Here is a 225,503-nt window from a genome sequence, read left to right on the forward strand (position 1 = left end):
CCATAAATTCTTTTGTTCTCATGACTTTTACTGTGCGCCGTGTGTTGGTGCTGTCTCGCTCTCTTTCACGGGCAACATGAAAACAGGGCGCACAGTAAAAGTCAAACGTTTTATAGAATGCATAGGCTCATGCATAAACTTTAGTAATTATGTGACTATTTTTATTTCTGAGTGTACATCCGAACTGTCGATCAACCACACTGAAACGAATTTTATGGTTGAAATTACTGAATCCATGGTATAATTAAAAACTGCACCAACGATTTTCAACCGACTACATTATTCTGTCAACTCTACCAAAACATAGTCAACATCACTACACTAGAAAATATATTCGGTTTATTTAACCACAGTTGCAGTATTTATGACTAGAAACATGCTTGATTTGACAAGTTTCGCATTGTACTTTTGACCACACTGTGTTGTACGGTGGATGTCACGGATCGAAATACAATGCTTTGTAGTGGATGCTACTATGGACATGGTCATATTTACTGCACTGCTCAGTGATTTGTACCAGATTATAGTAAACTTAACAGATTTTTGTAGTCGGTTGAAAATCGTTGGTGCATTTCTTAATTCTACCATGGATTCGGTAGATTATACAATAAAATTTGTTTGCGTGCAGGTAACAACTGAACTCTTTCATCTCGTCGGGGTCATTCAAACATTACGCTCAGAGGGAGCAACCACTAACTACATAATAATATAACAAGCACATCACCCTAATCCATTTCGGTAGCGGAATCATTCCTTGATTGTTTCTTGTCCTATCCTCTTGCACAGTACTTATGATCAGCGTATTAGCCATAAACTGGAAAATTTGTTGGAAAATAGCCTATGAGATCCAAAATATATATGGGTACAAATTATACAAATTATATTGGTTACCCTATTCGTTTTTGCCACACGATTTACAAATACAAAAATAACTGTAAAAGTGCTAATGAACACTAAGAAAGAAAAAAATGACATTGAGGATCATGGGCGTTTCGAGCTGCTGATTTCTTCACTCAGCGTTGATTGATTTCGGATCTATAACTGGTCAACAGGGCTGTGATATGATTGCACCGACTACAGTAGAACACAGATAAAATATGCACAAAACTGCCGAAGCTTACACTAACGAAAACTGTCACGTGATAGACACCATATCACAGAACGACCCTTCAGAACACAAACAAATATGACATTGTACTTGTTTCGGACTAGCACTACATTGAACAATGAACACAAATAAATCCCGCTTTGAAATTGATTGGAAGGGACTTCGTCTTCCGAAAGATTCTTTATTTTATCAACAACAGCTCTCGAAAAGACGTTAACGATGATAACAGCTACCGAGTAACTCCCAGCTTCGATGATAACGGACCGCTCATTATCCCGTTTTGAATTGATTTGGTTGTCTGTTTCAAGTATATTGTAGATAATACTGATTGTATGAAGCCTTGGAAGTTACACGAAGACACGTAACCAATAGGTAAAAACATGGACACATTGGATACCATACATTAGTTCATATATTTAATTCGTTTGTTTTTTGTAACGTTATTCAGTTTGGTTCAGTTTTTAAATCAATTCTGTTTGCTTAAACAATAGACTAAACATCTAAGGACTTCAAGTAAACAAGAAATTCACTGTACAGGTTATCATAGCGGGGAGGGCCGTCCCCTAATCGTTTAGTTTTGTGTATCGAGCGCTCTATCCAACCCTAGTCTCGGCGACCAGGGTTGTAGCATAGGATAGAAAGAAAAAAAAATGAAGAAGCGATGATCGATTGGAACATTTTGAGAACTACACTACAAAATGAACAGTGGAGTTGGTTCCATTTTGGACTGGTTTTCGCATGAGCATCTGTTTGGATATTGGTCCTTACTAATCATTCTTTTGATGGATGAAAACTGCGAATTGTTGTTCGATTGGATGAATTATAAAGCTGATATTCCGATTCGGTTTTTGGAAAGGACATAAGCATTTTAGAACAAATCTGCCCCGTGTCAAGCGTCAACACCAAGCTTAAGCGTATCTGTTGGAGAAAAACGAGATAAATGGTTAGATCTGGTTTATTGTGCTGTTTTTCGTTTCTTTGTCGGTCGTTAAAATCGTTAGTAAGTGTAGGACTATTCTATTGATTGATGGGAAAGTTAGTACATGCTTTTTACAGGATAGACCACTGCAGATCACACAAGAAAGGAATGCCAAAATGAACGAGAAACATGATTTTGGATAACGGTCAACCAGTGAGCAATAGCAAACTACGTTCGCTTGTAGCGACTGTAAGAATCTAGATCATATTAAATACCTTGAATCATTTTGAACATGAAACATTAAGTTTCCAACTTGAATGCGATTCAAAAATCACATAACATATCTTCAAAATCTTGTTTCCGTACTGTGTTTGACATTCAGGCAGAGAGTTCATTTTACAATCATTTTCTACTCCTATAGTGCAGTGATCAATTACGTGCTGTGTTCCTATAGAATTAATAACCAGACCTTCTCGCTTGGTTGCGAATTCCGTTGGCCAGACAGCAGGCCGCAATCAGTCCAACAAGTTCGACAGCGGCAACACCCAACGAAACCCATCCGAGAACATCTCCGGCGGTGTCGATGAACTCTCCGATACGAACCTGGCAACCTTGGGAGTAGACTTCGCAGTCAGGGGCGGTTCCAGGTCGGCAGCACGACTGAGGAATGTTCGAACCCCAGTCCTTGGAAGAGCTCTTACCGCAGCACTCAAGCTAAAACGGTAAAAATATTGGATATTTGAGAATTAAAAAAAGGCTGATGAATTTCGTTGAACTCACGTTGGCCTGAATGGTGTCGATCAGTTCGGCGTTTTGAGGACGATCACGTTCATCAAACAACCTAGCGAAGCCCTTTTTGAAGGCTGCCTTGGCATCTCCGACGTAGATGAACACGAGGGCAGCAACTACGATTTGGGCAATGATCAAAACCATGAGGAAGAAGCCATACTGCAAACCAGAAGAAAACAAGAATGCAACTCAAGATCAAGAGCGTATAGACAGAATGATAGCTTACGGTCGAGGTCATGCAGTATGATTCCCGAATGGCGCCGCAACATCCGAAGAATGCGATCACGAATACGACCGATCCGAGTACGATGAACAGGATCGACGGGGCCACAATGCTGTGCTCATCGCTGATATCCTGCAGGTCGGCGATCTTGGCCAACGAAACGCCTCCGATTACCACCAGTGCAATACCGCATAGCTGGAAGAAAACAGGAAGTTATAGTAGAATACCCACTAGATTGATTCTATCTAGAATTATCAATCAATGATTCATAGCTTCTCATATATGCGTAAGCTAGGCTTATAATAGTTAACGCCTAAACTGGTTTTGAACGACAATAAACAACGACGGTAAATAGCGGCGGCATGACATCATACTCGGGGGGGGGGGGGGGGGGTTATTTTGCGCACTGGTGAACTTATTTTGACGGAGAGAGTTCAGAGCGTTCAGTTCGAGGCAGTTAGACGATGCACGCTTTATGACGTTACATCGCTAATTTTTGCCGATTCAGACACATTTAGATGCATTTCTCCGATGGCGCAAGAAATTGTTTTTTCTTCGCTCGATTCACATTTCTTCTTCACAAGATCAAATCTTGTTTTTTTTTATTCTTTTATTAGTATCATTCCAAACATTACATTCATTACTTATATCTAGGAGTTTTGCGTTAGGTAATACCGCAGACAAACAGACGTAACACTTAGAACAAATTTCTTCAAAATTCATCGCCCACTTTACACCATCATCTTCTGGTGAGCACGTTGCACGCAAATGTGTTTCGTGCAACAAGACCGGCAGATGGCGGTTGTGTGAAACGTCAAAAACTAAAAAAAAAAGATGTGCTTGCCTTAGTATGATGAAATGATCGTTAAATGAGTGGTCGATGGGAATTTCGTCAGTGTTACGTCTGTTTGCCTGTGGCAATACTATCATTACATACAAACATACGTCACTCTCTCATCATTGTCTATCGACCATCTTTTGAATGGTCGATTTAAATATTTCATAGATGGTTAATCCACCATCCGCAACGCTCGTATCGTTTTTGTTCACGTTTGACGTTTACATACTACCGGCATCTGTTGGTCTATGAGCCTATGCATGCTATAAAACGTTTGACTTTTACTGTGCGCCCTGTTTTCAAAATGCCTGTGAGAGAGAGCGAGACAGCACCAACACACGGCGCACAGTAAAAGTCATGAGAACAAAAGAATTTATGGCACGTACAGAGACTCGTGATAAAATCAGCATTGGTGGTCAAGAAGCAATGCCGTCAAGAACAAATACCGAGGAGCTGCTAATCGTGCGTTGGACTAGTGAAATCGCTCAAGATTCCAAGAGAGAGAGAGAGCAACGTTTCCAGATTTCGACTTAAGCCCGGTGATCCACTACCCGTTGCTGTTGGCGCCATCCAAGCCACGAATCATTCAGCTCGTTGGTCGTATAAGTAAATAACTTGTTCAAATTTATACATTTGAGTTAAGGATTCCCCGTTTGACCATGGCAATCAACTGATAACATCCCGCAGTGCTATATATCTATGACAGCATCGAAGCTAAGAAAGCCACCGGCCCTTTTCAGGGCCATCGAATTAGTGGAAAAGAGTTAAAAGAGAAATATTTCCTACTTTATTACACCTTATATTCCTAAATTTATCTCACAGATTAATACAAAATTTCATTTGTCATGAATAATATATGACACGACAATTTGAGACTGTACTCGCGGACGCTGCTGCAGTGCCGTCGGGGTAAGTGCTCAACATTTCACAACGATTGTAAAATAGAGTGGCATTTTCAACAGCGTCTTTGATGTTCCATATTTTATGGGAACACTTTGATTAGGAAAATTATCACAAGTAACAAAATTGCGACATATTTAGAATGCTTTTGAAAAGACATTCTCAATGAACAATTGTAATAATTTTGGCACCCATGGATCAGAAATTTACCTTCATAATAGAGAAAACTATTGATCGTCAATAGCTCGTATTGAATATTTAGTAAATGTCAACCCTTCCAACAATTAATGTTCGACCAATTTCTCACGCATTAGCATTCTCCGCAATTTTCAAGAAATTCCAAGCCCAACACATTATTGGCACATACCCATTTCCCAGATTGGTCGATCAGAAAGCGAAGAGCACGAAAGGGAGGAGCATCATCTGCTGTTCTAAGGTTATAAAACATACTTCCTTAGTCGGATTCAGTTTCTTTCCATTTTCGCTTTCGAGCTGGTAAGAGCTCCTCCGAACTTGCTTAGCGAGACGTTCCTCGCTGCTAGAAACCTGCTGTTAATCTTCAAGCTTCCAATCCAGCATCTGGTTTGTGAAATCACTCCAGATTTCAAGATTAAGCTACGTTTTCAGATTTCAAATTAATTCCTGTGATCCGCTACTCTGTTGCTGTTGTGCACCCATGAAATATCAGCTGGTTTGTCGTATAAACAGAGAACTTATTCACATATACACTTTCGTTGGGGCTTCCTTGTTTAACCATGGCAATCAACTGGTATTCATCTGTGACAGCATTCATGTTCAATCGGCTCTTTTCAGGGCCAACAAACGTTGTTAATTGTTAGGAAATTAATTGAATAATATTTCCTGATTTATCTATCATGATCAAAACAAGCGGTATTGTACAAAACATGATTTGATTCACATAGTTTATCCCACATAATCTCATGAAATTTGAGAATTTACTCGTGGATGCCGCTGCAGTGCCGTTGGACCGTAATAGCATCAGTACTCAGCATTGTATGGCATGTCTAACAGCATCGATAATTTATCATATAATGGAGGACCGCTTCCTAAATTCTCGAGTACGGACATTTGGAAATGTATCAAAATTGCAACAGATTTTCAATACTGTTCACTAAACTGTTTCTTGACCAGTTGTAATAAGCATCTATTGATCTATATGTTAGTTTCAATAAAGAAATCCATTGCAAATGTCATATTATATGAAGCAGATCATTCATATTAACGCTTGTATTGGGTTAAGAATTCCGATTTTCATAAGTTTTACGCAAATTGATCAGAAATATTTAAAATTTGCTCAAAGGCAAAACATTCGTGTTTTTTCATTAATTGTACACTATTGAAAAAATGTTTTATTGTCCATCCGAACGCGTCTATAATTTTCAAAGATATGTAAATCCCTAACCGAGACATCAACTTCATATACCTTATGTCCCAGATTGGTCAATCAGAAGAAGGCGAAGAATACGAAAGGGAGGAACATCGTCTGCTATTCAAATTGTGTAAAACATACTACTTTCGACTGATTTGATTCATTTCATTTAAACTTTCGAGCTAGTCAGAGCTCCTCGTGATAATCGCAGCATCGGTACAGTCGAGATAAAATCCCGTTAGGCACCACTACGAGAAGCCTCATGATCAGCTGATCCGAAAAGCACAATCCACAATCTTCGGGTATGTGGAATCGCTCAAGATTGCGCTACGTTTCCAGATTTTGATCCCTGTGGTTGTCATATAACATATTTCCCAGATCAAGAAGCGAAGAAAAAGGCCAAATAGGAAATAAGCTATATGAAATTGATGTCTTGGCAAGGGATGTACAAGATGAACATTATGCTGTTATTGCATCCCGACGGCACTGCACGGAAACATCCTCAAATTATCGTATTGTCGATTATTCGTAATAAATCAGATATTGTATCGTCCCCTTAATGCTGCAAATCAAACTCGGACCAGTGTAGAATTCCTTGGACTGAGTGAGAGTTGGCTAGACGATCACTCCTCCGTCGACATTGCTGGCTACAGCTGCGTAACCAGTTCAAACGCCCAGGCGTGAGAGCTGGAGGTGTGGCGATTTACCAGAAGGATACGGCCTTCAACGTAGCTGTTCCTCACACAATTCAAATGCAATGCTTGGCGTAGCAGATGAGGTTGGAGACATTTGTGCGGCACCGATTATGGTTATGGACATTGAAGTACTGCTAATAACAGTGTACATTTCTCCAGGTACTATTGTGTAAGATACGAAAAGGTTCATGACCGTGACTTTAATATTGACGTTTCCAAACAAGAAAATATTTAATTTGTCGATTTCATGAATAAACATTTTAATTTAAAGTTGGCAAATCGTCCAAATGAAGTGACCACATTAGGTGGTTCTTGTATTGATTTAACGTTTATTAAAAATATAAGTGTATAGTGCAGTCGCTATTATTCATACTTTTCTTACCATAGACCGATTCTACCGATTCTCACGATCGAAGCACCCGACCTTTCAAACATCTAATCTACTGGAGGAGTTTGGCGAACTACAGCTGGAGCCAGAACTGAAACCGATCACCCAACCAAACAACCCAAGGAAGCGACGACCAAACAAACAAACTCAATCATCTGGCTCATCACTGGATTATTCCGGGAACACCAAACACTGGTTCTCGGTAACCACAGAACGACAAATGGTCCTTTTTAGGACCACCAAAATGAGTCCAAAAATTGTTAATTTTTGAAAACTTCATCCGATCAATAACACAAAACTAGTACACTTACGAACTCATACACATGACAAATTATTAATAATCTTTCACTACACTCATACTCAAACTTCACTGTCATTCAAACATCATAATCAAAGTATTTTACTTTGAAATACGAAACTCCGAAAAAGCTTCCAAACCAAATGACAGATCTCCCTTAAAACCATAACGTAATCGAATACTCACAATCACATCACATATCATCTATCATCAGACATCCTATCACCTGCAAAAAGCTACCACACTGTTGTTAGAGTCTGGCCCAGAATTGATCGATTTTGGCCCAGGGCTAGTTCGTCTTGGAACACATGTTTTTTCTTCATTTAATATGTTGACTGTTTTGATGACACAAAGCATTCAAGGCATTTGAATAGGAATTGTTCGCTCCAATACGTTCTGCAGTTTATACAGGCTAGTGTTGGGCGAATGTAAACATAATATCTATGTTACTGAATCGATTCAAATTTAATATGTCGAATCGATTCACCGATTAAATCGAATCTTTTGAATCGATTCGAACGTGAAGCTCATATGAAAATTTACAAAAACAAGCTTTCAAAATAAGACCAAATGAAATTGCACATGATTGTTGAATTCCTCCGATTGAATAACGTTTGAATTTAAAATTACTATATTTAACACTTCAAGGCTGATTGAAAACTATGTCTACTCATTAAAAAATTTTAATCAATTACATCATATTGAATCGAAACAAAAAATCGAATGATGAAAATCGATTCACTCGATTTTGAGTGCTTATAACATCGATTCAAAAAATCGATTAATCGGAACAAAAAAAATTCGATTTTCGGAACATCGATTCAAAATCACCCATTGCTAATACAGGCCTTCCAGTTGTTGACGAGCGAGACCAATTTAATTGGGAATCGGGTCACATGTACAAATAATTCGTCATATCGACATCCGTGAAAAGGACTACCAAGGCTCTAGCTCCAAACGCGGAATATGACTCTGCCCCGGTGTGGAATTTCAAATTAGCGTGTTATTCATCGCAAACAAACAGACTGATGCTGAAGCCGGTGGTAGTTGGCATCGACACGTTCCTTCCTTACCTATGGGGATTCTGCTGTTCAAGTGCAGATTATAGTACATATGGCCACATGCTTCGGCGAACGGATATGATTAATGTACCTTGCACGCACGTATCTACATGCAAGAATAGGATACGGGCAACAGTCACATTGAAAAGATGGCATAATTCTGCACAGCTCATCGCTGTATTCGTTGATACGACTTTTCGGAGGTCTTATCTTCTTATCAGCATTTGGAGTGCAGTCCTCGCCTTAACGATGGTGCGGTTTTTTGTTCGTCAAACAAACCACCACGATTCATCTCTATAGTTCTCGACCCATTTATACGATTGTTGCCTACTTTGTGTGAAAATCCGAAATTTGTCACAGAATTAATAATTATTATTCTTGTAGGTCGATCAAAATCAAATGCGCGGTAGAAACCCGAACAAAAATTACAAATGTAGTCAACTCTCCCGTTCTCGATATTCCGTATCTCGATATCGAGAAACCATGGTAAAAGTTGGCTTTCATGGCTACATCGATGATCCATTGGATCGCATTTGCACTGGTTTTGTGCTCTATGACTATCTCCCTAACTCGATAGTCCTTTCAATATCGAGTTATGGAAAGATAAAATGAAAGTTTGGTTGCATTTCCAGCCAACACATCCCGCAAAGGCTTCGTGCCGCGAGCTGAGATGTGCCGGGATAAGGATGGGAGCACCTTGACGGACGGACGCAAGGTGATCGAAAGGTGGAAGCAGCACTACGATGAACACCTGAATGGCGCAGAGAACACAGGCACAGAAGGTCAGGACAGCGAAGGCGATAGCTACGTCAGCACAGCGGACAGCGGAAATCAACCAGCTCCCACGATGGGGGCAGTTAAGGATGCCATTCAACAACTAAAGAACAACAAAGCCGCTGGCAAGGATGGTATCGGAGCCGAACTCATCAAGATGGGCCCGGACAGGTTGGTCGCTTGTCTGCATCGGCTGATAGTCAGAATCTGGGAAACGGATCAGCTACCGGAGGAGTGGAAGCAAGGCGTTATATGCCCTATCTACAAAAAGGGCGACAAACTGGAGTGTGAAAATTATCGTGCAATCACCATCCTAAACGCCGCCTATAAAGTGCTATTCCAGATTCTCTTCCGTCGTCTATCACCTATAGCAAACGAGTTCGGCGGAACTGAGCGCGACAGGGCCCGCCTAGGAAGCAGCGTTACGATAGACGGGGATACCTTCGAGGTGGTGGACGAGTTCGTCTACCTCGGATCCTTATTGACGGCTGACAACAATGTTAGTCGGGAAATACGAAGGCGCATCATCAGCGGAAGTTGTGCCTACTATGGGCTCCAGAAGAAACTGCGGTCAAGAAAGATTCACCCCCGCACCAAATGCACGATGTACAAAACGCTCATAAGACCGAGGGAATTGGCGAAATATTGTTGGCGAGGTTTTATCAAGATAATTGATGTAAAGCCAAATAAGTAAGTAAGTAAGTAAGTTGAATTTCCAGCCAACAACAAAATAATGGAATTTATTGATACAGTCAATAAATAAATTCCATTATTTTGTTGTTGGCAGGAAATGCAATCAAACTTTCATTTTATTAGCAAAGTAGGAATAATGCCATCGAGGTTTGCTCATCTACGATGGTCTTCTGAATTCAAAAAAAAAAATCCAGCAAGATATTTAAAAACAATAATAGAACAATCAAAATTACTAAGGGCCGATTTCTTCACCTTCGCTTAAGCCGTGAACCACGTTTACCCATATGGTTAAACTAGGTTTAATGTCTAAGCGGTGGTGAAGGAACCGCTTATAAATTGAAATAAATAGGTGCAAATAATAAAGTCAAGAGCCACCATGTTAGAGAGTAACATATTGTAATCAATGATCTTCAATGTTATGAATTTCAAGTGAACTTACTAATTGAATATTGTTCATATCTTCTTTCTTGTTTTTATTTCAACTGTTATGATGGATATCATACCCAGTTTTGCTTTAATGCATCTCACTCATTATTTGGGTGTCGCGCAAATTTCGAGAAAATTGAATTTTCGACTTACTTGAGTAGTAGACACTAAAGTAAGTACTCTTCAGTTCTTACTTTAGTGTCATATTTTTAAGCGATTATATACGGTTATAAAATCTTTCAAAAAGTTACTGTGATAGCAGAGCTCGAAACTCTTGTATATGATTGGGTGTTTCTCTCATCGCCAGCAACTAAAGACTTACCATTCAAGACGATTCATCCAACCGTGGAAATCAAGCAGGTTACCTTCAACCTAAGGCGGTTATTTTTATAAAAGATACAAAAAAGACCAGCACAGAAGAAATCTACAGCTATACACTTGTTTTTGTTTCACGGAAATCAGGCTATGGAATTTAATATGCTTGTAGATATAATAATAAACAATCGGAGTCAAGTACTGTGCTAATTTGGGATAATAGAAACTATGTGTCCTTTTAAGAAAATTACCCATAAATGATTAGTTACAGTCCCAAAGACACCGGGCAACAGATATTGTGCTACTTTTGCCCAAATTCCATTTCATCGAATGAGCCGTTTCACAGAAAAAAATGATGTAATTAAAAAAAAAAGCAAGACTAGTCTTCAGTAACAGCATGGTATATTAGAAGGTACAATACGCCTCCAAGCGCGAAACGCAACATATTGTTAGCCATCTATACTTCGGTAGCGCAACTAGTCAGTAAATGAGAGATTTGATTTTTCACTCATTCATCACATGCCTCTCTGGGCGAAAATGTTTTATTTTCTTGATAAATGACGGTCAACAGTGAAACGGTTATGTGGAAAAGGTAGAAATATCGATGCTCTATGTTCTACATTAGACTGGCCCAGCTCAGTATGGGAGAAAAATAAAGTGGTATGATTCCACGGGGCACCCCTTAGGATTATTTCTTAGGGTTAGAGGAAGCCTTTCTGAAAAATTCAGCTCATTTGGTCGTTCCAAATGGCGCATTTGAATTGAAGTTAATATGGGATTTTCAGCTCAAGCAAAGGCACATCATCTACTGTTTGGTTCAGGAAAATTTATGATCGCATTCAATTGGACCCAGAATGTCAAAAACACTACTTGATGTAATAACGAAGAATATTGTAGAAGATTGCACCATGATCAAAATTAATAAAGTTGGTGTTTTAACTATCTGAAGTATATCATGCAGTACTGCTTGTATTTCTTCAACATAGCTTGGAGGTAACCACTAATCGCATCATAGCCACCTACGACGCTGGGCGAGCTGAGGCACATGTCGCATGCATATAAGTGACTGTACGGGAGTGCTGATCTAAGCCTAACTTTCAACAACTGAAAGAGTAATGAAAATGAGACTAAATCCAGATACAACCTTCTGCAATTATGTTCATTAGGGTATCAACTAGTGTATTTGTTATTCTGGGCTTATTTGAACGCAAACATTTAGTATACGGAACGAAACAGTGACATAGGATCAATTTTCAATATATTTGAGACGAATGTCCCATACAAACTTCAAATCGAATGGGCCACCTGGTGGAGCAACCCATTGAGTTGAAATTTTGAGAGAGCGTTTTTCTTACTCTAAGGCTCATATCTAGGGGGTGCCCCGTTCAGTTTTACAACTTTTTTGTTTAAGGGCCAGTCTATTCTACATTAGTTTGTTTATTATATTATTCCACTACTTTCATAAAAATTGAGATCCGGCTGGTAGGAGCACTAGTTTGAGGTTGGAAAACCAGGATATGTGAGGTTACCGTAAAATCGGGTGTCGTATCACACGATTATAAATAAAATCGTAATGGAGCACAAATATCCATGTAAGCTGCAGTAAATGAACGTTGTTTGTCGTAACTATTTTCAAATTGTGTGTTGTGAAGTTTTTTGCGTTAAAGAATGTTTATTACTATGAAAATAATGTAAAATTTCAAAATCATGCAAGGTGCAGTATTGACAAATACCTATGAACTTCTATTTCTAAGCAAGGATTTGAACATGGTATAAACCTGAAAGTTTGTGAGGATGCTTGAGATACATCCCAAACCAGATTTCATCACCAAAACTCGTACCACTTAGCTCATATGGTTGAAATAATTGAATTTTTGTTAGATATCATTGAATAACTTAGGAAATTGCATACATTTAGGCGTTTTCAGCGTAATTCTTGAAATTTAACTATTCGCTATTTATATAAACATTGCATTGTTAAGAATTTGAGAAGCATATTCGGATTCAGGGAGCTCAAATTTATCATGTAGAGTTGTTTTGAAAACTAACAATAATGGCATTGACAAGTGATCAATTTCACCTCGAAATGAGATCCCCTGATTTTTTATTTTCGAGATATTTGTTGACACTAAAATGACATTTGTTAGAAAATTTCGGTACATGAGTCGATGAGGCTCACCTTCGTACTTGTTTTCCTGCATTTAGTTTTTTGGCTTTGTTAACATTATAGAAAACAGACTAGAAAAAACGTGAAAAATGATCAATTTCACCCGAAATTACGGTAGTTTCATTGGAACTTTCGCCTGCGCGATTTTTGCGCTTGAATAAAACACGTTACGGAACATTACATTTCGGAACATTCTCCGTTGCCTCAAAAAATACCATTGGATAGATAAATGAGTTTTCTACCATTGGATCTCATTCAATTTCACTTAAGCGAAGAAAATGAATATATTTATTCAGAATGTTTTGAAATCATTAATGGGTTAGACATTGCTCTCGAAAACCCTAATCATGACGACAGCAGCAAACCCCAGCTGACGAATTGTCGTTTTGGGAGCGAATAAGCAATCGAAAGAAGGGAACGTTTTGTCATTCCCGGCAGTGTTGCCACATTTTTTTCGAATCTCATCTGTGTTTTAGGTTGAAAAAATCTTTTTTGTCTTAAGTCAACCTCCAAAAGTCTTGGTAAAAATCTGTGATGCGCAAAAATCCAAAATTTTAACTTTTTAGATAAAAATAAACGTATTACGGCTGTTTTGGCATGTCAATCCATTTTAATTTGAAATAATTTTACTAAAAGTAAGAAAAATAAGAATAATTGTTTATAAAAAATAAAATACTAAATAGTTTGAGAAAAATTATACCAAGTAATGACACTTCTTCTCTATATCTTCCACATTTGTGTTCTTAACGCGAGTAAAATGGAATCAAGGGAATGGATAAAATAATCCATTTTTCCCTCCAGGACATCCATTGTTGCCAGTTGAGCAGTTGCTGTTGCTGTTAGCAAATGATTTTAGCGATATACATAGTTTGTTCGGAGAAGTTTCTTGGTATATTAAAGCGCATCTTTTGATACAACAAGTTTTGTGATGAATCTACCTAGCAATGAGATAGGAAAACTATTTTTTTTGCAATTCGATTGCATATCGGCTTACTTTTTATCAAGGGAATGACCTACATAACAGCCTACTTTTCCTATCGATACAAACAGTGCTGAAAAGTGTTACTTTTCAGCACTAATAACCAAGGATGGAAAAAAATCAGCTCTAACGACAAACAACACGGTATTTGAACGGTCCATCGCTCTTGCAGCAACATGATTTCAACACCTCACCACGCGCGCTAATCATAGATAAATCGTGCATCCGATAAACTGTTTGTCGTAGGACAAAGGGTTTGTCGGATGTTGTAACAAGTTGCGATTAATGCGAATCAATGTAAAATCCACGGATAAACTTTCTCACATTTCATGCACGATTGACTTTAAGACCAAAAATGGTATGCTAGAAGTCATATCACAAAGCGAAAGCGTGAAAATCTTCCAAAATTTATGAATTCGGTTTGCGAACAATTGATCGTTAGCACACATGCCTAGCGATTCATTTTTCACGGAGCGAAGTTTGTTATGATGGCACACTGGGGCAGAATCGGAAACACGCGGAAACAACCTGTAGTTCTTCGGAATGAAGAGATAGACGTTTGATGTCTTCTGCGAAAATGATCCTTTCAATGAGGCCGATGTTTTGAGGTGAAGTCATATTTTTTAGTGTTATTCGCATGAATGACTCATATCCCATTTCAGTCAAATGGCAGTTTAGGTGTATGATTTCTTCGGCAAAGTTGATCGTTATTTTATGCTGAAAATTATTGCTGAAGACGTCATTTTTCAAAAAAAATGTGCTAAAAATCGAAATTTTTGAGTTTTGCTTGTAATTTTTCAATTAAAATACCATATATCACCTACGATTATCTCATAAAATAACATAAAGCAGGTCTGGTGAAAATTTGATGGTAAAAATAATATTTTGTTTGATTTTTTCAGTAAAATTTTCAAAAAACGGTGATATTGCGTATAGGCCATTCTTGCGATCGGGCAAGTTCGGGCAGGTGTTTTCATCGCCATCTACTTACGAAAGGTCAGAGCATTCATGTCTTATTTTTTCAAGGATATGGCATTTAATATATTTTTTTCTATGCGGCCTGGAAGTATGCTAAATTTATAAAAAGGGTAAAAATTATTTTATATGACAATGTAAAAGTTTTCCAATAATACCAAAAGTTCAGCATAATGATGAGCATTCTTGCGGTTTACTGGTAGCTTAATATACTTAGCTATTTGATTTTTACATTGCTTGAATAATTGCTATTCGCAAAAAGGTCCTAAGCGCCAGACTCATTATATCACACCATTTCGGTCGAATGGAAATTTAGATATATGATTTCTTCGGCAAAGTCAATCGTTATTTTAAGCTGAAAACAATAGCTGAAGATGTCAAATTGCCAAAGCCTATTATTTTTATTGATAAATTGTGCTATTATCATTGGCTTTACATTTCATCCCATCTTTCGATCATCTGAGCATGATATGGATAGAACTGTGAGATATTATCTTAGAGCTCTGTGATCGATTTTTCATTGATATCCTATTGTGGGGTTCGGATTACTCGTAGAAGTACACTTTCACGTTTCTCACGAATTCTATACACAGTATATATTTTGCTCAACAACCGCTACATCCAACTTCCCTTGCTGACACTGATCTTCTCCCCCTCTCTCCTCTCTACCATCCATCATCCTACACTGAACTAAAACAGCTTTATTTATATTTAGGATTCAACCGAGGGTACGACCCTACAACCCCCCCTTAACTTATTTTAGTGTGGCAGGTAGTCCAAAAACCTAGCAGGTTTTTTCCTATTTCGTTGCAAATGTAATCTTCGATCGATTAGTTCCCTAGCCTCAGTTGAAACTTGAATATCCTCATTTCCAGCAACTAGACTGTGTTCTGCTTCTTCGTTTGAAGGCACTGCATCATTGCTGCTCTCGCAAGTTGAAGTCACATCTGACAACTTTTTGAGATGTGAGATGTTACGGCGACATTCCTTACCAGTTTCCAACGATTTTATGGTCACATCCGCTCCCCGTCTTCGAACAACAGAATGCTCTTCTGGTGAGAAATTTGTGCTAAGCTTATTCTCTTTGCGAAATCTTTTAACCAATACCTTATCGCCCACCTCAATGTTGCTTTGACAAGCTCGTCGTTTTTGATCAGCGTAAACCTTCCCCTTTTCTTTTTGTTCTCGATCGCGATCACTGACTCCTTCATCGGCTGAAACCTCACTTGGTATTTGCGGTAGTTTGCTGCGAATTATCCTTCCAAACATTAGGTCAAAAGGACACCGTCCTGTTGTAGGATGAGGAGTAGAATGGTAGGACAAGATGTATTGATCCAGAACTCTTCTCCAGTCTTGACCTAACTCCTGAGCAATCTTTAGTCGTTTCAAAATGGATCGATTCTGTCGCTCCACTTCGCCATTTTGCTGCGGCCAGTATGGAATGGTATTCACCAGACGAATCCCCATCTCTTCACAAGAAGTACTCAACTGAGGACCGTTATCTGCGCGTAAAGTTATGGGCACCCCGTAACGGCAAAAAATCTTAGACAGCTGTAAAATAGTGTCGTTTGCTGTAATCTGTGTCATCTCACAAATTTCTATGAAGCGACTGTAAAAATCCACAACAACGAACAGTGTCTGTCCCTCTGGTAATGGACCTAAAAAATCTACCGCAACTTCTTCCCAGGGCCCATAAGGCATCTCCTTACGAATCATCGGTACAGGTGGATCCGGAGCAGCAACCAAAGCACATGAGCGGCATTTCTTCACAAAATCCTCTACCGCTGAATCCATTTTAGGCCACCAAACAGCACAACGCAAATGAGCCTTCATCATTCGCATACCGATATGTCCTTCGTGGGCAACACACAACACACGGTGACGCAGCACAGCAGGTACAACAATTCTGTCAGTTCTCAAAAGGACATCATCACAACGACATAGTTCGTTGGCAACTATACGATAAGCCAACGGAATCTCATCGACTTTATCTTGATCCAGACACTCTAGAATTTGGCAAATCTCCGGATCTTCTCGTGACTCTTTAACTATTTCCTTCCAGTCTAATGCAGCTGTTGTTGCTGCATACAGAGCAACTTGTCTGATCGCAATTTCTTCTGATGGATCAAATGGGATCGGTTTGAGTGTCGCCAGCCGAGATAAAACATCTGCTACGTTTTTCTCGCCAGGTATGTAGATAACTCTGTAGTCGAATGCTTGAAGCCTCAATACCCAACGTTCGATTCTAGCACAAGGTCTCGAGCGCACGGTGAACAAGAACTCCAAGGCCTTGCAATCAGTCAAAATATCGAATTCATTTCCGTACAAATAGGTGTAAAAACGCTCAACGCTCCATACGATAGCCAAGGCTTCCTTCTCGGTTTGGCAGTACTTTTTCTCCGTCTCTGTTAAAGATTTTGAGGCACAACTGACGACTCGACTACATCCTGACCTATCTGTTTGAAGGAGAAGGGCCCCTAGCCCCGTTGGACTAGCATCAGCCATGACTGCAGTGCGGTCTTCAGTGTTGAAGAATCCTAATGACCCGGCATTGGCCATTGCAGCTTTGATTTGTTCAAAAGATTGTTGATGTTGCTCAGTCCAAACAAACGCACAGCCCTTTCTTGTTAACTGTCGCAGAGGTTCATCGAGAGTAGCCAAATCAGGAATGAATTTGTTTAAATAATTTGCCAATCCCAAGAAACTGCGGACCTCCGATTCAGAATCAGGTTGACGGAAGGACAGTATTGTTTCAATCTTTGAACTCAATGGATATATACCTTCAGCTGAAATAGTATAACCCACAAAATCAATTTTCTTTGCACGAAATACGCATTTCTCCCAGTTGAGTTGGACTGACCGATCGTTAAAACGTTTCAATACTTCATTAAGCCTTTCGTCGTGTTCTTGTAGATCCTTTCCTTCAACTACTACATCATCTAGATACCAATATGTTCCAGTGCAACCCGCTAATATCTGATCCATGACCTTTTGGAACAGTTCCGGAGCACAGACCAATCCAAAAGGAAGTCTTTTAAACCGAAAAAGCCCCTTGTTCGTGATAAATGTGGTGACATCTCTTGACGCGGGAGCTAATTCAACCTGACAAACACATCATAGATAGTTGCAATTGCTTTATTTAGTCATCTCTAACGACCTACCTGAAGGAATGCGTCCTTGATGTCCAACTTGCTCCAAATCTTACCTTCACCTAATCTGGCCATGTACTCATCCACCACAGGCATCGGATGACGTTCACGAAGAACCGCTTTGTTCACTCGCCGCAGATCAAGGCAAATTCTCGGCTCTCCATTGCTTTTTCCCACTACGACCAGAGGGGAAACCCAAGTGGCAGGGCCGTGCTTAACTTCAATAATATCCGTTGCTAACAGTTGATTCAACTTCTTGTCCACTGCAGCCTCGAGTGGAATTGGGACGCGTCGAACCGGTTGAAAAACAGGCTTAACTTCCGGATCTGTATGGATGTGTACCTGCACGTCTTTAATCTTTGGAAAAGGTTCGACCTGATGTACGATACTATTGACTTGCAGCCCTACTTGAAGGATCCCCAGTTGCTTGGCCGTTTGGTCTCCCAAAATGCTCCTTTGTCCACCTTTGATGACGAAAAACTCCGCCCGAACAGCCTTATGCCCAACTTTAACATCAGCCACGAAAGTTCCAAGTATCGGCAGAGGATTATCGTTTGCATAGCCTTTGAGAATTTTACTGCTGCCTTTCACGCACTGGTGTACTACAATACAAGCCTGCTTGAGGTTCTCCCACACATTGGCAGGAACAAGATTCACATCAGATCCAGAGTCAACTAGTAGATCCAACTGAATTCCGCCAACCACACATGGCACTACGTTGGATTCGTTGCCGGAATGGAATGTATAGTAGGTTTTCGATGATTCAGCCTCCTGGACAGCTAGCTCAGGGGCGGACTCCTCTACAGCTCTCACGTTTTTCGTCAGCGGTGGCTGCTTCCTCTTTCGGGATCGACAGCTCGACTCGAAGTGACCAACTCGTTTACAGGCATGACAAACTTTTCCTTTTGCTGGACAGGTTTCGGAAGTAGAAATATGATCACGGCGACCACAGTTATAGCAAGTATATCCGTCCTTTCCACTAAACTTTCCCTTGAATCCCGTAGACTGATAGCGAAACTTCTTCTGAAGTGAACCCGATTCGTTTCCAATTCTCAAAACCTGCTGTCCAAAACCTGCTTGTTCGTTCCTCCTGTTAAAACCTTTCACCTGATGATCTATCCCTTCCAACGTCACACCTAACGACTCAATCTCCGCCAAGCACCTATCTTGCTGTAGTATCCTACGCCGCAGTTCTTCAGACTGGCACCCTTCGATGATAGTATCGATAAGGAATATTTCACTCAACACCTCTTTAACTTCTTCCGGATATTTGTCAAAGCCGCAATCGGAAATCTGTTGTCTCAAACGTAGAATGAAATCGGCGAACCGTTCTCCTTCCTTCTGCTTTATCTGCCGCAACTTGTACCTCTCCAAACAGTCTTGGCGATACGGCTGGAAGAATGCATCTAATGCATTGATCGCCACATCATACCACTGCCTCTCAAGAGAAACCAATGGAAAGTTTTCTCTGTCCGGCAAATTGTGGAACACCCGTTGCAGTTGTGGACCGCCTAGATGTAGTAACTTCGCTCTTCTCTGCTTTTGGTCACAAATTCCATAAGCATCAAAGTAGCACTCAAGAGCTCCTTTCCAGGTCTTCCACTCCTTGAAAAGCTTTTGCTTTTCAATTTCCTCGCAACGAAATTGTGGGAGTGGCCGGGAGTCTTCCATCTGCAATTATAACACAATTTCGAAATTCTAAACCAACCGTTTCACGAGCTTGCATTTGAATATGTTTATTGTCATATTTGTTTATCTCAATTCGTCATATAAAATAATAAAGCAAAACACGAGAAAATCATATTTTATTTGATTCGTATACTTCAACTAATTAACTTTTAGAATACATTTGCAACCGAACCCGTGAAATTATATTTCACCTCCTGTCCATTGACCAGGTACACATACTCATTTGTAAATTATACCCGGGAGCATATCGCACACTCCCCCCCTGCTATGCCAACAGGTACATTCATATTTCACAACAGTACCCGTGAATAGACATTCACCTCCTGTACACTTACAGGTACAAACAACTTCACTGTGACCCGGGACCAAATTTCCTTTTTGATCCCCTCCTGTTACCCCAACAGGTACACTCTAGAAAATAACGCTTCTTCTTATCACTCCCCATTTGTAGCATATAAGTCAATGTTTTGTTAGCATCCATCTCAAAGACTATCATCAACTGCTCCCCTGTTTATTTTATTTCATCCGAACATTTTCAACAGGTCAACATTTTCTCATACACCCCTTCGACTTCAGAAAATCGGCATTACACACATACTATTGCCCGTCAGTAAAATGAAAGTATGAGCCAAGAAAATCTGACGCCATCTTCCACCTCTTTGCCAGCGGAACACAATGGTATAATGATAATCTCAAAACACTATTTTTCGGAAATCCATTTCTTACCTTCAATCCTCTATCTTCGTCGCCACTTTGTGGGGTTCGGATTACTCGTAGAAGTACACTTTCACGTTTCTCACGAATTCTATACACAGTATATATTTTGCTCAACAACCGCTACATCCAACTTCCCTTGCTGACACTGATCTTCTCCCCCTCTCTCCTCTCTACCATCCATCATCCTACACTGAACTAAAACAGCTTTATTTATATTTAGGATTCAACCGAGGGTACGACCCTACACCTATGCTCAGATGAGTCATCTTGAGCTCAGCAATCCACGCGTTTGAAATCCGCGCATTAGACAAAGAATTGTTAGTGGAAACGTCTCAGGTGGAAACTAAATACAGAGCTAACCAAGCGAATTTCTAACTAATACGGAAATTATCACACAACCAAGATAAGAGTACAAAGCTTATTAAAATAAGATCTCGTTTTAAGTTTTCATTCACTTTTTCAGGGTTTGCAGAATTATTGTTTCACGTCTTCTGGGAAATAGGAAGAAAAAATAAAATGATAATCAAATGAAGCGATACACTTGTTTTAATCAATAAAAATAAGTTCAGTTGATAATCAGAAAGATTGCATGTTTCTTGATCTCAACAAATCTACATAATTACACTTTGACCATTTTGATTTTTCCTTCGAGCATGTACCTACAATTATTCCCATGTCGAACTCTGATTACCTCACTTGAATACTCGGGGCACATGCTCAAGTGATTCGGAAATGGTTCCTAGTGGTAAAAAGTACAATGCTTTTACTCCAACTTTTACATAAAATAGAATGTTGTTCAATAGCCATTTAGTTGACATAGCTACGGATCTCCGTTATAGCGGTTCGTCGCTTTTCAAAATCGTCTCACAAGGAAAGCACGTAGATAAAGTTTACTTTGTATGGGGGATAAAAAAAACTGTTCGTGAAACAAATGATCTCTGATAACTGGAAAGCTGAAAACTCAGCTCAACGTATTCACTAAGTGGGGGAAGAGTCCAATATATTCACTAAACAAATTCAAATGGAACTTCCCGGTCACTCTATGCCAAACACATTATGAGTTTTTTCACTTGCAAATACTGTTATTTTGTTAGAAAAGTAATACAAGCTTGACGAGCGCACGAGCGTAATCGTGTTGATCAGAAATTGTAGTTTTCATCACTTGAAACCAATATTCCAAAACTGTTTCTCGCCAGTCTTGATTGCCAAATACGACGATATATTCGAAGATCGCAGGTATCAGGAAAACGAAAAGGTTTAAAAAAATGCACATTGTTAGTTCTGCAAAAGAAGGGAGTACAGAAATATAGCTTATCAAAATTTATTTATTAAACTTAACTCAATTAAAAGTAAATTCGTCAACACCTCCTAAAAGCTGTCAAGAATATCTTTTGATGCTCAAGATTGAGAGATGATATCATTTCAAAGCGCCATTTGTTGTATTTTCCACAAAGTTGTTTGTCACATAAAACCTGTGTTTTGGCTGAACATGTAATTGCGTTATCTTTTGAAATAACAAAGTTATTCAAATATTTCTGGTGGAGGATTGGTGCATCATGGGACTGTTATTTCATAGAAGAATTGTCAAAGTACTTCGAGATCAGCTGATTTGAAACGTCTTGGGAAAAGGCCCACCTTGGATCATTGCTGACGGCTGATAATAACGTTAGCCGTGAAATACGGAGGAGCATCATCAGTGGAAGTTGGGCCTACTATGGCCTCCACAAGGAGCTGCGATCAAAAAAGATTCACACCCGCACCAAATGTACCATGTACAAAACGTTCATAAGGCCGGTAGTCCTCTACGGGCATGAAACGTGGACGATGCTCGAGGAGGACTTGCAAGCACTTGGAGTCTTCGAACGTATAGCAGGAAATGAAAATAATAATATTTGAATGAACCCTATCCTTATCGTTCAGTTTCCGGGAACAGTGAGGTTGGAATGTGGCCACGAATCTTAGGAAATTGCCAAGTGAACTGTCGAGATGAAACCGTTTCTCCGAACAGCGGTTGCTGAACAATCACATTTCAAGAGCTTGCCGTACCATCGTCGCACCACTTGAGATAACATGTATTGCAGAAATGGTAACGGTCGGCAGAGAACGCGTTGTTTACTAAACGCAAAATCAATACAAATATAACAGAAACATTAACTGTTTCCTGTATAAGTACAACAAAGTCCCAAACTGAATCTTATTTCTCCAAGATAAACAACTTTTGAGAGGGAAACCTTTCGCATACATACACTAATAAGCAAAATCTTGCGCCCACCCAGCTCAAAGATACTCGATCGCGCCCGTAGCATGGCGAACGATCTCGTAAACACTGCACAACGTGATCTCATTCCGGTACGACTTGCATTGGAGTTCCTTCAGCCACTGGTCGAATCTTCGGATCTATTCTCGTCGAACGGAGACATCTAACAAGTCAGCACATTTTATGTTTAGACTTGTGCTGATTGCACATAGAGTGCCTATTAGAGTGGTTCAAAAAATCGTTTTTGCTCCACACCGCTCATTCGATTCTAGATCAAATTCTGAGTGTCCTCCCAAAATTTGAGCTCATTCGGATGAAAACTGAGACTGCACAAGCCCTTTAAAGTTTATATGGGAATTACTATGGGAAAAGCAAGCAATTCATTCAATCGGTCATAGTGTTTGCCCATGTGCTCTTGAGGATTAGTGCTACGTTGATACTGTAAGATACATTCATCAGCTACAACTTTGCCGAAGACCATTTTTAAATCGGACGCCCCAGTAATTAGTTATAGACTTTTGTATGAGTTGTAAAACTTTGGCTATAATAATTGGGCAATTCTGCAGGCATCACTGGATATATGCAGTAAAACATAGTAGCCATGATTTGTGCGTGCTATCTTTCGCGCCAGATGCAGCAATGTTGCCTGTTCAGAAGTGAAATAAGCACTGTTGAAGAATTTGTGACTGGATATAAATCAATAACTAATTACTGAGACGTCCGATTTGAAAACGGTCTTCGGCAAAGTTGTAGCTGATGAATGTATCTTACAGTATCAACGTAGCACTAATCCTCAAGAGCACATGGGCAAACACTATGACCAATTGAATGAATTGCTTGCTTTTCCCATAGTAATTCCTATATAAACTTTGAAGGGCTTGTGCAGTCTCAGTTTTCATCCGAATGAGCTCAAATTTTGGGAGGACACTCAGAATTTGATCTAGAATCGAATGAGCGGTGTGGAGCAAAATCGATTTTTTGAACCACTCTAGTGCCTATACACGCATCAAGTTTCGAAGCAGAGTGAGGTTTCCGATCGAGCACGATCTAGGGGAGAAGTACAAATTTCCGACCAGCAAAATCCTGTGACATTTTTTTTCTGCTGATGAAAAAGTCACAACAAAATGTATTGTCTCGTTATACCAGCTGAAAGATCATAGGAAGACATGTTGAAAACTGATATCAACTCATTTTTGACGTACATGCAAATGAGACTGATTTGCGATTCACAGAAAGTCAAAATCGAATAAATGGGTCGCAAATTAGAGTGTTAAAAATGGGAGAGGTTACCCTAACATTGAAGTCGTGACAACACTCTACTCTACGTTTGTCATCGATGGAAACCGACTGAAGCAACAAGGCTAAACCCCAATATTGTAACACTCAATCCAAAGCCCTAGGCACGTGATTGTACAAGCGAACCACTGAGGCGGAAATACGTACGCCGCCTACTGAGTTTTCAAAGGTAATTCGATTAAACTGAAGACTTTTTGGGATGTGACTTCTATACTTTTAACGAGCTTGAGATGCTGGACTTGATTTCCATTATAAGAGATCCAGTGTTGCATCCAAAATTACAAAATTTGTATATGTATACGATCCATATTTTCTCTTCTGTGTTTGAAACTATTAGAATGGCTCAAAAGCAAAATCGTTCCAGAAAGATCCCACTTCCCACATCTTCCTTGCAATCTTTATGACAAAAGTAGAGTTCTGTCAAATTAACAGCCATTTTGATGAAGGTTTTAAGGTGACCTAAAGTCGTTAAAGGTTTATATTTAGTTTATAAATACAGCTTAAAGTTGATAAACAAACAAAACAAGTTTATTGGACTCAACTCCCACATGGATCTCAAAATTGCACCACCATGGACAGCCCTTCTCCCATCTGTCAGTAACTTTCAGTTTATGATTTGAAAAAGATATGTTTTGGCTCACAGATGATACATTTTTAGTTATATAAAAGTACTAACATTTTTAAAACCTTTCTAAAAATTTCTGGTCTATTGGGTCGCCTTCAAATCATCGCATAAAAGAATGAAAATTTGACAAAACTCTATTGTCAGCATGAAGATTGCAGGGTGATAACATTTTTTAAATTTTACCCACACTTATTTATAGTCTAATGCCTAACTGTTACCTTCAATTCTCATCAGATAAAAAGTAATCGTCTGATCACATACTCACACTAAATCATTCCAGCAGATGTAGTCATTCAGTATCAGACGAATGCCTACTTAGATCTTAATAAACGTTAATTTGCTCTACCGTTTAGGTTTGTTTACGCTTATTAACTTCGGCAAACGATCGGAACATCTAATTCACACCCACCGTTTCGTTGGCAGCGCAAAATGTTTGGAAAACATATCTATACGACTAAACGCTAAGAAATTTTTTCGCCGTTTTGTTTGAAATGTTTTGAAATAATCCAGGCATTTTCATTCTCCATACGTTTACACCATTAAAGTTTACATGTGAGTTCTGGAATTCAATTCAAGGTCCTGGTATTATAAGAGATTACAATCTTCTATAATAACCCATTGTTAAATGTCCCCCTCCTACCAAATTAGGCGCACGAATGTAACCCGGTGACAATCAACTCAACTCAAGGAAAGGTGCGGAAGCGAATTCTGTCACATGGCACGAATAATCGCAATTTCATTAATCCATATGGTCGGTGTTCAGACAGACCGGACTAGATGATATTTTGGCGTTCTGAAGATTCTTTAAGGACTCCATAAATTCTAATTTTTTCGATGCTATTTTTATACAGATGCATCATCAAACACATAAGTTGCATTCTTAAAGCAAATGGAGCAAATATTTTGATGTTTCGAATGCCTGGGAGACGTTTTTCTGAAAACATTAAAAAAACACTTGGTCCAGTCTGTCTGAACACCGACCATATATCCAGTCGAGTAGTCAGTGGTGGTCATGGTATGGCGGTTGGCTAGAAGTTCCATAAAAAAAATGCTTATCATTTTTACCACATCGCAGCGCCTGCTTTGGGATGAGTGACGTGTCACCGGGCTGCTTTGTTTTTACTGCTGGTTGGAACGCATGACACATCTGGGAGCACGATGATGCCATCTAGTTGGAGTTCAAAATAGCTGGCACATTTGTTGTGGGCCGCTGACTTCCCTAGCTACTGACTGGCGGCAGTTGTCCTTGACATTGAACAGTTGTACAGTGTGCGAACGAAAGCTGTGGAGTATATTGAATATTACAGTCAAACATCCTTAAGTTGAGGTCGAAATACGCGTATCTGTCAAAAGATACAACTCCAACAGAATTAAATGGTGTCGTAACGCGAAATCAATTTTGTTCATCAGGCCGCTGCCATTACCACGCGATGGTATAGCACTAAATTCGGGTTTCGTTTATTTATAGGTATTCCGCTAAACAGCTCGAAGATTTATTATCATCAAGTTTGTATATTGTTGTTATATTGAAACCTTACATTTTCTGTAAAAAAAACCTTGCGCTTTCTGTATTTGTAACGATACTATACAATGTTTGTATCGTGTCTTGTTTTGGCTGTACAGTGTACATTCCATGAGCCAAATGAAGTTTGAACCATTTTTAATCTGAACTATGTGCAGATTAGAGGGGCGCAAATTAAAAAGTGTTCAGATTAAATGTGGTCAAGTCAACGGGGGTACCCGGTAATCACAGTTATAACAAACTAGTTGTGTCCCACTCGTCTAGGAAGTTTTACCATAAGATAATTTTTGCATCCGTTCGACAATGTAGGTACCGATTTCAGATGAAAACAAAACGAATAAAACCAGAACATTCCAAAACGCGCTTCACACGTGATCGTTTAGTTTATTTCCACAACATACACATGGTCCTAGGTCCAAGACAAGCGCAAAATACGCGCTATATTTATACTTGTACTAGTAGGAGAACAAACAGAGCGTTCTTCCAGATTCCATCGCTCTTTATGACTAGTTGTCGAGTCCCCTATTTCACGGGAACACATTCAAATGGCAGAGAAATAATTCTACATCGACGAATACATTCTTAAAAAACACCCCTCAAAATCGCGGCGATTAACGACGGCGACCGGGTGACGTCGTATCTTACAAACCAAAACATTGTTGTTGTATCGTTGGCGGTACTCTCTTCCCTTTGGGGTAATGTAGCTCTAACGAATGACTAAGCCATCCATTATTTTTACATCAACAAATTGAAAATTCTCACGCAGTTTTGTTGTTTTCACTACTTCAGAACGAAAATCAATCCTCTGATACCCAAATTCCTATTTTCGACCTAAATGTCATTTTTCGCTGATTAAAATATATCTAAGCATGTTTTGAGCAATGATTTATTATTATTTACAAGCTTATGAATTTTTGTTTTTAATATTTCTTTTTTTTTAACATTTCTCTTCTATTTACTTCTATTTAATAATGCCAAAATAAGTTTTAATGAAATTTTAGAAACATGACTTTTAAATGTTTTTTGCTTAAATATATTTTATTTTCCATGCAAATGACGAAAAAAACATTATAGTAAATTTCACGCCACCAGGCTCTCCATCTAGGTTGATTGTGAACATATAAACTAGTGATCCTTTATAGAGAGATAAGCGGAAGTAAAATGGAATGATTTGGCAACAGACCAGCAGTGCTGATTTTGCTCGGCGTCGAGAATAACATTGTAACACGGACATGACTTCCTCATTGCTATAAAGTGTATTTTGTTTCGTTATAGATCTTTGAGCTACATATTAAAACTAATAAACAGCCGAAAAAATCAAAAACTAAAAATCGCTTTGACAAAAATTCAAAAAAGTAATACATTTCATTTTTTTGCTTCATGCAAAATTACTTTTACCGAAATAATTTCAAGCGGATTACATCACTCCTCAAGAAAAGTTCAAAACAAACATAACGCATGTTCGTTTGGCTCACACTTTGACAGCTCTCGCTGCTCGATTGGCTCACACTTTGACAGGAATGTCAGCTTCCGCGAATCTCTCTTATAAAGGATTTCTAATATAAACTATATATTTCGTGTATTGCACTCTTATTGGAACTCAAGCATTTTTAGATTATAAATAAATCTATTTTTCAACTGTTTTTCATCATTACAAAAAATGTTTCAAAAATCTCATGGTATGCTTGTTTTGGTCCTACTCTGGGAGAGAGAAACCAATACGAAAGGTACACAACAAATGAAAACTAGCGATTTTCATCAAGTCTGCCTTGGTTGTCTTTGACAAGCTGGAGTTATCTTGCAGTTTGAAAAAAAAAACTTTGATATTTCGTGTGTAGTATCTGTGCCTCCCTTCAAGGTCCTACCTAATAGCCAGCAAAATAATCATTTTGCTTTGAAAGCTATGAAAAAATAAAAAAAAATAAATCCCAAAGGGTACCTTGCCCACAGGCAGGGTTGGTTATTAGAGGGTTAAATCGATTCACAGAGATATTTCTCTGTTCCAGCACCGACCTAAGTAGGCCTGTGTGAAAAAGTATTCCATGTGGATGAGCGTTTCAACGGCTAGCGCAAAAGTATGGACTCTCAAGGATGTTTCGGTTGGCTCGCACGAAAGCGAACTCTGTCAGAAGCGTCAGTACTGAGCTCTGTCAGAAGCATCGAACGATCACGATCGCGATCGTATCGTGCAAAATTTAATATTGAAGGTCATACACATGTAGGTTGAGAGCCATATCTAGAACGACTGTGTACAGGTTTTGCACTAAGTACTACTAGACTCAACCGACCAGTTCTCAGAGGAGAGTAGTGAGACTTGCGTTTGCTTGTTTGCTTGCTGAATTGATACGAACCAAGCCGGAAAAGGAAACGTGACCTCCGTGGAGGTGCGTTTGTTCGTGACACGTTCTGTGCACTTTGCCGACTTATTGGTCAGCCATAGTACACGGAGAAATATTTTTACCTAATTTTTGAGTTTACTTTACCCAAAATTAAGTATATCGATTATAGTTTCAACCCAAAATCTCTCGGTTTTCTCTTTCTCCCACACGAATGTTGTTAAAAATAGAGAGAGCTGCATCTACCCAATGGGGGTACTTTGGCCCAATAAGCCAAATTTGGGTAAATGCAACTTTTCTTATGTTTGGGTCGAAAGAACTCAATTTTGCGTTAAATCAACCCAAAATTGAGTAAATTTTTGTAATGGAATTAAAGCCAAACTACCTAGTGGGGACCTTGGAAATTTAGCCAAAATTGAGTTATTGGGCTCAACTACGGAATTGCGTTGAAACAACCCAAAATTGAGTTGAATTCCGTCTCCGTGTAAGCAGTCAAAGATATGAAAACAGTTAAAAGCTCGATTAGTGAATATTGGAATCTTGTACAGTCATCTCTCCCTTACTCGATATTGAAGGGACCATCGAGTTAGGGAGATATCGAGTTACAGAACACAAAACCAGTGCAACTGCGATCTAAGGGACCATCGAGTTAAGCCTGATTTGCTACTGAAAAGGAATCGCTAAAGAAATTTCTCGCCGATTCGTTGCAGAAATTTTCTACAGCGACTCCCATTTGAACTGACAGTTCTTTTCAACTGCGTACTGCGATCAGAAAAAAGCGCCTTCTTGAACGATTCCTTGCAGAAATTTCCCATGCATCAAGATAGGCCGATAAATTACTTGTCAGCAGCGAATCAGGCTTTAGCCATGAAAACCAACTTTTACTATGGTTCTCTAACTCGATATCGATATACGGAATATCGAGTAAGGGAGAGTTAACTGTAATTGAATCAACAGAAAGAAACGTTATTTCAAATGGACTTCACAGTAGAAAATTTCTTGACCATTTATTTCGTATGAATTTTTACTTTTCTTGAGCGAAACAGCATACCAAGCTTAAGAAAAATGAAATAGGGAAGTCTGTTGCTGCTAAATCGCGCTATCAGTACACGCTTTGCCAAATGTGCAAATATTTGGCTAGGCATAAATCAACAGATAAACATCGGTTTCAACAGACAAAATCTAAGAAATTTCAAGCCTTTGCTTGGCTCTGCATCAACCCATGACAAATATTTGTCATCTTACCCTGCAGTTAAGCCGGAGACGAATAGAGACATAGTAGTCGGGTTCAGAATGGTACTGTATTTGATCCCTTGGTACTACAAAAGGTACCCAAGTTTGACAGAACGCAGTACATTTTTTACGGCATTGTAGATTTTGCTCTACTATCTTATGTGTCAATAATATGGAGGTCTTTCCCGCATAGAAAAATACAATTCACCGCACATTCCGAACAGTAAGTATCTTATAACTGATAAGGTAAATGTTTCACAAACAGTTGCTATTGTGTTGAACAATATGAAGCACAAAGTGAATAACTATAAAATGTTGTTTAAGTAATTCATCCCAAACAGTAAAAATATAACTTAGTGTGCTGATATAGTTCAACTATATTGGAACGAAATTTCTTTCGATATTGTTGAATTGTTTTATTCCCTTTTGTCGAATGGTTTTACTGCATTTACTATATATAACTAATTTCCAACAGTTTGGCAAACAGTTGCCCGCTTTGGTATTTGTGAGTGATTTTCATTATGCACGCTTCAAAAATTATTAGTAGCTGTATGCTAACAAAAATAAATGTTAATATTTTTATTGAAAAAATAAGCACATGTTTTTACAAAATTGTTGTAACATATTCCTCAAACAAACTCAAACTGTATTTGAATTATAGACAAAATTTAAAAAAATAGAAAAGTAAAAATTTATTTTGATCTAAGTATGAAGGATATACAAACGCTGAGTTGATGTTTTTTAAGCGTGCATTTTTCTGCACAGATTTTGCAACCGCCAAAGAAAGACGAAAAAATGAAAACAAATTGAAATCTTCTAGGTTCCGCGAGTTTGTTCGGTTTCCACGTTCCAGAGGACTTGCCAAGCGGTATCGCTGCCTACTTCCAATGCCGCGCTGTTTCACGGATATACGAAACGTAAGTACTTAACCGTGGGTCAAAGGTAAAACAAAATACCGAACATTTTTGTCAATTGCAGCTTAATCAAATCAAAGGCCGGAAAAGGATAGTAGCGTCGTCAAATCATCGTCCCACTGCTCTCAGGTAAAAATTAAAAGAAATATTTGTCAACTCAAGTTTTAATACGTTTCTGTTACAATGCAGTTTCTCGAGAACCGGACCAATTTCGACTCGGAAGTTGCTAGCAAGCACCACCAGCCAAGGAAGCCAACCCTTCTTAAATTCGTCCTGTGGAAGCGGAAACTACAAGCAACGTATTTTGGACAAAAAAGCTGTGATTCTCGTTATTTACTTTTAATTTTAATAATTCCTGATATTTTATTGCAGGCATAGTTCGATTATATTTCATTTACATATAAAAAAATTATAAAACAATTTGTTTCAAATATTTACAGTGAAAAAAAATGTAATAAAAAAAACATTTATCACCAAATTCGAATTTTCTTTATCTTAATGTATAAACGTATCAGTACAGTATAGAATATTGTTAAACTACCGTAACTTACCATAAATAAACAATTACGTATACGTTATTTCTTTTCATTTTTATTTTATAGTTGTACTATTTTATAACTGTTTGCGAAAACGTGGATTGCACGAAAAAATGGACAATATATCCGTCATTTAGCAAACTGTAAACGACAAATTTTGTTTGAAAAAATCGACGTTTTTGAATGGTTACATAACTTAACCGCCTATTCCCCATACTGTTATTTTCCTGATTACAATTTCCCAAACAGGCAAAACCGTTCATGGTAGGGTTGGTTTATTGTTATTTTTAATGTTATTAGGAATTATCGCGATATTGTTTTACATTGTAATGGATAATTCGTGAAACAGTAGATATACGGTTCATGATTATGCGGGTTATTTCGTCTTTGGTTAAACCAAAGGCAAAGTACAGACGAAGAAGATGGGCACAGAAAGGATGTCGCTTTTAGTATACTACAGTAAGCTCCCTAACTTGATATCTCCCGATATTACGTTAGACAACCATAGTAAAACTTAATTTTCATGGCTACCTCGATGGTCCCTTGGTTCGCAGCAGAGAGAGAGGAGACAACTCACTGGCAGTGACAGTTGACATGTTTTCTTGCCTTCTTTGACTTCTTTCTTTAATGGGTTACATGCATGGCTTGATTCGCTACTCGTCACACCGTAACGCACATGTGCTAGTGTCTATGTACGAAAAATCGCTAAAAAGTAACCCAAAACATATTTGTATGGCGAAATGCATCTAACGAATTATTTCGTAAAATTGGGAACTATTTCCGAAAAAATATTTGGTACCGGTTGTGCGTGATGATGATGACTATCACGCCTACCAAATATTTTTTCGATTAAAGCTTTCATTCACAAGATATTTGAAGTCAGATGTCTTTCCCCATACAAAATAAAATGAGAAAACTTCTGCTGATCAACTCTGAACAAGAGCAAAGCAGGTAATCCATTCTTGGCTTGTGCACAACGGTCAGATGAACTTATTATGATCAGAATCATATATACTTTTTGTTGTTCACTGTGAAAAAGAATACGAATGTAAAAAAAATCAATAGCAGTTCGTCAATACACAACTATATTTAGGCATTCAACTTTTATAATGTGAAATCATCGAAAAACATTTTTAATTACATTTACTTGAGGTTTTTCATGTTTCACCCTTCAAATGTGCGGTTTTTCCAACAGTTGGTGACATGTTTCCTTGACTTTTGGGAGCTCGCAGGTTCGCAGTTGCACTAGTTTAGTGTTCAATAACTCGATACCTCCCTAACTCGATGGTCCCTTCAATATCGAGTAATGGAGAGTTGACTTTACTTCGCGTTGAAAACTGGGTAAACCAACGTGCAAAGATCGATTTTTGACCGACTTCGCCGGGTCACAAGTCGCTTCGCAACTAGTGCGCACAGAGCAGACACAAAATATAGGCATAGTAGCCGGGTTCAGAATTGGTATCACTTCTAGTACTACATTTGGTCTTTTGGTACTGCAAAAGTCACCAAAGTTCGACAGATCGCAGTATACTTTTTACGGCATTCTATATTTTGCTCTATTAGCTTATGGGTCATAATATTTTGGGCAGCTGAAAGAAACATGAATGTTTTTATTTCGTCTTTGGTGCGCATTTAAACACTCCACAGTGAGCATCATGCGCTACAATAGGGTCTCAAAGCCCTGTCCAAATTTTATTACCAAACGCTTAAGTTTACTTAATTTTTAAATGATTTTCGTTAATTTTACTTCAAATAACTTTTTATTATGATTTTTGAGATTTCGTCGTTGTTGTTGTTGTTTGAGAGGGACTTTAATTAAGATTTCGTCACATCTCTTGGTTTAAACTCAAATTTTGGGTATATTTTGTTTTCCGTGTCCTTTCCGAAATGTCAGACAGGAACAACCCCAGTGCTAAAATTAAAAGCCCTGTGGCGTTGTTGTCTATTCATAATTGAAACTATTTTTAAAATTCAAGTATAAATATGTTATAGCCGTTATTTGAGTTGGAAAAATTGCTAAAGTAGTTGCAAAAACATGCTCTTTCGTATTATTAAATAAAACAAGAATTCATTCAACATCTTAGGACCCAATTGAGAACCGAGTTGCGACGTGGCGAAGTTAGTAAAAAATCGATCAGTATCAGAGGAGAATGCTAACTTCATCCCTAGACATGGATAAATGAATTCAACTGCTGAATCAAAGTGGATTGAGATTATGAAAAGAAATGTCTAGAGACACGTTGTGTGTGATTGAAAAAGTAAATAAGACTTTAAAGTGTCTTTTGTCCTTTTTTGATCTTGAATCTTTTTAGACAAAGATTATGAATGTTTGAGAGGCAAAGCTTGTGGAGCCATCTCTCATCTAAAACAATCTCGCCAGCTGTCATCTAGTATTTCTACATAGCGGATTCAGCGTTTTGACACGTTGAACTACCTTCCTTTTAGATACCATGAGTTAACCCTTGAGTATGTTTTCCACGTGTACTACATTCGGTCCCTCGCAGCCTATGAACATGCCCTATATCAACTGCAGCGATTTGCAGTAGACAGGATGTCACGGGCCCGATCCATCTGACATGCCAATCGAGCACTCTGCCACAATAGAAGATGGTGTCTCCACCCATGTCGATGGCCTGGTCCCTCGCGATGTACTTAAGCTAGACAGATGTCAGTAGGATAGATTCATCGGCATTTGCCATAGTACCAATAGTACGACCAATCCATTATTTTTCAATCAAATTCACTTTAAATTTACACGATCATGTAATATTCAACCAGTTTTGGTTGAAAATTGTATGTATATTCATTTAAGTTTACATGATGCTGTAAAAAAACATGAATTTGATTTATTTTTACAGTGGACTTCAGTTTACATCACATTGAAAATTAAATATTTTTTCTGTGCAGTTTTCGCCACTGCAGGTAAAAAGCTACCTACCTATCAAACTCAATATTGTCTGTTTCATTCGCAACAAAACGCGCCGCCAACTTTCGAACAGACTGAAAAAAATCGTCGCCAGCAAAGCCAATCGAAGGAGGTGATTTGCCTTTGTGTTGGCAAGACTGGTGAAACGTTAAATGCCAGAAAAAAAATCAAAGGAGGTAATTTGCTATTGTGTTGGTAAGACTGGTGAAACGTCAAATACACAGCGGTTGCTTGCCTGACGACGATTTTGGCGACGGTTTCACGGGCGACGATTACAAATCGTCGCATCCGATAGGGTGCAAAATTTACAATATGATTGAGTTGATAAGTAGCTTTTTACCTTCAGATTTTGTTTTATTGTGATTTCAGTTTTTTTGTGATTTATGGAGACAGTAGGCTGCGCAAACTGTTATACACTACCCGTCAAAAGTATGGAATCGCATCATCGAGTTTTTCGATTTGAACATCACTACAACAGCAATTTGTACTTACCGGGGATTCTAAACTTTTTGGGGTGTTTGACTGCACTAATTTAAAGAGAGTGACATGGTGACGCTTTTCAATACTTTTGGCGGGTAGTGCTTTGGTTGCCCTCCAGCACTCGGATGCCCATTGCCCAATAGAGACATATAGCAAAATTGGAAATTTTTCGCTGATAGGAATACTACCGACCAGCTCTACATCCATCACTCCAAGGGAGCTCAAATACCGGCTCCAATCTTATCGAAGCGCTGTTATCAGTTTATTTTAGTCGAACAAACCCCGTGTAGCTATTCTTTTTTCATGTTTTTTTACTTGGCGTTATGCAAACATAAAGGCAAATGTTTGCACCAAATGCCGCCTTCGGGTGACGAATAACCAATGCAGGTTAAGAGCCCATACCATAACCTTCGATGCCGACGACGATGATTTCATACTGATAATTGCACAATCGACTCTAGTACGATTCGGAGAAATTCCGGATAGATGTATGCAAATAATGTGGGACTGAGAGAGACTCGCGAAGAGGAAAAATATCAACGTCATATGCAGCCCAGATTCCCCTCTCACGAAATGTCAAATGCAGCCAACCGTTTTTATGGCTGAACAAGTGAAAAGTATTGCGTTCAAAGTAAACTGTTATTAAAAACCTCGGTCGGCGGAGCAGTTTTTTTTCCAAAGTTGCTGATAAATCTAAGCAGAAGATTAATTATTGCTAATGACTGCTACGTTTGCTGGCATGAAATTTCATTCAAACGGCTATTTATGATTCGATGTGATGCAAACTCAATCATTTTTTGCTGCGAGGTTCATGTGAGGGGTTTGACCGGCTTGCGCATAATTGGTATAAACACAAAGTGAAATAAGAAAAAACTCAGCAAACACAGAAAAAGAAGACCGTCTTCGCGAGTCTCGTCTCAGATGTGGGACTAACTTTATGAAATATTTCCACGAGTACGACACAGATTCTCGGTAGAAGGTTTGAAGAATCGAGAATAGAAACATTTAAATATGAAGACAAAGTAAAATTCCTTAATTAAATTGAAGTCCTTTCCCCTCGATTAGTTGTTTTGTACTTTTGGAAGGTATTAAGAAAATTTGAACGAAATCAATAAAAGCCAAAAGTAACCACAAGACCGCTTATTCGCCCTTTTGAACTTATAGGGCTTGTACGGCCAATGTAGGATATGTCAGCACTATGATGGCCCTATAGTGATTATCACGCCCAATGGTATGGGTGCCCTAGTGTAGATGTAGTTGTGAACCTTAGAGGAAAACAATATGCACTCAGTCTCGAAAAACACCCAGAAACCGAGTTTAAATTTTTCAAATTGGGTAATATTTACATATGCATTTTGATGAGTCTGGAAAGCGTGTGCAAGTTTCTTTGAGGAAAACAAAAACAAACTTTGTATGATGAGCGTATGCTAGTCTACGTGTGTTCAAATGTCACTAAGCTCTATATTTTGTGTTAACCACTCTGATTCGTCACACAGACTTCGTTCTCAATGGGTTACATGCATGACTTGATTCGCTGCTCACCACATAGTGACGCACATGCGCTAGTGTCTATGCACGCCAAAAATATTTATATGCCGAAATGCATCTAACGAATTATTTCTCAAAATTGGGAACTATTTTCGAAAAAAATATTTGGTACTGGTAGTACGTAATGATGATGGCTATCACGCCTACCAAATATTTTTTTTCGATAAATGCTTTCAATTACGAGAAATTTGAAGTAAGATGCCTTTCCCCATACAAAATAAAACGCGAAAACTTCTGCTGATCAACTGTGGACCAGAGGTCGTATTTCTCATGTATACCTAAATGAGCTAGTGTGCCATGCGATATCCCATATCGCAGCTCACAGATTATGTGAGACACGAAATTCAGATACGTACAAAATATATCTTAGTGAGCGAGTCTCATGAGATATCTCGTGAGGCTCGTCACATGCGCTTACTAGGAGTACTTTTATGCAGTTATGTTTGCCTAGTACAATAACCCCACGGAAGCATACGGCTTCGGTCTATGCCTATGCTTCTTCGGTGGCCAGCACAAGTTTTTCAATTCAAATGCTAGAGACTCAACCGCGTTGAACCGCGTCAGTCCTTTCAAACTGCTTACAGGCAGTTCAATCCATAATTTAATCCATTTTCATTGCCTCTAAAACCTTCGCCTGCGAGTCTCAAATGCACTGTCACATTGAGATTTTCTCATGAGACGACACATGAGCCAGTGCAGATGTGATCGTTTGAGCTAGTACATTGCTACATGAGATCTAAAAAAATGTGTCTCACCATAGCACGTGCTCAAGCGCGTGGTTATTTTTGTGCGCTCATGGCAAGCTGATCTCAAGCTCTTGATGTGAAGCGCGTATACATGATGTCCACAGTGTGGACAAGAGCAAAGCAAGTAATCCATTGATTTCTAACCAAGATCAAAGCAAGCGAAGATAAACATTCGTACATCGTGTGGCAAGTACGATGATACCCTATCCCCAACGAAATCAAGAAAATTTCCATTACGAAAAGATCCTGGACCGACCGGGATCACACCGGTGACCGGGACACCTTCAGCATGGCTTTTTTTTTTGTAGCCACGGACTCTTACCACTCGGCTAAGGAAGGCCCCTATCTTACTTTTATATAAGAGAATAGGAAGTTGACAAATTACATGAAAACCTAATGACGTTCAAATCATATACCTACTGTATGAATCAGGGGGAGTATACGGTATGAATCAAGTATCCTCTCGGCTCAAGTACTATAGTGACAACATTCCCATGACGATGTTATCAATTGTAAACCTCTCTGAAGTGATACGTCGATTTGCTTGTGTGTTCAATCCATTTATTCCCCACAATTCCCAAACGATGATATCATTTGGTCACCCGCATACTATGATTGTCGTCGTCAAATACAGCGGCAATATGAGCACTGCCTACTAGGTAGCTTCTCCAAACAATCAGCCACCATTGCATTGTGCTGTTCAAGTTGATCATTCCTACGGTGGTCCCCAGTCACAAAATTATCCAGAATATTGCCCACTGCACGGTGACGTCATCATAAAATCTCTCTCTTTCCCTCCTTCGGAAAAACGGTTATTATTTATTTTGTACTTTTGGAAGGTATTAAGAAAATTTGAACGAAATCAAAGTTGACAGGTACTGGCACCATCGTTTTCAAGTTTTGTTGAAGAGCGAAAGAGAGAGAGAAAATCGCTGTGAAATGCCTAATTGTGCTACAAAAAGTAATATAGTTACATGATCAAACTAGTTCCATGAAGCGTTGAAGCGCTTGAGCCTATGAAAAACAAGTAGAAACGTTTGATCCTATTCTTGGAATTTTTGATTAACTGCGGCAGTGACGGTTTTCGGAATCTACTGAGCTCACATTTGGCCACAATATGCGTCACATTGATGTGCTGCTTTTCGCGAAATATCTGACAATTCGGCCGAGAAATGCCACCCATGCCAAAGTTAATCATGGAAGTGCCCAAGCAGTTCTGCACCCTAACTGCAATTTATCATTGACAAGACATTTGATACACGGTGTCCGGCCATTTGGCCGAACGCCGTTTGGCCGAATGCCGTTTGGCCGAACGCCATTTGGCCGAATGCCATTTGGCCGAAAGGGTCATTTGGCCGAATGCCGTTTGGCCGAATCATGGACAAAAAAATCAAATTGCTACAACGCTGATGTGTAGGATTCATAAGTGTGTCCCAATAACTGATAAGCTAATTATTTTTTTCATTTTTATGATGTGACGGGACGTCATGTTTGTCACTATATAAGAGCTCCAAGAGAATGATAACATCGACCCTTTTATTCAGGACGAAGTTGTGAACTCCACACTTCACGTTAAGACTCTGAGGTGATAATTGATTCGCTACTGGATTACCAATGATGTAATAAGGTCTCGAGTGTTTTTAATGATTTCATCAGAAATTTTTCCTTCTTTTAAACATAGGCTATTCTTTCTAGTTACACTGGTTCCATTACTATCGGCAATGATTGACCTTATATTTTAATTGGGAATTTTTCCTTCTTTAAATCATCGGCAATTCTTTGTTGTTGTACTGGTGAAATAAATTATTACATGCATTGCTCTTGTTTTAATTTTCATAAGAGATTTATCCTTCTTATGTTCATAGGCTGTTCTTTCAAGAGGGAAATATTTTTCATAATTAATTTAATTAAAGCTTAAAATACGTTCTTTCCAAAACATATTTTTTTAGCTCAAGGGTTAACTTACACACTCCGAAAAAATCATGCGATTCTACGTCTTTTGGAAGCACATAACAGAAGCGAGCCAAATGACGTGAATTTGTGTCTCATTTTAAATACAATGGTGTCTGATTCGGGAAATATCAATCATAGCGGCATCGTTTTCATGTCCTTCATCATGTAAAATTACATTTTTCTTTCAATACATCTTTCAGAACCCATTTTTACGTCATTTCATCACTTTCATAATGTGCCATTCAGTCATAATGTGAATTACGTCCGGAGTGATTTTCATTATTTTTAAGAGTGTAGATGAGATGTCATTCTCCTCCAAGATTAAAATTACAACTTGGGAACTGAACACTGCACCGTGTCTTGTATATAGAAATAAACGACTCGGTGAACACTTACGTCACAGAAGTACACTGTTTCTCCGTTGTGAAAAGAAGAACCCAAGACTTGTTGATGTCAGAACTATGACATATATTACTTAGTACGATTTGAGGGATCAAAGCAAGCCGATCCAGCAGAAGGACGAATAAGTTTTAAACTGTTTCAGTTACTGTCAAAAGTTAACTACAAACGCGATGCCAAAACATCTGCTGGTGGCTATTACCACTAGCATAGCATTAAACAACTGCTTAAATTTAGGATGTTCTTCTTTCAGCTCTGACTGTTTCTTCAACTAACACTAAAAAGCTTATGTATATCAATGATGATATTTCCTATTTTTATGAATAAGCTGAATAAGTTCTTTGAAATTCATAATAAACCCATGCCAACTGTAGTTCACTTTTGTTTTCAATTTCGGCCAAACGGCATTCGGCCAAACGGCATTCGGCCAAATGGCTTTCGGCCAAATGACCCTTTCGGCCAAATGGCGTTCGGCCAAACGGCATTCGGCCAAATGGCATTCGGCCAAATGACCCGGAACCTTGATACACATGGTTAAGCATTTTACAACGTCTGCAACTTGATGCAAAACTCCGCCCAAATATCACAAACTACTTTTAAAAAAACAATTTGGAACTAAGTTTTGATGTTTTTTTTTCTTTTGATAAACTGTGTGAATATCAGTGATCTGAATTTGTGGATTTCAAAAGGGCGTAACCTCAAAACAGGCTCTACAATTTGTTTTTTTTTATGTTCTAGGCAGACATGCATCTTAACCATAGAAAACGACTGGTGAGCACAGATTTTTTTTATAATGACCATCTTGGGGAGCACCGTGTTCCCCTATCTAGAACCGAGTAAATCCCCGGTCGCTGACTGCCATGCATTTGTCATCCCGACGTCAATCGTCGTTATTACTTAGCCCGCAATTATCCACGTGACCCTATCGAAATAGCTTGCAATCTTCCGAGGAGATATATGCGTTGTATGTAATTGTCGTTCACCAGTTTGAGATGCGTGTGATATGAGTATTAAATATAGACACAGATTGTAACTCACCGAGCACAACAGGTTGAACACAAATAGTACATATTTGATCGTTGATAATCCACAGTTTAGTGCCATTTTGCGGTAATTTCCGTTCCACTCAGATGGTCGTGTAATTTAATACACGCAGAAAAAAAACGGATATTTTTTTACAGAAACGGGAGTACTTTCCCTCTCGAAACGTTCGACCTTGTCTTCGACTCACTATCTATACTACTGCAACTTCGACTTTGGCTCTGATTTTCTTTTGCTTCCTTCTCAGCACTCAGCACTGTTTTGCTCTTTTTTTTCCTTCAATTCACACCCCCGAAAAGCGTCCGTATTGCTTTAAATCTCGATCAAGACTAACGTTCTGGCGATGCATTCAACCGGTGTGTTTTACCTACTTACTCATCGTCCGCACGTATACACGTTGTTTACAGGCGCTGCTATCTGCGTTCATCTGAAGTTGTAGTAGGTACCGTCATCCGGGGTAACTTTGATCAGTTTTGTCAGATATTACTTAAAAATTTCATCTGCAAATTCAAATTTTGCAAAGTTTTAAAAAACAAGTATTGGTACACATACCCCGTGACTATTTATTGGAGATTCTTCTTTTGAAGTTTAAAATATGTTCAATAAAATGTTCTATTCGATTTTGATTTGATTGATATAGGATACACTTATGGATCATTTTGGATAATTATATCAATTGTTTTCTATCACTAATGAATCCAAATATGTTTTTGAATATTTTCCATATTTTCAATTGGAATGCTCGTTCTTTGAATAATAAAGCGGACGAGCTGTTTACTGCCCACAACTGCATAATGGTCACATTCGACATTTTTAACAATTTCGAGTTAATACCGGGGAGAGTCATCAAATGACAAATACTTTCGATCCACTTACTAAAATCTGCGAGATTGTTCTAGAAAATTCGAAAAAAATACCAAGTTGTTTTGTCACATTGGCAATTGTAACCGCATAACATGAGCCTCATAATGCAGTGGCAACGAAATTTCTATCAGAATTTTTTTCTGACTATTCACCCAATAAGAGATATGAGTTGTACAAAATTTCAGCCTCAAATAAGCACTTTTGAATTCTTAGTGATTTTTTGAAATATCAGTTCCCTCCCATACTGCAATAAAATGCAAACTTGGTATCCCATTTACTCAATGCCTACTTTTGTCGAATGTTACAAATATGCAGTTATGGGCAGTTTAGTTTTATAACAGCTAATAACCATTGCACATTGGTCCACGGAACGAAATTAAGTGGAATAAATTAATAACTTGAAAAATATAAGAGATAGAGTTTTGGTGTCTTCTGAACATTTGTTTGTCTGGTCATGGCGCGTTATATGCAAAAGTGTCCTAAGCGCCAAATTTCATAGCATTCGAAATTCGCTCTCAAACTTTTTTATTTCAAAAGATAGCGCAACAAAATGTTCTACAATAATGAAGATTATAAAAAATATGAAAACTTCGTAGAACAACATTTTTTTCTATATCTGATAGTTTTAGAGATATAGGTCACTTTAGAACTTTTTGGTCAAAAATCGGTTTTTCCTCAATACTAACGAAAATATCAATTATTCAAGCCTACTATGTTCTGAAGAGTTTTAGATATGAGCAAAATACACATTTTCTCTGAAGATGTCATATCTCTAAAATTTTCATATGAAAAGATATAAGCGTTTTTGCAGTTTTTTCACCCACTTTTCCAAGCGTAACATTTCAAAATGGCGCAAGTGGAATCGAAAACTTTTCCCGTTACTTGAATAAGCATATCTTCAAGTGTAGTTTAAGAAATTTCGGTGATAGTACATTTTGATTTTCTCTAATAAATGCGTTTTGAATTATTCCTCAATTTTACTCAGAAAACAGATTTTTTCTGACGTCTGGTGATACTTTTGCAATTACAGTAGAATATTTTATAATAGATTCATAAAAAATGAATTATTTTAGGCGCAAACAAGAATATTGTAGATGTTTATCATGCCAATTTTTTAAAAATATCGGTAATAATTTAATTTTACAGAAAAGTTCGGCCTTTTAATTACCTTGACTTTTCATTATAGAATTCTGTTTACACTAAGTTTCATGGTAACGCCACAAATGCGGTCCAAATTATGCATATGCACGCTCCTTCAAAGTGTGATAGCAAAAGGGTCATCCAAAAATGACGTTCTTCAATTGGGAAGATGGATGGGATCTATGAAAGTGTAACAGTGCATGCATAAGGTATTGAACAAAGCGTGACAGCAGACGGAGGGGGGTCCGGAAATTCCGAAAAACGATGGACGTCATATTTGAATCGTCCCATACCGTGTGTGTCATCTAATCCTTATGGTGTATTCGGTGCACTTATTCCTTGTAATGTAATGTAACAAGTGCAGCGAAAGAATCGGAATGATCTGATGCGGACGTGTAATTATGTCACACTTTTCTACACCCTGCAAATTGTGTGACCGTCCACCGTACGACGGGGAAGTACGCAATCATTTGTACAATCACGATCATTTATCAATAAATTACTGATTTGTAAGTATCGTGCCGCTGCCTATAAATTTCAAGTTAAAAAATATTCTACTTGAATCATCGTGATTTCAATCAACATCGACAGTCTTAAACTTTTTTGGCTGAATGGTGTAAAATTGTATATACTAGAATATAAATTACTATTTGGATCCTCTCCCACTTCTCTAATACATATGAGTGGAACCATAAATAAAACTGCTTCTTTTCATGTTGGATAAATACAGTTTATACACTAAACGTCATTATCCCGCACTTAAATTCGCAAACATGCACTTAAACCACACTTATGATGTCACGTTTTATATATTATTTATTGGTAAAGAAAATAAAATGTGAGTTTTAAAATTTTTATTTCACTTTTTAATCATATAAGCTCAAAACTATTCAAAATCTATCATTATTTGCTTGTATCAGTCATATTCGAAAGTTAATATTAAAATGATAATAAATCTTCGAGCTGTTTAGTTAAATAGATAAAAAACCGAATTTAGTAGTATTCCATTTAATTAGACTAGTCGAGTCTAGTACACGACACTGAAGACGGCAGTTGAGGTCGAAATACGCGTATCTGTCAAAGGATACAAACTCTAGTGGAATTAAATGCTACTTATTAAAAGTTCCAATTTTCAAGTGCACAAGACAGGAGAATCTGACAACAGTTCGCGTTGAAAATCAATCAAATTACTTCCTTGCTGGTGGTGACCAGCAATGGGATAGGTTTTCAGCGTGGAGTGCTGCTTGGCTCTCAAGTCTTGTGCTCTTGAAAATTTGAGGTGTGACTTCGTTCTATAATCACCTTAAATGAGGGATTAGTAAAGGTTATATATGAACTTGAAAAGGTATCGAAAATAAGTAGTTTTTAATATTTTTGAGATTTTGATCAAAGTTTTATTTTCCAATGTTATATTCATACGGAGGCCGAGTGCATATAATTGACATAGTTAAGTATTGTCTAGTTCAAAAAACACTTATACAAACTTAAAAAAAGGGAATGCAACTGCATTTGCATTGACCAATCTAGTGAAAGCTTCAGCTTATATTGGCAGGACTTCTTTTGAATTTGTTTAAATTCGTCGAGTTTTCCTTCCATTGACGTTATTTTATAGCAAAGAACGAATATTTCTGTAATTATTAACGATATTTATAAAAATACCAATACTAAACTACTTGTTCATCCCAAGAATGATTCAGTATTTATTTATGTATTAAAAAATGTTCGACTGTATTCAATTAATAAGAATCTCAAGAAGTTGAAAAATCTGTTTTCTAAGTAAAATTAAGGGATAATTCAAAACACATTTATTAGAGAAAATCAAAATGTACTATCACCAAATTTTCTTAAAATACACTTTAAGATATGCTGATTCCAGTAACGGGAAAAGTTTTTGATTCCACTTGCGCCATTTTGAAATGTTACGCTTGGAAAAGTGGGCGAAAAAACTACAAAAACGCTTATATCTTTTCATATGAAAATTTTAGAGATATGACGTCTTCAGAGAAAATGTGTATTTTGCTCATATCTAAAACTCTTCAGAACATAGTAGGCCTGAAAAATTGATATTTACGTTAGTATTAAGGTAAAACCCGATTTTTGACCAAAAAGTTCTAAAGTGACCTATATCTCTAAAACTATCAGATATAGAAAAAAATGATGTTCTACAAAGTTTTCATATTTTTTATAATCTTCAATATTGTAGAACATTTCGTCGCGCTATCTTTTGAAATAAAAAAAATTGGGGTGGGTAATGTCTACTACATTACCGCGGGGTTGACGTAGAACTACGATGATTAATAATTTGATTTGTCATGTGTATGAATTTGTAAGTGTACTATTTTTGTGTTGTTATTGATCGGATGAAGTTTTCAGAAGTTAACTCTTTTTGGACTCATTTTGGTAGTCCTGAAAAGAACCATTTGTCGTTCTGTGGTTTCGAGAACCAGTGTATGGTGTTCCAGGAATAATGCCAGGTGTTTGAATTTGTTTGTTTGGTCGTTGCTTCCTTGTGTTGCTTGGTTGGGTGATCGGTTTCTGGCTCCAGCTGTAGTTCGCCAAACTCCTCCAGTAGATTAGATGTTTGATGGCTCGGGTGCTTCGATCGTGATAATCGATTGAATCGGTCCAGTGCTATGGTCTGTAGCAATATCCATTGCATCAGCATTTAGCACGTCTCAAAGCGTCACTAATCGATGATTGCCTAAGCGCTGCAGCTCATTCCTCAAGTCAACCCTTGGAATTGCTGCCTTTGGCGTGATGGAACTGGGAAGAATTGGTAGAGTTTGTTAAAAATAGTCCTTGCAGTGTAGTAACCCGCGACAAACCAACATATACCAATTGCTGATCCAGACTTTTGTCATAGTCATCCAGACTTTTGTTGCTTTCAATTCTCCGCTTCGATCGCACCTCAGCAGGCAACAGATTGTCTTGCTCTGACCGGGCGTGCTTCTCAGGCACAGACATCGATAGCGAGGGACCTCCCCGTTTGTCTTGCTTCGCTCAAATCAAACTGTCGAGCGAGCGAGAGAAGATGCCGTCCGAAGTAAAAGTCATCACCGCTGCCGCCGCCAAGAAGAAGAAGAAGAAGAAGAAGAAGAGGAAGCAGTCCACAGGAGAATTTGCGGTCGAACTGTAAACACGGTCAAGTCATTCTCGCTTTGTGGTTCACCGCTTGTTTGCGTTCACCCAGCCATCGTCATCGCCGCCATCATCAGATTTTGACATAAGCCCGGTGATCCACTACCTGTTACTGTTGTGCGCCATCCACGTCACGAAACTTTCGGTTCGTCGTTTAAGCAAATAACTTGCTCAAATTTATACATTTGAGTTGAGGATTCCCCGTTTGACCATGGCAATCAACTGATAACATCCCGCAGTGTTATTTATCTGTAAGAGCATCAAAGCTAACAAAGCCATCGGCCCTTTTCAAGGCCATCAAATTAGTAGAAAAGAGTTAAAAGAGAAATATTTCCGACTTTATTCATAACTTCTAATATTCCTAAATCAATTTCACGGCTTCATACAAAATTTCATTTGTCATAAATAATTTATGACTCAACAATTTGTGACTGTATTCGCGGGCGCTGCTGCAGTGCCGTCGGGGTGAGTGCTCAACATTTCACAACAATTGTAAAATAGAGTGGCATTTCCAACAGCGTCTTTGATGTTCCATATTTTGTGGGAACACTTTGATTAGCAAAATTATCACATGTAACAAAATTGCGACATATTAAGAATGCTTTTGAAAAGACATTCTCATTGAACAATTCGTCCCCTTGATGCTACAACTAGATAACTCGAAATTTGAAATTTTTGACTTCAATATGTCAAAACATTTTTCTTAATTAGATCTGCAAAATATCCACAGGTCTTAAGCGTGTGATTCAAAATACACAAGTTAAAGATTATTTTTCAATCATAATCTCTGCGATTAACCATCACCTTGTTAAACGGTCATACTTTCAAAGTTGCACATCTCAAAATTTTGATTTTCGAGTTATCTAGTTGTAGCATTAAGGGGACGAATAATAATAATTTTGGCACCCATGGATCAGAAATTTACCGTCATAATAAAGAAAACTATTGATTACCATTATCTCGTATTGAATATTTAGTTAATGTCAACCCTTCCAGCAATTCATGTTCGACCAATTTCTCACGCATTAGCATTCTCCGCAATTTTCAAGTAATTCTAAGCCCAACACATTATTGGCACATACCCATTTCCCAGATTGGTTGATCAGCGAAGAGCACAAAAGGGAGGAGCATCATCTGCTATTCTGAGGTTATAAAACATGCTTCCTTCGTCGGATTCAGTTTCATTCTAATTCCGCTTTCGAGCTGGTAAGAGCTCCTCTGAACTTGCTCAGCGAGAAGTACCTCGCTGCTAGAAATCTGCTGAGCTATTATTCTTCAAGCTGCCAATTCAGCATCTGGTCTGTGAAATCGCTTAAGATTTCTAGGTTGACCGATCCGCGCTTCTAGATTTCGCCTCGTGGTAAACTCGTGGTCACAGCATCCAAGCTCAATCGGCCCTTTTCAGGGCCAACATACGTTCATAAAAGGGTTTATTGGATGATATTTACTGATTTATCTATAATGATCTAAATATCGCGGTATACTACAATTTGGTTCACATAATTTACCCCACATAATTACATGAATTTGAGAATTTACCACTGCAGCGCCGTCGGAACGTAATAACATCATGCTACTCAGCATTGTATGGTATTTCTAACAGCATCGTTGATTTATCATATAATGGGGGAACACTTCCTAAATTCTCGAGTATTAAATTGGAAAATGTATTAAAATTGCGACAGATTTTAAATACTGTTCAATAAACTGTTTCCTGACCAATTGTAATAAGCAACTATTGATCTGAAATTTTTCTACATGTTAGTCTATTGCGTTAATCTGAGAAATAGGCTATATGAAATTGATGTCTTGGCAAGGGATGTACAAGATGAGCATTATGTACTAATTTTCCAATTTCCGTACTCGAGAATTTTGGAAGCGGGGGCCGTGATGCTCGGGATGGATTGTCCTCCATGCCTGGTCCTGGCTGGAAATATTCGTGGGGAGAAACTCGACCCTTCGCTGCAGGAATTTCATTAACAACTCTTTGGTAAAGCAGAAATTTCTGATAAAAGTGAAATTTTTCAAAACAACTCTTATTGATTGGAATATTTATCAACAACTCTTTGTTAAGTAAAATCATCCTTAATAACTCTTTGCTCCATCGCCAAACCAAACCATTTCATTGAATTCATCAAGTACAAGAATATGAATGGTAAGGAGAGGCAGATGGTGTACATTTTGCTGGCGTTACTTTCGAACAGGTCGCCGGTTGGCGCTGACTACTAGTCCGTCCACTGAATGATTTTCAGTTGTTGCTTTCGCTCTCTGGTTCCGTTCGCTTCTCGCACACTGCTGTGGCTTTCACGCACTCTTCTTTGCTGCTCCGCTGCTTGATCCGTTCGTTATGCCGTTCGATTTGTGAATGAACTGGGAGCAGAACAACCAGTGGTTTTATTTGCTCGAGCTCCGTTCACCGATGGCGAGTGGTGGGGTTCTCGCTTGGTTGTTTCGTCACTCCGTTCGCTGCTCGCACGCGATTGGTTATTGCTTTCGCGCTATTTTCGTTGATGGTGTGATTCTTCGCTGAGAAATAAAAACTAAAACTCTTTTGATTTTTCATGCAAAATGACCAACTTTGATAAACTATATCTCACACTGAGGAAAAGAACGTATGAGGTACATAAGAATTTCTTATGGAATAACGACATAAGAAGTATTTTGTTCTTCATTCGAGAATCTTATAACATTCCACAACTGACTTATGAAATAACACTCATTACATAGACAGATATAATTCCATAAGAAACTCTTTTTGGATATCAAACGCATCGATCATTGGCATTCATAAGACAATCTAATGGAGTACGATTTTCTTAACAATTTCATACGAAGATCTTATGGATTACGTGGAGAGATGCTAATAACAAAATATTCACGATTGAGATTCATAAGCGCGCGTATGACAATGATTAGCAACACTTGTGAAAAACAGTCGACTTCCTATCAAAAACCACGTAAGAATTTCATACGAAATTCTTTTGGAATAAAGACATAAGAAGCATCTAATGAGACTCATAAGAAAAACTTGTGAACTTCCATCGATCATTGCGTTCATAATATAAATAGGTATAATATCATAAGATACTCTTATGAAGGATCATAGATATCAATTATGGAATTCTTTGATACCATTATGTATTTAGAGAATCGCTCTTTGAATTTAGGAAAATAAAAATATTCATAAGATCTCTAATGATAACGACAAGAATTTCTTGTGAATATCGGACGTTTTGTGTTATGAAATCTTATGAAAGAGAGAAAACCAGTCAAGAAATCAATCCACAAGCGTTCTCTTATGAAATTCGTACGCAATTTCTGGCTCAGTGCAGTTATTTATGGACAGATTTGAATGAAATTTTAACAGAATATCAGACATAACTTAAATTTTAACATATGTTTTTGAGTGATTTTTCCAATCACACGTTGAAAAGCAGTAACGGTTTGACTAAAGTGATTTTTTTGACGATTTTTTATGATTGACATAACTAAACATATTGAAGGAATAGCTTCATGGTATCTTCAGAAAAGTTGTAGATTTTGACGAGATGAATAAGTTTGTTGAAGACAGTTTTTGTGTAAGGCTATCAGATTTTAAGATAAAAAGTTTTGAATTTTTCGTCGAAAATTACAGTTTAGTAAACCATTATTACTTATAAACTTGTGATTGGAAAAAATTTCAAAAATATATGTTAAAATTCGAGTTACATCTGATGTTCTGTGAATGTTTCATTCGAAAACATTTCCATAAATAACTGAGATCTAACTTACCAAAGTTGGTCATTTTGTATGGAAAATCGAAAAAGTTGCAAATGCATGCGAATAAGTTGGGGCCTTCCTTAGCCGAGTGGTTAGAGTCCGCGGCTACAAAGCAAAGCCATGCTGAAGGTGTCTGGGTTCGATTCCCGGTCGGTCCAGGATCTTTTCGTAATGGAAATTTTCTTGACTTCCCTGGGCATAGAGTATAATCGTACCTGCCACACGATATACGAATGCAAAAATGGAAACTTTGGCAACAAAAGCTCTCAGTTAATAACTGTGGAAGTGTCATAAGAACACTAAGCTGAGAAGCAGGCTCTGTCCCAGTGAGGACGTTAATGCCAAGAAGAAGAAGAATAAGAAGATGTGAATAAGTTCTCTGTTTATTCGACAAACAAGCTTAATATTTCATGGGTACACAACAGCAACAGAGTAGCGTACACAGGGATTTAGTTGAAATCTGGAAACGTAGCTCAATCTTGAAATCTTGAGCGATATCACAAACCAGATTCTGGATTAACAGCTCAGCAGGCTCCTAGCAGCGAGGTACTTCTCGCTAAGCAAGTTCGGAGGAGCTCTTACCAGCTCGAAAGCGGAAATGGAATGAAACTGAATCCAACGAAGGCAGCATGTTTTATAACATTGGAATAGCAGATGATGCTCCTCCCTTTTGTGCTCTTCGCTTTCTGATCGACCAATCTGGGAAATGGGTAAGTGCCAATAATGTGTTTTGCTTGGAATTACTTGAAAATTGCGGAGAATGCTAATGCGTGAGAAATTGGTCGAACATGAATTGCTGGAAGGGTTGACATTAACTAAATATTCAATACGAGATAATGGTAATCAATAGTTTTCTTTATTATGACGGTAAATTTCTGATCCATGGGTGCCAAAATTATTACAATTGTTCAATGAGAATGTCTTTTCAAAAGCATTCTAAATATGTCGCAATTTTGTCACATGGGATAATTTTCCTAATCAAAGTGTTCCCATAAAATATGGAACATAAAAGGCGCTGTTGGAAAAGCCACTCTATTTTGCAATCGTTGTGAAATGATGAGCACTCACCCGACGGCACTGCAGCAGCGTCCGCGAGTACAATCCCAAATGGTTGAGTCATAAATTATTCACGACAAATGAAATTTTGTATGAGGCCGTGAAATTGATTTAGGAATACTAGAAGTTATAAATAAAGTCGGAAATATTTCTCTTTTAACTCTTTTCCACAAATTTGATGGCTCTGAAAAGAACCGATGGCTTTGTTAGCTTCGATGTTGTTACGGATAAATAACACTGCTCGGACCAGCAAAACTCAGGGGGCTTCTGGTATTTGTTCCTAACGGGATTGCTTCTTGACCACCAATGCTGATTTTATCACGAGTCGAAATTTTGAAGCGCGGGTCAACAGCTCCTCGGCCGATGAAATTTGCGGCGGCGATGACGATGGCTGGGTGAACGCAAACAAGCGGTGAACCACAAAGCGAGAAAGACTCGCCCGACCGTGTTCACAGTTCGACCGCAATTTCTCCTGTGGACTGCTTCTCTTCTTCTTCTAGGCGGTGGCAGCGGTGATGGCTTTAGCTTCGGACGGCATCTTCTCTCGCTCGCTCGACAGTTTGATTTGAGCGAAGCAAGACAAACGGGGGCGTCCTTCACTATCGATGTCTGTGCCTGAGAAGCACGCCCGGTCAGAACAAGCCGATCTGTCGCCTGCTGAGATGTGAGCCAATCGGAGAGTGAAAAGCAAATGACATCAAATTTTCTCTAGTCACCCCTATTTATAGATTTGCTTGAAATCAACGTTCTCTTTTAAAACAGTTATTAAACTATTTGGACAGGTATGTGGGATTCAGTAAGTAAACGACATGAAGCTTTGATGTCTTGGCTTTCGATTGAGATGCTAATCAAGAAATTTCGTTAAGCCAGCGAAAAGTTATAAACGTTTAAAATATTTCATGCCAACGTAACGCTCTTGGTTTTGAAATTCCAATTTCACTCCTGTATAGAGAAGAGAGACGTACTTCTACGTCAAAAGTTTGAGAGCGAATTTCGAATGCTATGAAATTTGGCGCTTAGGACACTTTTGCGTATAACGCGCCTTGACCAGACAAACAAATGTTCAGAAGACACCAAAACCCTATCTCTTATAATTTTCAAGTTATTAATTTATTCCACTTAATTTCGTTCCGTGGACCAATGTGCATTGGCGTAAATACGGGGGGGGGGGGTTGGCTCTAGGGGGTCTAAGACCCGCTCTAGAAAATTATTACTCTCATGCTAAGTTCGCATCTTCCTTAAGGGACTTTTTTGATCGAATGGGTCAAGCCTCCTCTAGGATTGAGTTCGAGTTACGCTAATGCTAATAACATACATAGGGAGCTGGATCCTATTCTTGGCACTTTTGATTTACTTCAGCAGAGAGGTTTTTTAAACGCTACTGAGTTCATATTTGGTTAAAATATGCGCACGGTGTGCCGGAACACACATATTATCGAACTTGCATGAACCTCCATTCTTTTCTCACTAAAATTTAGTCTTGGTACTCAATTAAATTTTGCAGCATATTTAAAAATCTTTCATCGGCAAAATTTAGAAAAAAGTCGATATTTGTATTTTTGCCCTTTCTTCATAGGACAAAATTAGAATTACACTAATTTTGATTATTTTCAACAGCTTAAAGGCCAATTTTATGTTTCTTGAACATAAATTAGTTATCGGTCATTTCAAATTGAGAATAATTTCTACCTACAATCAATCAATATGACCAGCTCATCGTGGTATGCCGTTTTCCATCGACTTCAGTTAACATACTACAAGTCCTCAATCTAAGTATGGTAAATAATTGAAATCATTGGATTTCTTTATTGAATATGAAGCTTTCTAAAGATAGTACAAACGTAAATAAATTTATATAATTACATAAAGTTATGAAAATAAAGAGCATTGCTCTGTTTCGATCTTGTATGGCATTTTCACTCTTACTAGCCTTGTTGTTGAACAATTTTATGTAAGAGTGAAAGATAAAGCAAGATTTTTACGCAGAGCGCTGTTCTGCAAAAAATGTTCTTCATAATTATGAAGTCGTGCGGGATAACGTCGGTACGATTTTATTCTTCATCTTATGACAAATGATTTAGTGAAGAAACCATGTCAATCCGGCATAATCTCGCTCTTTTATTATAAAGACATCCGCTGTAAATCGTGTTATAGTGAACCCCCTTTTAAATGTGTAAACACATGAATAAAGGCTATATACTGCAGTGTGTAGCTCATGTGTTTCCATATCTAAGATTTCATATTCTGATTGGGAAACTCGGTCGCATAAGTCAAAATATGTACTGATTTGATTCAGATATTATGATACATGGATATGGAAACAAGACACCTGATGGAAAATACCTTCATAACTTGTGACTACTACAAAAATATTGAGTTTTACCGCAATTGATGATTTTATCATCTTGTTGCTCCTATTAAGCTTAATCTTTAGCACTTTTTTCATGTAATACACAGCAAATCAAAGCTTTCCTAAGTCTACAAAATTCCAAATCGTTAGCTCGAAAAAGAAATCTTTAAAATAGTAAAAACGTTATGCTGAATGATTGTGGAATTGCTCGAGGTACGTTAAGTTGCAAAAAGGCAGTCTCAATCCCAGATGGAAAGTTTCACCAGAAAGTGTTCTTATGAATATCAAACTATTCTGAAGTTGGAAGTGAAATTTATGATTATATAAAATGCGGCGTACCACCTAGGGCTGGTAATATTGTGCTCGTGTCCGTAGAAAATGATGCTCAAATTTAAACGTCGGATAATTAATATGTCCTCAAGATATGTCAAATTGATTTTTATCCGTTGAAATTCGTCAAAATTAGTGTAACTCTTGATATTCTTCTATGAACCCATCTATGGGGAAAGGTCAAAAATACGAAAAATCGACTTTTTCCATTTTATTGCTGATGAAAAATTTATTAATTTGCCGCAAGCTGTTTTTGACTTCCAAGGCTAACTTTTAGTGATGCATCGCATTGAAGTGCTTTTTATTGCAAATATTCAGACAAATTGGCCGAGAAAAACCCCCCAACCGTGCATGTGCCCAAGTAGCTCTGCATCCTATAGCAATTGTTACTGAAACTTATTCGAAATCTGGATCCGCAAACTCAAAAGAGATCCAAACTTTTTTGTTTATCGTGATAATCGACTGGATGGAGCATGTAGTTAAATTGCTGTCATCATTCATAGGAGTATGAAACATCAAAAAAGTTGATCATTCATTTAAAATCGGAGTTTTTGAAACTTTGGGTATTTCTGTTGAAACACAGTTTGGTAACTATGCTTTCATACCTGCCTATTTGCCTTTCAATGCACGACATGTGGAAATTGTCTCACAAAAAAAAATTGTCATTGGTGACAGTAATGGCATACATTACCATTGGCGTAGCTAGAATTTTTTCTAAAGGGGACCTAGCAAATTCTTGGTTTACAGAAGTGATGTCGGTCTCAATAATAACGATTTTCACATAATTTCATAGTTTGCATAGATTTGTATTTGCCATTTGTATTTAATCATTAAGAATTCTTCCAAAGAACTCACGAGGAATATCTCTTTGTAATTCTTTCACGAAATATTTTCCGTACTTTTCCAGTGCATTCTCCTAGAACTCCTTTACCGGTTTTCACTGATATCTTCCTGGGATTCCCACGAAAAATCATTCCCGAGATTAGTAGTTATTATTCAACAGATTTTTTCCTGAAGCTTTTATAGGCTCTCTCATCTTACCCGAAAATTTCTAGAATACTTTGTATCAAAATACAAAAATCTCTTGAAGAATTCCGAATTTAAACATTTCCTAATATAGGTCCTTTACGTACTTATTTCACATGAATTCTAATTGTTGGTTTAAAATATTATCCAGTAGTAATATCACCATCGATCACCAAAATCGCCTTCAAATTCACCAAACAAGGATTCATTCCACAAATTCTTCAGAGAGTGCATCAACAGTTTTTCCTACTTTGCCTTTGAGATTCTTTCTTAAGTTTCTCTTCAGATTCCTTCAATACATCTTTCAGAAAAACTCTTAGAAGTTCTTCAAGGAAAGCTTGGAAAATTATCCAGGCCTCCTTGCAAATAAAAAACCCTAAAAAAATTTCGTCGCGTTAGAATCATCCAAAGTTTGCTGTTCCCACCGCCCCTGTTCTTACGCCAATGTACATCGCTCGTGGAACAATTCGCAGGATATTTCTCTATTTAATACTCTGATAGCCCCATTAGTTGTTTCCTCTTCCAGAAACCCTTCTACGATTAATTTGGTCTTAACCGACTCTAGTCATCTTTGTAGTCAACTGGTTACTCACGCTGATTTTGATTCTGATCATGTCCCTGTTACATTTCAAATATCCCTTGAAGCGATTCTCAATCCTATCAGCTCCACTTTCAATTATTTTCGAGCCGACTGGAATACATATGAAACGTATATTGACTCTAATCTTGATGTTAACATTTCTTCACAAACTAAACTTGATATTGACAATTCTCTTGAAACTTTAACAAATTCCATTGTTGAAGCCAGGAGCATTGCAATTTCAAAATGCGCAGTGAAATTTGAAGCCCTGATAATAGACGATGATCTTGAACCCTGGATCCGTCTTAAAATCGCAAGGAGAATTAATTTCAACGCTCAATTATTCCGCAAGTAAAAGTGACATTTCGCTCATACTAGATCAGCTGGCAAAATTATTATGCATCCGGTAGAAATCAAGACCCACACTTATTTGAAATTATTATTTTCTCGGGCCCCGAGCGTCGCAGCTAATATGTGAATAGTGCGCTGTGTTTATAAAAATCGTAAGAATGCAGCGCCACACTACCGTTTTGTCTCAAATTCCGAACAGACTCATATTCCGAACACTCCATTTTTGTATGGCGATGTGGTTGAAATGTTTCGCTGAAATATGTCATCAAACTGCAAGGAAATGGCAGTCAGTTGCAATCCAATTTAAACTCTACTCATCTATTCTATACCTCTGAAGTAGTGATGATTCTCTAGTCCAAGACCAGTAGAACTTGCTCAGATAAATTTATTTCCGATATTATTCATTTGAATACGATTTATTAGTGCTGTTCGGAATATGAGTCAAGGTGTTCGGAATATGAGACAGAATGAACACAGTGTTCGGCATTTGAATCAAAATGTTGTTCCATACTTTTGCGTAAAAACAATACTAAACATGTTAAAATAAACAATTTTATCGGCAAACCCAACAGCTACCAGTTAGACTTTGCGAAGAAATTGAAATTATCACAAATATCAGCTAATTTATGCCTATCAGATGCATTTGAAGTCACTGTTGGCCTTAAGTGTTCGGAATATGAGTCAGAACGGTACTGATTTCAAAATGCGGCGAGTTGAGGCGCGTGACATTACTTTGGTAAAAAGGAGAAATTTTACTTGAGCGCTTTACGTTTCACGCATAAAGACAGAACAATACGGAAGGCTGATGTGATGATTACTGGTGGTATACTAAGTTGAGCTGTTGCTAAGCTTGCGCTATTAGACGTGGAACCAAAGGATGACGCCGGATTGGTAGTTCAGGCGACATGAGGGGGCGCAAGCCCTTTGTACGAGAATGAACATTCTGGAGTTTGACATTAAAATGTGAGTGGCAGACGTTTGACGTTTGAATAATCCAAAGTTATCTGTCAAATCGTACACTTCAGGTTTATTATCAGAACTCCAAGTCTGAAAGACTTCCTCCAATATTGATGAATTGAACTATCTTATGGAAATTTTAATAATGAGAACGTTTTTGCCCATTTAATTTTTAGTATAAACAGCATTTACAGAACTCATGTGAGTCACTAGTTTTCCGTAAGGTTATCAAAAATTATGCAAATCATAGTGAAAAAAATACGCCTGAACACAACAAAATTTTCGTCAAAATTCTAGTTTAAAAAATTAGCTTATGAATACCGGATACAGAAGAATTATGATTCATGCATTTAAAATGTTTCAACCCCGTTTTACGGTGGTGCTCGATCAACTTCTCAAACACCAGCCAGAGTTCTAGCGTCCGACCGACGCGCACATTGGTATAGGGAAGGCGCGAAAACTTGAACCGACCATGCGACTGTGTGGAAATATAGTGGAAAACGCTGAGGGACCGACCGACAAACGACAATATGATGAGTCACACTGTGCCAGTATGAGTTATGGTGTTTGTTTTAAAGGGAGGTTGGGGAACTTGTGATGACTGTTGGTAGTTGGTTTGGTTCAAATATGCTAGTTAATAGGGTAACGGTCGTATTTTGGACCCTTTAGGGTGGTGATTTTGGGGTTTTGCCCCTTTTTTATTCCTTTTTTAGTATAATTTCAAACATTACGTTTATTTCTCATATCAAGGTGTTCTGTGTTAGGCAACACTAGCATCCTAATTTGATAAAATTAAATTAAGTTTTTATTATCATTTTGTTAACAACATATTACCTTTTATTTGTCGTAGCAGTTCAGAACTTTCACAGGTGAGTTGATTTCACTTGCTTGTGAGAGAAAAAAAGACGCTTTCAATTAACTGAACCTAACTTAACCTAAATATATAACACATTGATAGTGGTAACGTGGAAAATTGTAAGGATTTTTATCTAGAACTAATCATAATTTTGTTTGAAATTGGTTTCAATGTTTCAGCAATGGATATTCTATGTAACTCAGTAGTACTATACCAGAGAGGCAGCTCCAGAATCATTTTCAAAATTTTATTTTGAATTTTCTGCAGAGCTTTCTTTCTGGTTTTACAACAGCTAGTCCATATTGGCATAGCATAGTATGGCTGGCCTGAAAATTGTTTGAAGATCAAAAGCTTGTTCTTAAGACTTAAGGAAACAAACATTTTATATATTCGTTACATTTGGCTTGAATGCCGTCAATGTGATTTTTGAGTGTTAATTTTTTATCTAGTATGAGCCCTAGATGCTTAACTTCATCTGGCCAATTTATTTTAACCCCTCTCAATGCAACAACATGTCTGCTTGAAGGTTTCAAATAAAGAGCTTTTGGTTAAGGTGGGAATATTATTAGTTGAGTTTTGGAAGCATTAGGAGAAATCTTCCATTTTTGCAAGTATGAAGAAAAAATATCCAAACTTTTTTGCAATCGACTACAGATGACACGCAGGCTTCGTTCTTTGGCGGAGAGGCCTGTGTCATCAGCCAACAAGGATTTTTGACGTCCCTGAGGTAACTCAGGTAAGTCAGATGTGAAAATATTGTATAATATTGATCCCAAAATGCTGCCTTGAGGAACACCAGCTCTTACAGGAAGTCTTTCAGATCTGGAGTTCTAATAATTAACCAGAAGTGTACGATTTGACAGATAACTTTGAGTTATTCTAACAATGTATGTTGGAAAATTAAAGTTTTTTAATTTTACGATCAAACCTTCATGCCAAACACTGTCGAATGCTTTTTTTATGTCTAGAAGAGCAAGACCAGTAGAATAGCCTTCAGATTTGTTGGAACGGATCAAATTTGTTACACGTAAAAGTTGATGAGTGGTCGAATGACCATGGCGGAATCCGAACTATTCATTGGCAAAAATTGAATTTTTGTTGATGTGGACTATCATTCTGTTCAAAATAACCTTTTCAAAAAGTTTACTGATGGAGGAAAGCAAACTGATTGAACGATAGCTAGAAGCTTCTGCAGGATTTTTGTCTGATTTTAAAATTGGAACAACCTTAGCATTTTTCCATTTGTCAGGAAAATTTGCTAATTGAAAACATTTGTTAAATATATCAACTAAGAATGATAAGCTACTTTCTGAAAGTTTCTTTATGAGGATGTAGAAAATTCCATCATCACCAGGAGCTTTCATATTTTTGTTTGTTTTTTTTTTTATAATTGTTCTCTTTTTTTTCCAAATCAGTCTCCCAGAAATTTTCGAAAACGTTCTCTTGATTGAGAATATTTTTGAAGTCCTGAGTAACTTGATTTTCAATTGGACTAGTAAGTCCTAAATTAAAATTGTGCGCGCTTTCAAACTGCATAGCAAGTTTTTGAGCTTTTTCGCAATTAGTTAGTAATAATTTGTTTTCCTCTTTCAATGCCGGTATTGGCTTCTGAGGTTTTTTCAAAATTTTAGATAATTTCCAAAAGGGCTTAGAGCCAGGGTCCAATTGAAAAATCTTATTTTCAAAATTTTTATTTCTTAACTGTGTAAAACGTTTTTTGATTTGTTTCTGCAAATCCTGCCATATAATTTTCATAGCAAGATCGCGAGTGCGTTGAAATTGCCTTCTCCTCACGTTTTAAGGCGGATCAAGAGTTTAAGATCATCGTCTATAATCACGGATTCAAATTTTACTTCACATTTTGGAATTTCAATGCTCATGGCTTCAACAATGGAATTTGTTAAAGTTTCGAGAGCATTGTCAATATCAAGTTTAGTTTGTAATGAAATGTTAACATCAAGATTAGAAATAGATAGAAATAGATCAAATAATTGAAAGTGGAGCTGATAGGATTGAGAATCGCTTCATGGGATATTTGAAAAGTAACAGGGACATGATCAGAATCAAAATCAGCATGAGTAACTAATTGGCTACAAAGATGACTACACTGAGAACAGCGTTGCGGTTGAAAATACTATATCAGAGGGTTAAATTAAATACACAACGCCACTTGATTTGTGCAGACTAAATTCGCATTTATTTAGAATATTTTGTGCATTCAATTTTACCATGGCACCATTTGTATAGTAAAAATGACTATATCATGGTTAAAAACTTGCAGCAGATCAGAATCGAACCGAGGATCTGACGATTGCCAAGCGCGAACGCTAGCCGCTCGGCTATCGACGCGGTTGGATTGAGAGGGAACAAAACGCAAATAAAAAGCGTTCATGATAGCTCATTTGTGGTTGGAATAGTAAATTTAAAAACACGTTCATGGTTATCATTACTGCAACGCTTGTTTCAGTGTAGAGTAGGTTAAGACCAAGTCAATCGTAGATGGATTTCTAGAAAAGGAAAAACATGTTGATAGGTAGGGTATTGAATTGAGAAATATCCTGACGAGCACTCATTTAATAAAATTCTGCCGTTGGAATTACTTTGAGAATTATTCCATGACCGATGTTTGGCATTAAAGTCACCAATGACAAAAATTTTGACTTATTGCGAGTAGAGTTACATATTTCTCAGGAGCATTTAAATGTACTGACGAGCCTCCAACCAAACCGTCTCTTAGCTCATCGGAATCCTAGTGTGCTGCGCTAGACGGAGGCTCACGAAAATTCTAAAAGTGCGAGCTAGGTGATGTGCTCTCGGGGAGACTCGTCTCATGCGCTGCTCGGCGCTACGGCTCGCCATCGATATCCAAGTTGTGAAACAACTGCTTAGTAACGACGAACATCTACAACTATTTTCTCCTCATTTTGCAGGTGTCCAGATGGCCTACATGATATGGTCGAAGACTCGCGATCCAAGAGTTACAATTTCGATCCTTGTTGAAAACTTTTGTAATCATTTCAATTATTGCGCTGAATTTTAAACAGCACATGTGACGGAGCGCATGAGACCACAGTGAGACACATCTGAAGAAAAATGAGACGCACCTAAAAAGGTCTCACAATGCTGCACTATGGTCCAGGAATCAGTTTTACGCGGAAAGATGCATTCTGAGCTTTAGAATGAAACATTAGACAAAAACGGTCTTCTACAAAGTTGTTTGTATTAGTTAAGCCCTTTATTTGGTGTTATTGAAAATTAGAGTGGACTACATTTTCATAGAAATTGTGTAACTAACTTTCTTATTTGTAGAAATTATATTATACATGCTTCAGCAAAGTTGTAGACCATTTAATTTCAAGCAACTTTGCCAAAAAAGTTTTTTTGTATCTCTTAAATTGACCGATTTAGAGCTTTTTTCCTACGGTGACATAGGGTGGTACGAACAAAACTGGTTTTCTGGCTCTAGAGTTTTCAATTCAAGTTTCTCATCAAAGTAGTCTATGAAACACTTTTAGAACTTTAAAAAATGCGTGATTTGGTGAGTGAAGAAACTCGCTATCTCCTTCCGTTTAGGAGTTATTATTGTTTTTCTTCCAAAAACATGCCTACTTTGATTGTGAATTTCTCTGATTGAGGCAAACATAAAAAATATCTTTTGACGGCGTTCAAAAGACAAAATAAAATTGTATATTATATCAAAAAATAACAGATGTGTTATTTTTGTAACTCTAATAAAACGTCTTGAAATTCAAACATTTTTTATCACAAAAACTTTAATAACTTTTGAACTAAAATAGATATTAACAATCTTTTTACATGAAAATTTGCGTTTTGTTAAGTTCTAAAAGTCGTTCATAGACGACTTTGACGAGAAAATAATATTAAAAAAACTAGAGTTAAAAAACTTATTTTTGTTGGACCACCCTGCGATGATTAGGAAAAAATGCTCTAGATTGCTCAAATTTTGAGCTACAGAAAAACTTTTTTTGGCAAATTTGATCAAATTTTCAAGTTCTACCGCTTTGCCTAAGAGCATATACCAGTATTTTTGCAAATAAAAAAGTTGATCATATGATATGTGTGATATTGTGGACCACCCTAGTTTCAAATGACACAGTATGAAAGCTTACATTTTTAGAAACAATTTTGTAGAAGTTCATTTTTGTCTAAAATTTCATTTTCATGCTCAAAATGTTTTTAGATAAAGTACGGAAAAAACATGATATATCAGGTAACATAAGAGATATTTTGAAAAACGATATTAATGCAGAGGAAAAAATTGTAAAGTTTGCTAAGACGCTAGATATAATCAAACTGTTGTAACTGTAAATTAATATAGCCAGACGCGAATGACCAAAAGTGGTTAAAGCGTCTTTAATAATAAAAAAATGCTCAAAATGTAAAATAATAAAGAAATACATACCATGAAAATCTTCAAAATAGTTTCAGAGCCCTATCTTTCTTATTTCAGATTTCTCGTCAAAGCGGTCTATGAACGACTTTAAGAACTTAACAAAACGCAAATTTTCATGCAAAAATTCTTAAAAACCTTTGTTTTTCAAGGCATTTTATTAGAGTTACAAAAATAACACATCTGTAATTTTTTGATATAATATACAATTTTATTTTTTCTTTTGAATGCCGTCAAAAGATATTTTTTATGTTTGCCCCAATCAGAGATATTCACAATCAAAGTAGGCATGTTTTTGAGAGAAAAAACAACAATAACTCCTAAACGAAAGGAGATAGCGAGTTTCTTCACTCACCAAATTACGCACTTTTTAAAGCTCTAAAAGTGTTTCATAGACTACTTTGATGAGAAATTTGAATTGAAAACTCTAGAGCCAGAAAACCAGTTTTGTTTGGACCACCCTATGTCACTGCAGGAAAAAAGCTCTAAATCGATCAATTCAAGAGATACAAAAAAACTTTTTTGGCAAAGTTGCTTGAAATTGAATGGTCTATAACTTTGCTGAAGCATGTATAATATAATTTCTACAAATAAGAAAGTTAGTTACACAATTTCTGTGAAAATGTGGTCCACCCTAATTTTCAATAACACCAAATAAAGGGCTTAACTAATACAAACAACTTTGTAGAAGACCGTTTTTGTCTAATGTTTCATTCTAAAGCTCAAAACGCATCTTTCCGCGTAAAACTGATTCCTGGACCACTGTGCAATGTGTACAACGCGCCCGTGCGCTTGCAAGCAATGAGGCTCCTGCACCTAAGGCTACAGCACGTGCACAGTAACTCTAATTGCGAGTCAATTTTGGTGGGCTTCGTAGCCGTGCGGTTAGTGTCACCAGGCATTTAGCCGCATCGTGCTAGGGAGTGTGGGTTCGATTACCGCCTCAGGCCGGTAAACTTTTCGTGAGGAATGTTTTCCGACTGTGCCACTGGGCGTTGCATGCTAGTCCGTTGTCTAGTGTGGTGCTTCCATCAAAGGGCATAAATGCCCACTGGAAGCATTAACGTGTAATAGTCTTAAAAAAAAAAATCGCAAGTCAGTTTGGAGCAAATCAACTTGCTGTCAAGAGCATTGAAAAGGCGAATAGGCAGCTATGAAAGAATATTTACCAAGCTGTGTTTCGACAGAAACACCTGAAGTTTCAAAAACTTTAGTTTCAAATGACAAAAACAGTTGATGTTTTATACGCCTATGAATGATGATTGCAACTCCCCCACATGCCCCATCAAGTCGATCATTGCGATAAACAAAAAAGTTAGGATCTCTTTTGAATTTAGATCCAGGTTTCAAATACGTTTCGGTAATAATTGCTATATGCACCTTATTTACTGTAAGAAAATTAAACATCTTTACCATTCAAAGAACGAGCATTCCAATTTAAAATATTTAAATTTTTATTTATTGGATCCATTAGAAAAACGTAATCCAATAACAATTTGATTAGTAAATTTTACACCAACTTGGACTGCTTCAGTCATAGTGGTGGCTTTGAACATTGCATCAATCATTTGAATCAATTGTTCAGTTAGAAAAATTAAATCAGAGGGAGACATATTACTTGAAGTGGGTACATTATCTGAAGTTTTTCCGTTAGAATTTTCGGTAGACGAAGAGGCGGAGTAGAAGTTTCCTGTGGCGGCAGGGTTTTTTCCATTTGATTTGAAACCATTAGAATGGGTACTCGTAGTAAGAATAGGGGAGGAGTTCAAATCACCTGCTACGATATCGGTAAAGGATTTTCCTTGGGTAAGTACATTTGAAATTAAAAGATTCGAATGGCTACCCGACGGATTAAAATTAGTTTGTGAATGAGCATGATTATTATCTTCCTGATGGGTTTCATTCTGATTCAAGCGATCGTTAACTGAAAAATGAGCATTGTTCGATACTCTAACAGGGGATTTCCGGAAACGACCGTTATCGTAACGGACATTACTGTTCATCTGCATAGCATGAGCCTCGACGACTCGCCTACACGAAGAGCAAGCCCAAAAATTGGACTTATGATTGCCCCCGCAGTTAGCGCATATGAACTTATGAAACATAAAACATATGAAATTGTGCTTCTTCTCTTTAAGATGTTTGAGAAGAAGTTCTTGATCTTTAAGAGTTTCCGGCAAAACGCGGCAGTCTTCTTTCTCTGCGATTTGGAAGGAGACAATGATTCTTCTAATGGAGTTCAAGATCTCCTGTCTAAATCCCCAAAATTCGGAACAACTGATCACGATAGGTGGCACTCTTTGCTTCTTCACTTGAATCAAAAAGCCTGGGCTAGAGACTGCTTCGATTTGGTGTTCGAAAAATTTGTCTAGAGCATCGAACTGGTTGCTCATTTCGATGCAATTATCAACTTTATCCTTTTCACCCTTGGAAGAAAGTTCGCATTCCGGAGAAACGTCCTTTCTTCCATTCTTGCCACGTTTAGTGACAGTTTAAAATCCCACTTTTTTGTGAATTCAGAGATTCACCCTTCCTTTTGTTTGTAGTTGCAACCATGTTAAGTGAATAAACGAAAGAAGACGAGACCTCCTAAGAGGTGTTTTCCCAAGACGGTGTCCAAGAAGGATTACCACCGCTAGCTTTTGCCAACGGGTACAACAAAAAATCGAAGACACGGGTTCAAACAAAGATCAATAGGCGAAAAAATAGTACTGGAAAATGTTGTTTTTTGTAGCGCTGGAAAGTACTGTTATTTTAGCATTGAGACTGTTTTATTGCTTTAGGTAGTTTCAAGTACTTCCGAGAGTAGAAAGAATTTATGTACGCACAGCACGTAGGTTACGATGCGCACTATCGAAGGTGCTAATGATTTCTCGATTACTTTTCACTTTTACTTTTACTTTTCAAATCGACGTAAGTAACTTTCATACAGTTTTGAGAAAATTAATTAAGAAGAATCACAACCTGTTTTAAAATGAATCCCCTTTTTAACATTTTTTTACCGTGTACATAGCTTAAATTTTGCATGTAATCAACTTGCGTTAAAACTCAAGGTAGTTCTTATCACTTCCCACAAAAATTGTATGACAAAATGATAAGCCGTTTCAATCAGTTACTTACGACGTTTTTGTACCATTGTAAAATCGACTCAAGTAGTATTTTGTTTTGATTCGTGGTTAAGTCACTTTGTCTTCCATACAACGGAGCGGCGAAAGTAGCGTTTAAGTTGCGAAAGTGGAGAATCTTACTTTCGTCGTTTTGTAAATCCGGAAATTAAACGTTCCAAAAGTGAAAAATCGAGTTGGTTTAGAGCGGAACGTGTAAAATTTCGTCTGCGAAACACGTAGGATTGATAAAATAATAATAAATAAAGTGTATAATACTCCAAGCCATGAAAAGATAAGCAATACAGCTTTAACAGCACATTGTTTCCAATTGGGATTCACCTTCGTGATTTCGCTTGGTGAATCATCCACTGTCGTACGCCCGGCCGATGAAGATTAAAAATCGCACCAACTACCTACCATAGTCCAATCTAAAACAATCAATCTTTCGCCAGATGACCCTGTTATGAGTCATTAGTTGGACCACATTCACAAGTGGAAATGAGTAAATCATAAACCAAATTCAACATTATTGAAAGCTTATCTTATCAGCAGATCGAGTGCAAAAGTGTTGAAACATGTGGTAGTAAGCTGGCGTATACTGGTATACTGGGTAAAACTGTATTCTGCTGTGGGTTTATTTTTTCGGATGGAATAATTGGTACATTTCTAAATCATTATTGAATTTTATTAAAAATATTTCCTGATCCACTAAAACATACTTATGCATGCCTTCGTCCTGTCATATTCGGAATCGAGCAATTCTGCTCAGAATTTTGTTTTCTCTGTATAGCGGTAGGTAATCGTAGAAATACTTCACTGTCGCAAGTCGGATATAAGCGTGGTGGAAAAAAATAGATAACGGCTAAATCGATGAACCTTACAAACTACACTTCTACATCAACGCAAACGTAGCAGCGATAAGTACTCTCGTTTATCATTAAAATCGGAAAACGTTATCAACGCGTTTCTAAGTACATCAATAATGGACGAGATGGCTGGATTTTTTGTGTCTCCTAAATCTAAATGTCTAAGCGATGAGTCCTCCGAGGAGCATTCGAAAGTCACTTACGCCCCCCTTCTATTTAATCCTACAATAACTTTACACATTCGCACAGTCTACCTACCGGAAACGAGAAAGTAAAAATCGTTCAAAAATGCAACTCAAAGAATACATCCCCCTGGGGTGGCGTACTGCTATTTGATGATCGGGTGTTCGATTTTGGGCACAATCGGTTTCTGTGCGATCGGAGGCTTCAGCATGGTGCTGCTGGCACTGCTATGAGCGGTTGGAGCAGTTGGGCCCAACGACGAGACGGTCATCGTGTGCGACGTCATGCCGCTGGATGTGGAAGCGATCGTGCTGGTGGCCAGTGGTGCCATTTCACGCGGTCGCTTGATCCGCAGCGAGTGGCTGTTGCCGTTGGGGAGGGTCAGTTTGGGCCGTTTTAGGAGCATCACCAGCTGGATCACGCAGAAGATGCCGAGACTCTGTTAAAAGGAAACATCGAAATAATGGTCAGAAAAAGAAATGATGAACTATTTGACAGCGAGAATGGGCTTAATCATCAACTCTATCGTAATAAAGTACATGGTACATGGTTGCGTGCAGAGGTAGAGGAAAGCCAAGTCCTAGTAGTGTTGGTTCTGAGGTATTTCTTGATAGGCATGTGTTTGAAGTTCATGTCAGTTTTATGATACAAGTTTGAAGTTTTATTTTCAAAAAACAAGGTTTCGCAACAAGCTTTTGAAGAGGGCCTAGCGAAATAGTGAGTTTTGCATGTAGGGCGCTTATACGAAGTGCTTCGGGAAAGCCCAAGTAAACGTGTTTGTTTTTTTCTCGCGTCGGCGGTGCGGTTCCCTTTCATCTTTGTTAGCGCGCGATTTTGCTGGTCAGTGGGGTAGTGTGTGGTCCCTTGATTCTGTTTCCTGTTCCTGTAGAGCAAGCGATGGAATCAAGGTCAATCGCGTCAGGTTTGCGTTGTGCGAGTGCGAAAAGATTTTCGTGTTCAGTCGAGGATAGATTACAAATTGGTGAGCTCGTTTCATGCTTATGATTACACACACGCCTCGATATGCAACGTTACGTTTTATATTTTTTCAAACAAACCATGTATAGTGTCGGCATAAACCCTTATTCTGTTTTGAATAATTCTAATATGCATATACCTTTCTTTTTTCGTCATTACTAAGAATAACCTTCGGATAGTCGGATAATATGAATGCCAGCGTACTACAGGGTTACATTTTTTGAACAAACACATGTTTCTTTTTTCCGTCATTACTGAAAATAACACTGCGGAACACGTTTTTGTCTCAAGTACCAAAATACTGCTATTTACTTAATTAAGGGTAGTTAAAGCCATTCTAGCCAAAATATTCTAGCACGACTAGATTTTTGGATATTTGCTGTTGAAAATGCCAAATTTTACTATTCCAGCCAACTTGCATGCAAGTTGACCAGCTTGTATGTCAATTTTTTCGCCTAATTTGCCACAGAACACCAACTTCATGTGTATAACAATACTTATAAGCAAAGTTCATAATACTTTCGATACTCAAAAGTTGTTTTTTGTGGGTCAGAAAAAAAGACAAAAAAAGTCAATTTACACCGTCTTCAGCACATAAGCTGCACAGACTGAACGATCACTAACATTAGGCAACGAACAACACGAAACACCCAGTAGCCCAGCGATGAATTTTTCGTTTGACGAAAAGTTTTCACCGACTGGAGCGGAAATCGAACCCACACCTCGTGGCACAATACGCCTAGACGACTGACGCAAGGTCACGAAGCCCACAAAAGTGTATTATTTTTCCGTATAAGAGAAATGAAGAATTTTGTATGGAGATTGCAAGCGTGTTGAAAAAATCGATTTTCATCGTGCAATTTCAACCAAATTATATCTAAAATCAAAGTTTAAGTCCTATTTAGCATGCTTGGTGAGAAAGATCACAAATACATGAAATTTCATGTAAACTTCAATAAAACCAGCGTTTTACGAATTTTTTGCGACCTGTACCTTAAAATTGTGACGTGCTGGAACATTTTTGAAAATGGCATCAGATTCAGCGACGCCAAATCTACTAGAGACACATAATTTGATCTTTGAGACAAGCAAAAATTTCATTTTTGTTACGCTGTGTAACCTTTGAATGGTTCGATATTATGATTGTTGACGTACTACAGGGTTACGTTGGCAATTGTTTTTTTTTTTCTAAAAAATGCTTGTTTTCAAAAGCTTTATTAAACAGAAGCGTGATATAAAAAATCAAGTTATTTTTGGATAACAATTTTACAGTTATGATAAAATAACCTTTCCCCGATATTTTTAGAGAAGAATATTTTAAATTTAAAGGGAACTGATATTAGTAGAATTTTTCGGTTTAAAGTACGTCCTGGCGGAAGTGCTAATATAGTATAAATATGAAAAATAACTTACGCCTTCATACAGTTGCTTATTTAGTTCTCACGTCACATTTGAAGCACAATAGAAAAACAATTGCTTTATTTTTTTAAGACCTTTCAAAGCACAATGAAAATCATCAAAATTGGCAACAGTGCTGTGATAAAATCGATTTCATTTTCCACATATTATTTTCATAATATGTTATTCTGAGATTACTAATTGAAATATTCGGAGGAAAACGTTTACAATTTGCAGTAGATCGATAAATATGCGTACATGATTTGAAAGTATGAGACTTTTTAGTAAAACGACCATAAAGAGTAAAATTTATACCAAAGACTGCGATATAAATTCACGATTTAGCTCTCCTTTATACAAATATAGTTTCTTTAGTAATCTAAACTAGTTTTGAACACGCTTTTTACTTTTTCCCTTTTGCTGGGAATGAGTGGATGGAGTATCAGCAAATTTGACCATAAATGGATAAATCACTAAAGTAACCTAATGTCAGAGAATGGTGGAATATAATTGATTTTTTTTAAAGCAATACCTTTAGTAGAATAGTAAAGGATACAAACGTACAATTTGTTCATAAAAAATTAGGATTTTTGTTTTGCAAAAAATAATGCCAAACTTTGACGAACAGCTTTTCTTAGGAGTTTTTGGAAAAACTATTTAGCTCTTCAACCAAAAGAATTTTCTAAGATCTTATAGTTTCGAAGCATTGTAGAATAATAGTTGAACGAAGCACAGAAAATCAGATTACGATTTTATCAATAAATAAAAAAGATATAGCATAAACAAAGTGTCCACATTATAAAATGAACAGTCCTTATTCACTTAAACTGAAAACAAGCAATAGACGTCTACAGTATCCTACGTTGTGTTACAGACTAAAATATAGCACAATGATTTGCAGTCTGTTCATGTGGAAGTAGTGATGGAAGAGCTCTGCACCGACTATGCATCCGGCAAAAGCGGCGGTTTGTCCGAACAGGCGGTTATACGATTAACGCTCAAGAATCCATCATTCAATCATCAATAATCATCAAAAATGGAAAATCAGTTTTCCGTTCAAATTTAAAGAAATCCTCACAAAAATCTATCATTGCAATCCAGATAACGATTGTAATGCAATGATAGATTTTCTTGAACATTGCTTAAATTTAGAGCAAAAAAACTGGTTTTGAAAATTTGTAAAACGATTATGGTTATTTTCCTCTTAACGTCGTGAAAACCATCATGAATATTAGAACATACATAGAAATGATGATATGAATCATTTTGCGATGTAAGATCACTGAAATAGTTTTTAGCTGTTATTATAGCAAAAACGTTGAAAATATTTAAAAAAGCCCTAAATGTATAAAGGGCAAATAGCAATAATGCTGTTTTGTATCATAACTTGCATTTACACTACATTTCGACTCCTTTTCAAAAATTAATTTTCTTTCATGACCCATTGCAAAAAATTGATTTAACACCTATTGAACACAAAATTTATGGAAATTTATGAGCAATCACTTCATTACATATTAGCGTTGCATCATCATTCGTTCTGGATGACGTTTGAATTCATTTCGTGCAAATATTCGATAGTCCATAATTGGTACACTTTTATGTCGAATGCTAGGAACGCTATTGCCATAATTGGTACAAAGACAACGCTTTTTTAAACCAATTTTTAGAAGCTTAAAGTCAATTTCCTACTAAAACTGTTTAAATCAACAGGTTCGCAAGACATTAAACTAGTAATAGACACCAACAAGTCATGTGTACCTTTCTGAAACGCGGTTAAAACTTGATTTTTATCACTACTGTTGACATATTGCATCCATAATTGGTACACCTACCCTATGCGCAGCAATATTTTTTTACATTTCTTCAGGACATAAATTTTAGCCTGGGGCAACTTTGGTTGGGACAAAACAGTATGGGATGTATAAAGTTCTGATAAAAAACTAATATATTTTTTTTCAGTTTAGTCCTCACATTTATCTAAACTTAAATACGCATTTTGTATATATATATATATATATATATATATATATATATATATATATATATATATATATATATATATATATACGATTTTGTAGTATGTTTTGTTCAACGTATACTTTGTTTGCACTAAATTCTTTATTTTTTCTTAAAAATTATATCTTTGATATACTGTTACTGTATCAATGAAACTACAAAAGATCTTCCTCTGATATTCCAGGAATATTTTAATAGAGTGCTTCTCTCTGTTTCTGTTCGGGATGAACCACTGCGACCAGTTTTCTTTGATCTTTTGTGGTATACCCGTGTCCTTTGTTTAGTGCATGTCGTTCTACTCCATTACTATTGAGAAATAATGAAGTAGTCGTTTTTTATACAAATATCATTCTTTACAATTTTGCATAGAGCCTCTTTAGAAAAAGATACCGCTATTTATACCTTTAGGAAAAAAAAACAGTTTGTCACCATTAAACTCTCAAAAGCGCGCCCCTTAATCAGGTTCGGCCACTAAGCTGATTTTGACCATGCATCGGTACTCTAGCGTATCAAATTATTGCTTCTACTTATAAGCTTCAAAGTCGTTTTTTGAAACTGTGAACAGGTTTCATCGCATGAGACATTTAGATTCCTTGAAACAGAAAGCTTATTTTAGAATTTAAGAGTTCTGCTACTCCACCGATTCGGAATCGTTTACCTCCTAGGTATAGAATGATAAACTCTTGAACTCGGAAAGAAACTGTCTCATGAGTTGAAACCAACCTCAGTTGCTGATTGAGCCATTTTTCCACTTCGACCTCCTCATCATCTAGGACAAATAGGTGGGTCTTAGTGGCTTGTTACTCTCTTATACTCTTCCGACCGTAACTTATAAGTATTCACAAGAACAGATACAACAAGAGTACAATATGGTAGATCTTACCCCGTAACGCACCTCGTAAAGGTGATCTACCCGCTTACTATGGACGCAATGCTATTGGCCAGCCTTTAGGAGACCGCAAAATGCGTGACAAAGTTGGTAAAATTTCGAAAGAAACATATTTCTCAAAGAAACAGTTTCAAAAAACCCCTAAATATAACAATGAAAATTGTGGAGCCTAGATAGTTATAGCGAAAAACGTGCAGCTATTCAGTAAGACCGTAATGAGGGTCGTGAGTTCAAAACCTCAATTCTCCTGGGTATATAGTATCTTCGTGCTTGCCACACGATACCCAAAAGCATAAATGGACTATTTAAGCATTAGGCAAAAGAAGCTTTTAGTTAAAAACTGTGGAAGTACTTATAAGAACACTTAGTTCAGTTTAGTATACTTTATTTATCTAATTTTATTGAAGCATGACTTAAGACAAGGTCTTTTTTGCACCATGATAGATATTTACTTTGCAGTAACTTAAGTTTAAGCGAATATTAAACGTTTCCGAGCAAGTACAGGTCGGACTCGATTATCCGGAGACTCGATTATCCGGGATTCGATTATCCGGAATTTTTGAGTCGATTATCCGGAATTTGTTTTTTGATGTTCTTTTTTTTCAATTCTTATGCATGAATCTGAGATAATTTGATATTGCCATATACAATATGAATGATTTTGCAGTTTAGAACGTATTTAAAAAGAGGGGGTTTGAAAAAGTGTTTTTTTTTTGTGTATGCTGGTCAAAAAATTGTTTTCCTTGTAAAGGCCCCTAAAAAAATCTGGCTACACCACCGCATCATATAAATAAAATAACGAAAAAAGATAATATTTTAGTCCTTTTATCAAAGATTTCAATATTTTTCTTAGTGATTCGATTATCCGGAAAATTCGATTATCCGGGGTGAAAAAAAAATCGACACTCCGGATAATCGAGTCCGACCTGTAGAAATAAAACTTTACTACATTGCTTCCGAGAGAATTTTTTTCACCTCTATTGGTTGCTCACTCCTCTCAGACAGTCTTCGAAGATCATCTTTCTACTCTCAGATTTAAACAAGCATGCTATGAATTCATCTCAGTTTGCAGGATCGTTTTGAATCCTAATTTTTCCGATCTCAGTGAGCGAGATTTGGTCTGGGATTCAATCCCAGGATGGAATCCTCATGAATGAATTGTCATTCTCTTTCAGCCAACAGGTATGTAAATAAATACTTGATTTGTCGTCTACTCGATAATAAATGGTGTCATTTTAGGTTTTTTCGTGAAGAAATATATCCTCCATAGACCTTCTACCCTCCAGCATCTCCGCTTTCATTGAAATAGGAACGGATAATCCGTGTTTATTCCGCCTGATGTACGACCGATGTTTAAAAAAGATTTGCCCAAAAGTGTTCAAACGAGCTGTCCAGCAGCAATATCTTTGATTTCTACAAGCCATTTTAAGGAGTTTTGCATGGGAATTCAAATGAAAATGGCTCAATCAGCGATTCCAACTTATTTCCATGGCTTATGAGTTCCTATAGAAATGGAAAGATTCAATAAAAAATACATATCATTCCTTAGCTTTAGCATTTGACAAGAAAAATTTGAAAAAAATAGAGAAAAATGGACCATCTACAAAGACTTACATAAGTAGTACTATGTTGCGCATACCAGTAAGGTGTATTTTTTTAGTTTTACGTTGTTCATCAATAACTTAACACGCATTTGACGGGCTTTAAACTTCCATCTCTTCGTTGTTAACTTATTTTCGCAAATGACTCTTATGAAATTTCAAACAACCCTCCCCTTTGAACTTCCTTGAAAACGAAAAAACTAGGGATCGTTTGGCTTAGTTACTCAAGCGAGCCAGAAAATTAGAGTTTAAAGTTTTCTAACAAATACTTGAAAAAGACCAACGCGCTGAGAAGGAATTTGATGAAATTATTATAAATCAGTATTATTTCTACAACGCTTTCACATTTATTTATTTATAATAATATTTTACCAGAGCAAATAATTCCATTCATTCATAAATTCATCAATTTCCATTCTTTTTGCTTCAAGCATAGGCTTCAGATAATGTAGGATGCCAACTGCACTGCAAATCCGAATCTGAAGCTCCAAGAGTTTTAATTGATTTGTATTTGATTCGCTGTAAAGAAAAAATAACGTGAGTTTTTTAATGGCTTCAACTTTAACTGCGACAGACATAAACTAATTTACCAAACACGAATCGAAATGATTTAAGGGGAAAACGTGGACATAAAAACAATAAAACCATAGAGAAATACATACTTCGTGAAACGTGTGTCCTGTCACAGATAATTTTTCTATTAAATTATCAAGGTCTAGGTACTTGATTTATTTTAATAACTCTCTTCAATCAAGGATCGAATCCTGGGATTCAATCCTCCCATACAAGGCGCATGATTCAATGCATGCCTTTATTGGAATATAATGAGCGCACGCATTTGATCTTGGTCCGTGGGTTTTGAATCTCAGCAGCTCTTGGAGTGAGATTTTTTGAAGACTGCTCTCAGAAAGAACGTATCCCCATACATTCACCACTTAGCTGGAAAGTAGGCTCTGACCCAGTTATGACATAACACCAAAAAGAATAAACACGGTATTCAAAATTAACAAAAACAAATATTGTAAACCATGAGAATGATGTGAAAAATGATACCGTCTTTGGGGGTGACAATGGGTCAAAAAGGGATATGTGCGATTTATTTTTTGAATAACTATCGCAATTTAAATCCAATAAACTTCAAATTTGGTGTGTATGTACTTTGATGGTACATTAACAACTGTTCAAAAAATTAAAGACAAATATTTATTCACAGCGGCACCGCAAGTGAATGAAAAATGACCCAATCTCACCCCATAGAGGGGGTGACATTGGGTCACTGTAATTAAAATAACTTGTTTTTGGGAATATAATTTCAAAACCATTCACAACTGAAAAATATTGATAAAAAACGATGCAAACAAGACAAAAAGATATCTACGATGTTTCACAAGTATGATAAACCCACTTAAAAGAAAAATTATACAGAAAATTGAAGAGCTATGAGAAAAAAATATGTAAACCCAACATTTATCGTCAAGTTTACATGATTTTTTTTGGTTTTTCCCTCAAATTGTCTTCAAAGTCTCATCCCCATTGCTATAAAGCCCATTCAGTTTCCCCAAAGGTGTACTGAAACAGTGATTATTTTGAACCTTCGCAAATACCGTCGGACGGGGCTACTTTTGATTCCAGGGGCTACTTTGGACACTCACCTTTTGTATTTATTAGCAGCGTAAATATTAATCTGAGCAATTTTGTGTCTTCAGCACTTTTATTAACCAATATGTGCTCTACCACTAGGCATGATTTTTTCTAGGAACAACATCAACAATAACAGGATAAACAAGAAAACATTTCAAAAAAGCCCGAATAAATATTCACAAGGTATAAAACATTGGCTATACAAACATTGTTTGAATTTTACCCATGTCGTGGAAACTTATTGGGAGCATCACAAAACTGTCGAATCGTCATGTTTCATGAAAATCTTGTGATTTGTTTTGCTTAAAATTGTTGTTTTATTAAAATAATTGATCAAAGGTCTTATTTTTGCGACTTTTATTTTATTATAATGTTTTAGTTTGTGTATTTTACAACTTAAAAACAAATAAAATAAATGTTTGTTAAAGTGAATAGACATAAAACACATATATTTCAATACGTACCAATGCCAAATTCATAACATAATCTCTAAAAAACTATTTTTCGTCATATTACATGAATTCGTAGTACAGAACAGTTGCATCCTTCAAATGCCTAAATTAAACTACTCTTAAGCCAGCTCTAAACTGCTAATAAGCTAAACGCATATTACAAAAACAAACTTACTTCTTTACGATCTTGCTAAACTTTACTTCATAGATTGCGTTTTTAATGAAAATTACTTACTGGTATTAAATTAGTTACCGGTATTAATGTGATCCTTCAACATATCGTTCATATAACAGTAAGAATAGAAAAAAAAGAATTTTTGTACATAACTCATTTATCATCGCAGTACCTAGTAGTTACGTCGTTCGTTTATGTCAACTTGAAAATCGAGCATTCGTAACTGATAGTTCCATTTAAGAGGAAGTTTAAAATTTAAATTTCTTACTGCAAACTGAGAATAGTGAATGGCATGCTTCGTTGAAATTTGTTATATATGTGTAATTGATTCTAGCTTTGCAATTTTCTACATTAAGCTTATCAATGAAAAACGTTCCATAACATCACAGTGGACGACAATTTATTGAATCAGTTTGAAAGTTATAAGGAAAAATCATTTCATTAGCAAATTGTGAAAATGTCCAAAGTAGCCCCTTTTTTGTCTTGAAGGACACACTTTTTTCGCTATTCAAACATTTTTGTTATTCCTTGATGGATTTGCCTCATGTTTTGCACATTTGTTGCGTATATATACAACTTAAATATAGGCAAAAATTATCAACATCTCTCCATAATTCTAAGAGTTACAAATCCTCAAAGTTAAAGAATGTGGAAATAATGTCAAAAGAAGCCCCGTTTGACGGTAGTTAAATTTCGGTGCTACATTCCACGATCAATAAATTTCAGGCAGAAGTTGACGTCATAATCCCAGTATTTCAGCGATCCAACTCATTTGTACTTCCGTGAGATGTTTCTATTATATGAAAACACTGATAAATAATCAAATTTAGAAAAAAAAACACCCTTTTGATAAAAATTTACGATGTTGCTGCGCACGAAACACTGTTGCTGGTTTGAGAAGTTGTCAAAATGCGTTGTATTGTTATTCAATGCACGGAATACTCAAGTAGACTTGTTTGATGTTTCGGAGATGCTGTATATAGAAAGAATAAACACATCTTAATGAAAAAAGAGAACACCCGGCACCTAAAATGTCAAAAAAATGGACTTGGGATTTTATTTACTATCGTTCTTGCTTGACCCAATTTCACCCCCATTTTCAATGTTTTAGACATCGTACCGAAAAAAAAATATTTTTTTGTGGGAAAATCAAACAGATTCCGGAAAATACCTATGATGTGTAATGAAAAGACTTTCAACATTCTACTAATACAACGATAGAGGCTAGAGTACATGCGTGATACTTTGTACAGGAGAAATTTAATGTTGTAAATTTTATCTAGTTTCAACATGCAAGTTTATTGATGTAGTAAACAAAAACTACTATTTCTAAAAATGTATATTGTTATGAATTATGTGTAATAATATGTTCCCTAACATATGAATTATTAATTTTAGTAATATCAGCGTTATTAGCTGAAATATTTCACAAAACATATATTTCCGTTTTGACCCAATCTCACCCCCTAGACCCATTGTCACCCCCATCGACGGTAATTAAACAAACGGTTACTAAAATGCTTCTTATAAAATATTTAGGAAGCATCTTAGAAGATGCTCAAAAATTAGTTAATTTAAAACTTCTGAGAGAATTCTCAGACTTATCAATACTAATTAATTAAAATCTAGCAATTCAATTATTTGAAGATTGCTTTACTCAGTATCCATAAAATGCCAACCAATCAAATGTTTAGATTAGCGCTCACCAGCCTTTGCTTTGAAGGTGAAACAGCTAACAAATTAAATATTGTATCGAAACCATCACCACCAAGTACCCAATCGATCAAGTTTCCAGCTTGAACCGCTTCTGGTTCTCTAGAATTGTGCTCTTGGAAATTTGAGGTTTGGCTCTTCCGAAAGAAGCCAAGAATAATAGATAAATTTTAATTTTAATATTTTGTGCACTATCAGAAAGCTTAAAACTGAGGAGATTCACTCCGTTAATCTATTATTTTTTTCAGTTGAGTGCCTTTGCAACAGAATTGGTGTAAATTCCGCCCATATTTGGATTCTGAGCTAATTTACATTAAAACACCAGTATTCCACAGAATTTTTAACCATATTTCCACAGAAACCGGGATATAATATCACAAAATATTGATCGAAATTCATAATTACACAGCGTAACAAAAATGACATTTTCGCGTGTCTCAAGGATCAAATTATGTGTCTCTAGTAGATTTGGGGTCGCTGAATTTGATGCCATTCTCAGAAATATTCCAGCACGTCACAATTTTTAGCTACAGGTCACTAAAGTTGTATAAAACACTGGTTTCATTGATGTTTACATGAAATTTAAAGTATGTTTTCACAAACTTTTCTGTGATCTAATCCATCAAGCATGTAGAATAGGACTTAAACTATGATTTCAGATATAATTTAGTTGGAACTGAACGATAAAATTTAGATTAAACCGATTTCTTCAATAAGTTTGCAGTCTCCATACAAAATTATTCGTTTCTCTTATATGGCAACATGCAATACTTTTCTGAATCACCGGAAAATAACTTTTGAGCATCGAAAATATTATGAACTCATTATGAATTGTTATTCACATAAAGTTTGAATTCTGTGGCAAATTAAGCAAATAAATTGCCATACAAGCTGGCAAACTAGCATGCAAGTTGGCTGAAATAGTCAAATTTTGCATTTTTAACAGTCAATATCTCAAAAACTTTTTTTTTGGGGCCTTCCTTAGCCGAATAGTTAGAGTCCGCGGCTACAAAGCAAAGCCATGCTGAAGGTGTCTGGGTTCAATTCCCGGTCAGTACAGGATCTTTTCATGATGGAAATTTCCTTGACTTCCCTGGGCATAGCGTATCATCGTACCTGTCACACGATATACAAATGCGAAAATGGCAACTTTGGCAAAGAAAGCTCTCAGTTAATAACTGTGGAAGTGCTCATAAGAACACTAAGCTGAAAAGCAGGCTCTGTCCCAGTGAGGACGTTAATGCCAAGAAGAAGAAGAAGATCTCAAAAACTAGACGTGCTATGATATTTTTGAAAACGACAATGGATTCAGCAACCCTTAATTAAGTTAATAGCGGTATTTTGGTGCTTGAGATAAAAACGTGTTTCGTAGTGTGAGTTGTACATGGGATTTTGACTGAATTTTGAGTAAGATTTTTTGTCTGTTTTGTAGTGACGTGACTTTTACAGGATCTTATACTTATATCCAAGATTCCGATCGAATCTTCAGAATAATTCTCACTAATTCCGAACCAGAGTATTAGGGAATTTGGCATTGACCGCAAAGAGCTATGGTAAATCATAGACAAGTACAGCATTCCCGGGAAGCTCACGAGACTGATAAGAGCTACGATGGACGGTGTGCAGAATAGCGTGAAGATTCCGGGCGAACATTCCAGTTCGTTCGAATCCCGCCGGGACATCGACAGGGTGATGGACTTTCGTGCCTGCTGTTCAACATCGCGCTAGAAGATGTCATGCGGAGAGCCGGGTTCAATAAGTGAGGTACGATTTTCAAAAGATCCAGCCAATTTGTTTGCTTCGCGGATGATATGGATATTGTCGGAAGAAAATTTGGGACAGTGGCAGACCTGTACACCCGCCTGAAACGTGAAGCGACATAAGTCGGTTTGGTGGTGAATGCGTCAAAAACTAAGTACATGCTGATAGGCGGAACCAAGCGCGACAGAGCCCGCCTGGGAAGCGGTATTACACGCGAACAAAATCTGTAGTAAAAACTACTATTTTACCTGACTACGCCCATTCTTAAAATTACCATGAAATTTCAGAACAAATTGCTATGTTTATAGTATTATCACATTGCCGGTACATTTGACAGAAATCATATTCGACAATCTGATTTCGACTATAGACATGGTAAAATCGAGCGTATTTCTGGTCTGCTGAAAATTGCCGGTGCGAGCGCTTAATTTTACCACCTAAAATAGTGTTGTTTACGGCACATTTTTTTTTTTTTGCGTGTACGATAAACGGGGATACTTTTGAGGTGGTTGATGAGTTCGTCTACCTCGGATGGCTGATAACAACGTTAGTCCTGAAATACGGAGACGTATCATCAGTGTAAGTCGCACCTACTATGGGCTCCAGAAGAAGCTGCGATCGAGAAAGATTCACCCTCGCACTAAATGTACCATGTACAAAACGCTAATAAGACCGGTAGTCCTATATGAACATGCTGGAAAAGGACCTGCAAGCACTTGGAGTGTGCCAAAATCAAAGTTGGAGGGACACAGCCATGGACCGAAGTTTTTCACACTACCTGTTAAAAAGTCAAGCACCAGGTGAAATCGCTCAAAATAATAGTGTAGTGGCAGAGAACTACAAATATACTCAATTTTATTACAACTTAATATTAAATTTTTTTACACTACCGGTTAAAAAGTTAAGCACCAGATTGACTTTTTAACCAGTAGTGTAAAAAATTTAATATTAAGTTATAATAAAATTGAGTACATTTGTAGTTCTCTGCCTAAATTTCATACTGATTGCTTTTAGGGAAACAAACTTAGAGCATGCCAAAGTTGAGCATTTTGTATGAAAATCGGTTTTCGCTACTATTATTCTGAACACATCTGTAAGTCTAGTGCCTTTGGCACATCATAAATTTTCTGAAAACGGGGTGTGGAAGCTTCATTTGCTCAATGGTGCAATATAAAAAAATACTACTCAGCTCCGGAGCTGGATTTCCTTTATCTATGAACGAAAATTTTTTGAAACAACTTTCATTGAAATTGTAAAACAGTCGCAATGAAGGTTACTGGATGTCCCATTTTTAGTGGAAATTGAGTAATGACTATAGACGGCTACTGAGTAAATTAGAGGGATGACGTCCTATTTTTTCACTATGGAATTTGACAGCTTGAGCTGTGCCTCCTTATCGGGAGCATAATTTTATACTCCAGAGGCAAATTCCACTAACACATCTATATTTTTCGGATGTTTACCTTTTCCTACGAGAGAATACGGTACAAAACGCATGAAGCGCAACGAAATCTGCTAAGGCAGCGTCCATTAATTATGTAACGCTAAAATTGGAAATTTTCGACCCCCTCCCCCCCTCCGTAACGCTTTTTGTATGAAAAATTTAATTTTTGTATGAGTCGTAACGCTTGAGCCTACTCCCCCCTCCCCCTAGAGCGTTACGTAATTTGTGGACGCCGCCTAAAGCTGATGATTGTAATGAGTAGAAATGGTCGGGTCTCGGGTTTTCAAAACCGAAAACCCGACCCGAACCCGAACCCGACGGGTTCGGGTTTGAAAAATGTCGGGTTTGGTGAGAATTATTATTATTATTATTTATTAATGACACTTTACCAAACATATGGCATTCGTGTCAGAGGATTGGTGAGAATGGTGAACAGAGTAACAACCTTAAAGCTTCCATATGCATCAGAAACGATGAATTTATCATCTTTTCAAACTCGGGTTCTATTCGGGTCTTTCTTAGAATTTTTTTTCGGGTTTCGAGTTTGCTCTTTAATTATTGTCTCGGGTTCGGGTCGGGTCCGGGTTTAAAGAAATAAAATAAGTCGGGTACGGGTCGGGTTCAGGTTTGAAAAATGTGAAACCCGACCATCTCTAGTAATGAGCTGCAGAAAAGCAAATGTTTCTTCGGATAATCAAACCATAGATAACAGACAAAAAAAAAGAAAGTGTGAATCAATTTCTTCAGAATGAAACGCAAGTAATGCGTTGAATTTATGTACCGTGGTTCATTTCCCCACATTTGCACCAGCTACTTTGTTGATGTGCACATTCGTATGGGTGAGCTCCGCTATTGTTTTATAAGAGGCAACAGAAAAAGGTCCTCTTAGCAATCCCTTGGAGTAAACTTACTGAGAAAAGTACTCATAACGTATGATCAGAGCAGAAATCTTTTAGGATGTGCGAATACACATTCTCGCCCAAGGCGAAAAAGCGTCTATAGTAGAGCTTGATTGGTATAAAAGATTCAGGGTAAATTATACAACTTAATAACGTCGTAATGACGATAGTATAACTAAAGGCGCAATGTGGAATGGCAAGCCTTCATGGTATGGATCAAACGGTTAACATGCGAAAAGTGTACCTAAAATAGACCGATGCAAATACCGTTAAGTCACCAGTCACCGTGCGGGCTCCATTCCCCGTGCACATATACAAATTCCTACAGAATATTCATACAATTTTCACAAATTATTCTTTTGTCAGCAAAATAAGATAAAACTGATAAAATGAAGTAGTTTTTGTCACAAAGCATTTTGAAAAACCTAGTTTATGTAGTCAAAATCATGTGAATTCTGTTTGATAATGAGATTTTTCAACACTCTTAGTAGAAACGCCAAAAATTACCATTTTTCATTTTTAACGTAAGAGTATGAAATTTTTCAAAATTTCCACAAGTTTACACTGTGGATACTACTAGTTAGATGTATTTCATCGTATGAGCAATGAAATTTTATGCAATTTATAATTTTTTATTGTGTTTCAGTCAAAACCCAAATGCACGGTAAATGGACCCTTTTCAATATGTATGGTTCCCATTACCGTGCATTACCGTAAAAAGCTTGGAATTATTCGGTTATATTAGATTTATTGTTATGTTGTGATTAAAAAACTTCATATTGAGTGTTTGAGTGAATATGAAATGATTTGGACAATACAGTCAAACCTCCTATAACGATTTTAATGAAACATTATTTATTTAGTTAATTTTTAAACTTTTTATGTTTTTTATTATAAATGAAGATTTTAATACTCTTAAAAATCAGTGCGCACACTACTAGCAACATAGCTGCTCCATTACCAACGTTTCTTCAAGATACAAAATTAAATCATGACGAAAACTATATGCACGGTGAATGGTGCACTGGTGTGCACGGTAAATGGTGACATAGCACGGTACGAGGCGACCTTAACATTATATTTTCAAACATATTTTTAGAGTATTTTTTGTTATCCAACACTAGTTTTATATTTTTTCCTGAATTATTATATAATTGCACGCTACGTAGTGGTATTTTAGTACGCATTAAATTATTTGGCAAAGTTATACAATTTATTGAAGTGCAAATTTTTCTTAAATGCACGGTGAATGGTAGCTTGACGGTATTGAAATGTTGGCTCCCGTTGCATGATTTAATTAGGTAACGTAAAACGGTGTAGCTTTGATAGTTTTTTTCGGAGAAAGCTTAAATATTTGGATGCTGTTTCAAAGAATTATAATTTATATTTATAAAACAAGTACTGGCATCCCAGCTATCGATTGCAGTTGATAGATTGCCAAAAGATTTATTTTGAATGGATCTATAATTTTTCATATAATCGAAAGTCGGTTTTCTGTTTCGGGGTTACTTTGATAATGGAGTATAAATTAGCATTAGCATTAAGTATTTCGCACAAATTCGTAGGTGGTACAGTCCTAGACCATTGTATGAGGGTTGCCTCCTTCCCGTCCGTTGCCAAAGTCAGAAATTTGGGACTAACCTCTAACTCTTAGACAAGATTGACGCATCCTCCAAAAGTCGAAAGCTGTCCTGGCCACGTCCTTGCGAAAGCTGGGGAATGGGAGAGGATGATTGATTGAACACCTACTTAAGAAAGATGCAGAGAACTCTTCGACCTCTCATAGGTGTTACGGGATGTTGTGGAATGTTGATGGAAAGGGTAGTGCCATAGGATACGTTCGGTAGACGTTCTGGCCAACAAATGGTTAATATTTACGCATTGTGATCATGCGCTGCTAATCAGAACAAACTCACCAAATTCCTTTTTCGAAACTCCACTGCATTCCGTCGATCCTTTCATAATGAACAATAGAGTGAGCCGTAACATAGCACTGCCCTTCCAAATTCACGCGCCGCAAAAATTCTTCTCTGGCATTACGTTTCATACTAGTATTCTTTACTTCTGCATTAGCTTGCTTAACTGATTATCGTAATAAATCATTACACAACAATTTTTCAGAAATTGTAAAATGATGGTCACTGCATTCCGATATTATTTCTGATACCCTCAAGTGGTCTTCTACGAAATTGCAAAAAATGTTGTACGTAACTCGTTGCAGAACTCGATTCATACAGCACTCGTCGTAATTATCCTACTCGGCAAGCCTCGTAGGATAAATTTACGAATCGTGCTGTAAAAATCATCATTCTGCAACTTGTTCCGTAAACTACTATTTCGGTTTTGATTTAAGTATACTAAAAAATTCTACTATTTTCAAGCTTCTTGGCATTTTTAGGAAAACAATACATAATTCGGTGAAGATTGACTTGGTTTTTGCCTCCCGTACAATTTAAATCGATTTTTTCAAAACCAGGGTCTTGTCACTTGCATCCCATTTACTTCTATCCTCCTCTATTAATTTACTTATTTATTTTTTTGATATAATAAATTCCTATATTTTTAACATAACATATACTACTACCTACATTAGAAAGAAAACGATTAATTGCAGCACATATAATTGAAAATAAAAACATGAGGCCTTCGATCACTCCTTCATTAACTTCTATAGGAGTTTCTTACTACAAAGCAAAGCCATGCTGAAGGTGTCTGGGTTCGATTCTCGGTCGGTCCAGGATCTTTTCGTAATGGAAATTTCCTTGACTTGCCAGGGCATAGAGTATCATTGCACCTGTTATATGATGTACAAATGCGAAAATGGCAACTTTGGCAAAAAAAAGCTCTCAGTTAATAACTGTGGAGGAAGTGCCCATTGCTGAGCTGAGAAGCACGCTTTGCCCCAGGGAGGACGTGATGTCACGAAGAAGAAGAAGAAGAAGTTACTTGCTAACCCCATTACTGTTTCGCCTATCGACCGAAATGCAACTCATATTCATCACTCATCACTGGCCTTGACTTATTGAGTTAAAACAAGCAATTGTTTGCTTGTTTTGACTACCTTAAAGACACATCATTAAGGTGTCTGCTGGAGTTGTGCCAAGTCTATTTGTTTACTTGCTCAGCTCATTCTGCTTGCACCTAGTAATGGCAACGAGAACAGCTTGAACAGATCACAATGGAAAACCGCGCGATCGGAGATCAAATTCAGGTGATGGTCAACCGTTGCTCTGCATTGTCTGGAGCAGTATGATGATTGCATTTCTCAACGAGAACAAACGACAGGGTGCATCAATGTTGCGGTAAACTTGACCCGACCAGACACGAATAACTGCGCACAGAAAATTTGGATGAAATTGATTAGGGTTGACAATGGCGTAGGAACAGGGGGGGCCTGGCCCCCTCCAGAATCATCCAGACCCCCTCCCCCCCCCAGAATTCTTTATGATAATAAAAAAAATTAAGCAAACAAACAATTTAACATAAAGCAAAATCTTCTGAATCAATGCACATTATAACGATTTAAATTTTAAAAATGTTTGAAAATCCAATCTCCTATGTGCTCTTTATCATCCTTATCATAAAAATAGTGTTCTGTAAAATTTTCAGCTTTCTAGGTGGTGATTTAAAGGTGGCCCAACGACATTGTAGGTTTATATGGAAATTACTATGGAGAAATTTTGAGAAATATTCCAAACACGCTAGTACTGTAATGTGAGTGGAAACTTATCATCCCATATTGAAAACTCATTCTTCAAACCTCAATGAAAAACGTTGCTGAAGAAACAAATTCCTTTTGAACTAATTTTGTTTGGGTTTTTTGTACATGTTTGCAAGGCTATAATCCCACATTAAGCTAAATGATAGCTAACAAACTCATGAATATCTCTTCTGTTATCCGTCGGATTGAATTTCTCCCTTCAGCAAATTTCTCTATAATGGTTTGAAGAATGTGTTTTTTCTAAAGGATAATAAGTTTGTACTAACATTACAGTACTAGCGTGTTTGGAACATATCTTTAAATTTCTCCATAGTAATTTCCATATAAACCTATATTGTCGTTGGGCCACCTTTAAATCACCACCTAGAAAGCTGAAAATTTCACAGAACACTATATTTATAGTAAGGATGGTAAGCAACATATGGGAGATTGGATTTTTAAACATTTCTAAATTTTGAACCGCCCTAATGCACATACATGACTATTGTTATTGACTAAAATTTCTTCAGTAGTAACTTTATTTTATGTTGAACAACACAGTAACGAGAAAACCTCGCTTGTCTTATACAGCATCAGCGTGACGGAAAGCTTATCCGTCCGACTGTAGATCGATTGGTTACTGTTAGAACTAGCTTCTTGTTGTATTCGATAAGCGCAATTTTTCGACATCTGCCAAAAATACCGTGGTACAAAAAAGCGAAAGTTTGATTCCACAAATTCTTTTTTTTAATAATCCAAATAATGTTCCAGCATAAAGCAGCATATTCATTGCATTCTGATTTCTCATGTTTTTGGAGGATACCCTGCCCGAGATGTGTGGTGATGATGATGATTTCCCTTTTAAAATTCACTAAAGAAATCCATACATTACCCCTCTACCGGCAGGTTCATTTTACCACTAAAAATATTCAAATCACGATAACTTTTTGGTTTCTTGATATTTTCGCTCCATTTTTCACAAACTCTCAAAAAAACTCGTCTAGTTTTATAATATGTGTCGATATTGATAATTGGTCATATGGATCCGGAGATATTCCAAAATTATTTGGGGGACCGACGCGTAGCCATGATCCACGTAAATATCTCAGACTACAGAATTTTTATCGTATTCGGATATTCATTCCTCGGAATGATACATCAATTGTGAAAAAATTAAGCACTTTGGTGCAGCCGTCTTTGAGTAATTAACATTTATGTTTCTGGTACCGTGATGGACAAATAAAGATCTTTAAAACTCTAAAAAATCTCATATCGTAATTTTCTGATTTCTCCAACCGATTTGTGTGATTTTTTCAGAGTAACTCCTTATTACCTGCCATTGTATAGTACACATTTTTTTTTTTTTTTGATAAATCGACCAAAAACAAAATTGCCGCCAAAGACATTTTATATGAAGAATGTTGGTCCCCAAAGGAACATCAGAATATCTTCAAAACAAAAGCACCAATGATTCTGTATATCGACACGAATTCTTAAACTAGAAGAGTTTTATGAGATCTTGTGAAAAAATGGTGCAAAAATATCGAGAAACAATAAAGTTATCGCGATTTGAATATTTTTTTAGCTGTAAAAAACGAAGCTACCTGTAGAGGGGTTAACTTCAACTCGTATATTATGGCAGAATTGCAAAAAATAGTCAAAGTTACTGTAGGAATTTCTTAGACAATATATAGTGGGAATTTTTGTCGAAAAATAAGGTTTAACTTTCAAGGAATTTCGACATGGCCAAGTTTTCTTCAGATGAATGGTAGAAATTAAAAAATTGGTCTGAAAAAATATAACAAAATCGACCATAGTGTTGTATTTCAGCTCTCTTTGATTTTGATACAATTTTTTAAGTAGTTTCACTTATTGCTTAAACAGCGTTTTTTCCAAAAAAAAGCTAATTATTTCCTAAATTATTAGATTAGTTTTCAGCATATTTGTAGCACAATTTTTTCAAAAACTTTTCGATATTCTTTATAGAATTTAAGTTGAATCTAATTCCTCAAGTAATATTTAAGGGTGGCTTCAAAACTTTTGTAAATGTTTTCAAGAATAGTCAAATAATATTGTGGGACATGTTCATACTTTCAAGCGAATTCCTTCTGATGGGCATCTGAAGGAATTATGTCCATTATTAGCAAATTGATTCCAGAAAATGTTCCTTGATTTACTTGAAAAATGTTACTCTATCTTTCAAAAGTTCAGTTTTCCCTCACAATCCCTCCAAAAAATCATTATTTTTGTCAAATCTAATACAGAGAGATTTCGGTGTAAGTTTTACTTGAAATTCTTCTGTGATTTTTTTAAACAGTTTTCCAAAAAAAAATATTACAAATGCTTCCGCAAAGTTCATCAAATGTCCTTTAAAAATATTTCCAACCCTTAGGATAACTTTTGCTTCCGATATAAGCATAGCGGTAAAGGAATCTGTAGAGAAACATGTAAACAAATAACTGGGAAGGAGAAAATTTATTACGGTACTCAAAAGAAATTTGTATAGATCTTCATTGAAACACTTCTTTAGAAATAATTTTACCAATTTTTGGCAGAATTCATATTCTTGGTTTGAATTTTTGGGCGATACAAAGGCGGAATTTCTAGAGGATTTCTGGCAGTATTCTAAAAAATCAGAAGTCAAGGAAGAATAAATTTTAAGAATAATTTCTAAAGAGGATTCTGATGGACCTTCTTGAGAAATTTGTTTTATTTGTCAATTCATTAGAGAGGATTTAACTACCCTGTAATTTATCTCCAGAGAAAATATTATACATCATTTTTCATTGTACCATTGTCCATGTATTGTTCTACCTGCTTCAACATTTAATTGTTGCTTTGAGGAACTTCGTACAAAAATCTTTCCGTACTCCAAAAAGCAACATTTTAAAGAATATAAAAAAATATTATGGGAGTTTTATATAATTACACAATTTTGTATATGTATGGTCAGGGTTGCGCTGGATCTTCTTCGTGAACAATGATCGACGCATCTTCGCGATCCAACATTCGCCAAAATTCATTTTTCATTTTTGCGTCACGAAGAGCATCGCAAAAAGCGAACGGATGCAACGCCGAAGAAGCAAAATGAACACACCGATAAGTGGTTCGCGAAGTCTTTCCACTCGTAGGATTCATTTATCCACGCGCTGTTCATTCTCGTGATTCATTGAAAGGTTGCTTCTTCTCGTAAAGTCAAGCAAACACTCCACGCAACGCATGTGTTAAAACTACACAGAATGAGGCAACCAATGCAGAACTGGCTGACTGAGTGAAAATTCTGAGTAGGTCGCACTCATTCTGTGAGTTGCCGACGTTTTGGCCTTCGGCTGTCCGGGATCGATGGAAACGGAACTGTCAATGATATCCCGCATGGCAGCAAACAGTTGGCCGTTGGTAAGATGGGGAGTTTTGTGAGATGTTTTCTGGCGAAAAGCCGAAAGATGGTCGCAAATGCGAAAGTTTTTTTCCTCGTTTGCTTTCGTTTCAGCTATTCAAATGAAAAAAATCTCTGAAAATCTTTTCAGAAGCAAAACAAAAATGGAAACGAATTCCGCATTCCAAGCGTTCCTCCTCTGTGCGCAATTCACTCTTTCAGTTTTGTTTACCACCGTTTGCACAAAACTGTGTACAGTCCCTTTGCACAGAATCTGTGCTGCACGAAAAGAGGCCAATTTTGTGCGCTCGGCACTCATTTTTGAGCGGAGTAAGTTTAGCGTGATTGTTGCAAGCCCGCATGAAGATGATCGAAATGAATATTTTCCTGTTCTTTGCGAAGAGCAGGCAGCGTGGATCGTACCGTTCACATTATCGAGCGATGGAAAATCACCCGATGATAGCGTCGGGAGAAACAGCGATCCGAAAATGAAACACGAACGAATGAAGCGCCCGAACGGTTGTTTGTGTTTATTCGCAGATTCTGTTTTGATGCCTACGAAAATTCATCGTGCCTCGCGTTTCTGATCGTTGTTCAACAACATTGTGTATGGTTTCTGATTCCTGAAAGTCCATCAGGAATTCCTCAATAAATTTTCAAGGTAATGCTAAAGCTTCCACTAAGATTTAAATTCATAAAAAAAATAGATTTTCGCGTTAAACTTCTACAGTACAACATAATAGCCTAAAATATTCCCTTCAAAAAAAGCTTGTTTAGAATTTCTAGATGTAGGAAGAAAATGGTTCTACATCAATATGTTCAACATAGTATTATGAAACTTCATTCATAAAATATATTATATTAGATTTTAGTTTTAAATACTTTCAGTAATAATTCCATCCGTTTATTTTTTTTATTTTCCATCAGAAAAGACGTTGAAAAAGAACAAGAATTGTTGTAGTAAATCCTACAAGAACCACTTAAGCTTTTCTGTAAGGTATATTATCAACAAGTTTCAGAAATTCTTTTTTTTTGTCGGTAGCGATAGGGGTAGTACTGGCACTCTTAATCTGCCCTAAGCTCCTTCCCAGCATTTGCTTTTATAAGCCTCTATTGCGTTCATCACACAGACGTTCATAAGCAATGTTGCTCAAATGGTCACTGTGTACCCTAGCAGCAATCAGCCCTTACCGTAGTTTTGCAGTCTAGTAGTTTAGACTACTATCAAACTATGATAAGGCCAGAAATGCTACTAGAGTGGTTGAAGTGAAGAACGAAATAGTTTTATTAAAAGGTCCTCATTCCCCATTTCTTTTCATCACTCACTATCGTCACTTTTATTTTCGACACTATCACGTTTATCACCGATTATCACTCATCAACTTTCGTAATACACTTCAGATATACTTTCCATTATATCACTTTTCACATCACACCATTTTCATATAAATTCATTGTTATTACCATTTACCATCTGTTAGCATTACTAAGTAATTAAAAGATATTCAATTTAAATGTTTCATTATTTTTGTTGCTGTAGAGTCATTACTATTCAAACTACAATTTATTATTTATTTTATTTCATTATTAACACTTTTGTCATGCATGTTTGAAGAACTAGGCAATAATGTTTATATTCAGAGAAATGATTGCAAAATGTATTATGGCCTTTATTAAATTAGTAGAGTTCACATCATTATACATCATCATTATTATATTTTTAACAAAACTATCAGAATCACTTCCAATTTCATTTTCAAATTTTCATTACCATAGATTTTATTATAAAATCACTATTAGCACCCTCACAATCACTAAATTTAATAACAACGAGTGTAACGCGCAGTTCCCCCATTCTTATGTTGCATTATAAAACGATTGATCACACGTTAGCTTTGAAACTTAACAACCATTACTGATTAGTACAAAGGATGCTACAGCTCGTGGTAAACGAACTGAACCATCAACAACCAGCACTGGTTTATAAGTAACTAATGAGCCCTGGCGGTCTCTCCGTTCGAAGAGGACCTGATAATATGCCGAAACATATTAACAGATCCTCCGCCTGAATGCAGCCGTTTCATGATAAATCATGAACCGTTAGAGATGAGCCAAAGTATTGAGAAGGTGATATGTTTCACAGACAGGTATTATTATGGTGCACTTTCTACTTTGGCACCGTCAAACCCTGTTATCGTGGCCAGGGATCAACAAGTTTCAGAAATTCTAAGTTTAAATTCTTGAATTTTACAACAGGAATTTAATAAAAATTTTCCCGATTGTATTTAAGCTGCAATCATTCTAAAACTTACTAATAAAGTTATTTCAAGCCTTTCTTTGTATGGTTTTTTTTTAGAAATCTGAAGCAACTCCATAAAAATAAAAAGATATTCCTTGAGTAGTTTTTGACGAAAAAAATGGAGGATGGATAAATTTTTAAATGTTGTTTATGAAAGAATCCTGAGATTTCTATTCGTAAAACATGGAGTTATTTCTAGAACCTGAAATAATACTTGATGGAGCTTATGGAGATTTTTTTTTTTTGAGAAATTCAAGAATAAATTGCAATAAATTGAATAGTTTGAAAGGAATGCGCGATGTTGCTCCTTGGTCTACAAAATAAATCTTTAAAATAATTATCTGTGAAAAAAATACAGATTGATTTGCGAAGAACTTCTTTGAGATATCATCAATAACATTGTCCCAATTGAATTCTTTTTTATTGCTCATGATTTTGTGTGGAATATAACGAGAATTTTCAAAGTAACACCTGGAAGAGTCAATTATTTTTTTGCAGTCTGGATAATTTTTGCTGCGATGAAATTTTAGCAAGAACTTCAAAAGCAAAGTTGGAAAAACTGTTGGTGAACTCTCTGAAGAAGACTCCTAGAATTTTTTGTACTACATTTTGGAGAAATCCTCAGAAATTCCTGGAAATCCTAAACAAATTAAATATGAACACAGGAGGATACTCAAAACTTACTATTGAAATTTATATAATGTGTTCTTAGAAGACGTTCCAGGAGAAATGATTAAAACAATTTGTAATGCATTCTCAGGTTGAATTCTTTAAGATATTTTTTAGGCAATTCGATAGAGATTCTTCGAGAAATTTTCTGGTGAGATCAGATAGTCTGAGATAATTGAGAGATAATTCATGAAGAAATTCTCGTAGGAGTTCTCAGAGAAATTGAATACCTAAAAAGATCAAAGAAGAAACACAAGACATTCCTTGTGTGTTCTTTTACTAGAATTCTGGAAAGATTACAAAAAATAATGAATCATTTTTGTATCGATAATTGAAAATTACAAAAATCATAATGTGCCGCGAAATGAGATAAAATAAGAAATAAATAAAATCAATACAAATCTATAAAATTTACGAAATTTGTGAAAATCGAGATTATTTCGACCGACATTACTTCGGTAAAACAAGTATTTGCTAGGCCCCCCTAGGCCCCCTCCAGAGAAAAATCCTAGCTAGCCAATGAGGGTTGATCGTGGACGATATCGAGCTTGTTGGAATCGATCGAAGGTCAGTGGAAAAAGCCTTCGTGCCTCTGAAGAAGGAGATAGGGAGGATAGGCCATTAATTCTTTCCAAACAAAGTATTGACTGGTCTGCTGGATATGATACACCGCGCGGCTGTTGTAAATTTTCTAAAAACGCGCATTTGCCCGAAATTCCATGCGGCAAATGGTTCAGGAAAGGAACAACCGCGTTTGATTAACGTTCAACGCTCCGTCATCGTAATCATCGTCATCATCGAAACATTAGAAGCAGTTTTTCTGTTCAAAACTGAAAATTATTCGATGAAAATGTGTTCACTGTGTTTCGGTTGGAGAATAGAATACAGTGAACAAATTTTCCTGTAAATTTTCTTGATTTTGAATGAAAAAACTGCTTTTGAAAATTCCGAAATCAATGACGGATCCTGCCTCCTTAAACGTCGCAATGTTATCTCCCATAAGAATGAAGTAAACAGTGAGCAAAACCGCGGTTGTTTGTTTCCTCCGGGGTACGCCGCGTGTCATTTTGAGAAAACGCGCTAATACATGGTCACAGGTAAGGGATGGTACACAGATTATGTCATGCTAAATTTCAACTTTTTCTACCCCCCTCCCCCCTTTGTCACACTTTTTGTATGAGTCCTTCGAAAATTTTGTACGGCTTGTCACCCTTGGCTCGACGCCCTCCCCCTTTGGAGCGTGACGTAATTTGTGCATGACCCCTAAGCCTAGTGATGTTAGTGCAGAGGCAGTGTTTGATTTGGATATGTTTGAAGTGTCTAGCATGTGCCTAACAACTTTGCCAAAGGAAGTAGGGTGCTAAAATTGGAAAAAGTTACAGCCCTTCATACTTGGTTCAACAGCTATGTCAAAATTAAATCATTTGTATTGTCAACACTGATGAGCATCAAGAGAAATCATTATATTTCATTATTCCACATGAAACTCAATGCTTAGGAAAATCGAAAAAAAAATCCATTAAGAAAAGTCTCGAACTGATCAGGACTTGAACCCAGCTCCATACATACAGGCTGGCTTTGCTTTATAGCCGCAGACGTTACCACAAGGCTAAAAAAGAAGTAACTTACAATCAGTTTTACAAAAAAATGTCTAATTATAGCGGGAAGACTATCATCATATATAATCTGCTAAATACATTAAAGTGCGATTCGAAGGTCATTCCTAATCAAATTATGTGCACTCATGTTATTCACCTGCTGGCACGCATCCAACAACTTTTCAGTGCACTATTGTTCGTCACTTTACACTTCGAAGCAAGTGCAAACAATAAAAATGTCATTATCATGTGTTGTGGCATTGTCAGTGGCTCAGTGTCACCACATGCGAGCGATACTCAAAAAGCGCATAAATTACATGTGCGCATAAAGAAAGAATGGGAAAAATCTCGCACGGCTTTTCCTCTCATCGTTATGCGTTGCATCGTGTTGAAGATCTCTCTCGTGCATGCCAAGTGGGAAAACTGTCGACAGACGACATGCTGTTTTCGTTGTTTTTGTTGCTACTGTGTGAACTGAGCGATCATCACAGTAGGCTAGCTGCGATCGTCGCAACGTTGGTGACGTTGAAGACCGGCGTCACCTTGTGGTTTGGTGACATAGAACCGGACGATCGCCTACTAGGACCGCCGTCCAAGCCGCTATGTCACCCATAAAATTGTCCCATATAACACACGGCGTGTCTGGTAGAAGAATATTATCACAAAAAATAAACATCGCTAAATTTTTCGCCAATTGAAAATATACGTTCTAAGCTTTTGTTTGAAGTGTTCCTCAAGATGGAAACTAAAACTTCAAATAAAAGTTAACACAGTCAAGATATATTAGGTTACCTCTTGTAAGACACAGTACCGTCCGATGTGATTTTTAGGATTATTTTTCTTGAACGGAATAGCATACTTAGCTTAAAAATCAAAACTTTCCCTTTAAATAAATAATGCATAAATTATCTTTTCACTGCATTTTCACTATTTCATTTAAGTAGGCTCCCATCGAAGTAGGCTGTATTTTCTCAATTTTATTATATATTAGGGCTGTTTCACAAATTTCATAACGCTGAATAGGGTGGGTGGGTGTCATCAGGAGAATATACTGCTCATATAAAATTTATAAAAGTGGGAGTGTATGGATCTCGAAAATGGCCATTTTTTGCGTAATGAAATATATGAATGAACATTTAGGATGAAGACTTTTTTTGTATAAAAGAAAAGTTTCTCGGTGGATTTGTTTTGAGTAACATGTCCAATGATAGCTAGAATCCTTCATTTTTGAATGGTGAAGATTTTGGCGATACCATTTTTTCGTTAAAAACTTTTGCCGTCTAAACGCCGTGCATAAACTATTTCATTGAGCAGCGGCGCGAGCTCTAAAACAGATGCGCGTTTTGCTTGCAAACAAAGCGCGCGAGAATGGATACTAGAAAAGTTAAAAATAAATAATATCTCGCGATTCATTATTTTGAAATCCCGTTGTCGTCATCTGCGCCGTCGACTGACCCATTCAACAGGAATGGATTCTCGTGATTAAGCTGAGTATGCACGAGATGTGCGGAGACGGCGGGGCAAAATAGCCTCAACGCGGAACACCTTTTTGCACTTCGGCGACTTTTGAAGTCAATCAATCTCTACAACGAATGATTCTCTAATGGATTGTCTAAACATAAAATGCCTCTTAGATACGCTTTTGAAATGAGCAATTGCATCGGAAATGGGCCACTTTCCGCATTCTACCCGGACACAAGTCAACCAACGAATGACGGATGTGTCTAATTAGTTTGCATTCTGAAATAGATTTTTGTCAATCCCTTAGAGGTACACGGAAAACCATTTAGGAAACTCCCAGCTCAATTAGCGCTGTCGAATGTAAAAGTCCGATTTCAAAATCGACATTAACGACCTCGTAGGAGCCATACTTAAATTGATCATAATGTTCTGAGAGATCGTTAGTTACTGTTTCCGACAGCGCATCACAGATTCATCAACAATTTTGGAGTTCCAACTTTATGTGTACCGTTTTGATCCATATTCCGAACACACAAGGCTTACAGTAACTTCAAATGCATCTGATAGGCACAAATGAAATGATAATTAGTTTCTTTGCAAAACTTAAGTATTGGCTATTAACTGTACTGATAAAATTATTAATTTAAAAATGTCCAGTACTTTTTTACGTAAAAGTATATAACAACATTTTGATTCAAATGCCGAACACTGTGTTCATTCTTTTATAAACACCTTGATTCAAATTCCGAACAGCACGAAGCAAACGTATACAAATAAATAATTTCGCAAATAAGCTCATTTGCATACTGGTTTTGCTGACCTCTAACTAGAGAATCGTTAAACTCATAATAGCTAAACACTTTGAAATCGAGTAAAAATTTACTGCCAATTTCATGGAAATTTGATGACATATTTCAGAGAAATATTTCAACCATATCGTCATACCAAAAACCAAGTATTTGGAATATGAGCCTGTCCGGAATTTGAGAAAAACGGTACAGTCAATTCTCCATAACTCTATATCGAAGGGACCATCGAGTTAGAGAAGTATACCGAGATATATACCGAGTACCCCCGTAGGTTTGACCGCATTTAATCTGAACATTTTTTAATTTGCACTACGCAAATGCACATCGTTCAAATTAAAAATGGTTCAAACGTCATTCAGCTCTGGGACGGAGTGAAGTGAAACGAAACAAACATACCGTTTTGATTCATATTACGGACAGCTTTAAGTTCCGGACACTCTGCTTTATATGGGAAACATTTCAACCGAAATGTTTCAATTTTTGCCGTTCAAAATTTCTCAATTTCGAGGCTCGTTTTAGTAAGCTTTTTCCATTAATATCTTTGAAAATTTATAATGTCCAACTACCTTAGATGTCTCTTTAGTGGTTTGACGATTTCAATTGATGATTTGACAGTTCCATTTATGATTATCATGAGCTGTCCGGAGTTCGAATCAAAGTGTCCGGAATATGAGGTAAAAGTAAGGAAGCGTCTGGAATAAGAATCATGAAATGGCCACACATTTTGATTTATTTAAAATTATTCAAGTTGCGGAAGTGTATTCTTTACCCACCATTCGAAAGTTAAGGGCTTCCGACGCTCGATAACGCTAAGGAATCATACAGAATGATTTATTTTGTATGCTATATCCTGGGTTATACTTCACTGAGGCCTTAAGTGTCCGTAATATGAATCAAAACGGTACGAATCAAAACAAAACAGCCGAAGAAGTAACCAGAAGTTCAAATTAAAAATGAACCCCGATGGTAGCCATGAAAACATTTTTTTTACTATGGTTCTCTAACTCGATATCGAGATACCAAATATCGAGTAAGTGGGAGTTGAAGGTATTTGTATTTACCGTTTTGATTGAAATAACGAACACTCAAGACCTCAATGAAGTGTAACTCATCAGAAAGCATATGAAATAAATCATTCTGCCAACTAATCGTTCTATATGAAACATTAGCGTAATCACTTAAATTTCGAATGGTGGGTGTAGATTCGGATTCCACATCTTGAATTCACTTTAATAAATAGAAATGTTCGGCCACTTCATGATTTTTATTCCGGACCCAACCACACTTTTGCTTGATATTCCAGACACGTTGATTAGAATTTCGGACAGCTCTTGAAAAATACAATTACAATAGTTAAATTATTGATTGAACGCACTAAGCCGTTAGAAAGACGACAAACCTAGTTGAGCATTGTAAATTTCCATGGGTTGCTAGATAAAATGTTTATTAAAATCATCTTTCAAATAGGGAACTCTTTAATGGCAAATTTAGAAACATTTTGAATCAAATCTTTCCTATACAAAGTAGAGTATCCGGGATTCGAATCAAAGCGGTAGAAATGTATGACCTTTTCATAATTTATATTCCGGACGCTTCCTTACTTTTGCTTCATATTCCGGACACTTTGATTCGAATTCCGGACAGCTCATAAATAGAAAAGTTAAATCAATAATTGAAATCGTCAAACCACTAAAGGAGCGTCCAATTCTCATAGAGATCTTTTTAATGCAAACATTAAAACATTTCATGTGCAATGTTTCCCATACAAAGTAAAATTTCTCTGGAGGGCGATTTGTATTTTTGCATAGTTGATATCTTGAGGAAATCGTGGCTGGAAGTGATTGACCGTTTTTAAAATAACAACTTTAGCGACATCTTAGCGGAATAGAAAACAAACAAAGAAAAACATAACAGCACGAATTTATTTAAAAATATGTCCATGACTATTTTCGATTCCTCGTGACATAACGACAAATAAAACTGCTCATTTTGCTGTAGATTTCTTTCACATATTACTCCAAATATCTCTTCAGAATGGACCGAGTAAATTGGCGTAACATCGTTAACGAGGTTTTATCAAATTAATTGATGTAATACCAACTAAATAAATAATTAATAATCTCTTCAGAATGTGACTTTTCACGAACTTTCTAAATAATTCTTCCATGAATTTCTTTTTAAATACCTTCATGAATTCAATCTGAAATTCCTCCAAAGTTCGTTCGAAATATATCCAACATTCTCGTTCTTGGAGATTCAAAATTCCTTCAGGAATTCCTCCATTTTTTCAATTTTACAAACATGTCTTCGAAGAATTTTTCTAATTATTTATCAAGGTATGTCTCCAGGGAAAAATCAAGTAAATTTTTCGTCTCTAATGAAACTTGTGTAAGTTCTAAGTATTCCTTGATGAATTACTATGATCTCTGAAAGAACTCCTGGATTATTAATAAAAATTCTTTCCAGAATTTTCTTGATAGGTTTCTAAAGATTACTGAATAAAAAACAATTGTGTCTCTGAATAATGTTCCACAATATATTCTGGCGGAATCCCTGAATCATACCAATAACTGTAATAATTGACGTAGAATTAACTAGTGTGAGACCTTACAAGAAAATGCGAAGAATCCATGGAGATTTGGAAATTTTATTTGAAAAAATATTCGAGAAATACTTGAACTGCAGCAAAAATATTTTAATTGAATGCTGAAGAACTGCCGATTTTTGCATACTTCAAAAACCATTTCAAACTATTTAAAAACTATTCAGAGACTTTCATAAAAATAATGACCAAGACTGCAAGAAAAAGAAACCTTCTTAGCCGAAAAAAAATACTATTTTTCGAAATCAGTTTTAATTTTTGCTCTAGGGTAATATGTTCTGGTAATTCAAAGATTCGCGTTACAAAGTCCTTGTTACTGGCAACAGTTTCTGAAAATTAATCTATTTTACCTAGCAGATGGTTAAAGACTCTGAGTTGGTCAGTCCCGAGACTACACTCGAAGCCAGGATAACTATCATGAGTATTAACTCAACAAGGACTGTAAGTACTGGTAATTCAAGGACTCACGTAAATTTTGATTACTAAACGAATTCTCTAGCTTGATTCGGTTTTGCTGCTAGCATAAAGCCCCTTTTTTCTAGTATTTTTCTGGGACTAAACTAAAAGCGAAACAAAGATGTGACTAGAGTTCCGTTGCATGGTCAAATATCAGTAGTACCGACTTGGTACTAAGGGGCGCGCCTTCGCTGAGATTTGAATTTCTATGAAGGGTGTAAATAGCGGGACCTTTTCATCATAGTCGATTTGTATCGATATACGAGGAATCAAAACAAAAACTGTATGCACTATACACTAAGGATACGCCACAATAGATCTAAATACTGGTCGCAGTGGCGCATCCGAACAGAGAGAAAAAAAAACACTAAATATGGTACCGTTTTGATTCATATTACGGACAGGTTCAAATTCCGGACACTCGACTTTGTATGGGAAACATTTCACATGAAATGTTTCAAATTTTGCCGTTCAAAAGTTCTCACTTTCAATGCTCATTGTCATAAGCATTTTCTATAGAATTCTATGAAAATGTATAATACCCAGCTGCCTTAGGCGTCTCCTTAGTGGTTTGATGATTTCAATTAATGATTCCACTTTTCTATTTATGATTTTCATGACCTGTCCGGAATTCAAATCAAAGTGTCCGGAAAATGGGACAAAAGTATATAAGCGTCCGGAATAAGAATCATGATCAGTCAACACATTTCTATTTATTTAAAAATATTTATGTTGCAGAATTAAAACCTTCACCAGTCATTTGAAAGTTAAGTGTCTTGAAGGCACAATAACGCGAAGGAATTACACATAATGATTTATTTTATATGCTTCCTGATGACATATACTTCACTGAAGCCTTAAGTGTCCGTAATATGAATCAAAACGGTACATTGCATCATTTCATTCGTTTCGATCACCTTGATTCCAACAAACTAAAGTAGTAGTTTGGTATGATACGGGATCATCAATCCGAAGGGAATGCGCGGCTCATGATTTTATGCATGTGATTCATGATTCCGAGCAATCCGCAACAAAAACATAACGCTTGTGTTGCGTTACGGTAATTTCACTCATGATATGTTATGAGTCCAAATCATGGTGTATTTTCATAAGCTTCATCTGAAATCATGATATCATGAGTCATAATCTTGTTTTTGGATTCTGATTTCTACCCGTGTATTATGTAACTTCTACTGAATTTTTTCGAACGATCATAACATTATCTGTGGTAGATTACAGATGCAATTTATCTGTTTATCTAGTATATCTGTTGATTCATTCTGAGATTTAGAGCAGTTTTCCACTAATCTTGTGAATAAGATCCTTAACCTTCGGGCTGTTGCGCTGTTGTACTTTGTACAACAGTTGTGATTTATATGCTATCATTTTGCAACAAAGATATCTATCGACACCAAACCAAAATGTATTCCTCAAGAATCTTCTTAAAACAATACTCGACAGTTTTTATTTACAGTATGACGGATTTCACGCCAACTCGACAAAGGGATTCGCAGCACTCCTTCAGAATTTAATGAAACTTTCTGGATGTCAAAAGTATATGAAACTAAGATACTTTACATATTGTCTGTTTCATTCGCAACAAACGCACCGCCAACTTTGTGTTGGCAAGACTGGTGAAACGTCGTATGCCAGAAAAAAAATCGAAGGAGGTGATTTGCTATTATGTTGGTAAGACTGGTGAAACGTCAAATACACAGCGGTTGCTTGCCTGGCGATGGTTTCACCGGCGACGATTACAAATCGTCGCGTCCGATAGGGTGCAAAATTCACAATACTTTGTTTTTTTTCAAAATCGATCTAGATTAACATTTGGAAAGGGTCAAAGTTTTTTTTACTTTTTTATAAATCCGTATAACTCGAAAACGGTAAAACCTAAAAAAAAGTGTTGTCTGGGGGACTGTCGTGAAATTTCCTGAAGTTTTAGAAAAAAAATATTGAAAAAATAAAAAAAAACATTTTCTACACTGAAAAAAAAAATGATTCAAAACTTTGAAGTCGATTTAAAAAAACGCCCATTTCAGATTTTGTTCGTTCTTAGGCAAAAAGTTTCGCAATTAAGTTTACTAAAAGTCGTCCATACATTGCAAATTGAGCATATTTAAGGAAAAAAAGTTTTTCTTACAACGAATTTTTCAAGTTCAAAACTGAATTTTTTTTTCAAAGATTTTTTTCTGAAACTTATAGTTTTATCATACAAAACGCAGCTCAGGGATATCACTAGAATAATTCCCAAGCAACGATGCACCCATTCGAGATTTAACATAAAAAGATAATAAACTGGAAAACGTTAGTTTTATTATAATATCAGATGTGTAGACCCATGCCACAGTAGCAGTTCAGCTATTTATTTCAAAATTGATAAATTTTGTTAAACAAAAAATAAACTTTTCATAAGTTATTTTTATGTCAGATGGAGCTGCAGCTCATTATAAAAAAAAAAAAAATGGCAGCTTACGTAATTTTAGGAAAATACATGGATTGGAAGCAGAGTGGCACTTTTTTGCCACATCCCGACCAGATCCACATAACAAAATTATAACACATTCCTATCAGCAGCAGTTAAAAATAACAGAAGTTGATAATTTTCTTTATCAAGATGGCTATGTTCTCAATTTGTTATATTTTTAGTAACACATTAATAACAACATTTGTCATATTTTTAACATCGCATTAATAAGTTTATTGCAAATTACATCCTATTTCATAAACAGTAACAAAGTTTGCCTGAGACGTCATCTTTCTAAGTGGTCAAACTCCTGGGATATTCGCAAAACCAAGAGTGTTGTACAAAGTTCAACGCGCGACTACTCGCGTTACAAAAATTCGCGCGACGACCGAAAGGTTAATTGATCTTATTGGTTCGTGGCGAGATCATTTGCGGAGAATTGGCAAGATATATCTATTTCCGTTTCCAAAATCCGATTCGTAAGCTTTCATTTCAAAATCATCAGGGGTCCGCAAGAAGTTTCTACTGGAGGGGGCCGTAAGTTCAAAATGGTTGGGAATCACTTTTATAGCTCTTAAATAAGATTAACGCACAATTCAAGCTGATTTGGACTTGTCCTTCTAGAGGCTAGAGAATGGAAGATGAACTTTTCATCCTGTCATATGCATTTCGGAAATTTGGATGTTGTTCGTGCGAAGTAGCATTCATATGGTTGATGAATTACTAGTTCGCCAGACGATCTCGACAATATTAAGTCGGCATGATAATCTTAACTAGGTATGATGTATTTCTCAACAGTTTTTAAATGAGCCAAACATTCAATCATTATATTTATTTGCTCATTTTGAAAAAAGGAGTCTAAGGGGCCTATTTTATGAATCGAGCAGATTCATGTGACTCGTCTGTATTCATTGTCGATCAAAGCAAGCATGCATATTTCAGATGTCACCCGTCGACTCCCATAGTAATCCAGTCAATAGAGTGACAACTGTCAAAAAACTCGAGTGACAGAGCTGAGTCGAGCGAATGTCGACAGTGACTCCAGTCGAGTCATTTTGATCGACTCGACTTATAAAATAGACCCCTACAGGTGGGCGAGAGGACATATGAGCAAAACGGAGGTCCTCCCAAAGAATACCATCTAGTGAGCTATATGAGATCGCGAATTGAATTTTGGGTCAATATGACTCCAAGGCACAGACAACGTGGCACATACAGAAGGTTTAAAAAAAAAAAAAAAAAAGACACGGACACCGTCTTCAGCCATTTAGCTGCACAGACTGTAACTTAACACTAGACAACCGACAAGCATGCTCCAGTGGCACAGCAGAGAAACATTCCTGACGAAAAGTTTCAATGGCTGCAGCGGGAATCGAACCCACACCCCATGACATGATGCGCTTAAATGTCTGGTAACACTAACCACACAGCCACGAGGCCCACAGGTTGAAGATAGCTTGAGAAAAAAATCATAGCATACCATAGCATAGACTGACTGTACGTACATGTCATTGGTTTATACTCCGTGATGGATCGGAACTAAAAATTGGTAAGAATTGTACTTCAAATAAATAAGGGATGAGACTTTCCGGTTATTCTCGAAGTGTACATTTTAGCAGATTTCTTATTTCATCAGTTGGGATGGGGAAGGAATGTCAGTGTGCAATGATTATTACTTCTAGAGGCCAAAAATACCTCTGCATCTCCACAATCACCACGGGAAGGGCGTTTATTAGTGAGGGAGGAAATATATCTGGGAGTCACCGTGGATAAGGAGGATAAATGCGACCTTCACTTAAAACTGTAGTCGACTATCCACATCCCAATATTCTACATCTCGGTATCTCTCACTATGTCGATAATTTCTTCGGTTCCTTCATTCTGCATACATGTTCTTCCTTATTTCGACTTCTCTCTATCTCAACGTGTTTTTGTCAATTTTAATTCCCGATTTACTCTTCAAATGTCGATATGTGTATTATCAAAGGTTCCTAGACCAGATTGCATTATTTATTATTGTTTCTAATAAAAAATAGTTTTTTCTTGTCTGATGTTTCCCTATCTCGAGATGAGATATGGAGAGTCGACTGCAGTTTTGTATTTTTTGCCTAACGGTGAAAATATATTGGTAAAATAATAAAAGAAGAAGCTAAAATACTATTCAATCTTTTTAAATTAATGCAGTCTAATACAAATTGATGACCATTTATGAAATAAATCCGTACTGTGCATGAGAATTGAGGACCGTACATTTCGTAGTTGCGACTTTGCTACTATCAGAACAATCAAGATTCCACAATGTATCAGCCTCTTGGTAAAACATGCGATTCATTTAACCTCTTTTTACTGTTTCATCTATAAGAAAAAATAACTTTGTTGTACGTCGGCATTTTATGAATGAACGATGTCGAACTACTCAAAATTTATTTTTAGCATTGATGGAAACAGAAAGGTGGTGTGTGTCTTGAAATTACAACCGTACATAGTTTGTTTGAAAATTGTATAAACGTAACGTTAACACGATAAAAATGTGTTATCATAAGCATGAAACGAGCTCACCAGTTGGTAATCCATCTTCGACTAAACACAGATCACACACTACTCCGAATTTAACTATAAATCCAAACAGGATCAAAACTAATGTCCAATTTAAGGAACTTTAGACATAATTTTTATCACATCTTATGTGTTATACTGCGTTAGAAGATAATTCTACGAATAATATAGCAATTGTCATACCAATACTATTTTCTAGATGCAGTTACTCACCTGTATTAACGCGGATGATATCGCAACGATGGCTACTTTGACGATGTCCATCTCGACGTTTTTCACCAGAACATGTGCGCATCCGACCTCGTAGATCTTGCTATCGACCGGATTGTAGCAGGACCAGGGAAGACCCAGCTGCTTCTGTTTCTCCTTCTTGTAGTCGTGGACATTGTTAATCCCGCAGCATTGAAGCTAAAAATACATCACATAAAGCATACATATTCAGCAAAATGTATCATTTTCCTCCGGTTCACAGTAAACCCAGATACTAACATCCCGCTGCAACCGGTTCCAGATGTGCGTCGGATCGGTGATGGCACCTGGCGTGGCAATGAACTGCCCGAAGCTGGTTTCGATGGCCAGCTCGGCGGGTGTCAGGAGTTGCTGTTTCGTTGCGACCGCCCAGCCACTGATGAGAAACTGGACCACAATTAGTATCACTAGAAATGCACAGAACTGAAATGGGATGCCAGAAGCAGAGATGAAACCAGCATTAGCTTAGAAATTGCGTGATGCCATGGGAATGTATTTAGGATGACGTAACTGCCGGAAGCTGCTGAGCACGAGCATGGGAACTAATTGGGAATCTAAACAGTGATTTATCTAGTCAGTCGCATGTGGCAAATGATTTGGTTGTATGTTAATTTGAGGCCGAGAATTGATGCCGGTACTTCTCTTCAGCCAATTATTATATGTTAATTGACAGCGCAACGTTCGTTAACGGACAAAACGTGTTCTTTTAAATGGGCAACAATGTTCACACATGCATAGCTTTTTTCAAATCATTGATATTCGGTAAATAAATGTATCCAAGGGTCACGAACCAAAATTCGATTTATAGAAAGTTCGGTCTCTAACAAAGAAATTTTGAACCCTGGCACGTTTTTACGACTATTAATTGATAAATCGTGACCAACATTGAAGAAAATAAACTCTATACATACGAATTGCATTTGAATGGATAATGCGGATTCTTCATTGAAATATGAGACTAACATGGTGAATCAATACCCGGAGTTCTCTTAAATAGATTATATAAATGGGGTAAGTCACCTAAATACATGCAGCTGTCTCATTTTTTGGTTGGCTCATTATTTTTAACGCTAATTTATCGTTGATTTCTAGTAGATGGATTTGGATTGGATTGGATTTGGATTGGATTTGGATCGGATTTGGAATGGATTTGAATTGGATTTGGATTTGATTGGATTGGATTCGGATTGGATTTGGATTGGATTTGGATTGGATTTGGATTGGATTTGGATTGGATTGGATTGGATTTGGATTGGATTTGGATTGGATTTGGATTGGATTTGGATTGGATTTGGATTGGATTTGGATTGGATTTGGATTGGATTTGGATTGGATTTGGATTGGATTTGGATTGGATTTGGATTGGGATTTGGATTGGATTTGGATTGGATTTGGATTGGATTTGGATTGGATTTGGATTGGATTTGGATTGGATTTGGATTGGATTTGGATTGGATTTGGATTGGATTTGGATTGGATTTGGATTGGATTTGGATTGGATTTGGATTGGATTTGGATTGGATTTGGATTGGATTTGGATTGGATTTGGATTGGATTTGGATTGGATTTGGATTGGATTTGGATTGGATTTGGATTGGATTTGATTGGATTTGGATTGGATTTGGATTGGATTTGGATTGGATTTGGATTGGATTTGGATTGGATTTGGATTGGATTTGGATTGGATTTGGATTGGATTTGGATTGGATTTGGATTGGATTTGGATTGGATTTGGATTGGATTTGGATTGGATTTGGATTGGATTTGGATTGGATTTGGATTGGATTTGGATTGGATTTGGATTGGATTTGGATTGGATTTGGATTGGATTTGGATTGGATTTGGATTGGATTTGGATTGGATTTGGATTGGATTTGGATTGGATTGGATGGATTTGGATTGGATTTGGATTGGATTTGGATTGGATTTGGATTGGATTTGGATTGGATTTGGATTGGATTTGGATTGGATTTGGATTGGATTTGGATTGGATTTGGATTGGATTTGGATTGGATTTGGATTGGATTTGGATTGGATTTGGATTGGATTTGGATTGGATTTGGATTGGATTTGGATTGGATTTGGATTGGATTTGGATTGGATTTGGATTGGATTTGGATTGGATTTGGATTGGATTTGGATTGGATTTGGATTGGATTTGGATTGGATTTGGATTGGATTTGGATTGGATTTGGATTGGATTTGGATTGGATTTGGATTGGATTTGGATTGGATTTGGATTGGATTTGGATTGGATTTGGATTGGATTTGGATTGGATTTGGATTGGATTTGGATTGGATTTGGATTGGATTTGGATTGGATTTGGATTGGATTTGGATTGGATTTGGATTGGATTTGGATTGGATTTGGATTGGATTTGGATTGGATTTGGATTGGATTTGGATTGGATTTGGATTGGATTTGGATTGGATTTGGATTGGATTTGGATTGGATTTGGATTGGATTTGGATTGGATTTGGATTGGATTTGATTGGATTTGGATTGGATTTGGATTGGATTTGGATTGGATTTGGATTGGATTTGGATTGGATTTGGATTGGATTTGGATTGGATTTGGATTGGATTTGGATTGGATTTGGATTGGATTTGGATTGGATTTGGATTGGATTTGGATTGGATTTGGATTGGATTTGGATTGGATTTGGATTGGATTTGATTGGATTTGGATTGGATTTGGATTGGATTTGGATTGGATTTGGATTGGATTTGGATTGGATTGATTGGATTTGGATTGGATTTGGATTGGATTTGGATTGGATTTGGATTGGATTTGGATTGGATTTGGATTGGATTGGATTTGGATTGGATTTGGATTGGATTTGGATTGGATTTGGATTGGATTTGGATTGGATTTGGATTGGGATTTGGATTGGATTTGGATTGGATTTGGATTGGATTTGGATTGGATTTGGATTGGATTTGGATTGGATTTGGATTGGATTTGGATTGGATTTGGATTGGATTTGGATTGGATTTGGATTGGATTTGGATTGGATTTGGATTGGATTTGGATTGGATTTGGATTGGATTTGGATTGGATTTGGGATTGGATTTGGATTGGATTGGATTGGATTTGGATTGGATTTGGATTGGATTTGGATTGGATTTGGATTGGATTTGGATTGGATTTGGATTGGATTTGATTGGATTTGGATTGGATTTGGATTGGATTTGGGATTGGATTTGGATTGGGATTTGGATTGGATTTGGATTGGATTTGGATTGGATTTGGATTGGATTTGGATTGGATTTGGATTGGATTTGGATTGGATTTGGATTGGATTTGGATTGGATTTGGATTGGATTTGGATTGGATTTGGATTGGATTTGGATTGGATTTGGATTGGATTTGGATTGGATTTGGATTGGATTTGGATTGGATTTGGATTGGATTTGGATTGGATTTGGATTGGATTTGGATTGGATTTGGATTGGATTTGGATTGGATTTGGATTGGATTTGGATTGGATTTGGATTGGATTTGGATTGGATTTGGATTGGATTTGGATTGGATTTGGATTGGATTTGGATTGGATTTGGATTGGATTTGGATTGGATTTGGATTGGATTTGGATTGGATTTGGATTGGATTTGGATTGGATTTGGATTGGATTTGGATTGGATTTGGATTGGATTTGGATTGGATTTGGATTGGATTTGGATTGGATTTGGATTGGATTTGGATTGGATTTGGATTGGATTTGGATTGGATTTGGATTGGATTTGGATTGGATTGGATTGGATTTGGATTGGATTTGGATTGGATTGGATTGGATTTGGATTTGGATTGGATTTGGATTGGATTTGGATTGGATTTGGATTGGATTTGGATTGGATTTGGATTGGATTTGGATTGGATTTGGATTGGATTTGGATTGGATTGGATTGGATTGGATTGGATTTGGATTGGATTTGGATTGGATTTGGATTGGATTTGGATTGGATTTGGATTGGATTTGGATTGGATTTGGATTGGATTTGGATTGGATTTGGATTGGATTTGGATTGGATTTGGATTGGATTTGGATTGGATTTGGATTGGATTTGGATTGGATTTGGATTGGATTTGGATTGGATTTGGATTGGATTTGGATTGGATTTGGATTGGATTTGGATTGGATTTGGATTGGATTTGGATTGGATTTGGATTGGATTTGGATTGGATTTGGATTGGATTTGGATTGGATTTGGATTGGATTTGGATTGGATTTGGATTGGATTTGGATTGGATTTGGATTGGATTTGGATTGGATTTGGATTGGATTTGGATTGGATTTGGATTGGATTGGATGGATTGGATTGGATTTGGGATTGGATTTGGATTGGATTGATTGGATTTGGATTGGATTTGGATTGGATTTGGATTGGATTGGATTGGATTGGATTTGGATTGATTTGGATTGGATTTGGATTGGATTTGGATTGATTTGGGATTGGATTTGGATTGGGATTTGGATTGGATTTGGATTGGATTTGGATTGGATTTGGATTGGATGGTGGATTGGATTTTGGATTGGAATTGGATTGGGATTTGGATTGGATTTGGATTGAGATTTGGATTGGGATTTGGATTGGATTTGGATTGGATTTGGATTGGATTTGGATTGGATTTGGAGTGGATTTGGATGGTTTGGATCTGGATTTGGATTCGGATTTCGGATTGGATTTTGGATTGGATTTTGGATGGATTTGGATTGGATTTTGGATTGGATTTGGATTGGATTTGGATTGGATTTGGGATTGGATTGTTGGGATTTGGATTGGATTTGGATTGATTTGGATTGGATTTGGATTGGATTTGGATGGAATGTGGATTGGATTTGGATTGGATTTGGGATTGGATTTGGATTGGATTTGGATGTGGATTGGATTGGATTTGGATTGGATTTGGATTGGATTTGGATTGGATTTGGATTGGATTTGGATTGGATTTGGATTGGATTTGGATTGGATTTGGATTGGATTTGGGATTGGATGGATTTGGATTGGATTTGGATTGGATTTGGATTGGATTTGGATTGGATTTGGATTGGATTGGATTGGATTTGGATTGGATTTGGATTGGATTTGGATTGGATTTGGATTGGATTTGGATTGGATTTGGATTGGATTTGATTGGATTTGGATTGGATTTGGATTGGATTTGGATTGGATTTGGATTGGATTTGGATTGGGATTTGGATTGGATTGGATTGGATTTGGATTGGATTTGGATTGGATTTGGATGGATTTGGATTGGATTTGGATTGGATTTGGATTGGATTTGGATTGGATTTGGATTGGATTTGTTGGATTGGATTGATTGGATTGGATTGGTGGATTGGATTTTTGGATTGGATTTGGATTGGATTTGGATTGGATTTGGATTGGATTTGGATTGGATTTGGATTGGATTTGGATTGGATTTGGATTGGATTTGGATTGGATTTGGATTGGATTGGATTGGATTTGGATTTGGATTGGCATTTGGATTGGATTTGGATTGGATTTGGATTGGATTGGATTGGATTTGGATGGATTTGGATGGATTTGGATTGGATTTGGATTGGATTTGGATGGGATTTGGATTGGATTTGGATTGGATTTGGGATTGGGATTTGGATTGGATTGGATTGGATTTGGATTGGATTTTGGATTGGATTTGGATTGGATTTGGATTGGATTTGGATTGGATTTGGATTGGATTTGGATTGGATTTGGATTGGATTTGGATTGGATTGGATTGGATTTGGATTGGATTTGGATTGGATTTGGATGGATTTGGATTGGATTTGGATTGGATTTGGATTGGGGATTTGGATTTGGATTGGATTGGATTGGATTGGATTTGGATTGGATTTGGATTGGATTTGGATTGGATTTGGATTGGATTTGGATTGGATTTGGATTGGATTTGGATTGGATTTGGATTGGATTTGGATTGGATTTGGGATTGGATTTGGATTGGATTTGGATGGATTTGGGAATTGGATTTGGATTGGATTTGGATGGATTTGGATTGGATTTGGATTGGATTTGGATTGATTGGATTTGGATGGATTTGGATTGGATTTGGATTGGATTTGGATTGGATTTGGATTGGATTTGGATTGGATTTGGATTGGATTTGGATTGGATTTGGATTGGATTTGGATTGGGATTTGGATTGGATTTGGATTGGATTTGGATTGGATTTGGATTGGATTTGGATTGGATTTGGATTGGATTTGGATTGGATTTGGATTGGATTTGGATTGGATTTGGATTGGATTTGGATTGGATTTGGATTGGATTTGGATTGGATTGATTTGGATTGGATTTGGATTGGATTTGGATTGGATTTGGATTGGATTTGGATTGGATTTGGATTGGATTGGATTGGATTTGGATTGGATTTGGATTGGATTTGGATTGGATTTGGATTGGATTTGGATTGGATTTGGATTGGATTTGGATTGGATTGGATTGGATTTGGATTGGATTTGGATTGGATTTGGATTGGATTTGGATTGGATTTGGATTGGATTTGGATGGATTTGGATTGGATTTGGATTGGATTTGGATTGATTTGGATTGGATTTGGATTGGATTTGGATTGGATTTGGATTGGATTTGGATTGGATTTGGATTGGATTGGATTGGATTTGGATTGGATTTGGATTGGATTTGGATTGGATTTGGATTGGATTTGGATTGGATTTGGATTGGATTTGGATTGGATTTGGATTGGATTTGGATTGGATTTGGATTGGATTTGGATTGGATTTGGATTGGATTTGGATTGGATTTGGATTGGATTTGGATTGGATTTGGATTGGATTGGATTGGATTGGATTTGGATTGGATTTGGATTGGATTTGGATTGGATTTGGATTGGATTTGGATTGGATTTGGATTGGATTTGGATTGGATTTGGATTGGATTTGGATTTGGATTTGGATTGGATTTGGATTGGATTTGGATTGGATTTGGATTGGATTTGGATTGGATTTGGATTGGATTTGGATTGGATTTGGATTGGATTTGGATTGGATTTGGATTGGATTTGGATTGGATTTGGATTGGATTTGGATTGGATTTGGATTGGATTTGGATTGGATTTGGATTGGATTTGGATTGGATTTGGATTGGATTTGGGATTGGATTGGATTGGATTTGGATTGGATTTGGATTGGATTTGGATTGGATTTGGATTGGATTTGGATTGGATTTGGATTGGATTTGGATTGGATTTGGATTGGATTTGGATTGGATTTGGATTGGATTTGGATTGGATTTGGATTGGATTTGGATTGGATTTGGATTGGATTTGGATTGGATTTGGATTGGATTTGGATTGGATTTGGATTGGATTTGGATTGGATTTGGATTGGATTTGGATTGGATTTGGATTGGATTTGGATTGGATTTGGATTGGATTTGGATTGGATTTGGATTGGATTTGGATTGGATTTGGATGGATTTGGATTGGATTTGGATTGGAATTTAAGAATAGATCAAAAGCTTTCGCTTGATGTATTTTTTTATCATAATTCTCCATTTATTTAATTTAAGAGGAAAATAACCTTCACCATTTTACAAATTTTTAAAACAAGTTTTTTGGCTCAAAATCGAAGCAATCCTCAAAAAAATCTATCATTGCAATCCAATGAAATACGATGATAGACTTTCATAAGGATTGTTTGAAATTTAAACGACAAAACTGGTTTTTAACTTTTGATGATTGCTGATGATTGAATGAAAAATAATTTCTCTCGGTAATGCTAATATAGGTTCACTAGCGCTAATGTAGATGTAAGGGATTTTATGGACAAAAACTAGCTGTGAATCAATGGTAAATACATAGATGGTAAAATCATGTTTCATGGTAAAAATATGTTGTGACGTTTTGCAAAACGTCCGTAAAAAGCCACTAGTGCGACTAAAAGAAACCGTCATCTATGGTTAAACCCATCCTAGCAATCATAGAATCTCGAGCACCTACTCTTCAACAATTCGCATCTGTCAGCACTCGTGTAAAGATAAGATAAGGACGGCCTACTAAGATGCAATGCGGTCGCATCAAATGGTATCTTAGTAACTGACAATGCACAGGCTTCTTATCTGTCTAATGAATCGCTATTCAAAAAAAAACCGTCAGAATACGATGTTCTCAAACTTACCGTTCCTAAGTAGCATCGGTGCTTTTTGCTCGTGGACGTCCATCCGAAGTAGCAGATCAGTTGGGCAACTAGTCCCAGTGCGATGATGACGGCGAAGGGTTCCCAAAACTGGTCGTTAACTATGGCCGAATACTGTCGATGGGTCCATAACAGGAACGCGCCAATCACCAGCTGGGCGCCACCACAAATCTGTTCCCCGGTTCAAGGGAAGAATAAAGAGAGATCAGGAATTTAAATGCAATTGCTCGTAAATCAGGCCATGTGCAACCATCGTCAAACCAGGAACCCGACCCGTGTGGATTACAACAAAATTTTGTCACAATTATACTACAATTTTCTATAAATAATTCTATAAATAACTACTTTTGTTTAATTGTATTTTTTTTAATAATTAGAAGTCCTCTGAGTAGGCTGAAGAATCTTTAACCAAATTGAAACAATATCACTTATACTAACAAAGGCTCTTTTGAAATTGTTTATAAAGATACATAATTATTGCTATAAAGAATCAGAAAGCTATTGCATATACATGATCAGTTTTAGGTCATGCAAAGACAAATTTTGTTATAACTCATTTATTTTTTTATAGTTAAATTGAATCAATTTGAATATAACATATTTTGTTTCAATTTGTGTAATGTAGTTGAAAATTTGTTAAAATTTTTGATATTTTAACAACAGGTCGGACTCGATTATCCGGACTATCGATTTTTTTTTTTCACTCCGGATAATCGAATCTCTAACAACAAAAATTGAAATCTTCGATGAAAGAACTTAAATATTATCTTTTTCCGTTGTTTTATTTATATGCTGCGGTGGCGTAGACAGAAATTATTTCTAGGAACAGTAGAGGTCTTTGCAATAAAATAAAATTTTTGACAAAATAAACACTTTTTCAAACCTCCCTTTTCTTGAAAACGTTCAAAACTGCAAAACCATTCATATTGTATATTGCAGTACTAAATTATCTCAAATTTATGAATAAAAACTGAAAAACAAGAACATCAAAAAGCAAATTCTGGATAATCGAGTCTCCGGATAATCGAGTCCGACCTGTATTAGTCAGCCAAAATTACAATATATTTTGTTGTATGTTCTTATATGTTGTACTCTGTTACAATTTTGTTATAATCCACTGGTCGGGAATGCGTAATGGACTGCACATTGGTTTTATAGTCAGGTCCCAAGAGTGTCGGCGCTCAAAAGTAGTTGCAGCAGTGTTGTTTAAGTTGCATCTCCACTAAATACCGAATTGCGAGAACTCGCACTAAGGCTGCCGCAGAGATTATATGGAGATATTGATGGTGATGTGATTTTTACACGTCGTAAAAAGTTTGTTTTGGCTGCATCGAGAGCGCTTCCTCCCGGAGGAACATGTAGGTACAAGCTAGTAGAATCACAAACATAAAACCCACGCACAAATACTCGCATCACAACCTGTCTGTTCTTGGAAGCGGTGGAAGTCTTGATAGTTCGGAAGGTTAAATTACCAAGGCACGGCAATGTTACGGTAGTTACAGTCAAACATCCAGAAGATGTTCCGAATTATGGCTTCATTGATCGAATATGTTAAATACACGTCTTACTATTTATAATGTGTGTCTTCAAATTCCTTCCAAAGGCTTACACTGTTCGACAAAAAAGTCGATCTGAATGCACAGAGACCGGACACCCCGGGCTTGAAAGTATAAAAATAAACAAAACCAATGGTTTTTTTCAGAATTTTCGTGTCTGCCCCAGGTCATTTTTAAAATATACTTGAAAATCTTGCATTTTTTATTTAAAAATCTAATCTAATCAATAACCCGACACAGTGTTTTATTTTCAGGACAGCAGAATTGATATGCCATATTATGTATTAAAATTGAAATTCAATATGAAGAGTTGTATTAAGATTTGTATGGACTCCCCACCCCCTCCTTTTTGTATCCTTCCCATTTTTAAAGTATTGCAAATTATGGAATATTTGATATAAATGGTTGAAATATGCGATTTTTGTGATTCTACCATTCAGCAACTATCTCTCCAGAAATATCGTGGTTTATGAACAACCCTTTTACTATACTATGGAACTGTCCATAAATTGCGTGTTCATTTTAATGGGGGGGGGTCTGTTCAAAGGTTACGATTCATGTAAATAAAAATAAAAATGACACAAGGGGAAGGGGGATGAAAACTACCAACAATATAACCACGTGATTTATGGAGGACCCCTTGCAGGTTATTTTGTTTCTTGTTTACAATATCGAATTTTAGATCAAGCTCTCCATAAACCACGTAACTTTTAATTTGTATATGGACAATAGGCCACGACGGGGGAGAGGGATCTTGATTTCCAAAAAAGTCTATGTGGTTTATGAATGTTCCCTGACAGATCAACGGACTTTGAACTAATTTTTAATCAATCCTATGCTTGTATGATAACTATACTATTCTTATGAACATCCTATCGATATGGTGCCGTTAACTGCTTTGTTATGGGTGTTGAACATTGAAGGATAAACAATGCTGAAATTGAAGCTATTGAAAATCGGTACATTTCACATTGATTAATTGTAAAACAACCTGGCCAACGATTTACAGGTAAGATCAATTTACAAAAACATGCTTCTGGCACCACAATACTACTCCATGGGAAAAAACGAACCACCATATTCGGTTCCCGCTGGGAAGTGGTTCCTCAAGACAATTCAATGTTAGTAAACAAATAGTCGTTTCGGGAAAAACATTCTAAAATGGCGAAAAAAGATGTACGCTAATTTAAGCAGACACACAGTTACAAACGCTTGAAATTCAATACAAAGTCAGAATTAGGGCGAATGTGTAAACTTATACATTCTCAGTAAAATTGGTTTGAAGTTAAGCGGATATAATTTCAATTCTATACATATTATGTATCTGATCGATTTAACCGCATGATGCATATTTGTATGATCCATTACAATATTTCCATTGTAGTAAACTATTTGATTTATTTTCATAATATGAATAACATGTTAAAATAAATAAAAATGCATCATTTTTAGAATTCATCAAAATTTAGAATGATTGCGCCCTCGGTTTTTCATCTCCTTCAGTTTAGACCTCGTCTTTCTGGTTTATCATCAGCTTCGCCGTTTTGCTACGCTCTTTCACACGAACCATCATCACTGTCGCCCTTCTGCACTCTCAGTTTCAAATGCGCCCTGCTGCTACACTCAATCTCAAATGCGCCCGGGGAGAAGATGGGCGAAATTGACATCAGAGTTCGTATGAAAAGAGAAAATGAAATGCGCCTTTATGTTTTTCTCATCTATTTCGTATAAAACGTTATTTTTGAGAAACAGATGTGCATTAAATGATTGTAATTTATTAAATAAACTGTTAGGTGAATAAAACTCATTTTAGGCCGTTATTCTGGTACTGTATTGAAACATTTAATACTGAATTGAATCGTTTTCCTATGGCTCACAAACAGTTTGATGCTCACTACAAAAACATGGCTACTTAGCAGTGGGCTGATAAAAAAACGGTTGTTTTTTGTTGTTGTCAAACTTGCTTTTTTCGAGTGGGTAGCTAAAAATCATCTTTCCAAACATCACCGCACATTCGCACATTCTTCATTCAAGTGAAAAACAAAGTAAAATATCAATGCAAGGTGAAAATGGATAAATCAAAATGTGATTTGGTTAAAAGTCTTTTGTGTAACATTTGTGGTTTTAACATGCCAAGCCACAAGCAAATAAACTTCACTCCACTGGTAATTGACAAGTACAAGCAGTACCGTAATTTCGGGTGAAATTGATCATTTTTCACGGTTTTTCTAGTCTGTTTTCTATAATATTAACAATGTCAAACAACTAAATGCAGGAAAACAAGTACGAAGGTGAGCCTCATCGACTTATGTACCGAAATTTTTTAACAAATGTCATTTAAGTGTTAACAAACATCTCTAAAATAAAAAATCAGAAAATCTCATTTCGGGGTGAAATTGATCACTTGTCAATGCCATTATTGTTAGTTTTCAAAACAACTCTACATGATAAATTTGAGCTTCCTGAATCCGAATATGCTTGTCAAATTCTTAACAATGCAATATTTATATAAATAACGAATTGTTAAATTTCAAGAATTACGCGGAAAACGCCTAAATGTATGCAATTTCCTAAGGAATTCAATGATATCTAACAAAAATTTAATTATTTCAACCATATGAGCTAATTGGTACGAGTTTTGGTGATGAAACCTTGTTTTGGCATATATCTCAAGCATCCTCACAAACTTTCAGGTTTATACCATGTTCAAATCCTTGCTTATAAATAGAAGTTTATAGGTGTTTGTCAATACAGCGCCGTGCATGATTTTGAAATTTTACATTATTTTCATAGTAATAAACATTCTTTAAAGCAAAAAACTTCACAACACACAATTCGACAATAGTTACGACAAACAACGTTCATTTTCTGCAGCTTACATTGATATTTGTGCACCATTACGAATAAATGAAATCGTGTGATACGATGATCAATTTCACCCTTCTGATCAATTACACCCGATTTTACGGTACTTTAGAAGGGATCCACAAATTAAAGATTTGCCTAAAATAAATCATTGTGTTTGCGATTCTACCCCATTACCCTGAATGCCAAATTTCTAAAGTGAAGGAGCATCAAAAGGATCTTTTCTCAAAACAAAGTCACATGAAAGTTGAGATGAGCCTAAAATTCAAAATATATTCAAAAGCACTGATTTTGATAACATATTAACAATTGATGAAAAATCTGCTTACCAAAATTTCAAACTTGTTTGTGTTGGTTTTCTGGGGAATCAAAGAGCTAACAACTACAAAGAACTTATAAGTTACATGATGGCTAACTATAAAAAAATAGACATTACATTGAAAATGCATTCTTTGATTTGTCATCATGCAAGATTTCCTGCAAACCTTGCAAGTTTTTCAGACGAGTAGGGTGAGCGAGCACATTTAGATTTCAAGGACATCGAACAACGGTTTGAAAGAAAAATAACGTCAATGCAAAGGGAACATATTGTTGATATTTGTGAAAATGCTTAAGGTGAAGATGAATCGAAGCCAAAGTTCAAATTTTCAAGAACACGGATCTGAAGAACCAAACATCCGTTTAAGCTGAAAACCTATTCGATTGATCACCACCAGCTGATTGATGTAACCATAATTATAGGTACAAACATTGTTGATTTAAAATTTAAATAATTTTTTGCATAGGCTGTTCTTTAGAAGTATATTTTCAAGATATTAAAATAAACTAACAAAAGGGCGGCATTCGATAACATTGATCTGCTCAAGTTATCAGCGAAAAGAGAAATCGATTACTGCAGTTACTTCGATGGATTTTGCTACTTTTCCCCGAATATCGGTTCCCTGAATGTCGTTTCCCCAAACGCCAGTTCTCCGAATGCCAGTTCCCCGAATATACCATTTCCCCGATTAGCCCACTTCCCCGAAAAGTTTTTAGTACTCATAATTGTCGTAACTTTATGCATTTCAGGGTGGTGAACGAACTGGCCATCTAATATGCACCCTTCTTTATTTAACTTTGTATGACGGTTCTTTCGAGTTTTACCGTCCTCAGCATTTTTGCCAACATGTTTTTTTCTTTTTTCTATTGATTGCTTATCGTTCATTCTCGTCCACTATCCAGCCACTGAAGACTATTATAGCACCTATTTGAACTGCACCGCTTAACGGGAAAACCGATCATTCGCGGAACCGACATTCGGAGAAACGACATTCAGGGAGAAGAAGCACAATCACTTCGATGATTCTGAACGCAGTTTTTGATGTCTTTTCATTGTATTATGCCGCAATAATTTTTGGCGTTCAATCTTCTATTGGTTTAATAATAAATTTTGCCCTCTTTTAAAAATAGGGGCCGTTCTTTATATTTATACTGTTTCAAATTTTATTATTGAGTAAAGCTAAATGTTACCCATTTTTATATTTTGCTGTTTTATCAATTCTTGCAAGACTTGCTCATTCGATTGTAGATCGAATTCTTAGTATCCTCCAAAAAATTAAGCTCACCTGGATGAAAACAATTCATTCAAAAATCAATAACTAATTACTCTGGTGTCCAAATTGAAAACGACCTTCGGTAAAGTTATGGCTGACAAATTTAACTAACACTATAGCGTAGCTCTAACCCTCAAGACCAGATGGGCGAAAACTTTGATGAATGATGATGATTGAATGCATTGCTCACTTTTCCCACTTTTTTTAATTCACATACATACTTGTGCAGTCTCAGTTTTCATCCAAATGAGCTCAAATTTTGAAAAAATACTCAGAATTCAATCTAAAACTCATTCGATGTGGAGCCAAAACGAATTTTTGAACCATCCTAATAATCATTGCACACTGGACCAAGAACAGACATTAGCCAGACAAAATCTCTAGCGCTTCAGGAGTGCATTTTTTCGGGACGGTGTCAAAGGAGACTTATTTTGGATTTATTTGTTCTTTAAATTGATGATAAAAGTTAGATGGAAATTTCACCTTTTGCAAACTTTTTTTAATTCCGCGTCCAAGAGCTTTCGCGTCTTCGACGAAGTTTTAGAACGTGTAAAAATACAACAAGTTGCCGAAGACACCAAAGTTCTAGGACTTCAAATAACAAATAAAATCTATACTATTTATATGTAGAAGAAAAAACTGATTTACACTTTTTTTTACCATAACATTGTTATTTCAAGTCCTAGAACTTAAGTGTCTCCGGCAATTTGTCGTATTTATACACGTTCTAAAACTTCGTCGAAGACGCGAAAGCTCTTGGACGCGAAATAAAAAAAGTTTGCAAAAGGCGAAATTTCCATCTAACTTTTATCATCAATTTAAAGAACAAATAAATCCAAGATAAATCTCCTTTGACATCGTCCCGAAAAAATGCACTCCTGAAGCGCTAGAGGTTTTGTCTGGCTAAATTCTGTTCCTGGCCCAGTGTGCATTGATTGAGAAGTGTCTCTTACGAGTTTATTGGTTTTACAGACGGGGTCAGTGGTATTATGGATACTGCTTCTGTTTACTAAGCAGAAGATTGTGAGTTCAATCTCCGCCATACCCTTTAGATAAAAAAAATTCCTGAATGTGGACCAACCGTGCCTTGTGGCAATTACCTTCCCACTAATCGCATACAACTTCCTGTGATGTCTATGAGAGGATGTAGTGTTTTCTGCAACTTTCTAACGTAGGCATCTAACTCGTCAACCCAAACTAATCAAATGATTAAAAAAAATGCAATTTATAGGCACAATGATCGATTCACATAACAATAGCTTATCCCAAAGTAAAATTTGTCGAGGGGTGATTCAAACGTAATTTTCATACAGAGGATATATTGCCTTTCTACGCCTACTTGTCCCATGTGCCATGTGCTATGTAAACCTTATGGACCACGGGACACATATGCGTAGAACGGCAGTATAGGCGATATACCTAACCTTTAAAAATAGTACCAGGATTTAAAAATTCATAAACATTTGGATTCTGGTTTATTTCACTATGTAAAAACTAGATATTTGTTCAAACACCCGATTCCACATAGATCAACACGTTATCTTTACAAAAACCGCATTATCCGAGTGTTTCCTGTGCCCAAAACCCTTTCCGCATTTGGTGGCGGTGGTGGTCACAGAGGATTCGGCCCCGCTCCTGTCTTTTCAAGATAATTAAAAGTCTATAAATTCGTACTACACAACAGATAACATAAACAAAACTCGGCTTGGAGTTTCTTACCCCGGCACGTTGTGGTGTATTCGCATACTGTAGCTTATACACAGTACACATATGTGCGCGCCCATCAGAAGATGACTAACTGAAGGAAAAAGATAAGATAAACACTGTCTCTACATCGTGTTTGCAAATAATGTCGACCTTTATGTATTGAAATACCGTGATTTTTTGATTGATTCTTCCCTCGATATTATTTACGTTTACCAACAGACGAAGGTTGGGCACCTGACATCACAGTATTGTACTACTGTAAACAGAAATGAGGTAGCTTTGCGTCTACATGAAACATTGTTGTAGATAATCTTAGGTTTATAATTTTTAAGAAGGGTGGTCCAATCTTGTATTGAAAAAGTTAAATTAAAAATGTGAAACCTTTCTCCCTGCATTCATTGCTGGTTATATTTGTGATGTTTTGATAGTAGATGTTCTTGATTCCCCAATGGGGACCATGCTTCAAAGATATCTGTTGTGGTAAATATAGTCGTTCTGGCACTAAACGAAATAGAGCCTTCCGCGTTTTAATTAGCGCTACCTTTCCTATACGTTAAACCGAATGTCCAAAGTAGCGCGCTGTATTGCATGCTCTATAGGCCTATTCAAATGACGTCTCAAATCAGCTGATCGGGAAGCACTTTGACATTTCTTCTATGAGAATGACAGGCCCGTGTTAGCACCGGTCCTCCACCGATGTAAATAAATGCATAGACGGATCTGTCACATGAAAAGGCCTATAGTATATACAGTGCACTATTTCCTATTACATTAGGTTTAATGTACAGAGAAGGCAGCGCTAGTAAAGAAGCGTAAGGTGCTATTCGGTTTGTGCCAGAACGACTATATCATCACCCAAAGTAAATAATGAAATAGTTTGGAACAAATTCGATTGTGTACACGCCATTGAACGTTTATATGGAAATTAGAATGGAAAATGCGAACCTTTCTGATCATCCCTCTTTCCTGCCTTAAGGCTCTAGTAGGAATCGATCATTTTTGAAAACTGAAACAGCAGTTTTCTTTCGATTGATCAACAAATAAAAAAAAAACAAGAGCATCTGGTATTTTAATCCGTTTGGGAGAAAACCGCTGTTTCAATATCAATATCATATCATGGAGAGAAAATTTTACAGCTACAACTGGGTCCTAAAATGTTTAACGAATTCTTGTTTTCATTCAATAATACGAAAGAGCATGTTCTTGTAACTACTTTAGCATTTTTTCCAGCTCTTTAATGAATGTTCGAATCCTGTGAGCAGAATCTCAAATAGAGAAACTCAAAAGTAGATGGAGTACCGTGTACCTTTTAATTCCGCTCTTTAATGCTTATCTTTGACAGATACGCGTATTTCGACTACCACTTGCAGTCTTCTTCAGTGTCAGTTACTCGTATTCACAGTGGATACGAGTAACTGACACTGAAGAAGACTGCAAGTGGTAGTCGAAATACGCGTATCTGTCAAAGATAAGCATAAAGAGCGGAATTAAAAGGTACACGGTACTCCATCTACTTTTAAGTTTCTCAATTTTCCCAGCTCAAATAACGGCTAATTTAATTTTAAAAATTGTTCCAAATATGAACCTTGACACTATTGATCATGTTTGACGTTCGCATTGTCGACAAAAATGCCACAGGGCTTTTATTTTTAACACTGGAGTTGTTCCTATCTGACATTTCTGAAGGGACACGGAAAACAAAATATACCCAAAAATTTGAGTTTAAACCAAGGAATGTGACAAAATTTGAAAAACAATAAAAAAAATGTTTTATTAACTTTAACCAACGAAAATCATTTATAAATTCAGTAAACATGTGTTTTTGGCCTAAACTTAAGCGTTTGGTATCAAAATTGGGACAGGGCTTTAGGACCCTACTCTATGATAGGAATCCTGGGTAGTGAGTTTTTATTCTTTTACAAGTCTACATCATGTTGAGATGATGACTGAATTACTTTCAGAGCAACACTACTTTTTTGCAGTAAAACATAGTACTTTGATCTACTCTTCCAGACAGGAGCTGTTCTTTTGCGGTAGATGAAGCACCCTGCTATCAATAAGAAGTCGTCAAAACTTTTAACTTCAATTCGTTTATAAAGTGTGACTTATTGTATTTTGGACTGCTTTGTTTTCTTCGTCATGGAAGTTTTTTTCTAATTCCCTTAGGCCAAAAATTTCAATACTTTTAACATATAAATGCATCCAACTGCCAAATTTAAGAAGATTTGGTAGACAAAAAGCCTATATGACGAAGAGAACAAAACGGCCGAAAATACGTAGGTTACCTCAGTTGTTATACACCTGAATCGCCTAAAAATTTGCATACAGATTCTTTATGACCAAAAATGCCATTTTGCACTTTCAGACCGCCATTTTGAACCTCGCCTTATTTTTGAGAAGGGCGTATCGGAAAATGCATGGCAAATCTTTAGAAAACTGTAACTCGAAAACGGTTTGTTCGATCGATTTGACATCTTCTACGAGGTTGTAGGTATTGCTTAGGACTATATGGAGAAAAATATGCACGGTATAAAAAGTTACAGATTATTTTTTATTTCAAAAACAAAATTTTAAAATCAATTATCTCCAGAAAAACAGTTTCGATTTTTTTTTACTTTTGGATATGTTTTAGGGGACAACTTATGTGATTTATTGCACAATGTTTCAAAATGGAAGAATTATGGACAAAAAAGTTACATTTTTTTAAAAAAATACAGATTTAAAAAAAAAATTGAAATAGAGGAAAACAATAATTTTTTATGTGATTTGAAAGTACAGAAAAATTGCAATCGAAAAGTACTTAAGTAATTTTGCGACGTGCTCGTGCGTGGAAAAAGTTCCGAAAAGTCTCCGGAATAATGGGGAAAACGGGAGAAGACTAAGGTATCATTTTGTATAGGGAATTTCTTGACATTTTCCATCGGCCTACTTGATGGCAAGACGAAGTTTGCCGGGACCACTAGTATTTATATAAAATATTCAAATAAAAAAAGAAAAATAGGCCCTTTTCAAGCATATTTCGTGTTTCTCAATTCCAGAGAAAAAAAAAATTTTACTGAGCGAATCGTAGCTAAATCGTTTATCGTTTGATCAAAACATTTATGCTTAAGTATTGAAAAAAAAGTGCACAGTAAAACATATAAACGATATTTTCAAAGAAAAATTTGAAGCTAATAGTTCTTAAAAACCGCAACATTGATGTTGTTAATTTTTGGATATATTTTGCGGTTGTTGTAGGTATTGTTTAGGACTATTTGGAAAAAAATATGCACGGTAAAAATATGACAGATTTTTTAAATAAAAAAATTAAAATCGATTTTCTTTGAAAATGCGTCTGAGATTTTTATTATTCTTGGACATGTTTTAGGGGACAACTTATGTGATTTATTGCACAATGTTTCATAATGGAAGAATTATGGACAAAAAGGTTATAATTTTATAAAATGTTACAAATTTTGAAAAATATCGAAATAAAGGAAAACAATATTTTTTTATGTGTTTATTTGATAGTACAGAAAATGCATTGGAAGAGTACTTAAGTATTTTTTTTCTAGGTTGCATCAATTTCGAGATATACTCATACTTATATAAAATTTTCAAATAAAAAAAGAAAAATAGGCCCTTTACAAACATATTTCGTGTTTCTCCATTCCGGAAAATTATATTTTGATTTCAACAACACAAACCAAGTCAAGTCAAGTACACAACACTGAAGACGGCTACCAACGTATGGCTACCAGAGCCAGTCTTGCCAAAGAACGTGAATATCCGATAAAAAATGCTAAGGAACTATATGATTGGGTTCAAAATCGGAAAGAAGAGCAGCTTACACAAATCTTCTTTTGTTATTCAACTACTGAGGAATATGATATCATTGCACAAGAACTTAACCAACTATTTTCAAGTGCAAAAATAGTTCAAGGCACTCAGAAATATCACTCGTTTATCCCTATCTCTGAAACACAAATTGAAGTTAGAAAATTTCCGAGCTGTGACGATAACAAGAAAGTAGTTGATATAATTAAGAAATAAAATTGCAGTACAAAAAAAACAAAAAACAACAAAAATAAAAACAAAAAACAAACAAAAAACAAAAACAAACAAACTCCTTCTCCATGGTTGTACGATCTTGCCGCGATGAGAGGGCTTTACCCATTAGCCGGGCTTAGCCCTGGGGACCAAAGGTACACCGTTGTGATAGAATCACATTTTTAATGCCACGTTTAGATTTACCGTGTATATCTCGGAAGGGATGCATCTCAGCTAAATTTTACTTGAGTATTTTTCGATAGAAATTTTTCATATTTAAAAATATATAGTTATTTTTCTGTACTCAAAAAAACGCACCAAAAATATCGTTTTACATAAATTCGTTTTATTTATTTTTCTAAATTATTTATTTTTTTTCCAAAAATTTTCCGTTTTGAGGCATTGTGCAAGAAATGACAAACAATATGCTGCTAAACATAACCAAAAATTAAAAACATCAATTTTTCGGTTTTTAAGAACAATGAACTTCAAATTTTCATTTGAAAATTTCGTTTATATTTTTTTTATCGTGCATACTTTTTCAAATACTTTAGTATATAGGTTTTGATCAAACAATAAACAATTCAGCTACGATTCACTCAATCAAAATAAAATATTGCTGGAATGGAGAAACACGAAATATGTTTGAAATGGGCCTATTTTACTTTTTTTATTTGAGAATTTTATATAAATATGAGTATATCTCGAAATTGATGCAACCTAGAAAAAATTTACTTATTTACTTTATTTTTCGATTGCAATTTTTCTGTACTTTCAAATAATCACATAAAAAAATATTGTTTTTCTCTATTTCGTTTTTTTTTTTCGAAATCTGTATGTTTGGTCGAGATTTATTCCTACGTTGTGATTTCACAGTAAAATAGTAAAACCTTTGAATTTACATCCTGCCATGGCAGTTAGAGAGTTGCAACTGATTTATTTCTATTCAATACAATACATGCAAAAGGACATACGTAATACAAGTAACATTCATGGATACAACACATTTGCGCGAACATACCGGCCCGCCAAAACCAACGGTTTTCTATCTTGAATCAACAAAAAATAAATTAGCGCAAAACAAAATAGATACAATTTTTATCCTGCTGAAGAAACCTGCATACAGACTCGCAATTGAAAATGAGCATGCTTCCCGGCTAAGACTATCGTAGTCCAGAGCGAACCAGAAACGTGACATGCTCAGCCAGACGGCTACCGTTGGGGTCACACCATCGTAGCTGGGAGTGTAGAGTGAATCTTGCAGTTGATAAAGATGATCGAAATACTTGGGTCCCATCGGTGAGCATTGCATTTGTCGATGGATACTGAGGTAGACAATATCCATCCAGTCCATTTGATTCCGTGTAAAAAACTGCCCGTTGAAAACCAGCATCAATACTAGCCAAATACTGAGCAACAATCAGCAGTATCATTTGGTGAGCTAGGTACTGTAGAGATGCGGTGCTTGATAGCTACCTGAGAGGCCACACTATCACAGCCGGTAGCAACACGGAATATGGCATTATTCTGATGATGGCAAGCGATCGAATTGATATTCGGCTGGTAATCCATCGAACATATTTCACAGAACCCGATTCTTGTAACGGCTTGTCACGGCACCAATGTTTGGTCGAGATTTATTCCTACGTTGTGATTTCACAGTAAAATAGTAAAACCTTTGGATTTACATCCTGCCATGGCAGTTAGAGAGTTGCAACTGATTTATTTCTATTCAATACAATACATGCAAAAGGACATACGTAATACAAGTAACATTCATGGATACAACACATTTGCGCAAACACTGTAATTTTTTAAAAAATCATAACTTTTTTGTCCATAATTCTTCCATTTTGAAACATTGTGCAATAAATCACATAAGTTGTCCCCTAAAACATATCCAAAAATAAAAAAATCAAAACTGCGTTTCTGGAGAAAATCGATTTCAAAATTTTGTTTTTGAAATAAAAAATAATCTGTAACTTTTTTTTACCGTGCATATTTTTCTCCATATAGTCCTAAGCAATACCTACAACTTTGTAGAAGATCTCAAATCGATCGGACTAACCGTTTTGAAGTTACAGTTTTTTAAAGATTTGCTATGCATTTTCCGATACGCCCTTCTCAAAAATAAGGCGAGGTTCAAAATGGCGGTCTGAAGGTGCAAAATGGCATTTTTGGTCATAAAGAATCTGTATGCAAATTTTCAGGCGATTCAAAAAATACAAAAATTAAATTTAAAAAAAATCGTCGTGTTCGGTGGAATTGCTCACCTATGGGTCAATTTGATAAAAATCGTAAGACGAAATTTTAAGTTACGCCCTTTTGAAGGCTTAATATTCAATATCGAAAACCATCCCTGTATGTTTTCAGCTACATACAGTTATTTAATGCCGTAAAGGCTTACTATAATTAATTGTTTATTCTCAATCTCAAATTCTATGAAGCATTACGAAACCGATTTCATTTATAATAATATACTAATACCGCATTTAAGGTGAAGATGAATCGAAGCCAAATCTCAAATTTTCAAGAGCACGGATCTGGAGAACCGAACACCCGTTTGAGCTGAAAACCTAATCGATTGGTCACCACCAGCGAGTGACCAATCAATTAAGTTTTCAGCTTAAACGGATGTTTGGTTCTCCAGATCCGTGCTCTTGAAAATTTGAAATTTGGCTTCGATTCATCTTCACCTTAAATTTAGTTGCAAAACATCGAAATTTATTTTGTCGGCAGTCAATCGTGTTTGGATACATTAATCATGATGAAAGCAATCATATAACTTGTTGAAAGCCGTTCGAAAACATTTCCTCTTGCAGTGTGTCAACATAATATTATTACAATTTTAGCTGTGTAGAACAACAAATGCGCTCAACCGAACCCGATGACAAGTTTCTTCATCTCCAGCAGCTTCTCGTGGTGTTCTATTCCAACGATCGCAATTTCGCGTTTTCGTCACTGCCTGTTCATCTATACCCTGCTGAGCACAAGTTCTGGGCATTGCCGCACTCAGTGGGGAAAGATACAAACATGAGAATATACTTCCATGAACCAGAAGAGTGTTGAACTTCACAACATTCCGAGTTAAAATAAACAACAATCGTCATCAACATGGTTTCGTAGTGCATCGTGGGAGAGATTTCTCTATCCGGACGCTGTAACCGTTTCGCTACATTTTCCCACTGTGCACTTTGATTAAATGCTGAGTTCGTTGGAAGCCGCCCAAGTCACCTTCACCATTGCCGCTCATTGCCCCCCATTGCCGGTTCTTGGTTATTTATTTTAAAATACCGCTTCTAAAACCGCTGAAATCATCTAAATCGAACGACGGAGTCATCGACGTCTACAATGGATGTTCCCAATTTGATGGAAGCGATCTCACGAATTTGAACTAAAATGTTATCAATCGCTATGTGCGTTGTTCAATTAAGTTGTTATTGTTTTAACTGACTTAGTGGAAAATTGATGTATTTCATAGAGTTGTGTGAATCTTCAATATTTGCACGAAAATCATAATTTTTGCTCTTAAGAACAACACAGCGTAGATCGTCTTAGCTATTAACTATAACGACTTGTAATACATGGTTGCAAATAGACACCGAAGCAGACCTGCTGATGTTGATACTAATACAAATCATTTTAAACAGCGAACGAAATCATTTTAAAAGCGAACAAACAATTTAATGAATACTAGATTGAAAATCACTCCGTTACGAGGAAAATAATAAACAAACAAAATTCATTTCGAGTTTCCAAATTGTTCTGAATCACTTAAATCTGGTCTAGTAACCTTTGATAATGTTCATATCGACATATGGAGAGAAAATTGGGAACAAAAAATTAACAGGAACACATCGAGATATGAAAATATCGAGATAAAGAGGGTATCGAGATATGGAGGGAGAAATCGTATGCAGAATGAAGGGACCGAAGCAATCATCGGCATAGGGAGAGATATCGAGAAGTGGAGAGTCGACTGTATCTGCCATTTTAAGAGGGGCACGGAAAGCAAACAAATTTTGAGTTCAAACCAAGGGGTGTGACAAAATCGGAAAATATTTTTTTTGGACTCAAACCAACGAAACATATTTAAAAACTTAGTAAACATGTGATCCTGGCCTAAGCGTTTCGTACTAAAATTAGGACAGAGCTTAAGGGCCCTATTTCATAGATTAAAGTTGGGATCTTTTCAAATTTTGAAAATTTTCATAAAAGATGTAATACATTTAACCCGTCTACCGTCAGCTTCATTTTTTAACGCTAAACAAATATTCGATTCGCGGTAACTTTATTGTTTCTCGAAAGTTTTTCACAAGCTCACAAAAAACTCTTCTAGTTTTAGAACATGTGTCGATACTAATAATTTATCATCTGGATCCACCATAACTCACTGAAATATCTCAGGCTACAGAATTTTTATCATATTCGGATATTCAGCTCTCGGAATGACACATTAATATTTAATGCGAGTATGTTGTGAAAAAATGAAGCAATTTGGTGCAGCCGTCTTTGAGTAATGAGTATTTATGTTTCTGGTACCACGCTGGACAAATAAAGATCTTGAAAACTCTAAAAAACCTCATACCGTCGATGGGGGTGACAATGGGTCTGGGGGGTGAGATTGGGTCAAAACGGAAAAATATGATTTATGAAATATTTCAGCTAATAACGGTGATATTACTAAAATTAATAATTCATATGTTAGGGAACATATTATTACACATAATTCAACACAATATACATTTTTAGAAATAGTAGTTTTTGTTTACTATATCAATAAACTTGTATGTTGAAATAAGATAAAATTTACAACATTAAATTTCTCCTGTGCAAAGTATCACGCATGTACTTTAACCTCTACCGTTATATTAGTAAAAGTTCTTTTCATTACACTTCACACATATTTTCCGGAATGTATTTGATTTTTCAACAAAAATTTTATTGGTTTCGGTACGTTATCTAAAATATCAAAAATGGGGGTGAGATTAGGTCAAGCAAGAACAACAGTAAATGAAATTGCAAGTCCACTTTTTTGACATTTTACGGTGCCGGTAGTTCTCTTTTTCATTAAGATTTGTTTATTCTTTCTAAATACAGCATCTCTGAAATATCAAACTAGTCTACTAGAGGATTCCGTACATTGAATAACAATGCAACGCATTTTGACAATTTCTCAATCCAGCAACTGTGTTTCGTGCGCAGCAACATCGTAAAATTTTATCAAATGGATTGTTTTTTTTTTTAATTATTTATCAGTGTTTTCATATTATAGAAACATCTCCTGGACGTACAAATGAGTTGGAACACTGAAATATCGTGATTATGACATCAACATCTGCCTGAATTGTATTGGTCGTGGAATGTCGCTCCGAAATTTAACCATTTGCGAAGAATTAAAATAATCACTGTTTCAGTACACCTTTGGGGAAACTCAATAGGCTTCATGGCAATGGGGATGAGACTTTGAAGACAATTCGAGGGAAAAAATAGAAAATTTATGTAAACTTGACGATGAATGTTGTGTTTACATATTTTTTCTTAAAGCTCTTCAATTTTTTGGTACAATCGTTCTTTTAAGTGGGTTTATCATACTTGTGAAACATCTTAGATATCATTTCATCTTGTTTGCATCGAATTTCATCAATATTCTTCAGCTGTGAATGGCTTTGCAACCATATTATCAAAAACAAGTTATTTCAATTACAGTGACCCAATGTCACCCCCTCTATGGGGTGAGATTGGGTCATTTTTCATTCACTTGTGGTGTCGCTGTGAATAAATATTTTTCTTTAATGTTTTGAACAGTTGTTAATGTACCATCAAAGTTTATACACACCAAATTTGAAATTTATTGGAGTTAAATTGCGATAGTTATTCAATAAATAATTCGTACACATTCCTTTTTGACCCATTGTCACCCCCAACGACGGTATCGTAGTTTTCAGATTTCTCCAAGAATACTGAACCGATTTGTCTGATTCTTTCAGAGTTGCTTCTTATTATCTGGCATTGTATAGTACACATTTCATTTTTTTGATAAATTGACCAAAAACAAAATGGTTGCCAAAGACATTTTATATGGAGAATGTCGGTACCCCAAGGAACATCGAAATATCTTCAAAACTATATCACCGATAATTAATATCGACACGGATTTTTAAATAAGAAGAAGTTTTTTGAGATCTTGTGAAAAAATGGTACAAAAATATTGAGAAACAAAAAAGTTATCGCGATTTGTATATTTTTTGCGGTAAAAATTTAAGGTGCCGGTAGAGGGGTTAAAGACAAAACCCGTTCAGGAAAAAAGTCGTATTAGTTGGGCCCTTTCTTAAGTTAAGTTTCAAATGAAATTCAAAAGGAGATCCACATTCTCATGGAAATAAAATAACATTTTTATTATTAGAAAGAATAGAATTCACCGTGTACAATATATTCTCACCAAGACAAACAATCGTCACCGTCAAATAGAAAAAGTCGTCAACGAAACAGTGGTGGTAGTGCAGTGGTCCGCCACAAAGGCTCGGCGTCATAACGAACAAATAAGCCTCCTTCGTTATGGTCGAATCTTCGTTCGGGAGCTCTGAGCCGACTAAAAATATTAACCGTATCGTCGATAGATAATGAGCCTTTTTTGAAAAAATAAAACAAAAACAAAAAAACAAAACGTGCCCGGATTTGAACAAACAATCTCTGAATCATCAACGTCACGCGCTTGCCAACTGAGCTATTGTTGAAGCTTGAGGAGCACGGGTTGAATCTCCAATACAAGCAATTTTGGGATGGCATTTGCCGTTTTGTGCATAGCAAGCGAATATACAATAAACGCCTCCTTCGTTTGAGAAAGGGGAGCGAAGGGAAGAAGACAAAGTTGTTCGTTGACGATTTTGGATTGACGTTCGTCGTGCATTCTTTCGTCGATGACGAGACGACGACTTGCCAGAGTTAGTATACTGTATGACGATGTCTTTTTTTATTTCGTCATCGCACTGTGACGAATCTGACGATTGCCTGCCCTGATTCTCACACATATTGCAATATAATTTTATCGATTAAAAACTTGGTCGCTATAAGAAACTCCTGCAACATTTCTTGTTGGTACATACTTGAACCAATTAGAGACTGACCGTCATGACTAGTGCTGCTAAATTTTAAACCGATAATATTTAGGAAAAATATTTCCCGATGACATTTTCTACGCGGAAGGATGGTATTATAAACATATAAGGGGGCAGGATCCGTCATTGATTTCTGAATTTTCAAAAGCAGTTTTTTCGTTCAAAATCAAGAAAATTTACAGGAAAATGTGTTCACTGTATTCTATTCTCCAACCTAAACACAGTGAACACATTTTCATCGAAAAATTTTCAGTTTTCAACAGAAAAACTGCTTTTGAAGTTTCGATGACGACGATGATTGCGATGACGGAGCGTTGAACGTTAAACGTCAAAATCTCGTGATATGCATGACATTTAACAGCACTGGTCATGATAAATTCTTAAGAAGACAATCCAACAAACACATCACATGATTAGAATTTGCTCAGTTTAAAAGTTGATCATTTTTCTCGGGCGCCAAAACGCATTTCGGAAAATTTTTTGGTTGACAGTTAATTTATCCGAGACTTACATCTTTGTTACTATAAGTTAACTCAATGCGCAATATTACTGAGTTTGTTGCATAGAAGACTTTGGCCACAAAGCACCCAGATTCTAGATTGGTACCGGTTGTCATGAGAGTGTTTGAAGTTGCTACATTACTCATTCATTGTTGAATGAATCATTGGGTTTAGTTAGTCATTGCGCACTTCACCACAAATTAGACTACCTTAGAACTTGTAGAATGCAGAAAAAGTGTGATAAAAGTGCATTTTTGAACAAGTATACCGAAGTCATCATTATGATTCGACGTAACTCCGCACGATCAGATGAGCACAACATAATTATAACAACTGGTGTTTTTATTTATTGTTTTTTTTTTTTAATAGATTGTGTTACAAAGCAGGCTTATTGTAAAAATAACAAAAAATGTGATAAAAATGTAAGCAATCGCGATAGTCGACACGTTTTCGCTGATAGTCGGTAGAGCTTCTCTTAAACATTCACAACACGAGCGATCAAACGAATGTTGGAAAGAAAAATGTCAACTGAATGTTTCTGACCATGACAGCTTCAATGGAGAACGTTACGATTTTGTTTGTTTTTATCATTTTTTTTTGTAATAGGCGCTGCTTTCACTTTATGTGTGTAACATTCGACAGAACCAGCAAGATCAATCTATTCATGTTGTCGATATGTATGAATTAAAAGCAATACTTTATGATTTATACAAATGTCATCGTGTCAGACGACATTCAATTGACAGTTTTTGTGGATCTCGATGTTCATTTTACCGCTTGCGCTGTGTGTGAGAGGTGACGGTAGCCATGTAGAAAAATAAAATGACTGCTGGCCATGGTAACGAAACTAACGTCGCGAAAACTGTCGAATGTTTACAGCACTGAGATACGATTATTCCAAAATTTTAACACATTTTGTTACATATAACCCTTTGGATAAAAATAATTTGGGTAAATTCATTTTCTATGTATTGTTTTTAAGAGTGTTATTCTTTTTTTAGAATATACTTATTTATTTAGATTTAGACATGTTCACCTCTTCCCCTCAGTATATCTTTCCGCCGTTTTAGACGATCGTACGCTAATTGGCAAGGAGAAGTAGATGATCATCATTCATTTATTTGTCAGTTTTCATACAAAATCTTTTCTCTGCTTCAAATTTATTCTAGGTGAAGAAAAACACCATGAGCGGTTGTGTTTACAACTGCCAGTCACGTTTTTCCCCATTCTGCGTGATGGTTTTTACGAGATTCCGCCGATGGTTCGGCCGGTGCTACGCCACTCGGATAGTTTTTCTTTCGTTTGTGATAAGTGGGATTCTGATGAGAAATTACAACGGCACCTATCCATCTAGTTTTCATTGCTTTCTTCTCCTTGCTCCCTATTCCTTTGAGCATAACAGACCGATATGCCGATAAAACAGATTGAATGAAATCAGTAATATTATAATAGGGTAACGACTGTTTACATTGTTCTTAAATGCTAACAGTTGGCGCAACTGGCAAAAAGTACAGACAACCACCTTACGTACGCTGATGTTTGTATTCCACTCACTGATCGCGCTACACTAGGTTCTCAAACTTCCAATACAAGAGCTCCTGAAACCTAAATGTTAAAAATGCATTATTTATCGATTTTAGTCAATTCGCATGCACGTTTTTCAGCTTGTATACTGATGTGTGTGCTTAATTTAATACATAAACCCGTTTGTCGATAGTAAGGAATACGAATAAAATAAGTTAAAAAATACTTTTTTATTGGACAATTATTTTTTATAATTAGAAAAGTCTGGCCAGATGAACAAATAACGAATTTTGTATGAAAACTGCAAGCATGTTCAAAAATTCAATGAAATCTATATCAAACTGTGCAATTTTAAACAGAATATGTCTTATACAAAAGTTTAAGTCCTATTTTGCATGTTCGGTGTAATGAATTACAAAAAAATTCAATGAAACACAGTTTGATTTTATTGCAACTTCAATAAAACCAATTTTATATACAACTTTTACGACATGTAGCACGAAATGGTGACATGCTGGGACATTTCTAAGATCGGATACGGATTCAGCTACCCAACAATTACAGATATGACCTTTGGTCAACTTTTGTGAGCAATTCGGCTACTGTGCTATGCAGAAAAGTTGATAGATTTTCCCTATTATGAAATCAAACAAATGTTCAAAACAGTAAAAGCATTAAGTGCTTGTAAAACGAAATTATATTCCAGGGAGTGATTAGATTATCTACACCAGTGGTCACCAAACTGCGGCCCGCGGGCCGCATGCGGCCCTTTCCACAGTTTTGTGCGGCCCGCGAGACTTCGTTGGATATAAATGAGTTGTGGCCCGTTATGATCTCATTAAAAAAGGATTATATTCCTTAAGTCCTTACAATCAAAAACATTATGCACTACATCGTGCTGAACAGAAACGGAATGTTATCTTGTTATTATTTTATATTCCATGAACGGCTCTGAATTTTGTCTGACAATCCTAACTGTTATCAAATCTTGAATTTTCCATAAATCTTAAAAAATAGCTATTTTGCCAATTAGCTTTACAGCGTTCTGAACCTTTTAAAAGCTTTGAGAGCGCAATTTTTATGTAAAGTAAGTTGGTAAAGCTTCCTACAGTGGCTGGAAAAACTTCCTAACAGAAACTGAAAAAGCTTTCTTCCAGAAGCTGGGAAATCTTTTTTCCAGAAGCTGGAAAATCTTGCTTCCAGAAGCTAGTAAAGCTTCCTTTCAGAAGCTGGAAAAGCTTCTTTACAGAAGTTGGAAAAGCTTCCTTCCAAAAGCTGGAAAAGCTTCCTTCCCAAAGCTGGAAAGCATCTTTTCAGAACTTGAAAAAAAATCCCTCCAGAAGCTGGAAAAGCTTCCTTCCAGAAGCTGGACGAGTTTCCATCCAGAAGTTATAAAAGCTTCCATCCAGAAGCTGGAAAAGTTTCCTTCCAGAAGCTGGAAAAGCTGTCTCCCAGAATCTGTAAAAGCTGCCGTCCAGAAACTTCCTTTCAAAAGCTGGAAAAACTTCCTTCCAGAAGCTACTAAAACTTTCTCCCAGAAACTTGAAAAGCTTCCTTCCAAATGCTGGAAAAGTCTTCTTCCAGTAGCTGGGAAAGCTTTCTTCCCATTTCTAAGATTTCTAAGATGAAATGATCGGCACAAATACCTTTTAAAATTCACAAAACTTGTGTGGATTGAACCGGATTAGAAGACAGATATGAGGGATATTTTAGCATTGAAGAGGAATCGTCATTCTTTCTGTTAAATTCATGTATTTGATGTCTTATATAAGAACCGGATTTTTTATTACAAACCATGAAACATTCTGATTATAAAAAAGTTATCAGAAAATCATAAAAGACTCAAAGATGTTGAAGGTTTTTTTTTATAATATTTCAAATCCGTCAAAATAGAGTCTTCCATGTCTTGCGGCCCGCTCCATGTTCTGAAAGTACCGAAGTGGCCCGCATAGACAGCTTGGCTGAGGACCACTGCACAGTGGTCCAGGAATCAGTTTAACACGGAAAGATGCATTTTGAGCTTTAGAATGAAACGTTAGACAAAAACGGTCTTCTACAAAGTTGTTTGTATTAGTTAAGCCCTTTGTTTGGTGTTATTAAAAATTAGGGTGGACCACATTTTCATAGAAATTGTGTAACTAACTTCCTTATTTGTAGAAATTATATTATACATGCTTCAGCAAAGTTATAGACCATTCAATTTCAAGCAACTTTGCCAAAAAAAGTTTTTTTGTATCTTTTAAATTGACCGATTTAGAGCTTTTTTCCTGCAGTGACATAGGGTGGTCCGAACAAAACTGGTTTTCTGGCTCTAGAGTTTTCAATTCAAATTTCTCATCAAAGTAGTCTATGAAACACTTTTAGAGCTTTAAAAAATGCGTAATTTGGTGAGTGAAGAAACTCGCTATCTCCTTCCGTTTAGGAGTTATTGTTGTTTTTCTCTCAAAAACATGCCTACTTTGATTGTGAATATCTCTGATTGGGGCAAACATAAAAAATATCTTTTGACGGCATTCAAAAGACAAAATAAAATTATATATTATATCAAAAAATTACAGATGTGTTATTTTTGTAACTCTAATAAAATGCCTTGAAAAACAAAGGGTTTTTAGCAGAAAAACTTTAATAACTTTTGAACTAGAATAGATATCATCAATATTTTTGCATGAAAATTTGCGTTTTGTTAAGTTCTTAAAGTCGTTCATAGACCGCTTTGACGAGAAATCTGAAATAAGAAAGATAGGGCTCTAAAACTATTTTGAAGATTTTCATAGACTGTATTTCTTTATTATTTTGCATTTTGAGCATGAAAATGAAATTTTAGACAAAAATGACCTTCTACACAATTGTTTCTAAAAATGTAAGCTTTCATACTGTGTCATTTGAAATTAGGGTGGTCCACAATATCACACATATCATATAATCAACTTTTTTATTTGCAAAAATACTGGTATATGCTTTTAGGCAAAGCGGTAGATCTTGAAATTTTGATCAACTTTGCCAAAAAAAGTTTTTCTGTAGCTCTAAATTTGACCAATCTAGAGCATTTTTTCCTAATCATCGCAGGGTGGTCCAACAAAAATAAGTTTTTCAACTCTAGTTTTTTAAATATTAGTTTCTCGTCAAAGTCGTCTATGAACGACTTTTAGAACATAACAAAACGCAAATTTTCATGCAAAAAGATTGTTGATATCTATTTTAGTTCAAAAGTTATTAAAGTTTTTGTGATAAAAAATATTTGATTTTCAAGACGTTTTATTAGAGTTACAAAAATAACACATCTGTAATTTTTTGATATAATATACAATTTTATTTTGTCTTTTAAATGCCGTCAAAAGATATTTTTTATATTTGCCCCAATCAGAGATATTCACAATCAAAGTAGGCATGTTTTTGAGAGAAAAACAACAATAACTCCTAAACGGAAGGAGATAGCGAGTTTCTTCACTCACCAAATTACGCATTTTTTAAAGCTCTAAAAGTGTTTCATAGACTACTTTGATGAGAAATTTGAATTGAAAACTCTAGAGCCAGAAAACCAGTTTTGTTCGGACCACCCTATGTCACTGCAGGAAAAAAGCTCTAAATCGGTCAATTTAAAAGATACAAAAAAACTTTTTTTGGCAAAGTTGATTGGAATTGAATGGTCTACAACTTTGCTGAAGCATGTATAATATAATTTCTACAAATAAGAAAGTTAGTTACACAATTTCTATGAAAATGTGATCCACCCTAATTTTCAATAAAACCAAACATAGGGCTCAACTAATACAAACAACTTTGTAGAAGACCGTTTTTGTCTAACGTTTCATTCTAAAGCTCAAAATGCATCTTTCCGCGTAAAACTGATTCCTGGACCATAGTGCACTGATCTACACCACCAGAGGCATATAAAGTAAGGAAGAGCAAAAGTTTGTTTTTGAAACTTCAAACTCATATGAAATCATCTCATCATCATCTTTCTGGCGTTACGTCCCCATTGGGACAGAGCCTGCTTCTCAGCTTAGTGTTCTTATGAGCACTTCCACAGTTATTAACTGAGAGCTTACTATGCCAATGACCATTTTTGCATGTGTATATCGTGTGGCACGTACGAAGATACTCTATGCCCTGGGAGGTCGAGAAAATTTCCAACCCGAAAAGATCCTCGACCGGTGGGATTCGAACCCACGACCCTCAGCTTGGTCTTGCTGAATAGCTGTGCGTTTACCGCTACGGCTATCTGGGCCCCCAATCATATGAAAACAAATATTAAATATGTCATAACTATTCAAGGCATATCAAAATTGTGTTTTTCAATCTGCGAACTTTTCTCACCAACTTGTTTCGAAGTTTTGCCCTCATACTAACTCTTGCCCTACCTTACTCTAATCAAAATGTTTGGGAAACACTGATCTACTCGAAAATCAATTAATGAAATACAATAAATGTAACGCATAGTTTTATAGAATGAATTAGTTTACTGGAACAAATTTCATTTTCATATTGAAGGTAATGAATGATTTTAACTAAGGACTGTTGATTTTATAAAGTGGACACGTTGTGTATGCTATATTTTTTTAATTTACCAATGTAATCGTAATCGGTTTTCTGTGCATCGTTCGACTAATATTGTAAGAGGTTGTGATAATAGTGAAGCCAAAAAAATAATTAAGTTTTACGCAAATTACAAGTTATCAAAATCAATAATAATTACAAATTGGCCGAAAATTGAACAGTCTATATTTTTTATTTCAAAAAAAAGACTTGATCTTCAAAAGCATCATCAATAAGAAGCCTCCTGAAAACATTTAAGTTATTTTTTGCGATTCCGTTGCAAATCAATCAACTTTTCATTGATAATTTGCTCTACAAAATGGCCTGCTTTTCCTATAAAAAAAACAATGCTGAAAAGTGCTACTTTTCAGCACTGTTTTCGGTGCTGAAGAGTAGCACTTTTCAGTACTGTTTGGAAAGCGTCAGCCAAATATCCTATTCTCTACTCTGCCATAGCATCTGATTTTATATGTGATGTGCGATCCAGGTACAAGACTGGTGATATTGTCGGCGCCGTAAAAAGTTAGAATAAGTTTCTAGCCGCAATTAGGTTTTTCCTCAGAATCTATCTTCGGAAGTGGTGCATTCGATTCGAATCCGGATGCGCTCTAATACGCCCTACTTCCGAAACAGGGTATCTTGCATGGATACCGAGAAAAATCCATTTTAGGCGAACTGCGTTTTCAGACCGATCTGACCATACTTGTTTGGGAACGGATCGTCCAGCATTCGTAGAGGTGGCAGCAGAAACCGCTACTGTACGCACCTCTTCTGTCATTCAATAGGAAATATGGGTCTATGTGATGTGAACGAGAAAATTTATGACATTCGTAGATACGACTATGTCGCAGCCTACGCGATTGAAAAATAATGAAATACTACACATGGATGTACGCCCGCGTGGTTTCTGTTGAAATGTTTGTTTGTGCTTTTGGAAAGATCCAGCTTAAAAGGAATTTTTCGTAATAGCAAAAAATGTTGTATGCAACTCGTTGCAAAACTCGATTTTTTCAGCACTCGTTGTATTTATCCAACTCGGCGAGCCTCGTTGGATAAATGTACAACTCGTGCTGAAAAAATCATCATTTTGCAACTTGTTGCATAAATTACTATTTCGAGCATTCATGAAAACCATTTCTCTCTCTTATTCAACTTTATAAAATGAACAGTATTTATTCTGTGTATGCTCTATCAACGCGCAGACGATTACATGAACTTCTGAAATCTCAAAATTTCAAATTCTAGGTAAAGTTGCAACAGTTCAATATTAAAATGAATGTCTTGTTCAAATCAGTCTTCTTTATGAATTAAATTTTAAGGCTGTATGAGCTTAAGGTAAAGCCGATTATAAATAAATAAATAATAAATAAATAAACCAATAAATGAACTAAAAAATACATAAACAAAATAATTCAATGAAAAAAATAAACAAACATAGGAAAAAAATAATAAAACACAAGTCGCAAACACCTTTTGCACGGGAAAATTGTGTGGAACGTCTGAATAATCTGACATTCCACGATCACCCAACGGAAGGAAGAGTGAATCAGATTCAATGCAATCTTCGTCTTGAATTCTCTTCGTTCCAGCTGACAGACTGACAAGCCATTCCCCTCCCCTCATCCAACTCCAACGACCATAATGCACTAATTTTACAACTTACATGGGTTAGGCCTTTGTTTGATGCCCCTTCGATGGGTTTGAACTGATTTGACCGCACACGTGTTTAACGATGTTTCTATTCGACTGTAAGTAAATGCATTTCCCCTCGGGGCAATTCCAAGCTCCGAATTAGGGCATTAACGATCCAACACTGCCAAGCAAGACTGCCCTGAACCTGAAGCGGATCGGCGTGTTGTCGGCGATTTATTGAACCCGGCGCTTGACCGCCCGCCGTTAATTTGATTTTCTAGTCCCATTCGCGAACGGGAGTTTTCAATACTCTCTTGACATTAAAAATACGATCCAGTTCGGTATGAGGGGGTGCCTGGGGTAATATGCACTTTCGCGGGCAAAACGCACCTTGGCAATTTATCTGGGATAAAATTTAGTAAAAAAAATACTACGCAGATTGATGAAAAGTTGTAATATGTTCATACAATGGGTATTCATCACATTTTGAATAACTTTCCAGGAAGATAGAACAATAAAAGCGAAATACACGGTACTGATGTAACTTTCCTGATCCTGATGCTTATTCAGCAGGATTTTGATCCGGTTTCAAAATTGGTACAACGTTGGCATTTTCTCAATTGTCATGCAAATACGCCAACTAATAAAAATATACCAATTAGATTCAATGTATTGAAATACTTCATACATGTTGTTTGGTCTTCATTCCAGCACATCTCTCTTACCCAGGGTTGGGAAAAATCTGAAATTCACTCTACAGTAGCCAAACAAAGCCAATCACAGTCAGCGAAGCCAGTGAAACTCACGCCCTGGGAGGGAGGCACCGATACTACACACGAAATATAAGACAACTTTATTTTGAACTGCAAGATAACTCCAGCTTGCCAAAAAGAATCAAGGCAGGCTTCGAGAAAATCGGTAGTTTCCTTTTGTTGTGCACCTTCGATCTTTCCTGACAAACATGAAAAAAAGGCCACAGTTTTCTATGCACTAAATATTCATTTTCATTAGAAAAAGTAGAACGATGCGTTTTTCAATGCTTTATTTTCAATCAGATTAAATGGTGCTCACGTGACATTACTTGCGTTATGTGCATGAATTGATTTTCATTCGATTTTTATCACTTTTGAAGAAATACGAAAATGTGTTTTAATCAGTTACGCGCTTTTTTCATGTTAGTCCAATGTTTGAGATCTGGGCTCACAGTGACAGTTCGTGACAGCGGAATCTCGGCTCATTATGACGTACAGAAATTTTGTATTGGTTTCTCCCTCCCAGCTCACACCCATCGCTGCTGTAGGCAAAAAGCCTTGAAAATTGCAAAACACCCGTTGCTAAGGGCAACCAATTACTGTAGAAAAATGTTCTATTTCCCGCATTTAGAGCCTTCAATGACACTAACGATTTGGAAAATTCATTCACCCAACATAGGCTACTTGATGAGATTCACGTTTTTGAACTACTGTACTGGGAAGAGCCACGTGATTTTCGCGAAATTCAAGTCTACTACTATTACCATTCCCAGCCCTGCTCTTACCTGGTGCATTATACTCCAGGTCCCCCTTTTTGGGAGTAGCACAAGAAAAGCGCTCGATGATGATGATGTTTCGGTTTATGCACTTGAGCTATTTTTGGTCGATAGTTGGGAGGTACCGACGGTCGGCAAAACCGAATCGAGAGATTTGAAATACGTGTGAAAACGTATGCTTCCAAAAGGTTTCCAACCGAACCGGAGCCGGGCAGCACACTAATCAGGTTTAGATATCCGTGTAAATTATGAGAGACGTTGGCAAATTAGCGTGAATATGTTCTGTTTGGTGCGGCGGTTACGTCTCCGGCCGATGTTGTCATAACTGGTGATTTACGACGACATTCAGTAAGTCAAATGTAGTGGAGTTAGTCAGAGAAATTTATGTTTCTTCTTGAGAAACGGGGATGATAAACTGACGCGAATATTGGCACTGACTCGTACAAATATTTAGCCAAGTGCAATCTGTGGTAATTTTTTGTGGGTGTAAAATGACGTTAGCAGAGTCGCGTATCTGAGATCCATGGTTGAAGTGAAGGTTTGTAGATATTTTGGAAAAAACTGAACTGTGACAACGTTTTCCATTACCGAAATCCAAATACTCATTGAATATGTTGCTACCACAAACATAAGGAAGGGTAAATCTCTGAATTCAAATTCAATTTAATTCTCCCTTTAAAAAAATATGTTAAACGTGGCAAGAATGGAAGAAAGAACGTTTCTCCGGAATGCGAAGTTTCTTCCAAGGGTGAAATGGATAACGTCAGTAATTGCATCGAAATGAGCAATCAGTTCGATGCTCTAGACAAATTTTCCGAACACCAAATCGAAGCAGCCTCTAGCCCAGGCTCTTTGATTCAAGTGAGGAAGCAAAGAGTGCCGCCTATCGTGGTCAGTTGTTCCGAATTTGGGGGATTTAGGCAGGAGATCATGAACTCCATTAGGGGAACCAAGGTTGCATTCCAAATCGCAAAGAAAGGAGACTGTCGCGTTTTGCCGGAAACTCTTAAAGATCGCGGACTTCTTCTCAAACATCTTGAAGAGAAGAAGCACAAATTTTTTACTTAGGATGACAAAACTGAACGTTTGTTCAAAGTCGTCTTGAAAGGTCTCTCAAGTGACTATAAGTCACCTGAAGAGATCAAAAATGGAATAAATGATTTACTTGGATTTTCCCCAGTCCAAGTAATCATTATGAAAAAGAGAACCCAATCTGGCATTGTTCGGAAAGGGCTTTCTCAAGAATATTATTTAGTTCACTTTAATAAAAAAGAACTAAATAATATTAAAGCTTTAGAAAAAGCAAAACTTATATTCGATGTCCGTGTGACATGGGAACATTTTCAGTAACCTGGAGGAAATTACCAGAACCCCACTCAGTGCCGTCGGTGCCAAAAGTGGGATCATGATACAAAAAATTGTCGCATGGATGCTAAATGCATGATTTGTGGAGGTTCTTATCACGCCAAGGACGTCTGTCCAGTGAAGGAAGATACCGATAAGTTCATATGCTCAAATTGTGGAGGCATTCATAAGTCCAATTTTTGGAATTGCCCTTCACGCAAAAGGGTCATTGAGGCTCGTGCCAGGCAGATGAAGGATAATATCCGTTACGATAACGGTCGTTTCCGGAATTTGCCTGGTAGAGTATCGAACAATGCTCATTTTTCAGTTAACGATCGCTTGATTAGGAATCATACCCACCAGGAAGATCATAATCATGCTCATTCACAAACAAATTTTAATCCGTCGGGTAGCCGTTCGAATCTTTCAATTTCGAATGTGTCTACCCACGGTAAATCCATTGCCGATATCGTAGCAGGAAATTTGAACTTCTCCCCTGTTCGATCCATGGGTACCCATTCTACTTGTTTCAAATCAAATGGAAAAAACCCTACCGCCACAGGTAACTCCGCTTCTTCGTCTACCGGAAATTCTAATGAAAATTACATGACATGTCTGCCTCTGATTTTAATTTTCTAACTGAACAATTGAATCTAATGATTGATGCAATGTTCAAAGCCACCATTATGACTGAAGCAGTCCAAGTTGGTGTAAAATTTACAAATCAAATTATTATTGGATTACGTTTTTCTAATGGATCCAAATAATAATTTAAATATTTTAAATTGGAATGCTCGTTCTCTGAACGGTAAAGAGGACGAGCTGTTTAATTTTCTTACGGTTAATAACGTGCATATAGCAATTATTACCGAAACGTATTTAAAACCTGGATCTAAACTCAAAAAAGATCCTAACTTTTTTGTTTATCGTAATGATCGACTTGATAGGGCATGTGGGGGAGTTGCAATCATCATTCATAGGCGTATAAAACATCAACTGTTTTCATCATTTGAAACTAAAGTTTTTGAAACTTTAGGTGTTTCTGTTGAAACACAGTTTGGTAAATATACTTTCATAGCTGCCTATTTGCCTTTTCAATGCTCTGGACAGCAAGTTAATTTGCTCCAAACTGACTTACGAAAATTGACTCGCAATAAGTCAAAATTTTTTGTCATTGGTGACTTTAATGCCAAACATCGGTCATGGAATAATTCTCAAAGTAATTCCAACGGCAGAATTTTATTTGATGAGTGCTCTTCAGGATATTTCTCAATTCAATACCCTGATAGCCCCACATGTTTTTCCTCTTCTAGAAATCCATCTACGATTGATTTGGTCTTAACCGACTCTAGTCATCTTTGTAGCCAACTGATTACTCATGCTGATTTTGATTCTGATCATGTCCCTGTTACATTTCAAATATCCCAAGAAGCGATTCTCAATCCTATTAGCTCCACTTTCAATTATTTACGAGCCGACTGGAATATATATGAAACGTATGTTGACTCTAATCTTGATGTTAACATTTCTTTAGAAACTAAACTTGATATTGAAAATGCTTTTGAAACTTTAACAAATTCCATTGTTGAAGCCCGGAGCATTGCAATTCCAAAATGTGAAGTGAATCCGTGATTATAAACGATGATCTTAAACTCTTGATCCGTCTTAAAAACGTGAGGAGAAGGCAATTTCAGCGCACTCGCGACCCTGCTATGAACATTATATGGCAGGATTTGCAAAAACGTTTTTCACAATTAAGAAACATTTTGGGACAGCAATATTAGCATTTTGGGACCAATATTACACAATATTTTCACATCTGACTTACCTGAGTTACCTCAGGGATGTCAAAAATCCTTGTTTGCGGATGACATAGGCCTTTCCGCCAAAGGACGAAGCCTGCGTGTCATCTGTAGTCGATAGCAAAAATTGGATATTTTTTCTTCATACTTGCAAAAATGGAAGATTGCTCCTAATGCTTCCAAAACTCAACTAATAATATTCCAACATAAACCAAAACCTCTTTATTTGAAACCTTCAAGTATACATGTTGTCACGATGAAAGGGATTACAATAAATTGGTCAGATGAAGTCAAGTATCTAGGGCTCAAGCTAGATAAGAATTTAACTTTCAAAAATCACATTGAGAGCATTCAAGCTAAATGTAACACATATGTAAAATGTCTCTATCCCCTTATTAATAGAAAATCGAAACTTTGTCTTAAGAACAAGCTTTTGATATTAAAACAAATTTTCAGGCCAGCCATATTGTATGCTGTACCAAGCTGTAGCTGTTGTAATAGCAGGAAGAAAGCTCTGCAGAGAATTCAAAATGAGATTTTGAAAATGATTCTTCCTTCCTGGTATAGTACCAATGAGTTACATAGAATATCCAATGTTGAAACATTGGAACAAATGTCAAATAAAATTATTAATAATTTTAGGCCAAAATCGTTACAATCTTCTATTGCCACGATAAATGCGTTATATATTTAGATTAAGTAAATTAAAAACGTGTTTTTTTTTCTCTTTTATAAGCAGGTGAAATCAACTCACCTGTAAAAAATCTGAATTGCTACGGCAAATGCAATGTAATATGTTGTTAACAAAATGTTAATAAAATCTTAAATTTGTTTTACCAAATTAGGATGATAGTGTTGTCTAACACAGAACACCTAGATATAAGTAATGTTGTAAGTAATGAATGTAATGTTTGGAATGATACTAATAAAGAAATAAAAAAAAAACTGAAATAAGTACTCGCTTGAAATCAATTCGTTTCAGTGGTGGTTGAATATGTTTGGAACGAATTTTCGACCAAATGTATAATGTATTTTCAAATGAAAAGTTTTAATTAAGATATTTTGAAACAAGCTTTATGAGCTTTCGCGGAGCACCAAGTGCTCCGAGGATCACGATCTGAAAACCACCTAATATGTCTAAATTCTATGCAAAACTTATGATTCATGCAAATGTCATCGTGTCAGACGACATTTAATTGACAGTTTTTTGTGTTTCTGCAAATGCGAAAATGGTAACTTTGGCAAAGAAAGCTCTCTGTTAATAACTATGCAAGTACTCATTGAACACTAAGCGGAGAAACTGGCTCTGTCTGAGAGAGTATAATGTCAAGAAGAAGAAGAAGAAGAATAAAGTTTTTGAAGAAGAAGAATAAGAAGAAGAAGAAGAAGAAGAAGAACGTTTTTGATTTATTTATTGGAGCAATACATATATCTGTATTGTACCGTAACATTCAATTTTTCTCCTCCTTTGCCCTATCATGCAATCTGTATTCAACTTTGATTTATCATAACTGTGCTGCAAATCAAACATATCTATTCGAAAATATCTAAAGAGTTTCATTTTATTATCAGTCACAACTTTTTATATCACTTTCAAGCCCCTATCGCACGTAAGCCTCATAGAGGCTGGCAAAAAGATGATATTCCAGCTTAAATGTGCGGATCTCTCACTCCATTCTCGTTGGACAATCGTCCGTCAAACCATTTCGCTATTGAGCCCAGCTTATCCGGATTAGGGCACAACCGCTTCCCAGAATCCTAATTCACTCGTTATGCTCAAGCTTTGGTCCGTGCTCGGTGTTCGAAGCACAACAGGACTTGCTCCCTGATTTCTCGGGACCCAATAATTCCCACATACATATGTTGCATTTGATTCTGGCCAAGAATTTATGTCGCTACGCTGCCTGCCATATGCTTCAATAAATTCCTAGTGACTATCATGCAGCAATAGCCAGCAGCTTAGCAATAACCATGGAGCGAATTGGACACGTCCTCCTTAGAGCGAGTAACGCCGTCCTCCCTGGCAAGCAAAACGCGACGACTTTCACATAGGATGAGTATGCAAATGTTTGTCGCGAATAAGACGCGAGTGGCAGACGATATGACGACGGCTTTCAACCCATAGAGTGGAGCACTAAAACGGAAAGAAAACGACCAGAAAAGTTGAATCGCAATGTCTCACTGTGGGCAGTTTTCCGTACAGTCTAGCGGCAAAATATATGTTTGCCGTTTTATATCGTATTTATGTCGATGATAACGTTACGTTATGTAATTTTTTAATAATCTATGGATGGTTCGTCACTACAAGTGTCGACAAAAACCCTTCGACTTCATGTTTCATATAAGTTTAATAAACACATACCTTTCTTTTTTCGTCATTACTAAAAATAACCTTTGAACAGTTCGACATTTTGAAGATCACAGACAAAAATACAAATCTAGATTTATGTAAGAGTCGTATTTTTCCTCCCTATCCATGGATCGCATCACCGACCAGGTGACAATCAGATCTTTTTCCTTCCTCATTAAACAACACCCTTTCCGTGATGATTGTGGAGATGCAGAGATATTCTCGTTCTCTAGAAGTAACAATCACTATACACTAACATTCCTTCTCCATACCAACTGATTGTAAAGACTTGGCCGTCGCCGTTATTGATCAATAATGTGAGAGTTGCTAAAATGTGTACTACGAGAGTAAGCGGGAAGTCCCATCCCTTATTCATTTGGATCACTATCGGTCGACAGGGGCTCCTCCAGTCGAGTCATTATGCTCAACTCGACTTATAAAATAGGGCCCTCCAAAGAATAATGATCGATATATGAAAATAATTCCAATAACTACTTGAATTATGGGCCAAACATATTGTACGACCAATTTAAAACACATTTGATTGTAATATTTGTGTTTTTATGGTTTGACGGTATCAGTATAAGCGATGTTCTCGATTTTTGGCCACCTAATGGCCCACAGTGTATCCTCCTCACTCGTGAAAGAGATCGCTTGGGCTGAGATGATGATCAAAGCAGAATGTACGCCGTTCAGCAGAATAAATCGACCGTTTCGGAACCATCTAATCCGCCAGATGTGTGTACGATATGATTGTGCTTGCCGCTGCTGGGTCGGTCGCCATATAAGCGGACTAGTGTGTTACTGGTACTACTATAACTGATGTTCAGTCAGATAGCTACCGCCGACGAGAAATATGGGGACACAACACTCGAGCTGCCTACGAATGTAGAACATTTGCATAACCCATAACTGGGAGGGGAGGGCGTGTAGAACATTTCCAAAGCAAAGGCGAACTGTTGATCCGTAAAGTAATTATTCTGTTATTATACTGTATGGACAACTTTGATTTGGTTGGCTGAAATGATATGGTAATAGATTGCTTCCGATGCTTATTCGAAGAGGAATATTGATAATTGGTGTTGTTTTCCAGTCAAAATTCATATATGGAAATAATGTTTTAGTATGATATATGCAGATAAAACAAAAAATGCCATTGCCATTAGTACATTGCAGTATTAGTTATATCGATTTGACCTTCAGCCAAATAAAATAAGAAGGTAGGGAAATAGTCAGGATTTCCATCAAACGACCTCAAATGTATGGATTTTATGCGAAACTGACCATTTGATTTCCTACTTTAAAAAGTTCCACTTTTAAGTCCCATTGAAATTTTGGCACGGGTTGCTGAAGAAATTTTCACGTCAGTTATTCTTTCAAGTATTTTTTCAGGTACTTCATCTTGGGCTCGTGTATTCGTCCACCAATTCCTTACACTGTTAAAAATAATAAAGATTACATGTCATGTAAACATAACCTCATGTAAATTTAGGTCGGAAATCATGTAAATATCAGTTATATGTCACGTAATCTCACAGGATCCTGCTGGATTACATAACATATAATAGAAGTTTACATGACATATCATGTAAATTTCCATGATACACTCTTCGAAAATTTCGTGTAAATTTAAATCTTTTTAGATGCACATAAAAGAAGCGAATCTTTGGACATAAATTTGCATCCAATCTTTAAATTACATGACCACATCAAGCCAAAAAAAAATGCACGACATGACGTAAAAGTAAGATATAATGATCTACTTTTACGCCATGACGTGTATTAGTAATCGTGTAAATGAGGTCTAATAAGGGGCGGTCCATTTATTACGTAAGACAATTTTTGGGATTTTTCAAACAGAATGTGAATGTGATTGGATGTGTTTCCTTCAATTCAGAAGTGGGATACAGCTAAAACTCTAAGATGATTTCAAGCAGCCAGAGCCCTTCGGATATGCAAGACTCGGAAAATTTCGGAACTGGTTTTCCTTTTGCGAATCAACAGACCTCAACCGAAGTTATCAATCATTCTGGAGCGCAAACATCATTGGGAGGAATTTCCAACAGGGCGAATGCATGTCGAACGGTAGCCAACGGTGGTTCAAGCGAATTCCATCAATAAAAAATCATTTCTGGAGAAGAACTTTCTCAGTCTATCAAACTTGGTTAGTTATTTTTGACGTTGGATAACGTCTTTCGGCAACATATGGGGGTACAATTCAGAAAAACGAAAAATTGAGCATGTAACGAAAAATGGTCAGGTTTTGACCGCTAATAACTCAGTCATTTATCGATAGATTTTCAATATTTTTCCATGAATCGATTGCAGTGCTGGGAATGGTAATAGTGGTAGACTTGAATTTCGCGAAAATCACGTGGCTTTCCCAGTACAGTAGTTCAAAAACGTGAATCTCATCAAGTAGCCTATGTTGGGTGAATGAATTTTCTAAATCGTGAGTGTCATTGAAGGCTCTAAATGGGTGTTTTGCGATTTTCAAGACTCTTTGCCTACAGCAACGGTAGGCGTGAGTTTCACTGGCTTCGCTGACTGCGATTGGCTTTGTTTGGCTACTGTAGAATGAATTTCAGATTTTTTCCCAACCCTGATCGATTGGAAATTTATCTACGCGTCGATTCAAATTGAGGACACTATTGATTATTCGCAACAAACTATTGAAAAATCGTAAAACGTTGACCCTTTTCTTATCTAACCAATCACGTCCAAGCACATTTTTGGATTCCGCTTCCCTCTATAATGCAGCCCACAGACGCTCAGACGGTTTGACCAACATTGACTCCACCCCCAAGTTGGTCAAACCGACTTATGTTGATACAACCGTTTGATCGACTGTCAAGGTTGGTTGCAGCAACACGATATTTCTTCGAATGTTTTTAGACTTGCCGAGAGTCTAGTGAATATGTGATTGTTATTTTTTCGAATGCTGTGGCTGTGAAGGAGAATCTTTTCGCGATTTTCTGGCAATAATCGCAGTAAGGAAGAGTGAAACTTTCAACATTTAAGTACCGGAAGAAATAAATATCTAAGAGGAATTCCAGTTATAATTCGTACGAAATATTCCGGCAAAACTCAGAAATCATGACGGGTCTCTTTCTGGAAATATTCTGAGCAGCAGTATTGTATTGAAAAACAGATACTTGCGATGCCATTACATCTTTCGGAGTCTGAACTGATCTAAACTGAACCTAAAACAAAATTTGAAATGAAAATTGATTTAAAATCAGGTGCTCAGTTTCATTTTAAGCCAAGACGGTTATCATTTGCTGAAAAATCCAAAGTAGATGAGAAAATTAAAGAACTTTTACGCGATAACATTATAAAAGAAAGTGATTCTCCTTTCGCTAGTCCGATTGTTTTGATACCAAAAAAGGATGGTGCTATTAGAATGTGTGTAGATTATCGTAAAATAAATAAGGATACTCATAGAGATAATTATCCTTTGCCGTTGATCGAAGATATTTTAGACAAAATAAGGAACAAACATTTTTTTCAGTTTTAGATTTAAAATCCGGATTTCATCAAATTAAAATTGCCTCTGAATGCACCAAGTTTACGTCTTTTGTTACTCCATCAGGCCAGTACGAATATTTACGTGTTCCATTTGGACTCTGTAATGCTCCTGCAGTTTTTCAAAGATTTATCAATAAGATTTTCAAAAATTTGATTGAAGAAGGAAAGATTTGTGTTTATATTGATGATATAATTATATTTTCTGAAACTTTTGAAGAACATTTAGAAATCCTGCAATCCGGTTTCAAATTTTTAAGTGACAATCTTTTGGAGTTAAACTTAGACAAATGTAAATATTTGTTTGAAGAAATTGATTACCTAGGATATACAATAAATAAACATGGAAGACGACCAAATAAATCGCACATAGAAGCTGTTTTGAATTTTCCTATTCCAAAAAATGCTAAGGATGTTCAAAGATTCATAGGCTTAAGGGGGCAGGATCCGTCATTGATTTCGGAATTTTCAAAAGCAGTTTTTTCGTTCAAATTCAAGAAAATTAACAGGAAAATGTGTTCACTGTATTCTAATCTCCAACCGAAAGACAGTGAACACATTTTCATCGAATAATGTTTAGTTTTGAATAGAAAAACTGCTTTTGAAGTTTCGATGATGACGATGATTACGATGACGGAGCGTTGAACGTTAACAAGTTATTTTAGAAAATTTATTAAAAATTTTGCAACAATTGCAAGGCCTTTATATAGTTGAATGAAAAAAGATTCAGTATTCATTTTTGGCATTGAACAACAAACTTCTTTCAAAAAACTCAAAGAAATGTTAGTATCAGCACCAATATTGTGTATTTTTAATCCTAATGCGAAAACTCAGCTTCATTGCGATGCGAGTTCATATGGATTTGGAGCAATGTTATTACAAAAACAAGAAGATAACAATTTTCGTCCAGTTGGTTATTTCAGTAAAAATACAGATAAATTTGAATCTAAATTACATAGTTTTGAGTTAGAAACTCTTGCAGTAGTGTACGCGATTAAACGATTTCTTGTATATTTATCTGGAATGATTTTTGAAATATAAACTGATTGTAATGCTTTAGCGCAAACCTTGGTTAAAAAGGAAATTAATCCTAAAATTAGCCGATGGGCTATGTTTTTGGAGAATTATGATTACAAATTAGAATATAGGGATGAATAAAGAATGAGAACCAGAGAATATCGAAAGAAATGTAATATTGGCTCAAGAACAGGATGAAAAGTTAAAAAACATAAAACAGCATCTAGAGAACTATACATTTCCAAATTTTGAATTGAAAAATGGCATCCTTTTTAGAAAAAGTAGTGATAAATTATTATTAGTTATTCCGAAGCTTATGATAGATAGTATAATACGAATATGTCATGACGAAAATGGACATATCGGTGCAGATAAAACAATGATTGAAATGGAAAAGTATTACTGGTTTTCCAATATGAAGAAAATTGTTAGAAAATATATATCAAATTGTCTAAGCTGCATATTTTATAGCCCAAAAGATGGCAAAAAAGAAGGATTTAAAAAAAAAAACATAGATAAAGGTAATGAACCTTTCAACACAATTCATATAGACCATTATGATCCTATTCAATTACCGTCGAGTGGAGGATTTAAACATATTTTAGTTGTAGTTGATGCGTTTACTAAATTTGTAAAATTTTACCCAACAAAGACAACTAATTCAGATGAAGTTATAAAACATTTATCAAACTACATTAATTATTACAGTAAACCAGTAACAATTGTTTCTGATAGAGGATCCTGTTTTTCATCAGTTAAATTTAGAAATTTCACAAAAAATAATTGTATAGATCACGTTAAAACTGCAGCATATACACCAGAGGCAAATGGACAAGCAGAAAGGGTTAACCGAACATTAACGCCAATGCTTTCTAAATTAATCAATGATACTGGTTTGAAAAAATCTTCTTTTGAACAGAATGGAGTATATATTTAATAACACGTAAAGCCTGTCCACGATAAATTTCGGACACGGATGGCGGGTGTACCACAGAAAGTTCGAGAATTTTACAGAAAGAAGGATTAACATCCTTGTCAACTGTTTATTTTGTAGATATAACTCTTTTATTCTGAAATAAACAATTGTTTTTGTTGAATTATGAGTAACTTTTTTTTGCTGCCATTATTTGGGTGTCCGAAATTTAACGTGGACAGGCTTTATAACAGATCAATTAAAAATTATCCTAGTATTTTACTGTTCAGGTTACGACAGCGGAACTTAAATGTTATAGATCATAAGGCTGATACAAATATTAAATTTCTTTTATGTCCGAGACCACTTGGAAGGTACGAGGGGGGGGATAAAAATAAATAAGTAACAAAAAAATTAAAAATGGAAAAAAGTTATTTTTTTGAATTTTTATTTTTAATGATAGTTGTTAAACTGTTTTTAATCGTCCTCTGTAGCATTATTTTACTTGTTTTTTACTTTGTAAATTGAAAAAACCTAACTGATGTCAAAAAAATGATGAATCTTTTTTTTTCTCCCCTTCAAAATTTTCGGATTTTCGAAGGGGGGGGGGTGACATAAAAGAAAATTAATATTTGTATCAGCCTAACTTAGAGGCATTTGTAGATAATTTTCAAAATAATAATAATCGTCTTGATTTGCAAACTGAAAGAGATAGAACAAAAGAGATAATCCAAAGCAGTCAAGCCTATAATAAAATGGTAACTGATAAAAAACGTAAAAAGGTTACTGAGTATAAAGTTGGAGATTTTGTTGTGCTCAAATCGATTTCGCCATCAAAGCTTTCGGAAAAAATTAAAGGGCCTTACATCATCCATAAAATTTTACCAAATGATCGTTATGTAGTAACTGATATAGAGGGTTTTCAGGCATCTAGCATTCCTTTTCACTCAGTATTGCTGTGTGCGTTTGAAATGCAAATATCAAATGCGAGAACACCCTACGCGGTAAGATTTTTCACAAGAAATGCGATCAGTTTAGAATAAAATTAACAACATTCTTTACTTGGATCCAAGTGTTTCTTTTACAAATAATCTCTATTCATTCAGGGTTACCTGCAGCAATATATCTTGATACTTTTCAGAATTAAACCAACAACTACACCAAAATCGCATCTAACTATTTCCTTCATACAACATCGAACTTCTCAGAAATTCATCCAAAGTATAATTTGCAACTTTTTGAAAATCCTCCAGAAATTTATTCATGTTTTCAAATTTTTGATAGCTTCCCATTGACCATTTTACATGTGTATATTGTGTGACGATACTCTATGAACTGGGAAGTCGAGACAATTTCGATTACGAAAATATCCTCGACTGGCGGTATTCAAACCCACGACCCTTAACTTCGTCTTGGTGAATAGCTGCGGGTCAACCACTACGGCTATCTGGGATTAGGTTAGAGTTCGTGGCTGCAAAGCAAAGCCTTGCTGAAGGTGTCTGGGTTTGAATTCCCGGTCGGTCCAGGACCTTTTCCTAATTGAAATTTCCTTGAATTCCCTGGGTATAGAGTATCATCGTACCTGTCACGCGATATACGAATGCGAAAATGGCAAAGAAAGCTCTCAGTTCATAACTGCGAAAGTGCTCATAAACAGGCTCTGTACCAGTGGGGATGTAATGCGTGGAGAAGAAGGAGAGGGTAGTCACCCAATAAAATTTTAACAAAGTGGTCTATGTTATTTGTGAACAACTTTTAGACAAATATTCATTATATTTCAAAGATGTCATGGTCTAGTATCGCACATAAATTTAATCCTTGACTAGACAGTAGAGACATTAGCAGAACAAGAAAATGTAATTCTAGATTAAGGTAAAAGTATCGCAAAAACAAATATTGATCGATTTGCCATTTTAGCTCGCTATCGGTTACCTCATGTTCAATGATCATCACCTGCTTACATTGATGATATTCCGTTACAAGCTTTTCCAGTTGCAGCAAATGAATTAGCGTTACGCTTAATGCCGTGCCCATTCATTGCTCAAATCCGTTTCAAATGCGTAGGATGAAATAACATCTCAGACTGCTCCACATCAGATATGGATGCCAACTCCAAACGAGCCGCCAATCTTGATCTCATAACTTGTCGGCACTCACCCAACGAGATGAGTAGTGGACAGGTGAAACCAATCAAGCGAGGAAACTAGTCGGACCGACTAAGCTTGTGAACTGATTTGTGAAGGAAGAGCAGTAAGATGATATACTAAACGTATGTTCGGCATACACATGGTCAAACACAGGTGTTCCAAATCATCGGACACTCCTTCAAAGAACAATTAGCGAAACATTACGGGTAACTATCGACCATATTTACCGGGTCTGAGGATCATATGTTTGGCTATTTCACTGCCATGTTGGTAATAATTCGCGTGATATTGGCCACCTTGACTGGCGGGACGAAATAAGTGGCCAGCTAGGGCAGCCGTCTCACCAAACTGGCATGGCATCGAGAATGTAATAACAAATCCCGCAGGAATATACCCAAGCTGACAAAGCAAATTCAGCTTCTTGGCTTCGAATACATCGTGGCTGGTGATGATAGGTTTATTCGGACGTCGGCGTTATTAGTCGTCATCGTTTGGACAGGTTCATTATCCACTATGTCGGCCAACCGAACTGATGAATGCGGTATTCGGCTAAAGTTAGACTAACACGCAGAAGTAATTTCCTATAATTAGCGACTTAGTATCTCTGGAGAGAACGGCGACTGGACTATGCTTTCGAAATTAGCTTATGTTTGTCTCGGAGTGTTACCTCTTATAATGTTAGATTTTGTCTGAAAATATATCGACAGCTATTCAAGTCATTGGGGAGCATTAATATTAAAACATGAAGAAATTGAATGTAGATCTGGATAATCTGGTGTTGGTACCGGAATCTGGACACTTTTTGCATTTCTTGAATTTTGACATTCAATATGACTAGTGATCCTTCATATAAAGGATCACTTAATATGACCAAAAACGAAGTTCAAGATGTACACGCAGAATCTAAGGTTATGGGAGAACCATATGCGGACGACTCTCTAAAATAAATCATGTGAACTAAGAGCTATTATAACACTTAAAATTATACTACCCAGGCCAAGACGTAAATCATTTAGAACAATAACTATGCGGTAGCCAAAAAGGGCGTTAAGCACAAGCCAAACATAAAAACAAATCATTGCATTGCACCGAACTTTGTATTCTAAATTCACGTCCTGCCACATAAAATACATTTTCAAGGTCGTAAAGCATTTCAATTGTCGTAACGGCATTGCTCTCCTAGGAAATCTCCAAACTAGGTTATGGAATGATGAATTTACACACCATCACTGTTGTAATAAAAGTCATTTTCCTACATTAAAAGAAAACCACACACGCATGCCAAGCAGAAAACAAAAAAATCCAGCCCACCATCACGCGTAGCTGCTCTCCGGGCATGATTTGAAACGTGCGCTCCTTCAACTGGCAACGGCTGCTGACAACGAGAGCAATTCAGAACCGTTGCCACTTTCAGTCTTCAGATTTCCATCCGCCTCGAGAGGATAGAGCATAAAAGCTTTATTTATTTGTTTCAGTCACTAGAAAGCAAACCGAGATAAACCTCTTTCTATGGGCAGTTAGAATCTAGAGTGTTTAAAAAAGGGGATGACGAAAATACAAATAAGTTTGCTGCTTTATCATTACAAATGGTCTCACAGAAAAAGGTGTAAATTTCAATTTTTCTATTATGTAGATAAAAAAACAGAGAAATTAATTTGACTTTTTTCACACTAGAGGCACAGACAAACAGACGAAAATCGAGTTCACGTTTTCGCGTCGCCGGATTAATATTTTGCTATTGTGAAATGACCACGCTGATTAAAGTAGCTTATAGCTGCTCAACGAAGGACGGATGATCAATTTGGTGAGTTCGTTTCATGCTTTCATTTTAAATGTACATTATATAAAAAAAACATATTTTTATCATGACAACGATGGAAATGTTACTTAAATAATTTGATTTAACAAAATATGAACAGTTCTTCATAGTAAGTGTCGACATAGACTCTTGTACATTAACATTAAAAATCACAAACCTTCCCTTTTATTTAATTTTATCAATATAAAAATTAACCTTTGAATGGTTCGACGCTGAAAGTGTCGACTTACCATATGTTCACGTTGTCTTTAGACTATTGATAGGTGATGTTTTGAACTGAGGTTGCATGAATCGCATCACTTACCAAGGTGAATCCTGATCATGCAGCTATAATCCCTCCTCACTAACAAAACTCCTTCCCGTGACAACCATGAAGATGCAAAGGTGATCCCGGTCTCTAGTAACAATGGATGTCACACTAACATTCCTTCCCTTCCCCGATGACCGTAAGGACGTGGCCGGCGCCGTTATTGACTTTCCAATATTTGGATAATAAAGTTATATTGAAGCTGAATATTTTCAAACTACAACTAGGGCAACAGTTTGAATTTCTTTAAGTTTATGTGCTTTTAGAAAAGTCAAAAGTTATTGGTTCCTGATTGCTCAAGTAAGTGAGTTCGGTTTCAACGGCTTCAAGTGCAAAAAAAATATTTTTGTTTTCGAGTTATGCGAATTTTGCTGAGCAGTGGCTTGAGCAAAAGATTTAGTTAAATCGTATTCAAAAGTTTTACTTTTCCGGATGTACGCGTTAAAAAAAACTCGATCATTCGCAGTGGTGCGAGCCTGAGGTTTTGTCCTAGGTTGGGTCTCAAACTTTTTGTCACTTATTTTCTCGTCTCCGCGTTAATTAAATTCAACTAGTGAAAGTAACAACAAACCTGAAATTAATCGTGTCAGAATATGTGGTGATTGTTCGACAAAGAAGCGGAAAAGTGAAAAAAGGCAGCTAAGAACGATGAAGAGCTCTATTTGAAGAAATGCAGATAACACTTCAAATTTTGGTGAGATTGTTCCCTGCTTTATGATATATTTTGATTTACAAATTATTCTCTTTTTGCACGTGCCATAATTTTTTGATAAGAAATACAAACTTAAGACATTAGGGATATTCATTTTAGGCTGCGTAAATTTAATATTTGCGTAAATAGATTAATGAAACATTTGGAATGAAATATTCCTGTTCTGACTCAGAGCAATGTCAGATCAGGTACTAATGATCTAGTAACCTATCGCAGCCTATCATAAACGTCAGACATTTCTTAGATTATAATTGTATGAGCTTATTATATTTTCATGGTATTTGTTGGTTCAGTTGAAGACCGTTTGACCATGTTCCTTGTCCCTTGACCATCATCGAAGATTAAAAACTATAGCGAATGTGAGAAAAGTTCCTCATTTATAAATCATAAAAGGACTCAGTCTGTCTTGTGGTCGGATTTATTACTTTAATTGTGGTCATTGTTTTTGTATCGTTATTAAGGTCAATGATCTCAAGCAAAACTTTTATTGCATTTTATAGGCAAACAATGAAACGCTACTTAAAGTTTTACATGATTGTTGATTTATTCATCATGGTTGTTTTAAACTGGATTGGGAATTTACTATTAGAATTTATTATCACACATACAGAAAGTTAAACACTGGATTTCGATATCGGATGGTAGCTTGGAAGTATTCCAAAATGACCAGTACATCTTGCCTGTCATGGAAAAAATTTTTTCACGATTTATTTTTGATAAATCTACCACCGACATCAGTTCAAGCACTAATCGTTCTCCGGCAACCTCCAGTGAAACTTTTCGAAATATACGAACAAACCAACTACTACTATAGCTCCAGTCACCTCGAATGCTTCGTCATATAATATAGCCAAGATTCTTAATTTTAGATTCTTCAGTAGGTAAGTTTTCTTAATCTATCGTTTTTGTAGAAAGATAAGTGATTTTTATTTTATGATGACATGATGCTACCGCTGTCTTCGGATAGCGCTAGGCTGCATGAACTCGACACATACCATGAGTTTAGATGTATTAGCAGGAGTACTGCCTTTATCAGATCGTTTCGCGGAATTGTCATTAAGGTTCCTCATTCGCTGTGAAGTGTCAAACCCATTGGTACCGTAAACCGGGGGCAAATTGATCATTACTTTACAACTTTTTGTTACGCTATCCTTCGGAATTCAAAAATTGTCAAATAATTTTCGACAAAATCAGTACTCCATTGATCTGTATCAGTTTATGTAATCGACTTTTCATGATATAATATTTGACATATCATAAAAATAGTTTTAATATCAAAAAATTATAAAGACACACTGGGGCGAAATTGATTACCACATAACAAAGTAGGTTGAAGAATAAAAAATTTCCTTATCTTATAAGTTTGTGTCTCCTGAATCTGAAAATCATGTCAAAAATTTTACTACTCGAGTAATTTATCATTTTATTGCAAAACTAGTGGTCCCGGCAAACTTCGTCTTGCCATCAAGTAGGCTGTTGAAAATCGCTATGAACTGTCCCATACAAAATGACAGTTCCGTTCACTCTCGTTTTCCCTACCTTTCCGGTGAATATGCTGGGATTTTTATACATACGAACACGTCGGAACCCTTGAGGAACAAAACGGAACAATTATCATTCAAATGCGCTGACCCGTTCTTAAGCCATTTCGTGACATACAAACACCACTCCATTTTTATTTATATAGATTAAACTTTGAAAATCTGCCTAATACGCCTAAAAGTATGCACTTTTCTTTGAAATAAGCACATTTTTTGAGACTAAACGGTTTTATTAGCAGAAAACTCTATTTGCGATGCTGTATGATATCAAAAATGAGTTCAGTAGTTTATAGTTCAGCATATACAACATTTTAAATACTTAAAGTTGACATGTAAGCATAGCACTAGTGGATTGTTTAGCACCGACATTTCCAACTGTATGAGTATGAATATTTCTATGCAAAACTGGCCTTAATAAAAATGAAATAGTTCAAAATCATCATTAGACATCTATAAACTAGAAAACATGGAATATCTAGAGTGCCAACGATACCTTCATCATCCTTGGGAGGAAAAGTTTTTTGGTATCGACCTGATCAACTTCGCCCCAGTGATCAATTTGCCTCCGGATTACGGTAATTGAGAATTTTGAAAAGCTAATTTAGCGTAATCCTCAAACAAGATTCATGACTTTGTACTATTCGTACATGACTCTGGAGGTCAATTCTTCTTCGAACGCTCCCAATCGTCGGTGTTTCTCGGACTTCTCCAGTTCAACTGTAGTTTTTGATCTATCCACGAGCCAAGAAAGCCGTGGAATTCTACACCCGCTTCGCTCGGAGCATATACCAACAATTTTTGCAAGCAAGTTCGGCTACATCAGCTGCAACAAGAGGTTTTACACCGACGGGTCAAAAACAAATGATTCCACTGGATTTGAGGTGTTTAATGAATTTCATAACACTGCTTATAAACTTCAGAACCCTTGCTCCGCATATGTCGCAGAACTAGCGGCTATACACTATGCATTAGAGCGAATTGCCTCTCTTCCCTCTGATCAATACTTCATTTTTACGGATAGCCTTAGCTCCATAGAGGCTATTCGTCCAATGAGGCCGGTAAAGCACTCCCCGTATTTCCTTAGCGAAATACGAAATACTTTGAGTGGTTTATCGAATCAATCATATACCATCACCTTGGCTTGGGTCCTTTCTAATTGCTCTATACCGGGTAATGAGAAAGCGGACTCGCTCGCCAAGATGGGCGCTATGGAAGGCGACATTTATGACAGACAAATCGCCTTCGACGATTTTTTACAATTGTTTGTCAGCACGCTTTGATCAGCTGGCAACAAAAACGGGATGCAGGAGACATGGACAGGTGGTTACATTCTATTCTCCCGCAGGTATCGAAGAAACCGTGGTTTAAGGGCTTGGACATAAGTCGAGAATTTATCAAGGTAATGTGTCGCCTTATGTCCAATCACTATTCTCTAGGCTCACATTTTTATCGAATAGGGCTCACAGAGAGTAATAGCTGCAGCTGTGGTGCAGGCTATCAAGATGCCAACCATATGGTATGGGATTGCCCCGAATACGGTATTGCCAGATCCAATTTATGTGCATCCCTCAGGGCCCAAGGGAAACCAGAAAAGGAAGACCTTAGGGATGTTCTGGGTAAGCTTCATCTTGGTTATATGAAGCTCGTTTTCGATTTTTTGAAACAAGCCGGAATATCTGTTTGACTTCCATTGTTCTTAGGTTTGCTGATCATATCTACTTGTCTTTTGTCCACCGCGTCCTCCTCAAAAATGTTTTGTTCAACGATAAGTAAATGGTATATTTATTATTTCCATCGCCCATTAGTCCTCTCTATTTATAGATTGTCCACCTCGTTTCCCCCGAAAACTCGTTTCGTTGTATCGTTACAGTTGATCATCATGTTCACCATTCGTTGCTGAGCAGCTACAACTACATCAACAGAATGCTGCTGAATGACTAAACGCCAACGAAAGATACCTCAAATCCAATCCCATCCATTGTTTTTTTGTTTATGTAAACCTTAACCTCGGCCAAACCGCGAGTACCTCGGTTCCCCAAACTAACATATGCTTATAAGTTACAAAGACAATATTGTAAACAATAATAAAAGGAATTCGGCTCCGTAATGCTCAATGACGCATGAGCCTTAAATAAAGCGTTAATAAAAACAATCTTAAAAATCTGCAGCTTATCACCATGATGTATTTACTGAAGAGAGGATCGATGTATAGGGGAAGTGGTGGAAAAATGAACAGGGGTTGTAAAATGAACACCGTGCTTTTTACCGAGAAAAAACGAATTTCGATGATTTTTTATCACGCACGGACGATTTAGAGCATAAATCGGAGTGTTCTTGTTGATACGTAGGTCAATTGAAGTGAAAATATAAACAAAAACTAAGATTTTAGAAAACCACGCTTAAAAATTAGAACTGACGTATCTTTTAGCTTGGAAGATTTAAGGTTTTTCAGTGAGGTGAATATCGTTATGATATGATGTCAAATCTGATACCTTTAGAATTCTTTTTGAATGGGTTACAATCATTAATGAATGTATTTTCGGTAGGGCAATAAGTTTTTTTTAGAAATATTTGTTTTGCTCACGTTTTTTGCATGGTGTTCGTTTTACCACCAACCGCTGTTCATTTTACCCACATAGTGCAGGTAAAATGAACATTTGCGTCGCTTTTTGATTGCGATGAAAATATGTGAAAATTTAGCTATTTTAGTCTGAATCTATGGCGCTGCTATAGATAACATCCCTATTTTTGATGTTGTGCGATAGAACTATACAAATTTCTCGTTTTTCTATCAGAAACAAGATGCTTTCCTTAACCTTCCAGTCGTCGCGTGGTTGGCCACCGTCTGAACCACCACGCTGCTGTTGTGAATGAAAAGCGAGGTTTTTTCACCAATGTTGTACAAAATACAACAGCGCGACGACTGAAGTGTTAAGGTATTCATTTTACCACCCCTTCCCCTAGATGCATCGATGTATTTAAGCACAGGCTTCAAACGGAAACCAAATGACATAAAACCAATGGAATTTCTGTCAACCACGTCAAACGAACATTTGGAATAAATTAGGTTTCAACCTCATCAGAGGTGCGCGCATCGTTTGTTTGGTGTATAACTTTTCCCACTAGTGCCTTGTTTAGTACTTGGTTCAAGTTTCTCTGTAGGTTCATTAAACCCTCTAACGGCAGCATATTTTTTACCAGAAGAAGTATTTAAATTGCGATAACTTTGTTGATGCACGATGGTTTCAAAAAACTTTTTTTAAGAATCTGTGTTGATTTTGATCATTGATCACCTGACGACTACCGAAAAAATAAACATTACATATACTTTGCAATTTTATTAAATAAAATTGAAGCGATATTTGCGAAAAAGTTACACGTCTTCTCGATTAGAATCGAACTCACGACTCCCTATTTGCTAAATAGGGCGCGTTACCCCTACGCCACGAGAGGACCCGAACGGAGGTGTTAACCTGAAATCGATTTCAACTTAATAATCACGTGGTCTTCTTTCTACCGAACAGGGAATACTGAGTTCGATTATAAGGGACCGTGCATTAATTACGTAATGGTTTATGGGGAGAGGGGATTCACTCAAAAAATTTCATCAAAAAATGTGTTACGTAATCAATGGACAGCCTCCCACCGAAAGGACATACCCGACCAGATGATTATGTACAACACAATAGTATCACTATTACATCAAAATTTGCAACAAATAACACATTTTGTTTTATTTTTGTTAGAGGCACTTTTATTTGGTGCAGAAAATTATAACATGCTAATAAAAGCTGTTTGAAATTTGTTTGAATTAACAATATATTTATTACACAATTTGTTATGAAGAATTTGAGAGCATTTGCTGTGACCAGTTTCATTTCATGTTTCCGTACAACAATTTTTGTTAAAATGCGGTGATGGGAAATAACAGAACAAGTTATATTTTTGTTTGGTTAAACAAATATTGGAATATATTTTTTGTTCAAATTAAAACTTTTTTTATCCCAACATAAGACATGCTGAAAAACTAAGACTACTTCTACTGCCTGGTGTATAGCCTATGGTAAGAAGAAGAATACAAAATGTTACCAAAGAATCGGTTGATGAATCGTTTGAACTATTTTCCCCAAATATGTATGACGGCCATGTGTCTTAGTCACATCAGCTTGAGCACCATCAGCTGATGGGAATGATGCCGCCGGCTCTGGCTGGTTGGCAATGATGTTTGAAAATATCTCCGCGATCTATGCTGTGCTCTTCGTCATTGTTGTTGGACGCGATGCGCGGCGTTTTTGTTATTGTGTATACACGCAATATAAATACACATAATATGCATACTAATCTCGCACTCTTTCGGCAATTTTTTACCAAAGGGCTGCTAGAACAATGAGATTAGCCGCGGTCACAAACGCGTGTTTGGCCGTGATGCCGCCGCCGTCGTCATGCCATGCCATGACGTTATACAGGTTCCTTGAAAGTTTGTTCGGCTCCATCATCATGAATTGTCGATTCTATGGGCGATATTGAAAATTTATGTTTCCAAGTCAAATTCGCTTGAAGTTAATTAGTGCTTTTATCTTTGATCTTATGGAATGGATAAAATTTGCGGTGTATATCAATCTCATTGAATGGCGAACATTACGAACATGTCATGTTGAGCAAAATACTAGGAATGAAAGGTAAATTTAAATTATGAAATTTGACTTTAACTTTTTCTTAGCTTCAAAGTGATACACATATAATCAAGATGGAAGGAATAATCTTATTTTTAAACAAAGTAATGAATCCAGAGAAGTTTTTTCTTGATAGTATGATTGAGGAGGAACCCTTTTGCGTGTCAGAACGAATGAGATGCTGATATAATAATATTATAATACAGATTCAAGGTACCATCGAGATTGCCATGAAAACCAACTTTTACTATGGTTCTCTAACTCAATGTAGACGTACAAGATATCCAGTAAGAGAGAGTTAATTGTAATAGTACTGAATTCACTAAATTCCACAAAAGTGTTCATTATGCCCCGATACTTGTTTACCGGTTATGCAATTTCCTATCGCTTTTTTTATACAGTTAACTTTCCCTTACTCGATATTCCGTATCTCGATATCGAGTTAGAGAACCATATCAAAAGTTGGTTTTCATGGCTAACTCAATGGTCCCTTGGATCGCAATTGCACTGGTTTAGTGTTCTATAACTCGATACCTCCCTCGAGTTATGGAGAGTTGAGTGTATTTGATATTACTTTTGTTACCATGAATAAAAGCCGCTGCACCACTTCTTATTTACATAAAACTTGATAGCAAGCCGAAGCTAATTGAAAAGTATTGCTATTTTGGTCTTAAAATTAGCATTTGCTTGATGTATCCATTATGCCCTTAATCTCCCTTACTTGTCCCTTGTCTCCGGTAATGGAGGCCCCGTTTTTTTGCTGGATTGTTAAACAATTATGGATGATTCGCCGGGACAGTTCATGTTTTATATAATTTTCATATACATCACATAACCATAATCCTAATCTTTGACTAGTTCAAAATATTGACTAATAAAAACATTTTAAACTGAATTTTCCCGAATTTATTTTTGGGTAAACCCAAAATATCATATTACCAAGAAACGCATAACAAGATTGCAAAATCCCAATAATATTGGAATTTTTAATTCAACGGCAAAGACATCCGGTACTGGGAAATATTTCCTATTGAATGTGTCGTACAGAAAGTGCGCAGATAAGTATATTTAAATTTTAATTTAGTGTAAACTGAGGCATACAGTAACAATAATCAAGTTCATCTATTGTTATGGCATCACGTTTAATTTTCAACTAATGATGGTTGAATGCTACATGATCGTGTAAATTTAAATTTCATTCGATAGAAAAATAAGAGATTGATAGTCGACATTTCAGTTTATTTTTATGCTCCAAATATGTGCATGAAAATAAATTTAAATTTACATTTTCTTAGCTGTGACATCAAATGTCTAATATCATGATACAATTACTTAAGGTAAGTAATGTAACTTGTGTCACCAATTTTTGCAAGTGACTGTGTGATTAGTAGAAATCCTAATGAGTCACTGGGAAGCAGGTCACCCCGTAACATTCCCTAATCTCCCGATTTCAAAATATGATTTATAGCTCCCTCCCGCCCATGCTCGGCACCATTAGAAAACATTGTCGCAATCGACGGCGACGATGATGCCCACCTCCTCTCTAGGCGCATTCCACCGTCAAAAATCACCGACCGCGCTATGCTGACCGTCCGTCGTGATTCTATTTTAATAGTGAATGCGACTGGGCGTTGTTGTTCTTGAAATTTTGCGTCAACTCTGTTATTGTCTCTTTGGCTTTCTATGCATATTTTATTGAGCCCTGCTGCGCCCTGGGTTGTCGTCGAAGCATAACCACATCACGTTTTATGTTCAATCATACAAATCCGAACGGTTTGAGCATTCGCTGTTGCGTAGGGCGAGGGGCCTCATTCCGGTTCAACGAGCTTATTGTAATTTCTATTCCAAGCTTCTCAGTTGGCACACATTTTGTTGGGCGACCATATCTTATTGAGTTGACCAAACTATTTAATAACAATGACTTCTTCCAGTGAAAAGTTTGAGCAAGCTTTGGTGAATTTGTAGATTCTTGTTGGTCATACGGATTTGCACAAAAATTCTCTCTCTTTTATTCTTCCAGGAAATCAGTAAACAACAAGACTAGTGAACGTTATAATTCCATACAAATTCAACACAGAAGTGACCCCTGTAGACCTCGTGTAGTCTAGGTTAGGTTTTCCAATCCCGGGAGGAATTCCGTTTTCCCAGGATGCGTTTCCCAGGATTCTTTCTTTCCGGGAACACTTGAACACTTGATTTCGTGCAACAAGTCCGGCAGATGGTGGTAGAATTTAAAATGATCGTTAAATAAGTGGTTGATGCAAATTTCGTCAGTGTTACGTCTGTTTGTCTGTGGTATAAGCATAAGCATTGATGACCGTACAATTCGTAGTTGCTACTCCGTGATTGACCGGAATAATCAAATTTTTTTACAGAGAACCAACTTAGCTTAGACGTAGCATAACATACACAATGTACAATTTCGAAAACTCCAGACCTAGTACAGTCCCTCTCCACATCTCGATATCGAAGGGACCATCGAGATAAGGAGAGATCGAGACATAGAACAAATTTTTAATGAATACCAGATTGAAAATCACTCCGTTACTAGGAAAATGGACCAATGCACGAGTTCATTATTTCACGTTTGAGAGGTGCCGTGTTATTTATGTGTCCATAGCAACCAGTGAATTCGGCACCGCTCAAACGTCAAATTAGTGAACTCGTGCATCGGTCCATTGAAAACAAACTGACGTCATTTCGTCTTTGCAAATTGTTTTGAATCCGTAAAATCTAGTCTAGTGACCTTTGATAATGGGCATACCGACATACGGAGAAAAAATCGGGAACGAAAATCACATCGAGATAGGGAGATATCGGGATAAGGAGGATATCGAGATATGGAGAGTGAAAATGTATGCAAAATTAAGGGACCGAACAAATCATCGACATAGGGAGAGATATCGAGATGTGGAGAGTCGACTGTAATGTCAAAAACGGCACTGGCCACGTCCTTACGGTCATCGGGGAAGGGAAGAAATGTTAGTGTGACATCCACTGTTACTAGAGAACGAGATTACCTTTATGAGTTTATGTCGCACTTACAGTGACGAACCGTTTTGTTAAATCAATTCATATAAGCAACATTCCTACCGTTGTCAAGCCAATAATACGTTTTGAAATATATTGTACATTCAAAATGAAAGCATGAAACGAGCTCACCAAATTTATCATCCATCCGTGACTGAGTAGCCGTAATCCTTTTCATCCTGCTCATTGCACAAAAAAAACACTCCGGCTACGAACTCAATTGCTTGGGTCATCAAGAAGCATTAAAAACGGAAACAACGAGCTTTTGGCATGGGCAGCAGAACACGTGCAAACTGAAGCGAAAAAAAAACGTCTGCATCGCGAAAAAAAACGAACTTTCGGCCTGGGCTTCAACGAAGCACTGCCTAACAGAACAAGTGCAAACGTGCAAAAAAAAAACTTCGATGCAGACGCGAGAGAAATGAATCAAATATAACCCAACTACGACGCGAAAAAAACGAACTTTCTGCCTGGGCTTCAACGAAGCACTCAGCTCTGGTATGCATAACATTTTAAAAAGGGAAAACCTAAAGAGCAGTGCTATTTTTTTTCTAATCTTCCATATCGATTTTATTTAATACAAATAGATCGAAGACTGAAAATAGTTAAAATTACAAGAATTGAAAAAAAAAACCATCTTCAGCGAGTCAGTGTTCGACAAGGCTATTTTAAAATAAGAAGCCAGTGAGTATGAAAGTTTTTGGGTAAACATAACGATGGTTAAGACAACTAGAAAATGAACTATTCAAATTTACTGGAATAAAATTTTATAAATATAATATAAATAAAACTAATGGGATATTGAAGATTTTTCTAAACATTTTGCGTCAAATTATCCCCAATTTTTACGTTCTGAGAAAGTCCCGGAAAGTTGATTGTAAGTTTCCCGGAAAATAAAATCTTGGAAAAAAAATGAGAAATCTAGGCTAGACTTGTTACAAAAAAATTAACCAGAAAATATCCAAAACCTACGTCAAGAATCACCAACGAATTTCTCAAACTATTCTTCGATTAACCCCTACAAAGAAATTTGCTCAAGAATTACTCTTAGCATTCTTCTGAACATTCTCCTGACATCCATCCAAGATCTGCTCCAGAGGTTCCTACAGAAATTGTTTCTGGAAGTACTTTTAATATCTGAAGAGATCCATCAGTGATTCGTCCAACAGGGTGTCTACTCATTTACAAATATGTAAATATATCTGTAAGAAATATTTCAAATTTATTTGGAGCAAATTTTGAAAAAAAAATTAGCGTAGAATTTGTGTAAATTCTAAGTATACCTTGAAGAATCTCTGAAAGAACTCCTGAATTGAAATTCTTCCTAAGATTTTCTTGATAAATTGCTAACTGAAAAAAACATTTGAATCTCTCGATAATGTCCTACAGAACTGTTTGTAGAAATTCGGACAGAATCCCTGAAAATAATATAATATGAATGATCGAAGTAATAACAGTAATAATTCTTGAAGACGTATTCAAACAGACTCAAGTCAAAAAAGTATATAAACTTACTTTACCGATTATATGTGTTTCGCAGACGAAATTCTACACATTCCGCTCTAAACCAACTTGAGTTTTCACTTTTAGAACGTTTAATTTCCGAATTTACAAAACTACGAAAGTAAGATTCTCCACTTTCGCAACCTAACCGCTACTTTCGCCGCTCCGCTGTATGGGAGACACAGTGACTTAACCACGAATCAAAACAAAACACTACTTGAGTCGAATTTTAACTGATACAAAAACGTCGTATGTAACTGATTGAAACGGCTTATCATTTTCTCATACAATTTTTGTGGTAAATGATAGAAACTACCTAGTGTTTTAACGCGAGCTGATTGCATGCAAAATTCAAGCGATTTACACGGTAAAAAAATGTTACGTCGATTTGAAAAAGTAATCGAGAATTGCTGTAGTATTAATTGGCGTGGAACCTTGGATAATGTTTTGAAAAATCCATGGAAATTTAGAAATTTTATTCCAAAAATTATTAGAGATATGTTTGAGCCGCAGCAATAGTTTTTTTTAATGCAGGAGAAATTCCCAGAAAAGTTTCTAGCGGAATTGAATAACAAATTTTGAATAAGATTAGAATAGAATAATGCCTGAAGGAATTTTTGAAGCAACTCTTGTGAGTAATCATAGATGAATTTTAAAAAGAATCCTTACGATAATTGAAAAAAAAATCTACGTAATTCTGGAACAGCCGTTAGATTTGTTTTAGGGTATGTTAAAATTACTGGGTATGTTACTACAGGGTATGTTAAAAATGCTGGTGGCATCCCTGAAGGATTCCCTGAAAGTGTCTCAGAAGGAATCACTGGAGAAATCACTAGAATTCCTTAAGCATTCCTTGGAATCTGAGAAAAATATTGCATTTGTGAAATAGTCGCGTAATAGTCTCTGAAAGTTTCTCTGGTGCCTCTAAAATGAAGTAGATGAGAGCAAAAAAGAACGGTTTCTTGATTAAAACAGAGACTTCTGAGACCTTAAATAGAAAATAAAATTTAGAGAATTGCTTTAAAATAGTGACCAAGACTCTAAAAAGAAACCTGAGTACCTGAGAATTGTACTCTTTTTAGTATTTGTTATAATTTTTGCTATTTTCCTACTAAGTTTATTTTATTCGTGTAGAATAGGCAAAAAAAACATTTTTGTAAATAAAATTGAAATGTTCTCCACTATATTTTATGAGCATATGTACGACACCCAACTTAAACTGGGAACTGTACTAACCTTCACCAATTTGGCAATTTTAAGAATTGCTTTCTTGCCTAAACATGTTTTATGCTAAATAAACAAACATAAAAAATGAAGTATTTTGATAGCGGCGTGGCGCGCAAACCAAGGCACGTGTCAAGCGCTAAAATAGAGCCGAGAAACGAACGAAGAATAATTGAGGGTAAAATCGAATCACTTTTTGTCTGATCCGTGTTGATCAAATTATCCGACTCTCGTAAAAATAGAGCCATGGATCTCTCGTTCTTTTGAGTGATCCGGATCTTTTGAACGGCTCCGATTCCTTTTGCCCATCTCTAGGTAGTAGAAAATCTGTTCAAGAAGTTTTCATGATTTGTTTAAAGAAAATAAACTTGAAATTCCTTTTTAGATAATTTTACGATTTTTAGAAATCACTTCATAAAATTTTCAATTTAATCCTAGGATGTTTTTATATACATATCCCTACTCAGAATTTTCCAGGAAATCTTCAGATGTTTATACTGAAGCTCTTTCGGGGATTAATCCAGAATTGCTTCACGGATAAATAGTTCCACGATGTCCCAAAATGTTTTGTGTGATAAATCCTTTCCAAAACTTTACAGGAGCTTCTTATAGATTTCTTTATGAGTTTCATCAAACCTTCCGAGTAAACATATAGGGAAATCTCTGTTTTGATGTAATCCTGCACCAACTGAGAAGGATTCCTAGTCAATCATGGAAATGTCATTCCTCAAACATATGAACCATACTTGAATTTTGTATTCATACTCTTAATATTTTAGCTATTTTGCTTGAGTTCCGGCAAAAATACCTGGAGTAATTTAAGGCATCATTTCGGGAGGATTTCTAGATGAATTTATATCAAAAATCTTTCAAAAATGTAGGTTAATATTTTTTTACAAAAAAACTTTAAGAAACCTCTTGAGGGACTCTTGGTTTAATTCAATTCAGGAAGTAATTAATGTATCTGTTTCCGAAATAAAATCCAGGCTTTACACATGTCAGAACGGAGTATGACAAACAAAGCACAGCAACCCTAAAATTTTCGGGTGGCACGCGCTAACGATATCCGCATTCAATTCACACATTGCGTAGTACCGTGAAGAGGTGGAACAGTGATATATAGTTTCCATATTATGGGTTTCGTTCGAATATATTTAGGAGCAAGGTATACAATAAATTGTAACACCTGTAACAGTATGCACCTATTTTCTAAATCTATATAAGACATCATTCGTGGTAAACGGCAAGTTTTGTCAAAAGTGTTATGGTTGAAATTTTGACCCATTTTTGGGAAATGGAATTTAATTATGAATTGCATAATTTTTATTTCAGCAGAAAAATTAGTCAAAAAACGCTATCATGTTATTGAATAAAATCATGATCTAAAATTTCAAGACCGTATTGAGCTTTTATCAAAAACTGGGGAAACTGTTTGAATAGTTGTATGTAATATATGCAATATTAGACAATACAATCGCAACTTTTTCAATTTTCTATACAAAATGACCAACTTTGGTAGGCTAGATCTCACTTATTTATAGACCGATTAATATGAAATTTACACAACACGTCAGACATAACTCGAATTTCAACATATGTTTTTGAGTAATTTATCCGATTATGATTCCATAAGCAATAACGGGTTAACAAAATTGATTTATTTTTGACAAATTTCATTATCAATTTAGTCATGTAAAAGATTGAAGAAATAGCTTATAGATATCTTCAACAAAGTTACAGATTTAGACGAGATTAACAAGTTTGCTGAAGATAGATTGTGTTTTCTATTTTCTGATTACCGTTTTGACTCATATTCCGAACACTTAAGGCCTACAGTGACTTCAATCGCATCTGATTGGCATAAATTGGCTGATATTTGTGTAAATTTTAATTTCCTCGCAAATTCTAACTGTTAGCTGTTGGGTATACCAATAAAAATGTTGATTTAATCAGTTTTAGTTTTGTTTTTACCTGAAAGTATGGAACAACATTTTGATTCAAATGCCGAACACTGTGTTCATTCTGTCTCATATTCCGAACACCTTGATTCAAATTCCGAACAGCACGAATAAATCGCATTCAAATGAATAATTTCGCAAATAAATTAATCTGAGCTTGTTCTACTGGTCTCAAACTAGAGAATCATCGCTATTCCCGCGGTATAAATAATATTGGAGACGTTAAAATTGAATTGCAATTGACTACTATTTCCATGTTATTTGGTGACATATTTCAGCGAAACATTTCAACCAAATCGCCATACAAAAACCTAGTGTTCGGAATATGAGTCTGTTCGGAATTTGAGACAAAACGGTATAAAATTGTTTTAAATTTTACGACAAAACTTAACTAACTTTTTTAACTTTGAAAAAAAAATATATGTTGAAATTGAAGTTACAACTGACGTGCAGTCCAAATTTCCTTCAAATCTATCCACAAACCAGTGAGATCACGCCTACCAAAATTGATCATTCTTTATGGAAAATAATAATGAAAATAATAAAGACTTGATAACTGTTTAATATCAAAATTTTATTAAAATAGCCGTATTTAAACTGCCACTAGCAGTACATTTATCAATCCTATGCACGTACTCGGCAATTTCGACCCTAGAGTCAATTTCCCCCACCCAACGGGATCCACGTTCATCGTTTCATCGTTCGGTGACACCCGATGTGGGGTATATATATATATATATATATATATATATATATATATATATATATATATATATATATGACATTGGGTGACACCCGTAGTGCGGCTTCATTGAGGGGATAGGGGATTTTTGTTTGATTTTATTGTTAAAAACCACTCGCTTTTGTCTGTCTTCCACTTCCGGCTTGTACGCAACACAATTACAAATTTACAACCGCGGGTCGCCGCCGATAACAAAACCGGAGAGGTTTACAGTCAATGCAATGCAATGGCGCTCTCTCCTAATCAATGTGACGCATTCGTTGCGCAGCCATTCGGAACGGCTCTCGGAGTTCCCTAAGAGTTTGATTCTGTTTTGTTTAGAGTTTGATGCTAATGTATTTGGGGAGCAAGAAGAGGTGTACAGGTCGAGTCGAATTACGTGTTCCACCAGGTGAGGAAGTATTAGAGCCAAAACTAAGCGGGCTGAGTCGAATCAGACAGTTCCGTGGAAGTATTGGGTTACAAATCTTGCTTGCCCAACCTTAGAGTACAAAAAGCTGTATCGTCACGGTTAAGAGTCAAACGTGGCTTCATGGAAACGTGACGATAAGCTATTGTTACAAATTTGTCTTAAAAGTTTTTTGGGGACATTTCATCGTGATGTTCAGAGAGATTCCATTGTATGTATGTATACCTTAACTAGATTATGAATGAATATGTGATTAAGATGTTTTTTTATGTCTTGACTCATAGTACATGACATTGAAACGCGTCCTTAGCAGAGGAGAATTGCTACTAAATACCATACTAAGATAGCGCATACCAGATAATTTCAAATACGTAATACCTGAATGTGGGTTCGAATCCCACCGGTCGAGGATTTTTTCGGGTTGGAAATTTTCTCGACTTCTCAGGGCATAGAGTATCTTCGTACCTGCCACATGATATACGCATGCAAAAAATGGTCATTGGCACAGTCAGCTCTCAGTTAATAACTGTGGAAGTGCTCATAAGAACACTAAGCGGAGAAGCAGGCTCTGTCCCAGTGGGGACGTAATGCCATAAAGAAGAAGAAGAAGAATACCTAAACATATTCTATGTATGTATACATACACCAAACTGATAAATAGATCAGATACTGTAATACCTCCATAATACATTAATTTCCATATAAAATTTTTCAATGGTAGTTCAATATCTCAAGCAGTCCTCAATAGCTTTCGAATACCTTTAGGCCGCGCGGGACATCATCATAATCACCATATCCATTTCAAGAAGCAAATCCCAAGAACCACTCCATATATTGATGCGAAAAATGTATCACTATGATTCTATATATGTTGTGCACAACCCAATAAATTTGCCGCTTCATTGGTTCACTAAAACTCGAGATTTGCTTCCACAAAGTTTTGATGACAATTGTTAGAGTGAGACAAAAGATAGGGAAAATAACACGGTCTCTCGTGTCACCTTAATAAAGTATTTTTAATTGTTTACATATAATATTTTGAATATCATAATGTAGTATTTTGAGAGACATCTTAAAGAGCCAAGATTAGACCAATAACTGACAGAATGATTGTTTCTTGGTTTCCATACTCATGTTTCTATAAGCCTGCTAAGAGTATGATGTTGTTTGAATAGATAATATATTTACACTTCATTGCATCCTCACATTACTTCCTTTATCTATTTTTACTATAATTAATCTAAGTGAATAATATCTCTTTTTAAACTAATGTACGCAAGGACTGTACCACCCACGAATTTGTGCGAATTGCTTAATTCTAATGGTAATGGTAATAATGTGATTGGTTCTATGGAATTGACGGCTTCTAACTGCAATAATACATGACAACCTTCTAACATACTCGTCCGCTTCCTGGGTTAATTCTGACCCTTGAATGCGATCCTCATACGGCCAAAATGAATAAATTGCAAATTTTTATAAAGTAGCTTTCGTAGCACAACTTTGCTACTACTCTTGAATATCAGAAGGCTAGTAATCTAAGTTACTAGATTTTGGACTCAAATCTTCATAATCCTCGCTTCCACTGTCAAGTGTTCCAAATTATTTTAATGAAATTTCTGTTATGTCGACGCCATAAATTAAAACTACAAATTTGAACTTTAACACTTCACTTTTTGCAAAAAAAAAAAAAAAAAAATACTAAAATCACTACTAAGGCGAGCAAATACCTTTAAACTCTAATATGTGTTGCTTATCTTGACAGATAGGCCTATTTCGTCTGCGACTTACAGACTTCTTCAGTCTCCCCTAAATTTAATATAAAAAGTGTAGTGCTCATAATGAGTTCAACGAACACCATTCTGGAGGGCTCCATCGAAATTCGATGGGTAATCAAATACCGCATCATGCATCTAAACATTCTATATTTCACAAAGCATGATTCGAAGTCAGCCAAACTCGCGGTATATGTTGTTTACAATATGATGCATGGACCTAATCAACGCTTTCGTATACACACTCTAGAGTGGTCTAGTTTATCATGTACCTAGCTAGTAGCAAGTGAGCGTAAGATATTCCACAGGTGAACCGTAAAGTATAATGACGAGTACTTCACAGAAACACCTTCTCGTCGCACACTCACAAATCTTCTTGTGCGTTGCACACTAATTAACGTCGAGCGCCGCAACCGCAGCATTCCATCCAGTCGCTACATTAGGTGTTGGTACCAGCAGCCATGGGCGTAGCCTGGTTTTACTACAGGGGGATCGAGCGAAATTTGCGCGGAAACGATCATTTGACGCAACCTCTATGCCCTTTTTGCGTAAAACGTTAAACTATGAAGGACATCCGTTCACCTATTTTATTCACAGGGAGCGCAGTGAAGTCCGAAACGTGTTTTCATGGTTTAACTTGTTGACTGAGTAACGAGGTCAATGACCGTAGATTTCAAAATTCCAGGGTGGAAAAAAAATCGTAAATTCTATAGCAAGAGATGTTGTACACTAGCAAATTTAGAGCTTCTTCAATGATTTCTAAGATAGATTCCATTTCTCTAAGGAAATTCCCCAGAAAATGTGCAGGCGGGATTCCTGTAGAGATTTCTGAAAATTTCTGGCTTTTAGGGCAAGATCACAGGTTATGCGAGATTTGTTCCTCTATAAGGGGTCATATATAAATTACGCCCAGTTGCATTCGTGACACGGTCGAGATTGGACGTTATTATATAGCAGCCACAGTCGCCGATCGCCGAGCAATTAGTGCACCGTTTAATTCGCGCGCGAAAGTGATTACCAAACGAAATTCGAGTGCAACCCCTGGTGAATAGAACCCAAGCAAGGCAGGCGAACATGGGCTCGCAAAGCGACGGGGATCCTCCCCTCGCTCTCTCTTCACACGGACTTGGAACAAGGTATGTTACAATTGCAAAAACAGAGGGCTCGCTGGAAGATCACAATATCTTCCTGGTGACTAAATCCGTTGAGGCGTACGGAAGCATCGAAAAAGCATGGAGCAATCGTCGTGATGGCTCTGTGACTTTTGCACTGAAAGAAAAGTATGCCAAACGCGTTCTTGAAAGCATGAAAACCCTCGCCGATGGCACTCCTATCACCATAAAACTGGACACTAGATTGAATACATCAAGAGCGGTGGTGGTATGCAAACAGCTAGCAGGAATAGACGCCAAAGACATTGAGACGGAACTGAAGGACCAGCATGTCATCTCAGTTAGACACATCTCTAAGTTAAACGCCGACAAAACTCGCTCGAACACCGGAGTGGTAATTCTCACTTTTTCCAAGCCAACCCCACCAGAAAGAATAAGAATTGGATACCGGAGCTGCTACACCGAGACGTACTACCCTAGGCCCATGCAGTGCTACCGCTGTTACGAATTTCAACACATCAGCAAAAACTGTAAAAATACCGAACGATGCCGCGTCTGCTCAAAGGAGGCCCATACGGAAGAAGAAACCTGCAGCAAGGAGTACCTATGCATTAACTGCAAAGGTAATCACTCTCCTACGAACAAAAAATGCAAAATATACGTGATGGAAAAACAAATCGTCACCGCTAAAATCGACAAAAATATCTCGTTCCAAGCAGCCCGGCGCTTGATCGAAAAGGCTAACGGCAAAGACAGCTACGCTAAAATAACAGCTAATAACGCAGTCAACGTCGACGAAATCATCAAAAACGCAAGATCTCAATGGGAAAAGGACATGGAAAACAAAATCAAATTCATTAACGAGAAAATGGAACAAATTACAAAAAAGGAATCTGAAATAGAAAAACTGGTTAACCAAATGAAAGCCAAGGAATCTGAGACGTCAGCTAATCTCAAGAAAAAAGAGCAAGAAATTATCGCGCTGGACACTCACTGCGACCATCTCACTAATGAACTCCAAAAAAGAGACGAATTGATCAAATCGCTCAAGCTTCAGGTAGAAAAGCAAGAGCAAAAGATCAAACACATCAAAGAAAAACATGGCAAAAAAATCAAAATGGACAAGCCGCACGAATCGTCACCGGAAAGAGAAATCAATATCGGCACCCCTAAAAGGAAAAAACACGTAAAAAATACACAAAGTACACCACATAATTCAGACTCGGAAGTAACTGAAATCATCGACGCCGACTAAATTAAAACTCCCCTTCTAACACATAACAAAATGACCACGCTAATCCAATGGAATTGTAACGGAATCCAAAGCAAACAAGCTGAATTACAGCTGCTAATAAAAGAACACGACCCTGCTATAATTGCCCTCCAAGAGACAAGGACGTCACCTCGATCAAATACAAAAACTAAAGGTTATCAAACACTTTTTAATCATCGTCCCTCGGGACAAGGTGGAGTAGCGATAATGCTTAAAAACGGAATCAACTACACCCAAAACCACCTAACCTCAAGTTTAGAAATAATCTCAGTTAACGTAAATACACCATATAAAATGACCATCGCGTCACTATACATTCCACCAAACTCCCAACTCAATATTGACGAGCTCGATAAAATCATTGACTCGCTCCCAAAACCACTCATCATAGCGGGTGATTTAAATGCTCACGACAAATCTTGGGATCCCAAAAGACAAAATGCAAGAGGAAGAGAAATAAACAAAGTGATAGAAAAACACGGACTCACCACCTTGAACGACGGACAAATTACGTTCATTCACTCAGCCACAAGAAACGAACAAAACAGCACCTCAGCCATAGATGTTACAATATGCAGCCCTGAGCTTGCCGCCAAACTAGACTGGCAAATCATCAACGATCAACACAGCAGTGACCACTTCCCTATCAAAATTGGCACCTCCAGTTCCAACTCCTGTAAACAACAAAGACCCAGATGGAAAATTGAGGAAGCGGATTGGAAGAATTTTGAAGCAGTACTAGAAAACCTGATACACCCAGACAACGAATACACAACAGATCAAATAACCGACGCTATTAAAAAAGCAGCAACAGCATCCATCCCGAAAACCTCAAAACTCGCCCATCCCAAATCAGTACCATGGTGGAATGAAAGGACAAAGGCTGCTGTGCGCAGCAGACGGAAAGCACTTCGGAAACTAAAAAACACTCCAGTAGACAACACAGCATACAAATCAATACATGAAGAATTCTGCAAAACACGATACGAATCAAGAAAAATCATAGAAGAAGAAAAACAAAATTCCTGGTTAGAATATATATCAGGAATTAACGAAAATACCCCTCCGAAGGAAGTATGGAAGAAAATAAGAAGCATTTACGGCAAGAAAACAGCCGACCCCATTTGGACTATTACAACAGCGAACGGAAACATCTCAGACCCCAAGGAAATAGCAGAACACTTGGCCTCTCACTTCGCTAAAGAATCAGCAGATGAAACATACTCACCCGAATTTTTAACTAAAAAAGCAAAAAGAGAAAGAAAACCGATCATATACCCAAGACAACGAAATGCAGCATACAACGAAGCATTCAACATTACAGAGCTGATATTTCAACTTGACACATTAAAAGGAACATCACCTGGCCCCGATGAAATCCACAATGAAATGCTAAAACGACTTCCTTTTTATATAAAAAAGAAGCTACTCGAAGCATTTAACAAAATCTGGTCCACCGGCTCTTTTCCCCAAAATTGGCGAGAATCAATATTGATCCCCATCCCAAAACCTGGCAAAGCCACAAATGATCCTAAAAACCTTCGACCCATATACCTATCAAGCTGTATGATGAAACTCTTTGAGAGAATGGTAAACCGCCGACTTATGAACGAGCTGGAGTCAAAAAATATACTCGGAAAAAATCAGTATGCCTTCCGAAAAGGAAGACAAACGCTAGACCCACTTACTGAAATAGAGGAAATATGCTCCAATGCCATAAACGAACATAAACACGTCGAACTACTATTCCTAGACATTGAAAAAGCGTACGATAAAACATGGCGGTATCTTATTAAAGAAAACTTAGCCAAAGCTGGAATAGGAGGACATATGGCAAAGTTTTGCGAAAACTTTCTTCAAGAAAGACGCTTCCGGACACTTTTCCAAGGTCACGAATCTACATCAAAAATACAACAAAATGGAGTTCCTCAAGGATCCGTACTCGCAGTCACCTTCTTCCTGATTGCCATCAACAGCATTAAAGAATGGCTTCCTGAAAACACAATCATTAAAATATACGCCGACGATATAACAATAGCAGTCTCATCCCGCTCGGCAAGATGGACAAGACTACACATCCAAAAAATCCTCAATAAGATCGAAAAATGGAGCAACGAAACAGGATTCACCATATCTACACAAAAAACAACTATCATGCATGTAGGCAACCGCAGAAAGCTTCAAAAGCAACCATTAGCAATATTCCGGAACAAAGTCATATGCAGTACAAAAATTACAAAAGTACTTGGAGTATGGCTCGATCACAAGCTCAACTACAAACACCATATTCAAAAAAAACGAGAAGAATGCAAAACAGTAATCTCACTGATGAGGTGCATTAGCGGCACCACCTTCGGGGCGGACAGAAAATCCCTTTTACGATTAGTCAACTCGATGCTAGTCCCAAAACTACTATACGCCGCACCGATTATCAGCAGAGCCAACGAAACTGACCTCGACAGGCTAAACCCAATATATCACCAGGGAATTCGTATTGCAACTGGGGCCTTCCACTCTAGCCCTATCGAAAGCTTACTAGCAGAAAGCGGCCAAATACCTCTAAAACTCAAAATCGCTGAACTCCTAATCTTATATTCTGCTAAACAAACCAATAGGAAAACTATACCCCCGGAATGCTCTCTAGCTCAACGAGCACTCCAAAAAATGGAACTACTCCAGATCCCAACAGTTAACATCGACACACATACTCCAAATTACAATCGTCCTGCCCAAACATATGGGATAAACCTAGAAATTTCAAACTCAACCACAACAGCGGAGAAAAAAGCTCGTTTTCTAGAAATTCGAGAATCTAAATATCGAAATCATCATCACATATACACGGATGGATCTAAAACCAGTCACGGCACAGGATGCGGAATTTTCTCCGATAACTTTGAAGCAAGCATAAACCTACCAAACAATCTATCAATATTTAGCGCAGAAACATTTGCTATCAACAAGGCACTTGATATTCTACCAAACGAGCTAAGTGTAATCTTCAGTGACTCCAAAAGTGCCCTACTTGCCATCAAAAATCACGAATGCACCCACCCGTGGATAGACGAAATCAGGAAAAAATTACTCGACCATCCAGGAATGTTCGAACTATGCTGGGTCCCAGCTCACATCAACATCTCCGGAAACGAAAACGCTGACAAATTAGCGAAAAAAGCTACCACTGAACAAGCAACAGAAATTATCAATACACCTTTCGACGACTTTAAAAGAAATATTCGGACACACATAAGAATGAACTGGGAACAGACTTGGAACAGGAATTCCAGCCACCTCAGGGAGATAAAAAACAACACAATTGAATGGACATCATCTCACCAGTCAAAAAGAAAGGAGAGCATAATATTAACAAGGCTAAGAATAGGACACAGCAGAATAACGCACGGTCATTACGCGCGGAAAGAATCGGAATCAACATGCACCACCTGCGGAATTAAAACAAGCGTCAAACACATAATTATCGACTGCCCCAAATACGACGAAGCCAGAATTGAATCAAAAATTGCAAACTCTCTGTTTATCGCCTTGGGTGATGACCAAACGGAAATAAAAAAAACAATTAGCTTCATAAACAAAGCGCAGCTTACAAACGAAATATGAACCAACAAAATAAAAAATAAAAAACTCTCTGACTTTTATAAACATCAATCGCTGACATGCGAAATACACAACAAGTGAATCGCATATAAACCTGAACCGGAAAGTCCCCGAACCATCAGTCTAATCAACTCAACCTGCAATAACATATCCACGGAACACCATGGGAGGACAGAACTCGAAGGAAGAGAATACAGCCCACACCCACGGAAACCAGCTGGTTACCGTGATACAAACCCAAGATGCCCACACGGAGGAACATCGACAACAACAAGGACTCCTGATGGCAGTTATCGCACTGCAAATAATCATCCTGCTACTGATGGTGACAAAAATAATCTTCAAGACGATGAGGAAAAGATGGATGAACAAAGGTATCCAGGCGGCAAAATCCATTGCCAGCATCAATAATGTTTAAGCAAAATGAAAAAGTGAATTAGTTATAAGCAATCAAATGTAAAATTAATACCAAGTGACCCGAAAGACAGTAAGTTAAAGGGTCACTCAAATAAAGATTTTCTATCTATAAATTACGCCACGCTACAAGCGGGTCAGGCACAGTAGATTTTTCGATATCTTCTTTGAAGGAATTTCTTAAATATTCCTTAGAAAATATATCCAATGCTATGTTTACATGTTTTTTCATCCCTCAAAATTTTTTGTTGTTTTTTCATAAATTCTTCATAGCATTTTTTTAGGATTCAACAACAACAACAACATTCAACAACAAGGATCAACAACAATTCCAAGAATTAAACTCACAGATGATCAAACATTCTACAGCGATTAATATAAGAGCTACCCTGCGGATTTCTTCAAAAACTCTCAACAGTTTTTTTCCAGTGATATTAATATAAAACTAACAAGAATTTCTATAACATTCATCCATGAGTTTCTAGAAGAATTTCATTCAAAAAAAAAAGTTTCAGAAACTTCTTAAAAGGTTTATTCAGTAATTTTTCTAAAAATATTCCTTTATGAAATTCAAGTAATCCAAGATGTAATATGTTGATGCTGCAGATTCATTTTTAATGATTTTCTTAGAGGTATTCATAAATAAAGCTTAGTAAAATCCAAAGAGAGCATTGGATGAAGGCCTTTAAAAAATATATATAAAAAAATAAAAATTTCCTATGTATCCTTGGAAAATTGAATTCTTGAGGTACTTCTAATTGAAGCTTTTGAAATTTTCGAAATCACTGTAAGAATTTTTGAGGAACATTGATCCTTAAAACAACTCCAGGGAGAAATTATAGATCTTTATTTTTAATTCTTGGAATCATCTCTATTGGAATCCCATGGAATTGACAACTCAAAATTGTGACGAGTAGGAACATTTCTGATTCCTTAACGAACTATTCGATTTCTGGATGAATTCATTATAAGACAACTTAACAGATGCTTGGCAAACAACTTTTGAGTTTCTTAACATATTTCTGATAGATGAAACCTTCGAAAGATTTCTGGTAAGATCTTTGGCAGATGTTTGAATTTATGTTAGATGTTGGACTCCAAGAATTAATCAATTACATAAACTGAAGACCCTTGGTAGCAAACCAGTTGTTTTTTCGTCGGCCGCACCTGGCTACATCCATGCCAGCAGCCAGTGTAGTATAGGTTCAAGCTCGTCCAGAGCAGCTAACTCCGCTAGCTTACCTTAATCGAGGTTTCGTTCATTCGTCCCATTTGCCAGATTTCGGAAGGGCAGATTTATTTTACCGTTGACTTGGCAAACGACGCTGTGACCAGCAAGATTGATTACCTACATGTGTAGACTATATGCTGCGAACTGCCCATGCAACATAGTTTGCATTTTGGTCACGATTGATGCGCTTTCCAATCCAGTGACAACGATCATAAAATGCAACATAACTTTCAGGGGTCTTCATCTTGCTTCCACCTACCCGTTGAAATCACATCACATCACTCATCGACTATTTGTAACAACAACAACACTGCCCATAACTGCATGTTTGTCACATTCGACATTTTTGACAATTTCGAGTTAATACCGGGGAGAGTCATCAAATGGCAAATACTTTCGATCAACTTACTGAAATCTGTGAGATTGTTCTAGAAAATTCGAAAAAAATACCAAGTTGTTTTGTCACATTGACAATTGTAACCGCATAACAGTCACATTGAGATTATACACGAGCCTCATAATGCAGTAGCAACGAAATTTCTATCAGAATCATTTTCTGACTATTCACCCAATATGCGATAGGAGTTGTACAAAATTTCAGCCTCAAATAAGCACTTTTGAATTCTCAGTGATTTTTTAAAATTTTGGTTGCCTCTCATACTGCCATAAAATGCAAACTTGGTATCGCATTTACTCAATGCCTACTTTTGTCGAATGTTACAAATATGCAGTTATGGGCAGAACACTGCGAGCAACATTTCGATTCCTCGTATTTTCAACACTCTTGTAGACCCTTCGACTTATTTTTGGACACTGATGCACAGTGGAAGGATCTTCATTGGAACATAGACACATTTTTTTCTTTTTGACATTTTTTTCATTTGTTTTAAATGATGTTTCCTTGATTTACCCACTATCACCATTTATTTTAAATTCTTAATAGCTGTCACATGTACAAAACCATTAATCACTCTTCGAACCACACCGTTTCCCTAGGATCCATTCCACTGTGCCATATAATAGGGTTGTATTGCATCAACCCAGTTGAAAATGATGACATTCCTTCTCGAGGGCGACAACTCACCGAAATCAGAACAATATAGGCATAAACCAGATATCTGAAGCATTTAATCCTGGCCGACAGACGCATCTCGGAAAATTTATTGGATCCACTCGTCACGATCGAAATTCAGCATGGTTCTAAAACACTGTCATGTATACAGATTCCGCACCTTTAAACACTTCAGATGGCAATTGATGGACGCTTACAAGATCTGCAGTACCTTCATCGCCACGCCATAACACAAATACAGTCACACGTAATCTACAATCGCTGAGGTCCGTTTCGTATGTAGCGCGCACCAGTAATCGAAGTAGCCAGGTAAAAGGTGTACAATGACGCGACGGAGACCCCCTGACAACGAGATACGTCACACTCGACCGACGACGGCAACGCTCGAAAACCACCTATCGGGGTGCAAGGCGAACTAGTACTGAATGGACAAACGGTTTGTGGTGACTTTCCGAGCTCCTCTAGCAAAGCCATCCAAACAAGCGCACGGCGGAATCAACATCAGCAGAGAGAAGTCTTGAAACTCAACGCAGCAAGTCAACACCAACACACAGCTGGCGAACGACAACAAAAAGGGACCCGCGCCATATCCCATCCAAGTAGACCGAAAGCTGGCCGGCTCGGAGAATGAAGAGAAAATCAGAGAGGGTTGTCCTCCTACCCATTGCCTACTTCGGTATCGCACGCACGCAAAACGGAAAAACGTGCGTCCCTTGGCTCATGCATGATGTGCTGCATCTTTTGGTTTGTTTTTCCTCGCAATTTGGGGAAACAAACGTTTGCGCTCTGTCGCTACTCACTTGGCACTTTGGCAGTACTTTTCTACCGATCAGAATTGTGCGTAGTAAAATAGCAGCGTGCTACTGTTTGTCCTGACCAGCCAGATGGTGACTGCAGAGACCAATCTCCGATGTTAATATAGACACATTTGGGCTGGAAAAGATGACGGGAAAACCTCCTATCAGTGTCTGGATGAATGGATTTTTTTAATGTTTGATATTGGTTTTCCAGAATCAACCGTTTTTGTACGGATTAAGGATACAGTCAACTCTCAAAAACCTAACTAGATATTTCATATCTCGATATTGAGTTAGAGAACAATGGTAAAATTTGATTTTCATTGCTACTTTGATTACCTCGATGGTCTCTTGAACCGCAGATGCACTGATTTTGTGTTCCAAAACTCGATACCTTCCTAACTCGATGGTCCCTTCCAAATTATGGAGAATTGACTGTATAAATTTCAAAACTTCACCCAAAGCTAAACGATTTGGAAATGTAAGGCTCCTACGTAAAACGATTCAAAACATGGTTTTGCTCTAGATCGCTCAATTCTAGCTCAGATTCCGAGAGTCCTCCTTTCGAGCTCGTTCGTATTAAAACTAAGACTACACACGTCCTTCAAAAATTTGTTTGGGGACTTTTGTCAGCTGGAAAACAAAGTAGGGAGCCGGATCCTATTGGACTTTTGATTGACTTCGGCAGTGGGTGGTTACGTCCCTACTGAAACAGAGCCAACCCCTCAGCTTAACTAGCTTTAAGGTGATTATAGAAGGAAGCCACACCTCAAATTTTCAAAAGCACAAGACTTGAGAAACAAAAAGCGCTTCGTTATGAAAATTTATCCCATTGGTCACCACAAGCAAGCAAGTAATTTGATTGATCATCAACGTGAACTGTTGTCAGATTCTCCAGTCTTGTGCACTTCAAAATTCAAAGTTTGGCTTCGTTTTATAATCACCTTAAAAACAAATGATCAAATAGGATTTTTAACGCTTATTTGCTACCTGAATGATTCTTCCGCATATCTTCTAGTTGAAAAATAGCATTATTAGCTGAGATAAGATAAGAAAGAAAGAACAGCTTTCCCGGGAAGCTCACAAGATTGATCAGAGCAACGATGGACGGTGTGCAAAACTGCGTGAAGATCTCGGGCGAACACTCCAGTACGTTCGAGTCTCGGCGGGGACTGACGATGGACTTTCGTGCCTATTGTTCAATATTGCGCTTGAAGGTATTATGCGGAGAGCGGAACTTAACAGTCGAGGCACGATTTTCACGAGATCCGGATAATTTGTTTGCTTTGCGGACGACATGGATATTATTGGGAGAAAATTTGAAACGGTGGCAGATTTGTTCACCCGCCTAAAACGCGAAGCAACAAGAGTCGGGCTAATGGTGAATGCGTCGAAAACAAAGAACGTGCTGGTTGGCGGAACTGAGCGCGACATGACCCGCCTAGGAAGCAGTGTTACGATAGACGGAGATACCTTCGAGGTGGTGGACGAGTTTGTCTACCTCGGATCCCTGTTGACGGCTGACAACAATGTTAGTCGGGAAATACGAAGGCGCATCATCAGCGGTAGTCGTGCCTACTATGGGCTCCAGAAGAAACTGCGGTCAAGAAAGATTCACCCCCGCACCAAATGTACGATGTACAAAACGCTCATAAGACCGGTAGTCCTCTATGGGCATGAGGCGTGGACTATGCTCGAGGAGGACTTGCAAGCTCTTGGGGTTTTCGAACGCCGAGTGCTAAGGACGATCTTCGGCGGCGTACAGGAGAACGGCGTGTGGCGGCGAAGGATGAACCACGAGCTCGCTCAACTCTACGGCGAACCCAGTATCGTGAAGGTAGCTAAAGCTGGAAGGATACGCTGGGCAGGGTATGTTGCAAGAATGCCGGACAACAACCCTGTAAAGATGGTGTTCGCTACGAATCCGGTCGGAACAAGAAGGCGTGGGGCGCAGCGAGCTAGGTGGATTGACCAGGTGCACCAGGACCTGGAGAGCGTGGGTCACAGTCGAGGATGGAGAGAAGCGGCCATGAACCGAGTGAATTGGCGAATAATTGTTAGCGAGGCTTTATCAAGATAATTGATGTAAAGCCAAATAAGTAAGTAGTAAGTAAGATAAGAAAAATAGAATCTGATTGTTTTTTTTAACGGGGGCCTTATAGATCAACATGTTAAGCACTGAGATGGTAAAAAAATCATTCAACTGTTAAAAACCAAGATGGCGTTGAAATCCAAATCCAACGATTGAAAACTTGTTTCATTGTTGTACAAAAAATTATGTTTGCAATGATTGCACTCGCCATATACGTCAAAATAGTAGAACATGATTTAGAAAATCGTTCCGCTAATGGTGAAAAAACAATTTTTCTAACAAACTTCAAAATGGCGGCAAATTTTTTTCAAGTTTAAATGAAAGCTATTTCCTTTCTCTATACGATGCCACTAAGTTTGCTATATGTTGCAAGCGAAATATGAGACATATTCTGTGCAGAAATACCCAAGATTTATCAAAAAATGGTCTTCTTCGCAAACTGTTCAGCTAGCTGGCGAACGAGGGGTCCACCAATTTGAGAAAACAGAAAGGACCATCCTTAAGTTTTATCGAAAATTAGCGATCAGTGACATAAAATTGGAATTCTAACGATGGGTGCCGATGGCGGCCTGGTTTCGGCGAGAATTGCTTTTATATAATAGTTATTTTGCCTCCATTGTAACATATAAGTGCTACTCGGGGTGCAGGTGCATAACAAAAATAAGCGATGAATCCAACATAAAACAGAGATATTCCGTTGCTTTTCATTAAATCATAATGTTTCCTTTTGATATGTGCGATTGAAAAGTAGATTTTGATTTTCTCATCAATCTACTAAATTTCCCACGTGTTTACATAAATATATGATTACAACAAATGTTATATATTTTGTTTGTTTGTTTTGAAAATATACATGGAAAGGCGACACTACTACTATTACATCAATGATTTTTTTTTTTTGGAATGAGGGAAAGCCTGTAGGAGTGAAAAAAAATCTCTTCTCCTATAGGCATAAAACCCTCAAACCTATCTTTATTTAGGCCCTTACCATAAAGTATTAGGGGCCGATTCAATAATGTTATATACAATGTTTGTATTAATTTTGTTTAGCTTCTACATCTTGTCATACTTTCACGACAATTTAGAAGTTCTAAACTCGGGGCTTGGGATGCATCGTAGGACGGTACTCTTGTCACTCCATCTTCTCAATGGATTTGTGAAGTTGCTCAGATGAGATGGTGATGATCAGCTCAATGGTATTATTGGAGGCGTCGTGCAGTTCAAAATGGTGGCTTGAGGAAAATTTGAGGAAACGGAATCGGTATGATATGTGGCTTAAGACATCCGTCAATCACTCAAGTCGCAGGTAATAGTAGTTCACTGTTAAAGACAAAAATTAGATAGGAAAGTCAATAGCTTTTAGAAATTTATATATAGGATTTAGGAAATTGGGATTGCGAGAAAACAGAGCATCGCGGACTGTTGCGTTGGGTGGTTTCCATAAAACAGGAAGGGAATCAATCAATTCTTGTCTTTTTACTTCATATTTAGAACAAACCCAAACGACGTGTTCTATATCTTCAAATCCTTCACCACAGTCACAATGATTAGTATCACTTAAACCAATACGCTTAAGGTGAGCCTTAGATCTATAATAATTCGACATTAGTCTAGAAATAACCTTAATAAAGTCCCTAGTCAGATTATAATCTTTAAACCATGATTTTTTTTATATTTTTGGTGCAAGACCGTATATGTAACGTCCCATAGATCCTTCATCCCAAGATCTTTGCCATTCAGCAATTGCTTTCCGACGACATGTTTGAAAAAACTCCCTAAAATCAATTTTTCTTTCAAAAATTTCACCTACTATGGCACCTTTTTTGGCTAAAATATCTGCCTTTTCATTACCATTGATGAGGCAATGCGATGGTATCCATATGAAAGTGATGCTGAAAGAGCGCATTGTTAATGTATTCAATAGTTTTCTTATTTCAATAATAAAATATGTTGCATTTTGTGGTTTTATTGATTTTAAAGCTTCAATAGAGCTAAGACTGTCGGAAAATATGTAATAGCTGCCAACCGATAAACTAAGGATGATAATTAAAGCATTATATATCGCTGCCAACTCCGCAACAAATACTGAACATGGATTCTTAAGCTGATGATATATAGAAACGTTTTCATTGAAAACACCGTAACCTACACTATTATCTATGCTAGAGCCATCAGTGTAAAAACATTTGTCAGAAGAAAGTCTTCCATATTTCGATGAAAATATTGAAGGTATTATTTTGGATCTCAAGTAATCTGGAATATTATTTGTTTCTTGTTTCATAGAAATGTCATATGTAACTTTATCGTTGTTTAACTGAAGGAAATTCATATTAAGCTGTTCTGAATCTATTATAGCAGGTGAAATATCTTCAGACATGTGCCAATAATAAAGTGGCATTCGTCTGGACTGTACCATTAATTGCAGAAGTTTTTCAAAGTTTGCAATGATAATAGGATTCATGATTTCACTGCGAATTAGAAACCGATTCCCAAGCTCATAGAACCTAATCATTAAAGGAGGAACACCCGCTAGGACTTCCAAACTTTTAGTATGAGTAGAATTCATAGATCCCAATGCTAAACGAAGACATCGATACTGAATCATTTCTAGAACAAGGATATGTGTACGTGCAGCTGGATAAAAGCAAAAACTTCCATACTCTATCACAGATCGTATCGTTGTCTTGTACAACCTAATTAAGTCTTCTGGATGAGCTCCCCACCAACTTCCAGTAATGGACCTGATAAAATTTATTCTTTGCTCACACTTAGATTTTATATATTGAACATGTTTTTTCCATGTACACTTGGAATCTAACCAAATACCCAAGTATTTGTAGGATAAAGATTGATTAATTTTTTTCCCTGATAGCTGTAGTTCAAATTTTGCTGGATGATGTTTTTTAGAAAAAACAACCATTTCAGTCTTTTCTGGTGAAAATTCGATTCCTAAATCAGTTGCCCATGAAGACAAACTATCTAATGTAGCTTGAAGCGGAGCTTGCATATCTTCTCTATCTTTACCTATTACAGAAATTACAAAATCATCAGCTAATTGTCTGAGAGTACATCCTTCAGCCAAGCAATTATCAATCTCACTCACATATATGTTATACAGAAGTGGACTCAGGCAAGAGCCCTGAGGCAAACCCATATAACTTACATCAATGATGATTCTAATGATTCTTTGAGTTACACACTGCTTCACCTTAAGGGGGCAGGATCCGTCATTGATTTCGGAATTTCTTAAAGCAGTTTTTTCGTTCAAAATCAATAACATTTACAGAAAAATGCGTTCACTGTATTCTATTCTCCAATCGAAACACAGTGAACACATTTTTATCGAATAATTTTTAGTTTTGAACAGAAAAACTGCTTTTGAAGTTTCGATGATGACGATGATTACGATGACGGAGCGTTGATCGTTAATGCGGTATGCTTTTATAAACGCAGTGTTTGTAAATCTACAATAAAAAGAAACAATGAACAGAAGAGGCGAGACGAAATTTATGAATAAAATTCTGCGTTATTCATACACTAAAATCTTAATTTACGAAGTCTTTATTTTCGCAAATTCAATTTACGTAACTTTTTCTACGAAGTGCGTAAATTGAGTTTAGACAATTAAGTGGGAAATTATGTGGTGGAATGATGAGTGACGGAGAAATAATCTGATTTGTTTACAACTTATGCTTTGTAGTTTCGTTCAGACGTGTTCAAACCACGAATTATTGTAACATATTATTGGTCATACCTGCCATAAACTCCAGAATACTTTGGAATATAGTCTCCAGATCTACAAGCGTGACCTACGAATCTTTGAAATTTTCACATATTCAAAGAAACTCAGAGCACTGTATGTTGCTTTGATTTTGTTGTTGTATTGTTGTGTTGCATCTAAGAGATGTTCTGAGTCATCCAAGGACTTCTGGAAATGTAGGTCTTAGAACCTACATATGTAATAAGGTGCATAGTGGGCAATCATTGATGCAGTACGCACTATTAGCAATTCAACGAAGTATGTTTCATTAAATCTAAATATAGCTCCTTTGAAAAATTGTTTGTGGACAATCACGGTCATCCAAGAGCTTCCTGAAATATAGTTCTTCAAGTCAACGAACAAAATTTGTTACATATTGAATAAGGCCTTAAAATAAAACCAAATCTTTATTTTATCAAAATGTTATGAAAAATATTTATACATTAATTCGGACTAATTTGAACAAAAAAAACATTGTAACTAGAATATTTTGGAGAGATTTTGTCTATTTTATACACATAAGTTTGTTGGATTGTAGGATTATTCCTAACAATGTTTTCGTAAGACACTCGTAGTTTAAAAATATTAGTTACTTTTACTTTTGTTTAACAAACTGAAATCCTCTTATTTTATTTATGAAAATATGTGTGTCATCTGTCTAGAACAATTGATATGGTCAAATAATGAACAATATTACACTCTCAATTGGGAAATTTGTATATTTTGCTCTTTTAAAATTCAGCTTAGATAAACCACAAAAAGTTTTGTTTTGATTTTACAATATTTTTTTTGTACCAGAAAAACTGTTTAAAATTTTTAAGATGAATTAAATAAAATTAGCTCTAGTCAACTTGACAAATTTAAGCTATGAATGAAAAACAAGTTAAAGGAAAACAACATTTGGGGTTATTACAAAAAGTATGGTGAAGTGTACCAATATGTCTGTATTTATTTATAAAAATCACATATTTTCATTGTGATCCATTCAATTAGATCTGAATCGTTTAGCGTGTATTGGAAAAACTAATAGAATTCGATTTTGGGCAGAGTTATAATAGATTTTTGATTGACTGAAAACAATTTTGAAATTAATTATTTTTTGCAAATAACAAGTTTGTTTGTGTTAGTGCACGTGAAGTAGAAGTTTCGCATTAGTATCAGTGGGGACGTAAGAATATAACCTGAAACAAAGCAATGGTGTGAAAATATTCAAAATATTTAAGTATTTGCTTAATATGGACAAATGATCCACTTACCCCACAGATACACTTCTCCCACTGTACCTTTATTTTGAATTTTCTGTGAGGTCTCCAGTTAGACACATGGTTGGGGGGCGTTACAGGAATTCGCGTTATAAGAGACCCAGGGCTTATAGGATTTCATCAATTTATTCATCAATACTCCATTACCGGGTTCAGATATTATGGCATAACTAAACACCATCAATATACGCTTGTAGATCCTAAGGCCTATATTAAATGGAGTCCTCAGAGAACCAAGAACATCATTACAAATCAATACAATAATACGGTTACTTATATGAAGATTTAAGATTTTATGCCACAGCCAAATACCACCAAGATTCTAAAGCTCGTATTCCATGGAGTCCTTGGAGGACCAAGAACATGCGTATGATTCAGTACAGTACAGTATGTTTACTTGCATGAAGAATCAAGATTATTTTTTGACCTTCTTTATTAGTATCATTCCAAAATTTACATTAATTTCTTATATCTATTATACATTTCATTTGCCGTAGCAGTTCAGATTTTTTACAGGTGAGTTGATTTCATCTGCTTATAAGAGAAAAAAACGCTTTGAATATACTTAACCCAAGTAGCACGTGAAACATCTTCCAAAGAGATGCTTCCCAAAAATGGTTTCAAGCACGTATCAAAAAAAGCATCTGTAACTAACCTAGTTCTAGTTCGATTGCATATTAATATCAAAAGCTCAAAAAGTTTCATTACGCGAAAGCTGCACTGAACTACGTGTATAACAGCAAGAAGATTGTTTGTTTTAATCCAGTTGCAATAGGGTTGAGTTACACTTTACCTATTATGCACACGGCATGCCTGAAACCGTTATCAACACAAAAAATGAAGAATTTTGCATCTACCGTTCGAAAGATATAATATTCAAACATCTTCTCCATGAATTTGAAAATATTCTAACGCGAGAATCGAAAATGATCGTGATTTGAGAATTTTGAGCTATTTTGGAAGGAATATTCACTTACTTTAAAATATTCTTCAACGGTGTCAACATTATTTAAAATTTACAAAGAAGATGCTTGGATAATACATGTTTTTAATGCTATATTCAAAACTGATGGTTACTTGGGTGGTTTATAAATTTACAATAATGCACCGTTGGGGGATATTTTGAATCATCTGAAATATCCCTTCCAAAATAGCTCAAAACCTTCAAATCGCTGTAACTTTCGATTCCCTCGTTAGAATATTTTCAACTTTACGGAGAAGATGCTTGAATACTTTATCTTTCGAATGGTAGGTGCGGAATTCTTGGACGTTTTTTGCGTTAATAACGGTTTCTGGCACACCGTGTCAAATAACGATCACATGGTCTACCCACAGTTTGTTTGTTTCAATGGTGTTTCTCATGTGTTGCGCAAAAGTTTTTGTGATAACTTTAGATTATTTCAGGCGTGGCCTACTTTCGCCAGTAATGAACTTGTATTCCGAGGGGTGCAACAAAGTTGTAAGCAACAAGGCAATTTGGTAGCTTTTATACTGCATTGGCGAAGCAATTGTCCGAAGAGCTGGTGGAGCAGTGGAGTAGAGGAGAAGATTACTGATCTTGATGTCGGAAGATCGATTCTCGTTCACATTTTTGTTTTCATTTTTTTATTCTCAGTATTTTGCAACAAATCAGCATTTTCGATATAATTTTAATATGTTGCAAAGAGACTCCGCCTCTTGCGCTTTTTGCCTTGCTATTCAGTGTTATTGTAAGTCATATTTTCACCAATTGACAACTTTGATTAGTTTCAAGAGATGATTTTATTATTGAGTTGAAACCAACTGTGCTGCTTGGGAACCTAACTTAACCTAAACATATAACGCATTAATTGTGGCAATAAAAGATTGTAACGATTTTTACCTGAGATTATTAATTATTTTATTTGACATTTTTTCCAATGTTTCAGCATTGGATATTCTCTGTAACAAATTGGTACTATACCAGGGAGGAAGCTTCAGAATCGTTTTCAAAATTTTATTTTGAATTCTCTGCAGAGCTTTCATCCAGGTATTACAACAGCTAGTCCATATTGGTACAGCATACAACATGGCTGGCCTGAAAATTTGTTTGAATATCAAAAGCTTCAGACAAAGTTTCGATTTTCTAAGAATAAGGGGATAGAGACATTTTACATATGTGTTACATTTGGCTTGAATGCCCTCAATGTGATATTTGAAAGTTAAATTCTTATCTAGCTTGAGCCCTAGATACTTGACTTCATCTCACCAATATATTGTAATCCCTTTTATCGTGACAACATGTCTACTTGAAGGTTTCAAATAAAGAGCTTTTGGTTTATGTGGAAATATTATTAGTTGAGTTTTGGAAGCATTAGGAGAAATCTTCCATTTTTGCAAGTATGAAGAAAAAATATCCAAACTTTTTGGCAATCGACTACAGATGACACGCAGGCTTCGACCTTTGGCGGAGAGGCCTATGTCATCCGCAAACCAGGATTTTTGACATCCCTGAGGCAACTCAGGTAGAGTAAAGTGGGGCAAAAGTTCGAGTGGGGCAAGAGTTTCTTTTTGAGATTTCTAGCTCAAATCAAATCAAAACTTAAAAATGTCATGGTGGTTCGAATGCTATTCAAGTAAGAGACTTTCACTCCAAATATCATAAAAATCGATTGAGATTTGGAAAAGTTATGGCTATTTGTTGTTTTTCGACGTAAATATTGTAATATTTGGTCAAACTTTCGATGCATGGAACCAAATGAAGATAAAATATTTTTCAATATTTTATGTAAGGGCGTTTCTAGGCCTATCATAAGGATGCTTTGACGTGGATTAGTTTTTCCATAAATAGTTGGAATCAATTTTTGGCCCGTAGCGGGGCAAAAGTTCGAATCTGCGGGGCAAAAGTTCGACCCATGTATAAACCCATGGAAAATTTTTCAAATTTCCTGAAATCTACATATTAGCTTCAAATTTAGCGAAATTTGCCTGATCATGCGAAAAATGTCACAAAAATTTTACATTTCCCTTAGTTTTGCGAAAAACTGCTATTTTTTGGGTGTATTACAATTAACCCTGTTTTGGGCATTTTTTGATGAAAATTTAGTGTGTATTTTTCGGCAAACATAAGTTTACGGCTGGTAGAAAGTATGCCTGGCATAAAAGTATTGATATTTTGTATTTTAGCCAACGAACTTTTGCCCCACACTAGATTCGAACTCTTGCCCCACCGGTGGGGCAAAAGTTCGAATAAGCCAATCAATTTTGAAACTGTTATAACTAAAAATGGGTAAATATTTTGACACAAGTTTGTTCAGCAAAGTTATAGTCAATATGATGAAGGTTCGCTGTCTGGTATTTGTTTTGTTTCATCTGCTATTATTTTTCTGGAAACTTTGATTATACCACTAAGGTCGAACTTTTGCCCCACCTTACTCTAAGTCAGATGTGAAAATATTGTATAATATTGGTCCCAAAATGCTGCCTTGGGGAACACCAGCTCTTACAGGAAGTCTTTCAGTTCTGGAATTCTGATAACTAACCTGAAGTGTACGATTTGGCAGATAACTTTGAATTATTCTAACAATGTACAGGGGATAGGCAAAATTTTGCCCAAATTCAAATGCTTATAACTTTATGAAAAATGGATGAAATTGGATGCATCTGGAAGCAGTCGACGGCAAATTTGGTCCTGTTTTAGGAACGAACTTCCTTGGCCATGCATATTGGCCACTGGACACCGGAGATGTTTCGGATTGTCTGAGGTCATGTCCAAATGTCATTTTTTCTGCCGCTTGTATTTTTGTGTGGTATAAAGTTAGATAGATGTTTGCAATTTTCCTAGAAACTAGAACTAATAGGAAGTTGAATGCCACCGGACGCATTAAGATTGGTTGGAAATCTTCAGAAATATGACCATATCCGTAAAACTGGTTCCGGAAAGCATGGTCAGTCATGTTTGAATTTCCAATCATGTAAATATTATCCGGAGCTATATCCAAGTGGACATCAACCTTAAAAATGATGTTTCCTGCAGCGTATTCAGAACCATTAGATGCACAGACCACTCTATAGAAGGTTCCAGGTGCCCTGGGGGAAGTGGTCAATTAGGAACATATCTGGAACCATATCAATATGGGCATCAAACTTCATGATTTTCAAAGGTTATGCTTTCCGAAGCATTTCTAGCACCACCGGCTGCCATGATCACTTTATAGTAGATTCCAGGTGCCCCGGGGATGTGGCCAATTCAAAACATGTCCATTCATCTGTTTAGAAGCAGAGCAAATAGGCAGCTATGAAAGTATATTTACCAAGCTGTGTTTCAACTGAAACACCTAAAGTTTCAAAAACTTTAGTTTCAAATGACGAAAACAGTTGATGTTTTATACGCATATGAATGATGATTGCAACTCCCCCACATGCCCCATCAAGTTGATCATTACGATAAACAAAAAAGTTATGATCTCTTTTGAGTTCGAATCCAGGTTTCAAATACGCTTCAGTAATAACTGCTGTATGCACGTTATTAGTTGTAAGAAAATTGAACAGCTCGTCCTCTTTACCATTCAGAGAACGAATATTCCAATTTAAAATATTCAAATTATTATTTGGATCCATTAGAAAGACGTAATTCAATAACAATCTGATTTGTAAATTTTACACCAACCAAGACTGCTTCAGTCATAGTGGTGGCTTTGAACATTGCATCAATCATTGGATTCAATTGTTTAGTTAGAAAATAAAAGCAGAGGCAGACATATCACTTGAAGTGATTACATTTGATGATTTTCCGTTAGAATTTTCGGTAGACGAAGAGGCGGAGTAGATGTTACCTGTGGCGGTAGGGTTTTTTCCATTTGATTTGAAACAAGTAGAATGGGTACTCATAGTACGAATAGGGGAGGAGTTCAAATTACCTGCTACGATATCGGCAAAGGATTTTCCGTGGGTAGATACATTCGAAATTAAAAGATTCGAACGGGTTCCGTCCTTTGATAGTAAAACGGTATATTTTTGTTAGTAGTTCTCATACTGAGATTTGTCAGATTACCAAAGCGTTCTTGGATTGATAAATTGTTGATTATCATAATTCTGACATGTTTCACTGGCATTTTACACAACATCATGAAATGTTCAAGATAACAAGTTTAGCAGGATTAACACACCAGTTTACGATGTTAAATGAATACCCCTATGGACCGATGCACGATTTCCCTATCTGACGTTTGAGCGGTGCCGTGTTATATACGGCCCATGGAATTTGGCACCGCTCAAATGTCAAATTAGTGAACTCGTGCATTGGCCCATGGACCAATGCACGCGTACACTCGTTGACGTTTGACCGGTGCGTGTTATTTAGGTGACCATGGAAACAAGTGAATTCGGCATCATCTTGGAAACAAGTGAATTCGGCACCGCTCAAACGTCAAATTCGTGAACTCGTGCATCGGTCCATTATATTTTATTTTATTTTATTTTATTTTATTGATGTACAAGGGGGTCAGGGGCCAAGTCTCCAGCATAAGTTTGAAAACTCATACCGTCCATAATACACCGAGGGATTTGGAGTTTTGGAAGTAGGCAACGCAACATCTTTGACCAGAAGGTTCTTTAAGTTTTGCTTTTACTCTAGACTTCCCCTACACGTATGAATGATGCAAGGTCGAAAGAACATGAATCAGTCATACATATAACGGTAGTGAAGTGTTTTGCCTAAGGATATGTGAAAGGAGGGATTTTGTGTGGTGTTTTGTAAATCGCTCTGTGGAACAAATTTGTTATTAGTTAAATAATAAGTTCATTTGATTTACCTTTCAATTAGTATTCAATGATTACAGAAACTTTATACTTAACAAAGGCGTGGAGTGCAGCAAGCTAGGTGGGCGGATCAAGTGCGCATCGATTTGGCGAGCGTGGGGCAGAACCGAGAACGGAGAGATGCGACCGCAAACCGACGTTTTCTCGGCCATTACGCTGCCATGATAAGAGATGCCTTTCCTCTTCGATGAATTATTCCTCGATGCGGGTTAGATATGAAAACAAGGATAAAGAAAGAATGAATATTAGTGATTGTTACATGCTTGATGGCAGTATTGGCGTACATTGAAGTCATACAAAATTCGCTCTTTGGATTCCCACGATAACAATCCCTGAAACTAATGATAAACAACAAAAAAATAATCCGAAAGAGCGAGAACCTTGATGTTTCAATGTATGACAATCCAGCTTTATTGCATGTAAGAAGTTCTTGGTGATATTCTCACAACGGCCATTCAGAATGGATCGACGGATGTAAATAAAAGATCATTAAGATAAAATTAACGCGACGACATGTTAGTAAGCTCAAAACGATTATTGTATTTGCAACTGTTAATTTAAATAGTTAAGCTAAGGGTCAGTCATTGTATATAACTTTATAGATAAGCAGAAGTAAAGCACGAACGCGAATCCATCCCATCTTCAAATGTACAACACTTCATTCTGGAACTTTAGAACGTCCATGTTGTAACTTGTTCACACAAGAAATCTGCCTCGACCGAGTTGGCAGAACGCGCCCATACCCCTTTCTGAACCAAAGGACAGAGAACTAATACCATGATACCTTAACTACAAATACAAAAGCTACTTCTATGTTATTTCCACTACTACGCTCACAGTAATTATGTTATGATCGTTAGAATAAAAACGATAGAGGTTACTACTACATAATACTACTCAAAGAACGCTAATGTCGCCAGTGTTGGTGTGATAAATGCAAAGTAGTGCAAGAATGCTTAGAGAATTAAATTTGTTATAAATTACAGCATTTTGTTCAACAATATTATATTATATTATAAAAAGATAGTTAAAAATGAAACATTTCAGTAACAACAGTGCCATCGGTTTTCTAATTATTATACATATATCAGTAACACTACTAAACCATCTCTAATACCGCTACAACCTACCTTACTAAATAACGCAAGACCGTAAAATGCCGTAATTCAGAACATTTTGCAATATTTCTCAAAAATCGTAAATTATTGTTAATGATAATTTTGATTGGAATTATGATGCATTACCAGCATATACAAATAGCGGTATGGGTAAATTTCAAATTTTTTCTTAAATTTCAACAAATTTTGGACCAAATACGCTTACGGATTTAGGCGATGCGCTGAATTACGGCACCTTACGGTATTACTAAGGTAATAATTACTACATTGTTACACGCAAAAAAATTGTGCGGTAAAAACTACCATTTTAGGGGGTTAACTTAAGCGCTCGCACCGGCAATTTTCAGCAGACCAGAAATGCGCTTGATTTTACCATGTCTGTAGTCGGAATCAGATTGTTGTAAATTATTTCTGTCAAATGTACCAGTAATGTGGTGATGTGTACCGTAAACATAGTAAATTGGTCTGAATTTCCATGGTAGTTTCAAGAATGGGTGTAGTCAGCTAAAATAGTTATTTTTACCACAGAATTTTTTCCCGTGTAGTAAACCTAACATAAATGCCTATTTTCAATGACCTGTGAGACGCAGAGACCACCCGCACCCACTCTTGCGCCTCGTGGTCTACTGAAAAAGATTTATGTATATTGAACTAATACTACTATTAGAAATAGTGCTACTGAAGAAGGTGATCGTTGGTTTCCCAGTCTTGTTAGTGATTTGAGTGTTAGTAGAGACTGGTAGTAGGCCCTGCCGGTCCCTCCAGCATTACGCGTAGTTATCTGGTGTTAGATCATGCGACAGTAACTAAACTCATGCTGAAGGTGTGATAAATCAAGTGTTAAATATATTTAAGCATTGAAACAGTTGTTATTATAACTTAAAACTATTAGACTAGCTTACATTTTATAAGTTATAATTACGATAAATTTTCGCGATCAATATATTAGCATTAGAGTAATTTTTCACAATATCAACAATATGTAATCACTTGATGAATCACCGTCAATCCCATCACCTATGGACAGGGCTCGTGCATCGGTCCATTATATTAAATATATTATAATTATATTATAATTATATTATAATTATATTACAATTATATTTTAATTATATCATAATTATATTATAATTATTTTCTCTCTCCAACCACACAAGAACAGTAATCCCATGACAAAGGGGTTGTACGAAAAAGTGTGGAGTCAAAAACCCTCCAATAAGGCGCATATTTAAAAAAGGGAGAGTGACTTGCTTTCATTTGACTGTGTGTAATTCACTCCACGTGAAAACTGCGGCGACGTTTTAAGTATCCTCTTCGACATTCTCCATCCTACATCCACCGCTTTCAGCAGCATCTTGAGGCGTTCAATTGCTAAACTATGGTTTTATGCAAACGTCGTCACAGTTGGCGTGTGCTACAGATGGTAGGGTAAACGCTCCCGATCAAATAGCTATTTGAAACAATTATTTTGCTTATTTGCTCCTATAGTCGTACATCAGTACTCACAGTGGAGGTTCCCATTTGAAATCAATGGATACTCCATTGAAGGGCTAAAGGAATCATGCTAAAACATACCTCCACTTAAATGTATCGTGATTGAAATACATTGAAATGATAGAAGGATTTAATATCTATCGACTGGTACGTTTAAATCCCATATTTTATTATTTAACTGTTTTCTATTACTACTTCACTAATCTTACATTTGCCCTATAATACCTGTCAATTGGGTTGCGTGGCGGTTTCACGACGTTTGAGGCGCAATACCGTTTCCAGGGTAAAGGCACTTGTTTGGATGGAACACGTGGTGATTCAGCGCGACAAAAAATCTCCTTCCGCAACGCGGCTCTTTTCGGACCATTTTATGACGGTGTTCATTTCTGGTTTTCGTTTCAATATCTTAATTGGTCCTTGAACGATACTGCATTATGGGGGACGGATACCCAAGAATGGGGTGCGGAAAAACGTCTGAACGTGACGATTCCGAAAAGGATGAAAACGGGGATTGGCCTAGAGAGCAGCGTTGGGAACGCATATGCGTCAAATGCACAACAAGACTTTGCAGACAACGTGGAAGGGGGACATTGAAAACGTGCGGAGGAGTTCGATTATTGTGAAGGGTGATTATGTGTGGATTTGAAGGGTTTGGAGAGGGACATTTGATTTGAAATGCGTCTTGTGCAGTTACTTTTTATTCGATTAGGTTCGCATGTATTTTTAATTTAATTTTGATTTCATATGTATGTTAAAATCTTATAGAAATTTATTTTACAATATATTTTGCAATATATATATTTCTGTAAACATTTTCAAAGGCAATAATTGAAAATTAATCACTTTTTTTAAGAACCGTTTAACGCTATTGGCCCTGTATACAACATTCAGAGATGATAACTTATACTGCCAACTATCACTTACTCGATATTCCGTATCTCGATATCGAGTTAGAATCATAGTAAAAGTTGGTTGGCTATCTCGATGGTCCCTTGGATCGCATTTGCATTGGTTTGTGTGCGATAACTCGATACCTGCCTAACTCGATGTTTTCTCTCAATTTCAAGTTATAGAGAGTTGACTGTAGTTTATGTTTTTGGCGCATGGGCGTACAATGAATCAAAGTCCACTAGAAACAATCGCCTTGGATACCTAAGGTTTATTGATTGCTTTGTCAGTAAATAGTTTCTCACCGCTAGATTACAACAATTATCTGATATTTGCAAGTTCCTGAAGAAAAATACAAATATGTTCTGGGGATTTAGTGAAGCGTTGGATCTCTTCGATGAGTACCGTAAAACACAAGACCAAACGGATAACGCCCCCAATGAACTAAACATCCTTCTGTTCGGGCTTGGTGATCCGCGCCACGTGCTGAAAAGTGCCTCCAAAACGTTTAAACATTCGACCAAACTGAACTTTTACCTGTTGGAAGGCTGTCTGGAGCTGGTGGCAAGGAACCTGCTCTTGACATGCATCGCCTTCGAAAGTGGCCACCAGCTATCGGTGAAGGGGAAAACTCATCTTTTTATGGATGTTTTTGGTAACACACTGCTGCGTCCGTTTTCCAACGGATATATCAACGCAAAGGCCAAGGTTCTCACCGACGTGGTTACGGATGCGGATTATGCCGAAAAAGTGGCGCCGATTTTCGCGCTGGACGGATTGCGGTACCGGGAACGGGACCATTTGGAAAATGTGTTCAACTTTTGGGTCAACCACGAAAAGCACGTGTTCAATGTGGCGCACTATTGGGATGGTAAGAGTTGCAATTTTTATTTTATGATTCATGAGTTTCGATTTTTTCATCTTTATAAATTTTAATGGAGAGAAAATACTTTGATTTGATTTGAGGACATGTTGTTAATTATTGAAGGAATACTAGTACAGTAAGGACCCGATTTTGTCAGCCCCTCGATGAATTTTAGGCTGACAAAATGGGGAACCTGATAAAATCGGGTCATATTATTTTGTTCCTGTTTTTCAAATTTTGACGTGGTATATGGTTACATGGACTTTTAAGAGGGCGATGGACATGGGCGTAGCCAGTTTTTTTATCAGAGGCTCCCCCCTCCCTTATATTGATAATATCAATTTTTAACACTTAATAAAAGGAATTCCAATTGCCCCCTCTGGCAACGCCCATGCGTGCATGACATTAAACATCATCATCAGTTTTAATTTAAACGTGGTAAAACATGATGATAACAATTTTTTGACAAATTTAAAATAGGCTGACAAAATCGGGTCAAAAAGCTGACAAAATCGGGGGCAGACAAAATCGGGGGCTGACAAAATCGGGTCAGTACTGTAGTAACCTAATTTAAAACTTGTTAGGCGATTCAAGTAGTAACTAACAGAGAAAATCTACAAAACAAATTTCACAATACATTATATCAGCCATTCCATGAAAAACCGATTTAGTGGGTCACCGAATTCCGTGAAAATTTGCTATTTTGTTCCTTATCCGAAATAAGAATACAGGTATGTTCCGTTTTTATCAACACGATCGGCAATTTTCAGTTGATAAAAACGGAACCGTGACAAAAACGGAATAATTTTCTTAGACAACTTATTTTACAAATTTGGAAATAAAATTGCAGTTTTGTCAGAATAATACCCATTTTCATCATATAAATGCACAGTATTGATGTTTAGGAGCTGTGATGAGCATTTAAATTGTTTATTCCTACAGGTTTGTAATGAAAGTTGATTGACGACTCCTATCAATCAATATAATTTTGTAATAAATCATTAATAGTTTTAGTTTCTTGGTTAGAACTTCAATAAATGTAATATACAATCTCTTTTTCTTTCTGGCATTACGTCCCAACTGGGACAAAGCCTGCTTCTCAGATTAGTGTTCTTATGAGCACTTCCACAGTTATTAACTGAGAGCTTTCTTTGCCGATTGACCATTTTTACATGTGTATATCGTGTGGCAAGTACGATGATACTCTATGCCCTGGGAATCGAGAAAATTTCCTTTTTTATGAAAAGATCCTCGACCAGCGAGATTCGAACCCACGACCCTCAGCATGGTCATGCTGAATAGCTGTACGTTTACCGCTACGGCTATCTGGGCCCCTACAATATACAATATTAGAACGCTAATCACATAAATGTCCTTTGTATCAAAACGTGCGTCATATTTGTAAAAATAACTACAAGGAAGTGGGTCAAGTTGATCATTGTTTTTTTAAAGAAATATACAAGAAACAACTTCTTTTTCCACTGTTCATCCTCATCATTCTGCTTATTTATCTTGTTGTGTTCTTATAAACACTTTCGCAGTTATCAACTGAGAGCTGCCAAGGTAAATTTTTTTTTGCTTTTTTGGCCACACCCGATTGGCGATTAAGGGGTCTATTTTGTAAATCGAGTGGATTTATGTGACTCGCCTGTAGTCATTGTCGATCAAAGTAAGCATGCATATTTCAGATGTCACCCGTCGACTCCCATAGTAATCCAGTCACATAGAGTGACAACTGCCGATAAACTCGAGTGTCAGAGCCGAGTAGAGCAAAATTTTTGGTCGACAGTGACTCCAGTTGAGTCGTTTTTGGTTGGTAAAATAGGGCCTTAAATGTGGACTTATGTTACGAAAGTTTTGCAAACTGAAATGAATATTGCATATTTAATCTGCTTTGAATTGCCAGAATATTATCAGTAAAATGATTGTGGGGATCTTTATTTTAAAGTTATTACCTACTACCAACTTCGCAGGGATGCACTAGTAGCCAATCACGAACGGCGTCATCGTCACCTTTTAGCTTTACGTTAGAACGGCAATAAATTAACCTTAAGTTCTAGTTTATTGTTAAATAAAAATAACATTAAAAACTACTGGTCCTGTCAAGCTTTGTTTTGCCATCGAGTAGACTGCTGAAAAATGGCACGCAATCTCCCATACAAAATGAGAGATTAGTTCTCAGGCTATGAACCGTTTCACCAGTTCGTTTAACTTTTAGTTGAAATTTGACAGCTCGATAGTTATTTCCCCTCCGGTTAGAAATAACCCTGCTCTGGAGCATGGTTAAACTTGACAGTTCGAAAGTTATTTTTTGCTCCCGTGAATTTGAGAATAACTAACCATCTGTCAACTTTGTTCTGAAATAACTACTCGACTGTCAAAGCTCAAATGGGTCGACTGCGATGTTCAATTTAACCATGTGAGGGGAAAATAACTATTGAAATGTCAAATTTTAACTAATAGTTAAACGAACTGGTGAAACGGTTCACAGCCTCAGTTGTTTTTTCAGTTATTCCAGAGAATTTTCCAAATCGTTTCCTTCAATCAAACACGTCGGAACACTAGACCAATGCAACAGTGAAATAATCCTGTATTAGCCTATTAGCCCGTTCTTCAGCCATTTCGTGACGTACAAACACCATTCCATTTTTAATTTATTTAGAAGTTCATAAAAAACACAAAAGTGTATGAACTCTAGAACAAGCATCACCAAATAACAATTTTTTGGTAAGAAACCCTTTTGTAAAGTCTTATGAAAACGCGTATGGCTGTTGGTATAAGACATTAATTTATTAATTAACATTTTAGTCTCCATGTAGGAAAGGGGTTCATGTCTGCTCAAAGATCAAGATCCCAGTAAATTTGGGATGGTAACGTGCGTGATGTGGGAACGTCCAGTATCAGTAGTTTCTCAAATTGTTAGCCATTTCATCCCTTCACCCTCTTCCTCGATGCAAACTTATTAAAAATATGGAGACTCCAAAATGTTCTATAGATTGCTTAGTTTTGCTAAACCCCTTCCAGTACCCCTTGAACAGGATCTAATCAATGGCTGTTTGCTATGATTTGTGCAATGCTACCGATTTTAAGAGATAGAAGATAATGTCCAAAATATGACGGGGTCGACAATTTTATTAAAAATAAAATAAGCTCGATCATGTCTTTTGTCATTGCTCCAACATTCTTGAGTTCATTCCCAAGTGCATCCCTTATAAAAAAAGAACTGAACATATATGGGTTAGTCCATTAATTACGTAAGAAGGGGTTATGGGGGAGGAGGGGGTTTGAGATATCTTACGTGCCATACAATTTTTGTTTTATTTTCATACAAAAAATCATACCATAGAGGAAGGGGTCGAAAAACCGCCAAAATTGTCTTGCGTAATTACAGGCTAGCCCCTATGTCTATCAAATTTTCATAGGAAAGAAAAATTAGAAAAATGAGAGGTTTCTGCAACTCTACAAGGTACCTAAGATTTCAACTAATCACAAATTCCAGTTGTTGCTAGGACGTGGCCAGAGCAACTTTCGATTGTTGAAGCCAAGCCCAATTGTTGTTGGATCAATCTTGTCCAACAGACCATGCTAAGTTTTAAAACTCCAATTGATTAGTGGATAAAAAGGAGTCAATCCTTATAAAATCGTATATGACTTGACACCTACCATGTATCGTAGGTGCACATCATTAACATAATGTCGAAAATTCATCTCTGAGGCTATTGAAAATGTTGTTATGTGTTGATAAAAACGGAACAATTTGTTGACGAAATCGGAACGTGACAAAATCGGAGCGTGACAAAATCATACCTGTACACGTATTTTTGGATTTTTTGATTATGGTGACCATTTCCGTGACCAGAAAAATCGAGATATTGCAAAATTTTAATTAAAAAAAAAATTATAACTTTTGAACCATTTGACCGATTTTCAATCTTTTTGGACGAAATGAAGGCTAAGGATTTTGACTTTTCAGGAAAAATATAAAATTTCACAAAAAGTGTGTTTTTTACATAAAAAAAAACTCAATAGTTTCCGTTTTTTTTTTGTGTTTTGAAGGACTCGGGACCAAAGGGGCTATTGCTGTTCTCATTTTTTCTTGAAAGTTGAAATCTTAAGCTTTCATTCCATAAAAAAAAGATTGGAAATCCGTTGAGCTGTTCAAAAGTTATGATTTTTTTAACATTAAAAATTTAATGCGCTGAGATCTACAGTGTGTGCCGATGAAAAATGACTGATTTTTTATTTTCAAAAAAATATATCTCAAAAACTAAAAAACATACACCGCTGAAAATTTGACAGTAACCGTAAAATTTTCTGAACTTTCAAGAAAAAATGAGAACAGCAATAGCCCCTTTGGTCCCGAGGCCTTCAAAACACGAAAAAACGGAAACTATTGAGTTTTTCCATGTAAAAAACACAATTTTTGTGAAATTCTATATTTTTCCTGAAGAGTCAAAATCTCTAGCCTTCATTTCGTCCAAAAAGATTGAAAATCGGTCGAACGGTTCAAAAGTTATAATTATTTTAAATATAAAAATTTTTCAAAATCGCGGTTTTTCTGGTCACCCTATTTCGGAAATGGTCACCCTAATCAAAAAATCCAAAAATACGTGTATCCTTATTTCGGATAAGGAACAAAATAGCAAATTTTCACGGAATTCGGTGACCCACTAGATCGGTTTTTCATGGAATGGCTGATATTCTTTGTAAGAAGCCGGATCCTATTTTATGCACTTTTGATTTCATTTTGATACAGAACACATATTTTTCAAATTTTAAACTTTTCATAATAGTAATCTTTGTGACACTTTTATAACCAGTATAGGCCTGAGTTCAAGACAAAAACCTATACTCTCACCGCTGAGCAAATACTCAATGCTGAGCTTTTGTGGACAGACGGAAAAATCAAAATCACATCTCGAAACGAACAAATTTTGATCTCATATCTCAATCTGATATTTAAGAGGTGTTCGAAAATTTAGTAGAACTCAATGCGATAGCTCGATATCTGAAAATATGCTCAAAGAATCAAAATTAGTTCTTTGAAATGGAACAAAACACAAAATGGTCGAACTGAAATGTGAGACCTCGGGGCAATCTCTAAGAGCAACAAGTAGTCTCAGACAGCGAAGAACATGATGCTCTTATTTGCATCTTCCTTCCGTTGTGAGGTATAACCGCGTCTTTGTGTATAGATCTGGTGGTCGAGGGTTCGATCCTAATTGTTGACTCTTTGTTTTTTTTTTTTATTCTTCGTCGTCTGTCAGATCATATTTTGATATTAATTTGTTGATCAATCAAACAAAATTTCCAGATATTGTTTTGATCTTATAATATCTCAACAATATATGGTTCAATATTTTTGATCTTTTATCTCTTATCTCCAACAAACCAATAGCTGATTATGATCGTCAGTAATTATTTTAGAACAACAAATTATGATCTTGTTCAGCTTTTTCTTCCTCTCGGGATGTTTCCTGCATTTCAATGATACTAGAAACGACCATTTTCGGGTCCCGGGACGCCTCAAATTTACGATAAATTTGTATTGCCTACTCGATATTGCCAATTTGTATCTAAACATCTGTGCCAAGCTTATGGGAATGCATTTTAGTAAACTATTATGTTTGCTATTAACTTTTCGAATATTGAAACGGTTTATTATTCAACAAATCTATACTGCCGTGAATCGCAAGTCAGTCCAATCTGCAAATTCGTCAAAATTGAGTTGAGTTCAGATTTCAACATCTCTTCCAATGCTCTTTCAGCTGCACTAATGAAATTATATGATTTGTTTGGAAAAATTAGAAAAAAACAGCAAGTCATAAGGTTTGGAACATGTTCCAATCCTCTGTAAATTTTTAAATATTCGTATGGAAAACGAGTTTGAAAACTTCACAGCCCATTTTCTCAATGCCTACTTCTTACAGATGGGGCTGACTTGCAATTCACGGCAGTATAGCCGGTTCTTAAGTTCGAGTGGCCACTGAATTTAATTTTATATAAGCATTTGAAGTTTAACTTTCTATACCTTGCCCTGTAAAAATTTCTATGCTTCGCACATCGAATATTTTTTTTCAAATGGCGGCACCGTACGTTTGTGGATTCGAATTTGGACGAGAGAAACTCCCATGCCATAGTGAATCATGTAAGAACTAGCATATCTTTACTCTATCAAGTAGGCCTATCCACTTTTTGAAAAAAGTTCTCACCCGAGTAGCACACATGTTTAAATTAAGCCATATTAAATGATATATTATGAAATCTGGTCATATATTATCTAAATTATCTTATACTAGTGGTCCCGGCAAACTTCGTCTTGCCATCAAGTAGGCTGTTGAAAAACGCTTTGGATCGTCCCATACAAAATGACAGTTCCGTGTACTCTCGTTTTTCCAACTTTCCCGGTGAATATCCTGAGAGTTTTATACACACAAACACGTCGGAACCCTTGGCGAACAAAACGGAGAAAAAATCATTCAAATCCGTTGACCCGTTCGTAAGCCATTTCGTGACATACAAACACCATTCCATTTTTATTTATATATAGATTATCTAAATTATAACATGTGTACTACTTCGGCAAATTACAAGTTTCATGATTGACTCGCCTCTTAAAAAAGACTCTGGATGAAATTTCGATCAATTTCATGAATAGGTAAAAGGTAGCTCAAATCACTCTAATCTTGGAAGCAACTCGAATCTGCCATACAATTTAAAAAGCGATATTAACCCGTATAGGCCTGGGCGAAACCAAAAATTCTAAAACCCTCACCGCTCAGCGAATTCTTAATGGATTCAAATGATTTTTTGTCAGTATACTGGCACACATATCTAGTTTCTAGAAGTGGACAGAGGAACGCTGAAATATTCCTGTGGCCAGGGTTATTCTGGTGGGTCACTGGGTCAGGTCGGGTGAGAAGGGTACTGTGCGTTTGTGCCCCTGGAAGTAGGCAAATTTCAAGTCACAGATAATTTCCGGAATCGGTTATAATGTGGCCACATAACGGAATTTTAAGAAAATGTCATCAGTGTAAATCTTTTGAGAAACGATTGAATTGAATAACTATGAGTTTTTCATTTGATTAATCCTACAAACGACCATTTTTGGGTCCCAGGACGCCTCAAACTTACGATAAAGTGGCCAATTTGTATCTGAACATCTGTGCCAAGCTTATGGGAACGCATTTTAGTGTACAATTACGTTTGATTCCTACTTTTCGAGCATTGAAACGGTTAAGTATCCAACAAATCTATAACCGGTTCTTCCGGGCATTACGTCCGAATGGCCACATCCGGTATATTTGAAATGGTGCAAAACTCTTCATTTATAATGTTGAATATCAGATCAACATTATTTATGCAAATTAAAATGATTGTCATTGCAAATAAATAAAGGTAACTTGACATGTCCTAAAAAAATAGCCCTTGTTTACCCGACTTGATCCAGTGACCCACCGGAATAACTCCAGCAACAGGAATATATCCGAGTACCTCTGGCCACTTCTAGAAACTAGATATGTGGGCCAGTGAACTGTCAAAAAAACATTTGAATCCGTTAAAAATTCTCTAAACGGTAAGGGTTTCAATATTTTTGCTTTAACTCAGGCCTATCCAAGTTTTTTTTTTTTTTAATATCTTTATTAGTATCATTCCAAACATTACATTCATTTCTTATATCTAGGTGTTCTGTGTTATTAGATAACACTATCATCCTAATTTGGTAAAATAAATTTAAGATTTAATTAACATTTTGTTAACAACGTTACTTTTCATTTGCCGTAGTAGTTCAGTTTTTTTACAGGTGAGTTGATTTCACCTGCTTATAAGAGAAAAATAAACGTTTTTAATATACTTAACCTAACTTAACCTAAACATATAACGCATTAATCGTGGCAATAGAAGATTGTAACGATTTTTGCCTGAAATTATTTATTATTTTATTTGACATTTGTTCCAATGTTTAAACATTGGATATTCTATGTAACTCATTGGTACTATACCAGGGAGGAAGCCTCAGAATCATTTTCAAAATTTTATTTTGAATTCTCTGCAGAGCTTTCTTCCTGGTATTACAACAGCTAGTCCATATTGGTACAGCATACAACATGGCTGGCCTGAAAATTTGTTTGAATATCAAAAGCTTGTTCTTAAGACAAAGTTTTGATTTTCTATTAATAAGGGGATAGAGACATGTTACATATTTATTACATTTGGCTTGAATGCCCTCAATGTGATTTTTGAAAGTTAAATTCTTATCTAGCATGAGCCCTAGATACTTAACTTCATCTGACCAATTTATTGGAACCCCTCTCATCGTGACAACATGTCTACTTGAAGGTTTCAAATAAAGAGCTTTTGGTTTATGTGGGAATATTATTAGTTGAGTTTTGGAAGCATTAGGAGAAATCTTCCATTTTTGCAAGTATGAAGAAAAAATATCCAAACTTTCTTGCAATCGACTACAGATGACACGCAGGCTTCGACCTTTGGCGGAGAGGCCTGTGTCATCCGCAAACAAAGATTTTTGACATCCCTGAGGTAACTCAGGTAAGTCAGATGTGAAAATATTGTATAATATTGGTCCCAAAATGCTGCCTTGAGGAACACCAGCTCTTACAGGAAGTCTTTCAGATCTGGAGTTCTGATAATTAACCTGAAGTGTACGATTTGACAGGTAACTTTGAATTATTCTAACAATGTATGTTGGAAAATTAAAGTTTTTTAATTTTACAATCAAACCTTCATGCCAAACACTGTCGAATGTTTTTTCTATGTCTAGAAGAGCAAGACCAGTAGAATAGCCTTCAGATTTGTTGGAACGGATCAAATTTGTTACACGTAAAAGTTGATGAGTGGTCGAATGTCCATGGCGGAATCCGAACTGTTCATTGGCAAAAATTGAATTTTCGTTGATGTGGGCCATCATTCTGTTCAAAATAACCTTTTCAAAAAGTTTACTGATGGAGGAAAGCAAACTGATTGGACGATAGCTAGAAGCTTCTGCAGGATTTTTGTCTGGTTTTAAAATTGGAACAACCTTAGCATTTTTCCATTTGTCAGGAAAATATGCTAATTGAAAACATTTGTTAAATATATCAACTAAAAATGATAAGCTACTTTCTGGAAGTTTCTTGATGAGGATGTAGAAAATTCCATCATCGCCAGGAGCTTTCATGTTTTTGAATTTTTTAATAATAGTTCTCACTTCTTCCAAATCAGTCTCCCAGGCATTTTCGAAAACGTTCTCTTGATTGAGAATATTTTCGAACTCCTGAGTAACTTCATTTTCAATTGGACTAGTAAGTCCTAAATTAAAATTGTGCGCACTTTCAAACTGCATAGCAAGTTTTTGAGCTTTTTCGCAATTAGTAAGTAATAATTTGTTTTCCTCTTTCAATGCCGGTATTGGCTTCTGAGGTTTTTTCAAGATTTTAGATAATTTCCAAAAGGGCTTAGAGCCAGGGTCCAATTGCGAAATTTTATTTTCAAAATTTTTGTTTCTTAATTGAGCAAAACGTTTCTTGATTTCTTTCTGCAAATCCTGCCATACAATTTTCATTGCAGGATCGCGATTGCGTTGAAATTGCCTTCTCCTCACGTTTTTAAGACGGATCAAGAGTTTAAGATCATCGTCTATAATCACGGATTCAAATTTTACTTCACATTTTGGAATTGCAATGCTCCGGGCTTCAACAATGGAATTTGTTAAAGTTTCAAGAGCATTGTCAATATCAAGTTTAGTTTCTAAAGAAATGTTAACATCAAGATTAGAGTCAACATACGTTTCATATATATTCCAGTCAGCTCGTAAATAATTGAAAGTGGAGCTGATAGGATTGAGAATCGCTTCTTGGGATATTTGAAATGTAACAGGGACATGATCAGAATCAAAATCAGCATGAGTAATCAGTTGGCTACAAAGATGACTAGAGTCGGTTAAGACCAAATCAATCGTAGATGGATTTCTAGAAGAGGAAAAACATGTGGGGCTATCAGGGTATTGAATTGAGAAATATCCTGAAGAGCACTTATCAAATAAAATTCTGCCGTTGGAATTACTTTGAGAATTATTCCATGACCGATGTTTGGCATTAAAGTCACCAATGACAAAAAAATGTGACTTATTGCGAGTCAATTTTCACAAGTCAGTTTGGAGCAAATTAACTTGCTGTCCAGAGCATTGAAAAGGCAAATAGGCAGCTATGAAAGTATATTTACCAAACTGTGTTTCAACAGAAACACCTAAAGTTTCAAAAACTTTAGTTTCAAATGATGAAAACAGTTGATGTTTTATACGCCTATGAATGATGATTGCAACTCCCCCACATGCCCCATCAAGTCGATCATTACGATAAACAAAAAAGTTAGGATCTCTTTTGAGTTTAGATCCAGGTTTTAAATACGTTTCGGTAATAACTGCTATATGCACGTTATTAACCGTAAGAAAATTAAACAGCTCGTCCTCTTTACCATTCAGAGAACGAGCATTCCAATTTAAAATATTTAAATTATTATTTGGATCCATTAGAAAAACGTAATCCAATAACAATTTGATTTGTAAATTTTACACCTACTTGGACTGCTTCAGTCATAGTGGTGGCTTTGAACATTGCATCAATCATTAGATTCAATTGTTCAGTTAGAAAATTAAAATCAGAGGCAGACATGTCATGTGATTTCCCATTGGAATTTCCGGTGGACGAAGAAGCGGAGTTACCTGTGACGGTAGAGTTTTTTCCATTTGATTTGAAACAAGTAGAATGGGTACCCATGGATCGAACAGGGGAGGAGTTCGAATTTCCTGCTACGATATCGGCAAAGGATTTACCGTGGGTAGATACATTCGAAATTGAAAGATTCGAACGGCTACCCGACGGACTGAAATTAGTTTGTGAATGAGCATGATTATGATCTTCCTGATGGGTATGATTCATGATCAAGCGATCGTTAACTGAAAAATGAGCATTGTTCGATACTCTACCAGGCAAATTCCGGAAACGACCGTTATCGAAACGGATATTATCTTTCATCTGCCTGGCACGAGCCTCAATGACCCTTTTGCGTGAAGGACAATTCCAAAAATTGGACTTATGGTTAGCCCCGCAATTACAGCATATGAATTTGGTGGTATCTTCCTTCACTGGACAGACGTCTTTGGCGTGAGAAGAACCTCCGCAAATCATGCATTTAGCATCCATGCGACAATTTTTTGTACCATGACCCCACTTTTGGCACCGACGGCACTGAGTGGGGTTCTGGTAATTTCCTCCAGGTTTCTGGAAATGTTCCCACGTCACACGGACATCGAACATAAGTTTTGCTTTTTCTAAAGCTTTAATATTATTTAGTTCTTTTTTGTTAAAGTGAACTAAATAAAATTCTTGAGAAAGCCCTTTCCGAACAATGCCAGATTGGGTTCTCTTTTTCATAATGATTACTTGGACTGGGGAAAATCCAAGTAAATCATTTATTTCATTTTTGATCTCTTCAGGTGACTTATAGTCACTTGAGAGACCTTTCATGACAACTTTGAACAAACGTTCAGTTTTGTCGTCATAAGTAAAAAATTTGTGCTTCTTCTCTTCAAGATGTCTGAGAAGAAGTTCACGATCTTTAAGAGTTTCCGGCAAAACGCGACAGCCTCCTTTCTTTGCGATTTGGAAGGAAACCTTGATTCCCCTAATGGAGTTCAAGATCTCCTGCCTAAATCCCGCAAATTCGGAACAACTGACCACGATAGGCGGCACTCTTTGCTTCCTCACTTGAATCAAAGAGCCTGGGCTAGAGGCTGCTTCGATTTGGTGTTCGGAAAATTTGTCTAGAGCATCGAACTGATTGCCCATCTCGATACAATTATTCATTTCACCCTTGGAAGAAACTTCGCATTCCGGGGAAGCGTCCTTTCTTCCATTCTTGCCACGTGTAGTGACAGTTTTAAAACCCACTTTTTTGGAAGGAAGTAGTGAATTCAGAGATTCACCCTTCCTTTTGTTAGTTGTTGATACCATGTTTAGTTAATAAACGAGAAAGACGTGACCTTCGAGAGGTTTTTTCCCTAGACGGTGTCCAAGAAGGATTACCACCGCTAGCTTTCGCCAACGGGTCCAACGAAAAATCGAAGGCACGGGTCCAAACAAGGATCGTAAAGGGATCAATAGTAGAAATTAGTACTGAAAAGTACTGTTTAAGTAGCACTGAAAAGTACCGTTTTTAATTTTAGCACTGAAAAGTACTGTTTTTGTAGCACTGAAAAGTACTGTTTTATTGCTTTAGGTAGTTTTTAGGAAAACTTCCAAGAGCAGAGAGAATTCGTGTACGCACAGCACGAAGGTACGATGCGCACTGACTATCCAGGTTTTTAAAAGCGTCAATGGCTGCCGCAAACGGCCTCGCTTTCTGGTAGAAATAAGTCGATTTGACGTTTGACTTGGGTCGTTTTATATTGAACGGACCCAAGCCAAACGTCATATCGACTGATCCCTACCGGAAAGCGAGGCCGTTTGCGGAAGCCATTAGCGCTCGTAAAAACCATAATACGGGTTAACCCACCCTAGTATTAGTGGTACAATATTGTACAATACAAATGATTTTACATTTACATACAAATGATGAATACAATCGCCTCTACACATCTCGATATCGAAGGGACCATCGAGATAGGGAGAGATCGAGACAAAGAACATTAATTTAATGAACACTTGATTGCAAATCACTCCGTTACTAGGAAAATAATAAACAAATAAACTTCTAGTTTCTAAATTGTTCTGAATCACTTAAATGTGGTCTAGTAACCTTTGATAATGTTCATATCGACATATAGAGAGAAAATTGGGAACAAAAAACCAACAGGAACACATCGAGATATGGAGATAACGAGATAAGGAGGATATCGAGATATGGAGAGAGAAATCGTATGCAGAATGGAGGGGCCGAAGCAATCATCGACATAGGGAGAGATATCGGGATGTAGAACATCGAGATGTGGAATTTGGTATCTTCAGTTTCGTTTTAAATTTAAACGAAATATACAAGTTTGGTTGAAACAGTTTTTGTGTAAGGCTTCCATATCTTCAGACAAAACGTTCATATATTTTTGCAAAAACTATAACTTTTCCAAATTGTTATTATTTATGAACTTTGACTGGGAATATTACATGAAAATATATTTAGAAAATCAAGTTATGTATGAAGTGTTTGAATTTTATTCGAATCGGTTCATACTGAGATCAAGCAATAGTAATAATAGTAGTAGAACGCTAGTGACGCTGAAAGTGATAAAGAGGAAGATGAACGCTGGAGATTTTGCTATACCCAACAAACGTATTTAGTATAACTATTGGAACATTTCACCAGGTACAACAGATTTCCATCGAGTTGCGTTGTAAAGCTTAATTTTGCATATCGTGTTTTTTTTTTTTTTTTCAATGTTTATCTAGCAATATTATTATTTTTTCTGTTCGAAATTTTTGGTTGACAGTTCAGTGATCCTTCAAGAGTTACTTCAAAGATAGTACCCGAAATATCCCTTGGAATATTCTCTAATCTTTCTACAACATTTGGTATACTTCAAACTTGTATGATTTCTGTAAAAACTCCTACACAAGTTATCAAAGAACTCCTGCTAGGATTTCCATGAAAAATTGGTAATGGAGTTGATGGTGATTCATCAATGGATTTATCCTAAAATTTCTTTTTGATATCAGAAAGGTCTTCTCAGAATCTGTTAGAAATTAATTTCTACTGAGCATGAGCATGAGCATGATTTACCCCCGCAGATGCTACTCCGTTATTGCAAGAACAGCTGTACTTACACAGGGAACCAACACACGCTGCTGAGGATAAGTAGTGTCTTCAATGTGAGCGGTAGTAATCCTTCTTGAACACCGTCTTGGGAAAAAAAAACCTCTCGAAGGTCACGTCTTCTTTCGTTTATTCACTAAACATGGTATCAACAACAAACAAAAGGAAAGGTGAATCTCTGAATTCACAACTTCTTTCCAAAAAAGTGGAATTTGAAACTGTCACTATACGTGGCAAGAATGAAGAAAGGACGTTTCCCCGGAATGCGAACTTTCTTCCAAGGGTGAAATGAATAATTGTATCGAAATGAGCAATCAGTTCGATGCTCTAGACAAATTTTCCGAACACCAAATCGGCTCTTTGATTCAAGTGAGGAAGCAAAGAGTGCCGCCTATCGTGGTCAAATGTTCCGAATTTGAGGGATCTTGAAGAGAAGAAGCACAGTTTTTTTACTTATGACGACAAAACTGAACGTTTGTTCAAAGTCGTCTTGAAAGGTCTCTCAAGTGACTATAAGTCACCTGAAGAGATCAAAAATGGAATAGATGATTTACTTGGATTTTCCCCACTGTTGGTGATAAAATATTCTGTGAAACCGGCAACACGGACTGACGATGTAAAAACGGAATAGTATAAAATATCATTGTTGGTAGGAGGTCAATTTGAAGACAGCGCGAGTTAAAATACCAAAATGTACGTATATAATAAGTTAGATTTAAAATATGTTTAAGTGAAATAAATTGAATTTCAGCATTGAAGCTGCTATTGAGAATGCTGCTCTCAGTCATTGGTTTATCGCGGCAAATGTGACTTTCTCCCCAACAAACTTCAATGATTTTGTGGTATCATTTGCCGTAGTAAGAGCACAATGGACCCGCGGCTTCAGCAAATAGAAACAGAAGGCAAGCTATGGCGGAAATATTGTGAGGATGAAGAACGGCGTATTGATGAAGAATACGAGCGTCGGCTTGCTGAAATCGATGCAGAGTTCGAGGAAGCTGCTAGGAAAATTCGGCAGAAGTTCTCCCAGAAGATGGATGCAGTGAAAAGGCAATTTAGTGAAGGTCATTCACTCAGAAAACCTTCCGCTCAACTCGCCTGTACTACTGAGCAACAAAGCAGTGCACCTATCCCTGCTCGACGAACATCAGCACGTCCTTCAAATTCGATCGCGGCATCTGTAGAGGTGCATAATAACGATATACTATCGTCACAGGTAGTACCATAAGCTGTACCTCATACTGTGAAAACAGTGCCTAGTGGTCAGAATGAAGTTTGCCATGTCGAGAACACAGATTCTCAAAGTGTAAATATGCCCAAAACGTTAAATGTTGAGAAATTGGTGCCTGAAAAGCAGCGCACCATCAACATTCTTTTTTGCGAAATAACCATCCAATTTCTATTATGCGCAATAAAAATCAATTGTGAAGTCTGTGGAATAGTGGCGTTAACATCAGATAGAGTATACGTTATCGTGATCTTCGATCCCGGTGGGAGCGTTTGTTCTCTCTCTTAGTTCGAAAGCTACACGCACTCTGCGATGATTGTTTTTGGCATTCTTAGTGATTAATATTGTACCGTTCAATTTTTGTCATTCCATGTGAATGTGGCAATTAAATGTCAGACCTGTTACCTGTTTCACGGGTGGGAGAATGTTGGTGATAAAATATTCTGTGAAACCGGCAACACGGACTGACGATGTAAAAACGGAATAGTATAAAATATCATTGTTGGTAGGAGGTCAATTTGAAGACAGCGCGAGTTAAAATACCAAAATGTACGTATATAATAAGTTAGATTTAAAATATGTTTAAGTGAAATAAATTGAATTTCAGCATTGAAGCTGCTATTGAGAATGCTGCTCTCAGTCATTGGTTTATCGCGGTAAATGTGACTTTCTCCCCAACACCCACTCCAAGTAATCATTATGAAAAAGAGAACCCAATCTGGCATTGTTCGGAAAGGGCTTTAGCTTTAGAAAAAGCAAAACTTATGTTCGATGTCCGTGTGACATGGGAACATTTCCAGAAACCTGGAAGAAATTACCAGAACCCCACTCAATGCCGTCGGTGCCTAAGGTGGGGTCATGGTACAAAAACTTGTCGCATGGATGCTAAATGCATGATTTGCGGAGGTTCTTCTCACGCTAAGGACGTCTGCCCAGTGAAGGAAGATACCACCAAGTTTATATGCTCAAATTGCGTCCAATTTTTGGGATTGCCCTTCGCCCTTCGAGAGTCATTGAGGCTCGTGCCAGGCAGATGAAAGATAATATCCTTTACGATAACGGTCGTTTAAGGAATTTGCCTGGTAGAGTATCGAATAATGCTCATTTTTCAGTTAACGATCGCTCGATTAGGAATCATACCCATCAGGCAGATCATAATCATGCTCATTCACAAACTAGTTTTAATCCATCGGGTAGCCGTTCGAATCTTTTAATTTCGAATGAATCTACCCACGGTAAATCCTTTACCGATATCGTAGCAGGTAATTTGAACTCCTTCCCTATTCGTACTATGAGTACCCATTCTACTTTTACCGCCACAGGTAACATCTGCTCCGCCTCTTCGTCTACCGAAAATTCTAACGGAAAATCATCAAATGTACCCACTTCAAGTGATATGTTTGCCTCTGATTTTAATTGTCTAACTGAACAATTGAATCTAATGATTGATGCAATGTTCAAAGCCACCACTATGACTGAAGCAGTCCAAGTTAGTGTAAAATTTACAAATCAAATTGTTATTGGATTACGTTTTTCTTATGGATCCAAATAATAATTTAAATATTTTAAATTGGAATGCTCGTTCTCTGGATGGTAAAGAGGACGAACTGTTCAATTTTCTTACAGCTAATAACGTGCATATAGCAGTTATTACTGAAACGTATTTGAACCCTGGATCCAAACTCAAAAGAGATAATAACTTTTTTGTTTATCGTAATGATCAACTTGATGGGGCATGTAGGGGAGTTGCAATCATCATTCATAGGCGTATAAAACATCAACTGTTTTCGTCATTTGAAACTTAAGTTTTTGAAACTTTAGGTGTTTCAGTTGAAACACAGCTTGGTAAATATACTTTCATAGCTGCCTATTTGCCTTTTCAATGCTCTGGACAGCAAGTTAATTTGCTCCAAACTGACTTGCGAAAATTGACTCGCAATAAGTCAAAATTTTTTGTCATTGGTGACTTTAATTCCAAACATCAGTCATGGAATAATTCTCAAAGTAATTCCAACGGCAGAATTTTATTTGATGAGTGCTCTTCAGGATATTTCTCAATTCAATACGCTGATAGCCCTACATGTTTTTCCTCTTCTAGAAATCCATCTACGATTGACTTGGTCTTAACCGACTCTAGTCATCTTTGTAGCCAATTAGTTACTCATGCTGATTTTGATTCTGATCATGTCCCTGTTACGTTTCAAATATCCCATGGAGCGATTCTCAATCCTATCAGCTCCACTTTCAATTATTTTCGAGCCGACTGGAATATATATATATGAAACATATATTGATTCATCTTGATGTTAACATTTGACAATGCTCTTGAAACTTTAACAAATTCCATTGATGAAGCCAGGAGCATTGCAATTCCAAAATGTGAAGTAAAATTTGAATCCGTGATTATAGACAATGATCTTAAACTCTTGATCCGTCTTAAAAACGTGAGGAGAAGGCAATTTCAACGCACTCGCGATCCTGCTATAAAAAATATATGCCAGGATTTGCAGAAAGAAATGAAGAAAACTTTTGCACAATTAAGAAACAAAAATTTTGAAAATAAAATTTCTCAACTGAACCCTGGCTTTAAGCCCTTTTGGAAAATATCCAAAATTTTGAAAAAAAAAAAAACCTCAGAAGCCAATACCGGCATTGAAAGAGGAAAACAAATTATTACTAACTGATTGAGAAAAAGCTCAAAAACTTGCTATGCAGTTTGAAAGTGCGCACAATTTTAATTTGGGACTTACTAGTCCAATTGAAAATCATACTCAGGACTTCGAAAATATTCTCAATCAAGAGAAGTTTTTCGTAATGCCTGTGAGACTGATTTGGAAGAAGTGAGAACTATTATTGAAAAAATCAAAAATATGAAAGGCGATGATGGAATTTTCTACATCCTCATCAAGAAACTTCCAGAAAGTAGCTTATCATTTTTAGTTGATATATTTAACAAATGTTTTCAATTAGCATATTTTCCTGACAAATGGAAAAATGCTAAGGTTGTTCCAATTTTAAAACCGGACAAAAATCCTGCGGAAGCTTCTAGCTATCGTCCAATCAGTTTGCTTTCCTCCACCAGTAAACTTTTTGGAAAGGTTATTTTGAACAGAATGATGGCCCACATCAACGAAAATTCAATTTTTGCCAATGAACAGTTCGGATTCCGCCATGGACATTCGACCACTCATCAACTTTTACGTGTAACAAATTTGATCCGTTGCAACAAATCTGAAGGCTATTCTACTGGTCTTGCTCTTCTAGACAAAGAAAAAGCATTCGACAGTGTTTGGCATGAAGGTTTGATCGTGAAATTAAAAAAACTTTAATTTTCCAACATACATTGTTAGAATAATTCAAAGTTATCTGTCAAATCGTACACTTCAGGTTAATTATCAGAACTCCAGATCTGAAAGACTTCCTGTAAGAGCTGGTGTTCCTCAAGGCAGCATTTTGGGACCAATATTATACAATATTTTCACATCTGACTTACCTGAGTTACCTCAGGGATGTCAAAAATCCTTGTTTGCGGAAGACACAGGCCTCTCCGCCAAAGGACGAAGCCTGCGTGTAATCTGTAGTCGATTGCAAAAAAGTTTGGATGTTTTTTCTTCATACTTGCAAAAATGGAAGATTTCTTCTAATGCTTCCAAAACTCAACTAATAATATTCCCACATAAACCAACAAATTGGTCAGATGAAGTTAAGTATCTAGGGCTCATGCTAGATAAGAATTTAACTTTCAAAAATCACATTGAGGGCATTCAAGCCAAATGTAATAAATATGTAAAATGTCTTAAGAACAAGCTTTTGATATTCAAACAAATTTTCAGGCCAGCCATGTTGTATGCTGTACCAAAATGGACTAGCTGTTGTAACACCAGGAAAAAAGCTCTGCAGAGAATTCAAAATAAAATTTTGAAAATGATTCTGAAGCTTCCTCTCTGGTATAGTACCAATAAGTTACATAGAATATCCAATGTTGAAACATTGGATCTAATGTCAAATAAAATCTATATAAATAAAAATCGTTACAATCTTCTATTATATGTTTAGATAAAGTTAGGTTAAGTAAATTCAAAGCGTTTTTTTTCTCTTATAAGCAGGGAAAATCAACTCACCTGTAAAAAATCTGAACTGCTACGGCAAATGAAATGTAATATGTTGTTAACTCAACTCAAGCACAACACTTCATTCTGGCACTTAGAACGTCCACGTTGTAACTTGTTCACACAAGAAATCTGCCTCAACCGAATTGACAGAACGCGCCCATACCCCTTTCTGAACCGAAGGACGGGGATAATAGGCACCTGATCGCTGAATTTGTTTTTACAAAATTATGTTTTAAAACACAAGCTTACGACAAACTAGAATAGTTGTTCAAAGTGATAATAATTGTTTTACAGATTACAAAGATCAGATTTAAATCAACGTGTTCAACATTATTTTCAAACCTTTCCTATACAAAATTGCAGGCAGAGTACGGGCTATGTTGGGTACCAGATACGATCACAAGATGGGAGCCTTCGATTGGGACCTGCACATGAGGCTGCGTGAAAATGGCGCCACGCAAATTTGCCCTCAAGAGTACAAGCACTGGCGCAATACCGGAATCGCGTTCACCTTCCCGGAGTACGAGCAAAGCGATCCCAATAAAACTTTTGCCGTGGGCTTGTCTCGCAACGGTGACGGTTATATGCATCGTGGGATTGTTGGAGATGTGAGTACTGGGCCATATGCCTCTTTTGGGTTGAAATGCACGGATGAAAAGCTTACACATTCTGTGCATGGAGTCAATGATTTTCGTTCAACTGATGTCACCGAAAGAAACGTGTTCGAAATAATGTATGAAATACAGGAGCGTAAGGAATATATTCTAAACGTAAAGGACGTTCACCAATACGGTTCGTATGTTCTCGAGCAAGGTCAAAATCTCAACAAAGACCTGATCCGAACGGAGAATGTTGAATCTTGCAAGTACAATGAGCCTCTAATTCCATGTGACAATGTGCATATCCGGTTCCTGTCGGTTGAAGGCCTCCCCAAGATTCAATCGCTTCCAGAACATAGAAGCAAATACGACATTGTGGTCATCGCCAGCAACTACTTCCCATTCCTCAAAGAAGATTTCACACAACTCTTCGCTCCCAATGCTCTTATCTGCTTTGAAACGCGACAGCTGACAACCTTCAGCAAAGATGAAATCTTCCAATTTTCGACTCAAGTCAGAGATTACGCCAAAACCCATTCGCTCAAGCCGCTGACCAACTTCGCCATCAATGTGCCCCACATCATCCTTCGCTACAAGAACATTTCACAATCGCAATAAAATATCTCATTTTCCACTTTGCGTACAACAAATAAATCAATCTGTGTATTTAATTTATCCCCGAACCCCCCTATTATCTCTGCACATACCTTCCCGTTCCCATCTTATTGTAGAAGAGCCGCCCTAAGAAGTGGCAATCTCCTTCAGCGGCCCTTCCAGATAGTTTACCAGCGCTTGCGCCTTCTGTTGCAGAATTCCCAGTCCAACGTTGTCCCTCGCATAAAGGCACAACAGCAGATTGGCCACCTGTGTGATTATTACGTTGCCGTTTTCGCACTGCAGAAACACGTACTTTAGGCGGTCCTCCCGGAAGGCATTGCGGCCGTTTTTCTCGTACGCGGACCACACGTTGCTGGCAATGGCCGCCGTTATCGTTGCATCCCGGTCACCGTAGCCGGAAAAGGCCAGCAGAGCGCCTTCGTGTGTGAGTAAGCTAAAATGAATCAACGGGGTTGCATAAAAGATGCAGATGGAACCTTCGGACCGCTACACTTACATGGTATTCTCCACTCCTCCGGTGTTCGCCTGACCAAGAACCGACGTTAACACTTTGGGTTGAAGCATTTTGGAGCGAATTATCTGAAATTAGTTCCTACTAATCTACCGATAAAAATTAAACGTAAATCTGTTATCAGCGCGATTGTGTTTTTGTTTTGCTTTCGACCGAAAAGTCAACCTGTACAAACAAGGGTTCATCAATAAACAACGTTACAATAAAAAGGGATTCGACTTTGAAGAGCTCCCGGGAAAATATATTACGCGTTGCAAGAAATATTTCTTTTGCAGTTGACTTATTTGAGGGTATCTATTTTCTTATATATTCTGAATCTCACGGGGAAAATGGGAAATGCTATTTAACATATTATAAATGAGATTCCAAATATTTACCCGCTCTAATCATTGCAACTGATAACAAAAATACTAGACCGCAATATTTTTTATACTTTGCCAATCTCATTCATGAGATATAGTAAGCTATAAAGCGTAGCAGATATTATGGATCCGGCTGAAATAAGGACAATCATTTTTTCTTATATTTATTTTTCTCAATCCATAAGCATCGCGACTAATATTTGAATAGTGCGCTGTATTCATAAACATTGTTAGAATGCAGCGCCACACTAAAAAACTGATTTCAAAAAGCGGCGAGTTGAGGCGCGTTGCCAGTCTTACTGGCGCGATCCAGTTTGGTGGCGGCGCGACAATATTACTCTTTGGGACTTTATAAAATTTACTTGTCATTTTCTTCACATATAGTGCAGAACGGAAGCCATCACAAGCATTTCCAAATTTTCAAGTGTGTTTCACTTTTCTCATCAGTTTAATTCCACGACTAATCGCATTCAAATAGTCATGCATCATCCACGGTAAGTTTCACATTCAATTGATGCTACTGTTCCAAGTATTTGAATATTAATGTGTTTTTCCTCCCTCAGAAAACAAACTCGCTCTGTTTGGCCTCGCATTGGAGCGCGTTGCGGACGGCCCCATTTTCTGATACGTAAAGGGCATGCTAGGATCTTTGTTGAAATTGGTAGCATAAACATCAAGCAACAAGAATAATTACCGTTTCTGCAAAATTGATGGAGTGCAACAGGACCAGAAAGAATCAGACCAAATGATTGGTTCTGTTGTGTCGCGATACTCCGTGTTGAATCCGTACGTTCTGCAACGAGGTTCGTGGCGATATAGATGAACATGATTGTATCACAGACAAACAGACGTCACACTCTTACCGTTGTCCATCGACCACCTTTTTAACGGTCGATTCAAATATATTGTAGGTGGTCAGTCAACCACCGGCAGCGCTCGCATAGTTTTTGTTCGTGTTTGACGTTTACACACTACCGCCATCTGTTGGTCTACCGGCCAAATACATTAATTTTAGCATTGGGCGTACATGCTCTCTCGACTATGATTTTGATCGCTATTTGTTATAAGTGTTACGTCTGTTTGTCTGTGATTGTATTTTCACGGATTCTACGAGGATTTCGTCGAAATGTATGATTCACTCTAGTAGCACTTCCCAAAATGTTTAATGAAATCTTGTTTTTATTTAATAACACAAAAAAGCATGTTACTAAAACTATTTTAGCAATTTTACCTGCTCGAATAACGGCTATATCATATTTGAACTTTAATTTAAAAATTGAGACCATAAATGAACCTTGACACGTATGACCATGTTTGACATTCGCTTAGTCGACAAAAACACCACAGGGGTTTCAGCTTTAACACTGGGGTTGTCCCTATCTGACATTTCGCAAGGGACACGGAAAATAAAATACACCCAAAATTTGAGTTTAAGCCAATGGATGTTCAAAATTATTAAAAAAATATTTTTTGGACGTAAACGAACGTAAAACATTGAAAATTGAGTAAATATGTGTTTTTGGCCTTAACATAAGCGTTTGGCACTAAAATTGGGACAGGGCTTTAGGACCCTATTGTAGAATACTTTTTTTGTTAATTGTTATTTATCACATATTTGCGTTTCATTTATTATTGATAAATAAGTAAACAATAAAAAACAAAAACAAACAAATGGAACTGGTGAGTGAAACCGTTTTATGCATGGCGTTAATAAAAACACAATATGCATGCTCCAATATAATTATCATTTATACTAGCAAATCATAATGTTCAAATAAACATTACTTGGGGTAAATAGACCCATCCAGTTGCCTGCGTAGTAGTGCAATGTTGACAAAATTTTCTTTGTTTGCTGTGAGAACTGTCACAACATTGCTTTTGTTTGCTGTGAGAATCCAAATATAAACAGAATTGCTGCAAAACAACCACTTCCTTGTTGGCCTGCTGTTGACCGAAAGCTCAATAACGTCAAACAAACATCGATACGTTTTCATTCTGAGGAAATCGACTTGTGTAAGATTGATTGTGCGTTGGTGTTCGGGCAGTTTGCTTGGGGACCTCTATAGACCAAACACAGAGAAACAGACGCAACACTTAGAACGAATCTCGATCAAAATCATGACTTACTCATTAAAGAGTATTCGCATCAAACTTCAAATAATGGGTATTTTTCACTCTTGGTCTTCAGAATGAAAATGGATAAATAAGCCTCACTATTTGATGAGTTTTCGGCAGATTAAGGTTAGGGATTCAGAGAAAAAATGAGGAAATATATAACACACTATTACAAGACTTTGTAAATACATTTTTTATTCATATATAAATTCACTAATTACAAAATTTGTTTCACATTGCGTAATTTACCAAAAGCCAAGTGAAGTTGCTGATACACTTCGAATCATCCTCCTTGGAACCGGTCGGAAGGTGACCACCTTGTCACCGGGAATGGCTGTAGCGAACAGTATGAACCCTGAAGGGTGATGATCGATATTAAGGGTGAATCATCGATATTAAGGGCCCATTCACAAATTTCATAACGCTGAAGGGGGTGAGTGGGTGTCTGACAAGTGTTACAGCTCATACCAAATTTCTAAAATGTCCATACAATAAGCGTTACGAGGGGGTGGGTATCAAAAATTAACATTTTCGGCGTTATGAAATTTGTGAATAAACCCTTACTTACATATCTGTAAAATAAAGCAGCGAGACTTTTTCTCAACATTTCTTCATTAATTTTGAAGACAAATGAAACAAAATCGAAGAATGGCGATACTGATGGTGCCAAGCTTCCATGTATACTATTAACCCTTTATTTTATCTGGAGATGATTTTTTATAATGGGGGTTAAAGTACCCTTTTTAATGTCATAGGAAAATACAATAGAGATATAAAACTATAGAGGGCGAATGTCGCTGCTGTTCCCTTTGTTCTTGCTCAGAAACATACCGGGTACATAAGTGTCAAACCAAAGACAAATTAAAGACCTTCATGTCCCTTGCAGTTGCTCAAAATTTTATGGCTCATAAGTTAATCTAGAATGTCGTTCAAAGTGTACTGCGATCTGTCAAACTTGGGTACCTTTTGCACTACCGAGGGACCAAATGCAGTACTAGAAGTGGTACCCAATCTGAGCCCGAGTGTGACCGACCTGGTCAAACTGCATACTTTTTCGCGTTGACATTTATAGCCCCGCCTATCTCCGCCAGCAAAAGATGTTCCTGCAGCGACGCCAGCGACATTCTTCCTCTATAGTTTATTAAGGGGCCGTCCATTTATTACGTAAGGGTTTATGAGGGGAGGGGGGGTTTCAGATTTCTTACGCGCCATACAATTTATTTTTTATTTTCATACAAAAATTCTTACCATGGGGGGAGGGAGGTTGAAAAATCGCGAAAATTGTCTTACGTAATTAATGGATCGCCCCTAACTCTATTGAAAATACCCTTTTTCTGACATTTCCAAACAGATTATAATATTGGGTACATGGTACTCATTTAAAGGGTACTTTGATGTTAGCGTGTGTTTGTCTGTGGTCTACACGGTAGTTTGCGAATACCCTTTAATGGGTATAAATTCACCCATTTCCGCTAGAAGTGTCTCTCCACATTTAATGAGTAAACACGGTTTACTCTTTAACGAGTAAAGCTAAGTATGCTGTTTCGCTCAAGAAAAGTAAAGAAATTCCTTGACTGAAAGGGTCAAGAAATTTCCTACAGAGAGCCCCCTTTGAAGTGACATTTCTTCTCAACTGCGTACTGCGATAAGAAAAAGTGATTTTCTCGACCATTTCTTGGGAGAAATTTTCCACGCATCGAGATAGGCGATTCCTTTTCTTGTCAGTAGCAAATCGGGCTTAAAAGCGGTTTCTGTCAATGAATGGGAATTTTTTTACCCTTTTTGTAAATCTCGCTCACGGCATAAAAAGGGTAAAAATTTACCCTTTTTGGCATAAAAAAGGTAAAAATTTACCCTTTTTGCGATTATAGATATAATTATAACCTCAAATCATGACTTATGAAAAAATAAATATTTAAATCCAAATAATAGATATTAATAATACAATTAATTAATTTATTTATTAATATATAAAGATATTTATATTATTTCTGCACCAACAGCTAATCCCTTCCGATAATCGCTGTACATGTCAGCGACAGGTAAGGTGGGAGGAACAACGGGACAACCTGGAAATTATGCGTGTTTCAAGATTATTATCGGTTAATCTGTATAAAGATGTTAAAGTTCATAACTTACCACTTCATTGTACACTCTGAAAAAAATCTAAACTAAATAGTTTACATGTCACACTAAATCTCTATTCGCCTGGTTGACCCCAAGTTCCGTATTCAATGCGGTAAAACTGGCCTAGTATAACTTCAGTTTACCGGAGACATGTATAGGTTTGATTTATATGCGCCGAGATTATCTTTTTGTGATTGATTGTTTCTGGATTTATTCCCATTATTCTTATTTGGTTCCCAATACGATAAATCAAAACAAATGAAACATAAATCGTTTATTCACTCCAATAGCTCAGAAATCATCCGCGAAAGTTTTTATAATCCATATTATTCCATCGCAAACCAAAATTGGTGTTTCCGGGGCCACTAATGCCATACACTTTAGATGCGAAGTTGACCCTTAGCTTCATTACCGCAGATTCCGGGGACTCACTAGTATTTCGTTTCAATAGTCTGTCTGCAAACATGGTTGAGAAGAATATTTGTTAGTTTGATGCACATTTTGCTGTAGTCATAACTTACCGATAACTGGCGAATGGATAGCGAATCCATTGAAGTAAGCGCAACGGAATACCAACGGGAAAAACATCTTGTTCAGTTTGCGTGGAACGATTTTCCACCAGTGGAAGATGAATGGTAAGGTTCTGCTTCGGGTGGTACGGAAGTCGAATCAACGATGATTTCTTTCTCGACTTACTGGAGTCTTAGGCCTCCCAAGCACTTAATTCACTGCAATTTAGGACTTCTAAACACTACAATTATTATCGGAATTATGATGGGGGAGCGCAAACATGATGGCAAACATTCTTAACGACACAAACGATCTCAACCACTGACACAATACATTGCCAACATTATCTTAGCATCAGTCTAATATAGTTTAACATTTTAAACAAATGCAGATTATCTCTTAATCTGCAGCATGTATAAACTTCACGAAAGTCAAAATATATTAAGTTTTAAGCAATTGTCGTTTAGTATTATTTCACAGTGTATGCTTTCATCGGTAAACACATTGTATACAAAAAGTAAAAGCTACACACAAATAACTACCATTTTCAATCGTATACTGCGTCGCACAGCTGCTTCAAATTACTATTATTGATTCCCAACTATTTTTCACTCATAAATGGGTTTTTAAACACCCATTTTTGAACTACAGTTGCTTTACTATAATGGGTGTTTATTTACCCTGTTAACATTTCTGA

General features: G+C 36.7%; 4 protein-coding genes and 1 long non-coding RNA gene across 8 annotated transcripts; 2 read left to right on the forward strand and 3 right to left on the reverse strand.

The window, feature by feature from the left end:
- Positions 1-1,247: 1,247 nt before the first annotated feature.
- LOC5578831 (23 kDa integral membrane protein) lies at positions 1,248-40,649 on the reverse strand. 2 transcript variants are annotated; one of them, XM_001657132.2, is made up of 5 exons: positions 40,303-40,648; positions 3,043-3,234; positions 2,808-2,975; positions 2,497-2,741; positions 1,248-2,026 (listed from the first exon to the last, which is right to left on the reverse strand). In XM_001657132.2, exons 1-5 carry the CDS (start codon positions 40,366-40,368, stop codon positions 2,017-2,019), a joined length of 681 nt encoding a protein of 226 aa, XP_001657182.2. In that variant the 5' UTR covers positions 40,369-40,648; the 3' UTR covers positions 1,248-2,016. The 2 variants fall into 2 exon arrangements, with proteins under 2 accessions (XP_001657182.2, XP_001657181.2); XM_001657131.2 differs by lacking the exon at positions 1,248-2,026 and having other exon boundaries at positions 2,048-2,741; positions 40,303-40,649.
- LOC110675980 lies at positions 29,559-31,228 on the forward strand. 2 transcript variants are annotated; one of them, XR_002499968.1, is made up of 4 exons: positions 29,559-29,985; positions 30,583-30,679; positions 30,741-30,805; positions 30,866-31,228. It is a non-coding gene; the product is annotated as an uncharacterized LOC110675980 (long non-coding RNA). The 2 variants fall into 2 exon arrangements; XR_002499967.1 differs by lacking the exon at positions 29,559-29,985 and having other exon boundaries at positions 30,233-30,679.
- A 24,244-nt stretch (positions 40,650-64,893) lies between the features above and the next one.
- On the reverse strand, positions 64,894-181,243 carry LOC5578830 (CD63 antigen). Of its 2 annotated transcripts, none has more exons than XM_021842184.1 (5): positions 180,780-181,243; positions 110,655-110,843; positions 102,732-102,914; positions 102,456-102,650; positions 64,894-65,718 (listed from the first exon to the last, which is right to left on the reverse strand). In XM_021842184.1, exons 1-5 carry the CDS (start codon positions 180,843-180,845, stop codon positions 65,425-65,427), a joined length of 927 nt encoding a protein of 308 aa, XP_021697876.1. In that variant the 5' UTR covers positions 180,846-181,243; the 3' UTR covers positions 64,894-65,424. The 2 variants fall into 2 exon arrangements, with proteins under 2 accessions (XP_021697876.1, XP_021697877.1); XM_021842185.1 differs by lacking the exon at positions 180,780-181,243 and adding an exon at positions 179,707-179,751.
- Positions 181,244-198,254: 17,011 nt separating this feature from the next.
- Positions 198,255-219,217, forward strand: LOC5573513 (dynein assembly factor 3, axonemal homolog). The gene is made up of 2 exons (XM_001660861.2): positions 198,255-198,827; positions 218,328-219,217. The coding sequence occupies exons 1-2, from the start codon at positions 198,317-198,319 to the stop codon at positions 219,179-219,181; spliced, it is 1,365 nt and encodes a 454-aa protein (XP_001660911.1). The 5' UTR covers positions 198,255-198,316; the 3' UTR covers positions 219,182-219,217.
- LOC5573518 (ragulator complex protein LAMTOR2 homolog) lies at positions 219,191-219,855 on the reverse strand. The gene is made up of 2 exons (XM_001660860.2): positions 219,678-219,855; positions 219,191-219,614 (listed from the first exon to the last, which is right to left on the reverse strand). The coding sequence occupies exons 1-2, from the start codon at positions 219,743-219,745 to the stop codon at positions 219,305-219,307; spliced, it is 378 nt and encodes a 125-aa protein (XP_001660910.1). The 5' UTR covers positions 219,746-219,855; the 3' UTR covers positions 219,191-219,304.
- Positions 219,856-225,503: the final 5,648 nt, after the last annotated feature.

Source organism: Aedes aegypti, chromosome 2 (genome assembly GCF_002204515.2).
Source record: "Aedes aegypti strain LVP_AGWG chromosome 2, AaegL5.0 Primary Assembly, whole genome shotgun sequence".
NCBI classification, from domain to species: domain Eukaryota; kingdom Metazoa; phylum Arthropoda; class Insecta; order Diptera; family Culicidae; genus Aedes; species Aedes aegypti.

Bases quoted from the DNA above. Each gene is read 5' to 3' on its own strand.
- LOC5578831 (XM_001657131.2), bottom strand. From the start codon at position 40,368: ATGGCACTAAACTGTGGATTATCAACGATCAAATATGTACTATTTGTG. The intron at 2,976-3,042 runs GTAAGCTATCAT...TCTGGTTTGCAG, and splicing joins CATACTGCATGACCTCGACC to TATGGCTTCTTCCTCATGGT. The intron at 2,742-2,807 runs GTGAGTTCAACG...TTACCGTTTTAG, and splicing joins TCGACACCATTCAGGCCAAC to CTTGAGTGCTGCGGTAAGAG.
- LOC5578830 (XM_021842184.1), bottom strand. From the start codon at position 180,845: ATGCGTCTGTCGGCCAGGATTAAATGCTTCAGATATCTGGTTTATGCC. The intron at 102,915-110,654 runs GTAAGTTTGAGA...ATCCCATTTCAG, and splicing joins ACCGATGCTACTTAGGAACG to TTCTGTGCATTTCTAGTGAT. The intron at 65,719-102,455 runs GTGAGTAACTGC...TCCTTTTAACAG, and splicing joins TATCATCCGCGTTAATACAG to AGTCTCGGCATCTTCTGCGT.
- LOC5573513 (XM_001660861.2), top strand. From the start codon at position 198,317: ATGTTCTGGGGATTTAGTGAAGCGTTGGATCTCTTCGATGAGTACCGT. The intron at 198,828-218,327 runs GTAAGAGTTGCA...ACAAAATTGCAG, and splicing joins TGTGGCGCACTATTGGGATG to GCAGAGTACGGGCTATGTTG.
- LOC5573518 (XM_001660860.2), bottom strand. From the start codon at position 219,745: ATGCTTCAACCCAAAGTGTTAACGTCGGTTCTTGGTCAGGCGAACACC. The intron at 219,615-219,677 runs GTAAGTGTAGCG...GATTCATTTTAG, and splicing joins GGAGGAGTGGAGAATACCAT to CTTACTCACACACGAAGGCG.